Raw genomic sequence first — 214,526 nt, 5'->3', positions numbered from 1 at the left:
GTCACACCCGCCCCACCAGATAGAGTCACAGTGGCCTGTAAAGAAAGCCTTGAGAGGTCACACCTGATACAGACCTGGTGCCCTTACATTGCAGGAAGCTGGGGAGTGTCTGTCTGCTCTTCTTGCTGCCCCTCTCAGAGATGAGAGAAGTATTCCCTTTTCAGATGTCCCTAAGATGCCACTCTGTGGGGCTGCTCATGCTCGGGTCAAGTGGTCCAAGCAAGTGCTGTCACCACACTCTGCTGGTTGGTCCTGCACTGTGCAGGGCACTGTCACCTCCCCTAAAGGCAGAGAGCCTCCTGCACTAGGGGTGGGAGACAGGAAGTGCCCTGTGGTGGGGGAGGGGAAAGCCTAATCACTTCTGCCATGAGCTGCATCCATCTCTCACCCCCAAGTACTGGGAAGGCAGAGTTGGAAAAATGGCAGGTTTTAGGCCACCCTGGGCTACCTGGTGAGAATGTCTTATATCATAGGAACAGTGTGATCACCTGTTGTATGCGTGTGTGTGTGTGTGTGTGTGTGTGTGTGTGTGTGTGTGTGTATTTGCCTTTTTTTTTTTAAAGATTTATTTATTCATTTATTATATATAAGTACACTGTAGCTGTCTTCAGATACACCAGAAGGGGGCATTGTATCTCTTTATAGATGGTTGTGAGCCACCATGTGGTCGCTGGGAATTGAACTCATAACCTCTGGAAGAGCAGTTGGGTGCTCTTAACCACTGAGCCATCTCTCCAGCCCCAGTGTTTGCCTTTTTTGTTTGGTTTTTGAGAGGGTCTCTGTATCCCTGGCTATTCTGGTACTTGCTCTACAGAGCAGGCTGGCCTCAAGAGATCCGCCTGCCTCTTCCTCCTGAGTGCTGGGATTAAAGGTGTTTGCCACTCTGCCAATATTTTTTTGAGCCAGGGTCTCCAGTAGCCTAGGCTGGCCTGTGACCTATCTTAACTCTACCTCTCCAGTGCTGGGGATGGCCCTGGGGCTCCAGCAGGTCTCACAGACAGTAGGTCAAGAGCACTGGGCTAGCAGCAGTTTGTGACCTTGTTTTAAAGTAGTCTCTTGCCCTGAGACTTACTGTTCAGAACAGGCTGCTCTCTCAAAGACCCTCACAGTGCCTCCCCTCACACCTCACTTCCCATCAGTGAAGTCAGCCTGTCCAACGGTTAGGGGCCTCCACACAGCACCCACCTGCTGCATCTGGCTTGGGCTGGCTGCGTGCTGCCCAGATGTCTCACTTGCTCTTGACTGAGCCAGGGAGCGCTTTGGATGTCTGATTTGGGGGGGGGGGGACGACTGGCTGAGGAGGCTGCTCCTGGGTCCATGCGTGTGCAGGGAAACCTGAGGTGTGGGTTTGGGTCCTAGGAGCACATCAATGCTAAGCATGTCTGCCCAGAGTGTGCACTCAGTGTCTGGATGGTCTGGTAAGCTCAGGAGCCAACCACATCAGCTCAGTTGGGCTCCAGCTTCAGAGATTGTCACAGGAAAGCCCAGTTTGGTGGCACTCTAGAGGCAGAGATAGTGGTTCTCAAACCCTGTGGAATGTTATAGAGGAACACCCCATGCCCACTTCTGGCCTCACAGTACACCCATGTGCATGTGCACACAAATAAGGAAACTACCCCAGCACTAAGAAACACAGGCAGGAGGACTGCCACGAGTGTGACACCAGCCTCCAGACTGGTGTCTCAGGTAAGAACCAACTGATAAACCAAGAACCAGGTGCAGTACTTGCCTGTCACCCCAACACTTGGGAGTGGAGGACAGGCTCAGTGTTCTGAGTTAGATACACGGTGAGCTTGGACTAGCCTTGGCTAAGTGGCAGGAAGCCATAAAAGGGAGTTGTGTAATTTCTGTAGCCATCCAGGTAGTTTAGTGTGACAACACTGAGCACAGCAGTTTCAGCTTGGGAGTGCCTGGCACTAAGTCCCTAGGTGTCGGGGGCACATCAGCACACCCAGAGCCAAGGGACTTAGTCTGGTGGAGGCGCATGGGCAGGAACAGCACAGAACCCAGATGTGGGGCGGTACAGACTTCCCAGAAGACATGAGCCATGAGTGGGATGGACAGCTACCTCCCTCTGTCCTTTCTCCTCCTCAGAGCAGGTGATCAGGGCCCTTTGGCTGTGGGCCTTGTGGCTATGGGCACAGGCACAACCCATTCCTGGGTAGCCATGGCTCCAGAGACTGGGTGCTGATGGGACTTTGGTTTCTACCAGCTTCCAGGGAAGGGAGGAGCCTGTAGTGTGATGCTGGGTAATTGGGCAGGCTGGTGAGGGAGCAGCCCAGCCTCACTGAAGGACCTGCCCAGGGCCACCACCTGTTCCTAGGCTGTGCCCACACATGGACTCTGACTCAGCAGGTGGGGACATAATGGAGTTCTGGTGGAACAACCAACTGAGGTCTCAAAGTTCTGGACCCTGGAGGAAGGCCTGGGACCCTGTCTGCCTCAGTTTCCCTGTCCTTAAAGATTAAAGGATATCATTTCTCAGCAAAATTGTGAGCCAAAAACTGAATAGTAACTGTTTCAGCCAGTGTTTCATGTAGCCCAGATTGGCTTCCAATCATTGTGTTGCTGAGAATGACCTTGCAAACACCAGGCGAAGCAATAAGGATGGAACCCAGGCCATGTCGTCCACCATAGCTGAACTCTAGCCACTGAGCTCTGGCTACAAGTCTGTTTTGTTGCCAATTTCGATTTCAGAACAGCCAGGGTCTCTCTCTAGCCTAGGCTGGCCTTAAACCAGATCTACCTGTCTCTTCCTCCTCTTGGGTGCTGGGATAAGTGTGACTACGTCCACCCATAAGTTTATAAATTATCCCCCTTGCCTTTGGACCCCAAGAAGTAGGTAGACAGGTCCCCTGTCATGTCAGCCTATGGCAGATGGAACCTATGGAGTTGCAGGACCACCCCTGATGATATGCCTCACTCAAGAGTCATTAGGTTGAGTTCACCCCATCTCCTACGGCCTTGCCGTACTCAAATTATGCAGCACAGATGGACTGCCCTGAGAGCCAAGGTGAAACAAGGAGACCCCAATACTCCTGGGAGAGGCAGATTACAGCTGAGTCTGGTAGAATTCCCAGATAGAGCCAGGTAGGACCTGGCATTGGTGATGCACACCTGTCATCACAGCTATTGCCAACTCCAATAGCTGTGGAGGCTAACCTAGGCTATCTAGGACTTTACTTCAAACGAGGGTGTCTTGCTGTGCACTATTAATCCTAACCGTGTGGAAGCAGAGGCAGGTAGATTGCTGAGTTGAGATCGGGTGGCTCTAGAGAGGGAGTTTTGGGACAGCTAGAGCTACACTGTCAACATAGGGCTGGTCCTGGCCCTGTGTGGGAATTGTCCTGGCAGCATTAAGAAAAAGAGCAACCTAGATGGCCATTGGTGCTGCACTGTAATTGCAGGATTTGAGAGACTGAAGTAGACGAATTGCTCTGAATTTTAGGCTAGGATGGGTTACACAGAGAGCCCCTGTTTCAGGAAAAACAACAAAAACAAAAACAAAAAAAAACCCCCAGGAACTGGGGAATTGGGTCAGTCTGTGAAGTGCTTTTCTGTGCAGCCATTGGTCCCCAACACCCACATTAAAATCTAGTACATTCCTGAAACCTCAATGCCATGGAGATTGAGGGAGGAGGACCCCTGGGCTCACCCGCCAGACATTCTGGAGAAACCCATGGGCTCTACCTTCAGTGAGAGACCCTGCTTCAAAAAACACCATGGTAAATACCCATGACCAGATGGCCACTGGCTTCCATGCATACACAGGAAAAGAAGCCACGATAATTCCAGCATGATACCAACTGCCCATCATCCATGGATGGACCTTGACCCTGACAGAACAGTGTAAAATTTCTTACTTAGACTCTGGTCTGGGTGAGTGGGTCCCTAGGCAGCTGACCTGTGCTACATCCCTATATCCCTCCTACAGACTCACCAAGTCCTCCCTCAGTCCTCAGGGAAGCTTTTGAGACCCTTTGTTTTCAGTGTGTGTGTTTATGTTTGTGTGTGGGTGTGGCATGTGTGTCTGTGCGTGTGCCTGCACACGTGTGCAGTGCCTGCAGAGGCTAGAAACAGTCATCAGATCCCTGGAGGTGAAATTATAGGTGGTTTTGAGCCTGATGTGAGTGCTGGGGACTGAACTTGGGACCATTGCAAGAGTAGCAAGTGTTTTTGCTTTGTTTTGTTTTAAACTTTTTTTTTTTTTTTTTTTTGGTTCTTTTATTCGGAGCTGGGGGTCGAACCCCGGGCCTTGCGCCTAGGTAAGCGCTCTACCGCTGAGCTAAATCCCCAGCCCCTGTTTTAAACTTTATGTGCATTCCTGTTCTCAGCCTAACTTCCTGCTCATTTCATGTATTTATTACGATAGGACAACTCCTGGGAGTTCCTTCATCAGGTAGAGCTCAGAGCTCAAACTCATTTGTTTGCAAGCACTTTTACCTACTTAGCCATATCGCTGGCCTCTCGGGGACTCTCTGCTGCCCAGTCCTCACTTCTCCTGGGTTCCCCACAGACAGGAGACACGGGGATTCCCTCTTCCTATGTCAGTAGCTTCAGTCTTCGCTTGTTCTCACGTGGTAACGTGGAGTCCTGTGAGCAATTTAGGGGCATGGGCAGAGAGGGGCTTTCGGAGTTACACTCTCTGTCACTCTATCAAGGGGTATGGAAGACAACGAATGGTGTGGAGAGAGGGCAGCCCCATGTTTCATGGTTGGGACTTCAAGGGAGGTGCTGTCTCCGATCCATACCCCACAAGAAAGAGCCGGAAGTGTAGGAGGAAGCCCCAGCTTGGTGGTAGACCCAGTGCCCCTCCTCCCCTTCACCTCAATGGCCCTCTTCCTCCCCGTCTCAGTGAGCCCTAGCCCGCAGCCCCTGTTGGTTTCCCTGTTGCTGGGAGTCTCACTGAGGACTTCCTGGGGGCAAAGTGGGACTAGGAGGGTCAGGGGCTGAGGCCACTCCTGCTGGGCCTTGTCTCCTCCAGTGGGCAGTTTTCTATAGGGGTGTGTGTGTGTGTGTTTAACTTGCTTATCTTGTAGCATAGGGATAGATTACTCCAAGGCCTTTGCACACCCCGAGCTATACCTTACATATGTATGCATGCATTTTAGAATGTGTTTATTAGTGAGTTTGGAGACAGGGACTCTATGTAGATCAGGCTGGGCTGGGACTATTAAAGGCGAATGCCACTACCTTTCTGTGACTTCAAGGGCTTGTATTTCAGTCTCCAGGCTTGGCAGCAAACAATACAACCCAGTGAACATCTCCCTGACCTTCCATCTTTTTTTTTTTTTTAAGATGTCTTCAGACACACCAGAAGAGGGCATCAGATCCCATTATGGATGGTTGTGAGCCACCATGTGGTAGCTTGGAATTGAACTCAGGATCTATGGAAGAGCAGTCAGTGTTCTTTTTTTTTTTTTCCGGAGCTGGGGACCGAACCCAGGGCCTTGCGCTTGCTAGGCAAGCGCTCTACCACTGAGCTAAATCCCCAACCCCGCCTTTTTTATTTTTGATACTCACTGGTTTGGCCAGACTGAGTCTGGTTCCCCAGTGCTGAGGTTAAGAGTACAGGGGCTGTCACCTCTCAGGTATTTTATGGGTGCCACAGGGAGGTTCGAACTTAGGCCTTCATGCCTGTGTTTGCTGGGGTGGTGGTGTGGGATCAGGGCTTCCTTTGATGGTGACAGAATGTTCTGGAATCATTGCACCACCTGGGAACGTGTGAATATGCGTTGAACGAGTCCCGGGTGTTTATAGAGTAAATAGTGAGCTGTCCTCACTCTCCAGAGCCCTTTGGAAAAGCCTAGGTAGGCAGCCTGGCCGCTCACACTTACACTCCGCAAGCCCCGATTCCTCCTTCCTCCTATCCCTCCCCCCCCCCAGGTCGCCACCCGCACCTGGGCTGACCTCCCAGTGGTGTCTGACCAGTCACCTGACCCAGAACCTGTCCAAGCTCGATCAGGCCCCATGGGGGCGCTGAGGCTCCCAGGTACGTGGGTTTGGTGTCCCTGGCTGCCAGCCAGGCTTACGCAGGGGTGTGTCTGTCCCCATGGCTCCCGGACCAGGTAGGCAGGCCAGGCCGGGTCCCACCTGCAGGAAAGGATATGGGGGGGTGGGGCGAGGTGGGGTGCGGAGAGGTGGGGGTGGAGAGAGGTGGGCGGGCTCAAGCAAACACCCGATGCAGGTCCGGACGCAGGTGCTGAGTTGTCCCTCGGGGCGGGATGCAATCTTTTTTTTTTTTTCTTTTTTTCTTTGGTTTTTGAAGCCGGGTCTTTCTCGTAGTCCTAATCACCCTAGAGCTCCCGGCTGCTGGGTGCAGTCTTGAGCACCTTCCATCCTGGTGGACAACGGACCAAGAGTGACCTGTCACTGGCAGGGACACTTCGGTGACCCACATCCTGTTCTGCCTGGGTCGTTGCCCCGCCCCCTCCCCACTGGGTGGGAAGGGACTTTGGGGGGACTCCATCAGACTTCCTAAATGTGTTACTGGGCGGGTGTCGTAACACCTGCGGCGCGACCATGACCCCAGAAGGATCGGGCCCTCAGGTGAGACGGCCTTCCCTTTCAGTGCCACATCAGGCGCGTTTGACCTTGACCCCTTAACCTTAGCGCTGAAGGCTGTGGGGCGAAGAGCTGGGCGAGCCGAGGGCCACTGGGTGGGCTCGGGGCTCCGGGAACAGCACTCGGGGCGCCCCGCACCTGTCCTTTCCCCCTCTGTCGTCCCCGCTCAGTCCATCTCTCTTCCCAGCTTGAAACTGAAACCACCGTAGCGAAATGAAACTAGAGCCCCGGCCCTGCGGCGGGCGGAAGGGGACAGCACTGCAGACGCCGGGCCCACGTGGCAGGCCACTGCGGGGAGGTGGGGTGGGGTCGAGTCCTGCTGCCTAAATTGCGGGGATTTTTTTAAAAGAAGGAACCGGTGGGGACAACTGCCTCCGTCGCCGCCATGTCCTTTTCCATACCCGCCCGTCTGGCAGCCCCAAGGCCTCCTGACTGCTGCAGAGCAAGGGCACTGACCTCATTCATTTGGGGGGGGGGGGCTCTTCAGTCTTCGCAGGTCATCCTAGATAGGGGAATCAAGGTCTTCCTTTCAGTGTGTCCTCGGGCAACCAAGTGTAGATGGGGGAAGTGCAGCCAAAGACCCTGACTTGTCCACCAAGTGCATTTATTTAAGGAAGGAACCAGCAAATACACAACTGCAGCATGCAAGACTGAAGTTAGACTCTAGACAGCTTCTCTGCACTGTGTGTCCTGGGCTGGGACACAGGCTCTGATATATCTTTGGCCCTGCAGGGTGCTGCTGGGAGCTTCCTCAGTTGTAGTTTTCATACATGTCCCCCGACGTGGCAGTGGCAGAAGGTTCTCTCGGAGGGTTGTGGGCCAGGATGCCTTGCCATGGTGTGGAGAAGGAAGAGTGGCCATTTATAGGCACATGTTGGGAGCCAACCAGAGTTAAACACAGCCCGTCACCTACTGCCCATTGATAAATACTAGTCCCCTACCCAGTGTCTCAAGTAGTACCGGGTGTTCCAAGTTCACGTGGGAACTAAGGATGACCTTGAACTCCTCCTGACCCTCCTGCCTCCACCTCCCCAGTGATAGGACAACAGGCACGTGCCATCATGTCTGTCTCTCTCTGTCTTTGTCTCTCTTTCTCTGTCTCTCTTTGTCTCTGTCTCTCTCCCTCTCTCTTTTGAGTTTGAGCCCTACCTTCTCTACACAGTGAGCTCCAGGAGACTGAGGCCCGCATAGTGAGATCCCGACTCACAATATCAAAAAGAAATGAATCAATTAATATATTAATAAACTTAAGGAAAAGAGTGAAAAATAGTATCCTGGGGTTTAGGCAGTGGGTAAAGCCTTTGCCTAGCATCAAGGCACAAGAGTCAGAAGTTCAAAGTCGGGTTGGGGATTTAGCTCAGTGTTAGAGCGCTTGCTAAGGCCCTGGGTTCTGACCTCAGCTCCGAAAAATCAAACAAACGAAAAACCCAGAAGTTTAAAATCATCCAGGTTCCAGGTCAGCCTGGGCTACATGAGACCCTGTCTTTTAAAAAGCACTGTTAACTAAATAAAGTAATTTTCACAGCTACCGTGTGTCCGTCTGTTGTCTTCACCCTCAGATGTAGCTGTGGCAGTCTGGAGGCTTTGGCTGTAGAGCAAACTCACTCTGACCTCCCCACAGGCTGGAACCAGGGACCCACCCAGCCCCTACACAGCCCCCAGTGGTTTCCAGCCACTGTCATATCTAGATTCACACAAACTTCCCATGAGGCAGGCACCTACCTGGATGGGTGGTCGTTTAGAAATAAGTCTTGTCCTGGGGCCTATGGGGGCTTAGTGCTGGCTGGAGCTCCTCTTTGCCTAATATACACATCACTGTGCAGGCACGCTGCCATCTTCCCCAGCATCCCTGCAGTCTAAGAACGCTCCACTCTCAAAACGGTTCTCTCCTCAGGACCAATCCCTCACCTCTGCAGACACAGCCTGTCACTTGCCCCAGCACTGGGGAGGTTGAGGCAGGACAATGAATTCAGCATACTCCTCTGCTTCATAAGATATTGGGAGCCAAGTGGGACTTTAAGAAGAGCATTTGCTAGCTGGAGAAGTGGCTCAGTGGTTAAGAGCACTGACTGCTCTTCCAGAGGTCCTGAGTTCAAGTCCCAGCAACCACATGGTGGCTCACAGCCATCTGTAATGGGATCTGATGCCCTCTTCTGGTGTGTCTGAAGACAGCTACAGTGTACTCATATAATAAATAAATAAATAAATAAATAAATAAATAAATAAATAAATAAATAAATTCATTTAAAGAAAAGAAGAGCATTTGCATAGCACTTACCAGGCCCTGTGTCCTGTCTCCAGCACTGCAAAATTAATCCATTAACTACAGAGTTAAATCTCTCACAAACCCTGAACACTCCCTCTCTCTGTTCTATTTTATTCATTCATTAATTTTTGTTTTTGAGAGTTCCTCTGTAGCCCTGTTTGTCCTGAAACTCTGTAGACCAGGCTGGCCTGGACCTCAGAGATCCTTCTGCTTCTGCCTGCTGACTTTGGGGATTAAAAGTGTGTACCACCATCCTCTGACTTGAATAAAAAATTTTTTGAGACGAGGTCTCATTTTATTGACCAGGTTGGCCTTGAAATCGGAGATTGTCCTTCATCAACTTCCTGGGTAAGTTAAAATACCCTGAAACGATTATTTTAATCAAACAGAAACTGTGGTGTAGGCTGGTCACCCCAGCACTCTAGGGGAAGCAGAAGGATCAAGAGTTGAGGGTCATCCCTGGGTACATGGTGAGTTCCAAGCCAGCCCGGGCTACTTGTGAGGCTGTCTCAAAAACAAACAAGCAAACCAAAGATCCTACCCCCAAAATCAGTCACAAAATGCTGGTGTTGTCGCCCCACCCTCTCCCCGGGCACCTTCTGCTGTGTTCTTCCTTTAAATGTGTCCCTGGGTTTGACTCCAAAGCCTCCTCTCTGTAGTCTCTCTGTATGAGGGCACAGAGCATCCCAGAGTGCAGCATTTGGTATTCTTTCCTCTGCTTTGACCTTGGTCACTGTGTGTTTGTGTGTTTTTCTCGGTTATTGAACCCCAGGCCTTTCGTGTGAGTCAATGCTTTATCATTCTTTTGTGGTTTTGTGACAGAATTTCAAGTAGCCAAGGCTAGTCCCAAGCTCTCTCTCTTTTTAAAAGATTTATTTATTTTATATATGTGAGTACACATACATTTCAGACAAGAGGAGAAGAGGGCATCGGATCCCATTACAGATGGTCGTGAGCCACTATGTGGGTGCTGGGATTTGAACTCAGAACCTCTGGAAGAGCAGTCAGTGCTCTTAACCACAGAGCCATGTGTCTTTGATCCTCCTATCTCTACTTCTCAAGGACTGGGATCCTGGGCGTGAGTCACTATCCCCAGCTCCTCCATAACCAGAACCCAGGCTGGCTAGTCACTGAAGCAATCCCCCTCACCCTTTCAGTCTCCTGATGGCGGAATTCTGGGCGAGAGCATCTACACTGAGCTTAGATGTTTTTGTTTGGATTTGTTTGGTTTAAGTTTTGAGTAAGGGACTCATATAGCCCAGAGGGGATCAAATTTGCTAAGTAGCAGAGGATGGCCTTGGACTAATCCCTGGAGAGCTGGGAATTCTCCGGGCCAACGGCTCGCCCAGACCATAGGTGTGCGGTGCCTCACCCGGACCGTTTAAAGTAGATTAGATTTAGATTAGATTGTGTTTTTTTTTTTATTCTGTTTTGTTTTTTATTTTTTTTCTTTTTTCTTTTTTTTTTTTAAAGATTTATTTTTTTATTTATTTTATATAAGTACACTATAACTGTTTTCAGATACACCAGAAGAGGGAATCAGATCTGTTTACAGATGGTTGTGAGCCACCATGTGTTTGCTGGGAATTGAACTCAGGACCTCTGGAAGAGCAGTCGGGTGCTCTTAACCGCTGAGCCATCTCTCCAGCCCTTCTTTTTTCTTTTTTTCGGAGCTGGGGACCGAACCCAGGGCCTTGTGCTCGCTAGGCAAGCGCTCTTCCGCTGAGCTAAATCCCCAACCCCCTGTTTTGTTTTTTGAGACAGAATTTCCTGTGTGTAACTGGCTGCCTGGATAAACTCAGAAGGGGCTGGCCTCAAATTCAGAGATCCCAGGGTCTCTGTTCTTGGATGAAAGGCTTGTACTATCATCCTCAGTGGTTTTTTTTTTTTTTTTTTTTTTCTTTTCTTTTTTTTCGGAGCTAGGGACCGAACCCAGCTCAGTGGTTTTTTAAAAAGAATGTATTTGTTTTTATTTTTCCATCGTGGTGCTTTGCTGGCACCAGATCCCAGGGGGCTGAAGAAATTATAGGCAGTTGTGAGCCACCATGTGGTTGCTGGGAACCGAAACCAGGTCCTCTGGAAGAGCTGCCAGTGCTCTTAACTGCTGAGCCCTGTATCCAGCCTCTAGATTAGATTTCATTAATTTATTTATTTTTCATTAACTAAACACATTTTTTTTTTTAGACAGAGCCTCAATGTGTAACCCTGGATGGCCTAGGATTTTCTATGTTGACCAGGCTGCCCTAAGGACTAAGGACTCTTTCTACTTCCCTATAATGAAAGGCATGTGCCACCTCCCGGGTTGCATTTTATATTTCTTTCATTTGATTTCTGGGAGGTCTTGCAGGTTGCCCAGCCTTGGCTCCAGTCTCCCGCCCCTGCTCTCCTGGTCGACCTCCCCCACCTCCTTCTTGTAGTATGGAGAGCTCTAGGCTCTGCCCCGTCGGTCTCATCAGAAAACTGGAGGTGGGGGTTGGGGATTTAGCTCAGTGGTAGGCGCTTGCCTAGGAAGCGCAAAGGCCCCTGGGTTCGATCCCCAGCTCGAAAAAAAAAAGAACCAAAAAAAAAAAAAAAAAAAAAAAACTGGAGGTGATATATTCTGGGGTGTGCTTTCAGGCGATGCTGGTTCTCCAGGCCTCTCTGGAGGGTCCAGCCTGAGGTCACAGCTAGAGTTGGAAGACGGAATTGAAGTCCTGAAGTCCCTAGATCACCTATTCCCGGACCAGCTCCGGTTTCTGGGGAAATCGAGGTAGGTGGGAGGAGCCTCAGCCGTGGGCGTAGAATTCTGGCCTGGCACAGGTGACCCCGCCTCCTGCGGCCCAGGCAGGGCAGGGCGGGCGCAGCGACCCGGGTGCTTCAGTGCTCCTAGGCTCCGGTCCCGGGCTGAAGTTCCGGGTCCCCCCGCCCCGCGCCGGGCTCACGTGGCCGCCCGGAGTCCTTCCCACCTTCTTGGCTAGTGTCACAGCCAGGGCTTCCACTTCCCCTTGAAGGCAACTTATTATACAAAAAGCCAATCAAATGTATTTGGGTGTCGAAAGGTACATTTATTTATTTTTATTTTTGAGACAGGGTGTTACTATGTAGTTCTAACTGCCCTAGAATTCGCTGTGTAGTCTGGCTGGTCTCGAACTCACAGGGATCCACCTGCCTCACAAGTGCTGGGATTAAAAGCGTGGGTTGCCACGCCCGGTTGAACCGTACTTTTAATTCGGTTTATAAAAAAGTGTTGGTAACTGCTGGGAGAGGTCGATGCTTTGATGTAAAAAGCAAAGCAAAACAAAACAAAAAAACAAAAGAAAAACAAAATCAACATCCCGGGCTCCCTCCAACCTGGGGCAATTTGTATACAATATCAACAACAGAACTAACAATGAATGAAAAATACCTAAGGTAAGGACCGGGCATTCGGAGGCTCACAGCCCATGTAGACATACACACTAAAAGCCAAAGTAAGGAAGGCTCCTCTCCATACGAAGGGGCGCGGGCGGGGAAACTGAGGCCAGGCGCTAGTTCCCACTCCCCGCTCTGCCCCCTCCTGCGAGCCAAACCCACAGCCAGGTCGTCTGGTGGCTGTGGCGTGCTGGAACCCGAGCCCAGTAGGCCTGGTGAACCGGGCTGTCGCCCGGTCCCCTCCTCTGCCTTCCCCTCCCTCTCCGGACCTCTCCCACGACCAGAGAGGAAGTGGGAGAGAAAAGGACAAAGGGGTTAAAAAAAAAAAAAAAAAAGGAAAAAAAAGGAAAACAAAAGCCGCTGGGTTGCTCCGCACTTTCCCACTCCCCACCTCCGTCCTGCCCAGCCGCGCGGCGCCCCTGCGAGGGTCCCGGTCTACGCCCCACACCAGCCGGGCCAGTCAGCCGGCTGCGGGGAAAATTACAAGGCCTGGAAAACAACCGTCCTTCCCCGCCCCTCGCCAACCCCTTCCCCGCGCTACGCCCCTGGCACAGCCGGGTGGAGGCGACTGTTTTATGTAATCGCGGGGCGGCAGGTTTGCTGGCTGGCTGTACCGGTGAGGGCGGGACCCCCGAGCTCAGCTGACACCTCGCGGCCCTGCAAGTCTCCCCCTCGGGGGTCCCCGGTACGACTCTGGGCAAATTGAGGCGCAGAAGAGGGGGTTGGACGGAGACCCGACACTCTGAAACAGCCTGGCTGTACTTGCAAACTCTGGGCTCTTCGCAGTTTGGGTAAACTGAGGCTTATGGTGGGGTTTAGGGAACCCGGAGCTCAGATGCAGACTCCTGATCCTCGCAAATACCCATTCTCTTCCTTTCCTGGGTTGTTTGCACTACTTGGGTAAACTGAGGCCAAGGGTAACGGGAGCTCCGATGCAACCTCGTTGTCCTTGCAACAGACTCTTCTTTGGATTCCTCGCATTATTTGGGGAAACTGAGGCTCAGGGGAGGTAGATGAGGTACCGTGGCAGCGCCCTGCTGGCCTCAGAGAGAGCTATGCAGCCAGGGACTGTCACTTCCTCGCCTTCCTCTCAGCTCTCTGGACCAGCGGGCCCCCCACGCCCCGGCAGCGGGTCCTCCGGGTGCGCACCGCGCTCCCGCCCCCACTGCCAACCCGGTCCCGCCCCGCCCCGGGCTTCGGGGGCACAGCCCGCGCCCCCTGAACCCCGCCCTGCGCGCACAGGCCGGGGCTGTTTATCTGCGGCCCCCACCCCCTGCACCCGAGGGGCCCCTCTTGCCCGCCCCCAGCACCCCGGGGTGCTCTGGGCCGTAGATAAGCCAGCAGGCTGGCACGGCGCCGCGCACGGGGCGGAGAGGTCACGGGCTTGCCAGGGGAGGGGCCGATGGGTCGGGGCTGCGCCCCCCGCCCGCCCGGCACCCCCAAATCCCTAATCGCAGCCCGATCTGTTCTCCGGGCGCAGCCCCGCGGGACGTGGCAAGAGCCGACCTGCAGAGCCTGTTCTGGCCGCGGTGGCCGGGGGGGCGGGCTGGGCGTGGGGGTGCCGGCGCTGCGGCACCTTTAAGACGAGGGAGGACCCCTCTTGCCCTCGGACAAACCAGGAAGGGAGTCGCGAGCATCATACGGGGCTTTGCGTACTGTACGGCTACTGTAGGGGCAGTGACGCCGCCGCCCGCCCGAGCGAGGTCCGCGCCGCGGGCTGCCCCGATCGCGCGTCCTCCGGGCCCGGGTCCCCGCGAGGTAAGCTGCCTGGGCTGAAGGGGAGCCCTCTCCGGGAGAGGTGGGTTTTGTTTTCCTTTTTTCTTTCTTTCTTTTTAAATTTCCTTGCAGGGTGGGGACGCGGCCGGGGGCGCAGTGCGCACCCCGCGCGCCCGTACTGAGCGGAACGGATTGGATGGGGGATCTGGGGCGCCTCCGCAGCTCCGGGGTTCTGGATACCAAGGTTGCCCGGCCATAGCCGGAGACGAGTCGGGCGGGGGGGGGGCCTCCGCCCGGGTCCCTCCGGGGCGAAGGGCACAAACCCGCTCCTGATCCCTCCTCCCTGCTCCGGCAGCACGGCCTCCGGGCTCCCGGCGCGCGGCCTGCGGGGGAGGGGAGTCGGGCCGCACCGAAGGCGGAGGTGGGGGCAGAGGGGCGCGTCGCGTGCTAAGTTTGCAATAGGGCCCGGGGCGCGCCTCTCCTTTCTGAGTGGTAGTGGGCAAGCGGGGGGCGGGAGAGGCCTATCTGAGATTGCTCGCAGACGTTGGAGTTGGCCAGGATGGAGCTCCTTGGAGGAGGGGGGGGGGGCGGACAAAACAGGGAGGGGGCTTTGCAAAAAAAAAAAAAAAAAAAAAAAGGCCCGAGAGAGGCGGAGGGAAGGGGTGAGGGGTGGAGTGTGGAGTGTCTGGGAGGCGGACGCGTCTTCGCGGTTCTCCTGGGCGCTGTAGTTCTTTTGCTTATCTTCAGTACTTGATGTTTTGGACGGTGGTCAGGGAACGTGAACTACAAATCCCAGAGTGCCCCGCGATAGCGGCGGGTCAGGGAGGGGCGTTGCGGAGGAGGGGCGGTGAGCGGCAGACCAGAGAGCCAATGGATACGAGAAACAGTCCGGCGCGGCTCTGCATGGGGATGGTGTCTGCGTCTGGGCGGAACCTGCGTTCAGGGGCGGGGTTTGCAGGAGAGGCGGGGCTTCCGTGGCTCCCTCGCCGGGGGCCGGTGGCGGTCCCGGCTTCCGGCTGCCGCCCCTCCCCTCCTGTTGTGTAACCGTTCCTAGGCCCCCCCCGTTCGATATTTTAATTTTTCCCCCTTTTCCTTTAGTTCCGGACGCTCCGGGACGAGGAGAAAGGTTCCTCCACAAGACTGGACGTTCCCTCCCCGGGGGAGGGTGTGGTGTCAGGGGGCTTCGGGGCTTCAGGCGAGGCCGGGGATGCGCGGCCTGGCGCGGGCCCGGCCGGGCGCGGGGGAGGTGACGGGCGGACCCAGATCCGGGGTAATTTGCATCGCCCTCCCCCCAGCCCGGGTGGGGATTGGCCGGGCGGCGGCGGAGGGTGGCGCGGGGCCGGGCTCAGCGTCGCCCGCCGGGGCTCGGAGCCACCAGCCCGCCGCAGCCATCGTCCCGGTCGCTGGCGCCCGCGCGCCGCCCGCGAAGGAGGGGAGCCGCGGCCTCCGGGCCGCCGTCCTTTCCTTTCCTTCTTCCCTTCCTAATGGTGGCCATCGCCACCACGTGCGCCCCCGCTGCCGTCCCCACCTGGGCCTGGCACCCAAGGGTGCTCACTTTGGTGGCGGAAGTGAGAGACAGATGGCTTCCCTAGTTTCCTCCTCTCCTTTCCCTCCCCTCCCAAGCAGACCTACTTAGCTCAGCACCCGTGAATGACTAAGCCCAGTACCCACGGGTGACAGGCTTGGCGGAAGCCCTGTGTCTCCCCCCTCCTTGCCACAGCTGCTTCCCCCAGCGAGGGTGTCTCTGGCCTCTTATGTCAGCAGGCTAACCCCCCCCCTCCACCATCTTCCCCAGGCCTGGGCCCAGGGCGTCATCCTGAGTGGCCGCTCCCACGCTGAGGGGGGACCCACCCTAGACACCAAGCTGATTACTTGTAATTGGCAAGGCTGTGGTGGGAGAGATCCCCAGGCCCTTATTCGCCCCTTCCGTTCAGGCTAGGCTCGGGATTGCAGAAGGGTTCACTCAGTTGGGGGACATCTGTTCATCCCAGGGTCACCTCTCCACCCCACACCTTTCCCGGAGGGACTCCCAGTGGCTCCCCCAGCTGGGCCCTGGCACCTCTCCGGGGCCGGGCTCGGGGCTCTGTTTACCGGCAGGCATCGCTGTGGAGACGGCCTGGGGGAGGGAGGGAGGGGACAGAGCCTGGGGTGGAAGACAGGCAGGAAACAGGATCCAACGGGGACACTGAAATTTTAATTTGCCGGTCACTTTGGGGGTGGGGGGTATTTATTATTTAGTTGAGATTGGCTGTGGTAGAGGCCAGTCAGCACCTTGCCTGCGAAGAGGGAGCCACACACCTCCGGTCTGAGTGTTGGGGGGACCTAAGCCACAGGCCCTAAGTAGCCTAGTGTGGGGACGGCTGTTGGGCAGAGCACCTTGTCCTTGGTGGCTTTTGGGTGCATTCTGTTCTTTTCCTTGAGGCTGTGTGACCTATAGCTTGGTCCTTGGCTCGTAGAATGAAACTGAGGCTTGGAGTGTCGGGGTCCTATGTGAGCCGGGGTCTGCAAGGGTCACAAGGGAGGTGGGAGGCACAGGAAGCAAAGGTACACTCAAGGTCACATGCCCAGCGGCCCTGCCTCTGAGTGTAGGGGTCTTTACAAATCACCAAATGTCCTGGGGTGTCTGCCCACCTGTGTCTCATCCAAGAGATCTGGATGCCTGAGTAACACCTGTCACCATCATAGGCACTGCCCAGGATGACATTGAGCCCAGAGAGGGATATCAAGACTCCAAGGTCACACAGCTGGAAGCTAACACTCTGCCCTGGTCCTGGCATCTGCTGCCCTGTGTGCTGGGCACCTGGTGGAGGGTGTGAGTGACCCAGAACCACCACAGTGCCCCATCTGTACCCCAAATGGGGCAGAGCTGTGGTTTCCTCTGGTTTTTCCAGGAGGGATAGACGTCACCACTCAGGGCCCAGCGTGAGGAAGGGTCCACATGTGGCTTGGATGGGCCAAATGACTAACTGTTGTCTTAGATTCCTCCTCCCACACCCCCACCCCCACCCCAGTGAGGTTCATCTGTGTCCTCTTGGGTTCCCTGGGGCCAGCTCAGGGCACCCTAGGGGCTGCTAGGAGGTGGGAGTGGGTCTCTGCCAGCTGAGCCACCTTGGGCTTCCCCCACCTTCTGTGCCCCACCCAGGCTCCTCACTGGAGGCCATGACAGGCCTTGCAGTGAGGCAGAGAGCAAGCTGTGGTGGGGCCTGCCATCCACCCAGAAGTGTCACATTCCTTCTTTTCTGCCTTAATTTCCCCTACTGTTCTCCGGACTTCCCTTAGGCAACCCGAAACAGGTTTGGAGTGGCTGGTGGGTGGGAGTACCTATACCACCCTGAATTGTCCCAAGGACCTCAGTCCTGCCAGCCTCCTGGGGGTGCCCCATGGCCTGCACAGGGGCCAGGGGCCCTGTGCCCTGCCTGAGCTCCCTAGGGGCTGTGGGGGGGGGGGAGGGGAGAGGCACCCTGGGAAGAACAAGTTAGGCAAGACCAGCCAGGTTCAAATTCCAGCTGGCTGTGTGACCCGGGGCCAGTGGCTTCCCCTCTCTGATCCAGACCCCCCTGTGTTGAGAGGGGGCAGGGCTTCCAGAGGGCCTCCCAGGAATGTGTCCACAGGTGGGTGAGGGTGGGTCGGTTTCCTCCTGCTGCCCAGCCTTACGTCCGTAGTGTGGGATCTGGAGTGTAGCCGGAGGATCGGCTCCTCCATCTGTCCCCTCAGCAGGCTGGGGCTAGGCTAGCCAGTGGCCGTCCCCACCCACACCTTTCTGGTTTGACAGGAACAGGCCCTCCTGGGGGCCCACCTTGCGCCAGGATGTTTCTAAGGGAAGGTGGTGCGTTCTTCAGGCCCCTGGGGCACTGAGGGGTCTGGGGGTGGTGCAGGTGGCTTCAGGTGGCAGGCCCTTCCAGGTCCCTCAGACTTTTGTGGGCATCTTGGATAACAGGTGCAGCTGGACTCTTTGTGGCTGGAGGGGACCTGGGTCCTTTCAGTCTGCCTTGGTTGCTTCTTGTGGCAGGAATCTCATCCCCTCCACCTGGGGAGGGGGTCCGGTTTCCACTTGGAAGTGGCCTAGGCCTCCCTTCTGGCCTTTCTGGATGTGTGGCGCTCAGAGCGTGGGAACTGGGTGGGCCTGGGCCCCACCCTGTGGCTGTGCTCTCCACAGGCCTGCCTGTCCCCACCCCCACATGCACACACTTCCCACTGGGCCGGCTGCCTTCCTGCCTCTGGCCCTTTAAGGCCCAGGGCAGGAAGCCCCTCCCCATTAGGGCAATAACTGCACAGTTAATGGCAGGGCCTGTCTGAGCCCTGCCTGGCCCTCTACTGCTACCTAGTCAAGGAGGGCAGGCGGGCAGGGGGCCGTCTTATGTGCCCTCACTGACTTCCTGTCCCATTAGACCAGACCTAGGGACCAGGCCAGGCAGGCATTGGCGTCAGGTCAGGGCACTGTAACCCATGGGGACCAACCTTGCAGCACAGGCTGGGAGGGGTGGGGGCTGAGGGTCAGGGGCCTGGGGCTGTACCTGTGAGCTAGGCTTGCTGTGTGACCTTGGGGTGGCTCCCCACCCTCTCTGGGTCTTGTGAGGGGACTCTGAGAAGCCCAAAGACCCTCAAGAGGTTGGTGGGCACTGTGGCACGAGTGTGCCAGGTGGTCTTAAGTTACAGTTCAGTGCCTGCTCTCCAGAGTCCTCAGAGGAAGCTGAGGCTTTGACCACGGCCCCATACAGGATCTCACCCAGGAACCTGGGGAGCAGGGTGGGAGGTGGGTGGAGTGCTGGGGAGGGTGGAGTCTGACCCCTCATTAACTGGCCCCAGAAATGTACAGGAAGGTAGTGCGTGGCAGTTTTTGTCCCAGCCCCTTCCCAGAAGCCCCTCTTTCTTCCTGAGGGTGGGGCCTGTAGGCCAGGCCAAATCTTTACCTGTGTGACCTTGGGAAGACCCCAGGCCTAGCGCGCCCCCTCACCCCCCAATGCCATAATCCTGTCTCCAGGACTGGGTTCAGCCTCTGTAGCCTTCCTTGGTTGTCCCTGCAGTTGGCTAAGATTACAGGGCTATAGTGTGGGCCTGGTTGGGTCTGCTGTGGGACCTTGTCCCTTGTGTCTCTTGTCCCATTGGGTAGAGGGCAGATGCAAAGGAAGACACCTGATTAGTTAGTTCCTGAACACCATGGAGAGGGGAGGGCAGATCATCTTGAAAGTAGCTACAGCAAGTAATCCTAGGTTAGACCAGAGGTGGGACCAGCAGCTGTCCCCTGATACTGGGTGTGTCTGCCTGCCAGGTGGGTGGAGTAGGGTGTGGGCCCAGGTCTTTGGTTCCTCTGACCTTTGGCTGTGACCCTTCTATATGGCCAGGCCACAGGAGCATGTGCCCCGCCTCTCCAACCCAGAAGGGGCCTGCCAGGGCCTGCCCCTTGCCTGTCCGCCGACTCAGCACTGAACATCCCCAGAAATCCCACGGAGACAGGCACAGGCAGGAGCTGTTGTGCAGGGACCCCAACCGGTGCTGGGGAGGTCTCCCTGAGGAGGGACATGTCCCTGGAGCTGGGCAGAGACATAGCTCCTGCGTGGCTGATGGGACTGGTGTACCGCCCTGCATGGGTCCCTGCTCCCTTGTTTCACAGGAGCTATGGCGGTTCCTGGCCTTCCTCTCTTACTTGAGCTGAGTCTCAGGCTGTTCCTGGGGTGAGGCCCCTGAGAGGCCCAGGTGGTGCCAAGGTCTGGGGTGTGGCACGGCAGGTGGTGCCTGTTCCTGGAGAGATGGCAGGCGGGTCAGGTGCAGGGGCCCAGAGACCCAGGAGCTCTGAGGGGGACAGTGATGGTGGTCACTTTTGTCTGTCTGTGTGTGTATGTGTGTGTGTGTCTGTGTGTGTGTGTGTGTGTGAGAGAGAGAGAGAGAGAGAGAGAGAGAGATTTTCAGGCTCTGTGGCCTTGGGTCTTCCAGGCCAACATCTGCCCCAGCCACAACCTGGAGCCTGGGTGCCTTTGTACTTAAAATAGGGCTTCAGTAGCCCCAGGCCCTGGTGCTCAGTGCCTGGTGGGAAGCCAGGGTGGCCGTGCCCAAGGCGACAACCAGGCTGAGTCACTTGGGTTTTTTCAGGCTCAGGGGCCCTTGGAGGGCTACCTTTGAGCCATTCTCTGGGTCACCCTGGCTGGGGGATGCCTTTGGGGTCACATGCCCCCTCCTCCATGGCAGGCTGTGGCAGGAGGGGACAGGGTTGACTTGTCTTTCCACATGCTCCCCAAGGCCTGGGGCCAGACAGCAGATGGCAGGGGGTGGAAGCAACCAACGGGGGCTCCTCAAGGCCTCTCCGGACTGGCGTAGGTTATCCCTTCTGGGCCCCTGGGCCTGGTCTCTGCAGTCACATCTGTGAGAGTCCCCTTTGGTGGGTGGGGGCAGAGGCACAAAGGACTCTTGTCACAAACCACTCCTGTGGGGGAAAATCCACTATGGACTGTGCCTCCTGACAGCCTTCTGGGTGAGGGAGGGGACAGGAGGGGCCCAGAGGCCTCAGGAGGCTGAGGAAGGAGTAGATTCGGCCGTGTCCCTTCTGGGAACAACTCCAGGGGCCCCTGGCCCTATAGTGCAGGCGGGCTGTTCTGGATCTGGAGGAATGTGGGCCTTGTTGGGTGGCGAAGGGCAGCCTGGCTCCCTGGAGAGGGCGGAGGGGTGGGGACAGAGCCAGAGGGTTGCACAAGGCCGTGGGCAGATGAGTCACAGCTCTGGGGGGGCAACGAGGAGGGGTGGGGTGTGTGGGACAGCCCAGTGTCCCCTCTGCTGGGCTTCTCTAGTGATGGCTGCCCATTTTCCAGATGGGGAGTCCGAGGCTTGGAGCATGCTGAGCCCCATCCTAGGCAACATAGCAAGGTGTGCGGGAGGCCCTGGTCTACCCTGTGAGGGGAGCATGGCATGGGCCGTAACTTGGTTTCCTCCCTTATTCACCAGTTGGTCTGTCTGGTCTGGGGGGCAGGGCAGGAAGGGGGCACCCCTAGTGTACAGGTACTAGGCAGGCCTCAGTCCTGGAGTTGGGGTACACCCTGTCCTGCCCAACCCATCCTCCAGGGGAGCAAGACCTGTTGTCGTGCCAGTTTAGTCCTGACCTCCTTTGGGGCCGTAGTAGGTGGGCTTTTACCCCTGGCCCTGCTTCCCTTTTGGACTCCTGGCGCCATAAGACCCTGAAACTGAGGGCCACCTCAGGACCCCAAGTCTGGTCTGCAGGCACAAAGAGGCCCTAGCTATCCGACCTCTTCTGTCACATCGGGTTTTGGTATGCTCTGCTCTGACGGTGTTCCCCTGGGGAGACTGAGGTTGAGAAAGCCAGGCTCCAGCCAGAGATAGTCCCCTTTGCTGACTGCCACCCCTTTCTGCAGGTGTCGCGAAAGATGGCTGGCGGCGTGGATGGCCCCATCGGGATCCCGTTCCCGGACCACAGCAGCGACATCCTGAGCGGCCTGAATGAGCAGCGGACTCAGGGGCTGCTGTGTGATGTGGTGATCCTGGTGGAGGGACGTGAGTTCCCCACGCATCGCTCGGTGCTGGCCGCCTGCAGTCAGTACTTCAAGAAGCTGTTCACGTCGGGCGCTGTCGTGGACCAGCAGAACGTGTACGAGATTGACTTTGTGAGCGCCGAGGCGCTGACGGCGCTCATGGACTTTGCCTACACAGCCACGCTCACGGTCAGCACGGCCAATGTGGGCGACATCCTGAGTGCGGCCCGGCTGCTGGAGATCCCGGCCGTGAGCCGCGTGTGCACCGACCTGCTGGAGCGCCAGATTCTTGCGGCCGATGATGTTGGGGATGCGGGCCAGCCCGACGGGGCGGGTCCCACGGACCAGCGCAACCTGCTGCGTGCCAAGGAGTACCTGGAGTTCTTCCGCAGCAACCCCATGAATAGCCTGCCCCCCACTGCCTTCCAGTGGCCTGGCTTCAGTGCCCCCGATGACGACCTGGATGCCACCAAGGAGGCAGTGGCTGCCGCTGTGGCTGCTGTGGCTGCAGGTGACTGCAATGGCTTAGACTTCTACGGCCCAGGGCCTCCAGCTGATCGGCCCTCAACGGGCGATGGGGAGGAGGGTGACAGCACCCCAGGGCTGTGGCCTGAGCGGGATGAAGATGCCCCGCCTGGGGGGCTCTTCCCACCGCCTACTGCCCCGCCAGCCACTACGCAGAACGGCCACTATGGCCGTGCAGGGGCCAGTACTGGTGAGGAAGAAGCAGTGGCGCTCTCTGAGGCCGCCCCTGAGCCGGGCGACTCCCCGGGCTTCCTGTCAGGTGCTGCAGAAGGCGAGGATGGGGATGCCGCTGATGTGGACGGGCTAGCGGCCAGCACACTGCTACAGCAGATGATGTCGTCCGTGGGCCGGGCGGGGGACAGTGATGAGGAGTCCCGCCCGGACGACAAGGGTGTCATGGACTACTACCTGAAGTACTTCAGCGGAGCCCATGAGGGTGATGTGTACCCGGCCTGGTCACAGAAGGGCGAGAAGAAAATCCGGGCCAAGGCCTTCCAGAAGTGCCCCATATGCGAGAAGGTGATCCAGGGCGCAGGCAAGCTGCCCCGGCACATCCGCACGCACACCGGCGAGAAGCCCTATGAGTGCAACATCTGCAAGGTCCGCTTCACCAGGTGAGCCACCCGGCCCAGTCAGGTCAGGCGGGAGAGCGACTGAGGCTCTCTGCCTCTCTTGGTGTCTTTGTCCCCTCCTTTCTTGGGTCTGTGCCTCCTAGAGTTAGTTCCCTTCTCTTTCCCCACCAGTGATGCTCGCTTGGTCGCTGGTGTCGCTCCACCACCATGGTGTTTGTTTCACCGTGGAGACCAGGTGGGCCTGCCTGGAACGTGCTGAGGTCCTCCTGGGCCCCTGCACTGGGCTCCGCAGCAGCGTTGGCTGGGCACCTGAGGTTCAGGAGTGCAGTGGCAGAAGATGGGCCAGAGGCCCACAAGGCCACCATCCAGCCAGGCCTCCCTGGAACGATTCAGACGGACAGGGGAGGGGCTTTGTAAGCAGAACAGTGGTGCAGAGTCCCTGGGGTCAGTTAACTTGGAGGTCCTTTGGGCCCAACCAGTAGTGGGTGTTGGGGGAAGTCCTGGGAAGAAGCCCTGGGGAGCCCAAGTCCATTCAGGATCGAGTCTGAGGAGTCCAGAGTTGGTTCCTTGGCTGTGTGAACCCAGGACAACCTAGCCGTGTGTGTGTGTGTGTGTGTGTGTGTGTGTGTGTGTGTGTGTGTGTGTGTGTGTGTAGGGGTGACTGGCTGGCTGGGGCGCAGTTAGGCCCAGTGACTCAGCGCTACCCCCTGCCCTGGGGTTCCCCAGCCACGCCTACCAGGCCTGAAGAAAGAAGCCATTGTCTCAACTTCCTGGCCCCACCCGACCCCCATCCCAGCACCCTGGCCCCCTCCCCAGAGGGCAGCAGGAGAGGGTGCGGCAGGGCTCCAGTGCCCAGGAGTGCCAGGTAGGGACAAAGAGCACGTACCATGGAAGGCAGTTGCTTTAGTAGGTGAGACTAGGGCTGGGAAGACTCCTCCCCCAGGGGACATCCTGGGTTACCAAGAGCCCTCCCTTCTCAGACAGACATTGGGCTCTGGAGAGACCAACAAGGTGGAGGTCCTGGGTCACCCTGCAGCCACTCCACAGAATTTCTTTTTACCCTGTGTGTACCTGGCTACCCCCAAGCTTGGGGCTGGTCCTTCTTCCCTGCAGAGAAACAAACTCAGAACCTAGTGCCTGCTGAGGCCCTTCTGTGGCTTACCTGCTTACCCCTTCTCTAGGGCCTTCCCCACCCCCTGCCTCACCCCCACCTTAACCGCCCCCTCTAGGCCTGGAGCCCAGGGGCCCCTGTGACTCACGGCGAGCATTGAGTAAGCCAGGCTTGTAGCAGCCGGGGCTATAATTACTCAGGCCGGGGCTTGGGGTGATGAAACTGGGGCTGCCTCCCACCTCTACCCTGCCTCTGTGTGGCCCCTGGGCTGCTGTGCAACCCCAGGCCAGTCAGTTCCCCCCTCTGAGCCTTCTGGGGAAATCTCTGTACAAAGCTAGGAAAACTAACCACTGGGGTACTGGGTGGGGCCTGTGCAGGGGAACAGCTGCTGCCCCCCAATACTGGGTGTAGATAGTGGGGGGGAAGTGAGCAGGCTGCAGGGGGCGGCGAGGTTTCACTGCATTGAAGTCCTCCTGGTATAACAGCTGGAGACTCGGGTCTGGTGCTACCCTCAGGGCAGTAGGGAGCAGTGGAGGTCGAGGGGCTGCAGCTCAGTTGGCCCTATACACAGAGCCGGAGCGGAGCGGGAACGGGAGCCTGGTCTCAGGGGATTGGCTAAGGCAGAGGGGTGTCCAGAGTGTCAACAGGGGATGAATAGCAGTTAATCAGCCCATACGTCAAAGGAAGCCATCAGGGTTGCTGGAGGAGTTTGGATTCCAGGCCAGCCAGGGCTACATGGGGAGCCCAAGACTTAGCACAGGGCAGACCCAGACTAGGGAGTGTCACCCCGTCAGGTGCAGCCCTGGGTTAATCAGAAGGAGCAAGAGCTGTTTGTGGTAGGGCCCGCCTTTCAGAGGCCTGATATTTCCATCCCCTCTGCGGGACAGGCGGCAGGATGGAGGGAGGGCAGCCAGGGGCCATGAACTCATCCTGCCCAGCACTTGGGAGGCTGAGGCAGGAGGATGACAAGTGCAAGGGTATGACTCGGAGAGACACTTCCTTCCCCTTAACAACCCTTAAGAGGCCACTACCGAGGCAATGTTTACAGACTACTCACAGCAAAGGTACCCAGGGAGACCTTGGGGTGTCAGAGGCTGTGGTACAGGTTCATGTGAGGGTCTAGGAGGCCTTGGTGAGGCCTTGGTGAGGGCTGGCAGGTGACAGTCCTTTCATGATGTAGTCCTTGGGATGTAGGACATTTTGTTTGAGACTTAGTCTCTGTGGGTAGACCAGGCTATCCCAGAACTGCATGTAGCCCAGGCTGGGCTCCTGTTCACAGAGATCCATCAGTTTCTGCCTCCAGAGTGCTGGGATTGTGGGCATGTGCTATCAAGGCATAGAACTCTAGGGTCTGAGAGCAGAACTCCCTAGTACCTGTCACAGTCCTGCCCTGCCCTCCAGCAGGCACCCAGTAAATCAGAAATGTTGGCGCCAAGGCAAGCACAGCAGCCCCTGCCTGGCTGTTGAAATGAAAAGGCTACTTAGAGAGGTTGAGTATTTTTCTGCGTTGCACAGCAGTGCCAAGTGCCAGCTTTGGCCCATACTATTTGTCTGGTTTGCTGGGTCCCCTGTGCCCCCGGGTTCTGAGGCCTGGGAACAAGGGAGACAAGTACTTGGGTGGGGTATGGGGGTCTCCCAGGTGCCTGCTGACCGTGCCCCGCCCTCAGACAGGACAAGCTGAAGGTGCACATGCGGAAGCACACGGGTGAGAAGCCGTACCTGTGCCAGCAGTGTGGTGCGGCCTTCGCGCACAACTACGACCTGAAGAACCACATGCGGGTGCACACAGGGCTGCGACCATACCAGTGTGACAGCTGCTGCAAGACCTTCGTGCGCTCCGACCACCTGCACAGACACCTCAAGAAGGACGGCTGCAATGGGGTCCCCTCGCGCCGTGGCCGCAAGCCCCGCGTGCGGGGTGTGCCACCCGATGTCCCCTCCGGGGCTGGCGCACCCCCCGGGCTCCCGGATGCTCCACGCAATGGCCAGGAGAAGCACTTTAAGGACGAGGAGGAGGACGAGGAGGAGGCCAGCCCTGACGGCTTGGGCCGCCTGAATGTAGCGGGCAGTGGAGGAGACGATGGTGCGGGTGGCCCCACGGTGGCCGCCACTGAGGGTAACTTCGCAACCTGACTCGTATTAAAACAAACCAAAAACAAAACAAAAAACTAAGAACAGAGAGAAACCACCACCCACCCCCAGCACCACAAGTAAGCAGTTCTCTGTCCAGACGTCCTCCATCCATCCGCGCGGACATGTGTGCGTGTATATACCATGGCCGCGGGCGCCTGCCTTTCTCAGATCCTTAGGATGTGGCCCCATCTGCTCCTGTGCCCCTCGCCCCGTCCACCCAGAGGTCCCACCCAGGGGCCCAGCCTGCTCCTGCTAAGGTGAGGGCGATAGGGTCGCCAGGACAGGCGCCCAGCTCCTTGCTGGTTGGTTTTAGGGGGTCTTAGACAGACCTTAAATGTTCTGTCCACTATGAGTGGACGTTAAAATGGTCCCCGGCTCCCCACCCTCCTTCCTCAGGGCACTTACTAAAAGAGGGGGGGTGTCCCCTCGGGCTCCCTCCCCGCCTGTGGCCTCACATCTCTGCACATCCACCATGGCCACCACTGACATACAAATCTATTTATTCCCAAGCCTGGATGGCCAGAGCGGGGATTTGGGGGGCTGCTGGGGTCCCTGCCACCCTCTTTCATGGCACTTAGACCTGACGGGGTCCTTGGGGCCACTGCTCAGGGCGACCCCCCACAACCTTCCCATCTCTGCTTGGCCATGCCCCACCCTGTGTTCAGAGATTGAAAATTCGTCGTTACCCCGCGCCCCACTTTTTAAGGCACTTTTTAGATCTATTTCCCCTTTTCTCCTTAAAGACAGTTTATATAGAGATATATATAGAGAGAGATATATAAAATATTCTTTTCCTCAGAGGAGCCGGCAGCAGTTGTGGGTGGACGTAGCCAAGATCAGAGGTAACCCCAGGGACTCAGGCAGAGACAGGCGAGGGAGCGAGAGAAAGGCCACAGCTTAATGTCACAAAACAGCAATAAAACCCCAAGATTTTAGAAACACGAAAACAGAACATTAAAAAAAAAAAAAAAAAAAAAAAAAAGGCAAAAGCGGTGACGGCCACGTGGGGATCTTGGCACTTTGTAACTGAACGGGTACTTTTCATTCTTAACTTAAGAAATGTTTACAAGTTGCACCCAGCTTCTATGAAAAATTGGAGAGAGGGAGAGCAGTGGGAAGTAACTAAGTCAATTTATTTTTGTATAAAATAAAAGAACCCCAACCCATTGCTCCGGTAGAATCCGCTTGCGTTCCCAAGACTCAGGGCGGGGCGTCCAGGGCGCCACGGGAAGGGACCCGGGTCCGCTTGGCCTGCCTCCGGGGCTCCCTGAGTCTGCCAGGGGCCCCTGTTTCCCAGGTTATTTTAATTTTCTCTCTGTCTCTGTAGGAGACCACAGGCCTGGGAGCCGCAGGCCACCTGTCCTGTCCTTCCCAGCTCAGGGATGTCCCCGAGAGAGGGCTGGTCCTCGGCTAGCCAGACCCCGTGCCCCCGTGTGGTTCCCCCTCCCCGTGTGGTGGTCCCCCTCCTAGGCACCCCCTCTTTTTATTCAAAGGCACTGACTGTAACCCAGGGGCTAGCACCTGAGCCCCCCACACCCTAAACTCTGGCTTCCCCAAAAGGCTCGGTGTTGACTGAGCCACAGGCCACGGACAGGGGTCGGGGTTGGGGGACATGGGTGCCAGCACACCCCCATGTCAAAACCCGTGGCCAAGGTAGAACCAAACTTGGGACCTTGTCCATGTACACTCTGCCGAGCCCTTTCCAGTGCATGCCGGCGGGGTAGAGGGTGTTCCTGTGTCCCCATCTGACAAATGTTTCTTTGGTTTTAAAGGGAAGCTCTTTCAGAAGGCCTCTTTCCAGTTTCTAGCAGAGGGGTTTTCCTTTCTAACCCCGTCTACTGCGCGACCCCCCCCCCCCCCGATGTCTCAGGATCCCCCCTTGGGGCCAGCAGAATGGGCCCAGGGGCGGGGTGGTGCTGGCCTCCCCTTGCATCCTACTTTCGCGCTGAGCTGTCCTGGGAACTGCTGTGGAGGCCAAGTTGGTCCCCAGTCCCCCATTCTCAGACAGGTCAGCCCCTCCATCCTCTCGCAATAAAACCAACTTTAATCACATGTCATCCTGGCCAGTGGCCACTAGACTTGGGGTGGATGGAGCCCTTGGGGACTATGGTAGGGCGTCCCGTAGCCCGCCAGCGACACCGCACATCCCTTAGGGATTGCACTAAACCCTTGCCCCTCACTCTGCACCCAGCTTCTGCCCACCCACACCCACCTTGCCTTAACCGCCAGCCCGTCCCTAGGGGGCCGCAGCCACAGCATGGGCCCAGCGCCGGGACATCCCCCAGCCCCCTAAAGGCCCTCCCCAACCCCCCCCCATATACTGCAATCACATACTGTATATAGAATGTGGATCGATTTTTACAAATTTTTATTCTTTAAATTAAGGCCGTGATAAAAGTTGCCAAAGAGAATTGTGGAATTCACTAGAGGTTTGAGCAGAGGGTGCTGTAGAAAGGTTTTATTTGGTTGTTTGGGATTTGTGTGTGTGTGTGTGTGTGTGTGTGTGTGTGTGTGTGTGTGTGTGTGTGTGTGTGTGTGTATGTCCCCTTATTTTTTTTTTTTTTAAACTGCCTGGTACCAATAACAAAAAGAAAAAAAAAGAAGAGAAATTTGTTACTTCCATTATGGTGAATTTGCGTGTGTGTGAGTGTGTGAGACAGAAGGGCCCAGGCTGTGGGGTTCTGGGGACCCCAGTGCTGGGGAGGTGACCAGCTTGCAGCTGGCACCAGCCTGTGACCTGAACAAGGCCACCCCTGCTGAGTAGTTGCTGCTCTTTGCCTTCCTGTCCCTACAGGCCTTTGGAGATTAAGAAAAAAAAAAAAAAAAAAAAAAAAAAAAAAAAAAAATATATATATATAAAAAATAAAAATAAAAAGCAAAACCCTATATATCTACAGAAACCAATGAATGTAAATGTCAGAGCAGGCCCTGCCATGGCCCCGCCATGCTGGGCTCCAGTGGTAGAACCAAAGTGGGTGCCCTGGGGTGCTCATTTAGGAGGACCCCTGAGTGGCCACCACCCTGTCACCCTTTTGAGCACAGCTGACCCGAGGGTGCTCTGGTGGGTCCCCTTGGGTAGCCAGGGAATGCTGCCGCTGTGGCAGGCACAATGGCAGCCTGGAAGTCCAGGCGGAAGCTGGGCTGGTCGTTCAGGGGAAGGCAGTGTGAGTAGCAGGGTGTGTAGGAGGGACACAGGCTGAAAGGAAAAATAGAAAAAAACAAAAAAACCACAAAAACCAACAAAAAAAGAAAAAGCAAAATCCTATTTTTTGAGAAAGAAAGATATTTATATTTGCAGTTTTATTTTAAAAAGTTATTTAAGCTGAGGAAACAGCCTTCCCGGAGGTGGGGGTGGCTGGCACCGGACGGGTCAGGGGTCTTGGGGGGCTCCTCACCCCAGAAATGATTATCTCAGTTCAGAACTAGCTCGCACTAAATATATACTGATTTACCTTTGTGGGGGGGCAGGGAGGCCAAGAGACAGAGGGCCAGGGGAATCCCACCCCAAGCCCAGAACGAGGTGCCTTGGAATTCGGGGCCCCAGGCCTGGTGCATGGGGGTCCAGAGCACAGAACAGACATTCCACTGACCGGATGTAAGAATCTTTATAAAAAGTGTGGGAGGCAGAACGAAAACAAATCAACTGATTAAAGAAAAATGCACTTTTTGGGGGTGGGGGGACAAGCTTTAAAAGTAATTAAAAAACAACAAAAGATTATGAAAAATCCGAAAAAATAGAATTCATTTTTCTTGTACATAAAAGAGAAAAACCCAACCACTAAATGCAGCCTGTTACGATATCTCTTTGCCTGGTCTCTGTGTTGTCTTGTGGTTTTTTTGGGGGGAGGGGGTGTGGGAGACACCCAATCTGCCTGGTCTCACATTCCCTATGGGTGGGGCCTGGCAGAGGGACCCAGCGAGTCCCAGGGTGGGTGGTGGGTTTCCCAGGCTTTCCTGGGAAAGGTCAGTGATCAGTGGGCCAGCTGGGCTGGTGACTTCAAAGTCCTGGCTCAGACACCCCAACTTTACAGTGTTGTAGGCCCTGGGTGGGCTGTATCTGGATTCTAGAAGGCCCCATGCTGCTGTCCCCAGCTGAGCTCCACTGACCTTATCAGGCCTAGGGGGCCCGGAAACCTCAGCTGGCTGTGGACAACTTCCTGTCTCCAGGAGGAAGCTGGCCTGGGGCCCTGTCACTGGGGACGGGATGCGGTGGGCTTGGGGTCCACTCTCTGCCTCTAGGCTTTCTTATGGTGTCTTCCCACTTGTTCTGCTGTGGCCCAGGCAGAGTTCTGTCCAGAGCATGGATGAGTCGCTCTTGGATCACCGTGGAGACCTGTATGTTGGGAATCCACTAGGCCTGCCTGCTGGAGCCTAAAATGTCTATTAACAGGTGACTGTCACAGCTCCGAGTGGGAGAGGCCTCCTTGATGGCTTACCTGCTGACCATTCCCAGATCAACGATGTCATACAGTGCTGGGTCTGAGCAGGGAGTGCGATGCATACCTGTGCCATGCCGAGGTTTCCAGTATCAAGCCCCGTCCACTCATCTCTTACTTGAGCATACCACCGGCCCCATTCCTCGTGAGTGGCCGCGGTACCAGCACATGGGTTTCTCACTGAGCACAAAGTCTTCCTGGTCCCTCCACTCTGTACGTCTGAGCCTCGATCCTGATCAGGGTTGAGTATTACTCCAGTGTATTTTCTACACAATTTTTTGTCAGAGTTCAAATTTCTGTGTGGGAGGGTACTCACACTGGGCCCACCCAAATTGCTTGTGCGTAGGTACACAGATCAGAGGCCAACCCTTTTGTTTGGCTATCCCTGCCACCATTTTCCTGCTAATGATGAGGCTCAACAGTGTCTGGCTGCTCAACAAGCAGTCCCCTGGGCTAATTGACCCACTGCACAGCTCCTAGGGAGAACTAGCCTGGGCTACAGAGAAACCACAGATGGTCAGAAGCCAGACCGGCTACTCTTCGTTCTTTTTTTTTTATTTGCATTTTTAAAAAACAATTAAATTAGAATACAAATATTAGAAAAGAGTGCCGTGTGGCTGGCCAGGGCCCCGGCCTCCCAGCGAGTTCATGCGGTGACACCGCCAGGCCGCCCAGCTCCAGACCGGACCCGGTATTGCTTCCTGACAGAGTCGGGTGGGGAGGGCGGCAGGATGCCCCGAGGTCTGCCTGGCAGCGGGGCGTTGGAAGAGCGAGGCTCCCGAGGGTAAGGAGGCAGCCGGGGAGCCTCATGCCGCGGGCCACACAAGAGCAGAGCGACAGCGCCCAAGCCCGCGGCCGGCTGCCCCATGGGGAAGTTAACCTGAATGAATTGGAGTTACCGAGGTAGCTGGCTAGAAACGACACCCCCCCATGCCACCCGGGTCTGCCGCCGCGCCCGGCCCCGGGACACCACGTTATTGCACATTGTGGCCGCCGTCCCCGGCCCGCCGCCCCACCATGGCTTCTCAACTAAAACTGCTTGCGACCAGGCCAGCACTCCGGGGTCAGGGCTCGGCCTCAACGCAGGGAGCGGGGACAGCCGCCGGCCGCTGTCCAGTGTCCGAGGTCCCCGCGCCCTGCGGGCTGATCCGGGAGGTGGCGTGCAGGCTGCCGGCCTGTGTAAGTGTTTATTTTCTCTTGTTTTTTTTTTTTGTTTGTTTGTTTGGTTTTTTTTTTTTTTTTGTCATTTTACTTTTTTTTTAATCCCCCCGAGAGGAGAGTCCAGAAGTACAGGAGCCGGGAGCCGGGGAGGGGTGGGCGAGGGAATGATGGACGGGAGCGGCTCCCGCCCTCCAGCGCCCCGCAGCGGCGTCAGCAAGCGGGCACCAGTCCCTTCTGAACGGGCACGGCGCTTCGGCCGGGGGCCCTCGCCATCGTCCTCATCGCCGTCCTCCCCTCATCCTCATCTTCTGAGGGCCGACAGCTGTCCAGTGTGAGGTCCACCACGTCTGCGCCTGTCTTGCCGTTCTCCAGGCCACCCGCCGCCCCCGCCCCGCCGCCGGCGCCGCCTGGGCCACCCAGGCCACTTCCCATGCCCGGGGTGCTGGAGGCTGGTGCGAGCCCGTTGGCGTCCGAGGTGCCTGTGGGGACAGGGCAACAGTGCTCAGCCGCCCTGCGTGGCTGGCGCGGTTTGGCGGATGCTGTTTGGGGGACTCACCTAGCACCAGGATGGGGCCCTGTGGGCTGCAGCTTGGTTCCTTCTCTGCACGTATTGGGCGCCATGAACCTTCCGCCAGGAACTCAATCTCATCTGCGTCCTCACACTCACTCAAGATCTTCGACAGCAGCCTGTGGGCACCAGAGTGGACAGGTCTGGGCAAAGGCACAATGTGCACTCTGCCCGGTGCCCCATACGCCTGGAGAATTCACTCCTATACATTCTGAGGCCCTGTGGGCTGAACAGATCTCTTACTGACTTCCCACAGCACACGTCTGGGATCATGTCGGCCAACAACAGGAGCTTCTCTCCAGGAGGTCCCTGGCTACACTGGGGTGGTGGCACAGGGCTCCACCAAGGGCAAAGGCACCTGCTGAGCCTGCCAGCCCTGGCTACTGCCGGCCTGGAGCTTAGGGGAGGGAGGGCTTGCTGCAGAAGAACGGACCGCAGCTGGGCTGAAAACAGAGGGCAATTGAGTCCAGCCCACATGCCCAGTCCCAGAGCGCTCACTCCACCCAAGGCTAGAGCTGGTCAGGGAAGTGGCCATCTGCAGGCTGGGGAGCTGGGCTGGTGGCTGCTTCAAGAGCCCCTGTCTCACTAGGAGCATGGCAGATCAAAGGCTGTGACCTCTGGGAGGAGCCAGGCTTGAATGGCAGGTTGGGGGTGGTAGTGCATTCAAGTCCCTCTTCCCAGCCCAAGGACAGACAGAGGTGCCCCCACCCCCAAGTGGTTCTGAGGGCCTCAGTTCTTTGTCCAGGCTCTGGGGACACAGAAGTGTGGCTGGCACCTGGCAGGAGCCTCAGGTATGGCAGACAGCAGACTCAGTGTTCTGAGTAGAGAGCTAAAACATCCCAAGGGAAGGAGCAGCACCCTCCCTCTATGCTATGGGACAGGTTCCTGCCTGTCTTGCCCTCCCCACATAGAAGCCATATCTGCAGGTGACCACTGGCAAAGACTGGGAGCTCAGGGTCACATGCACAGGGGACCTAGCAGCCTGAGGCTGCGACAGAATGACCCTCTCCACAGCAAAGGCTCCAATAATCTTGCAACAGAGGCCACAGACTACGGGCTTAGAGCAGGGGAGTCAGGCAACCAGCTGGCTAGCTGGTGTCTCCAGTGCAGAGCTTGGCTCTCTTCTCCGTGACACACCCCAAACACAGCAGTGTTCAGCCTGGAGTGGCCCAGACCAGGCCAGACTCACCCATCTATGATGAGCTGGTCATAAGCTGCGGGCTTGTCACACACAGGGCACATCCACGTGGGCTTCTTCTCATTCATTTGTAGGTAGAACACGGCGTCAAAGCACTGCAGGTGTGCGCAGGTCTCTGCACGGCAGGGCACCGAGAGCCGCATCTTCACCAGCTTGGAGAGCAGACAGATAGGATGTGAGGACACTGCTATCCCAGAATGACCACCCACGTGGCTGGGGACAGATGGGACTCACTGGACAGATGAGGGACACTCGCACTCCGGTAGTAGCAATCTCGCTGTCAGGGTCTAGGCGAAGCTTCTCCTTGACTATGTGAGGTGACAGAGGGGATGGGGACTGTCAGACAGCAGGCTCTCTCCACAGCTGAAGGAGACTGCAGGTCTCATGTAGGCCAGGCTGGCCTCAAGCTCCTGATTGCCTGCTTGGAAAGTCACTTCCAGCCAGCCTGAACCCCACAAATCCCGATGCATCCCACAGAAAGGCCCTAGGGGCTCCCACACCTGCTGAGGCTCTGCTAGGTAGCATGTCATTTCTGGAAAGATCCAAGAGGCACAGCTTCCCTGAGGCCATACAGATATGTTGTGGCAACATCACAGCCCTGAGGGGTCAGCTGAGAATACCACTGAGATGGCACAGAACCTGTAGCGTCAGGCCAGCAAAAGCTTTTTCTTAAGCCTTGTGACCTGTCGAACACTGACCAGGCCCATGTACACAGGGTGCACCTGTGACTTTGCTGTCCCAACCCTGGTTAACAAACAATAGAGCTGGTAGCCTTGGCCTGCAAAGCCTGCAAAGCAAGCCTTCAATTGCCCAGGTAGGACAACTCCAGCAGGCCTGGGCCCCCTCCTCCCAGCTAGGGGGTCATGATAGCACCCTCCTCAGAACAGACTGGAACTTGGCCAGGCCAACCCCAGCTGAGACGGGAAACAACAGGCCTGAATGCCCCCAAGGCAGCTGAGGCCTGCCCTGCAAAGGAATGTCCACTGGGGAGGTCCAGAGCCAGGGAGGTTGGGTGGGCACTGTGGGGTCTTAAGCCTTTTGCAGGGGCCATGTCTTCAGAACTACACTGTCTGTCTCAACTTAAAAACACCCATCTTGGCTGGGCGATGCTGACAGACTCCTTCAATTTCAGCACTTGGGAGGCAGAGGCTAGCCTGGTCTAGAGAGCAAGTTGCAGGACAGCCGGGGCTACTATACAGAGTATCCCTGTCTCAAAAGAACAATGCCATCACCTGTGTCCCACCGTCCTGCCGCTCATCATGCTCTGCCCACAGACCAGGGCCTAAAACCCCACGGCAAGGGCCAGGACCTGGACCCCAGCCTGGCCTTGCATCTTTGCCCCACATCTGTCACTGCACACCCTAGCAGGAGGTCCCAGCAGGCACAGCAAGGCCTGGAGGCCCTTCCACTCACCCAGAGCCTTGCAGAGCTCAGGATGCTTCACCCCAATCGTCTTCAACCTCTGTAGCAGGTCTGAGGAGGTCAGCTGTCGAACCAGGTACAAAGCCACAGAGTAGCTCTGTGGACAGAGAGGCTGTGTCAGGGCAGCAATGTGGAAGGATGGGGTGCTGGGCATAGGATGGACAGGGAGACATGAGGCAGTTGGGTGCTAGGCCAGGGCTCACCTTGCCATAGTTGCCCCAGGTAACAGTAATGCGGTTGGTGGCCGAGGACAGATACATGAGGTGGGTAAGGTTGATGGGGCGGCAGGGCCTCTTGGGTTCCACACCAGGCTTGTTGGAGGGATAGTAGCCCTGTGGACAGAGCTATACTCAGCCCCACCAGGTCCCCATTCCTGCTTGGTGTCTATGTCACCCCGCTCCCAGGCTGCCCCACTCACCGGCACTGAACAGTAGCTGTGGTTGACTTTCACAGCGATGTTGGGTGGGTACTGGTCCTCCTGTGGACAGCTGGTGTCAGAGTAACAGATCCTAGGGAGACAGCAGGATATGGGGCTGTGGGGGAACATGAGACACAGTGGGGCTGTGGGAGTTCATGGGACACAGGGGTGGGGCTGTGGGGACACACAGCCAAAGAGAGAGAACTGGGAAGGCCTGTGCAATGAGAGCAGATGGTGGCAGTACAGGACAGCTTGTTGGGGTTGCTGCAGGTCGGGGTAGGGCGTGGCTTGCTCTCTCGCTGGCTCGTACCTCAGTACCACCTGCACTGCTTTCACTCCAGGCTGCAGCTCCCTGTGGGCAGGGCAGGAGCAGAGTCAGTGGCAGCATAGGCCACCCAGGGGTCCTTCTCTTGGTTACCAGCTAAGTGGTCATAGAACCCACCCACCCCAGCTTGACCTCTGCCTTGGCAAACAAGGCAGGGACAGCCCAGGCTCACCCACACCCATGGCACCCAAGGGTCTCTGGGCTTCGTCTGATGACGTGCGTGCCTGGGGAGCCCCTGGCATGGAGGAGGAAGAACTGGGAGAGGCTCCGGAGCCTGCTGGGCCCCACCTGGAGTTGCGGATCATCTCCACCTGCCTAGGGGTCAGCGCGAAGATGCACGGGCTCTCTTGCAGCTTCTCAGCACTCTGTGGGACTGAACACACGTGGGTCAGGCAGCCTAGCTTGACAGAGGCCACCCCCTTCACCTGAGACTCTAGTGACATGTACTGGCCTTGCCCATTCTGGAACCTCCCCCCACCCCCAGCCATGTAGCCCAAAGGCGGAGGGGTAGCCACGTGTATCTGTGGGCCACTGTTCTGTCTGCACGGGCTCCACAACAGCATGCTGGCCTACGGGGCGGGAGCCCAGCAGGGGGCTCTTACTTGCTGTGGCCACAGCAGGCCTAAGGAAAAGGAGAAGAGGCAGTACTGGCACCTGCCGCCCAGTGTGCAGGAGGCCGGAGCAGAAGGATCTTGGGTTCAAAAACCTGCCTGGACTCCAGGTGAGTCTGAGCCCCAAGGGCACAGCAGTGGGGAACAGGCCTATAGCTCCACCCAGCTCTGCAAAATCAGCCACCGTCCCTGCCAGGTAGCATTGTCTGAACAGCCGCAGGACCTGGTTTATGAGAACAGCTGATGCTGGGTGTGATTGGCCTGGAACCTTCTGACCAGAAGGCTGTGTTGTTGCCTGTGCCACATACTGAGTACAGGCAGATTCCGACCTGGGGTGGAGTGGCTGGGGTGAGGGGATTGTCTCACATACAGAAAGAGCCATGGGCCCCTGGGTGACAGCAGGCTGCATGCAGAATGCTGCAGGGCCCGAGGGAGAGCTGAGACCAGGGCTGCCTGGGCCACTCAGGGCTGCCTACCTGCAGCCATCGTCCAAGGGAGGGTGAAACAAGTCCAGCAGGACCATGGCAGACACCTGAGGTGGCAGTGGCTGGGTAGGAGATAGGAGTCCCATCCTCCAGCAGCCAGGCTTATCCCACCCATGCCTGCAGGAACCACAGGCTGCCCCCACCCCACACTGAGGGCTGGCTCTCCAGGGCAGCACCAGCCTTGAACTGAACCCTTCCTGGAGGCCTCATCAGACCCACCCAGTTTTATGGCCTTTGCACCAACTGTGGCTCTCACTTTATAGCCCAGGCTGGCCCTGAACCTGCAACCCTCCTCTAATAAGTTGATGTGATGTCTGTCCTATACAACAGTGTCTGAGGGCCTGATCAAACTGTCCAGGCGTGGTGGCCCACACTTAATCCCAGAGGCAGAGGCAGGGAATCTCTGTGAATTCCAGGACAGCCAGAGTTCCACAGAGAAACCTTACATCAAAAGAAAACCAAGGGGTTGGGGATTTAGCTCAGTGGTAAAGCACCTGCTTAGCAAGTGCAAGGCCCTGGGTTCGGTCCTCAGCTCCAAAAAAAAAAAAAGAACCAAAACCAACTGCACACCGCCAGTTCGGAATGAGGTGGGGTGAGGGCAGCCTGGGCTACCCAGCAGCCTGCCTCCTTCCCTCCCGACCACTCTCACTTTCTCTCTGGCCTCTACAGCATGGGTTTTAGGTGGAGGACCACACCATGGACACTGCACATGGGCAGGGCAAACACAAACTCTGTGGGGGAACCCACAGACCGCCTCTGCCTGGCCTTGGAAGACGATGCCCAGGATCTTCACTGTCGTGTGGTCTACGTCTTGTGCACTCCAGGGTGGAGGCAGGCAATGGGAACCCAATAGAGAGTAGGACTACCCAGGACCAGCTCTGGGTATCCCTAAGTCCCTCGAGACAATGACACAATTGCCACTTCATCCAGGGGCTACAGGGGATAAGTGGCCTCCTCACCAGACGGTCTCACTGTGTAGCCCTGGCTGTCCTGGAACTTGCTCTGTAGACCAGGCCTGCCTCTGCCTCCTGAGCGCTGGACTAAAAGCATACACCACCACCTGGCTAAAGTGATGGGCATTTAATGCAGGACTATCTGATTGCACTAGCAGTGCCAAGGCCAAAAGTGGGGCCCAATCTGCCTCAGGCCAGCCATGGCAGCAGCGTGCTGGGCACGATCACCTAGGTACCATCAGGTCCAGTTCCACACAGCTGCCCTCGCCCACTACAAAGGTCCTGAGTTAGGGGTCGGCAGGGAGCAGAACTGACTGAGGACAGAGTGGCACTCAGCACCACTGTGGGACTAACGGCTAGGTGGGGATGTACCTAGCCACAGAGGAGCACAGCCTGTGCCCCGGGGGTGGGCAGGACCAGTGTACCCTGCTCATCCGTGCTGCTGTCCTGCCCCAAATCCGTGATTTGAGCCAGCCAGGCCCAGCCTGGGTGTCAGACAGCAAGGGTGGTGGTGGATGCAGGGGTGCCTGCCGATCAGTGCAGCAGTGGGGAAGTACAAACAGGATCAGAGGGTCAAGATCATTTTTGTTATATAACAAGCTGGGCCAGCCTGAGCTACCTGAGACCCTGCCTCAAAATACCACAAAAAATAAACACCCAAAAGGTAAAGTGCAACAGATAAAGGTAGTGTTGAAAGCCAGCTATGGTGGAGGAGACGTTATATGGGCAGGCATTGGGGAGCACCCGTAACGACTGACCAGGAAAGGCCTGGGGTGGGTAATGAAGGAGAGTCAGTGTGGGAGGCTGAGGTATAGCCTGTGCCAAAGCCCTGCTGACAGAACCAGGCAGGTTTTCCCAGTGTCCTCTGAGGATGACGCGGGGTGGACCTCTATTCACAGCACTGTCGGGGCTGGAGCTAGAAGACCATAAGTGCCAGGGCAGCCTGGGAACTGACCCATGAGGACATCAAGGGGAAGTAGCAGGGGCTAAAGAGGCTGATGTCCCATGAGCCCGAGGATCATGGGTCCCCTAGCCCTGGCCACGTCCTCAAGTCTAGAGCCCCCATCACTCTTTACTACCATAATGGCTTCATTCCATCTAGATGACCTCTAGGAAGCCCTCCAACTGCTCAAAGGACACACGGCCCTAGGGCAGGCAACACCAGCTCCATGATACCTCCTTCTCCACCCAGTCCCACACCATCCTCACTTCTGCCTGGACCCCCAGGTCTCGAGTCCTGAGTCAGTGCTGCTGTGGGCAGCAACTGCTATCTATCAGGGCCTGCCTATCCTGGAAGTGGGGGAGAAACCAACATGGACCCTCAGACAAACAGGGGTACAGCCTAGTGGAAAGGGAATCAATCTGGGGGCTAGCTCAGGCTGCTGTGTGTCCTTGGGTGAGTCCCTTGCTCTCTCTGGTTACTGGCTGTCCATGTGCCCTGGTCTCCAGCTGGTCTCTCCCTCCTTTTCCCCTCCCCCTCCCGGTGCTCAGGTGACATATGGGTTCAGTCCGACTGTGTCTGGGGCCATGCTGGGAGGGTCTAGGCCAGGGCTAAGGAAGCCTGTGAAATCTTGGGCTTTGGAATTTGAGAAGTCACAGCCTAAGACCCAGGATCAGCACCCTTATCGAGCAGCCCCTCAGGGTGTGGGGACCCTGGGAGGGGGTGCCCTGGTGAGAGGCAGGCGGGCAGGCTAGATCTCTTTGTTCAAGTCGCTGGTATACAGGGGAGCATGCTCTCCCGGAGATCAGGTGACCGAGGTCCCTGGGGGGTAGGGGCACAGTGATGCATTGTGGGGCAGAGTGACGGCTGGCTTGCTCGGCAGGAAGGAAGCCTGTCATGCAGGCGGGGAGGCCAGGGGCCAACCTCTTGGCACTTAGGTCTCCCTCAAGATGACACCCAGTCAGCTTGGCCCCAAGGCTCCTGAGAGCTATGGAGACTTTCAGGGGGGCAAGCTTGTGGCACTTGGAGCATGACAGGAAGGGCAGGGTGGGCAGACTGGGGGCTCTGCCTAGAAGCCCCCATCAGCATCGTAGGTTTCAAGAGAAGGGTGGAGCCTCAGTAAGGGGATGGGGCCTCTAATCACAGAAAAGTCCTGGACCATGCCAGAGGGCACAACCACTGCTGTCCATTGTCCTTCCTCCAGCAGCCCCAATTTAAACACAGCCCCCCACCCCTACCCCACACCAGTCCCAGGATAGGAGGACATGGCCTTGCTACAGTAGAAGAGTGCTACCCAGGCTGAAAGGAAGTGGGGAGGCCCCTGAGCACCACGTGGTGTCAACAGAAGGCACTGCCCATCTCTGAACCAGCCCAAGTACTGGGGTCCAACCTCTGGGCTTTCACAGAGGCAGGCAGGATGGAGAATGTGGCATTAGGATGTTGGGAGAACCCGAGAAAGTCCCAGGACCTTCTAGGTACACAGCTCAGGGCAGCCTCTGTGGCCACAAGCCCACTTGGCAGTGCGCAGAACACCAGGCGCTGTAGAGGGTTCGGAGGCCATCCATGCCTCAACAGGGAGGATGGGGTCTGACCGACCAGTCTATGACCTGGTACCCTGAGAACTTGGAACTTAACATCTATTTTTCTTTTTCTTTCTTTTCTTTTAAAAATCAGGGTCTGGGGGCTGGAGAGATGGGTCAGTGGTTAAGAGCATTCATTGCTCTTCCCGAGGTTCTGAGTTCAAATCCCAGCAACCACATGGTGGCTCACAGACATGAGTAATGGGATCTGATGCCCTCTTCTGGTGTGTCTGAGGACAATAGTGTACTCATATACATAAAATAAATAAATAATTCTTTTTTTTTTTTTTTTCCGGGGCTGGGGATCGAACCCAGGGCCTTGCGCTTCCTAGGCAAGCGCTCTTCCACTGAGTAAATAATTCTTTAAAAACAAAATGTCATTTAAAAAAAAAAAAAAAATCAGGGTCTGTTTGCCCAGGCTAGCCTCAAAATCATGGCAATCCTCTTGCCTCAGCCAACTAAGTGGGGGATGAAAGGTTATGCATGCTAGTGAATGCTTGGCTCACTTTTCAACCTACGCCCTCAGCCACACCCTCTGAGGTCTTAGTCTGCAGCCCAGTCTAGCCCCTAAGTCTGCAGCCCAGTCTAGCCCCTAAGTGATGAGGAGGCCAGGATGTGCTGCCCTGCCTCCCACGCCATGTGCTTTAAGCTACTAGGTTTGGGGAGGCTGGTCATGGGGCACAGTGCTGAGACTGCTTTGGGGGTCTCGGGACACTGCCCACCACTCACCCAGCTCAGTGGGCTTCAGCAACTCGTCCAGCATGTTGAAGAAAGGCAGCTTTACCAGGCGTACTTCCGGCTTAAGGGCCTTGGTGGGCAGGCGCCCCAGTCCATTCAAGTACTTCCCGTACAGCACGGGGTAGTCCACGGTGGGTCCTGACAGGGGAGTCCTGGGCATGGAGTGTAGTGCCAGGGGATCCAGAGGCCGTGGCGCCTGTGGGCCGGGCTCTGCGCTCTTCTTGGCATAGCGAGTCTCATACAGCTCTTTGATCTTCTTGAAAAGCTCCGGGCTACAGTCAAACTGCACCAGCTGCAAGGCCCTGGTCACCAGCTCATGCTTCAGCCCGCTCTTGCTACGACCTACAAAGCCCAGCAGCATCTGCAGGTCTGACACTCGGAAGCTCATCACCATGTTCTGCAAAGGGGAACCACAGCAGCTCTCAGGGATTTGATCTTCTAACCTGCATCTCCCCTCGCCCCACAGCTCCCTTCCTGCTTCCTAAAAGTGCTGTTCCAGAGTAGGTATGGCTTGCTAGTCTCAGGCAAGGACCCTGGGCACCACAGGCGGAGACAGGTCTTCCAATAAGGCACCCTGGATTCTGCCCTTGGTTTTTAGCCAACCATGCCAGGAGTACCCCCCAAGGCACCACCAGGGTACCCAGGAACAGAATGGGTGCACATGAGAACAGCCAAACTAAGCAGTGACCTAGCTAATGACAAGGTGACACAAATGGGCAGGCCTAAGAATGCACCTATGGGATGCTTCAGGCAAAAAGAAACCAACCAGAGCATAAGGGGATTCCAGAGCATGACCCAGGCCCTCTGGCAGGACACCTGCACTCAAGACAGTTGATGGCTGCGGGCATGGCAGGGCCCCACAGATAGAAGGACTGGGCATCCCTGACAGGTCAGCTGGGTCCAGGGCCTCTTGTGTTAAGTCCTGATTCTGGTCTCCACTGAATGAAGAGTGGAGGTAGAAAGGGACTTCCACAGAGCTGGGACACATACCCCAAGTAGCATGAGGAGACAGTCAGGTGACCCAGTCTGTGAGCCCCAAAGAAACCTGTAAAGCAATACAGAAAGCCCACCTGACCAGCCCAGGAGTCTGGGATCTGTCCCATTGGATGTCCACCTGGTCACTTGGGCACTACCTAACATGGCCCTTGGGACCAAAAGCAGTGTCCTAGGGAGTTCCGAAAAATACCTGAGATCTGGGGTACCAGCTACTGCAGCATGACTTAAGTACTCCTGGTATTACAGGGTGGGCTGGAGTTTGACATGGTTACTACCAAGCTTCCCAGACCTCTGGAGGATTGTAGGGAAGCCTGGACTCTCCAGGGACTCTAGGGTATTTGGCCCTTGGGCACACCTAATGTGGCCTTCACTTCCTCCTGCACGCAGGGACGAACAACACATAGTTAGCACATTTGTACCCAAACCCTCACAACTCAGGAGAGGTAAGTAAGGTAGGAGCCCTCGGTGGTTCAGTCAGAGCAGGGGCTTTGTGGCCCCAGTGGGTACCAGGAGCTCCATCACCGAGGATGCATGGCAGCATGAGAGCAGCCAGGTCGCTACCATATGGTCTGGGTCAGGTTTCTTAGCAGCTGCCATGGCCCAAGCAGCCTGCTAAGGAACAGCAGGGCGTCGGACAGGTGCAGGAAGAAGCCTACATCCATCGTCCGGAGTGCACTTCCCGCCCTGGCACAGACTGCAGCATCAGCGCCATGACTTCTGGAGCCTTCAGCCGGGGTGTGATGTAGAACGACAGCCCAGACACAGACACAAGTGGCTGCACTCAGCTGTGTCACTAGCCCAGGGTCTTCAGAAAGCTGAGATACACAAGGGCAAAAGGTTGAAGGCTTCACTCCAAGCCTGTGGCAGGGACCACTCATCTGCAGGATGATAGAGCGTGGTCCATTCATTCACAAACACCACAATCGCCTCCTGGAAGCCCCAGTGGACCTCAGAAGACAGAATCTCTGGCCTGTTGTGACAGGCTGGAGGATAGCTACAGGAGAAGTGGAAGTACTACCATCAAACTTCAAGCACTGTGAGGGCCATGACAGGAGCCCCTCTGGATCATTTCAGAGCTGCAAAGAAGGGACAAGTTCACCTAACTAAGGTGGAGGAACGGTCTAGCTGGCAGAGGGTCAGCAACTTTTATTTCAAGGATCTAGACAGCAAAGAAGCAATTACAGTCCTTATCACTGAGGGGGGAGGTGGGTACAGAGGCATTGGCCTCCCCCAATGTTCTAAGGATGCTACAAGAGGGACTTCAAGCAGTAAAACTGGGTCCCAGACCCACAGTTCACATGTACCCATCTCAAAGTTCTGTTCCCCAAGAGTTTATGTAAATGGTATAGATGTTGGGTGAGTGAACAGGGGGGAAGATGGGTACACTTTTTAAAAATTTTTTGGAGACAGGGTTTCTCTGTGGAGCCCTGGCTGTCCAGGAACTCACTTTGTAGACCAGACTGGATTTGAACTCAGGGAGATCTCCCTGCCTCTGTCTCCTGAGTCCTGGGATTAAAGGCATGTACCACCACACCCGGAGTGCACTTTTTATTCAGAGTCTCTAGAATCATTCTAAGGGTCCTGGTGGGGAGGGAAGAACCATGTAACAAAAGAGACAGGAAAGGAGGGTGGGCAAGTCAGGATCTTATTGGTAGGAAGATGCTTGAGGAGGACTGAGGGGCTGGAGCCTTGGCAGGGAGACAGCGTGGAACTGGATGAAAGCTAAGCCAAGCTGTACTCCGGGAAGGTTTAATGGGGACTCAAGTTGGGTAAGAAGGTCAGAGCCCTGGTACCTTAGTGCAGAAATGGGAGAAACAACCCTAAACAGTGCTCCCCTGGACTCAGTCAAGGTGTCTCGTGGGGATCAATCTGAGGAACACATAAAAAGAAGCGGGTGATGGGTCCAGCGGGCTACACCAGGCAGCAGTAAAACCCTACAAGATGATTCACTAGGATGTAGAGGTTAGAGAGTGAGGCAGGATCATTGGAGGCTGGCAAGTGGGGAGCGGGACTCGAGGGCTGGGTCTCTAAAATGAACTTGGGCACTTATAGTTGGGTTGAGTCTGGAGTCTGACTTATTCAGTAGTGGGAGGTGTCAGTACGGGCCCAGAGAATCAGAGCACTTGTGGAAATCCCTGCAGACCTTCCCCATGCTTGCCTTTAGGGGAGGAAAGAGGGGGGCACCCGGACCTGAGTCCTACTCGTTGCCTTGGAAACCCGATGGAGAAGTCACTGCATTCCTTCGGCTTCCAAGACCACAGAAGGACCCCCACTTCTGTCCCAATGGAGCTCACCCAAAAGAGAGGACAGTGCCTGTTCCCGGGAGGCTGTGTACTCGCAGCCTGTAGGAAACCCAGTTCGGGTCGGTAAAGAAGTGACAGTAGACGGCGGGGACACCCCAGGAGGGTGCTGGCGACCCCGCCCCCGGTCTCCCCGCCCCCCGCCCGCAGGCTCAGCCCGAGTCCTGGTCGCACCCTCGCCAGCCCGCGGCGCCACACCCCGCCCCCCGCCCTCCTAGCTCCCTGAGAGGAGCGGTCCGTACTCCGCCACCCGCCTGTCCCGGCTGGAGCCACTCTCCCTCACTCACTTTGGCCTCCACCAGCTCTGCCGCCATCTTGGCCACTAGCGTCCCCCGCGCCGGGAGGCCCCAGCCGTCGCGTCACGTGAGGGCCCTCGACTGTGGGGCGGGACCTGCGCGAGAGCCAATAAAAGCAAGTGCTGGCTCCTTTCTCCACGCCCCCGCGCCTGAGAGGCGGGAGGAGGCATCGCGCGCACGCGCCCCCAGGAACCACCGCCCGAGGATCTAGCCAATCACAACGGACAATTGCCAAGCCCCGCCCCCACAGTTATTTTTCAAGGCGCTGGCTGCTACCACGCCCACTCGGGGGAGGAGTCTGGGTGCTTAAAGGCATAGCAGCACTTCCCGCCGCCTCATTTCTCTTGCTTCAAAAAAACCGCTAAATTTTTGTATTTGTATTTATTTAGTATGTACATGTGTGAAAGTTAGAGAACAGTCTAGGAAAGTAGGTTCTCTCGTTCCACTGTGTAGGTCCCAGGGATGAACCGGGGATCAGACCTGAGCCATGCGCCCTTTGCCGTGCTCCCTCGCTCTTACTGACCCCACCTTTTCTAGAGAGCACAGGCCGGACCCCCTGCCTCGTTTTCAAATTGGCTTGCGGTGGCAACAATTGTGGGCTTTTAAAATTGTTTTAAAATTTTGTTTTTTGAGACAGGGTCACCATGACGCCCTGGCTCTGTGAAACTCGCTCTGTAGACCAGGCTGGCTTCAAACTCACTGAAATCCGCTTGCTCCTGCTTCCGGAGAACTGGGATTAAAGACAGCCGAACCAAGCCCAGCCTAGTCTCGCTTGTTAAGGGCATAGAAGCCCCTCCAGCAGCCCCCCCCCCTTTTTTTTTTTTGGTTGATCAAGGCCACGCCCACTCTCCTGTGGTCTGTTTTATTTATATATTGTGGGAAACTTGCTCATGTTTTGGTCGTCCAAAGACAATTTAAGGAGTTTATAGTTCCACAATATGGGTTCAGGGAATGGAATTCAGTCATCAGGTTTGGAGACAAACGCGAATGGGTGTGGGTGCACGCGTTCTGAGCCTCCTATGTGGAATTCGGAGGACAATTTGGTGGAATTGCTTCCTCCTTTAACCAGGTGTCACAAAATGAGTCCCGAGGATCGAACTCCTAATAGGCTTGTGGGCAATCACCATTTCTGGGGCCCTGCTTGGCGTCCTAAGTACTCACAAGCCCCACCCAACTCCCAGGATTTCGACGCTTGCACTAAGGCCACGCCCACTTCTAGCCCTGCTCTGGGTTTTTAAGCCCCGGACCGCGCGGCCTTTGCTTCCGTTTCATTGGGAGGACCGGACCGCGCCCACGTCCAGCGCCGGGAGGGTGGTCTTAAAGGTGTATGTTCTTCCGGTTCTGGTGCATTTTATGGCTCTTGTTTACGCTGGCGTTTTTGTGAAGAAAAGGGGGATGAACAGAATGCGGCCGGGCAGGTGTCCCTGTTTCCTTCGAGCGGCAGCTGGCAGGTACAGGGCTCTCGTGGCGATGTAGCGGTGGGGTGCGAGTCTTGTCGGACCTGTACAGTACACATTCTGTACACATTCTGTACACATGCTTGCACATTCTCCCCTTCGCCTTTCGTGTGTGTGAGTGTGAGTGTGTGTGTGTGTGTGTGTGTGTGTGTGTGTGTGTTCAGATCGGTTCTGTGCAAACCATTCATTCAATCCTTACTCTTGTTTCTAACTAAATTGAGAGAGAGCGAGAGAGCGCGCGCGCGAGCGCTCTACCAAGCCTGAGGTCTCACTATAAAAAGCCCCCTGTGACTCCCTAGTACCCACAAGATGTAGAGTGAAAACAGATTTCTTTTGAGAACCAGTCTCATGAAGCTCAGCTCACCTGGTAGCTTCTAGCATCCAAGTGCTGGCTTGACAGGACAGGCGCGGCTCACCCACCACACCTTATTCTGTGATGCTGAGAAAGCTCTCCACCAACCAAACCCAGCCAGCCCCTTTTGTACTCTTGTTTGATTTTTTTTTTAAAGATTTACTTGTTTTATGTATTGTGTGTGTGTGGTTTTTTTCCCCTCTCAGTTTGTCTGTGCACTTGTGTGCATGGTGTCTCCAGAGGTCAGACCCTCTCCGGAACTGGCTACAGATGGTTGTAGGCCACCATGAGGGTGTTTGAAACTGATCCTGAGTCTCGTGCAAGAGTGCTGTAATCTTCGAGCAGTCTCATCTAACTGTCATACACACCCTACCTCTTCTGAGCTGTACTCCCTTTTTTGTTGCTTCTTTTTTTGTTTTGTTTTGTTTTGTTTTGTTTTTTGGAGACACGGTTTCTCTGTGTGGCTCTAGCTGTCCTGGAACTTACTCTGTGTAGCAGGCTGGCCTCAGACTCAGATCCGCCTGCCTCTGCCTCCGTGACACACAGGATGAATGCTGTGACCACCATCCTGGCTTCCGCTTTGTTTTTTGGACAGGTTTTCTCACAGAACCTCTCGTGCATTGGATGTGCTGAATTGGTTACCACTGATGACTTCCCGTCTCTACCTCCCCTTTGCTACAAGGACGGATGAGCCACCATATCTGGATTTTTGCATAGTTTAAGGATTTGAACTTAGATCTGTTATGTGTTCAGCAAACGATTTCCCCACTAAACAACTCTCTGGCTCACCAACATCATTACAGCTTGACAACAACACTTCTCTCAAGAGGTCTGTCTTCCTATTTCCCTTTGTTTTTTTTTTCTTTCTTTCTTTCTTTTTAAAATTGGCCTTTCAAAATGGACTACATTTCCCAGAACTCTGAAGGCACCCAATATCACATGATCATAATCCATCCAATAAGGGGAGTGATGTGTTCTTCCTCTTTTCCTCTTTCCTCCTTGGCCTAGTCTGAGATAAGACAGCGAATACTGGATCTTGAGGAGGAAGGCCATCTTCTAGAGACTTTAAAAGAAGACAGCAACAGTGAACTTATATATAATAAATAAATAAGCTCTGAAGAGATTCTTTTTTTTTTAAAGATTTATTTATTTAATGGAAGTACACTGTCGCTGTCTTCAGACACACCAGAAGAGGGCATCAGATCTCATTACAGATGGTTGTGAGCCACCATGTGGTTGCTGGGATTTGAACTCAGGACCTCTGGAAGAGTAGTCAGTGCTCTTAACCACTGAGCCATCTCTCCAGCCCAGAGATTCTTTTTAATATTTTAATTTTACTGTCTTTTTCTTTCTTCTTTTCAAGACACGGTTTGCCTCGGGAGTCCTAAAACTCGCCTTGTAAACCAGGCTGGCCTCAAACTCAGCTCTGCCTGCCTGCGCCTCCTTTGTGCTGAGATGAAATGCTCCGCCACTGCAGGTTTCCTTTCATTATTTCTGTGTGAATACACTCACATGAGGGCAGTGACCTCGGAGTCCAGAAGAGGGCGCTCCGCCCCTTGTGAGATCCTGGAGATCCACTCTCCTACCTGGATAGCCATCTCCCCATCCCGGGTGGGCCTAAGTTCCATTGCATTTCACCCTATTTTATCACTCTGTGGCTTTTTTCCTTTGTCACATGCACGTACAGGCATTCGTGTATGTGGGGGTCAGAGGTTGGCATCATGTCTTCCTTCATCTATATTTTGTACTTTTTTGAGGAAGAGACGAGAGATTTTTCCGAGGGTCACTGGCAGGCTAGTTTAGCCTCGTGGAATTCCAAGTTCTCCGAGGGCATGCAGAAGATTTTTATGCAAGAACTGGGATTTGAACACAGATTTTCCTGTTTTTATGGCAAGTACTTGACCAACTAAGCTATGACTCAAGCCTTATTTTTTGTTTGATTTTTTTTTTAAATCGTTTATTGGCTCGTATAAGCTACAGTATACTTATATATAATAAATAAATAAATCTTTGGAAAAAAAGCTTTTTTTAAAAAGTCATTTATTTGCTTTATTTATATGAGTGCATTGCCACTGTCTTCAGACACACCAAAAGAGGGCATCGGATCCCATTACAAATGGTTGTAAGAGGGGGCTGGAGAGATGGCTCAGCGGTTAAGAGCACCCGACTACTCTTCCAGAGGTCCTGAGTTCAATTCCCAGCAACCACATGGTGGCTCACAACCATCTGTAAAGAGATCTGATGCCCTCCTCTGGTGTATCTGAAGACAGCTACAGTGTACTTATATATAATAAATGAATAAATCTTAAAAAAAAAAACAAACAAACAAACAAAAAAAAACAAATGGTTGTAAGCCACCACGTGGTTGCTGGGAATTGAACTCAGGACGTCTGGAAGAGCAGACAGTGCTCTTAACCACTGAGCCAACTCTCCAGCCCTACTTCTTTATTCTTACAAGAACCCCGTGAAATTTCACTCGTATTATTCACTCGGATGGCCAGAGACATCCAGTAACTTATCCAAGGTCACATAGCATAGCACATTAAAGCAAGACCAGAATTTAAACCTACATCTTCTCTGACCAAACCTTAAATCTGATTTATCTCAATGTATCATATATTTCTCCCCTTCACGGAGGATAGGCAGACCCGAGCACCATGCAGTTGGTTCGCCCTGCCAGCAGGGACCGCTGTATCACACGCTGTGTCCTCTCCACGCACGCGCAGTGGACCCTTTCTGCGTCTAAGGATCCTATTCCCTGCCGCAACCTTGCCTCGCTCCCGCTCCCGCTCCCGCCTAAACTGATTACTGCAGATCCTGAATGGCTGTCTAGCAGCAAGCTCTGCAGATATTAGATGCCCTGCTTCTGGCCGCATCCCCACAGTCGCCTGTCAATCCCTTTGCCCTGTCTCAGCCCTGAACATTGCCCTGTTCTCTTCCCCTCATTAGCTAGCTTCTAGGAATTTGCCAAGAAGGCCAGCCACTGAGAACAATTCAACTGCTTCTCTCCAAAATGAACTTTAATTACTTAGTCCTGATAGTGGACACTCCTTTAGCCCTAACGCTAGGAGCCCAGAACCAGGGAGAATGTCTGAGATTCCAAGCCAGACCACAATGGTGCCCAGTGAAGCCTTGTCTCGGTTTTGTTTTCAAATACCTTCTATTTAAGTTGGGCGTAGTAGCCCACACCTTTGATTCTAGAAGTTTCAAATCAGAGGCAGGCAGATGTCTTGTGAGTTGAGGCCACCCTGGTCTACATAGTGAGTTTCAGGCAAACCATAGGTAGAGAAGGCCTGTCTCAAAAACTGGTTAGGTCCCCAGCTCTAAAAAAAAAAAAAAAAAAAAAAAAAAAAACCAAAAGTGAAATTACTCCTTTTGAGAGCGAGGGTCTCCTGTAGCCCAGAATGACGGGATCTTCTTGGCCCTTCTTCCACCTGTTTCCTTCCTGGTCCCTGCAGGGTTTGAGATGGCTGGCAGGCAGGCCGGGTACCTGCTTGGTCAATACTCTACCTGCTCAGCTCAGCTCAGCTTGATTGACACTTTGTTTATTATTAATGTGTGCACGATGTCTGTGCCACACATATATGTGGCTCAGAGAAGTTCCCAGAGTGGCTTTGCCTTTCCACTGTGGTTTTGGTGTCAATCTGAGGGTATCAGATTTGTGTTCTCAGTCTTTAGTTTGAGAGAGTATTGCTGGGAAACCAGGGTTGGCTAAGAATTTCCCAGTCTTTCATCTTTGAACACTTTGGAAGAGCAGGCTAGTCCAGCCTCCTCCACCCTCAATCCCCTTTATTTGTTGTTTGTTTATTCATTTATTTTTCTGAGATTAAAGGCATGTGCCTGTTACCACCTGGCCTTTCAACTTTCTCTTTAGGTTTTGAAACAATGTTTCTATATAGCTCAGGCTGGCCTTGAACTCACGTGGCTGAGCATAATCTTGTGCTTCTGTTCCTCCAGTTTCCAGCTGGTGGGATGAGAGACATACACTGCCACCGCCAGTTTATATGAGCTTCTCAGCTGCTAGGAAAATGCTCTATACCCTGGGCCCAGCCCTAGATGGCTCCATCTCTGGGAATATTTGCCCTGTCTCGTTGCAAAGACCCCACTCTCTCTAGAACGAGCTGTCAACGGTCTCTAACACTTCAGGGACCTCTCTGCTCTTCAATAAAATAGACAGACAGACAGACAGACAGACAGATCAGGGTGGAAAATTTCCGACCTTAGCGCGCATGCGCTGGCTGGGGTACCAGTTGACTGGAATGGAGTCAAATACTCTGGTGTAGATGGTCCTTAGTTCTGGAGCTTAGTTCTTGACTGCCACTGCTTGGGTGGCTCCGCGTTCTTACCACTCAACAGACATGTTTCTTGTCACCGGCCTCAGCGGTGCTCTTGTTGAAACTGAGATCACGTTTTAATAAAGCAAACAGAATAAGACCGCAGTGGTGGAGGCGGGTGCAGGTTAATTTTAGAGCCAAGATTCGCAAACCGCATTGCTTAATTTACTTATTTTAGGCTGGGACACCTCCCCTCCTGGAGGAGCCTGGAAGGGAAAGATGTATCCCCTTGCTGAAACTGAGGGAACTTGGAACAAGGCTTCCCCAGGGGAGGTCGTCAGCAAGGGTCGAACGCTGAACAATGAGCATCTATTGTGTGCAGAAGGCTGCGCGCCCAGGGTCAGGCGGGGACAGCCTCGCTCGCGGTCCTGCGGCGCCTCCTGCTGGACGCACGCAGCACTGCCAGTGTGGAAGACTTCCCCTCCCCCCCCCAAAAAAAAACCAAAACAAAACCAAAAAAAACTTTGTCCTTGCTTTGTTTAGGTATGGGGGGGGGGCGAGACAGAAGGGTTACTGCTAGTAATGGGCTACAGAAAGAAACCTTGTCAAAAGATGCAAAAAATTAGGAGACAAGTGACAAAAATCTAGGAAACAACAGGTTTTGCTTCATTTTGTTTTTGAAACAAGGTCTCCTGTAACCCAGGATGGCATATTAGAATCCACTGTGTAAGGAAGAATGACCTTGAGTTCCTGTTACCCCTGCCTCCGTCTGCCTGGCAGTGCTGGGCTGACAGCTGGCTGCCACCAGCCCAGCTCCACGCGCTGATCTATCCGTCCATTTATTTGTTTGTTTTTAAGACAGGGTTTTCCGGTCTAGACCTGTCTCTTCTGGAAGTCACTCTGTAGCCCAGGTTAGCCTTGAACAAAGATCTCCTTTCTTTGCCTTCTAAGTGCTGGGATTGAAGGCGTGCACCACCGCGTTTTGTTTTTTATCATTATTGTTGCATTCTTGCCCGCAGGAGGATCAGGCATTCAAGGACAACCAATACAGCTAACCCAGCTGAGGGCCAGCCTGTTCTACCAGAGATCCTGTCTCTGGAAAAAAATAACTTCAGAAGAGCGAGGTGTGTTGGCACACGCTTTAACTGGGCACAGTTCAGGCAGGCATATCTTTGGGTTTTGGGGCCATCCTTGGCTGCACCCATATACCTTGGTTCCAAAACAAACAAGGAAGAAAGTGTAATAAAAATACAGGCAAGGTTTTGCAGAAATAAATCTGTGGCCCTAAGGGTCGCTTTCTCCAGCTTTTCCCAGAGGTGTCAAATTACATAACAGTCTCAAACCTAGGCCCAACCCACTGACCGGTCCGAATTTCGAAGTCCTTTTTATTGACTTACAAGGTTTCCAAGGAAAATCTTGGAAGTAACTGTGTTCTGAAGAATCTACGTTTAAAAACCGACCCCTGGATCTTTGCCTTGGGTCCAAGGACCGAGCTGGCCACGCCCCGGCCGCGCCGCAGCCACTCCCAAGGCAGTTCAAGTGTTAAGCCCGAAAGGTAGCGCTCTGCGCATGTGCACACCCGTCCATAGCTGGGTCCCAGCCAACCAGGCCGGAGGGGCACCCGCGCCGTCACGTGACGTGCCCAACCGGCGTCGACCTATAAAAGGCCGGGCGTTGACGTCAGCGGTCTCTTCCGCCGCAGCCGCCGCCATCGTCGGCGCGCTTCCCTGTTCACCTCTGTATTTGAGAATCCGACGCCATCCGCCAACATGGTGAGTGTCCGCGGCGCGGCAAGACTTGGGGACTGAGACGAGTCTTTGGGGCAGCGGGAGGTGGCCGGAGCGGGACCCGGAAAAGAAAGGAGACTTGGCTGCATGGGTGGCGGGACGTGGTCGGCTCGCGGCGCCATATCTGCACCTCCTCTGCCGTCTTTGGGAGTGTCGGCCTCCTGAAGTTGGAGTGTTTTCTCTAATTCCTTCGTCCAGCTCTCCTTTCCGAGAACGCTGGGGTGGCTGTGGGAGGGGCGGCGTTTGCTGATGTGGCAGCGGACATAATGCTATATAGCCCCGTGCCCATGGTGACAGGGTGATGGTGCTCCCGGGAAGTGACAGCCTGCAGGGGTGGCTCACATGGAGACCTCTAGTGAGCTGAGCGTCTTCCGCCCTGGCCTTTATCTCCTTCCTTGGTCCACACAATGGAACCAGTCCCCTCCAAGCTGAGAAAATGGCTCATGGGCCTAGGGGCCTATTGTGGCCTTTGATCCCAGCATTTGACCTTGGCGCACAAGGCGGGTTGGCAGTGTATAGCGGGCGAGGTTTTCTCGGCCCGTGTGGGCCCCATCTCGTGCGGGCCCCCTGTCGCCTGCATTGTTGAAGTGCTGGGGTGGCAGTCCAGCTTGGCGTTGATTACGTGGTACGGGCTCAGTCTAGGCTCCCCGGTACTCTTGTTCTAGTTGTCATTTTGGTTAGGGTTGGATTCCTGACACATCTGGTGACTCTTGATGCTTCTTAGGTGGTAGGCTTGTAGGTGTGAGTCGTATGAGCTCCAGTCTTGGGGAGACAGCTCTTTGGAACCCCACAATGGGGTGCTATCGACCCGAGTTCCCAGAATCGGGCCTGACTGCCCTTCCCCCACCACAGGTGAACTTCACAGTAGATCAGATCCGTGCCATCATGGACAAGAAAGCCAACATCCGGAACATGTCAGTCATCGCTCACGTGGACCACGGCAAGTCCACGTTGACCGACTCCCTTGTGTGCAAGGCTGGCATCATTGCCTCTGCCCGAGCCGGGGAGACACGCTTCACTGACACTCGCAAGGATGAGCAGGAGCGCTGCATCACCATCAAGTCCACGTGAGTGTAAGGGGGAGGGGTCCCTCATCCCCCAGCCCGTGTAGATGAGATATGTCCACCAGCCTGATGATTGGCTGCCAGTGGTGCTGTGGGGTGAAGGGACCCAGGAGCGGTTTCCTCTGGTGGCCATGTCTGGGCTGATATCCCCTTCCCCCCCTTAGTGCCATCTCCCTCTTCTATGAGCTCTCCGAGAACGACCTGAACTTCATTAAGCAGAGCAAGGATGGCTCGGGCTTCCTCATCAACCTCATCGACTCTCCAGGTCATGTGGACTTCTCCTCAGAGGTGACCGCTGCTCTGCGTGTCACTGATGGAGCACTGGTGGTGGTGGACTGTGTGTCTGGTAAGCCATGTTGGGTGGGCACTGTTATAGACTGCTCTTTTCATGGTACAGTAGTGGCAAAGACAAATTCTGCTCAAGGTGAGGGTGAATCTGAAGTTGGGCATGGTGGTCCCCATGTATGTCTGGGCAGGATGGCTGTGAAGTCCAGCTGCATGTGGTAGCAGTTACCTTTAATTGCAGCACTGGAGGTGCATTGATCTCTAGGTGTAGGGCCACCAAGGCCTGTCTGGGAAAGGTGAGAAGGGCTAGTAGCATAAGGCTCGTGCTGCTCAGGAAGGTCCAGGTTGGAACAGCACCTGCAGCTGTGCCTGCTGGGGACCACCACTGTGCACCCTGGTGAATGCCTAAGCAGGTTCCTATAGACAAGCCCACTTGGGTCTTGGCGTGGAGGACAGCTGTGTTGGTCATCACTGCCTGTACTGTGCAAGGTTTGGGAGTGTGCATAGCTGAGCAGTCCCCGCACTCCCGCAGGTGTCTGTGTGCAGACAGAGACAGTGCTGCGGCAGGCCATCGCTGAGCGCATCAAGCCCGTGCTGATGATGAACAAGATGGACCGGGCCCTGCTGGAACTGCAACTGGAGCCTGAGGAGCTCTACCAGACCTTCCAGCGCATCGTGGAGAACGTCAATGTCATCATCTCCACCTACGGCGAGGGCGAGAGTGGACCCATGGGCAATATCATGGTGTGAAGCTACTCTTGTGGGGGGAGCGGTCAGGGCTGTGCTCCCTGGGAATCCCTGGGCCCACACATGATGACGGAAATTCTTCACTTTGACCTGATGTCTGTTGAAGAAGCTCAGTGTCTGAGGCTGAGGGCTTGTGGCGGGGCTGGCTGCTAGCCAACTTGGCTGGCTAATTGCTGCTTTCCTCCTCAGATCGATCCTGTCCTGGGCACTGTAGGCTTTGGCTCTGGCCTGCATGGCTGGGCCTTCACGCTGAAGCAGTTTGCAGAGATGTATGTGGCCAAGTTTGCAGCCAAGGGTGAGGGCCAGCTGGGTGCAGCCGAGCGGGCCAAGAAGGTAGAAGACATGATGAAGAAGCTGTGGGGAGACCGGTAAGAACAGGCCATGGGACAGCCGCCCGTGCCACCCATCACCTATGTCTGTGCCATGTGCCGATGCTATGTGACCTCTCTGCTAGGTACTTTGACCCGGCCAACGGCAAGTTCAGCAAGTCAGCCAATAGCCCAGACGGGAAGAAACTTCCCCGCACCTTCTGCCAGCTCATCTTGGACCCCATCTTCAAGGTGTTTGACGCCATCATGAACTTCAGGAAGGAGGAGACAGCCAAGCTGATCGAGAAGCTGGACATCAAGCTGGACAGCGAGGACAAGGACAAGGAGGGCAAACCACTGCTGAAGGCTGTGATGCGTCGCTGGCTGCCTGCTGGGGACGCCCTGCTACAGATGATCACCATCCACTTGCCGTCCCCGGTCACTGCACAGAAGTACCGTTGTGAGCTGCTGTACGAGGGCCCACCTGATGACGAGGCCGCCATGGGTATGAACCAACCGTGGGGTCGTCCTGCTCAGCCCTGGGCCTTCCCAGCCTTAGCAATTGGCTGATGTGGGTTCCCACCTCTCCTAGGTATTAAGAGCTGCGACCCCAAAGGCCCCCTAATGATGTACATTTCCAAGATGGTGCCAACATCTGACAAAGGCCGCTTCTATGCCTTCGGTAGAGTGTTCTCTGGGGTGGTGTCCACGGGTTTGAAGGTCCGGATCATGGGCCCCAACTATACACCTGGGAAGAAGGAGGACCTGTACCTGAAGCCTATCCAGAGGTGGGTCCTGTCCTCACTCTCCTGAGCCCTGGCTGCTTCCCAGGAGAGTCCCTTGACATCTGCCCTCCCTCTAGGACCATTCTGATGATGGGCCGCTACGTGGAACCCATTGAGGATGTGCCCTGTGGCAACATTGTGGGGCTGGTCGGGGTGGACCAGTTCCTTGTGAAGACCGGGACCATCACCACCTTTGAGCACGCTCACAACATGCGGGTGATGAAGTTCAGCGTCAGCCCTGTCGTCAGGGTGGCAGTGGAGGCCAAGAACCCAGCTGACCTGCCCAAGCTGGTGGAGGGGCTGAAGCGGCTGGCTAAGTCTGACCCGATGGTGCAGGTGGGTACCACTAGCTCACGGGCTTGCTGGGGTTAGAGGGGGTGCCTGGGGAAGGTGGGTGCCCTGAGGCTGGGGCCTGTGTTGGCTGTGCCCTCCTGGCGAGGGTGGCAGGGTGCTGACAACTGTCCCCACAGTGCATCATTGAGGAATCTGGGGAGCACATCATTGCTGGTGCTGGAGAGCTGCACCTGGAGATCTGCCTTAAGGACCTGGAGGAGGACCATGCCTGCATCCCCATCAAGAAATCTGACCCTGTCGTGTCCTACCGGGAGACAGTCAGTGAGGAGTCCAACGTGCTGTGTCTGTCCAAGTCCCCAAACAAGCACAACAGGCTGTACATGAAGGCCAGGCCCTTCCCTGATGGCCTAGCAGAGGACATCGATAAGGGTGAGGTATCTGCCCGCCAGGAGCTCAAGGCGCGTGCCCGTTACCTGGCCGAAAAGTATGAGTGGGATGTTGCTGAAGCCCGCAAGATCTGGTGCTTTGGACCTGATGGCACTGGTCCCAACATTCTCACCGACATCACCAAGGGTGTGCAGTACCTGAATGAGATCAAGGACAGTGTGGTGGCTGGATTCCAGTGGGCCACTAAGGAGGTGAGTGGTGGGTGAGCCTGGGTGTGCCTGGGTGTTCCTGAGGGCTGCTGGGGGCTGACATACAGCTCTTCGCAGGGTGCTCTTTGTGAGGAGAACATGCGTGGTGTGCGATTTGATGTCCATGATGTGACCCTGCATGCTGATGCCATCCACCGAGGAGGTGGTCAGATCATCCCCACAGCGCGCCGCTGCCTCTATGCCAGTGTGCTGACCGCACAGCCCCGCCTCATGGAGCCTATCTACCTGGTGGAGATTCAGTGTCCTGAGCAAGTGGTGGGCGGCATCTATGGTGTCCTGAACAGGAAGCGTGGCCATGTCTTTGAGGAGTCCCAGGTAGCCGGGACCCCCATGTTCGTGGTCAAGGCCTACCTGCCTGTCAATGAATCCTTTGGTGAGTGTCTGGTCCCTGGAGTTCGCAGATAACCGGGAAACCCGTGGGGGCGGGTGAGGAGCCACCGGGGCAGAATTCTTTCTCCAATGCCAAACTAGTTAGGGGTGGCCAGGAAATCCAGGGCTAACCTGGAAAGCCTCCCCGGGAGGGATGAGGGGACAGCCAAGCATGCCCCAGGGAAGATCCCTAAAGGGCTAGGCTACTTAATGAGCCTCCTGTCTTCTGTCTGTAGGCTTCACTGCCGACCTTCGATCCAACACTGGTGGCCAGGCCTTCCCCCAGTGTGTGTTTGACCACTGGCAGATCCTGCCTGGGGACCCCTTTGACAACAGCAGCCGCCCCAGCCAAGTTGTAGCTGAGACCCGCAAGCGCAAAGGCCTGAAGGAGGGCATCCCAGCGCTGGACAACTTCCTGGACAAACTGTAGGCAGCCTGGTACTGCCACACGCTGCACAGTGCCCGCCCATCAGAAAACACCTTGAGACTGTCCCCACAGTGCCCCTCTGGAGGCTGCTGGGGCCATCCTGACATCACTCAGCACTCACTTGCTACCAATTCTATTTATTTCGGAATTACAAGGCAGCGTGAATGGCCCTCTGCAGGCTGGACTGGCAGGCTGTGGGGTGGGCAGGACACGGTGGTTAGCATTTTCAGAGGGAAATAACGCAGATGTCCAAAATTCTAAATAAATGCATTCAGAGGTTTATGGGGTCCATGGCCAAGTGGAATTCCCCCAGAGGGGGAAGTGGGGGAGTGCCTCCAGGAAGGCAGGCAACCCTTAGACTTGCAACCCAGCTGTGCGAATCATTGGAGTAATAAACTCTTCTGTGGTTGAACCCTGTGGGCTCCTCAATCCTGTGCTGTGCGCCCCTTCCTGGGCACCTCTACCTTAGAGGGTGTCTGGCTTCTCCCACAAGGCTCCTGGTTTCCTTACTAAGGGTGACCTGCAGTGTTGACACCCTTTGCTAACCTGTGTCTTGGTGACAAAATTGATTTTTATTCCAAACTGAGTTCATAGTGCTCCTCCACACCCAAGGTTTCTCAACCTTGGACCAACTCCATATAGACATCCAGGAGACTGGTCTTTGGCACACGCGGCTCCAGGTCATTGGCCTTCAGTCTCATTGCGTTAGCCAATCACATGAGAGCAAGGAGACATCGGCCCAATAATGGCGTGTTTTCCTGAGGGCAATGTCGAGGGTTCCTGTGAATTCTTGTCCAGTGGGCCAATAAGCACCGGAGTCTAGCCTAGCGTGGTGACGTCACCAGTCAACGCCCAGTTACGCCGATAGGTCGGATGGTAGCCAATGAGTGGGGGCATCCAGTTTCCGGGTGAGACGTGATCCAGTGAGCACAGGCTTCCTAGTTTTGGGGGGCGTGTCGCAACGCAGTCGGCGCATGCGTAGATGAACCCGCAGGGTTTGCACCGGAGGCTCTCGCGGGGGCCTCGCTGGCGCTGGGCGGGGACTCGCGGGCTGAGGACGGTACGAATGGGCTGGGTCCGGGAAGATGTGTCGGGATTCAGGGGACTCGCGGCGAAGGCGTGAACGAGGGGAGGGGACCCGCGAAGGGCATGGCTGTCTCCGTAAGCTCCAACCTCGAGGGGTGGACCTCTAGGACCGGCACCGCTGCTACGCATGCGTTAGGTTTCCGGCGACACTCCTGAGTTCCGGGGTTCGGGTGGGCATGATTGACAGGTGAGGAAGCTGGAAACCCCAAGAGCCAGACGCTGTGGAAGAGTGTTGAGAGTAAAGAACCCCACGCTGATTTGGAATTCTGGTTAATCCTCCTCCCTCAGGCTCCTGAGTGCTAGGGTAAAGGGCACACGACACTATACTCTGTTTTATAGTTTTGTATATATGTACTGCTTGAGAGATGTTCTGCTTCTTTTAGTTATATCTGTGCTTGTTTCTGAGAGGGATGTTACAGTGCCTGCAGGTACCTGAGGTGCCTGAAGACGGTGTTAGAGGTCACCAGGCAAGCGCAGGAGATCTAGGTACCAGTGAGCCACCTAACACGGGCACTGGGAACCAAACTCAGGTACTGTGCAAGGACAGCCCACACTCTTACATGTGAGCCATCTCTCTGGTCACTTGAGTTGGTCTCATGGAGCCTATGCTGGCTTGTAACTCACCAAGTATTTGAGGATGCCCTTGAACTCCTGTCCTTACAGCTCTCCCCTCCCCAGTGCTGGGGTGTCAGGTTTGCTCTACCATGACCAAATTGTGGGTAGGGGCATTGAGTGTCATATATGCTGGGGGAGCCTCTTGGAGGAAGTTAGATCTGTGATAAACATTTCTTTCCTCTGTCCCCCCAGCTCCTGTGTCCCCAGAATCCTGCAGAAGGACAGCGCCATGTCCACATTCAGGCAGGAGGACGTTGAGGACCATTATGAGATGGGAGAGGAGCTTGGCAGGTGAGTGGTGTGGTGGGTTGGTGGGGGGTGACTCTGTCCTTCCTGTCCTCTGTATCTTGAAGCAGTGACCGCAAGTTTGAGCTTCAGAGTCCCAGGTGGCAGTGGACCTGAGTTTCTTTTTTCCCGTGTCCCCCGTGAGCTGTAGAGAGAGACACGGAGGCTTCTGGATGCTACCCTTGAGCCAGAGACAGTGGCTGAGAGCATTGTCTGCTATGGGATTTTTCTAAGTTTGTTTTTTTTCCCCATGTCCTGCTATGTATGCTTGGCTGGTCTGGAACTTGCTAATCACAGAGATCCACCTGCCTCTGCTTCCCAAGTGCTGGAGCTAAAGGAGCGCAAGCCCACTCCCACCCCACCCCCACCCCCGGCCTTGGTTGTTCTGTTTGTTTTTGAGGCAGGGTCTCATGGTAGCCCAGGCTGGTCTTGAACTTCTTTGATGTTATTATTACCCATGTGGGTCAACGCTGGGTCTCCATTTTTTTCTTCAGTTCTGTCCATGGTATGCTTCTCCAAGGGTATCTCCCCGTGTGTGGGTGTGAAGTTCAGGAGATCATTTTCTGTTTGGATTCTCTTTCTAGGCCAGTTCTCATAGAGCCCCTCCCACTCCCTCCTCCTCACGACAGACCCTTCCTCTTTCCGAGGGGCTTCAGACCTTATTTGGCCAGACTTCTGGGAACATCAAGCCCCGCCCTATGATGTCACCCCCCTGGAATGTAAATGACCCTTGGTATAAGGCCGGCTGAAGGGAGCCTGGGGAGCCTGAACTGCTCAGCCCTGGCCAACCCCCAGGCAGATGCACTCTCTCTTCTTAGCTCAGGCTGGGGGTGTCTGCCACCCCAGCAGTGCTCCAGCTGTGTCATGCACACAGAGCCACATGTGCTGGTCACATCTATGAGGTCGCTGCTAGGGAAGTAGAGACATCCCAGGCCGGGGATGTGAGACTCAGACTGAAAAATAAGATGGGGAACTGGAAAGATGGCTCAGTGGTTACGGCACCAGCTGCTTTTGCAGAAGACCCAAGTTCCATTCCCAGCAGTCCCATGGAGGCTCATGGCTGTGACTCCAGCTCCAGGAGTCTGCCACCCACCCCCACCCCACCCCCGCTGGTCCCTATGGGTAAAACTTGTATGGAAGTAAACAGAGGCCTTCTCAGCACCAGAGGGAGGCATGGGCAATTTAGCCCTTCCGTGTCACACCTTGAGGGTGGTTCTGGGATTCTGAGCACCTCACAGGCATTGATGCTTACCTAGCAAATGAGGGTGTGTTTGTGTGTAGCCCACGCATGCCGTCCAGTGTAATTTCCAAAGAGTGTTTATGGTGTGTATCACAGTGTACACTCACTGTCTGGATCTCTGTGCTTTTGTTTTTTAATTTCTAAAAGACTTATTATGTGTACAGTGTTCTGATGCGTGTGTGTCTGCAGGCCAGAAGAGGGCACCAGCTCTCATCACAGACGGCTGTGAGCCACCATGTGGTCGCTGGGATTTGAACTCAGGACCTCTGGAAGAGCAGTCGGTGTTCTTAACCACTGAGCCATCTCTCCAGCCCCTTATTTGTTCTTTTTTTTTTTTTTTTTTCCGGAGCTGGGGACCGAACCCAGGGCCTTGCGCTTCCTAGGCAAGCGCCCTACCACTGAGCTAAATCCCCAACCCCTGTTCATTTTTAAGAGACATTTGTTGTATGTGTGTGAGTAGCAGCCATAGGACTTGTGTGGAGGTCAGAGGGTGGCTTGCAGGTCCCAGGTGCATGAGCAGAAGTCAGGGCTGCTGTCAGGTGTCCATTCCAGATAAGCAGATAAGCAGGTATGGTGGAGTAGGCACAGGAGGACCAGGATCAGCCAGGGAGTGAATTCAACGTCAGCCTTGGGAAGCTAAGGACAGTGTGGATGAGGGGAGGCTGCTGAGGCTGCATCGTACCTGCCATGACTCCACCAGCTCTGCTCGTCCTTGAGTAGCCTTGAATGTGGTCATTCCTGCAGAGGCAGACAGACACACAGACAGGATGGACACTGTCCCATTCCATCCATCAGTCATTGCTGGAAGGTGAGGTGTGCTGCTCATCTGGGTTCTTGGTGGTCATGTGGGGCCTTTGAGCTACTGAGTCTGAGGGCTGGGTGCACGTGTGGGACACACACCATGGCTCTGGGGCATCGTAGGCCAGAGCCAGGTACTGGACCTGTAGCGACAGCTGCCTGCCTGTGGTACAGCTCCAGCTTTGTGCTGCTCTGTGAGGCAGTGGCCGAACACTGTCCTTGGCTGAGGTGGGGATGGTGGTGGCACTTGCCTCACAGGGCCATTGCATATGTGCAGCCCTTGCATGCATTGCAGCATGAAGCCAGTTAGCACCCGCTGGAGGAGGTCATGTCCCTCGGACCTCTCTGTGACCCCGCTCTCCCATGAGCTGCTGGAGTCTGTCCTGGTCAGGGTGCAGGACAGTGCCTACAGATGCTCTCCAGGCCTCTTTCCCCTGGTGCATTCGGTCCCCCGACTGTGGACGGCTGCACGCACGCCAAATCCTCTTCACAGATACTCAGGTTCTCAGGAATAGCCACTTGGGTTTCCTTTTTGATTGGTTTTGGATTTTGTTTTGTAGCACTGGTTATGCTAGAACTTGATGTGTATATGAGGCTGGCCTTGAACTCACAGAGATCCTTCCACCTGTGAATACATACATCTAAGCCAGGCGTGGTCAGTTCTCTCCTCCCACTTTGTGGTTTTCTATGTTGCTGCTTTCACCCACTGAGTCACCTCACCAGCTCCATGGTGTATGAGGCAGTGTCTCGTGTAGCCCAGGTTAACCTCAAACTCACCATGTAGCCAAGGATAACCTTGAATTTCTGATTCCCCCACCTCTATGTCCCTAGTACTAGGATGTTAGGCATCTTGTTTTTTTAAAAGACATTTATTATATATATATAGTGTTCTGCCTGCATGTATGCCTACGTGATAGAAGAGGGCATCAGATCCCATCACAGATGGTTGTGAGCCACCAGGTGGTTGCTGGGGATTGAACTCAGGACCTCTGGAGGAGCAGCCAGTGCTCTAACCGTGAGCCATCTCTCCAGTCCACCCATTTATGATTTGAGGTTCTGGGAAGACATGCTGTTGTGCCAGCTGCCGTGAGAATGTGGGCTCTGGAGGTGAGGGCCAGCCTGGCTCCTGTGACCAGACTTTTTCTCATTCTAAAAACAAAAGAACCAACAGCCAAAGGTAATTTGTTAAAAAACAAAACTGGTGTGATCACGGCCTCTGCCTTCCCAGCCCTCAGGACGCTGAGGCTAGCCTAGGTTATGTGGTAAGGTTCGGCTGTTGAGACAAGAAGTCTAGTAGCTTAAACTGGTGGTGTGCAGCTCTATTCCTGGGCAGGGTGGAATCGTCAACTTACCACAGATAGGGAGCCAATGGCAGGCCAAGGCAAGACACCACCAGAGTCCAGGGGTGAATCTTATTGGGAGGAGAAATGACGCAGACAGCTGCATCACCAAGGCCCACCCCAGAATGGGTGACAGCTCAGAAACCTGGGCCCCCCAGGGCAAACTGTACAGCAAACTGGCAGCTCCATTATGGGTATCCTCCTCCTGGGGTGACTGGGTTCCCTGATGCTCTCCCAGGCAGCCTGGCTGGTCTGAGTCAGTCCAAGTCCTTACTGTTTATGTGGGGGTTTTTTTTGGATTTGCTTGTTGTATACGGGGAGAGGAGCAGTACATTTGGTCGGCTTCAGGGATTTTCTGAAACTGCTGAGATGTTCGCTGTTCAGGAGCCTTGCTCTCTGGGGTAGGTTTTCACTTTAGAGGATGGGTACATGGGGGTTGGGGATTTAGCTCAGTGGTAAAGCGCTTGCCTAGCAAGCGCAAGGCCCTGGGTTTGGTCCCCAGCTGGGGGGTGGGGGGAGGATGGGCCCACAGCAGTTGGGCTTGAGTGGAGATGCTCCTGCCTCTGCTCCTGCATTAAAGGCATGCTCGCCGTGCCTGTGTGAGGGATACCATTTTTTTTTTTTTTTTTGAGGGATACCATTTTTATGTCACTTTTTTTTTGAGACAAGGTGTCTTACTGAACCTGGAGCTCGCCCCTCAGGGCAGCTGGACTCCCTCTCAGACCTCCTTCTTTCTCTCCCTCAGCACGGGATTAACCTCACTTGACTGTTCTTGGGTCCCCGGTGCCCGGCCAGCGTCCTCTCCCCCAAGGCAATCCCCAAGTGTCTGTCATGTGGCTGTCTGGGCAGTTCTATTGTTGTGGGAAACCTGGGAACAGATGCACAGAGGCTGGGGTACAGAGTCCTGGCTTCCTCTGGGTCTGCAGCGCTTAGCTTTCCCTTCCCCCACAGTGGCCAGTTCGCCATCGTGCGCAAGTGCCAACAGAAGGGCACGGGCATGGAGTACGCGGCCAAGTTCATAAAGAAGCGGCGCCTGCCGTCCAGCCGGCGCGGTGTGAGCCGTGAGGAGATCGAGCGTGAGGTGAGCATCCTGCGCGAGATCCGCCACCCCAACATCATCACGCTGCACGATGTGTTCGAGAACAAGACAGATGTGGTGCTGATCTTGGAGCTGGTGTCCGGCGGCGAACTTTTCGACTTCCTGGCTGAGAAGGAGTCACTGACAGAGGATGAGGCCACGCAGTTCCTCAAGCAGATTCTGGACGGTGTTCACTACCTGCACTCCAAGCGCATCGCGCACTTTGACCTGAAGGTAGCTCGTGTGAGTGGGCGTGGGGAGGAAGGGGCGGGGATAACCAAGGGAGACACACACACACCCGCCCTCCCGCAGCCGGAGAACATCATGTTGCTGGACAAGCATGCGGCCAGCCCACGCATTAAGCTCATCGACTTTGGCATCGCGCACAGGATCGAGGCCGGTAGCGAGTTCAAGAACATCTTTGGCACGCCAGAGTTCGTCGGTGAGGGGCAGGTGTGGGCACCACCCGATAGGGTAGATTCTGCACGGCCTTGGCCTGACCTGCCTCAACAATCCTGTCTTCCACAGCCCCCGAGATCGTAAACTATGAACCACTTGGCTTGGAAGCTGATATGTGGTGAGTGGGGTTGGCAGAGGCCCTGCCCTGCTCCATTCTCTCCGTGCTTCCCGTGCTCCCCTAGCTGTTCCCAACCTGTGGGCCTTATTCAGCTAGTGAGGGTGTGGGCCCTAGACCACAGCATGGAAGGGCTGAGACCCCCTGCTCGGACCCCAACCTATCAGACTACATGGGCTCTGCTCAGTCACACGGGGCTTGCTGTCGTCAGATAGGGTCCTGAGGTTCTGCTGTCCTGGCTGCCCAGGTGCTCAGGCAACCCTGCGGTTGACACTGACAACACCCTAGAGTGGGGCCCTATGTCCTGGGGTGGAGTGCTGCCACGGCCATTCTGACCAGACTTTTCTGCCCTTTGCAGGAGCATCGGCGTCATCACCTACATCCTGTGAGTGCCTGAGATGGGCAGGGGCCTCAGACTGTACCTGCTAGAGGCCCAGGGATCAGGGCTGGCACCTCTGCAAACTGCAAACACTGGGACTGAGAGATCTCCCTGGGGAACACTGGCTATACCTCTGGCCACGCCCCTAGCCCCACCCCTGACCACGACCTCACTGAAGGATTCTAGGCTGTGGCACATTCCTAGCTCCTCAATAAGGATTGTCAACCCTGATGTAGGGTTTGCTCACCCCCTTCCCTAGAGCAGACCCACCTTGGAAAAGTGGAAAGGGTTTTCCCTTTACACAACCCGGTCACAGTCCTTGGAGGTAGTCAGGGCAGAAGGAGAGCGGAGCAGGAACTGTGGAGGGACTGCTTACTGGCCTGCTCAGCCTGCGGTTTTTTTGGGAGTGCGTGTGCTCTAGACTGGCATCGCTCACTGTGGCCACAGCCCACTCACCAGTCATCAACATCCCACAGGCCTGCCTAAATCAGGCAGACGCTCAATTGAGGCCCCTATTCCCAGATAACCTGTGGAGGGGTGTGGGGTGTCAGCTGTCCCCTCCCTGGCTGGCCATATGCCCTGTCTTCTTACAGCCTGAGCGGGGCGTCCCCATTCCTGGGGGAGACCAAGCAGGAAACGCTGACAAACATCTCGGCTGTGAACTATGACTTTGATGAAGAGTACTTCAGCAGCACCAGTGAACTGGCCAAGGACTTCATCCGAAGGCTGCTGGTCAAAGATCCCAAGTAGGCAGACTATGGTGGCAGCCTCAGAGGCTGGCCACACCAGTTGTTTGTTGGGGGGTATTTTTTGTTGTATTTTTTTGTTAATTACTTTTTTTTTTTTTTTTTTTTTTCGGGGCTGGGGATCGAATTTTGTTGTATTTTTAAAGCAGGGTCTTCTGTAACCCAGGCTGCCTCAGCCTCCTGGGTGCTGGGTACTTGGTTCACCACCAGTCTTTACACCCTCCGTGGCCAGCTAAGCCAGGACCTCTGGGCACAAGTGACCACAAATCTTAAAACCCTACACAAATACTGCTCTTAGAACCTCACCACGGTGGTGGAACAAGACTACCCCGGGACGGGGGACCGGGGGCTTTAGGGGTGATAGGACTACAGCTTGTCAGGCTTCTTCACACACTGGGAAAGGACACTTGTGGAAGGCTGGGGTCATGCAGGGTCCCGTGGGTGCAGTTACCAGAGAGCTGACCCGCCCCACCCCGCAGGAGGAGGATGACCATCGCACAGAGCCTGGAGCATTCCTGGATCAAGGTGAGGCCTCGGGGCTCCGGGATCGAGCTGGCAGGTGGGAGGGCTGTCGGCGTGGCCCCCCTGCCGCAGCTCTGCTCCTCACAGGTTCGCCGGCGTGAGGACGGCGCCCGGAAGCCAGAGCGACGCAGACTGCGCGCGGCGCGCCTGCGCGAGTACAGTCTCAAGTCGCACTCAAGCATGCCGCGAAACACGAGCTACGCCAGCTTCGAGCGCTTCTCGCGCGTGCTGGAGGACGTGGCGGCGGCGGAGCAGGGGCTGCGCGAGCTGCAGCGGGGCCGGCGGCAGTGCCGGGAGCGCGTGTGCGCGCTGCGCGTGGCTGCGGAGCAGGGAGCGCGCTGCCGCGACGGGCGCGCCGGGCTGGGCCGCGACCTGCGACGCCTGCGCACGGAGCTGGGGCGCACCGAGGCTCTGCGCACGCGCGCGCAGGAGGAGGCACGGGCAGCGCTCTTGGGCGCTGGTGGCCTGAAACGTCGCCTGTGTCGCCTTGAGAACCGCTACGATGCGCTAGCCGCACAGGTGGCTGCTGAGGTGCAGTTCGTGCGCGATCTGGTACGCGCGCTGGAGCAGGAGCGGCTGCAGGCCGAGTGCGGCGTACGCTAGGCTGCGACACCCCCAGATCTCGGCCCATCCCCAGAATAAAGCTACTTTCCACGCACTGCCGCGTGTCTTTTACGCCCCGCAGAATGGGTGGGAACGGGGAACCCCACCGTAGGTGCTCCTCTACGCCGCCAACGGGCCCACTGGAGAACATGGCTGTGCCACACCACACATGGGTGGTTGCCACCCACAGTTCACATACTGGTAAAGCTGAAACTCAGTGGGGACCCGCAGCATCACACAGCTCCTAAATGGACACACCTCGGGGGTGGGGGGACCTCGAGGACAGTGTTTGGTAAGAGGTAAACGCTATGCACCTGTCATCCCTGCTCGTGGAGGTTGAGGCAGTTTACGACATCACCCTGCTCTTAGCTGAGCAGGTCCTGTCTGATCTGCTCTCCCTGGGGATCGCTTGTATATGGTGGCCAGTAACGGGCTCTGTACCTGCGGCGTTCAGGCCCCACCTACGGACGCTCTGTGTGCACAGCCACCGTGAGGCGGCAGCAGAGAGCCGGTGGCGGTCCCAGAGTCAGCACGCTGGCTGACCTCGCAGTGAGTCCCAAACCCTTTCCCACCCTCCCCCACATGTAGGTCAAGATTGGGGATCCAATACCTTCCGAACACAAGCTCCTAGAGAAGCCAGGTGGAATGGTACAGGCCTGGGGAGGCAGATCTTTGTGAATTCAAGGCCAGCCTGGTCTACAGAGTGAATTCCAGGACAACCAGGGCTACAGGGAGAAACCCTGTCTCAAAAAGTCAAAAATAAGTTAAAACTGTCGCCATGAGCTCTTCACAGGTTTTCCTGATAAGCCCAGGCTTTACAAAAGTATGAACGTGTGATAGATAACCCTCAGGACCCAGATTTGGAGGTTACTTGGGAAGATCAGTCCGTTATACTAGCTAAGTTCAGCAAAGGCAGGGCTGAGGTGCAGGCAGAAGGGGAATGACGTAGAACACGGATGGTCAGGTTGTATGCGAGCGCGGGGAGGTGGGGGGGCGGGGATGACAGCTGCGGGTGTGTGCACTGGGTTCCCGTTTCGGTATCAGGGCTTCACCCAGTTAGTGAGGATGGGCTCATGGCGTCAGGTAACGCTGACGACAGCTGATAGGGCCGACACAGCTGACAAACCCGTGTGACTTCTCAAACCCACTTTAAATCATCTTCTTCAGGGGTCAGTGAGCTCTTGTGTAACCAAACACCCCAAGTTATAACCCTTGTTAGACGTCTCGGGCTTGGTAGCAAGGGCCCCCAGGGTTGGGTCTCAATCAGTTAATTGACTCCTGTATATATTTTTGAGACAGACTCTCACTGTGTAGTCTTGGGACTTAACATAGCCCAAGCTGGCCTTGGTCTCTGTGGTCTAGTCTGACTGTACCTCCCAATCCACACCTAGCTCAATTGTTGGTTTAGGGGACCCTCCCTCGGGTTTAGCCTCTTGTAGGTCAGAGGGCACTTCTGCCTGCCATCCCCCCCCCCCATCATTCACCCCCCACCCTACCCCTTCACAGCCTGGAACAGGTGCTTGAAGCAGACGGGGCCCAGTCATGTTCACGGTCACTCAGCTCTTGACCATACTGGGGCAAGAAGCTCCCTCACTATTAATAACCTGGCTGGGAGCCAGCGTCCTCTCTATAAAGCCACCCCCGCCAACCCCAAGCGGCTCCTTCAACCCCTGAGATCTTAAAAGTAAGTACTCCAACCATCTCCCTTTCTTGGCCCTCACCCAGGCTTCCTGCGGCAGTAACAACCCCCGAAAGTCAAAGAATTGTGTTAAAACGAAGGATGAGTGAAACACAGACCCTGCTGGTCCCAGAGGCTTGTGGGACAGCGGGCAGAAGGAGGAACTGTCATCTAATGGTGCAGAGCCAGGGACACCCAACCTACCCAAGTGACCCCAAAAATGCATGTGTGTCTTGGTGTGGGTGGTGAATCGCTAGGGGGTCAAAGAGGGGACTCCCTCTGTCCCCAAACCCAGTTCCCTGAATTTCTCTGTACTTCAAAGCCTCTGTAGCCCTGGCTGTCCTGGAACTTGATATGTCCAGGCTGGCCCTGGACTCAGAGAGCGCCTCCTGTCTCTGTCTCCTGAGCGCTGGGATCAAAGGCATGCACTACAAATCCTGGCTAAGGGGGTTTTGTGGCTGTCCCACATGCATAAACCCAAGGTGTGTCCCCAAATTCCTCCTCTGACCCCCTTGCAGCAGACCTACTCTTGGTGGCTGGAGAGTGGAGGAGATGAAAAGTTCGTTTCTAGGCAACTTGCAGTCTCTGAGAGTCACCCGGATGGATCTGTGGAGGGGTGAGGGAAGGATGCGTGACCTGAGACACCCACCGCCAGCCGCCGGTGGCTTCTGTCTCCTGTCAGCCCCTCCCCTCTGGTCTTGGCTGGTCTTTCAGTCAGTTTCCAGGATACCACTCTCTTCCCTGGCCCTTGGGGACCTGACGTCTGGAAAACAGTGACCTTTGCAGGTGACGGTGTTGGACCAGGTGGGGCCCTGGGGTCTAAGTGCTGACTGAGGGTTCCGCTGAGTGCTGGCTGATGTCTATGACAGGTGTCTGAGTGCCTGCCGGGGACAGGACAGCACAGGGCAGGGAGGGACGCCTGTCACCCATCTCCAGGTCTTGAGCAAACCTCATCTCAGTCTCTAAGTAAGGTTATTAGGATTTGGGGTGTGTGGGTTTTGGTGAGGTCACAGTCCCAGGGCTGGGTGTGAGGCAGGGTACTTGGGTATCCTTAACAAGAGAGTCAACAGGAACAGCTGAGAGTCTGGCTATTGGTAAAGCACCTGCCTAGCATGTGTAAGGACCTCGGTTTGAATCCTAGGACTCAACTCACGCACACCGGCTTCAATACGGAGCTGGGAAGTCCAACCAGGCAGGGGACCTTATGCTCAGCTAAGTCCCAGAGGCCAAGTTCTTCAGGACCTGGGGATGACATAGCTGAGGGGTCAGCCATGAAGCCTTACTCCTGGCTCTGGGACTTGCAAGTGTCCCCGGTCAGCACGGGAACCATACTGGAGACAGGGGAACCTTGAGCTCACTTAGTGGGGACGTCTGGCTGGGTGTTGTGTGTGGGGCCTTCTGGGCTCTGGAGGGGGCTGAGTAGTGTCCCTGCCTCCACCCACCCTGTGCCTGGAGCTCTCCCAATGTGACACTTGTCCCCACTCATCACCCATGACCTTCACAAGGACACAACTACCAACCTGAGGTGTTTGTTTGTTTGTTTGTTTGAGACAGGGTCTCATGTAGCCCAGGCTAGCTTACAACTACCTATGTAGCCACAGATGACCTTAAAGTTTTGATCCTCCTGCCTTCACCTCTCCAAGTGAGTGCTGGGTTGGTAGATGTCTGAATACCCAGCCTGAGCCTACTTTTTATGACAGACCTTGGACAAGGGACTCCACCTCACCTGAGCCTCAGTACTCTTGGCCACATAGAGGAATCCATTCACTCACTGTTCCTCTGGGACAGTGTCAAAGTGTCCTGTGTCCGTCTTGGACTGTCCCGTTCTCCAGTTAGGGTGCTGGTATGTCTGGAGTGTCTGTGGGGGAAGCTTGCTTCTGTCTGCGTGGGTGGCAGGAGAGGAACATGTCACTAACAGATGCTAACAGATGCCTGGGGCTGGCCAGCTTGCTAGGACAAGGTTGGGGCAGGCAGGTGACCCTGAAAGCCTCTGTCGCTCAGGAAAGGCTGTGAAGGGCTTTCCCTAGAATGTCAAGGACCAAAGAAGGCCTAACAGGCAGGGCTGCCCGGTGGGGCTGTTTGCCAGCCGGGGACCCACAGAACTGGGTCGGAAACCTGTCTCTGCTGAGTCATCCTGAGCCTCTGGGTGCTCCAGATGTGGGACAAGCAATGAATAAGTTCAAGGCACAGACGCACCCTCCTGATGAGCTGCGGACGGGGAAGCCAGAGGACGTGGAAGATGTGGGGGAAACCAGGCAAGTCTCATGTTACATTGGTGTACGTGTGTGTGTGAGGGAACGTGAACATGCCACAGCACATGCGTAGAGGTCAGAGGACACCTTGTAGGGTTGATTCCCTCCCTCCACCTTATGGGCCTCGAAGATGGAACTTGGGTCATCAGGCTTGGCAGCAAGCCCCTTTACCTACTAAGCCATGTTGCTGGCCCCCAGTTTATTTCTTGTGTGTTTTTTTAAATTAGGTGTATAGATAGTTTGCCTGCATTTTTGTCTGTGCACCACATGTGTGCAGTACCCACAGAGGTTAGAAAGGAGCAACAGATGTCCCCTGGAGCTGGAGTTACAATTGCCTGTGGGGGTGTTGGGAACTGAATCCCTGTCCTCCGCAAGAGCAGCCAGTGCTGTAACGACTGAGCCACCCTTCCAGCCCCCTAGTTCATTCTTTATTCTACTAATCATGTCCAGTGCGCCTGAGTGGCCAGGCTCTGGCTACCCTGAAGTCACCTCCCTCATGTCCCTGTCTCATGCCGAACTATTTTGGAGGACGTGACCAGCAGATGACACTGACCACAGTCGTGCTTGGGACAAAGGCCGGGGTTTGGCAAGCACCCACTCCAGTCCTGTGAGGCACTGCCATTTCCGATTCTGCCTGACCTTGAAGCTGTGGCCCTACAGGGAGGCTCCTCATGTTGGTCACATGACTTGTGTGGCTGAGGAGATGACTGAAGTCTGCATCGCTCCCTGTGTGTGTGAGGACATCCTACACCTGCCACAGCACAAGGCAGGTCTCACAAGTACCAACTGGGGCAACATGACAAGAGAAACAGAAACGAACACAGCAGTTCAAGACCAGCCTGAGGTACAGGAGCCCCTGTCCCAAATCAAAGCAAAACACCTTAAATTTGAAGTCTGTAAAATTCAAGTGTTGAAAATGGAATTCAAGAGCCAGGGATTGATGACCCACTTTTTTTTTTTTTTTTTTTTTTTTTTTTTTTTTTCCGAGCTGGGGACCGAACCCAGGGCCTTGCGCCGCTAGGCAAGCGCTCTACCGCTGAGCTAAATCCCAACCCCGATGACCCACGCCTTTAACCCCGCGCCCTGGAGGCAGAGGCAGGCAGATCTCTGATTTCAAGGCCAGAGTGAGTTCCAGGACAGCCAGGGCTACACAAAGAAACACTGTCTCTGAGGAAAAGGAAAAGAAAAAAGGAAACAGGTTTTATAGTTTATTTTATATTATTTTATGTAGCGGGAAGAGCTGATACTAAAATCTAGCTCCCTAATTGGTTCTTTATTTGGTCATTAAAGAAGGCAGAAGCCAATTGGTCTAGGCAAAAGAAGGAGCATGTTTTTAAAATTACACGCAAGAATCTTATTTTCAAAGTCTCATATAAAGACTTTAGCAGAGCACTACTACTCAGCTACCCACCCTTCCGCCCACCCACCCATCCATCCGTCTGTCCATCCCTCTGTCTGTCTGTCTGTCCACCATAACATTTTTTCTATATGTAATTGGGATTCTGTCATTGCAATTCCACAGATGGCCATGAGGTGTCACCCTCATGCCAAAGAATAACATTCCTGAGGCCCAGTCCCCCCCACATCTACACTCCAGCACCACCAAAATGCTCTGAGCCTCAGTTTTCCCTTTTATGAAGTTCACACAAGTAATAAAACATCACACAGGCTGTCGCTGTGGTTCAGGAGGTGTGTGGTTGTGTGAGAGAGTAGACAGATGTGCTAGGTGGCAAGACAAGCATGTGTCATGTGTGGGTGTTTAGGAGATTCCAAATAACCCCACCGAGTGAGACTTGGCTTTGGTCCTCTACAGGGGTAGAGGGAGGCTCATATGAGAGAGGGAAGGCCTCAGGATCTCCTCAGGAATTCTCCAGAATCCTATCCTTTTTAGGCAGAGAAGCAATTCTAGCTGGATATACCACCTTACTGTGTGGCCTTGAGTACCACAGGTGACCTCTTTGTGTCTGTCTACATCAGGGTAGATGTTTTTTCTCCTTACCCAAGCTCATGGGAAATGTCACCTTTAGGGAAACCGAGGCACATCAGCAAGATTACCCACAGGTGGAGGCTGGCGGTGTCAGAGGCCACCACGTGCCTGAGGGAATTTCGATTCATCCACTCATAGAGACCATACAGGGCACCAGGTTAAAAAACAGAGTCCACTTTAATACTGAGGTGCTATAAAGTCTCAAGGTGTCCACGCCCACTGCATGTGTGTGGGGACATGGGCTCCCACGTACAGGTTCCTGAGAGGCCAGAGCCACTGCGTCCAGCCTGAAAATCTCAGGCCCTGCTGTCCTGGGTCTGCGATCGCACACAGGGCCCGCATCTTGCTAGGATGTGTTAAGCAGTCTGTTTTGAACATCCTCCAGAACTTGATGGACCAGTCCCTCACGGGACTTCGTGCCATCTAAATAGACTGAAACCGGAAAGGATCTGGATCAGGGCTGGGTCACAGGTGGGAAGGGCGGTGTGGACTCTTAGGACAGAAAAGAGCAGCAAGAGAGCCCAGGGTGGGATTCAGCAGGGAGTGGGGAAGCCCGGGGTTTAGACCACGGGCAGAGCCTCATTCTGATGCTTACCCACTTCCACTCGGTCTCGCTCCATCTCCCGTTTATACTTCTGGTACATGGGCCATACGTGACCATCAAAGAGGCCAGGAGGATCAGGGACCATGTAAGTACGGCTTCTGTAGAGAGAGAGGAGCACGAGGCCTGTCATGGGAGGTTGGTGCTCAAGGCAGACCGCAAGCCACCAGCAGACATGCTCTGGGTGGAGGATCAGACCTAGGCAAAGGCTGTGGCTGTGTGCTGTGCCCAGGTCTGGGATTCTGGGCTTCTGTGACAGTGGAGGGGTTACCGCGGAGCCCACTGCCCGTGGCTGGCTCAGGAAGGAGCCTGTGCTCCACGTGGCACCTACCTTCTCCTCCGCTTGCATTCCTCATACGGCACGGTCAGGAAGTAGCGTTGGTTGTACAAGTCCACCAGGGGCCTGGCCAGGGAGTGGGGGACAGGGTCAATTGGTGTCTCTGAGGCACCCCCATGTCTCCCAAGCCCACAGATTCATCCCACTTCCACGGTGTAAACCGACACAGAGCGCTTGGCAGTGCGCAGGCTCACACAGTCAGCCTAGGGTTTTGAAGGTCGTCGGCCTTGGCAGACCGCTGCTTACTTGTAGCTGTACAGTAGGAAACCCTCGAGGAGGAGTATGTGGGTGTCCGAGGCACCTGGCTGTAGGCTGACGCCGTGAGCGCGCGCAAACTTGTGTGGATCCTTCACCCAGGCCTGCACAGTGCTGAGCATGGCCTCCATGTCCAGGGACTCAAGCACTAGTGGGACAGACAGCGGGCTTCAGAGTGCAACCAGCATCCACGGGGTGCAGTGGGGTAGCCAGGGCAGGGTCACTGCTCTTACCGTCCCACTGTTTGAAGCCGTCCTCCCCGACTGCAATTTGGTCCTGGGGCTGAAACACAGGACCCCAAGGCTGGGCTCAGTTCTGTGCCAGCCCAGCCCACCTCGCCGCTCAAGGGTGGCCCCGCAGCGAGGTGCGGTGGAGGTTGGGCAGACTCCCTGCCCATCGCCTACCACTCCTCCCTTAGAGCCCATTGCACAGAAGGGAAAGCAGAGGTATAAGAAGTCTTGTGTAAAATCATCCCAGCATGCCAGTCAGGCCAGCACTCTGCCTGTGTCAGTTTGACAGGTTCCCGGCCTAGGGGATTGATCTTGGGCACACTCAGGGCTGATGAGAACCCCATGCCCCACATTCCCCCCACCCCTGCGTCCCAGATGGTCACCTTGAAGAAGTCATCCTGATGGATCACGCAGCAGTTGGGCAGCGCCTTGAGGAGGCCGTTGGTCAGGGTGGTCTTCCCACCGTTGGTCACGCTAGAAGGGTGGCGTGTGTGAGGCTGTGAGGGAGATGCCAGGGCCCACTCCCGAGCACCTAACAGGACTCGACTCACCATGGGGCTGCAGCGTACACAGGAGGTGTGCGCATGTGTGCGTGCGTGCGTGCATACGTGCGTGTGTGCGTGTGTGCATGCGTGCGTGTGCGCATGTGTGTATACATGTGTGCGTGCGTGTGTGTGTGGGTGTGTGCGTGTGTGCGTGTGCGTGCGTGTGTGTTTGTGAGTGTGTACGCACAGTGACTACCCATAATCCCAGAACCGAAAAGACATAAGTTCAAAGGCAGCCTGGGCAACTTGGTGAAGCCCTGACTCAAAGTGGAAATCAGGCAGGGAGTGGTCAGGTAGAGCCCCTTCCCGAAATGCCCTGAGCGGCTGGGGGGTGTGGCTCAAAGAAGGGAGCCCCTAGAATCCCACCGTGAGGGACTGGGGGCGTGGTCATGGGTGGGGTGCCTGTCTTAGGAACGCCAGGGCAGTAGGTCACAGCATTCTGGTTCTCAGGGTGACTCAGATCATCCGAAACCATCCTAGAAATATTGTCCTCTGCCCTAAGTTGCCTGCTATCTATGTGCTGACAACAGCCCATGTGGTAACCAAGAGGTGACATTAATGAGGATCATTAGAAAAAGGCTTAGCTTAGGCATTGAGGCACTCGCTGTCACCTCAGGGGCTAAAATGGGAGGATCTTCATTTTTGGGCCAACACGGGCTACAAAGTGAGTTCAAGGCCAGTCTGCATAGCTGCCAGCTACTTCAAAGTAAAAAGTAAAGAGAGGGCCAGGCCAGGAACCCTGTTCTGAGGGCTCTGTGTGCCCAAGGCCCTGGGTTCACCTTGATGCTTTCAGAATCAAAACAAACAAACACAAAAAAACAAACCCAGGTATTCATCTTATTCAGAGACACCAGTTACTGTCTGTATGTCTGTCCCCCACCCCCACAGGGCTGGTCCCCAGGTTTTCAGCAGGCCCCAGTATCTCCCGCTGATATTTAAATTACTCAATGCAGGTGCAGTGGGACCAAACCTGTCCCCTCTGTGGTCACCCAGCCCACACATCCCTCGTGCCAGCAGACTGCACTTTCTTCCCAGGGCCTTGGAGTCTTTCCCCTATCACACTGCCGGCCCCTGGAGCTCACCCTCCGATGCCTATGATGAGCTTCATTCTGGGGACTGGAAGTGTTGACTGGTCCTGAGGTGGCCAGACAGCCCAGCTACTTGGGATCTGCAGTGTGCTGCTCCGCCGGCCGGCAAGTCCCAGCTTCATTGTCAAAGCTGGAGAGCATTTATAGGTTTGGACAGCCTGGAGGCCACCCTGGGGGAAGAGGCCCCCAAACACTTGCGAAGGCAGGGGGGTTGGGGGTGGGGGGGAGCACCTGTTTCATAGGCTGCAAATAGCTTCCTTAGCCTTTTGCCTAAAAAAGTCACGAGCCAGAGGGACAGAGGGACAGCAGCCAACTTCCAGCCTGTGCCTCCCTCCCTCTCTCCCTAGTCACACCTTTCTATCCCTAAAAATATCTGCCAGAGTTTATGTCCCCTGGCTTGACCCTGACATTGAGACTGGTTCTTACGAGGCCAAGAGAAAGGGTTCTCGTCCTCTCCTCCTCTTCTCCCTTCCCCCTCCCAGGCCCCAGCTCAGCCTTGCCAGGAAAGTCCTCTTCCAAAAGTGCCATGGCAAGGTGGGTTTAAGCCTCTGGATGGGGAATCACAAGACGGCTTTGCTCTGGTGACCAGGCCTAGCCACAACATCCTTTTAGAGTGACCCTGTCATTGTGAGCCTGCCATGTGACCAATCATTGAAATCAGACTCAGGGGAGCCAGGGAGCAGCCTTGTTCCCCACTACTGTTGGTAAGGGAGAAGAAATGTTCTCTGTGTGTGCCTGTGTGAATGTGTGTCTGTACATACGTATGTATGTATGTATGTATGCATGCATGTATGTATATGTGTATGTTTGTGTGTATATGTATGTATTTGTGTGCATGTCTGTGTATGTGTGTATATGTATGTGTTTGTGTGTATATATGTGTGTGTGTGCATGTATGTGTGTGTGTGCATGTATGTGTACGTGTGTATATGTGTTTGTGTTTGTGTGTGCAGCCATGTGAGGAGGCCAGAGGTCAATGTCAGGTGTCTTCTGGGTTTCCCTACGCAGATCTGACTGCTCTCAAACTCGCTATGTAGACCTGGTTAGCCTGCCTCTGTCTCCTACTTCTGGGATTACAGGTGTGTACCCCATGTCCTGCTGGACCTTATTTATATTTTATTTTTATTTTCGTGTGCCTGGGCATTTGCCCACATATGTGCGTGTTCTCCAAGCTCATGCCTGCTGCCGTCGTAGGGCGGAAAGGGGCATCAGATTCCCGGAACTAGAGGGACAGGTGATGGGGATACGCCATGTGGGTGCTGGGAGTCGAGCCTGGGTTCTCAGCTGGAGCGGCCTCTGCTGTAACTGCTGAGGGGAGTCTTTTGAGGTGGGGGGGTCTCACCGAAACTTAAGCTCTGAGACCAGGCTGGGTGTCTGGCCAGTGAGGCCCATGGGCCCCCTACCTCAGCTCCCCAGTGCTGAGTTACACCTGGGACACAATGTCTGCCTTTTATATAGGTTGGGGCATTTGAAGGAAGGCCTTCTGCCCCGTGGCCAGCACCCTACCGCAGGAGTCCCAAGCCTCCTGACCTGTACTGCTGGGGTCACCCAGTTCCATCCCCTCTCTGCTGTGCCCTGCTGGTCCTGGCCTATGGCTGGTTCCTGCATCAGAGAGGACGTAGGCCTCAGGATGTCTGGCCTTTCCCTACTGGTCCCCAGGGACCTGAGAAGGCACTGTGACCAAGATAAGAAAGACAGGGACAGCTGGGGCTCAGATGCATGGGAATGAGTGTGTGAATGGCTGAGTGTGTGAGTGAATGAGTGTGTGAGTGACTGAGTGTGTGAATGAATGATGAATGTGTGTAAATGAATGAGTGTGCATGAATGAATGTATGAATGGGCTGCAGAATGAGTGAGTGTGCTATGAGCCTGTAGGCACTGAATGGCGCCTGTCCCACCCAGCCTTGGTCCTGCTGGCTCAGCCCCTCCCTCCCAGGCCGTGCTCATATCCCAGATGGGACCCACCATATATAGATTACCGCACTTTCTGGACTTCTCTGTTTGGTTTATTAGAGATGGAGTCTGCATGTGTACCCCAGGCTGGTCTGGAACTCTGAGCAGTCCTCCTGCCTCAGCAGCTCCTGAGTTCTGGGATGTCAGCCATGAGTCACCACACCCAGGTCCCCACCACATCTTGCTGGTGACACTAAACATAGCCAGGTTCAAATGCCCTAGTCTGTGTGTGTCCTGAGGCCCAGGCTGTGGAGACAATGCCCTTGGAGGCTCACCAGCCCCTGACTCCATTCTCCTGCAGCAGGCAGAGCTGTGCACCCCAGTCCTCCAAGGCTTGGCCACTGGTCACAGAGGCCAGAGGCTTGCCTTTTGCACCTTCCCTAAATCTGGAAACACAGAGATGTTTACTCTTCCCTTTCTGCATTATAACTTATTTATTTCACATAAAAATCCCCACCCCCGGCTCGCCAGGCCTTGTGTCACTGCAGGGACTGTCCCCACTGTCTCTGTGTTTATAACTGCACAATTTGCTGGTGGGCGGTGGGCACTGTTGCTCTGGGCCAGTTGTCAAATGGATCCTGGGAATCTCAGTAAAGAAGTCAAACAGCCCTTCGCCCTGATGCTGCTGGACATCTGCTTCTTGCCTCACTGTCCCCCAGGTATCTGGAGTGGTGGTCTCCTATTTTGGGGTCTTCAGTGGCCCTGATGGGTTCTGCTTGCCTGTGTCAGTGGGTGCTGGTGATTCCCAAGGGGCGGTGGGCGTGCCATGGAGCAAGGAGGTGGGCGGAGCATGTGCCCATTGGAGTTTCCTGGTGTTGGGGGCAGGTCCTCAGACCTTTGGGAACAGCAGGGTTGTGTTCATCCATCCATCCCAGCCACAGAGTTCCTCACATGATAGGCCTGGGCTGTCACCAGCAGCCACCTAGTCAGGAAAAGCCTCAAGGATTCTGTTTCCAAAAAGCCAAGAGGGGGTATCTGTGGACCTGGCCCCAGGGCACCATCTTGGTTCCATCTCAGCTCCCAGCTGGGGCCACACACCTGCCATCTCAGCTCCCAGCTGGGGCCACACACCTGCCACCTCAGCTCCCAGCTGGGGCCACACACCTGCCACCTCAGCTCCCAGCTGGGGCCACACACCTGCCACCTCAGCTCCCAGCTGGGGCCACACACCTGCCATCTCAGCTCCCAGCTGGGGCCACACACCTGCCACCTCAGCTCCCAGCTGGGGCCACACACCTGCCACCTCAGCTCCCAGCTGGGGCCACACACCTGCCATCTCAGCTCCCAGCTGGGGCCACACACCTGCCATCTCAGCTCCCAGCTGGGGCCACACACCTGCCATCTCAGCTCCCAGCTGGGGTCATACACCTGCCATCTCAGCTCCCAGCTGGTGTCATACACCTACCATCTCAGCTCTCAGGAGGCTGAGATAGGAAGATCAGGTGTTTGATCCTGATTGAGGCTGGTCTCAATCTGTCTCAAAACAAAACAAAAGCACTGTTTTGCACTACTCTCTCAGGTCCCCTCCCAAGGTCACAGAGTAGGGGGTCTTGGGGTTTCTGGCAGAGCTCAGATCCATGGATGGTGTTGGCAGGACACTGATTCTCTCCAGGTGGAAACCGCTGTCCTGCAGCTATCAGAGGCCAAGAAGCAAGCAAGAAACATATCAGAGGGGACACCTCACAGTGGGGTGGACAGAACCTAGCTTTGGAGGAGAGGTACAGCAGTCTCTCTCTCTCTCTCTCTCTCCTCTCTCTCTCTCTCTCTCTCTCTCTCTCTTCCTAGTCAGGGTCTCACTATGTAGTTTTTGCTGTCTTGGAACTCACAAAACTTTCCCTGCCTCCATCTCCTGAGTGCAGATATTAAAGGCATATGCCACATATGCCACCACTGCTCAGTCTTGAGGGAACCACAGGGAGAGTCCTCCCTGCAAATGTCACCTAGTCCTAATGTCCCTGGGGACAGGAGGCTCCTCCCACGCATTAACTCAGACTATCTAGCCACCCCAGGCAGAGAGTGCTTTGATCCAGCTTGGAGATCAGGTGGCCACAGTGGGACACTGTGACACATTGTCTTAGGCTCTCCCCCAGATCTCTAGCGCCCGCAGCCTTGGGTCTTCACCTTTCTTGTCACTTTCAGACACTAAACTGTCCCCTGCTTGGTGGCACAAGAGTCTGAGTCTGGACTGGGCAGGGGACAGGAAATGGACACAGCTCCTTCCCTTGGAGTGAGGCGTAAGTTAACATCTGGGGTCACATCTACTTTAAGGAGCTCGGAAATGTTGGGGTGCAGTTTGGCGGCCACCAGGCTGATCAATATATGTGCAACAGGCTTGAAGGCCCCCAAAGACAATCAAGTGGCAGAACAGGGATGTCAGGTGAAGATGTAAGGTCCACGGCCATAGCCCTGCTTGGGGTGACAGGAAGAGGGGTCGTCACATTCCACAGAGAAGCAGATGCAGCCTCAGCCGGGGCCACCAGGCACCTGAGGCTCCAGCTAGGGACACGACACGTGGCAACCAAGTCCTCATTGGGTCAGCCCAAAATACACATCTGTGTTATCCTAGCTGGGACGGAGAAGGGCATCTTGGGGATGCTGAGGCCTGGAGGAGGAACCACGGGTGTCACTGCCCAGGTCCAGCTTTGACATCCACAAGCTCAGAATGTGAAAGGGTCAAGAACCTGGTCCATTCCAAGATGTGCTTGTACCACCTTCTTCAAAAGAAAACAGTGAAATGTATTCAAGCAGCCAGAGGACCCTGGGTGCAGGGGGACATGATGGAGCCAGGAGTCCTCAGGCCGCAGAGGCACGATGAAGTCGGGGTTCCCAGGGCTTCTGATGAGGGTTACATGATGTCTGGAAAAATCTCTGTCCATCTCTAGGTTCTGGTAAATCAGGACATGCTGGAGGACAAAGGACAACTAGGGTAGGATCCGTGTCAGAGGTGGGAAGTACAATCCCGCAGGAAGACTCAGGGTGAGCTAACCTGTCTGTAAGGGTTCTGAGCAGAGGAAAATGATGCTGCCAACATGGCTAATGTAGATCCACCCATGTATTCATCCACTCATCCAACCAACCAACCAACCATACACACACACACACACACACACACACAAATAACTCCAAACACTCATCCATCCATCCACCCACTCACCCGTCCATTCACCCATCCACCCACCCATCCATTCATCCATCCATTCATCCATCCATTCATCCATCCATTCATTCATCCATCCATCCATCCACTCACCCACCCATCCACCTACCCATCTATTCACCCATCCATCCACCCATTCATCCATCCATTCCTTCATCCATCCATCAATCCATCCACCCACCCATCCACTCACCTACCCATCCATCCATCCACCCATCCACCCATCTATCCATCCATCTGTCTGTCCATCCATCCATCCACTCATCCACTCACCCATCCATCCAGCCATCCATCCATCCATCCATCCATACACCCATCCATCCATCCGTCTGTCCGTTCATCCACCCACCCATCCACCCACCCATCCATCCATCCACCCATTCATCCATCCATTCCTTCATCAATCCATCCATCCATCTGTCTGTCCATCCATCCATCTGTCTATCCATCCATCCATCTGTCCGTCCATCCATCCACCCACCATCCATTTACCCATCCACCCATCCATCCACCCATCTATCCATCCATCTGTCTGTCCATCCATCCATCCACTCATCCACCACCCATCCACCCACCCATCCATCCATCCACCCATTTATCCATCCATTCCTCCATCCATCCATCCATCCATCCATCTACCCATTCATCCATCCATCCATCCATCCATCTGTCTGTCCATCCATCCATCTGTCCACCCACCCACCCACCCACCCTCCATCCATCCACCCACCCATCCACCCATCCATCCATCCATCCATCCATCCATCCACCCACCCACCCATCCATCCATCCATCCATTCCTTCATCCATCCATCCATCCATTCCTTCATCCATCCATCCATCCATCCATCCATCCATCCATCCATCCGTCTGTCCATCCATCCATCCATCCCTCCATCCACCCACCCACCCACCCACCCACCCACTCACCCACCCATCCACCCACCCACCCATCCATCCATCCATCCACCCATCCATCCATCCACCCATTCATCCATCCATTCCTTCATCAATCCATCCATCCATCTGTCTGTCCGTCCATCCATCCACTTATCCACTCACCCATCCACCCACCCACCCATCCATCCATCCATCCATCCACCCATCCATCCACCCATCCACCCATCCATCCATCCATCCATCCATCCATCCATCCATCCATTCATCCATCCATCCATCCATCCATCCGTCTGTCCATCCATCCGTCTGTCCATCCACCCACCCTCCCACCCACTCACCCATCCATCCACCCACCCATCCACCCACCCATCCATCCATCCATCCGTCCATCCGTTGTCTGAGTTGCATCTGAGCTGCTCATCGATAGCCTTGTCCTGGCTAACATGCCCCACAGGTGGGAGGCAGAAACCCCGTGTGTTATAGTCCTGCTTGGGCAAGACCTGCACGTGTTCACCAGATGTTCAGTCACACAGATTTGAACTGTGCTAAGAACCTTCCAAGAAATCTGCTGACCTCTGGGCTATACCCACCTCGTTTCCTGGTCCTCTGTCACCTCTGCTGCCCTGTGGGTGGGGAGGAGACAGGGTGTTATTTGCTAGTCGGTGACCCTGGGCAATTCTCATTTATTTGTTGGGGCCAGAACCATTCCCAGGATGGCACCACCATTTCACGCTTTCAGGCAGAAGCAGGAGTCAGTCTGCACCTGCTGGGTAAGGGACACACCCAAACTGACACAAATCAGGGGCGGCTGCCCAGGTGTCACCCAGCCTGGGAAGGCACTGGTCACACCCTGTTTTCCCACAGCGTCCCCTGGGGTCCTGTCTCAGCCTGCCGTCCTGTGCATGCGCACCTGTCCTCTTCTTCCACAGTCTCTGGTTTTTCTTCAGACCTGGGCAGGAGGAACTCGGGCTGCGGTGGCCGAGCGCTGTGAACAGAAAGAACGAAATAACAATGGGACAATGGGAGGCAGTGGAGGTTGGGGCTCTAGGAGTAAACTGGCCTCGCCAGCCTGGGCTCATGTTAGAATTTTGTTCCTCCTGGTATGTTGGAAGGAACAGATGATCCAGCATGGGGCAAATGTGACCCATAATGCAAGGAGTGAGGAAATATGTAGCCCAGGCTAGCCTGGAACTCACTATGTAGTAGAGGATGACCACAGACTCCTGGTCCTCCTGCCTCCTCACCCCCAAGTGCTGTCACATCAGTTTATGTGGCTCTGGGGACAAGGCTCAGCGAGGCCAGCACTCTGCCAATTGAGCTGAGCGCCAGCTGCTGCCCTCCCCAGTCCAGACTTGGACGATGTGGGCAGCAGGAGGCGACCTTGCTGATCACAGCATCTGCCGTCCAGCACTGTGGAGACTGAGGCCTGGATTGGGAGACCAGCCTGGGCTGCCCAAGGAGACCTCGTCTCAAAAGGAAAAACAAAGTTAAAATGGAATATCCTCAAGTGGGTCACCGCGCTCAGGGAGAGACCACATCTGCAGCTGGGGCAGCATGGGGACCCGTTGGGCTCTACCCACTGCTACAATGCCTCCCCCATGAGATCACTAGGCTCTTACCCAGCACGAAGAGGAATACAGCTCTGACACCATGCCAGCAGTTTAAATTGGACAAGAGGCGCAGAGATGGGGGCAGGGAATGAATGGACACCCTGTCCCCTTGTCCCCATCCAGGAGGAGGGGCTTCGTGTGGGATGGGAAGTTCCAAAGTGGGGATCAGGGGCAGCACAGCCCAGTGACTGCTCTGCTGTACACTGGGACAGATGGTGACAGGCCAGTGAGAGAAACGACAAAGATGAACACACAAGGGCCTCACACCTAGTTCCTCAAGGTCTGGCAGTTGTGTGGTATGTGACTGTGTGTGGCCAAGTCAGTGGGTACTTAGGGGACTCCCATGCCTGAGACCCTGGGCACAGCCGACGTTATTTGTATGAATATGAATTTTGGGGTCACCCTGTTTGTGCTCTGAGTTGAGTAAGGCTTTCAACATAAATGAGGGAAGTGGGGCCCAGCGACATGGTTCAGAAGGTAAGGGGGCTTGCAGCCAAGTCTTAATGACCCAAGTTCAATTCCCATTGGATGGAAAAAGAACTGACTCTGCTCAAGTGATCTCTGCATGAGTGCCATGGCTTGCACACCCACATTCACAACAGAGAAATAGTAGCTAACAGTCTTCTTTGTTTCTGTCTTTCTTTTGCTCATTTTTAACTACCCTCCATTAAAAGTGCTGAAGACAGAGTTCAGGGATAACTACAGGGCAGAAAATGTTTCTTCAAGCAAGCCCTGTTCCCGTTACGAATACAAGGTTGCCAGAGTCGTGTAGCTCATATGGAGATTAGGAGTCTGGTCTTGCTAATGCACCCGTATCTCAAGGACTTCCAGAGACCTGGTCTGAGAGCCCGGACCTTTTGTGTGTATAAGGGTGCGTATGTGAAGGTCATAGGACGACTTGCATGGCAGTCATGTTCCCTTCCACCACACGGGTCCTAGAGAGCAAATTCAGGTTGTCAGTCCTGGGAGCAGCCCCAGTGCAGGCTGAGCTATCTCACTGGCCCAATCCACCTCTTTAGATGGGATAGCTCACTGAACCCCAAGCTTGCTGCTTCAGATAGGCTGGTTGACCTGGGAGTCCCAAGAATCGGTCTCTGCTCCCTCGTTTTTTTACAGATTGACACAGCTTTGCCAGACATGTTACATGGATGCCGGGAATCTGAGCTCAGGTCTTCACACTAGCCTGCCAGCACTACCCATCCCCCCTTAGCTGTCTCTTCGTCTAAAGGTGGAGTCGAGCCAGCGACGGAAGCCACCAAGCCAGCACTCACATCCCCGGCCCTGTCAGGAGGCCGTGCACACTGACCTCTCCCTCTTGGCTCGGAGTCTCTGTTCTTCATATCTGAGGGAAAGAAACACAGGTACAGTGAGTGATACTCAGGGAGGGTAGGGCCTTGCCCAGAGCTGTAAGGGCCACAGAGGCCAGGCAATGGGGACTGGGGATATGGAGAGGGACCAAGCTTCAGTGTGGGGTTGGCTGAACTGTGTGTTGAGATGAGGTTTCAGAAACTTCTTTTTTTTTTCGGAGCTGGGGACCGAACCCAGGGTCTTGCGCTTCCTAGGCAAGCGCTCTACCACTGAGCTAAATCCCCAACCCCCTGAGATGAGGTTTCAATGGCCGGTTTTCTGTAACATGTAATTTTTAATTGGATTTATTTAACGAATATATTTAAGAGTGTGCTTAGCATGCAGTTCCCACAGTGGCCAGGAGGGGGCGTCGGGGCCCTGGAGCTGGAGTAACAGGTGTTTGTGAGCCACCATGTGGGTGCTGGGAACCGAACCTCTGTCCTCTGATGGAGGAGCGGGTGCAATGACCACTGAGCTGTCATCCCCCTCCACCATAGTGCTAAGTAACCCCCAAACTCAGGGACCCTAGAGGCCAGAAGGACACTCACTGCAGGACACAGTCTGGCAGCTGCACGTGCTCCATGGGGATGAGCTGCTCCAACTCCTCGAGGCTGTGCACATACTGGATTTTACTGATGAACTTGACACTGATGGACGGGAATGAGAGTGCAAACAAGGGGTCACCAGACAAAGCCAGGCCATGCCACACCCAGCCCGCCAAGTTGCCCATGCTGGCCTCGAACCCACTACCCTCTTGCCTCAGTCTCCTCCCCAGACTTTTCCCATGGATTGTTCCAGTGGTCGGTGTGGACTGTGATGAATGACAACACTTCAGATGTGGTTTTTTTTTTTTTTTTTTTTGGTTCTTTTTTTTTTTTGGAGCCGGGACCCGAACCCAGGCCTTGCGCTTCCTAGGCAAGCGCTCTACCACTGAGCTAAATCCCCAACCCCAGATGTGTTTTTTAAAGAAACATTTACTTATCATGTGTGCACAAATAAAAGCCAAGAGGACAGCTTGAAGGAGTCGACTCCCTCTGTCTAACATTCGGTCTCAGGTATTGAACTCAGGCTGTCAGGCTTGGCAGCAAGCTCCTCTACCCATAGAGTCATCCTGACAGCCCTTTGGATGAATCCTTATTTTAAAAAAAGAAAATTCTCCCCCTAGCCTGGTGGTACATGCTGGCAATCCTGGCACTCAAAGAACTGAGGCAGGAGGATTGCCATTTTTTTTTTTTTCTTTTTCCGGAGCTGGGGACCGAACCCAGGGCCTTGCGGTTGCTAGGCAAGCGCTCTACCGCTGAGCCAAATCCCCAACCCCGAGGATTGCCATTTTAACACTGACCTATCCTAACCCACTTTTAAAAGCAACGAGGGTCAGAACAGATGACTCAGTTGTGCAAGCACCAAGACAAGTTCAAATCTACAGGAGATGCATGAGACACCAGATGGGGTTACAGCTATAACCCCAGAGCTGGAGAGACTGAGACAGGAGGATCACTGTGTCTCCAACTGCAGGCCTGGCCAGTTCCATGAATCTCAGGCTATGAAGACAAAGTGGTGGGTGGAAATCCACTGACCCTCAGGCATGCACCCAGGGCACAGCGGCCAGACCGGAGTCCTAACTAGGACAGTCACCATGTCCTACCTGATGAAGGGCCGGGAGATGGCCAGCACGGTGCGAATGAACCAGGAGGGGTGGACGATGATCAGGGACTTTAGATTCTTCCTCAGTCTGTGGGGAGAGGAAAAAGGAAGCCATTTTCACAGGTTTGGGGTGTGGGAGCCTGAGGGAGACAAGGTAGACCAGTTGCCTCCTTCTCTCCGTAGCCTGTCATCCCAAGACCTCTTAATAGGCTGCACCCTCACACTGCAGAGCGGGCCTTCCAGCTGAACAGATTTAGAAACCTTGGGATGTGTCAACACCAGACAGCAGGAGGGCCACACTGCACAGTCCTGAATTCTAGGAAGTGCTTTCGGATTTTAAAAATCTGTTGGAAGCTATTCAGGAAACTCAAAAGCGAAAAGAGCCCAGAACTCACAGACAGACAGACAGACAGACAGACAGACAGAAATAATACAACTTGATCACTGACTGGAATATTATTCAGCCATGAAAAGGGAAAGGCCTTCCTCCTGTTGCCTCTCTAGAGAGGTTGACACTTGAGGACTCAATTCTCTGAGACACAGATCAGACACAGAAGGCCACACACTATCCAGTGGTCCCTAGAGTCATCAGCCACCAACAGCTACTGGCAGGACTCCTTCAAAGTTTTGTCCACCTTGGCCTTGGGCTTCTGCTCCCTGGACTGATTAAGAACGCTGTTGCTGGTTAAACTTCCTACCTCAGTGCCCCGCCCCACCCCACCCCACCCCACCCCAGAATTCTCACCTCCTGTCAATCATGTGATAACACTTCTTCAGCCAGCCAATGCCCGGCATCCTCCTCCGGGGTGTGGCACCATTCAGGTACACGATCATGTAGTCCTCAGCCACTAGCAGCTCTAGGCTGCTGATGACGTACCTGCCCAGGGAGTTGAAAATGGTGTTCCATGTGGGGACACCGAGGGTTAGGGCCTGTGTGGGACCCCAGTGTTATCTCTGTGCTCAGTATTCCCATCTGCCTTAGAGTCTTGCTTTGTAGACCAGGCTAGCCTGAAACTCACAGAGTTCCAACTACCTTCTGCCTCCCCTTTGGGATGGGGGCACCAACTTACAGGAAGAGATTCTCCATGATGTAGTGGTAGTCTGGAGAGCTGCTATCTGGCAGGAAGCAGGCCGCAAAGACGATGATGGCGTTGAGACCTTCTCCATAGTATCCTGGGAAGAGGCATCCTGATGAGTGCCATAGTAGCCCAGGCTAGATCGTGTCCCCCCACTCCCTGAGCAGTGCCAACTGGTAGGGGGAATGGTGCCCACCACAGTAAGCACCCCAGTGTGTGGTCAGTCATCTGTGGAACCTGAAACTTGAGAGGGCTCAATGTTTCCACCCGTTAGGTGAGCCCGAGGTCCACAGACCTCTGATGGAAACCGAGTCACTGTGTGCTCCCAGGTGACATGGGAAGAGAGGGTCCCAGGGCCAGCGCACCTCCGTGGGTCACCACCTTCATGTAGGGCCGGATCATATGCAGGTCAATGCGATGCTCCTGCTCCCCGATGATGACAGTCCGCCACAGACGGCCATTGGCTGCACTGCCGTCTTCCCCAGAGCCATCCCCAAACAGGTCTGCGCTGTCACCAGGCATGTTTTTAGCAGTGGCCACTGGGGTGTCATCTGTCAGAGGGTCAGGGGGAAGGTGTGAATCCAGGTGTCTTGTCCCAGCATGCCTTCCCTGCAGACATGTATGCACACACGCACACAGAGACAGACAGACACACACGTACACACAGACAGGCAGACAGACCGACACGCACACACGCATGCACACACACACACAGACAGGCAGACAGACACACAAGCACACATGCACACAGAGACAGACAGACAGACACAGAGAGACTGACAGACACACACTCACAGACAGACAGACAGACACACACACGCATGCACACACACACACAGACAGGCAGACAGACACACACAAGCACACATGCACAGAGACAGACAGACACAGAGAGACCGACAGACACACACGCTCACAGACAGGCAGACAGACCGACACGCACATACACGCACACAGACAGACAGACAGACAGACACACAGACAGGCAGACAGGCAGACCAACACACACACAGACAGACAGACACACACATACACACAGACAGGCAGACAGACCGACACGCACATACACGCACACAGAGACAGACAGACACACACGCACACACACAGACAGGCAGACAGACACACACAAGCACACATGCACACAGAGACAGACAGACACAGAGAGACCGACAGACACACACGCCCACAGACAGAGACAGACAGACAGACAGACAGACAGACACACACACACACACACACACACACACACACACACACACACTGGTCAGTGTCAATTGTGAACATGGCAGAGTCTGGAATCCTGGGAGACGGACCTCTGGGAACACCCGCCATAATTCCCCAGCACACACGAAGCCCAGGGTTCAGCCCTGCATCCTGTCAGAAACACTGGACACCATTCTAAAATCTTAAGGCTGGGTGTGTAACCTCACATGCCAAAAGGTGGTGAGACCCACCCTGAGTGTGGCCGCCATCCCAGGCACTGGGGCCCTGGACTGAAGAGAGAGAAGGGAGCTGAGCTCCCGGTAGGCACCACGGTCAGCTGCCTCGGTCTCAGGCCTCCATTCCGGCCACGATGGAGAGCAACTGTGACTTGCTGTGGCTACATTGCCATCTCCATGGGAAGCCGCCAAGACGGCACCTAAGCCTGACTCAGCCACCACCCAGAGGGCCATCAGACCCCAATCACCACCCAGACCCCATCAGACCCCAATCACTGTTTTGCTCTCTTTATTTTTTTCTTTTTTTTTCTTTTTTTTTCCTTTTTTCAGAGCTGGGGAACTGTTTTGTTCTTTAAAAAAAAAAAAAAAAAAAGGGTTGGGATTTAGCTCAGTGGTAGAGCGCTTGCCTAGCAAGTGCAAGGCCCTGGGTTCGGTCCCCAGCTCGAAAAAAAAAACAAAAAACAAAAAACAAAACAACAACAACAAAAAACAATATTGAGACATAAATCAGGCCGACTTGAATCTCAGCACTTGAGAGGCAGAGGCAGGCAGATCTCCGTGAGTTGGAGGCTAGCCTGGTCTAAAGAGTGAGTTTCAGGACAGCCAGGGCTACAGAGAGACACTGCGTCAAGGAAAAAGCAAATGAATAGATAAAGATAAATAAAATTAAAAGGGCCTCCGAGGGCATAGCTCTCCCCAGCTGCCCCGCCCCAGACTATTTGAAGCCTGCTCAGTCATCCTCCTGGGCCCTGCAGGTGCTAAGCGAGAAGACACGCCCCTGCACATGGGTCGATCCCTAACTGATGTCTGGGATATGCGGCCGTCCGTCCCCTGGTTTACAAGGCTCCGTGCTTAACTGAACCCCATTCTAGAACCTTCTGTTGACGTCTAGTTCCCTCTGCCCTCTGCAACTCCGTGGATAGGGTCCCTCTGGGCCTTGTTCGTCTGTGGGAACCACTGTGAGAAAGTGGCCACTGAGGCTGAAAGAGGCCAAGTGAAGTGGGGAGTGGGGGTGGAGGGTGGGGAGGGGGGCCGGGCAGAGCAGCGCCCACCATTACCTTCCCACTCAAGCTCATTGCCATTTCCCAAGAACTCCAGAGAGTCAGTTTCATCTGGCGTCTCAATGTCGTCCACATTGATGTCCAGGTCATCAGGGGTGTCGAGGAAGTCATCAGACAGCAGAGAGCCCTCGCTTTGGTCCAGAGAGATGTTGATCTCTGGGGCCACCAGCGTCTTTCTCTTCCGATGTGCTCCGCTCAGGTTTAGGGTAGAGGGAGGAGCTGCCAGGCCACAAGCAAGAAAGAGAGCTCACTCTCCCTGCCACAAGATAGGGTGTTGTAAAACACAGGCTGACCTCAAACTCACTGTGTAGAGAGGACGGCCTTGAACTCCTGGTGTCCACCTTCCAGTGCTGGACCCCAGGGCTAGCCCCTGCTTAGGACCATCCAGTGAGGGTTGGGGGATGGTCAGGGGTGGAACTCCCTCCTTATTGTTGTAAAAATCCTGGTTTTTGTTGGTGTGATGGAGTGGTATTATTAGAAGGTGTAGCCCTGAGCTGGAGAGATGGCTCAGTGGTTAAGAGCACTGACTGGGGGTTGGGGATTTAGCTCAGTGGTAGAGCGCTTGCCTAACAAGCACAAGGCACTGGGTTCGGTCCCCAGCTCCGGAAAAAAAAAAAAAAAAAAAAAAAAAAAAAAAAAAAAAAAAAAAAACAAGAGCACTGACTGCTCTTCCAGAGGTCCTGAGTTCAATTCCCAGCGACCACATGGTGGCTCACAACCATCTGTAACGGGATCCAATGCCCTCTTCTGGTGTGTCTGAAGACAGCTACAGTGTACTCACATAAATAAAATAGATTAATTAATTTTAAAAAGAAGGTGTGGCCCTGTTGGAGTAGGTGTGTCCCTATAGACATGGCCTTAACACCCTCATTCTAGCAGCCTTCAGATGAAGATGCAAAACTAACTTTCAGCTCCATGCTGCAACCTTGATGATAATGGACTGAACCTCTGAACCTGTAAGTCAGCCCCAATCAAATCTTGTCCTTGTAAGAATCACATTGGTGGGGTTGGGGATTTAGCTCAGTGGTAGAGCGCTTGCCTAGCAAGCGCAAGGTCCTGGGTTCAGTCCCCAGCTCTGAAAAAAAGAAAAAAAAATCACATTGGTGGGCTGGAGAGATAGCTCAGTGGTTAAGAGCACTGACTGCTCTTCCAGAGGTCCTGAGTTCAAATCCCAGAAACCACATGATGGCTCACAACCATCTGTAATGAGGTCTGATGCCCTCTTCTGGTGCATCTGAAGACAGCTACAGTGTACTCATATATAGTAAATAAATAAATCTTTAAAAAAAAAAAAAAGAATCACATTGGTTATGGTGTCAGTTCACAGTAGTAAGACAGAAGTTGGTACCAGGGACTGGGGTATTGCTTTCATAGGCCTAACCATGTTTTTGTCTGGAAGAATGTGGATTTGGGGACTTTGGATTTGGAAAGCAGTAGAGGCTTAACGGAGTATCCTAGCAAGAGTATGGAAGATTTTGTTACTGACAGTGATTTGAATTGCATGGATCTGGCCTAAGAGGTTTCAGTGGAGAATTTAAATATGTGGTCTAGAGACTGTTCTCGTGGTATTTTGGTGAAGAATGAGACTATTTCTTCCCCTTGTCAGAAGAGTCTTCCTGAGGCTAAGGTGAAGAATCTCAGAATAATTATATTGACAAAGGAAGTCTCAGAGACGCCCATCATAGACTTTGTTCTCCGGTTAAATCTCATGAAGAACATTCTAAACATCGTAGCAAACTGAGAAAGGAAAAATGTAAAATATACAGTTTGAGTATTAAAGGGCTCCAGGAAGGGAAACGGAGCTGAATCCTGTGTTGGAGGATATTAAATTGAATTAAGGGAGTGGTGACCTTGGGGCAAGATTCACCCAGTTAAGCTTAGATCCAGGCATGGCAGTGCAAGCCTTTAATCCCAGGAGGCAAAGACAAGCAGATCCCTGAGTTCAAGGCCAGCTTAGACAGAGCAAGTTCTAAGTGAAGAAAACTTGAACCAGGTTTTGTGGTCCACACCTTTAATCCCAGTGTTTAGGAGAGAGACCTGCAGATCTCTGAGTTCAAAGTCAGAGCAAGTTCCAGGACAGCCAAGCTTGGGCAGTGAAGGAGTTGGAGAGCAGAAAGCTGGTGATAATGTAACAGAACAAGGGAACCATGTTCCAGCCCCAGCATGCCGCAGAACTGGCAGCTTTGGCCAGAATAAAAGGGACTACGCCCTCTGGTGGCTTGCATGAAAATGGCCCCACAGGCTTAGAGCCGGACATCATTGGTAGTGTGGCCCTGTTGGAGGAGTTATGTCCCTGTAGGGGTGGAACGTTAAGGTCTCCTGTGTTCAAGCTCCACCCAGTGTGGCTCGCAGTCTCCCCTTGCCTATGGATCAAGACGTAGAACTAGGGCTGGAGAGATGGCTCAGCGGTTAGAGCACTGACTGCTCTTCCAGAGGTCCTGAGTTCAACTCCCAGCAACCACATGGTGGCTCACAACCATCTGTAATGGGATCCAATGCTCTCTTCTGGTGTGTCTGAAGACAGCGACAGTGTACTTATATATAATAAATAAATACATCTTTTAAAAAAAAGACGTAGATCTCTCAGCTCCTTCTCTAGCACCAGGTCTGCCTGCGTGCTGCCACACTTCTCACAATGATAACGGACTAAACCTATAAACCTCTAAGCCAGCCCTGATTAAATGTTTCCCTTTATGAGTAAGCATTGCCGTGGCCACGGTGTCTCTTCACAGCAATAGAACACTAAGCCACGTCTAGTGGTGAACTCTTCCTCTTGGCCTCAGGAGCTCATCGTCCATATATTCTGATCTGCCTGCACAGCCAAGGCAATCCCCCTGCCTCAGCCTCACATGTTCTAGGCAAATACCTCCACGCTCAGACATGGATTAAATAAATATATTTTGTAACTGAAAAAAAATGCGTGTCCAGGTGTGTGTGGGTACACGGGCAGTGCCCTGCACAGGAGTCTCCTCGGTCCCTCGCCACCTTGGGCTTTTGAGATGGGGACACTCACTGAACCTGGGCATCCGTGATTAGGATAGACCAGCTAGGTAGTGAGTCCTGGACATCCTCCTGTCTACACCTGTGCAGCGCTAACGTCACAGATGAGCTCTACCTTGCGTGACCTCTCTCCACCAGGGTTTGGGAATCTGAACTCAGGTGCTTGTCGCACTGAGCAACCCCACCATCAACCCCTGGGGTCCTGATTGGAAGCACATCACCTGCACTTCATCTCTGGGGGATCAGAGACAGAGACATCAGAGAAGCAGCTTAAGGACACACAGTCAGACATGGTGCCATTTTCAAATGGGAGTTCTCAATCATGGGCTCTGACCCCTGTGGCCTTGGTGCACACCAGTACCTCCCCCCTACTCTCCACCCTGCAGGCAGCCCCAGGCACCTGAGTACCCTGAAACCAAGCTCCTCATGTCTGCATTCCACATGCTTACAGGAGGAGTCTTCCACCGTGCCGCCCAGGTGATCCTCCCCGGTGTCTTCTGGGAGCGGTCTGCGGAAGCCGCCAGGAACCAGCATCAGAAATACAGCAGGAGGAATGCATAGGAATGGTGAATGACGGTGACAGGTCCAGCCAAAGGAGGAGGAGAGAGGGAGAGAGAGAGAGAGAGAGAGAGAGAGAGAGAGAGAGAGAGAGAGAGAGAGAGAGAGGTTAAGAGCATTGATTGCTCTTCCAGAGGTCCTGAATTCCCAGCACCCACACGGTGGCTCACAACCATCTGTAATGGGATCTGATGCCCTCTTCTGGTGGGTCTGAGGACAGCGACAGTGTGCTCACATACATTAAATAAATAAATCTTAAAACAAGAAAAGAAAGAAAATTCAGTCAGATCAACACAGTAATGCCTCAGCCTCTGCTCTCCCTCAGCACAGAGTTCCAGAAGCATCCACATGGAAGGATGCCTCAGCCCCCAGCCCCTCACTGCAGGATTCTGGACAGGAGCTCTACTCGAGCCGACACACGCTCCCTCTCACAGATACCTGAAGGGGGGTCCTATCTGTCTCCTCTTGGCTCCCTCAGAAACAGTGGGACGCGTATTTCACAGACAGAAACCTCAAGCAGGTCACAGAGCCCCCGGGCTCAGGGTCACTGCATGGAGTGACTTTGTGCTCTCGGCTGTGTGGTAGGCACAGTGCAGCATCCTGTACTTCAGGGTGGCCCCAAACAGCCAATCCTCTTACATTGGCTTCCCGGTGTCAGCGAGACCTTGTCTCCACAATCAATCAATAAATGAATAAATAAGTATTTTCAAGATTAAAGTCCAGGAAGGGGTGGCGTACACTTTTAATCCCAGAGCTCAGGAGGCAGAGGCAAGCAGATCTCTGTGAGTCTGACACCAGCCTTGTCTACAGAGTGAGTTCCAGGACAGCCAGGGCTACACGGAGACATCCTGTCTCAAAGACAAAAATTAAAAATGAAAGAAGATGTGCATGTTCGTGTGAGGCTGGGAAGATGATCAACAGGGAACAGAAGTCCAAGGGACTTAACTACATAGGAGACTATAGGCTAGCCTGGGCTACCTGACACCCTATCTCAAAAGTAAGCAGTGAAAAAGCTGGGCCAGTTCTGGACTGTGGAGTCAGCCTCTGCTATGTGTGCCAGACGCTAACCCCTTAGCTGCTCTCCCACGCCAAGGTGCTGGGGAAAGGTAGTACTGAGCAACCTTGCACTCTGAGACCGGGTCACCCGGACAGGTTCCCGGACTTGGAGAGGTTGGTCCAGGTTGGGTGCTGATGAACCAAAACCCTTGCCTCTGCCTCCCCAGCACAGAGGTCAGAAGCCCACGCCTCACCCAGATGCTCATGGCCCCTGGGGATTTGGAGTCAGGTGACTTAGCTAGTCACTGAGCCGGCCCAGCAGTAACCCCAGTTTTGGTTTTGGTTTTGTTGCAAAAGAGTTTCTCTTTATGTCCCTGCTGCCCTGGAGTTCACTGTGTAGACCAGGCTGGGTTCAAACTCAGAGATCCTCCTGCCTCTGCCTCTGCCTCTGAGCCTCAGCTTTTCAGGGAGGCAAGAGACTGGAGAGAGGCGTTCGAGATGGCCAGCATAGCTGTAGTGGTGAATTTAGAACCATCTGGAAGCTTGGCCGGGGACCATGGGAAAGCGAAGTGAGAAAGATACTTATCTACCTTTTTCTGGTTTTGCTTTCCGTGGGTCAACTGGGAATGAACACGTTAGACAGAACATTCTAGAGATAAACACCCAGTCAGTTTTCAATTGTGTGAGTAGCACGATGAAATCCTATTGTTTTGTGTCACGAATCACCACTTAGGTCAGAGCTTCTCCTCTGTACCTGCTGTGCTCCTGTCAGCTCAGGGGCCGTGTTAGCCATTTATCACAGACTCAGAGCAGTCATGGCCACAGGACCTTTATTTTATATACTTAGAAATGGCTTCAGAGTGTCACTATGTTCAATGTACCCAAAAGAAATGAGGTGAGGAGAATTTGGAAAATTGATGTTACCGAGCAGTGGTGGTGCACACCTTTAATCCCATCACTGGGGAGGCAGAGGCAGGCAGACCTCTGAATTCAAGGCCAGCCTGGTGTATAGAGCTACAGGATAGCCAGGGCTACAAAGGGAGACTGTCTCAAAACAAAAACAAGAACTCAACTGACTTCAGGCTGGGAAGATCCAGAGCTGTAACCCTGTACGAGTGACTCTCAGGGCTCCGTCCCCAGCTTCCTGTAAACCAATCAGGCCGAGAGCTCCCTGTCATCCTGCTCCCTGCTAAGACAGGGGCAGTGAGAGTTCAAAGCTTTCTCAGCTACAGAACTAGTTCAAAGCTAGCTTGGGCAATGCGAAACCCTGCACCAAAGTGAAACCAGACACACTCATTCTCTCTGTGTGTCTCTCTATCTCTGTCTCTGTCTGTCTCTCACTGTCTTTGTCTGTCTTTCTCCCTCTCCTTCTCTGTGTCTGTGTCTCTGTCTCTCTATGTGTCTCTCTGTCTCACTGTCTCTCCCTCTCCGGGGACGGAAGCACACAACTCTGGGTGGTTCCCTGTCTGAAAGACTGTGCAGCACACAGGGACCTCTGTGAGGCTGCAGCTGGGCCGGGGTCCTCAGAGGCCTGGTGGGCCGAGTGCCAGGCTGGCATGGATGTAGCATGACACAAGGGAGTATTTATCCGGAGATGGGTGGGGACACTCACTGCCACGGTCTCCTGGATAAGGACATCCGTGACTGTGCACAGCTGGACATAACTTGCTGGCCAAGGAGGCCAGGCTCAGGGGCTTCTAAAGAAGCACACACTTCTGCCTTTTGTCTCTTGTCAAGAGTCTCACAGAACTCAGGAGAGCTGTGAACTCCCAAAGTATCCAAGAATGGCCTTGATCGGACTCCATGATCCTTCCGCCTCCACCTCTGAGTGCTAGGGGATGACAGCCGTGAATTTGTGTGCGTCTGGGATGGATGTCGGAGCTTCCTGCATGCAGGTGCACTGCCCTGGCCCTCTGACTTCCAACCTCCACATATATGCTTTCTTTCTTAGTTTTCTCTGTGTAGCCCTGGCTGTCCTGGAAGTCGCTCTGTAAACCAGACTGGCCCCAAACTCTGTCTCTGCCCCCTGAGTGCTGGGATTAAAGGCGAGCCCTTCCACTACCTGACCCTACTTGTTTTTTTAACTCTGTATTAGGGAAGTCAGTGCCAGATCACTTTGTTGTAGCGGTGAATTAGTTAAACTGCTTTGGCTCCCGGAGGGGCTCATGAGCCCTGCACCTGCCCAAGAGCTCTCTGGATTCACAAATGAAACACACACACACACACACACACACACACACACACGCACGCACGTACACACACACGCACGTACACACACACACGCACGCACGTACACACGTACGCACACTCACTCGCCAGCTAATTTTGATATGCCCTGACTAGCTCAATGGTTAAGCACTTCTAAATTTCCCAGAGTCTAGCAAACTGTCCCCTCTGGTAATCCTGTATTTTTAGTTCTTTTTTTTTTTTTTTTCTTTTTCTTTTTTTTTTTTTCCGGGGCTGGGGGCCGAACCCAGGGCCTTGCGCTTACTAGGCAAGCGCTCTACCACTGAGCTAAATCCCCAACCCCAATCCTGTATTTTTAAAATGTATATTTCATCTCTGCTACCCCACACCCAGTGGGGGAGTGGCCCCTAGAGCTACTTTCCGGAATTCTTCCATGGCTGGTCTGGTTCTTTCCTGCGGCTCTTAAATCTGATCCCTCCTAGTCATAGTGAGTCACCATCTCCACCCCCTCCACCAGCAAGCACAAATTCAAAGTCCCGCCCCGCCTCCCTGCCCAGCCAATGGCTGTATGGCAATTCTTCATTATCGATGGAAGCCAGCTGGGGGCGTGGACCCTCAGTTCTGGAAGCACAAGATGAAGCATTAGAAACAACCCCAATACTTTTTCTCCATTTGTTCTTGAGAAAGGGCCTCTCAATGGCCAGGATACCCATGTCTGCATGACCAGACACTATGTCTGGTCAGCAAGCTCCAAGATCCCACAAGATCAGATCACAAATGGCCTCTTGGCTTCATCCCTGGGCTCTAGGGCTTGAAACTGGATCCTCAGAAATATATTGCAAGTACTTTACCCTGGAAGTCATCTCCCCCAGACTTGTTTTTTTTTTTTTTCAAAATAGTATTTCTTTCTCTTTTTTTTTTTGAAGATTTATGTATTTTATGTATGTGAGTACACTGTCGCTGTCTTTAGACACACCAGAAGAGAGCATCAGATCCCATTACAGATGGTTGCGAGCCACCATGTGGTTGCTGGGATTTGAACTCAGGACCTCCAGAAGAGCAGTCAGTGCTCTTAACCACTGAGCCATCTCTCCAGTCCTCTCAAAATAGTATTTCATTTATCTCAGGCTAGTCTATAAGTTGCTATGCTGCCTTTGACCATGCCCCAAATCCCTCCCACCCAGGCAGGGCTCCGCCCCTGATCACGCCCCAGCTTTTGAGGGGTGTAGGGGAGAATTACAGGTGACGGCTCCACCTCTACCACACCCCTGTCCCCTCACTGGGGGACTCTAGGCCGGGGTTTTACTCTGACCACGCCCCTAGACACTCAAGGGGAGATTTCAGGCAGCGTTCCTTTTTTTTTTTTTTTTTTTTTTTTCTTTTTTTCGGAGCTGGGGCCTTGCGCTTCCTAGGCAAGCGCTCTACCACTGAGCTAAATCCCCAACCCCTCGGCGCCCATTCCTAACCAAGCTCCTTTGCTATTTGATACAGGGTCTTGCTCTGCAGGCAGCTCAGGTTAGCCTGAACTAATTTTCTGGCTCCCTCTGTGGAGAGCTGAGCTGTGAGCCTTGGTCATCACACCCAGCCTGGCTACAAGAATTCCCTGTCTGGTAGTCTTGGTAGAAGTGCTTCCGGAAGACTCTGACACCATCAGCAACAATTGCTGTTGCTGCCAGGAGTGACCCGGGGACCTGATGACAGGGACGCTGGCGCCCTCACCTGGGCAGATCCTCATCCTGCCATTCATCCCTCACGTCCACATTTTCCATCCGTAATGTAGCTTCTGTGGTCCCCATGAGAGCTGGAAAGAAAGCCGGCTGGAGGCTTGGGTGACCCAGAAGATGATCTGGGGGGGAAAAAAAAAAAAGAACAGACTGAACTAGACAGCCATGACTGCAGCCTCCCACCCGCGACACGCGTCTGTGTGGAGCTTTGACTGAACCATCTCACAGTAGTAGAATTCTAGTTCACAGATGAGCACACACGGGACTTAGGTCATCTCCTCCTGTGTATAAACTCAGGCTAATTCATTCCCCCTCCTTTTCCACCAACCTCAACTGTGGAGGAATAAAACCAAAACCAAACCAAAGAAGCCTAAAACACAGCCAACTGGAAGAGGGGGCAGAGGCAGAGGCAGACGGATCTGAGTTCAAGGTCAACTTCCAGGACAACCAGGGCTACACAGGAAAGCTTGAAAACCAAAGAAACAAACCCACCAACCTCATTCATAGTATGAATGACTGTCAGGGTCATTTTCCCGTTGTGATCAGCGCTTTAAAAAAAAAAAAAAAAAAAAGGAACTTCTCTTTGACCAGCTTCTATTGGATCCACAGTCCAATCATAAGAACTATAGTAAGGGCTGGGTAGAAGGCTCGGTGGTTAAGAACATTGACTGCTAGGGGTTGGGGATTTAGCTCAGTGCAGAGCGCTTGCCAAGCAAGCGAAAGGCCCTGGGTTCGGTCCCCAGCTCCAAAAAAAAAAAAAAACAAAAAAACAAAAAAAAAAAAAAAAAACAAAACAAAAAAAAAAAAAAACATTGACTGCTCTTCCCGAGGTCCTGAGTTCAAATCCCAGCAACCACATGTTGACTCACAACCATCAGTAATGGATCTGATGCCCTCTTCTGCTGTGTCTGAAGACAGCTACAGTGTACTCATACATAAAATAAATAAATCTTTAAAAAAAAAAAGAACTATAGTAAGAATTCTGGAATTTTGGTTTCTTTGGGAAACACAGAAATGTTGTAAAAATATGTTTTTCCTTTAATCCCTGGTGTGGGATGTGGGGCTGCTTTGGACCGTCTGCAGCAGCTGACTGTGATTTGCCTCATGCTCTAGCAGAGGTGTGGTTTTTCCAGCTATTGATAATTTGTGTGGTTGTGCGACCTTTGGAATTCTGGTGACTTTTCAGAGGATATATAAATGCTAGGGCCCTGAGACAGGATGGATGGGTTGAGGTTTGTTAGTAGTCGTGGTCAAAAAAGAAGCAAAAAGAAAGAAATTCGATTCAGGGATCTCTCTCTTCTCTTTCCCTCTCTCTCTCTCCCCCCTCTATCCTTCTTTCTCTGGTACTGACGGGATGAAACTGGGGATGGGAAACTCAGGCTTGTCTATAAGTTGCTATGCTGCCTAAGGAGTGGGGAAAAGAAAACCTACAAAGTAGCAAAGGCCAGCTACAAGTGTTGCCCAGGGTGCGGCTCTGTAAAGAAAATGGAAACATTGATTCCAAATGCTGCAGAGGGAACAGCAGGGAATGAAGAAATGTTTGGTTTTTTTTTTTCTCAAGATGTCAACAAAACATTTATTGCAGCTGCTACCACTGGGATGTTTCCTGCTTTGCTCCCAGAGGGGATTTTCTGGGTTTTTTTCCTTTTATTTTTATTTTTATATTGTTTCAAAGAAAGGTTGGGAAAATTGCAGGTGGAAATGGCGGGGCCTGAGAAACAGCAGCTACAACATGGCTGAAATGGAATAACAGAAGGGGTCACTCTACTCTTTTCTGAAAGGGTTGCAGAGTTCGGGGTGCAGCTGGAGAGGTTGAGGGTGGAGATGGCAGCACTTGGGAATCAAGGAGCACCAGAGAGAGAACAAGGCTCAGTCTGGGTGACTGGGAGAGCAGGCAGGCATTTCCGCAGGTGAAAAGGGGGAAACAGGGGTTGGGAATTTAGCTCAGTGGTAGAGCGCTTGCCTAGGAAGCGCAAGGCCCTGGGTTCGGTCCCCAGCTCCGGAAAAAAAAAAAAAAGAAAAAAAAAAAAAAAAAAAAGGGGGAAACAACTTCACCAGGAGAAGGTCCAGTCAGAGAGAAGCTGGAAAAGCAGGAAGACAGGCTGATGGGAGAGTTAGGGAAGGAGTGGCCTGGGGTTAGGAGACCACCATCAGCTTTTCCAGTGCTCACACAGCGCATGCCTGCTAATGGTGGGAACACGGTTGATGAGATAGGATGGCGTCCTACAGAAACGATACACCTAAGGCCTTTTAAAGAGGTTATAGTTTCGGGGCTGGGGATTTAGCTCAGTGGTAGAGCGCTTACCAAGGAAGGGCAAGGCCCTGGGTTCGGTCCCCAGCTCCGAAAAAAAAAACCAAAAAAAAAAAAAAAAGAGGTTATGGTTTCATGTGGGATGCATTTGCCTTATGTGAAACAAATTTTAAATAACTGGGCTACTGAAAATAGAATTATTCTCTGGAACAAGGCATCTCTAAGGGCAATGCTTAAAAAAAAACAAACCAAGGGTTGGGGATTTAGCTCAGTGGTAGAGCGCTTGCCTAGCAAGCGTTCGGTACCCAGCCCAAAAAAAAAAAAAAAAAAAAAGAAAAAGAAAAAAACAAAAACAAAAACAAAAATAAAAACAAAACAAAACAAAAAAACTAGGAAGAAGGCCTAGGCTTCCAGGCGTATGCAGGCAATGTGATAGGGTTGCCATTGGACCAGTGAGTATAGATCCAAGAGAGATATTCAAGGCAATTTCTTACCATTGAGACATGGCCTTGGGGACCTGGTTTGAGGCCCTGTGACAAAAACTACAGGCCATTTCAGTCAAGGAATAGCACACAACAAAAAGAAAAAAACTTTAAATCTAAGATATAGAGTTGATAGTGTTCTGCTTACTTTAAATTTTCTGAATGTTAATGAGAAAGCAGCCGAGAGACACTGGGTTACAGAAAAATGAAACTGTGGAATTAAATCAGCCTATGTATTATAAGGCTGTGTTAACATTGTGGAATAAAAGCCCGCGGGCTGGAGAGATGGCTCAGTGGTTAAGAGCACTGACTGCTCCTCCAGAGGTCCTGAGTTCAAATCCCAGCAACCACATGGTGGCTTATAGCCATCTGTAATGGGATCCGATGTCCTCTTCTGGTGTGTCTGAAGACAGTGTACTCACATAAAATAAGTAAGTCTTTTAAAGGGGGGGGGGTGCTGAGAGGTCTGGGATTTTGGCTCTTTGAGAAACAGAGAAATATTTGAGTATATGCTTTCATTTTAATCCCAGGCGTGGGATGTGGGGCTGCTTCAGACTGTCCGCAGCAGCTGACTGTGATTTGCCTCGTACTCTAGCAGAGGCGTGGTTTTGCCAGCTGCAGACAGTTTCTGTGATTGTGTGACCTTTGGAATTCTGAGGACTTTTCAGGGGACACATAAATGCTAGGGCGCTGAGACAGGATGGGTGCCTTGTGGTTTGTTAGTAGCCAGGGTTGAAGAAGAAGGAAAAGGAAGGATTTTCCTCATTCTTCTCTCCACTGTTACTTTGTTTCTCTTCTATCTAGTGATGGGGGCAGGGGGTGTGAAATTGGGGGGACAAAAGGTAAAGAGAGAACCCACAAAGAAGCAAAGACCAGGTACCAGAACCACACAGTGGAAGAGAGAACCGACTGCCAGGTTAGGTCCTGACCTCCGCATTCTGTCAGTGCCTCAGTTTCCCTGTCTGTTAGTAGTTGGGTAAGTCATGACTTTTGGGGTGTCCCCTGAGCCTGTCACTCCTCATTCCCACACTCCATAAAATCATTGGCTTGTGTGTGTGCGTGGTGTGCACGTGTAGATGGAGGTTATAGGTCAATACCAGTGTCTTTGTCACTCTCTGCTGTTCATTTTGAGGCAGAGGCTTTCTGCACCAGTCCAGGTACCCTCCAGTCTCTGCTTCCCTAGGGCTGGGACCCTTTTTTAGTTCCAGACTTATTTTGTGTATCTATTTTGCCTCCATAGATGTCTATGCACTGTGTGCATGCCCTGTACCTTTGAAGGGCAAGAGAGGAGGTGTCTGATCTGGAGCAGGTCTTCTGCAAGATCAGCCAGTGTTCCAACTACTGAGCCACCTCCCTTCCAGCCCCAACTGGGTGTGTGTGCGTGTGTGCGTGTGTGTGTGTGTGTGTGTGTGTGTGTGTGTGTGTGTCTTTCTTTGTGTAGCCCTGGCTCTCCTGAACCTCACTATATGGTCCCACCCCAGCCCAAGTGCCAGGATTAAAGGTGTTCATTGCCAACTTGGTCACCTTTACAGTTAGTTATCTATTTTGACAGTGTGTGCTGTGTTTGTACTTCTTTGACTATTCCAGGAGGTCAGAGGACAGCGTGGAGGTCTTGGGTCTCTCCTTCCACTCTGTGGGTCCCCAGCAAACTCAAGCCAACAGGTCTTTACTGGCTCAGCTCTGTGCACCCAGAAGCCATCGTGGGGGGCTTTTTCTGCAAGTGCTGCCGATCGAACTCCTGTTACAAGGTGAGCCCTTGCACCTCTGTCTGGTTTGTGAACCAGTAGTTACAACTGGGACGGTTCCTCCTCCTCCCTCACCAGCAAGGCATTGGACAGCATGGTGCTGTGGTGCCATGGAGACTCTCCCCAGACTGTCAGTCAGATGAAGTACTTCGTGTGGCAGCCAGTGTTGGGAGGACAGACACACACACACAACTAGGGATGCCCCCAAACCAAACCCTGGCACCCACGGGACCATGTCTGCTACATCACATCTTTCTTCTTATTTCTATGTTGACAACAGGATTCCAGGGTCCAGGGCTGACTACCAAGTCACCCCTAGTCAGTTCCCTGATCCGATGACAAGGGCCACTGCCCAGCCTAGCAATCAATGCTCACACAGCCATGTATGGCTGGTGTCTAGGGTGTGTCTCCAGCAGCCAGTAGATGATGGCCAGCAGCTGAGAGGTGCCTGGGAGACACGGAGTCCGGAGGAGGCGGGGCCCACTTGAATGTCATCACTCATTCATGAAGAAGACAGTGAGACACAGCAGGAGAAGAAAAAAATATCTGTCCCCCAGTGTGTCTCCAACGTGGGGTGAGCAGCTGGCCTCCCCAAGCGCTGAGTCAAATCCATTGTGTCTGTGCAGGGAGGTGACACGGGTCCTCTGTGACCCTCGTGAGCAGGAAAGGACCCCTCTCATCTACACACTTCCTAGACCTGGGTGTGGTGGGTGTCCAGTGGATGCCAGGTGACAGTGAGGGACCAGGAACCCCCTAAAATCCAGGATAAACAGTGCAGGTCCCGGCCGGTGGCCATGCTGCTAAGAACCCACCCTTTTTAATGTATATGCAGTGCTGATTTCTCCGAGCCGCAGGCAGGGTTATAAATAGAAAACACCCGACACCGGATGGGAGGTTTACCGCCCTCAGGATGCTCTGCCAAGAACTGGGGCTCTAATCCTTGGGCTCTGCGTTCCCTCACCCCACCCCCGACCCTTCTGGCTGGCGCAGTATCTGCGCTGGGGTGCCGCCAGCGTCTCCCCAGTAAACCTTTCCACACCTGGGCTGGAAGCAAGGGACAAATGACAATTTAAATTTCCAGTTTGCAAAAGGCCCACTCACCTCGGTGGCGACGGCTGCCCGTGCGCTGTCACTCGGACACAAAGGCGGGCATTTCTTGGTGGTACCCAGGCGAGGGGCCTGGCGGAAGGATGCTCAGGGTCAAGTCCACATCCGAAGAAGGTCACCCAGGGCGACGTGGCCACGCACACCTGTGAGGCCCAGCTGTAGAAGGCGGCGCCGTGGGTTAGTAGCAGCACCCCTGTCCCCCTTTAGTCTCCGTGTACCCCGCCATCGCGGTCCAGGCCTGCTGCGGCTCTGGCTTTTCCCTTTCTGGTGGCTGAGGCTCTGTCTGCCCTCAGATAGTGAAGGAAGCTGCTTTTGTGTGCAGGGGGCGGGCTCAGGCCTGATAGACAGCTCCAGCATCCCTACCTGCATCCTCCTCTTCCCATTGGCTGAGGGGAAAGCATCTCTCTCAGCCATGCCCAGAACAGAGCAGGGGAAAAAAAAAAAAAAAAAAAAAAAAAAAGAAAAAGAAAAAGAAAATCTCTGAGATGGTGCATCTCACTTATGCAAAACCACAAGAGAAAATAAATAAAAATAAACGGAGTCGTGGCCTGGCTCTTACGGGATGGGGGCGGGGAGCCTGCAGGGCTCTTTGGTATAGGGAAAAGAGACGCCCTTGAAACCATCTTTGAGGGCAGAGAAATGGAGGTTTCCAGATCCCCCTTCCAGGGTGAGTCAAAGGGTCCCTTATTCATCCAGGACAAGGCTGGGTGTTGGGATGCGGCGGCCCTGGCTGACTGTTGTTTTAGATGCACTGGGTCAGCGCTACCGTGGAAACAGCGCCCCCTGCAGTTGCTCAGAGGAATTCTAGAAGCTGATGGAAAAATGGACAGCTCCGCAGAACAGCATCTACAGTCGGATGGAAAGACAGTTTGCATCCTGGTCTTGAGTACTGGGACCGCGGAGGCAGAGGGGATTGCAAGTTCAAAGCCAGGGCGGACTACAGAGTGAGCCTAAGTTCAGCTTGGCAATTTAATGAGACCCCATCTCAGAAGTGAGACGAGGGGTCATGGGGGATAGTTCGGCGGGTGTGCGTGGACATGTCAGGAAGGAGGGGAGTAGGCGTAGAAGTTGGGGCTAACTGAAAAGCAGTCGGAGAGCCATTGATGTCAACTTCTGCCCTCTGCATGTGCGCTGACACATGCACACACACGCATCCCACCAACATAAAGAGAGGAGTGGGGGGCCGATCAGAGGTGAAGCCCCGCCCAGAATTCCCCAGTGATGGTCTGGGGGCGTGGTCAAGGGATGGAGACTCACGAGAATCCTTCCCTCCACCCCCGAGGATCTGAGGGCGTGCGTGGTCCTGGGGGAAATGAAGACTAAACTGGCGATTTGATTTAGCAGCTGGGAACTGCGGTCTGTTTCCAGACGTTACCAGAGGTAAAAGAAAGCAGAGAAGGATCTTCCCAGGGTCCATAAAGAACTAATCTGTCCAGACTTTGGTCCTGGAAAGTAGGAGAGAATACATGTTTGGGATTTAACCCCCACCCCACTCAGTTTATTGTACTTTCTTATTTTCCCGGGTAACCTCGCAGGGTAGTGGATCTCCAAGGTTCTTTCTGCACATTCCATGACTTCCTTCCTGCCACAGGTCTTTGCCTGTGTTGTCAGTGCTCTCAGACCTGCGACGTTCATATAATCACATGTGAGTGTAGATCAGATAGTCTCCCTGACTATAGGTTTGTTCTAAGTGTTTCCCACCGTGGAAAACGTGTGGCTGCCCGTCTCACTGAGCACGAGGCTTATTCAGCTGTTGGTATGGCTGTCCCTACCGTCGACTTTCAGAACCTTCCATCTATCCACACTGCGGCTGAGGTCCACCCCACACTGTCTCCATCATCCCTACTTCCTGTATCCCACTTCCTGTGTCTGTCAGTCTGAGGACAGGGATCTCCTGGGAGTGAGATCCTGGCCTGAGTGTCCTTTTGTGTCTGGCTTGTCTCGCCCTTAAGGGCCATCCATCCATGTTGGAGTAGGTGTCAGGGTTTCCTTCCATTTTCTGGGCAGAGCATTACTCCATTTTGTGTGTTCCCTTTAGTACACAAATTCACCCTTCTAGAACAAGTTGAAAACTGTTGGACTCCCCGGGAGCAAGTCAAGGGCACAGGGCTTGTAATAAATAGTAGGTGGAGAAGTCATATGTAACTCACGGTCTTCTGCCTTCTAGAAAGATGTGGGCCACACACCTAAGTCGGGACAAGGATGGTCACGTGCTACCCACCCGCCCTCTCGGCCTTGGGATTCCCAAGCTGTCTGTCTAAGAATCAGCCAGTTCTCCGCCTTGCTTCATAGAAGACTTGAGGAGGGTGGCGGTGTACATGAGCAGGTGATGGGGCTTGCCGCCAAGCCCAACAACTGGAGTTCGATCCCTGATCCTTAGGATGGCAGTCCGGTGGATGGGGTTGGGGTTGGGGATAGGGATGGGGGTGGAGTACTGACTTTCCCAAGATGTCCCTTCATCATCATAGAGGCACCAGTTAGGCCTCCTGAACAGGGGGCGGGTCTTGGTCAGTGGACGGAGCCAGGCTGAGGCTCTCAGGGTCTATAGATGGCAAGTTGGAACAGGGGTGGGGCTTGAGCGAGCACGGGGCGGTGCGTCGGGGGCAGGACCCTGACGTCACTCCCGTGGGCTCCGGGAGGACGCGGACATGGCGGCTAGCAGCTCTTCCGGCCTCGCGCAGGGCGCCAGCCCGTCGTCCAGGTAACGAGCCCCGTGGGCGGCGAGGCGCCCCAACCCCGCGGGACTGGGTCGTGAGTCACGGGGAGCGGGGCGGGCCCGAGGCGGGGCGACGGTCCCTGGGGTCCGCGGGAGGGCGGGGCGGGGAGTCCGGGGAATGACAGACTGGGTGGGGGCGGGGACCCCTAGGGGGACGGGGCCAGCCTAGGAGGGACCGACCTGGGAGGGGAGGTTGGGATCCTAGGATGGAGGCCAGAGCTGGAGGAGGGGACTGACCTCAGAGAGGACCTGAGACCTTGGGGAACCTTCCAAGCGGGAATAGGGTGGGGTGTCGTGGTCCCTGATGGATAGAATTGAAATTTCTGGTGCCTGATGTATGGGGGGGGGGTCCTCCAGGCAGGGATGGAGTCAGGAGTTTTGGTATCTGATAGATGGAGGACCCTCGAGACGGGATGGAGTCTGGGGTTCTGGTGTCTAATGGATGGGAGACCCTCCAGATGGATATGAATTGGGGGTTGTAGTTTCTGATGAATGGGGGACCCTCCAGGTGAGTATGGATTGGGGGTTCTGGCCTCTGATGGGTTACCCTCCAGATGGGGATGAATTGGGGTTTTAGTGCCTGACGGATGGGGGACTCTCCAGACAGGGATGGGGTCTGGGGTTCTGTGTCTAACGGATGGGGGGAGGGGGCTAGCCAGGCAGGGCGAAGGGAGGCTCTGGTCTTTGGACACAGTAAAGACACAGGCCTCCAGTTCTATCTCTGAGGAGAGAAGCAAGGCAGTGTGTGTGTGCGCGTGCGTGTGCGTGTGTGTCTGAGTTCAAGGCCAGCCTGAGCTACAGTGAGTATGAGGCCAGGCTGAGTGAGTTAAGGAGACCTTGTCTCTAACTAAATGGACAATGAATGAAGGCAACAAGTTGTGAGGAAAAGGAGTTTGGATGTGTGAGGAGTGGGGACTGACGGCTGGGGACATGTCCTCCTCAGTAGGTGTCTTGGTTAGGGGTGGTGTTGCAGTAATAATATACCAGGGCCAAGAGCTGGTGAGGGGGTCACTGTGGGGACCAGAGTTCCTGGCCTGAGAGTCAGGCAAGTTCACCGCCATGGCACAACATACAGAAATATACAGATGTTAGAAAGAAAGAAGGAATGAAAACACTCCAATCAACAGCAAGTTGGGGAGGAAAGGGTTGGTTTAACTCTCAGATCGCCAGGACAGGAACCTGCAGGGAGGAACCTGGAGGCGGTAGCTGACACAGAGGCTCCTGACGGAGGTGCTGCTTACTGGCTCGCCCAGCCTGCTTTCCTATAGAACCCAGGACCACAGCCTAGGGACGGCCCCACACAGTGGGCTGGGCCCTCCCCCACTGATCACTGATTAAGAAAACGCCCTACGGGTTTGCCTGCCGCAGATCTTACGGAGCCGTTTTCTCACGTGGGTTCCCTCCTCTCAGATGACTTTAGCTTGTGTCCGGTTGATAAAACCGTTCAGCGCAATTGGCCTTTGCCAATCGACACCCCAGTAACAGCACTATTTAGTAATAACTTCAGTCTACCAGACATCAATAAACACCAATACCACAATACAAAACATACTTCAGACTTCTCTACAAATCAGTTTAGGATTCGGTCTCTTTGGAGCTGGAGCAATGCCCAGTGGTTAGAGCACCAGTTGTCATTTCGGAGGACCTGGGTTCGATACCCAGCAGCCCCCTGACAGCTCACAACCACCTGTGACTCCAAGGGACCCAACACCCCCTCCTGGCCTCTGCAGGCACCAGGCACACATGCGGTGCACAGACAGACATGTAGGCAAAGAAACTACACACAAAAAGTAAAAAAAAGGGGTTGGGGATTTAGCTCAGCGGTAGAGCGCTTGCCTAGTGAGCGCAAGGCCCTGGGTTCGGTCCCCAGCTCCGAAAAAAAAAAAAACCAAAAAAAAAAAAATTAAAAAAAAAAAAAAATCTGCTCTGTAAAATTCCAAAATCTCTTTAAAATTTCCAAGTCTCTCAACTGTGGGCTCCTGTAAAAATCAAATAAATATGTATTTTTATTTTATTTTTTTTTTTTTCAATATGTATTTTTAAAGTAAATATTTTCTTATTCCAAGAACCAAGACATGGTCAAAAGTGGAGCAAGGGGGGGGTTGGGGATTTAGCTCAGTGGTAGAGCGCTTGCCTAGCAAGCGCAAGGTCCTGGGTTCGGTCCCCAGCTCCGAAAAAAAGAAAAAAGAAAAAAAAAGCAGAGCAAGGCCGAAGCAATCCCAGCAGTGTAGACAACTCAGGATCCCACACCTGGGATCCTGTGGGATCCTCTGGGGCTCCGGCCCCTGTAGCACACTCACCTTGTCTTCTAAGCTGTGCCTGACTCCACTCCACCACCACTGCTGCTAGTCTTGGTGGTCGTCCCATGGGACTGGCATCTCCCAAACACTGTGGTCTCTGTGTGTAACGGGGCTGCACTGTCGCCCAGAGTCTCTCATAGGATCCCTTAACTTCTCCACATGACCCCTCCATTCCATGGCCGCCAACTGCCACCGAGGCTGCACTTTGACCAGTGGCCTTTCCTGGCCTCTCACGGTGCCAAGTCTCAGCTGCTCTCCATGACCCATTCATGCCTTCAAAACCAGGGCCACCGGGGTGACCCTGACTAAGTTCGGCTGCCAGCCCCAGGTACAGCCTTGGCTACCTTTGGAACACAGCTATGTGCTGGCTCTCAGGAAGCACTTCCCAGAAGCCTTCTTCTCATTTCTTCTCTAGCTGACCAGAACCACAGACCCTTAGTTCAGAATTGCATATGGCCCCCATGCAATCTTCACTCCCTCTGAACCTCACAGGCCTGGCTTCCACCAGGCACCCTGCATCCTGCGGGAGAGCATCCCGCTAATTCTCTCTACGGCTCACTAAGCTGGGAGCGCTCTATGGCTTCTCAGTCCTCCATAGAACATGGTGATGTCTGTCTCATTGAATCCTCACGAGCCTGGCACCAGTCTGTCTTAGACGGGTTACTATCGCCATGGTGAAGCCCCATGGCCAAAAGAAGTTAGGGCGCAAAATGCTCAGCTCAGCTCAGCTCAGCATGGTTTCACACCACTGCCCCTGTTGAAAACAGGCAGGAGCTGAGGCAGAGGCTGTGGAGGGTGCTGCTTACTGGCTTGCGCTCGCTGCATGGCTTGCTCAGCCTGCTTATAGAACTCAAGATCACCAGCCCAGGGATAGCGCCAGCCACAATGGGTTGAGCCCTCCCCCATTAAACACTAATTATGAAAATGCCTTACCAGTCTGCATACAGCCTGATCTCATGGAAACCTTTTCTCAATTGAGGCTCCCTTTGTGATGACTTTAGCCTGGGTTGACTTGACACAAAGCTACTCAGGGAAACGTGTCCGCTTCCTGTCCCTTGGAGCCGCTCCAGAGGCCTCTGCCCGTCACCAAGACCACAACCCCATCATGCGGCAGCCCAGCCTTCCAGGTGCCGCCTGGCCCCCCTCTGGCAGCTTCTGATCTAGGTCCAGTTTTTGAGGTCTGGATGTGCTCGCCATGGTGTATCTCTCAGGATCCCCGTGGACAAATGCCTGAACCCTCAGCTGTGATGCCAGTTTTCACAGACACAGGGATCTCACAGCGTCACACAGCTTTGACGTCTCCTGCTCCCACCTAGATTCTCCGATGGGTTTCCGGTAGCCAGGGGTTTACCAAGCTGCCGCCGAGGCCACTCCCAGTAGGTAGTACTGAGCATGCGTGTGGGTTTGGGTCGGGTTCTTAGCGCCACGAGAACCCTCAAACAGAATCACATCCCTAGCCTCCCCGAGGGCTTCCGTGGCACAGACAGCTTTAACTGGGTGCTGTTGGTGCCATCTTCCCAGCAATCGGGGCAGTAGTGGGACCCTGCCTAAAATGAGTGTCTGGAGAGATGGTTGGGGTTAGGGCAGGGCCCCACTTGTGGAGGGTGCAGGGCAGGGGTGATTCACTGTCTCTGGCTTCAGTTACGGAGCCTGGAGCCCTCTGCTGGCCTCAGCGCCAGTCACACAAACGATGCCAGCAAATCAGCCACATTCACAAAATAGAAATATCCCTGGGGTGACAGGCAGCCCACACCCGGTTGGTTGCAAGTGCCCTCAACTGCCTGGGTTTCTCTCGGGCTGTGCCTGGATATCAAGCCATACCGGAGAGACAACACTGCAGTTGGTGTAAGTTCGCGGTGCACCAGTGTGAAGACCCAGGTTCGAACCCCCAGCATCTACATAAAATATCGTGATGGTGACACACACCTATGCCCCGGATGCTGGAGGGACCAACACGAGAGGACCGGGGCTTGCTGACCAGATCACCTAGTTAGTGCTCATACAGTTAGGACAGTGATTCTGCGCTGGCCCCGTAGCAGTGAGGGGCTGGCCTGGCCCAGAACCTGCTCTGGGAGTCACATACTGAGGACACCCAGCCCTCCTCCACTCTCTCCCTCCCAGTCACTGGGGCCAGCTACACTGTGCCGTCTACCCCCAGGATGAAGAGCACTGTCAGCCTGGCCCTGGCACCTACCAGCCAGCCGCCTGCACCTAGAGGAGGAGTCACAGTGGGGTACAGCTGCTCCCAGCCCCACCCCAGCCAGGGCCCCACATCCAACAGCCGGTCCCGGGGTCCTGCACCTACCACAGCATCCACCCACCAGGTACTACAGCATCATCCCATACAACGAACTTTTATTTAATTTTTTTACATGTATGAGTGTGTTGCGTGCATATGTGTCTGCACCACATGTGTATAGTGCCCATGGAGGCCAGAAAGGGGCATCAGATGGCCCAGAGTTGGGGTTCAGACAGTTGTGAGCCACTGGGTGGGGGCTGGGAATCAAACTTAGATCCTCTGTGAGAGCAACTGCCACTGTAACCATTGGCCATCTCCAAGCCCCTAGTACCTCCAGGGAATGTGGGAGTGTCGTGTGGGGCCATGCATGATGCCCCTGGCTCTCAGCTATGTTATAGTTGTATTTCTAGGGACAAGACATACTCTGGAGTGACAGGAGCACCACACTGATAGCCCCCAAGGAGCCCAGAGAGATCTGGGGGCTTCGATGTGTACAGAGCTGTGGCCCAGCCTGATAGTGGCCCCTGGGAGGAACCTACACTGGCTCTGATGGGGTCTCCTCCACCAGACAGCTGTCCTGCGGGTGCTGGAACTCAGGGTTCCCTCCCACAGCCACACCTCCTGCCACCCACCTCTCACCCCTGACTCTCACTGCCAACACTTGGGGAACCGGACTGTGCCCTCCGTACCGAGAAGACTTTAGGAGCCAGGTGGTTGAGGCAGAGTTGGGTGTCATCAGGAGGGTCGTGGTGGGGCTCAGGAGGAGGTTCCACACCCCCGTGCAGCTCTGGCGTTCTTGTTCATCCGGGGGCTTTGGTGGCATTTGAGGGCCTGCCATGACTCTGGTTATCTCTGAGGGGCAGCAGAGTGAATAGGTCCAGGGACAGAGAGGTGGCTCACCCTCGTGGTGGGGCCACCTGCACCTCGTGAGCCATTCTTTTCCCGATTTCTTTTCCATCCCTGTGTCACTGTCACAAAGTGTCAGATCCATTGCATGGTGCAGGATCATCGTCTGTGCAGGGGGTGGGGTGATCCTGGGTGTGGCAATATTGCCTCAAAGAAGCCAAACTACAGGCTGGTGTGGAGGCACACCTCTAATCCCAGCACTGGGAGGCAGAGGCAGGCGGGTCTCTGTGAGGGCAGCCTCATCTACAGAGTAAGTTCCAGGACAGCCAGGGCTACACAGACCCTGACTAGAAAAAGAAAGAAAGAAAGAAAGGAAGGGGGGGAGGGGGGGAGGGAGGGAGCTGGTGGGTGGCCAGTAGGCAAAGGCACTCACTGGCTGCTAAATTTGATGGCCTGCATTTGATCCCCGGGACCCACGTGGTGGAAAGTGAACTGATTTCCCACAAACTGTCCTCGGATTTCCACATGCGTGCTCTGGCACATGCCTCTCCCCATGCTCACACGTGCACATATGTACACACAGTAAATTAATAAACTGTAATTTTTTTTTAATGGCTGGGAATGTAACTCACTGGGCATCACACTCACCCAGCACACACAAAGCTATTGGTTCTGTCCCCCAGCAATACATAAGCGGGGCCTAGGGGCAGCTCCTGTCTTCCCTAGCACCTCAGAGGTAAAGACTGGGGAGTCACATCATCATCCTTGGCTAACTGGAGAGTTCGAGGTCAGCCTGGCCTATGACAGCCTGTCTCATCAAACATGGCTTTGGATGAGCAGGGTCCAACCCTGGGGGCAGCTGGCTGTGCACTGCCTCCGGTGGTTCCTACCATACTGCCCCCTTAGCGTCCCACCTCACTGTCCCCCACCCCGAGCGTCCCACATACCTCCCTGAGCTGCTTTTCTCTCTGTGTCCTCCAGGAGGATGGTCACGGCTGCCGAGAGAAGGCGACCAAGAGCCGCACAGACTCACGGGAGCGGTCAGCCAGGTCGCTCTCCCGGCCAGGTGGGCTGTGGGGATTCTCTGAGGGGCTGGGGAGCACGGTCTGGTCGGAGGGTTGTGTAGACAACACAAGGGGCTCCACACAACTCGGCCTGGGGCATACAGGACAGGCCTGCGCTCGGGAGGACATCGGGCTTGGGGGCAAGCACTTTTATCTGTGGAGCCATTTTGCCAGCTGTAGTCCCAGATCTAAAATGTCCTTGAGATCCGGCCAGCTGAGCTGCAGACATTGCAGGAAGCTGGACCCACACAGGGAGGCTGATGCGCCAGCCTGAGATTTGTCCTGGTGCTACAGCCACCCAAGTCACCCGGGTCCAGCCTGGGCTGCAGTGCGGTTAAACACGCTGTGGATCTGCTGCCAGGGGTAGCCTGGCTGCGTCTGCACCTTCTCCTGTCTCTCCTTCCTAGGACCAAGCTCCCGCAGCCCCGACTCGGACTCGGTGTCGCCGGACTCGTGGGGTGGCCCGGTCCTAGGACCCTGGGACCCCACCTTTACCAGCGACGCGCTGCCGTTCCTGGACAGGCTGCCGAAGCCCAAGGCGGGCCCCAGGCCGCCCTCCATGCACTACTGCGAAGTTTGCAGGGTCAGCTGCGCGGGGCCGCAGGTCAGGACCGGCAGCTGGATGGCTCAGTGTCACCCTCTATCAAAAACTATAGTGGCAGATGTACCACACCGCAGTGGAGGCAGGGGGATGGGGAATTCAGGCCATCCTTGGTTACGTGATGAGTGTGAGGCCAATCTGGGCTCCGTGAGCCTGTCACAGTTCCTCTGCAGGACCAGGGTTTGGCTCCCAGGCCCACGTGGCGAGGTCCTGTACCCTGTAACCACGGCGCCCTCTGCTGGCCACCTCAGGCAGGCAGGCACAGACACATACAGGCAACACACCCCACACAGAAAATTATATTTAAATGTATGGAGAATGGGGTGGAAAAGAAAGCACTGAGAAATAACCTGTCAGAATCATAGGCTGCTTTCCAGACATCCTTGAGGTCACAGTCCGCCCCCGCGCGCACGCACATACATCCATCACACAACAGAGACATAAACACAGCGATCCATACACAGATGAACGCACAAGACACGCCCGCGTGCACACACTGGTTTGAAATCGAGAGTGTTGCACTCTCGCTCTGTAGCCAAGCTGGCCTTGAGCATGCAATCCTCCTAACTCATCACCCTCTTAATTTTAATCCCTCCATCCCCCCAGCCCCGCCCCGCCCATCAACGCCCCAGCCGGTCGTTTTGTTTCTGGGCGGTCTTCAGTCCTCTCGCCGCGCCTAGGCTGTTTGGCCATGGCTGGCCTAGCTTTCACAATTCTAAGAATGGAGTCTTTTCTCTCTGACATGGGCCAGTGACCTGGCTCTGTGGACCCCGAAGCCTGGATGTGGTATGGTTTGTGGGTTTCTCATCTGCAGAGCCCCCATGTGGAAGATCCCTGTGAAATCACATGCAAGTGTATCACATCTGTTGCTCTCTTTTTTAAAAATTATGTTATTGTCTGTGTATGAGTGTTTTGACTACGTCTAAGTCCATGCAGCACATGCGCACCTTGTCCATAGAGGCCACAAGAGGGCGGCGGATACCCTCCAATTTTGTTCTTAACACTGAGCCAATTTTCCAACCCGTTTTGTTGTCACTTTGGGTTGTTTGTTTGGTGACAAGGTCTCTCTGTGCAGCCCTGGCTCCCCTGTAGCTCGCTTTGTAGACCAGGCTGGCCTCGAACTCAGAGATCTGCTTGCCTCTGCTTCCCAAGCATTGGGATTAAAGGCGTGCACTGCCTTGCTGAGCCGGCTGTGTTTTAAGGACTGTCTCCTGTAGCTCAGGCTGGTCTCCTGTAGCCCAGGCTGGTCTCCTGTAGCCCAGGCTGGTCTTGAGCTCACTATGTAGCTGAGGATGACCTTAAACTCCTAATGCTCCTGCCTCAAACTCCTCTTCCTCCTCTTCCTCCTCCTCCTCAGAGGACAGCTCCTAGGGTCCTGGGGACAGAACTCAGACCTTTGTCCCTGAACTTCAGCCTGGAAAGGCCAGGTTTTGCTTGGGGGCAGCCCCCTGCTCCCATACAATATACTCAGGACCCTTGGTGAGTGTTTCGTTGAAAATCCCGTCTAGAGTTTAAAGTGACATCCATGCGTCCCATAGGCCCTGACTCTTCTAACTTAGGGCACAAGTGGTGGAGGAAGCCAGGGACCCTCTGTGTGGGTTCCGGTAAGGGCCACCCCTCAGGCCTTCCACTCGTTTTTGCAGACCTATCGGGACCACCTGGAAGGGCAGAAGCACCGGAAGAAGCAGGCAGCTCAGAGGACCGGCACGCAGCCCAGCGGAGGTCCTAGAGGATCCCAGAGCCTTCACTGTGGCCTGTGTGCTGTGTCCTGCACGGGGGCGGATGCCTACGCTGCCCACATGAGGGGAGCCAGGCACCAGAAGGTATGAGTGTCCCGGGCCAGCAATCAGTTTCCCACCAGCTCTGAGCAGGTGCAAGGTGGGTGTGGGGGTGGATGAGGACACGATGAGGGGGCCATGTTGACTGTGACTGAATATTCTCTGATGTGGCTGGAGACAGAGGTGACCTCAGGTGATGGTCCCAGGAATTATCTGTGGCCAGAATAAAATACCCTATGGGCTGCAGCCAGGAATGCGTGCCAGCTGCCTGGGTTTTGCTGAGATTTTTGTTTCCGTCCTGGTTTAAATGTTTTAGCTTTCATGTTCAAAAGAAAATGTCCCTATCATTCCTCTGCCGTGACACACCTTTGGACTTGGTTTTAATTTGTCAAAAAGTGTGTGTGTGTGTGTGTGTGTGTGTGTGTGCTGTTACCCCTTCCTTTTTTTGGTACAAGACATAGCTGCTCTTAGAAAATCCCAAGGTGCATGCGGTGTGCATGTGTGTGCATGTCTGATGAGCTGCTAGCATGAGAGAGAGAGAGAGAGAGAGAGAGAGAGAGAGAGAACACGCCGGGGTCCCCCAAACCACTCATTGGTGCACAGGTTACAGCAGGCTATGGCTTGGGAACCAGAGAGACAGCTGCCATAGGCAACGTTGGTGTGAGTGCTGGAGAGAGAGAGAGGAGGTGCCAAGTCTGAGAAATGGGGCCGCAGGCAGGAGGTGGCTCCAGGACATGTTTTTGAGGGGGAGGTTTCCACAGAGTGTAGAAACCAGGGCACACCGCCGTTCTCGCCAGCAGCCTGTTCGTGTGAAGTGCACCGTTTGTTTCCCAAACATGCTGTGGGGTCCATTGCAGGTCTTCAAGTTGCACACCAGGCTAGGGAAGCCCATTCCCTCTGAGCCCACACCACGGAGTGTCACCTACACCCGAGGTTCGGACAGCACCCCTGAGACCTCAGTCAAGCATGAAGCTCATGCCCGTCACAGCTCACACACCCAAGGCCGGCCAGCACCAGCCAAGGGACCAGCAGCCTCACGCAAGGGTACAGGTCTCTATAGCTCTGTACATGTGGACAGATGACTGTATCAGCACCCCTCACGGGGGAAATCAGGCAGGAGCTCTGCCCCCGAGCCCGGCCCCAGCTGTTGGAGTTTTAGGAGTGGTTTCTTGTTTTTGTTTTTTTTTTCTTTTTAAGACAGGATTGCTCTGTGTAGTCCTGGCTATCCTGGAACTCACTCCATAGACCAGGCTAGCCTCAAACTCAGAGACCCATCTATCCATGCCTCCCAAGGTCTGGGATTGAAGGTGTGCCCACCGTACCCTGCCAGCTCTTGGTTTTTGAGACAGGGTCTCACTATGTAACCCATGGTGAACTGGAACTGGTGATCCTCCTGCCTTATCCTTCTGAGCCCAGGATTCCAAGTGTGTGCCACCAGTCTTATGAAAACTTAGCTTGAACGGAAGGCCGCTGTCCTTTGGCGTTCCCTCGAGGTGACCCATCTGCATCAGCTAGGCAGTGGCCTTTGCTGTCAGCTTGCGTGATAGCATGGCCTGCCCTTCTGTGGCTGCAGGATTCCATGTGGGGGCCATGGTAGTTTCCACAAGAGGGAACGGCCAGCTACCCCTCTGGTTTAGAGTCCTGTGGTGTGTAGGGAAGGGATGGGGCAGGCCTGAGGTTGCAGCCGACCCTGGTTTCTGGCAGGGTCACCTGAGCTGCAGACAGTGCACAGCTGGCCTGGAGACAGGCGGCCATCACACTGCAAGGCAGAGGCCGCCAGGGGAGGCTCCGGGGAAGCTTCGGGGATCTCCGGAGACACAGAGCCAGTGGGCACAGAGTACGTCGAGCAGGTGAGCAGCTGCTGGGACACTGAGTCTTGGTGACAGAGCTCCAACGGTCTGCTCAGCTTTGGCCCGCTGTGGTTCTGAGAAGGAAGTTGCCATAGTAGCCCTTCAGCAGGCCGGCCTTCCACACAAGGAGCGGGAAGGGAAGCAGGACCAGAGAGCGGGAAGCTCACGCAGGGCGTCCAGCCCTGAGGCCTGAGAGCCCACTGTTCCAGTCCCAGGCAGCAGAGAGCTAAGCTCGGTCCACCTCAGATGACTTCACACCTTGGCCAGCTTTGCCTGGGAGAACCAGACTGGTCCCCTCCACCCTAAAGTCCTAGTTTATGAATGCCATCCCGAAGGGCCTTGGGCAGTACGGTGCCCGCACCCGTGTGGTGTGGCCGACTACTGCACAAACACCCGGGGTAGGGCATTGCCTCTCACCCGCTGACTCCGTAGCCACTGCTCCAGCAACACCGGGTGTCACTCCTGTCAGTGTGTGCAGATGTCCCCTGGGGGGGGTGTAGGCAATGGTGGGTGTGTGTAGGCGATGGGTGGCAGGGTCTAGCTTTGCATTTCTGTTCCATGCACTTTGTCCAGTGAGGTGCTCACCAGCTAGAGCCAGCTGCGGTGGCCTGCTACATGGTCATGGGGACAAAGAGAGGACCTGGTAGCCCACGCGGTGTCAGGTGGCCCTTTCACCCTAGGGCGAGTTTGACGGGATGAAGGGATAGGTCAGGGACACCCCCTGGGCTTTCAAAGCCGCTCCTCTGGGATGACACACCCCTCCCAGCCCCATGGGGGGCTCAGTGTCCTGGCTGAGTTGGTACCCAGCATCCTCTGCCAGGGCATCAGGGCTGGCGGGTGGGAAGCTGAGCTGTGTTCTGTCCCAGGTGTGCAGCGAGGAGGGGAAGGTGATCCGCTTCCGATGCAAGCTCTGCGAATGCAGCTTCAATGACCGGAATGCCAGAGACATGCACCTGACCGGACGCCGGCACCGGCTGCAGTACAGGGTGTGTCCGGCAAGGGGGCGCAAGAGGACGGCCAGGGCTACGGGGTAGGGGAAGGTGGCTGGTGAGGAGAGGAACAGGAAGAAAGAGGTGAGAAGGGGTAGAGAGGGGGTGCATGGATAGGCGAGGGTGTGGGGAGTGTGTATGGAGATAGGTGGGCGGGCAGGCGGACACTTTCATAGCTTTGCTACTCACTGGAAGGAGTTTCCCACGCTGTCAGGGACCCTGCAGATGCACAAAGTCATGCGCACCCTGGAGCCCTACTTGCTTTGTGCTTGGCTGAGTGACTTTAGTTCCCAGAAGTGGGCTGAACTGGGCACTCATGACCCTGCCTGGTGCTTGGGCCAGCCACACAACTGAGGGAACAGGAGTGGCCCACAAGTAACCCAAGCAGTCTTGATCATGGAAAGCCACCTCTAGAACCTGGGTAGGACATCTTCCCAGAGTGCCCCGTTTTGGCTGCTGTGGGCTGTGTGCAGCCTGCTTCCCCTACTGCTGCCATGGTGAATCTGTTAAGAACAGCGGTTGTTAGTTGGGACTTCTCTGTGCCCACCGGATGGCCGCCCACCTGTCCTCTCCAGGGTCACCATCTGTCTGGCTTTACCTTTGCAGAAGAAAGTTGACCCTACACTTCCAGTGGCCCCCCGGCCCAGTGGCCCCATGCAGAGGGTGCTGGCCAAGCGGCTGCAGAGGCAGCAGCAGCAGACACAGGCACGGCTGGAGGATGCACGGCGCTGGAACTCTGAGCTAAGGTGACCATGGCGTCCACTCTTGGCCTCCCTACAGTCCTTCAACATCGGATATTCCGAACCCTCTCAAATGTTCCCCATGACCCCTGACCTCTGAAACTCCCAGGAACTCTGACCTCTAATGCTCCCATGTCCCCCGAGCTCTGATGTCCCCATGAACTCTGACCTCTGATGGCCCCATGTCCCCTGACCTCTGATGGCCCCATGAACTCTGACCTCTGATGGCCCCATGTCCCCTGACCTCTGATGGCCCCATGTCCCCTGACCTCTGATGGCCCCATATCCCCTGACCTCTGATGGCCCCATGTCCCCTGAGGTCTGGAGTCTTTGCAACTCCTCCCGCCTCACCCTTCAGACTCTCCCTGAGCCCTGGAGCTTGACTGTCTGTTGGGCTGGCTCAGGCCTCTGGCGACCACAGCCCTGTGTCCCCGTCTGGCCCCACAGGCAGCAAGAAGAACACAGCAGGCAGCCAGAGGAGCCTCCACAGCCCCAGGTGGAGGAGCAGCTGCCCGGGTCACCCACCTGGGCATTGCCAGCTCCCACTACCAGACCAGGAATGGCCAGCCCCCGGCGCCAGGTGGGTACTGCTGTGACATGTAGGACACTTACTCCCCACCAGGCCTTGGGAGCCCCTCAGAGGGCACAGGACCCTGAAGACTACACAGTGCTGTGGGTCCAGTGTGGCACGTCAGACCTTTGGAGCCTTGGGTCACATGCATGTCTGTCCCACACGGTGGCTCCCCCAGCCTTCCAGAAGTGTCTGTCCTCATAGGCTGAGCAGGGACCTAAGGCTTGAGGAGGACATGCCTTGTGTGGCTCTTAGCCTCTGGCCTTGGAAGAATGTTGCTGGAGGAGAGCCACCCACCCAGACCCAAGTCCCCTGCACGTGTTCCCCCGTGGGAGCTGCCCAGTCAATGGCCACCCACCATGGCCCCCTGGGGCCTACCTGGCCCTCCGACAATCTCAGAATTGCTGCCAGGGCTGGATGTCTTGTCCCCAGCCCACCCCTGATGAGAGTAGCTCTCCTCACAGTCAGGGCGGCGGCCAGAGAGCAGCGATGACCGTCATGTCATGTATAAACACGCTTCCATCTACCCCACGGAGGAGGAGCTCCAGGCTATCCAGACAGCCGTGTCCCACACAGAGCGAGCCCTCAGACTGGTGTCGGACACGCTGGCCGAGGAGAGCAGCCAGCAAGGGTTAGTGAGTGCCACGGGTTAAAGTCCTGTCCTACCCCTTTGTCTCAAGTCCCCTCACCAGGCCTGTGACAGAGAAAGTCCCTCTTACCCTGCTTCCCTGTGTGTTGGGCTTCGTAATTCCAGGACTCAGGAAGCTGAAACAGGAGGATTGCTGTGAGTGTGAGAGTAGCCTGGGATGGACAGTAAGCCCTTGTTTCAGATATAGATAGGTAGGTAAATGGATAGATCCACAGGTAGATAGGTCAATAACATAGATAGCTGGATGGCAGACAGATAGGTTGTGGGTAGCCTGGCCTGCTTGTGTGGGCTTCTGGGTGGGTGGCAGCAATGTGTTTCATTTCCCTGTGTCCCCTCCCCTGTAGGAGGGCCACGTCCGTGCAGCACCCTCCCTCCTGACACACTCTTGCCTCTTTGTCCCCACAGTACCCTGGTGTCCCCACCACCGAGGATGCTCAAGGGAGTGGTGCGGGTTGGCATTCTGGCCAAGGGCCTGGTCCTTCGCGGGGACCACAGTGTACAGCTGATCTTGCTGTGCTCCAAGAAGCCCACGCACTCCCTGCTGCAGAGGATCAAGCAGGAGCTGCCCCGCGAGCTGTCTGTAAGCACAAGGCCAGACAGAGTCTGCAGTCACAGGGGACAGAGAGGCCTGTGGGGCGAGGAGCTGGCTTGTCACCTCCCACAGAAGCACTGTGATCTGAGTCTGAGTAGGCCAGGTGTGGCGGTGCACACCCGCAATCCCAGCACTTGGGAGCAGGAGTCCTGAGGCAGGCCAAGCAGGGAGCTGGGGCGCCTGTGGGAAGCCATTGAGAAACAGTCTGACTTCAGTCTCTGGTACACACAAAAGAAAGGGATTGGGTGTGCACCCGTCCTTCTGGAACTGAGACAGGAGAATGACAAGTTCTGGCCAGGGCCAGTGGTGCTGTAGCTCAGTAGTGAGCACTCTCATGTGTAGGGCTCTGGGATCTGTTCTCAATACCAGTGCACGTGAGCGTGCACACACACACACCCTAGACTTTGTACTCACAGGTGTCAGTGGCAGCTTGACAGTTTTTATTTCCTTGTGTCTGACACAGAGGTGATTGATTTGTGCAAAGGGCCATTTGTTTTTCCTTTTCTGTCTGATATTTTGTTCATGACCAGTTGTTTTACTATCAAGTCACATCTTATTGAACAACAGATGCTCTTTACATATGGAGGTTCCTCAGCATTGCCATATATATGCTCCTGTGGTGGGCCTTAGGTCACACAGAGGTCCCTGATGCAGGGTCTGGAACACTGGCAGCAGGCACATGAGGGTGGAGAGATGGGTACACGAGCCAGTTGCCCCCTGCTCATGTGCACTAGAGGCTCAGCTGGAATCTGGTGGCTTCTTTTCATGTTTATACCCAGATAGTGGCAGAGGACAAGTATGAGGTCTCATCTGACCATGACGCCAACATTGTTATCTCGGCCTGTGTGGAGCCTGGGGTGAAGGTCACCGTGTCTGCCACCTCACCTCTGATGCGGGAAGACCCTTCCGTAAAACAAGGTACACCCCCAACTCCCTGCCCTGAGCCTGCAAGGCACAGCAGGCTCACTCTGTTCTGGGCAAAAAGGCTTTGGTAGTCATGGTACCTGAGGGTCACACGGGGTCACACAGTGGAGCTGGGGCTGGTGTCTCAGGGCCTTCGCACAAGCCTGGAAGGTCTCCTCCCACTGAACCACACCTCAGCTTGTGGAGGTTAGGGACAGGGTCTCTGAGATCTACAGTGCCATCGCTCACTTAGGAATGCTCTAGGTGCTGGGTGTGGCACCAGCCTGTGATTCCAGCACTGGGGTGGGGGTGGGGGACTATGAGTTAGAGGCCAGGGTGCAGTGCAGAGGGAGACCTTGTCTCAGTCAGGACAGACAGGTCTGAGCACAGCCACCCTGTGGGGCTGGAGCTCAGCAGAAAGGACTTGGGCTCCATCCCTTCTAGAACTGCAAGACTCTCTGTCTGACCCAGAGGACATCCTGGACCGGGAGAGGTGCCTCGAGACCCTGGCAGCCCTCCGCCATGCAAAGTGGTTCCAGGTCAGGTCACAGTGGGCTGCAGTGGGGACAGTCACCAGCCACAGTCTGCCCCAGAGTTTCCCTGAACAACAGTGTGTCTCCTCCCCAAGGCTCGAGCCAGCGGCCTGCAGCCATGCGTGATTGTTATCCGAGTTCTGAGGGATCTGTGCCGATGCCTGCCCCCCTGGGGGGCCCTGCCGGCCTGGGTAAGGCTGCAGGGGTTGGTGAGGAAGCACAGGTGGGGAGGCACAGGTGGGGAAGCACAGGTGGGGAGGCACAGGTGGGGAAGCACAAGTAGGGTTCAGCCACCTACTCGGCACACCCATCCCAGAGTGGGTGGGTGTTACCAGGCCCCTTGGGTCACTGTCATGGTTGCCTGCCACCTTAAACCCCAAGCTGGGGGGTTGGGGATTTAGCTTAGTGGTAGCAAGCGCAAGGCCCTGGGTTCGGTCCCTAGCTCTGGGAAAAAAAAAAAAAACAAGCTGGGAGGTGAATTCCAGACCCTATGCAGATGTCCCAAGGGTACAGGCTCTCATCACACAGACCTACCAACATCAGGAAGAGGACCCCGGGGTGTCCCCTGTGCTGGCTGCACTGCAGAGGACACCCCTAGGACTTTAACAGTCCGTGTCATAGCATCTGAACCTGTCTGGCCACAGACACTCACCCCAGCATGGCCTTGTTTATCAGTCCTGCCTCTGCCTAAGCCACAGCATGTCCCTGCATTTGGTTGCCACCTCCATGTCCCCTTCAGGCCATGGAGCTGCTGGTGGAGAAGGTTCTGAGCAGTGCGCCCCGGCCCCTGAGCCCAGGGGATGCCATGCGTCGGGTCCTGGAGTATGTGGCCACGGGCGCGCTCCTGACAGGTCAGTGATGGAGCAGGAGATGGGATAGGGCACGGGCAGCAGAAGCCATGGGCATCCGCATGCGTGCCCGAGAAGAAAAGGTCACCTCACACCAGGAGCCTGTCCCTACCTACAGTCCAAAGCACAGAGGCATGCTGCTGCCCTCTAGGAACAGAGGCAGGAATCTGTTTCATTACCAAACCAGAGCTGCCCCATGCCACCACCACCGGCTACACTCCTGGCTGCATCGTGTGCTGTGGCCGGTGTACCTGTTGCCTGCCTAGCCCAAGTGCCCCGGAACCATGACTGAAGTTCCAGGGAAGCCACAGGGCTCTGCTGTGACTACAGAGCCACTGTATGGGGCTGGGCTGTGGCTCAGAGGGCAGAGCACTGTCTAGAGTGCCCAAACCCCCCGGGTCCCAACCCTAGCACTGCACAGTCTGGGCCTACACCTGCCAGCCCAGCACTAGGGAGGCAAGGAGAGGAGGTTCAGGAGTTCAGGGCCAGCCTCTGCCACATAAGGAGTCTGAGGAACAGAAACCAGCACAGGGCCGTCCCCCGAGGGGGCAGGAATGGGCTCTAGAAGGAAGTAGCTCCCAAGAGCTCCTGGATTCTGAGTGGAAAAAGAGGGTCTAGGGTCAGGCCTGACACATGGGCCTTCTGTGTACCTACATAGGCCTTCTGTGTACCTACATACACACCACAGGCACAGATACAGAGGCACCACAGGGGACCCATGTAAAGCCCACTGTGTTGCCAAGACTAGACCTTGCCCGATGCAGCCCATGGCCCCGCGTGCTACAGACACAGCACAGTGACCCACCGTGGCTCACTAGTCTCTCATAAGGGTGTCCACCCTCTCCTGGCTCAGATGGCCCAGGGCTACAGGACCCTTGTGAGAAAGGACCACAGGACGCCCTGGAGCCCATGACCCCACAGCAGCGAGAAGACCTGACAGCCAGTGCACAGGTGCGTGGGTCCCCCCTCACATGCTGGGAGTAAGGAGCTCCCACCGGTGACATTGACTGGCCTGGGTCACATGAGACCACAGCACTTGCCTGTCATACCCACACAGAGCCCTGGTTCCATCTAGCAGTACAGGTGGAGGCAGAAGGCTATCTTTGACTATTGAGAGTGTTTGAGGCTAGCCTTGGCTACATGAACACCAGTCTCAAAAGAAGTGCACAGCCACACAGACCCAAGTACCAAACATTGCCGCTTTCATGGGGGTTGAGTATCTTACAAGGAATTTGGGGTCCCTCTACCCAGGAAGTAAAGGTGGGGTCCCAAGATCTCCAAGCCAGCCCATGCCACCAGCTAGTGGTGACATTCCCCAGGGCCACATGCCTGGCACCAGAAACTGTAACAACAGAACAAACAGACCAGCCCACTGGTCCCTGGGGACCGCAGGTCTGATCCCTGAAGTCCAGCTAGGGTAGCACTCCCTGACGGTACCTGTTGTCTGCAGCGTGCCCTGCGTCTTGTGGCCTTCCGGCAGATACACAAGGTCCTCCACATGGAACAGTTACCTCCACGGACCAGATTCGGGGCCGGGGCCCGGGCCCGGAAGAGGATGAGGGAGGCTAGTCAGACCCAGGAGGGGGCCAGGGAGAGGAAGAGGGGCCGGCAGGGCACAGCAGGGCTGCCTTGAACCAGCTATCACCAACCTACACATCCCATACCTGACCAGGTGTGGTCCCTCCAGCTGCTGGCTCCTGAAGTGGGACGCCTTTGTCATTGTGTCTGTAGATTTATTCATGATGCTGTGGGGGTCCCCCTGAGGTGACCCCATGCCCATGGCTGTCACCTACCCACCCCCAAGCCAGATAGCAGTGACCTCCTTGGTACTAATTGCTATTTGAAGCTCCCTTGATGTCCTAAGAAGTCAATGGGATCTGAATCGCTTCCTTGAGATGCCAGGAAGGGTGGCCTGGAATATTCTGTGGGTCACAGAATGAGGGTAGAGGAGCAGAGAGTGCAGAATGGGATTCCCCACCACATCCTTCACACAGACCCCCTTACTGCACACCAGCTGTGAGGACACTGTCACCCCCACAGTGCAACCCTAGTCCCAGTCACTGAGTGCCTTCCGTAGATGACCCACTCCACCCCGTGTCACCCTGTGGACCACTGGGCGTGGACACAGGCGAGGACAAAGCACTATCCATTAGGCCTCCTTTGCCTCCTCTGGACCCCCTGGTGTAATCCCTAGGCTTCAACCCTGTTCCGTTCTGCCTGTGGCTTTCTAAGGCCGGCCAGCCCACACAAGCCTGGGTGGGGAATAAAGTAGATCTGCCCATGTGCGGTGTGGCCTTCATGTCCTTTATCCTGGGCTCTGGGTGGCTGTGCCCTCCAGCCCTCAGCCTACCAACCCCAGGCTGCGTTGTGAGTGTGGGTGGAGTTCCGAGGGTGGGAGCAGCCGCGTGACTGCCCCTGTGCCGACCCTCACTACTGAATCCCATACCCTGGTCAGGTCCTGACGAAGCGCTCTGCTCCGGCCTCCTGGAGGAATTTAGGAGACTCACGGCCCCTGGCCTGCTATCCAGTTTTCCTCTCCTCCTCCCTACCAACACCCCCATACCCTACACTCCCAGTGAAACCCCAAATCTAAGCACAACGGCCATCGGAGCCACCCTCCCCTGCGCCTCCTTGGTTCACCCACCCTCTGCCCGCCCGCGAAGACCAGAGTCCTCCCTCCCTGGGTGCTCCAAGCCCGGGGCTTCTCCTCGCCCGCTACCCACCCCTGCCGAGCAGAACACTGGGGCCACCACAGACAGGAGATGTCCGCCCGACACTGGGTGTAGCTGAGCCTAGCACACATGGGTAACCAAACGAGAAAGCTCTTCCTGGCAGCGCCCAGCGCCCTTGTCTCTGTGGCTGATTATGGGGGACAGTGCTTCACAGTTGGGAGAGTTCCCGGGTGGAGGGGACGGAAGCCGGGACCTTGGGGGGGGGGCTCAGTGACAACAGGAAAGCACCATGCCACCCCACCCCCACCTCGCTCTGCGCTCTGCGCTCTGCGCTGAGCCTTTCCACCAAGCCCACCCAAGTCTACTTGGGAAGGCAGATGAGTCCATACCAGGTGACAAAGAGTTAAGTCGGACCCGCCTAGCAACCCCAAAACGAGAAGCTTCTGCGACTAGACAGCAGCATCCATCATTTTGTGAGCACGGAGTTGGGTCCAGATGGAGTCCCGTCTGGGCCGTGCAGCTCGCTGAAGCCGCGAAGAGCCGCAGCATCTGACCCTCCCGCCCCAAGTCCCGTCCCCACGGGGCAGGGGACCCCGTGCAGACCAACTGAGGCCAGTGCACAGGGCTGGACCCAAAATAGGCCGGAAGCCGGCCTAGCCGCCAGGGTGCTAAAGGCTGGACCCAGGCTGCGGATGCAGGGAGCGTTGCTAGGAGACAAGGTGAGTGGGAGCGGATGACGCATGGTGTGGGCGGGGCCTTAGAGAGGACAGGAAGGGTCCGGAAGATAGCAGTGGCTTGTGCAAGGTCACTGTTGACCACAGGAAAGGCAATAATCACCGTGGCTCAAAGTAAGAGCCAGCCAAAGACCAGTGTTCCTCAGGAGGGGGATCGAAGCCCCCCCCATCCCAGACTCCCCCACCCTATGTTCACTGACATTTTGAAAAAATGTTACATGATCATCACTTGCCAAGGAGACAGGAAAGACTTCTCCAAGAGACGTGCATGGCATACACGGGCATACATGGTGTGGTTCAGCTATGTGCTAGAATATTATACACCCATGAAGGACATTCTGACTGCTGGCAGATGGCCCTTGAGGACACGATGCCCAGTGACATGGAGCACACTCCACAGGGTCTGAGTCAGACCTACAGACACACAAGTGGCAGGGATGGTGAGGGCCTGGGGCAGGGGAGGGGACGGAGTTAGTGTGGGACAGAGCCTCAGTTCTGGAGACAGAGGTGTCTCCAGACAGATGGTGCCGCTGTACTGTAAGGGAGTGAGTTCCATGCTGCCGAGAGCTGAGGCGGGGTAAAATGGTGACTTTTATGTCAGAGGCATTTCATTATATTTTTATAACAGAGTTGGGGGCAGGAGAATCCTCGAGTTCAAGGCCAGCCTGATCTATAGTCAGAAGCCCTGTGTCAAAACAAACCAAAAATTATACAGGTCTAGGTTCTTCTTATTATAAAAAAAGAAAATTCAGAAACATGGAGGGGCTGCTAAAGTCTATTTGCCAGCGGCGCCTTAAAATATGCGTCTTAACGTGTGAGCGTGTGAATCAGAGGCCCACCCTTGAGCATGGGTCCTCTCATCACCTTGTGTGGGGAAGCCTCACCCTCTGGTCCTCCCTGCATCCTGCGTTTCACACTCAGTGAGTATGGGTGATGTCGATTCCTGCTTTTGTATGGCAGACATGACCTAAAGCTGTCTTCTCTCACCCTGTCCTTGGGTGCTTTGTAGACTATGACCAGGAGTCCTAGGCTAGCCTGGGCTACACAGTGAGATCCTGTCTCCAAACAAACAGAAAAGGAGGGTAGAAGACCGACTGCAACTGGATGTCAAAGAGAGTGAGGAGAATCTTCCCGGGCAGGAGTCCCCCTAGCATGAGAAGTACCACGCAGAGCTAAATTTAAAGGCGTACTAATTGGGGCAGGCAGAGTTGGCCGCGATGCAGGCTGGAACAAACTCCATGGTAACTGATATGGTTAGGTGTCCCCAGTGCCTTGACTGATGGCAGTTAGTCTCAGAGCCTCAGTTTCCCCATCTTCAAAGTGGGCACAAAGGGTGTTCCCTGCACAAGGAAGTAAAAGGTCCCTTGACATCTCTGAAGGTACTGGCTTTAAACATCTGTCGGGAGGACTGGACATGGTGGCACAACTGTCATCCCAGCACTCGGGATGCTGGGGGAGGAGCACAGGGAGCTTGAGGCTAGCATGGGCTAGGAGTGAAATTGTCTTAAAGCAAAGTGTTTGGGCACCTTATATTCCTTCTTTTGAGTCACCTAGCCCAGGTCATCCCAGGTTGCTGAGGCTGACCTTGGAGTCCTGATCCTCCACCCAAGTCTCCCCATTGCTGGGATGGTGCTGGGTGTAGAGCCCAGAGCTCCGTGCATACAAGGTGAGTGCTGTGCCCACTGTGCCCGGCCCCAGCCTCCTGTGCCATCATAAACATCCCCTAACACTTTCATATCCCACATCAAGTGACCAGAAGGGACAGGGCTATGGCCAGCAGTGGCAAACATCAGTAAGGACTTCCTTCCCAGCAGCAGGGTTCTTTGTCTTCATTTTGTGGTTTGACACATCCTTTTAGATAAATGTGGTGGCTTTACCAACAAAGATGGGTCCTTAGCATCTCTGGAGTGACAGCCACATGGGCTCAGTAAGGGGGAAACCACACCCCAGACACCTCACGAGCTCCTCGAAGACCAGAGTGCACAGAGACACTGTTCCTGGTGTTAGTTTTAGGAAATGTCCTCTGTAACCTGATCTTCCCATGCCCCTGCCTCAGCTGCTCCAAAGGCTTGGATTGCAGGGATGTGTCCTTCAACCCCTCGGGCCAGTGCCGTTCCAACACACGCTTCTCAAGCTTCTTCTTTCCAAAGGGCTCCCAGGTAGCCCAGGCTGGCCTTAAATTGACTATGTTGCTGAGGACGACTCCTGATCCTTCTGCTTCTACCTCTCCAGTGCTGAGATGACAGACCTGTGACATCGGTGTGCCACCCACTGAGCCCCCGTCCCAGACCCCACTTTTGGATCTTTGTTAACTGTAGGCAAACAGTAGTAGTACATGTAGAACAAACTTGTGCACAAGGTGCACTGGTAAGAGAACAGCAGGAGGTCTCACAGGCGAGCCAGGTCCAGTCAGACAGCAGCTGATCACTGGGTCACTACTGTCCCCTGCAGTGTGGGTGGTGGGCGCTGCGGTAGGCTGGCTGCAGCAGGGAGGCTGTGACTCAGACACTGTCATCAGCAATAGGGGTAGTGAAAAGTGGAACTTCAGCCAGCCTTGCTCCAAGTCTCTGGGCCTCCCTGGCCAAGGACTCCTAAGTGGTACCTGCCTGGGGACTTATAGCTTCTGGTGTGGCTTCTCGGAGTGTCATGTCCACCGGGGCCAGGCACCTCTGTCCAAACTTGTGCTTAATTAATTAGTTAGGTTTTATTTGCTTTATTTTATTATTATTATTTTTTTTTTTTTTGAGGCAAGGTCTCACTATGTAGCTCTCTATTGTAGCCCAGGCTTCAGCTCACAGAGATCCTCCTGCCTCTGTTTCCCGAGTGCTGGGAGTGCTTCACAGCAGACTGGCTGATGTCTGAAAGTACAGACTGACCAGGCAGCGCTGCAGCCTGCCTTGGTCGCCTCCCCAGACAGGGAGCTCTTTCCTACTCATAGCATCTGCGCGTGCCCGAGCCGTTCCAAGCTCCCAGCTTTCCCGGGGTGGGCAACGGAAGGCTAGGACTCAGCGGGGACCCGAGAGCACCCGGCACTCAGCAGCACCCCGCCCGGACGGAGTGGGAGGAGGAGCGGGAGGAGGCGGCAGCGCGGCCGTAGAGAGGCCGGCGCTAGGACCCGCAGGGGCTCCGAGCCGGTCCCCTCCATCCTTGCCCCAAAATGAGGAAGCCTTGCAAGTTGCTCGGAGTTGAGCCACCAGGGCGCTCGCCGGCTGGCAGGGACCCTCCAGGGGTCGCGCCCTAAGCAGGTGAGCGCGTGTGCGTGGGTGGAAAGGGGACACCACTCTCGAAACGGTCCTGGACCCAGGAGCGTTGGGTGCAACGGGCTGGTTTTTTTGTTTTATTTTGTTTTTCCTGGGTGCGGCGTGCGCGTCTCTGAGTGCGCGAGCCCCGGTGGTCACTGCAAAGCCCTTGTGCGCCCGAGGCACGCGCACAGGTGCACGCGTCTCGCTGGCGCCCGTGTCGCGCACACGGGGGTGGCTGGTGGCACCTGTGCCTGGATGCACGTGCGCCTCCGCCTGCGCGGCTGCCGTGCAAACCCCACTGAGCCCGAGGCCAGGAGCGCACCCCAACCTCCCGCCCTGCCCCCTGCCAGCCACCAGCCAGGGACCCAGGCAGCCACAGTCCTGCAGTGCCGCACTGGGATGGGGTGGGTTCTCTCAGATGTCTCAGATGTTTCTTTAGTGACCCGTGGTGACCCAAGGAGCCAGGAGCCTTACAGGAATCCGGCCTCCCCAGGCTCCGCTCAGGGTCAGATTTTCAAGAATGACCTTGAGTCACGGCCCCTGCCCACCGCCTCTCTGCCCACGGCCCAGGAAAGAGGAAGCCACAGGCCCAGCTCTTCCTCACACACGGCCCTGGCTGCCACTCGGGACACCAGAGCATTCCACTCCTACCTCAGTTTCCCTTCCCGAGCAAAGGCAGGGCGAGGTTCCCGAGTCTCCTGGCTGGCCTTTGGTGGCCGGGAGTCTAAGGATTTTCCTCGGGTAAAGATCACTTCCCTAAAGCCAAGGGCTGCAGAGGGGCTCCACACCTAAGCCATCCAAGCGGTGATCTGAGAGAGGCACTTTGCTTCCTGGCTGCTACCTCCGCCAGGCCAAACCCTGAGGAAGGAACTGGACCTGGGGACACTCCCAGCATGAGACTGCCTCCCTTCACAGGTGAACCCTCAATTCTAAGGAGCTTGGCACCCCACGCCTGCTGCGGCTAAGATGCCAACGGTGAGTGTGGGGCCCTGAGTCACCGGACCTTTTGGGGGGAATAGGACATGCCTCCTACAGTCCCCAAGGACCCCGCCATACTGGCCTCTGTGGCTGTTTCCCTCCGCCCTCCCTTCCTTCCCCCAGGCTTCCCTTTATCTTATTTGACTTCTGAGACAGGGTCTCAGTATGTAGGTGTGCTTGGGATTTGATGTGTAGCCCAGGCTAGTCTCAAACTCACAGAGGTCCACTTGCCCCTGCCCCGTCGTCCCCCAACCCACCCTGATTCTAGGATTACAAGTGTCCATCACCACGCCTGGCATCTTCTGTTAGTTTTTGAGACCAAGTCTCACTGTAACCCAGGCTGTCCTTTGGCTGGTCTGGAACTCCTCCTGCCTGAGCCACTTGATAGCTTCCCTACAGGCTTGTGTCTTCACTGTTCCCTTGTCCTGTCTTCTGTCCCCACCAGCCCCAGCTTTTTTTCAGGTCTCTCAGGTTTCCCACTTGTCCCCGCAGTAGGTCCCTGACATCCCCCTATCCCCACCCCACCCCTGCCCCACCCCACCCCCGCCTCTGTCTCCTTCCCAGCAACGCTGGGCCCCTGGGACTCAATGTATGACCAAGTGCGAGAACTCACGCCCCAAGCCCGGTGAGCTAGCCTTTCGAAAGGGTGACATGGTGACCATCTTGGAGGCCTGTGAGGTGAGAGGGGAGCTGGAGGGTAGGTGGTGTGCCTTAGGGGCGCCAGGGCAGACATCCACTGGCTCCTTCCCTCCACCTGTCCCCTTCCTGTGCAGGACAAGAGCTGGTACCGAGCCAAGCACCACAGCAGTGGGCAGGAAGGGCTGCTGGCGGCTGCTGCTCTGCGACAGAGGGAGGCCCTTTCCACAGACCCCAAGCTCAGCCTCATGCCGTGAGTGGCACCCTGGGGGGTGGCACGAGGGCCCCAGCCACCTTCCACGGTGGCCTCACACAGCACCCTCCCCACACATCCCACAGATGGTTCCATGGCAAGATTTCCGGTCAGGAAGCCATACAGCAGCTGCAGCCACCCGAGGACGGGCTGTTCCTCGTGAGGGAATCGGCCCGTCACCCTGGTGACTATGTCCTGTGTGTCAGTTTCGGCCGTGATGTCATCCACTACCGTGTCTTGCATCGAGATGGGCACCTCACCATTGATGAGGCCGTGTGTTTCTGTAATCTGATGGACATGGTAGAGGTGACCTGTGGGGGAGGCTGGGGCGGGAGGGATAGAAATGTGGATGGTGGGCCCCAGCAGCTGTCATTTCGGTCTTTAGAACTGGGGTCACCTCCCCAGGGCGCCCTCAGCTTCCATTCTAACACCCCACACTGTTGCCATGGGAACATGCTCACCTTAGCCTGGCACTCAGGGGAGTCTGCCGACCTCATCGAGTTTGGGTTGGGGGTAGTGGAAGTGGGATCTGAGAGCCAGAGGCTCACGGCCGCCGCTTCCACAGCACTACACCAGGGACAAGGGCGCCATCTGCACCAAGCTGGTGAAGCCGAAGAGGAAACAGGGCGCAAAGTCCGCAGAGGAAGAGCTCGCCAAGGGTATGAGCACTGCTCCTGTGATGGGTAGCTTCTGCGTGCACAACAGGCAGACTCCCACCTCCCGGACTCCCACCCTCATGCCCCAGCCCTGGCTTGGTTAAGCCCTTGCACCTTGCAACCCTGTCACACTTTTCCAGTGGGGTCTGGAGTCCCAGAGACAAAAATCACAGTGGAGAGAGCTGTCTGTCCCGTTTGAATTTTCAGTGTGGGGGCAGGGTAGGGGCTAGATGTCTTTGAGAGGGAGGGAGGGAGGGAAAAAGGGAGGGCTTTCAGAGACAACTGCAGGTCTGTGCAGAGTACAAGATTAGGGAGACTACAGCCCTGGAAGATTCTAGAACTTTTATTCTGTGTGGATCAGCAAGAGGAAAAAAGGTCCTCCCAGAGGCATGGAGGACCACAAGGGCAGCCACACTTCTTGTCCCTAGAGGGAGGTCTTGGAGCCATGGCTCATGTCTAGGGGACCTAGGAGACCTAGGGGGATTGTACTCTGATGAAAGCGAGGACAGCTCTGGCTTGCAGGATTTAAATGGTACCAGGAGTGGGGTGTCCTTCAGACAGCCTTAGTGCAGCTGCTGGGGCAGGCACATGCTCAGGTGTGCACAGCTGTGGGGATGGATGTCAGCTCTCCAAGTCTCACTGAATGCAAGCTGGGTGGGAAGGGTCAGGTGGTGCTCCTGTCTCCTTCTCAATGGCTCTCTTTGTCCCTGCAGCTGGCTGGCTGCTAGACCTGCAGCATCTGACTCTGGGAGCACAGATTGGAGAGGGAGAGTTTGGAGGTGAGAAGGGGACACAGCAGGCAGTGCTCAGAACTGACCCCTCAAGTGGACAGCACAGAACAGGTGTGGGGTATCTGGGAAGTAGTCATATCCTCACTTCCCAGGCCGCTGGGGCTTGGGTCAGAGGACAGTAAACTGCACTCGCCTCAGTTAAGTCAGCCCTGTCCACACTGCAGTTGGAAGTTATGCAAATATGAGCCTGTGGGCTCTTTCATGGGACAGAAATCTGGATTCTGACAGCCATTATGTTTGCATGAATATTGTTTTCTCTCATTTGGGGCCTGGGAGATGGAACAAGGCCTCCTGAATGTATTTCCAATCCTCTGCCCAGGCCATGCCCCCATCCCCTCACTGGGGATTCCAGGCAGGGACATAGGGTCTGTTTCTCTGCCTTGCTGGTGGGTCCTGAGCTCTATCCCCTCCACAGCCGTCCTGCAGGGCGAGTACTTGGGACAGAAGGTGGCCGTGAAGAATATAAAGTGTGATGTGACAGCCCAGGCCTTCCTGGATGAGACGGCTGTGATGACGTGAGTGGCTGAGTGGGACAGGGTCCCCGGGCCGGGGTCCCAGCATGTACCCCACTTTATGTCCCCTCTGCACCCCTGTGCCCCCAGAAAGCTGCAGCACAGGAACCTAGTGCGACTCCTGGGTGTGATCCTGCACCACGGCCTGTACATTGTCATGGAACACGTGAGCAAGGTGTGCAAGGTGGCATGGGTGGGTGGGGAGGGGTGGCCCGACAGCCTGGAGACCCCCAAGTCCCTCCCCCCAAACAGGGCAACCTGGTGAACTTCCTGCGCACGCGGGGCCGTGCGCTTGTGAGCACCTCTCAGCTCCTGCAGTTTGCTCTGTAAGTGGCATTCCCTCCAGGAAGGTAGGCCCCGAAGTGGAAGGGGAAACCGAGGCCTGACTCCAGGGTGACCGGGCCTTGTCTGTCCCTAGTCACGTTGCCGAAGGCATGGAGTACCTGGAGAGCAAGAAGCTGGTACACAGGGACCTGGCTGCTCGAAACATCCTGGTCTCTGAGGACTTAGTGGCCAAGGTCAGTGACTTTGGCCTAGCAAAGGCAGAGCTTAGGAAGGGGCTGGACTCAAGTCGGCTGCCAGTCAAGTGGACAGCACCTGAGGCTCTCAAAAATGGGGTGAGTAGTCTTCCACTCTCTCTGGGGTTTTGGGATTCCTCAGAGGGCGCTTGGTATTCTGATTGTGCTGTGTGACCCTGTGCGTATTCCCTGACCTCTCTGAGCTTCAAGGGAAAATGGTTGCCTCTCCAGTGAGCCCTGGGCCTACAATATTCCTCCTAGAGCTGCCCCTCAGTCTCAGTTCCCCCACCTCTGAAGCAAGCATGGGCTTAGCATGGAGAGAGAGTAGCCTGTGACTGTGTCCAGGGAGGCCACAGGGACTCTCCTCACCCTGACCTCTGCCCCAACAGAGGTTCTCCAGCAAGTCGGATGTCTGGAGTTTTGGGGTGCTACTGTGGGAAGTCTTCTCATATGGAAGAGCCCCATACCCCAAGATGGTGAGCAGCACCCCGGGGAGGGCAGCCTGTGCATCCCGTGTCACTGACTGCCCCCACCCATGCTACCCCCTACCCCCGTATCTACAGTCGCTAAAGGAGGTTTCAGAGGCTGTGGAGAAGGGTTACCGCATGGAGCCCCCCGACAGCTGCCCAGGCCCTGTGCACACCCTCATGGGCAGCTGCTGGGAAGCTGAGCCCTCGCGCCGACCACCGTTCCGCAAAATAGTGGAGAAGCTGGGCCGTGAGCTCCGCAGTGTGGGCGTCGCAGCCCCCGCCGGGGGACAGGAGGCTGAGGGCTCAGCTCCCACACGGAGCCAGGACCCCTGACCCCTGAACTGGAAAGCAAGAGGACACAGATGTAGGGTCACAGGGCCAGGGTGAGCCAGTGCACAGGCTCCGGAGCCCCTGGGATCCCCGTTACTGGGACACCCCATAAAGAGTGATTGGAAGGATTTTGTACAACTGTGTCTGATGCCTGTGTCCCCAACCTGCTGCCCTGAGAGATCGGAGACCTGCAGTCAGCTTCCCAAATTCTGCTGGCATGACCATATCCTGCCCACATGAACCTCAGAGCCAGCCTGATTGTTGGTACCTGTGATGTCACCCAAAGTCCCTACCCACTCTGCCTGCATGGGCAGACTACAGGCCTGCCCCTTCCCCCAGCACCTACCTCACCAGCCTGTGAGGCACGGCGTCTGGGAAACAGCCATGCTGGAGACCCACATGCCACCAGTCCTCAGGGCTCTGCCTGCCACACAGCTGTGCCTCCCACCTGCTGGGGAGGGGTCTGAGCCGCTCTGCCTGCTGATGGAGCTAGCCTAAAGGGTCACTCCCAAGCGGTTACATCCCATCTCAAGATGTCCATGTCGCAGAAGGGACAGAGTGCAGGACAGCAAACCTCTCGCAGAGGGGACCCACACTTCCTGGTCAAGGTGGTTTTCTTCCATGGAGGCCAAGACACCCAAGTAGAGCCAAGCTGGGAGTCGCAGCTGACAAGGACAGCTTTGAGGACATCAGTCTGGGTGTAGTCTACTCCAGCCCACATACCACGCAGATTCACCCCAACACACCCAGCCACCCTCATCCATCTCACCCACCCATTCGATCCTTAGCCAGACTCCAGGCCACGCCTCCAGCCACACATGCCTCCACCCTTCCGCCTAGCCCTCCATCTTATCTCCTAACCTCCTACTCCGCTAGCCACCCATCCACACTCACTCACCCACCACGGACCCACCCACCAGCCCCCTCAGCACATGGCCACAACTGGTGGTCAGTGCTAATCTTCATGAAGATGCAAGGACCAGAGGAGAGCCTTGGAGTGTCCATGGCATGGGTTGAGGCTGCCATGTCAACAGTATGGCAAACTCTGACCCAAGGAGGAGGAGGAAGAGGCACAGGTGGTCCAGCCTGTGCTAAGGCCCAGGCTAGGATGCAGCTGGGGCTGGGAGGCAGGTGAGGGAAATCAGGTGGCAGGCCCTACTCTAACTTTGACACATCCCGGGGAGCCCCACGCGCATTTGGAGTAAGATGGCTGCATCCTTGGCCCCTGGCTGCTGGGCAGCATTGTGAAGGCTGGCGACAGAAGGGGGATTCACAAACTCCCGCTGGATGGATGGAGCCTCAGGTCCCTTCAGTGAGGCACAGAGGGTTGCCGGGACCACCCAGAGCCCTGGGAAGGGGTAGCTGTTACTTTCTGTGTAGGACCTCAGCAGCATGACCTCATCCATTCTCTCGATTCGGCCGACCCTGGGGAGGTGGGCAGAGCTCAGACCACTTGCCCCGGTCAGGCTGGCTCTGGAGCAGATGGCAAAGACAGGGTCCAGCCTGGGGTCCAATGGGCAACCACATCGCGGTCGACGGGAGAGGTGGTCCTGCCCAGTTCCCTTTAGTGAGCAGTGATGCCCAGCTGGCCCGGGGCTGACGCCAGCTCTACACACAGGCACCACCGCCCTGAGGGCACAGAGCAGGTCAAGTCACAGCCTTGACCAGGCCAGGCCCAGCAGGCCCATCAGGACCTGGAGAGGAGGCCCTGGACAGGGCTCAGCTGCAGAGCAGAGGCCGGGGCCCTCACAGGTCTGACACACATCACATGGGCGTGACTGCCGCAGGTCCCTTTATTTTGCCCTTCATTTTCATCTTTGTTTATTTAGTGTGTGTAAGGCCTGCACATCACGGTGAGCGCATGAAGGACTCGGTCCTCCCGTTCTGGCTGGCACCAGGCTGGCTCCTGGGAGGAAGTGCCCACACTCACACTACAGCTTCTTGTTCTTGCTCAGCCTGTTGTGACGCCAGATGTTCTGTTTGCGAAGCAGTCGCCAGTACTCTCGGGACTCCGGTTCTAGGTCCTCTAGCTTTTTTGGGGGACCCAGGTCCACCTGGAACAGCCTGGGGGTGAGAGTCAGGGCTGCATGACATCCTATAGCTCCAGGGTGTGGGTGGTATCCGGCTGGAGCTTTGAATTCTGCTCTGGTTCTCAGTGACAGAAAGAGCCTGAGGGACCTGGACATCCCTGCCTTGCGTCCAGTCTGCCTCTCTGCCTCAGTCTCTGTTCCAACCACATAGGCCTCTTCTCTGCTCCCAAAGAATTGGCTCTGACCTGCCCCAGGACCTCTGCACAGGCCATACCTGCTATTCACTCGTCCCCGGCTCCGTGTGGCCTCCCAAGGAAACACTGCCCAGTCTGCACCCCACTGCCCTGCCTCTTCCAATCTCCTGAGAATGGGGCCCCATCAGATCTGCCTGTTCGTCTGGCTCCCAGACTGCTCTGGGAAGGGGGTGGGTACTTCTGTTGATGAGCAGCCCTGTGTTTCCCTGAACCAAGGGTCAGTCATAAACTTCAAGAAACAGAGCCCCTGCCCCTTCAGCGTTTGGGGACATACGGTTCTGTGCACTCTCTAGCATGCCCATCAGGCCCCAGGGTAGGCATGCCCATCAGGCCCCAGGGTAGGCATGCCCATCAGGCCCCAGGGTAGGCATGCCCAGCAGGTCCCAGGGTAGGCATGCCCAGCAGGCTCCAGGGAGTTATCCTGGACTATCGTGTTCCTAGAGGCTGGTGTCAAGGTTCCGAGGCAGTGTGGCACACTCACCATGTCGGGTACTCGGAGTCTGGCTTCAGGGCCACCTCCTGGCCTTCCTTGTAGATGTTGACCCCCATGGCGTGTGTGGTGAGCTGAGAGGGGTCTGTGCACACCTCGGGGTCCTTCAGGGCCTCAGCGGCCACGCCACCCTTGCCACCCTTGCTGACTGCAAAGTAAGAGCACGGGTCACTCCAGCCTGCCCAGCTCTGCCTTCCTTCAACACTCTTGTGTGGCCTCCTGGCTCCAGGGACCAACAACCCCAGCACCTCCATGCATAATGGGGTCCCTTGTTATGGCACAGACCTGTCCCACCCATGTGCCCTGAAGGCCCAGTCTGTACCACACAACCCTCTTCCATTCAGTGATGCTGACATGGTGGCACATGCCTATCATCCCAGCATTCTGGAGTTGAGGTTGGAGAGTCATAAGACCCTGTCTCAAAAAAACAAAACAACAACAAAACCTTGAGAGTAGAGAGATGGCTCAGTGACTCTAGGCCAACTTGGCATGGAACTGTGTTTACAAACATTTTTACTTATTTATTTTTGGAGAGAGCGTGTCACTATGTAGTCTCCTGGAACAACACCAAAAAAGAAAACATTAAAAGAAAAAAAAAATTTTTTTGAGATGGGGTGGGTCTTCCTGGCAGGTCTGGAACTCACGGAGATCACCCTGACTCTCCCGTCCGAGTGTTGGCATTAAAGGTGTGCGCAGGCTTTCGCGGCAAGCACTTTGCACATTGAACCAATATGTCCACCCACATTACTTTCTAAATTAAAATAATGACAATAACTTAGTTGATGTTGGTTGTTTGATGATTTACTCAAAGTTGGAGCGCGGAACCCAGTCTGGCCCCGCCCCATCCTGGCCCGCAAGGGCTACACCTGCGCACTGAGCGCCGAGATAAGAGCGAACGCCAGAGGCGTTCCGTTCCGCTCGGCCATCGTGTCGCTGCGCCTGCGCAGTTAAACCTCGGAGCCCCACCTCCCCAGCAGCGCGCCCGCCGTACCCACGTTGCTTCCTTCGGAGCCTGCTCACCTGACTTCTTGGCATATTCCCGGATAAAGAATTCTCCAGGTCTCCCGGAGACCGGGAGCGCCCGGGGATGCCAGCGGGCCCACACCCGGGTTGCCCCGAGGAGACTGGCGGCCGCCATGACGCTCGCTAGCCGCTCACACGTGCATGCTTCCGTGTTACGGCAGCGCTCCAGAGCCTCTTTAGGGCGTTGGAGGTGCCCCGCGGCCTTCTGGGAAATGTAGTCTTTTTAAAAAAATCTTTGGCAGTCTAATGACTAATTTGAACTTCTGTAACTATCGCCTGTTCAAAGAATATTTTATAAAATTCCTGCCCTTAGTTCAAGCGGTGATGGCACACCTTTAATCACAGTACTCGGGAGATAGAGGTAAGAGGATCTCTGAGTTCAAGGCCAACCTTGTCTACTTCGTGAGTTCCAGGACAGACAGGACTACACAGAGAAACCCTTTCTTAAAACAACAACAACATCAACAAGGATTTAGATGTTTTAGTAACTTTAAATGTCACAGTATGGCTGGAGAGATGGCTCAGCAGCTAAGAGCACCGGCTGCTCTTCCAGAGGTCCTGAGTTCAATTCCCAGCAACCACATGGTGGCTCACAACCATCTGTAATGGGATCTGATGCCCTCTTCTGGTGTGTCTGAAGACAGCGACAGTGTACTCACATACACAAAATAAATGTTTTTAAAAAATTTTTTAAAAGTCACAGTAAATTCATGTTTATATCCCATGTGAAATTTTTGAAAGCTTAAAAGGACAGGCAGTTGTGATGTGGAGGTGGAGGCAGGAGGATCAGGAGTTCGGTTCACTCTGTCCTACACAGCAATTTTGAGGCAGGAGGATCAGGAGTTCGGTTCACTCTGTCCTACACAGCAATTTTGAGGTCAGCCTAGACTATATAAGATCTTGGCTTGAACATAAAGCCAGGTGTGATGAACTCCCACTTAACCCCACACTTGGGAGGCAGAGGTGAGTTCCAGGCCAGCCTACTCTACATAGTGATCCCTGTAGTAATAGAAGAAGGGGGTGGGGGGTGATTGGGGCTTGGTAGCAGCCTGGTTCTACTCCCAGCACCACAGAAATGGAAGCTGGCTGCACACAGGAAGCTGAGGCAGGAGGATCAGGAGTTCGAAGTCAGCCTGTCTCAAGAATAAATACACTAGTGCTAGAATATTCTAGATTCACTGCTAACAAACCTAACCAGGTGAACTCTTTGAGAACACACAGTTAAGTTTAGGGATTATCATTGTCCCTAGTCTATAACTAGAACCGTGTTGTAAATTCCCCTGTCCACTCGAGATTGTGCTGTTATAGATCCCTACTGGGATCCAAACTGGAAGTTTTTAAGTCCAAATTTTTAACTTCCAAATTTTTAAGTCACATGATCTTTACTGTTATCCTCCCTGGTTTCTCCCCATATCCTACCTCAGCCGTTTGTGCCGTGAAGTGATGCAGAACCCGATTTTAGAATAGAAAAGCCGGTTTGGGCCTCTCCTCCGTTCCTGGAGAGTCTTGGGATTCGAACCTGCTGTCTACTATCTATGCTGCAACCCTAGCGATTCCGCGTAAGGAGAGAGCGGCCGCGGGGACTACATTTCCCAGCAGGCCCCCGTGAGTGCGCATGCGCAGTATGCCTGGATAGTGTACTGACTGATGATCCGGTTCCAAAGCTGGGATCCCAGAGAGCTGCTGACTCTCCTGGAAGGACGAGCGCACCGGATATTTCCGCCCGGGCCGGAGGCACAGGTATTGCGGGCCGCGCGGGACCGGATGGGCTCCAGTGGGCGACCCGAGGGCGGTGTCTGAGTTCTGAGGCTGAAGTCTGAGTTCTGAGCACAGAGCCTGAGTTTTCCACGGTCAGTGCCTGAGTTCTAGGGACTGGATCCTGAGTTTTCCACGGTCAGTGCCTGAGTTCTAGGGGCCGGAGCCTGAGTTCCCAGGACCAGTGCATGAATTCTAGGGGAGCAGCTTGAGTTCCACGACACAAGCCTGAGTTCTAGGGGCCAGAGCCTGGGTTTTAGAGGCCAGAGCCTGAGTTCTAGAGACAGAAGCCTGAGCTCTGGAGGACAGTGCTTGAGTTGCAGTCAGTGTCTGAGTTCTGTGTCCGCAGCCTCAGTTCTAGTGTCTGGAGCTTGAGTTCTGAGGTCTGGAGCCGCAGATCTGGGGCAGTCACCTGAGTTCTTGGCTGGCTTTTGTGTGAAATAGGGGCCTTTCCTCCTTGGCAGGCCCCATGGGAATGGAACCTGTCACCTGTAGGACCATGGCTTGTCTACGAGTTCCGCACTCAGAGCCCTCGTCTTCCAGCTTGGTGACAATGCCGGCCTGAACCTGGATCCCAGACATGGAGTTCCTGCCAGAACCCCAGCATCCCCTAGGGCCCCCGACCATGGACTTGGAGGAGCCCAAAGGCCCCGAGGTTCCCTCTGAGGACCATCCCTCTAACACGCAGTGGGCCTTAGGGCCTAGAGGCCCCGATACCCTGAGCGAGATGGAGCTGGACACATCCAGTGTGCGGGCGCTGGTTCAGCAGTTGGAAGCTTTGCCCAGCGACCTGGGTGGCCAGTTCCCAGATGGAGCCCCCTGTCCCCTGCACATTGCCACTGGCCAAGGCCTAGCCACCCAGGAGAATTTGGATGCTGGTGGGCTCCTGTCGGCCGAGGCAGGTGGGGACAACCTTCTGGGTCTGCTGAGGTGTGAGGCCTCTTTGCCTGCCCAATCCGTTCCCCCAGATCCTGCACAGACTGCACCCCGCCTTCTGCAGCCACCAGAGGACCCCAGTGGGGACCCTGGATGGATGGAAGGGACAGAGCCAGCAGACAACAGGAGTTCCAGCAGCTCCCCAGAGCTGTGGCTAGAGACAGCACCCCTGGTGACACATCGAGATCCACCCGTGGGTACCCAGGTTAGTGCCCACCTCCTCTGACCCCAGACTCTCAGCTATGGCTGGGGATTCAGTCCTGCCCCTCTTTTATTTTCCAGAGCCAGGAGACCCTGGCCTCGTGCCCTGCCGACTCCGAGGGTGAGTGTTTATTCTCACACAGGAATCAGAATGTTCTAGGACAGCCCAAAAATGGATTTCCAAACATGACACAAAATTTGCCAGCAACGATCAAGGTCTAGAGAGGACAATTGAATTAGAGTAGATCCTAGATGTCCAAGAGGTGACATAAGCTGTAGAATGTTCTAGAAGTCACACTGGTTTAAACACTGGTTGGCAAAGGCCAGCTCCAGACTGCTCTGAGGAGTCTTGTGAGCTAAAAATGGCGTTTACAGTTTTATGCAAATTTTTGATGGTTGGGGAGACTGCTCAGTGGGGTGGTGCTTGACACATAAGCACAAGGACTTGGGTTTGAATCCTTGTAGCCCATTTAAAAAGCCAGTTGAGGCAGCAACCAGAACCTAGTACCAGGGAAGCGGGAACAGAGGTTCCTGGGGTTAGTGATCCTTGCCCTGAAGGCCTGGGAATAAGCAGTTTGTCAGACTGGAATGTTCTGGAATTCTCCCATGCCAGGTAGTGCTGCAGTGGTGAGAGCAGCCGCACAGCCCTGTATCGCAGAAGGCTGTAGAACCAAGGTTGATGCTGGGATTTATCTCAGGAGGGCCAAGATCTTAGAATTTTGCCTGCATCTATGTAGTTTGGAGAGTTCTAGAACCACAGAAGGAATAGTATCCTACTCAAAAGGGAGTGCTTAGAGCCCCAGCTGTTAGCTTTGGGGTAACCTGGAAGTTGTAAAACAGGAGCCCTAGCACCCAGGATGCTGAGGCAGGAGGATGGCAGGTTCCACACCAGCTTTGGCTCCATAGCTCAGGGTTTAAAAAGTAATAACAAAATAGAATGATCTGGCACTGTGAGCAAGGGTCATGGGCTCAAGAATCGTGGGTGGGATTGCTAGAGGCCTATCGAGGACCTGGACTTGGAGACACCCCAGGCTGACTGGAGAGAGTTCTAGATCATCGTGGAAAATGGCCTTGACCTTATTTCTTTCTTTTTTTTTTTTTTTTTTTTTTTTTCTTTTTTTTTGGATCAACCCAGGGCCTTGCGCTTGCTAGGCAAGCGTTCTACCACTGAGCCAAATCCCCAACCCCTTGACCTTATTTCTTATGTTTCGATTTATTGCATATGGCAGAGGGTTACTTGTGAGAGCAGTTCTCTGCCCATAGTTCCTTGTCCCAGGATCAAACTCAGGGTATCTCGCTTGGCTGAAAGTGCCTTTCTTTACCCACTGAGCTATATCGCAGGCCCCGCCCGACTCTAGAATGTCAGGGATTTGATTCACCTCTGTGAGGCCCTGAGCTCCGGCCTGATCAGGAGGTCCTGTTTTGGATCCATTCCCCCTGAGGGTGCCTCATAGTAGGGGTGACACTTCCCAGGGTTCCTGGGAGTGGCAGATACAGAGCTGGCCACGTACACTGAGCCCTCTGGAGTCTTCTAGTCCAGGGTCTTCTGCATGCTAAGCCATGGGACAGAACCATGAGTTTCTTGAGCAACAGCCCAGGGACTGGGGATCCCAGAGTCTGTGGAGTGCCTCATGATGGGCCGGCCTGGCTGCACCCCTCACTGTCATCTGCAGTTCCAGGTCCCTGTGGACAGGAGGAGCTCATGGACGGAGTCCTCTTCGGGGCAAAATACCTGGGCTCCACCCAGCTGCTGTCTGAGCGCAACCCGCCGCCCAGCACACGCATGGGACAGGCACAGGAGGCCATGGATCGGGTCAAGGTGAGCCAGGGCAGGGTTCCGCGCTGTAGGGTGCAGTGTCCCAACCACCTCGAACTCCTGTGTCCCTCCCTACCCTGCAGGCCCCTGAAGGTGAGACCCAGCCCATGACCGAGGTAGACATCTTTATCTCCACTAAGCGCGTGAAAGTGCTGGCTGCTGACTCCCAGGTACCCGGAGGGCTGGCTCGACTGTCGTGAATACTGGGGGTCCCTGAGACGCCCTCGGCCCACCCAGTGTGTGTCCACAGGATGCCCTGATGGACCATGCCCTGCAGACCATCTCCTACATCGCGGACATTGGGCCTGTGCTGGTCTTGATGGCGCGCAGGCGGCTGGCCAAGAGGACAACTTCTCAGGACCGCCAGCGGCAGCTCTACAAGATGCTATGCCATGTCTTCCATTCAGAGGATGTGAGTAGCCGTGAGCCATGCCCCCTCCAGAGCATATAGGTGAGAGTGCTTGGCTTAGAAACCTTGAGGCAGGGCTGGAGAGATGGCTCAGCGGTTAAGAGCACCCGACTGCTCTTCCAGAGGTCATGAGTTCAATTCCCAGCAACCACATGGTGGCTCACAACCATCTGTAAAAAGATCTGATGCCCTCTTCTGGTGTATCTGAAGACAGCTACAGTGTACTTATATATAGTAAAATAAAATAAATCTTAAAAAAAAAAAAGAAAAGAAACCTTGAGGCATCTTGAAGGAGTGAGCATTGAAGCTGAGGCTTTGCAGGACATATAGGAGTGTACTGCCTTCCACAGGCCCAGCTCATTGCGCAAGCCATCGGTCAGGCCTTCAGTATCGCCTACAGCCAGTTCCTGCAGGAGAACAGAATCGACCCCAGCCAGGTGGGCATGCAGCCTTCAGCCTCTGCCAGTCACCCACACAATGGCGACCTGGACCACTTCTGCAACAGCCAGAACTGCAGGGAGGTGAGCGCTTGCTCTGCTGCAGCACACACAGCTACCCAAGGGACCATGGCCCTGTCCCCTGTCCTGCTGATCCCACCCCACCGAGGTACGCCCCGCCCGGACCCCCTTGAGCCCAACCCGAGTTAGGCCTGATCCCTCCCAACACTTCCCCTGCCCCTTTCGCGAAGCCCCACCCATCGTTGAGCCCTCCCCACACTGAGCTAGGTTCTGCTCTCTCTGGGTGAAGCTCCGCCCACATTGCCCCTGAATGTGGCCCTGCCCCTGCTTAGACCCCGCCTCACTTTCCGCCCCCCAACACGGCTCCGCCCCCAGGTTTGCATCCAGAAGCGGCCTGGGGAGGGCCTGGGCGTTGCGCTGGTTGAGTCAGGCTGGGGCTCGCTGCTGCCCACCGCGGTCATTGCCAACCTCCTCCACGGGGGCCCTGCAGAGCGCTGCGGGGCCCTGAGCATAGGGGACCGTGTCACTGCCATCAACGGAACCAGCCTGGTGGGGCTGTCGCTGGCCGCCTGCCAGGCCGCTGTGCGCGTGAGTCAGGTTCTGTGGGCTGTGTCCCCCGGGGCTTGGTAGGTTGTGTAGAAGCCCATTAACAGGGTCTCCTAAGTTCAGTGACTGTATGGTATCACTAATCATATCCCCATGTTCCCTGGGAGTTTGATGGGTAGGTAAACTGAGGCCCACAGAGGCCTGAGCAGCATGGTGGGTTCCACAGGAGGTACGGCGACACTCATCCGTGACGCTGAGTATCATCCACTGCCCACCAGTCACCACGGCCGTCATCCACCGGCCCCACGTGCGCGAGCAGCTGGGCTTCTGTGTGGAGAACGGCATTGTGAGGCTGGGACCCCCAGGCCGGGTGTGGGGTGTGGGCTAGTCCACAGCCTAGGGAGTGGAGACTAGCCTATGACTTAGGGGCGGGTACTGAGCGCTGTTCCCCTCAGATTTGCAGCCTGCTGCGTGGGAGTGCGGCTGAGCGTGGTGGAGTCCGCGTTGGACACCGCATCATTGAAGTCAATGGGCAGAGTGTGGTGGCCATGCCCCACGCGCGCATTATCCAGCTGCTCACAGAGACAAGAGAAGTATGTGTGGGTCACCTGACCCGGTCACCTGATCCTGTCACCAACACCCTGACCCTTCTACCTGACTCTTCACCTCTGATCCCTAGATCCACATCAAGACCATGCCAGCTGCCACCTACCGACTGCTCACAGGACAGGAACAGCCAGTATACCTGTGATCGCCCCGCCCACATGTGCCTTCGCCCCGCCCACGTGTGCCTTCGCCCCGCCACCGTCACCCCTCGGCCGGCGGGGACCAAAGAATCCTCAGTCTTGTGCTATTTTCTAATGTAAAAAATACTTTTAAAGATTTATTAAATGGTCAGAAGCTTGAGGGCTTGTGGCAGGCTGGTGGACTGCACAGGTCACAGGTCGGTGGCTGGGCCCCAGTCATAGCCTTCTTCGTCAGAGGATTCGACGTCCCGGGCTCTTGTGAACTTCTTCCTCAGGGCCTCATGCTTGTAGGTCCTGGGGGCAGGAGGGAGATGCGGGGCCTTGGTGGCCTGGTGTGCTGCGTGACCTCACCCTCCCACACCGATCCCATCTGGCAGGGTGGGCACAAGGATGAGCAAGGCCGGGTATTCAAATGTAGTTTGGGACTTGGGACTCTTTCACATCCCTTGAGCCCTGTGGGGCGTGGAGTGGCCCTGTAGGAGCTGCCTCAGGCCTGCATCCTTCATGAACACTTACCGCATGCTGTCTTGGCGCCGCTGGTCCGGGGTGTAGTGGCTGTCGGCCTGGAGCGAAGAAAAGAAAGACGGTGACCCCCGTTGATATGCATGGAGGGGGTTGTGTGGGGTTTCAGGGGTGCGATTGTGTCCCCCCATCCCGCAGGGCCAAGTGCCCACCTGCACCTCCGCGGCTGCGATCGTCCCATGACCCATCAGCCCCTGGTGGTCATCTACCCACACAGGCTCTGAGGACCGGGCCAGGGCCGTGGGTGGGGCTTCCTCATCGAAGTCCTGGGGTTCGCCCTCTCTATCCGTATAGGTGCCCTCCCCATCGGTGTCTTCGTAGTCGCTGTTAGCCCGACTGTCACAGCTGAGGTCTCCAGAGCTGGCGGCCAGGCCATGGCCCGGCAGGTCAAGGTCCTCGGATGAGCCATTCAGCTATGAGGACGGGTATATTGTGACCTCAGGGGAAGCCAAGGCCTGTACTTTGAATGCTAGCCACTGCTGCCCCTTGCCCTGGTCACCCGTGGACCTGTGATGGTTGCCTCTGGATTCTAGGCCAAGTCCCAAATCTGACATCAAGACCTTCATCGGGAGTTCAACTCTGACCAACTCCTAAGCATCCCACAACTCCCAGCTCCACCCCTTTTAGGCTTTCTTCCCTAAGGGTTCCTTCGGTACTATATCGGCTACTGGGTACTAGGAAGCCACAACTTGGTTACCTATAGGGTTCACCTAGGCTACGCCTATAGCAACCCTCTACCGGGCACCTGGTCCTCCGCAGTCCAGATCGGTCGCGCCTGCTGTTGCTGTATGACAGCCTTGACTTCCTGGTACCAGGAGTCACTAGTGCCATTCAGGGGAATGGTGGCTGCGGGGAGCAGGGGGGATCAAGGCAGTCAGTAGGCAGGAACTCCCGCTCCCAGCAGCGCCCCCCATCCCCACCTCCGCGCACCCGTGAAGAGGTGGCCACTGTGTTTCTGCAGCTTCTGGGCCTGCGCATACAGGCGGCGGCTGCTGCGGCGAGAGGCAGGGGCCAGCCACTCGCGAAGGGCCTTGAGGGCTGACCGGCTCTCCGGGGCACAGAAGATGACGACAGGGTAGTACTGCACGTAGTTGAGGCGCTCGATGGCAGAGGGGGTGACATCCAGGAGCGCGTGCTTGTCCTGAGATAGACGAAGAGTCTGGGGTAACAGCGGACCTCAGCTTCTCCCGGTCAGTTTTGTGTCTGATCCTGGAGCTCATCTATTGGCCAGATCTGTGGGAACCCCAGGAATCCCCCTGCCTCTGCATCCAGGGAGCTAGGATTACCTCTGTAGCTGAGCGGTTTTGTGTCATTTTTTACCTTTTTTCCCCTTTGACACAGGTCTCTCTGTGTAAGGCAGGTTAATCTTAGACTCATGACAATCAGCCTCCAGAGCTCAGGGATGTGGACCCAAATACTGCAGGAGCCACAAACACCCAACTCCCTGGAGTCGACTCAGCACATGGGGCTTCCATTTCTCCAACCCTGCGCTTACCCTCTCTGCGATCACCCGCACTGTGTCCAATTTGATGATCTTGGATGGGCTGTCAGTCCGGGACACGCTTTCTGAAGAGGCAGGGGGACACCACTAATGGCACATTCATGGTGCCTAGACCCTTCTTGAACCTGTGATCCTTATGCATTGGGGGGGGTGTTCCAATGGAGTCTGACTCCCCATACTGCAGCTGTCCCCACTGCAGACAAATTTCGTCCCCATCCCAATTCCTGCCCCTGCGACTTTTCAGCTATGCAGACTGCAGGGGGGTTCCAGGAGCCAGTGTGGCCTTCATTTTTCCTGGCTGAGTAATATTCCACTGAAAGGCTTTGAATGCTGCTGCAGGGAGCCCATCAGGGGCCCAACATTTCATTCTTCTGCACATGGACCCCAGCAATTGTATCATCTGATGACTGGTGAGGTAGCCGATAGCTTTGCCCTTTGGGCCCTATCCAGCCTCCCCCAGGGGCCTCCTTTCTAAGTGTATGGAAACCTGTAAGATCGGACTCTATGTGTGAGGCACACCCAGCCTCCCACAACCCTCTAAGGCTCCCCAAAACCCCAGAGCCACCCTACTTGCTAAATGCACACCTGGAACAATGTTCATGGGCCTCAGTTTCCCCTCTTATTTAGTGCTTTTAAAGACGGAGTTTGATGTAGCCCAGACTGGCCTCCAACTCTGTATGTAGCCAGAGCTGACTTTGCACCCACCCTGCCTCCACCTGGTCCCCAGGCCCAGTTATGGATGGTGGAGCCTTGATTTGAATACAGGGTTTCATTTAGTTGACCAGGTTGTCCTGAGACACAACATCCTCACAGGAGGAATGAAACAAAATTAAAAAACACAACCGGAACGGCTCTCAGCAAACAAGGCTGTGTTTGCCTGGTTCCAAGCACAGTGGCTAAGGATTCTGTGGGCCCAGATTATTGAGGATGTCCGGCCTGGGCACGGGTGGCTGGATGGGGGACAGGCCATGTTACGGTTGCAGGGATTATCACCCCAGATGCCATGACACCACGTCTCACCTGCAATCTCAAACTGCTCTGGCATCTCTGCTGTCAGTCTCTTCATAGCAATGTCTGCCACGGGTCCTAGGATCACCACGGGGCGCTTAAAACTGGCTGGAAAGTGGAGAGAGTGACAAGGCCAGGCTCTGGGGCCAGGGTGCTCGCTCAGAATGCCGGAAGTCCCCTCCCCCACCCCCATTCCAAGTACCACACAAGCCAGGCATCATAGTGCAGACCTAGCCTGGGAAGAGGCTACGGCAGAAGGACTGTGTGGAGTCCAAGGTCAGCAAAAGCGGAAGTTGGTTTGCTTCTGATTCTATCTGGGACTATTCCATGAGTGGACTGGCAGGAGCCACGGCCATGCAGTGTCTGACTCTTGGCTTGATTTTATAGTTGTATTGAGATGCAGTCTGCCCATTTGTGTAAACTGAGCACCCCCGGGTCTTTTATTTCTCATAAAAGGTTTTTTTTTTTTTTTTTAAGATTTATTTATTTAATGTATATGACACTGTCACTATCTTCGGACACACCAGAAGAGGGCACCAGATCTCATTACAGATGGTTGTGAGCCACCATGTGGTTGCTGGGAATTGAACTCAGGACCTCTGGAAGAGCAGTCAGTGCTCTTAACCGCTGAGCCATCTCTCAGCCCCTCATAAAAAGTTTTTATAGTCATTTATTTGTGACAGGGTTTCACTGACTGTCCTGGAACTCTCCATCTAGACCAGGTTGGCCTCAAACTCACAGAAACCCCCTGCCTCAGGCTCCCAAGTGCTGGGGTGACAGGATTGTTACCAACAGGAAGCAGGGCATCTTTTTTTTTTTTTTTTTTTTTTTTTAATAAAGAGGTTTTTTTAGATTTATTTGTTTGTTTGTTTACTTATTTACTTATTATATGTAAGTACACTGTAGCTGTCTTCAGACACACCAGAAGAGGGCATCAGATCTCATTAGAGATGGTTGTGAGCCACCATGTGGTTGCTGGGAATTGAACTCAGGACCTCTGGAAGAGCAGTCAGTGCTCTTAACCACTGAGCCATCTCTCCAGCCCGGAAGCAGGGCATCTTGAGGACAGCTGGCTATGGCCTTGAGCCTCTGTGATCTTGGGAGGAGGGTCCGGTCTCCTTCGATGAGTCGTCCTCACCTTCCCCCCACCCCGTGCCCGCAGCTACCCACCTTCTCGGAGCACCACTCGCTCGTAGGGTGGGTAGTGTCCCTGCCTGGTCAGCGCCGACAGGTCCTCGCGGCTCCGCTGGGTCATTGTCTTCTTGGCCCCTCGGCGGAGACCTCGGAGTCGCCAGAACTCGGCCCGTGGGTTGGAGCCTGTTGAGGCGCCTGGCCCCAGGCCCGCGGCCCGCTGGGCGGCCTCCAAACTGGCCAGCTGCTCGGCCCTAGAGAGCACAGGGGACCTGGGAGTCAGAACTGAGTTCATGTCACCGAGGGTGCGGAGTCAAGCCGCGGCCTCTGAACTGCAGATTTCGGGACCATCTCAGGGCTCAGTGTCAACACAGAGTACTGAAGGGAGGCAGGGGAGGAGAGGCCGCGCCCAATTCTGAAGATCGAGAATGAGGCCACAGCCAAGGGATGTAGGGCCCTAGATGCTGTTAACCAGGATGGATTGGATACTGGGAGGGAACTCTTCCTCAGTGATGGATGAATAAATAAAGCCATACACGTCACTGTGTCTTACCCCGGGGAGCCCTCAGCAATGGGGGATGGTGAGCGCCCCCACCTGCTCTGGTTGGGAATGACGCCGCGTTCTTGCTCTCGGAGATCTCTGCCCATTCGGGCCGCCAGCCAGAGGCCCCCATGGCTGCTGTGCCCGTGGCCTGACCCAGAGCCCCGGTACAACGTGTCCACCACGTGGAACACATCACCGCGGGTGAAGCCTAGACCGTAGGGCGGGCTCGGCTCCAGCTCAAAGTGTGTGCGGATGTAGAAGGAGTCACCCACGCGGGACTGGACCATCTTCCTGAAGACTGGGGACAGAGGGGGCTGCGTGAGTCCGAGGGCCCATTTGTCTCAGGGACTCACTCAGACGGACTAGGGATACAGTCCCTGTGGGGCCACCGGGGAGCCCCTGCTAGTTCTGGTCTTTGTTTTGTTTTGTTTTAATAGTCTATGTAGAGCAGGCTAGCCTCAAACTCACAGAGTATTGCCTCGGTCATTTGAGTGTGGTGATTAAAGGCGAGTGGAAGCCAGAGCTTGACATCGGATGCCATTCTCAGTCCCGCCCCACCTCGGATCTCTGCCAGGCTGGCCCACCAGCTCTGAGACACTCACTGTCCTGCTTGCTCTGTATCACCAGCTCCACGTCTTCCCCTGCAGGCAGCCCCAACAGAAACTGCACAGCCTCCTCCCGAGTCAGGTTCCGAAATGGCATATCATTCACCTGCCAGGAAAGGGCAGGGGCTGAGGCTGGGAATAGAGTCCCTGCCTGCCAAACCCCAGACTATGACTCCCCAGGTGTCCCCAGCCCACCTCTGAGCATCACAGACAAGGTCGGGGTACACAACCTGGGGACAACGCTCAGGACAACCAGGTCCAAAAGCCTCAGGAAGTCCTGAGAGGGAGGGGACAGATCCCACAGTGTAAAAGCTCTCTGGAGCTCCTGAGAGAGTTAGGGGAGCACTTGTGCAAACCTGAGGACCTGTGTCCCCCGCACCCACCGAAAAACCAGGCTTGGGGCGCGCGCAGGCCTAAGAGAGTCCAACACTGAAGTAGCTTAAGTGGGAGGGATGGCAAGTTCCAAGCCAGCCTGGGCAACAAAAGGGACTCGGAAATTGGGGGGGGGGCACCAGGAGGATCCAGGGCCATATCCTTTGTTACCTGCAAGATCTCATCCCCTTCCTGGATGCCTTGCCCATCGGCGGGGCTGCCTGCCTGCACCCCGGACACGAAGATGCCCACGTCGTTGCCACCGGCCAGCCGCAGACCAATGCTCACACCCTTGGGGAAGCGCACGACACGGGTGTCGGGGCTGTAGCTACCAGAGAGGAGGGCAATCAGGCCGGCGGTGGAGGGTACCCTCACCCCTTATAGGATTTGGTTTTCCAAACAGCCCAGATGGCAGTTAATGACATTCCACAACCAAGAAGACAGAATGTGGGGCCCACGGCACCACATGGTCATCTGAGGTACCCACCCACGGTCCTCCAGGCTCTGCCGACTAGGGACCCGGTAAATGTCATAGCGGCTTTCTCCAGGAGACTCTGCAATGAGAAACCAAAACCTGGAGCCTTCACTCCTTCAGAGGACACAGAAACTGCACCTAGCAACACACCAGCCTTGCTGAGGGATTCTAGGCCGGGCTCCACTCTTGTCCACGCCCCCAGCCCCTTAGAGTAGAGATATGATTGGCATTCTGTCTAAGCTCCGCCCCACCCTGGCTGTTGCCATGTAACTGACACTATAAAAGGGGCTTGCCCGCTCCTCACTCTCTTGCTCCTGCTCCTGCTTCCCCTTGCCCTCTCTTGCCACTTTATGCCTTCTCTCCCCGTCCCCCTCTCCCCTTCTCTCCACATGCTCATGGCCGGCCTCTACTCTACTCCTCCACTTCTCCTCGTCCTCGTCCTCGTCCTCGTCCTCGTCCTCGTCCTCGTCCTCGTCCTCCTCTCTCCTCTCTCTCCTCTCTCTCTCTCTCTCTCTGCCTTACTACCTCTCAACTCCCCTCCCTGTGGCTGGTCCCTCAGGGGAAGGGATGTCTCAGCATGGGTGCACTGTGGCACCACCTTTCCTCAGACCTCCATAGAACATAATTCCCTCTCTTTATATTTTTATAACACATCAGGTCTAACCCAGAGCCGTTCACCAAGCTGCCTCTCTCGGCCCCGCCCTTCACACTTAGGCTTCGGACATCCCGGTGTCCGCCTGCCAGCGTCTCACCTGGTTCAGCGATGGCTCTGGAATCCACCGACCGTTCCCGCCTCTGGGGCTGTGGGGTCTCCCTGGGTGGGATGACAGAATCCTGTGAGTTGGTGATGCTTCTGCAAGGGACCCTCACAGATGCAGGGTCACCTCTGCAAAGAGCAGGGGTGCACAGACATGAGGTGTGGCCCCCTCCCGGGCCATCATCCTTCACTCACACTGGGGAATCCGTCTGGCTGTCCTCAGGGCTCCGCCGACTCTTCAGAGGTGGCGGCGGAATGTGGGAAGGGGGCGCCTGGGACAATTCCGAGGTCAGGTCTGAGATGTCTGTGGGAGAAGGGCGACAGGCCAGCCAGGGTCACATCTACCTCTTGTGGTCATGTGGTTCTTGTCACACGGGGGAACATCAAGGCCTTGATGAGCCAGGGGCCCCCTCAAACCTCACAGAATCCAGCTTGGTCATGCCGAGCAGCTCTAGTTCAGTTTTCATCCCTTTCTGAGTCTCTAGGAACAGGACTTGCACCTGCCTTGGGCTCCTCACCTTCCATCAGGGAGCTGTCGCTGTCACTCACTGCTGGAGGGATGTTCACCAGGAACTGCCCACTGTCCCTCAGCACCAGCAGGGTTAGCTGCCCCTCTGACTTCTCAATGAGCCTCCGTGTGTCACTCAGGGATAGATTAGCACTGGACACTCCGTTGATCTGAAAGGAACCGGGTACAAGTAAAGGACCAGGGTGTCTAGAAAATATGGGCTTGAGGGGTGACTAGAAACATTTGACTTGGAGCAAGGTGGGTGGGGAGGACTGGAAATAATTTCTAGGGCTGGGAACACTGCCTTCCTTGGCCTCAGTTTCCCCACCGTAAGCAAGGGCCTGGGCTCACCTGTAAGATAAGGTCTCCCTCCTGCAGCCCACGGTTCCGAGCAGCGAGGCCGGACTCTGTGATGTGTTTTATGAAGATCTGACTGCCTAGCTTCACTCCAAACTCTGGAAGGTAGAGGAGGGAAACTGAGGCAGGGCTCCTCAGCTGGGAGGCCAAGATCATTCGAGCTGGCTTTGAAGTAATTTGCAATCCTCCTGCTTCAGCCACCAATCTAGGCGAGTGTTCCACTTCTGACCACGACCCCAGTCCCTCGTGGGGGGAATTCTAGGCAGAGCGCCACCCTGACCACGCCCCCAGTCCTTTCACTGGGTATTCTAGGGAGGGGGAGACTCACATTCCACTCCTGACCACACCCCCTGCCTGACTCACCTTCGCTGTTTCTTCGTTTCACCAGCACGGACTTTAGCGGTCTCATTAGCACATCCTGCTTAGGCAAGCGCTTGTAGCCAGATACCAGGTCCAGACCATTGGCCTCAGAACCTCCACCAGAGCTCCGGCGCCCATGGCTGCCCATCCTGACGCGGCGACCAGCCCTGGACCGGCGAGAACGCTCACCCCAAGATCGACCTGAGCCACTGGAGGAGTCCCCCTCATAGCCCCGGCCATGGTCAGCTTCCTCCTGGTCTGAGAGCTGGTGGCCAGAAGCTGGGCTAGCCTTGGTGGCAGGCAGTTGGACCCTTCGGGAACGCTTCACTGTCTGTCAGTCAGAAGGAGTTATGTCAGAAGAGGCAGGAAGAGGAGAGAGATCACCCCACCCACAGAAAAACCCCAGGGGATTCAGCGCCTCTCTGGCTTCCAACACCAAAGGGCCAGTTTGTGACTTCAGAGGCAGGCGTCCGGACAGGAGCACAACTATGGACCACACATCCAGCACAGCAGCCAAACCAGGAGGTCCTACAGTCTGATTCCGCTGGGAAGTGAAACTATCCCAGAATGCTCAGTAGTTCCAACTATACAGGGGCTGAGATCCCCACTGCGGGATCAAAAGTTAAATATCGGGGTTGGAGAGATAGCACAGCCATTAAGATCACAGGCTGCTTTTTCAGAAGTCCTAAATTCGATTCCCAGCACCCACATGTGGCTCCCAACTGTCGGCAACTCCCGACATTAGATAATCTCTTTTGGAGCGCAGATAGATGTAGACAAAACGCCCACATACATAAAATAGATCATTAAAGAAAAAATAAAGATCAACCAGGAATATGGAGTGAGACTAAGAAAAATAAAAAAAGAGCTGGACCCACCTACAATTCCTCAGTGAGGGTGTGGGGCGTGGTCAGGGTGGAGCCCCGCATTAAAACCCCCTGCGAGGATGTGGGAACACGGCCAGAGCAGAGCCAGGCCTAGAATATCCCAGTGAGGGTGTGGGGGCGTGGTCAGGAGTGGAGCCCCGCCTAGAATCCCCCCAGTGAGGGTGTGGGGGCGTGGTCAGGGTGGAGCACAGGCTAAGTGTCCTGCGTTCCAGCCCTAGCACCTCCAGAAAACAAAATTCTAAAAGAAGTGTGTAGTTCCATCTCCAATATCACAGGATCACCTGCCTTATTGGATTAGAACTCAGTTTCCCCAGGGGCTATAGCGATGGCTTAGAGGTTAGGAGCACTGACTGCTCTTCCAGAGGTCCTGAGTTTAAATCCCAGCAACCACATCACTTATAACCATTTGTAATGGGATCCGATGCCCTCTTCCGGTGTATCTGTGTACTTATAATAAAGGTTTCCCTGCCTTTGTCCACTTACAATGTTGGCTGTTTTGGTGCAGGTCTTAAGGATCTGGATGGCAAAAGCAGATGTGACATTCTCCACAGAGACACCATTCACCATGACGATGTGGTCCCCGGTCCTGAGGGAGTGGCTCCAATGAGAGACTCAGGACTGCACCCCTCCCCTCCCGCTATCAGGTGATATTTGTCTATTGGTCCCTCTGTCTCTCTGCATGTCTCTCCCCCCCCCATGTCTGTCTCTGAGTGTCTCTCCCCTATCTCTGTATGTCTCTCACCCCCCATCTCTCTGCACGCCTCCCACCTCTGTCTGTCTCTCTCTCCCTCTCTATTTCTTTTTTTTTTTCTTTTTTTTCTGTCTGTCTCTCTCTCCCCCTCTATTTCTTTTTTTTTTTTTTTCCGGAGCTGGGGACCGAACCCAGGGCCTTGCAGTTGCTAGGCAAGCGCTCTACCACTGAGCTAAATCCCCAACCCCCTCCCCCTCTATTTCTTATCACCCTCTTGTTACTAGGACCTGTTTGTTTCCACCCAGATTCCAGGAGCCTCAATCTCCAGGTCTTGGAAAACTGCTCTGCTCTCAAAGAACAGACCGAGATTGTCTGTTTCAGTTCTCTGCCATTCTGCCCTCGGGCACTGCCCAACCTCTGGGACTAGGAAGTGTTAGGGACCTGAGGCCAAGGAAGTCAGGCTCTGCTGACAGAGCTGACTGTGCCAGGTGCCTTCTCCCCTCCCCCACTGTCCCTCCTCCCACCCGCCCTCTCCGAGCCTCACTGAAGCCTGCCCTCAGCGGGGCCTCCAGGTACCACATCAGACACGACCACAGGTCCACCAGCTCGGTCATGACCTCCAGACACAGCTATGCCAAAGCCGCGGCGGGGGTCCTGAGGGACACAGGTAACAGGCAAGGGGTTACACTTCCCAGACCCAGGGCCTCTTTTGGAGGGGCAGGTCTCAGCTCACCTTGTACAGTGTGGCTGTGTGCTGTTCCCAGATGGTCAACTCTTCCATGTCTGCCACCTGGTAGGGACAGGGACAGGCTCATGGGGTAGGAGGAGGCCATGGTCAACTGCCTGCTCCACCCTCCACAGTGCATCCTCAGTAGCTTCGGGGTGCGATGGCTCCCACCTTCCTCAGGATCACAGTCGCAGTCTTCCCTAGAGTCCTCTCTGTCCTGTTTACCCCATTATGACCCCTTGCTATCCTTGCTCCAGCACAAGGGCCTCATGGCTGCTCCCCAACATCCCAGCCTCCCTTCTGCCCAGACTTTCCAGGTCTTCAGAGCCTTCTCTCAGTCCTGGGAAGGACGGTCGGTTACCCCCCTGAGAGCTGAACCCTCAGGACTTAATGTCATGTGACCCCCACCTGCCAGGCCCCCTCTCTGCTGAGCTGTTCCCCTCCCCCCAGCTCTGATGACCCGGTTTTGGTTTACTTTTGGGTGGTTGGGGATCTTGCTCAGCCTAAGTTAGCTATAAACTCATGGCAATCCCCCTGCCTCAGCCTCCTCACATGGGGACCTCCACAAACCCTGGCAAAGATCTTCAGTGGGCACTTTCAAAGGTTATCTGCACTCGACTGTGGAATTTTTATTTATTTCTTGGCTTTCCCAAGTGTGCCTGGGCTCCTTAGGGGGGAGGGGAGGCAGGTGGCCAGGCTTGTCCCAGCCTGCCCAGCTTGTCCCAGCTGGTGTAGGCTGGTCACAGGCTTTGTCTAAAACCCTCTGGGACTCCCTGTGCCTTAAGGATTGATGTGACCCCTGGGTCTCCACCCCTGCCCACTCCTGCATTTCTCAGTTGTGCTCCGCAGGCCCTGGCTTTCTCTTGGCTGTGGAAGTCCGGACCTCTCCATCACTCAACCCTGGCGACTTGCTGTCAGCTTTAGTCCTTGGCAAACTCCTATTCAGCCTTTAGAGCCCCGAGGCTTAGGTGCCATCCAACGTACACATCTGGCGCCCCCTTCCCTTGGAATCTAGGGTATCACAGTCTCATCTCGTTTCCTCCACAGAGTTCCCTGTGTCCGAGCGCTCCGGGTAGTCTGGGATGGGGGTTCTAGGGACCTTATCCTGTCCCCAGTGAGGAGCTTTGGGAGAGCTTGAAAACCACCAGAGGGCGGGTTTAAAATGTTAGATCCAAGCCCCTCAGCCCCGCCCCTCCAGGTGAGCGCCTGGCCCCGCCTTTGCCACCTGCGGACTGGAAGGGACCGGGTAAGATAAGCCATCCGCCCGGGGGCACTGGCTCCCCACCCGCCCCTCCCCCCTTAGGCCAGGCGCGCGCGGGGGGCGGGTGGGTAATGGGGGAGGGATGTAGGGAGGGGCTGTAGACAGGTCTGTCGGCGGGGCGGGGGAAGGTCATTCCTCTTCCTCCTAAACTGGCAGTAAACCTCGAAGACGTAAAGCTTGGAGTGTGACCCAGCAGACAGGTCTCAGTTTACTCTTCCTGTGTAGGAGTTTGTGCTCCACGCCAGAAGAACAAAATTCCTCCTGGTCCCCAGAACTGGCTACAGTCATCCGACCCGCCAGGCTCCTTGACCTCTTTGCACACAGTAGGTGCTCAATAAATGCTAGCGGCCAAGAAACGAAACAAAACACAGCTACTCATTTTCAAGATCACACACGGGCGGCCTCAGTGTCTCAGTGGGAGTCGAACTCAGGTCTTTGGGGTGGGGCAACTGAGGAAGCTCCAAGAGGTGGCTCTTGGGGCTAGTTCACAGATTTATCTCGCCATGTACCCGTAGGCTAGCCACCGCGCCTCTCCGGGCCTCAGTTTTCCCGCCTGTTAGGCAGGTGGACAGGGTTTTGAAAGCCTGGGTCCCATTCTCATCCGACCACTACCAGTTCCCCGCGCTCGGCACAACTCGCCTGGAATCTCACCGCCATGGTGTACAACAGGCGTCCTGGAAACGGTAGGGCAGCCCCCACCTTGGACCTGGAGGCGCCTGGAAACAACCGACCCCCACTTTGGGCCGGAGGTGGTGGCGGCGGGGTCCGGGCCGCGCTCCCGCCTTTCTCGGGCTCTGCCAGCGGCTCCCGGCTGCACCTGCTCTTCCTCCTTCAAGTCGGAGGCCGCCCCGCCCCAGTCCGGCACGCCTCTGGGAAGCGGCCGCCGGCCCTGCCGCGATCCGATCCGGACAAGCGCGATCCTGTCCTGGTTTCCCGCAAAGCCGGACTGAGCCCGGCAGCCCGGGTAGCGGACCGCATGGGCGAGGCTGCCGGGAAAACCCGGAGCGGTCACGGCCAGGCGGAACGGAGTACCGGGTCTGAGACGTTTCTCTTCCCACGTACCAACACACATCGAGGTTCGCCCGGGCGGCCCGCGGGTTAGAAGCTTTGCGAGGGATCGGGAGAAGGCGAAGGTGGTGAGAAGGCAAAGAGGCAAATGTGTGGTGATCAGGGAGGGGCGCTGCAGGGAGGGTTCTGAAGGTGGGTTAAGAGTTTGCCCAGGGGGCTGGGGATTTAGCCCAGTGGTAGAGCGCTTACCTAGGAAGCCCAAGGCCCTGGGTTCGGTCCCCAGCTCCGGAAAAAAAAAAAAAAAAGAGTTTGCCCAGACGAGAACGATCTGTGTCTGCATTGGAACGTTTGCTATGAAAGCGTAAGAACTGAGTTCAAATCCCCGCACCCAGAGGTAGCTGCTCAAGCTTCTGTGTGACCCGCCCCAGAGATCCAATATCCCTGGCAGCTTCCGTGGGAACTGCATCCACATGGCTCACAGCCATCCGCAGAACACCAAACACAAGAAACAAAAGCAAACGAGGTGAGGGATGGGGGAGAGATGGCTCAGAGGTTAAGAGCACTGGCTGCTCTTCCATAGGTCCTGAGTTCAATTCCCAGAGACCACATGGTGGCTCACAGCCATCTGTAATGGGATCTGATGCCCTCTTCTGGTGTAATAAATAAATGTTAAAATAAAAAAAAAGTAAACGCGTCCTCCCGCTCCCCCCCCCCCACCAAAAGCGATTTTCCAGCCTTAATCCCAGCACTCGGGAGGCAGAAGTAGGAGGATCTCTGAGTTTGGGACAAGCCCCAGTCTGCATAGTGAGGTCTGGGCCAGCCTGGGCTACAGTGAGACCCTTCCTCAAAAACATAACCAGTAGTGTTCCTGGCCTTTCCCGGGTCAAGCAGGTTCATATATCAAACTCAGACTGCTTCCCTCTAAGGGCCTGCCATTGAGGGTTAGCTGTAGAAAGGTTCAGTCAGGCTAGTTTAGGCTTGGGCACAAGGTGGGAGGAAGTCACCTCAATAGGCGGGACTAGTGCTGGCTCCACCCATACATTCCTCACTAGTAAATATTGATCTGCAGCCCAACCCAAGGTCAAAGGGCTTAGTAGCAGCCTCCAGTTGTCACCTCACAGCTAGAGGGAGTGTCTAAATTAGAGTTCTGGAATGGGCATGCTGGAGAGGTTCTGAAGGCTAATCAAGAGTTGGCCAAGACGGGTTGGGGATTTAGCTCAGTGGTAGAGCGCTTGCCTAGGAAGCGCAAGGCCCTGGGTTCGGTCCCCCAGCTCCGGGGGAAAAAAAAAAAAAAAAAAGAGTTGGCCAAGACAATCTAGTCAAAGTCTTTGCGCTGTCTTGATGCTGCCTTTAGCCCCGGCATTTGGAAGGCAGAGACAGGTGGATGCTTGTTAGTTCAAGGTGCACAGAGTGAGTTCCGGGACAGCCAGGGCTACACGGTGAACACTTGTGCACCTGGGGGCCCACGGCGACAGTCCTGTCCCCGAATTTCCTCCCACTCACCAACACACTTCGTGCTAAGAGAAGAAACGTGTGTTCTCAGACCCTTAGGTTGTGGGTTCAATCTCAGGTCTTTTGCCTGTTCTCTGTGTGCCCTCGGGGAGTTACTACCCACGGAGTGGGTAGTATTTCGTTATGGGTAACAAAATCCTAGGTTCTGCATGGCAGAGTGGGTAGGTGGACTAAAAGGGACACCGAAGTGGTTTGTCTATTTGTAAGCCACTGTGCCTCAGTTTCCCATCTGGAAGTTGCACCTGATTCCAGAGATTAAAGGAGACCACCTAGGTCAGGTTCTGCTGTTGTTCTGAGGCCGGGCCTCACCTGTAGCCTAAGCTGTCCTGGAACTCACAATCCTCCTGCCTCAGCCTCCACAGTACCTGGGACCAATCCTGAGGACTACCTTGTTCAGTGTCCTGTGAAACAGTTGTTAGGGAGGGGGGCTTGCTGTCCTGAGTGCGGTCCCCAGACCGCACAGAATAGAAAGCACCAATCCGCATGAGTTCTGACCTCCTCACGCTACGGCATATGCGCGTATGCACACACGAATAAATACTTGTTTAGAGATTATGAATTAAAGAAACTCTCCAATCCGCCCCTAGGGGTGGGCGGAGCACAGGCGGTGAAGCAGATGCATCCCAGACAGGCGTGTTCGGGCTGCAGTACCGATGCCAGCCGGGAGGGGGCAATGTCTGCAGGCCAGAAAGGGCGTATAGGATGGGAAACTACGACTCTGCTTGCCTATTCTCATACATCTGGGGAAACTGAGGCATGCGCGAAGGGCAGGGCTTGAGGTTGTGGGATGGGGTGGAGTCGGGGGTCACTGAAGGGTGTGATGTCCCCTCAGGTGTGGCAGGACAGGTCTGACCGGAATTCAGGAATGCTCCAACTCCAATGGTGTACACTGCTGGGTCTTCAAGGAGGGAGGAGCAGGCCCTGCTCTGAAGAGAAGGGACAAAAAAGGCTGCGCCAGCGGGCAAAGGAGAGGTAGGGATCTAGGTCCGGACAGTAAGGTGAGGGAGCCGGAGGGCCAGGAAGATTCAGTGGAGGAAGGAAGCGTGGCCTGTGCAAAGGCCGTGGGGCACAATGGAGCTCACACTGACCCGGGGGAGGAGGGAGCCAGGGAGAGTTCATTGAACTGTCCACCATGAAGGAGAGAAGCAACGGAAACCTGTCCCCGGTGTCCACGGTCCGTGAGCATTCATGGACATGCACCACATGCACTACTAATAAAAGACTTTGTAACTAGCTAGGAGTGGTGGCGCTCAAGAGGGGAGCGCTGGGGCAGGAGGATTGCTATCAGTTCTAGAGGAACCCGTACTGCACAATGAGGTCCAGGCCTCTGAGCTGTGGATGCTCATCACCACAAAGTACACAGTAGAGCAAAGTAAAGAACAGGGGACGCCCAGGAGATAGGCCGACCAAGACCACAAAGGCTCCTTGCCTCAGTTTCTCTTTCTGTAAAACACGGCTTCCAATCTGACTCAGAATGGCTAGCCTGGGCTTCCCGGAGCCAGTCTCCAGCACTTGGGACTGCAATACCAGCTGCAGCCAGTAGGGAACACGTGGGAACCAGGAGTGGCATCTGGTGTTCCTTAACCACCCCCTCCCAGGAAGTCTTCAAACTGCTCCTGAAGTCTTTTTCACAGCTTTCTGTTGTTTGTTTGTTTGTTTTTGTGGGGGGGTTATTGTCAGTGCTGGTGTCTACGTAGTCCAGGCTGGCCCAGAACTTACTATGTAGACCTGAGATGGGAGCTGTCACTCAGTCTGCAGCTGCTGTACAAATCACATCTCTGTGTCTTCGACAGTGGCAAAAACCTTAGGTACCTCTGGGAGCTACTTGTGCATTTATGGAGTGCTGACCATTTGCCAAATCTTATTCCAACTAGCAGTCTGGTTCAAGGGTGCAGCGGGGCTAACATGTCCTTGTTTAGGGGCTCCATGAGCATGGGGCTGACAAGCACTGTTTCTAGCTCAAGACATTCCATAACTCTTGGGCGCCCTTTCAATAATTTAACTTTTGGGTAGGGTTTTGTGTGTGCTGATATCCTGCCAACCTTCCTGCCTTACCACTGACCTCTGGCCCCTGACCCTGAACCTCCCCATCTCAGCACAGTCCCTCCACCTGAGCCTTCTTGACCGTCGCCCCTTATCAGCCACCAGAGGGCGCACATGAACACTGAGCCATTTCCCTCCTATGCGCAGCCCTCCATGGCTACCACCCACCTAGGCAACTCAGCAGCCTGTCCCCCGCCCCCGGCTCCAGCCATTCTTGGCACACTAGCCAGGAGCCTTAACCTTCTGCCTTGGCCTGTCACCACCCCAGACGTCAGTTCAGTCTTCATCTTCCTAAGGTAGAGCAAGCCACATGTGAGGTAGAGGAGGGAAGATCAAGAGTTCAAGGTTGGGCTGAAGAGATGGCTCAGTGGTGGCTCAGTGGTTAAGAGCACTGACTGCTCTTCCAGAGGTCCTGAGTTCAAATCACAGATGGCTCACAACCATCTGTAATGAGAACTGATGCCCTCTTCTGGTGTGTCTGAAAACAGCTACAGTGTACTTATAATAAATGAATCTTAAAAAAAAAAAAAGTTCAAGGTTATCCTTAGCTACTTATGGACACAGACACCAGCCTGGGCTATGTGAGATCCTGTCTTCAAAATATGAATTTCTGTGCCTTGTTCCCAACATACGTAGCATACAGTAAGTGCTCAGTAAATGCACATCATTCTTAGGCAGCCCGTCCCCATAGCTGAGTGTCCCACTGACCTCGGCCACAAAGGGTGTTGGGTTCTACCCTGAGCAAACACTGCCTCTCTGGCACCTGGCCAGGCCCAGGAGGAAGGACAGAGCCTAAATTCTCAGTGTGGACTTTCCCCAGAGCCAGTGCCACACGGAAGTGCCAGGCCAAATAGGCAGGGATTTTTCTAGATGTCGGTCCTGGGGCAGTTTCTTTGAGGGCAGCTCTAAGGCCCCCTGTGTGACAGTCTTACTCTACTTTGCAGCCTGGGGGAGCAGCTGCCCCTGTCTGGGCCTCACTTCATTTTGTGCGAAGTGACTGGGAACTGAGTTGGGAACCAGAGCCTGCTACTGTAGCATTGGCTTCTCCACCATGCAAAACGAGAAACAGGCTGGGCTAGTTCAATGGCCCGTAGTTAGAATTCCCAATGCCAGGTCCACCCTGTGGTCCTGATCCTCCCCCGTCCAGGATAAAGTAAACTCAGGGGTGGCTGGACACCCCATCCTGAAGGAATTGTTTTTCTTTGTCTTGGGATGAATGACACAGAAGCTCCCAACTCCTCTGTCAATTCCCTGTCAGACATCTGTCCATCCATTCCACTCTCATCATGCAAGTCTAAGCTGACAGACATGCCCTGGGGAGTTGACAGAGCCCCTGTCCTCTCCCATCCCCGTAATGCATAACCTAGTACAGGCGGCACATTTATGCCTTGGAAATATGGGGTGATTCTCAGGAAGAGTTCCAGAAAAACTCAAGAGTTAGTTCAGGAGTACCCCAACTTCCTCTGCCATGCCCCAAAAGTGTCACGGGCAGGCCAACCTCCCTTGGGAACTAGGGTCCCCTTGCCTGCTGGCCTCTCCAGCCAACACCTGTGCTCACAATGACCCTTTGAAGGCTGGGCTGCAGCGTCCTGGGCAGGGTGCCAGGGCAGAAACTGCAGCCGCTCGAACTTTCTGAAACTGTGTCAGATGTCCACACAGAATACCAGCTTCCGGCTCCCATGGGAGGCTCCCAGAGCAAACTTGGGGGTCCCGGGAGCCTGAGACGGGATCACTTGGGATGAGCACAGCTGGGGACTTACCCGTTTGGAAGGCTGAGGGAGTGGACGCAGGATGGGTGGTGGCAGCTGAGTCCTGGATGGCGGCTGTCTGGCATGGGTGGTAGAGAGGACACCCGACCTGGCTGCTCAGGCTGGACAACCTGTTTGCTCAGCGCGGCTGCTCTAGTGGAGTGGAAGGAGCAGCGGGTGCGTCCCTTCGCCGGGTGGAACCGGCAGGGCTGTGTGTGCAGGTCGTGCGCAATATGAATGCAAGAGAGGCCGGCCCCAGGTGGGAGGGCTTGTGGCTTAGTCGCAAGGTACTCTCACGTGGCCGGACAAGCCTTAACCCCTGAGCACCCAGAGAGGCCTAGCTAGCGCTGCACCCCACGGCCTTACAAGTGCCACAGAATAGGTGCGCAGAAAGCACTGAGCATCCCAAGGGGTAACAGGCTGTGCCTCTTGCTGCAACCCACCCGCTGTCAAGCTTCCCGCTTTCGTCGTTAAGGGAAACACTGGAATATTCAAAACTTGAAACTGAACCACTGCCCGACTCATCACTATGGGATTCTAGGCAAGAACTCCACCCCGACCACGCCCCAGACCCCCTCATTGGAGGAGTTTAGGTGGGGTCTCCACCCCTGACCACACCCCCCAGCCCTCATTGGGGAATTCTAGGCCAGGCTGCACCTTTTAGCCACACCCAAGATCATTATCTATCGGCATTGACTTCCCTGTCTGTACACCTGGCCCCTTGTGACTTCCCAGTTTTAGGGTTTTTTTTTTTTTCAACCTTGCTTCTTCTTAATTCGAGCACTCCTGACCTAGTTCCTTTCTGTGATGCCCAAACAGTTCTCAGCTTTTACCAGGTGTCCACATCTCTGGAGGAGCTGGTGGCCCCATCTTAGTTCCTGCAGCAAGAAGCCTTCAGATTTAGGCTTTTAACCTGCTTCCAGAAGGGGCTGATGCTGGGCTCCAGTGACCACACTTTGGAAGCCCTGGCTTTAGTCAAGCTGACTCACTTCTGTCCATGCCACAACCAATGCGCTTTTTGATGCAACTGTCTTAATGGACAGGCAGGGTGGCCATGCCTGTCATCCTAGCAAAGGGGAAGCTAAGGCTGAAGTGTCTGTCTCAAAAACACAACAAACGACATATATTACATATATATATATATAAAATTTTGCAATACGATGTATGCTTATTTTTATTGATTACTTATGTTGTAAATGACAGTAAAATACACTTCTTTTTTTTTTTCTTTTTTTCGGAGCTGGGGACCGAACCCAGGGCCTTGCGCTTGCTAGGCAAGCGCTCTACCACTGAGCTAAATCCCCAACCCCTAAAATACTCTTCTAATATATGTAATAAATTTCTTTAACGCAGACACTCGTATAGCCCAGGTTGGTCTCTTTAACTCAATATATAGCTGAGGATAACTCAGACACAGCACTGGGCAGAGGCAGGTGGGTTTCTGAGTTCCTGGAACTCGTAGACCAGGCTAGCCTTGAACTTGGAGATCCACCAGCCTCTGCCTCCCAAGCGATGGGATTAAAATTGTGAGCCATCACCGCCCGGTTGTGGGGGATTTTTTTTTTTTGTTTTTGTTTTGTTTTGTTTTTTCGTTTGTTTTTTAAGAAAGGGTCCCACTATATAGCACTGGCTAGGCTGGAACTTGCTATGTAGACCAGGCTAGCCTTATCTCTAGCCTATAGATTTGCTGCCTCTGCCTTCTGTGTAGTGTCCACCTAGGGTGATCCTGAGCCTCATGTCTAGGCTCTGCCCTTAATATCAGATTGGCTGTAGTAGACTCTAAGCCCCGCCCCATCACATCTCAGTCCCCTGAAGGCGCTCCTACCTCTCGTTTGTTTGAGCTGCTCTGTTCATCCGTCTATGGACGCTTGGAGGCGCTAGTGAGTCGTACTTCACCTTAGCCCCACCCCTGTTCCCTAATTGGTCAGGTTCCTCCCTTTGCTGAAGCCCCTCCCTCCACCCCCATACTGCACGTGAACACAAGTCCTTCCCGCACCGTTCGCTCGAGGGCGCTCGCCACTCTCCTGACTGGGTGCCGCCCTAAGTCCGGTCCTTATATCCGATTGGTTAAGAGCTTCGCGTTGACTCCAGGCTCCGCCCAGACCCCGCCCCCTCCCTCCGCCCTATAGTGCGGGCGGCGCTTGTTGTTCAGCGGCGGCGGCCGAGCTCGGGTGCATCCTCGGGCCCGCCGCCGCCGCCGCTGCCGCCGGAGCGCGCGGCCATGGAGCTAGAGGTGCCGGACGAGGCAGAGAGCGCCGAAGCAGGGGCCGTGACAGCGGAGGCGGCCTGGTCTGCGGAGAGTGGGGCGGCGGCAGGTAAATGCGACCCCCGCGTCGCTGCGATGGGTTCACCCCTCTCCCCCGCCGTGCTGCGTGGGCTCGCCCGCCCGCTTCGCGCTGCGATGCGGCCAGCCGGGTTGATCCATTCTCACGCGCGGCGCGGGGATGCTCGCGCTCTCCCATTGCATGAGCGGGGGAGGGGTCATCTGCGCTCGGGCCGAGGAGACTGCACCGCCCCGCCCGGGGATGCGGGGCTCGCAGCGCTCGGCCCATTTTAGGGTCCTTGGGTGACACGATGGATCCGCAGGCGGGCGTGGGTGCGGCTCTTTATCCTGGCAGCCTGTGCACCCAGCGAACCTCTTTTAGATGCATGCGGTAGCGATGAAGCAGTCCTCTGGTTTGGAGGTAGTAGAGGGGACCCGTTTTCGGGCATTCTCTTGCTGTAGGGGTTAGAGACAAGCGAGTCATATATGCCCCTTTGAGTGTGTGGCGAGTGGCTTCTCCACAGTGTGGGGGATGCTGGAGCACCCTCATTCTAATTGGGGGACTCCACTGCGGACCCTGCCTGGCAAGGAAGAGCGAGTATGTCCTCCATGCGACCCCCTTGGCTGGGCTGTCAATCTTGCAACTGTCACCTTCTGGTCCCTCCCTGCTGCATACCACTGATCACCTATTTGTGGGCCTCAATTTACCTCTCTCTAAAATGGGGGCTGGGGAAGAATAAAGAAATGATGTTGAGGTGCCTTCTCTGTCCCGGCTGGGTGAGCAGATGTCCCGTCCCATCAGTCCCCCAAACTCCCAGACCCTTCTCCCTGGACCCTGCCTGCCATGCTACAGTAGCCTGTGGGGCAACCCCGCTTCCTAGTGTCCCCTTCCCTGACTCGAGCAGTGTCTCTGGGCTTGCATTCTGTAGGCAGGGCTGTCGGTATGCACAGCCGAGAGAGCACAGAATGCTCCCTTCTCCATCGAGGTCATCAGAACTTTCTGGATTCACAGAACTCTAGGCTCCCTTCAGCAGTACTCCATGGCTGGCAGCTGCCGTTAGGTCTCTGTGGACTCACATAGGCTTCCAAGGTTCTCCCTAACTGTCCTCATGGAAGACAGGGAGGGGAGGAGGAGCCAGGGATCTAGTGGTCCCCAAACCCAGGTGGTCAGATTCGTTCTCTATGCTATTGGGAACCCAGTGGTAGCTAATCTGCTTCTTGTCGCCAGCTACCTGCCCTTCTGTGCTGCTGTCACCTGGTGTCCCATGCCATTATGGAGAAATTATACAGGGGACAGCAGGGCCCTTAGTGGCCATAAACCTGATAGCGCCAGGCACTCAGTTCCCAAACATTGTCCCTGTATATGGAATCTTGTTCATCACTGGGGAGATGTGGGGGGCGGTGTTTAACAAGCTAGCTGGAGCAGACAGGATCTGTCACGGATCTCTAGACAAACCTGTGTCTGACCCCCAGGGGCTGTCCCTCCCGGAAGTTCCTTTTCCTGCCTAGAGTCCTGTTAGTCATCCACATAGAATCCCATCGCTGCTGTGAGACCCACCCTTCAGTGTGGCTCCCTGATGTGCCCCTACCTGTAAACCGGGGAAGCCACCTGGGTCTCCTCTGACCTTGGGTTGAAGCACCAGAGTCCTGGCTGCCTTAAAGGAGTCAGTTGCGTTTATTTACCACCAACTGCATCTGTGCCTCCACGTGAATAGGGGGGGTGTCCAGTGTCAGTATCCCCAGCCACGTGGGGGGCTGGAGGTCAAAGGCAAGAAGAGCAAGACCTACCCTGCTTCCTAGAAGACCTCCGCTCTGGGTGTCTGTCTCCCTGCAGACCTGGCAGCAGCAGCCTGTTATCTGCTCTGGTGATTTCCATCTATCTGATGGGAAGGAAACCTATCTGTGTGGCGTTTAGAATCCAGTTACGTTTAGTCTTCTTACTCCACAGGCCTGGCCCAAAAACCGCCTGGGCTCTGGTAAAGTGTTCCTAAGCTTCGCCGCTCCCAACCTGCCACTGCCTCCTCCCCCATCTGAATTGGTGGCGAATTATGTCAGCATTGCTTCTAAAATCACCCCAGAGCCTGCCCACGTCTCCTCCACCCCGTGCCTCTGCTGGTCCAGCGTCCTTCGTTTTCCTTCCACCGACTCTCCGGTTCCATAAGGAGCCCGTTAGAAACTGGCTCCAGGCCCTCCCTCTGCCCACACCGCTGCCCCACCCTCTCCTCCCTGTCTGCTCCTCAGTTCTCCATGCCAGCCACAGGAGCCTCTATGTTCCTGCATGGTTCAGCACCAGGGCGCGAGGGGGGGGGCATTCAACAGGTGTGTGGGGACTGTCAAGGTGTGCCAGGTGGCAAATGCCACAGACCAGTAGGAAGTAGTGACCTTGATGTCAGGGTCAGAGCTGTTGACCTTAGAGACAAAAGGTTCAGTCAGTCTTGCCCTAGGTGTTATCCTGAGATCATGCATTTGGGTGACTGCTGCCTCTGGGTCCCCAGTGGAGAGAGGGTCTGGAGCCCTTCCTTGATTTAGACTGCCGGGGTCAAGAACAAGGTAATGTAGGGACTCACTGGTTGCAGCCCCCCTGCTAGGTTTTGTCAATAAAGTTTTATCAGCACATGGGAGTGTTTGCCTATTCAGAGAGCTAGCCTAGGGTATATGAGTCCCTGGGCTCTGCCTTGTCATCCCAGCACTAGGGAGGTGGGGGCCTGAATGTCAAAAGAATCAGGAATCGAAGGTTAGCCTTGGCCGTGTGCTCGAAGGAGTCAGTCCTCTCCTCCCTGTAGGTCCTAGGGATGGAATTCAGCTGCTCAGGCTTGACAGCAAGCTCCTCACTCACTGAGCCATTTTGCTGGTCCAGTGTTGACCTTTCTTGAGCTTCTACTGTGCCTGGTGAGCCAGATGGCCGGGGGCTAGCCTGGAGCTCTTGCTTATGGAGGGTCTGGGACCCGGCCTGCTCAGAGCCCTGAGCTCTCTGCGCTCATGTGTATGTGCTGCAGGTTTGGGGACCCTTGATGTGACAGCCTGGGTGCAGTTAAGGCCACATCGGCCTTGGTCATGGGATGCTATGTCCCTTGAAAATGAGTGTGGAGAGCTGGGCGAGGGGGCTGCTGCTGGGTCCTGACTGTTCCGTTACTACACTGAGTGTCATCCCTGTCCCTGCTCTCATGCAGGTGGAGGCCCACCACGAGATTATGCTGAGCTGGGAATTAGCTCAGAGCCGTAGCCGCAGCCTCGCAGGCCGACATGCACAGTGCAGCGGGGCCGGGCTGGGCAGACCCTTCGCTGTCACAGGTCTCCAGGGGCCCTGACTCCCAGCACTGGCAGCCGCTCATGTGCCTGTCTTTGTCAGGGTGTGGGGGAGCGGGCTTCGGGGAGCAGATAATCCCCAGCCTACAGGGATTGTGCTGGGCGGAGGTGCACAGGCGCACTGAGCACGTTTGGATTGAGTCACTAGCCCTCTGAGGGTGCCGGAGTCCAGGGGTTCACCACCACTCTTCTGGTGACTACTGACTGTCAGCAGATTTTACTTTTTCTGTTGTCGAGCGTGTCCGTCCGACTGATAACAGCTTCCTGGTTGACATCGGAGACAGCAGTTTTCCAGTTTCTTAATCTTCTGTCTTCCTTTTATTTTCGTTGTTGTCCTATGAAGCCCAGGCTGTCCTCAAACTCGCTGTTTAGTGTAGGATGATCTGAGACTACCAGTTCTCTTTCCTTTACCTCCTGAGTGCTGGGGTGACAGGTGTGGAGGTGCCCGGTGCACGAGATGTTGAGGAAGAAGCCCAGATCCTGATGCATGCTGGGAGAATGCCCTGTCCACTGAGCCTCAGCGCAGCCCCCCTTTTTACCTGTTTTCTGAGCAGAGATGGGGTAGAGAGTGTTGAAGCCAGGTTGGGGGCACAAGAAAAATAACCAGGAATTCTGTGCGGTGGGCACTGTGCCTCTGGGGGATCCAACTTCTGGGGGTCACGCATGTATCCTGGTGGGGCACAGCAGGGCCCTCTCTCTGCCTGAGACGTTGGTGGGAGTTGGTGGGATCACCTTGCCTGACAGACAGACATTCAGCTCTTTGAGACAAGACTCTCTCCCCTCTCCACCACTGGTACTGCACAGTGTCCGGCTACTTGGGGACCTGTGGTGGCCTGGTTGTCCTGCCTGGCCTGGCTTCCTGTTTACTTCTCGGAGCTGACCAACAGGGAAACACAAAGTTTGTCTTGCGTGATGGGTCAGAGGGACAGTCACCCTGGAAAACAAGGGCGGTGGGGTCCCAGTATCTACCTGGGGGCCCCCCCCACCCCGCTGCCCTGCCAATGTTTGCCTGCTCTGCTGGTCTCCAGCAGCTCCTGAGGGCCTGCGGTGTGTGTGGCTGCCCCCCTGTTTCAACCACCGCCACCTCGTGACTTCCTCTCCTCTCTGTTCCAAAGAGGTGACGGGTGTTCCCAGGACAGGGCGGGCTGAGGGGAGGAAGTGCTACCCAGCCCTGCACAGAGCCTCAGCCTGCCTAGTCGGGGGGCTGCACATGGTTGTCCCTGGGTCACTGCCCGCCTGCCTGCCCGCCTGCCTGCCGCAGTAAACATGCTGGAGAAAGAGGCTGCCGGCTTCACTCACCCTCTCTGAAGTCTAGGCGGACTTCACACCCCAGGCTGCCGTGCCCCCGCCATCTGTCCATCACACTGCAGCCAGCATCGTGCTGCCGTCCCGTCTCCTCTGCCTTTATGTGGGCTCTGGGCACTGGACATGGGTCCTCAGGCCTGTGCACCTTCCCCTGCAGGCCTTAGTCATGCTGAACTCACTCCAGTCTCATTCCAGAACCTTCCATCAGCCCACCCGTTTCTCAGCACCTCCTGGCACCCACGGGTCCACTTCCTGTCTGGGAGCCCAGAGGGTATGGCCTTTTTGTCCTGGTCACTCACTGAGCCCCATGTCCTTCAGGTCCCTCCACAGGATGGGGTATAAGAGCCTCACTCCTTTTAATGGTTGAGTAGTACTCCAACGTGGGGACAAGACGCCCTGGTGTGCTGGCAGTTCCCCCATGGACAGAAGTCCATGTTTCCTTGGTGTTGGCTGTTTTTGGAAAGTCCCACAGGGACTGTGCACAGGGTTTGGGTGGATTGGGCTTTTCACTTCCCCTCGTGGCTGCCTAAGGGTGGACTCGCTGAGTCACAGAGAAACCGTGTGTCCGACTGAAGACAAGCCAGGCTTGCCCACAGCCACCGGATACTTCTCCCTCCCTGCCGGCTGCAGGTGGCTTCCTGTGACTAGCTTCACTGACATTAGTGGTTGTTTTTAATTCTTAATATCGTCTATGCATGTGTCTTACACGTTTATGGGTGCTCCCCCGAGGGTGGCGAGGTCAGTGGTCAACTTGCAAGAATCACTTTTCTCTTTCTACCATCTGGTCCTTGGGTTTGAACTCAGGCCATCCATCCCCTCACCCACTGAGCTTGCTCTCAGGTTCATGTTGCCTCTTTTCTGAGCACAGCCGCAGTAGGCATAAAGGAAGCCTCTCGTTGGGGCTGTTTCATTGTTTGTGTGTGTGCATGCGTGCATGTCCACATAGGTTTGTGGTCACCACGGTGCCAGTATATGGTGTGCAGATGCCTTGTTGCTAGTCACAGTGTGGATGCTGGGCATTGAACGCAGGCCCTCTGGAAGAGCAGCCAGTGCCTTAACTATTGAGCCATCTCCCCAACCCATCATTGTGACTATTCCTTCTCTTTATACTTTAGACATGGTCTCCTCAGGTAACTCAGGCTGGTCTCTAACTCCCAATCCTCCTGTCTCAGTCTCCTGAGAGCCAGGATGACAGAGGACGGCGCCACTCCTATGGAGTAGGGAGTCCAGGAGAAAGTGTGCTGGCTGAGCTGTGCCTTAAATGGCCTCAAAGTCAGCGTCCTGTAAGGGCAGGGCCATCCCCTCTGAGTGTCTCTGAGGTGAGCCGGTCAGCCCTGAGGTGGCTAAGTCCTGCATGGTTCGTGCTGCAGAGAGGTTTAGAGGATAAGCAGGCAGACTATACAGCCCCAGGAGAAGGGGCTGGGCAGGGAGGTTCCTGTTGGTCCGCTGTCCCTGAGCAATAGCAGCCACAGCACAGAGGTGTCGGTGGCAGAGCCAGGAGTAGAACCAGCTGTGCAAAGATACCATAGACAGGCATGCTGACTTGGGACAACAATGGGGACAGTACGTGTGCGGCGTCAGGCACCTGGGATGGCCCATTCAGATGTAGGTTCTGCCTAAGCCAGAATGGAACACCCTGGCGGAAGGAACCCTGTCCCCAAGGACCTAACTGATTATCAGAAAGCAAGGACCTCTGGGGAATGGGCGGATGTGGATTGGGAGTCTCAGCACCGCAGGCAACAGTGGACCTTGGTCCTGTCCCTTCCACAGCCCATCCTGTAATCCAGGCTGTGGTCTGGCCTTCAGCCTCACAGCACCCAGCTCCCAGTCCACCACTGTTCTTGAGAAAATTAATTTAGGGTCCTTATCCCCTTCCCCCAGTCTCCGGGTAGTGTCTCGAGATTTCAGGGGGCAGGCATCTGTGCATGCTCAGTGGGTGAGCCCCTGTTTCAACATCCTCCTGTTACCCACACAGCACAGGAGGCACCATCTTGCTCTGTAGCCCAGGCTGGCCTGAAACTTGTCATCCCCTGCCTCAGATTCTCGGATGCTGAGAGGACGGTTGTGAGGCACCGTGGCTGAATTCTTCATTTCTGCCTGCCTGAGCTGTCAGACCAAACTCGTGCACCAGGCAGTGGGGACAGGTGGGGACAGCTGCTCTCGGGGCGCATGGAGTCCAAGGGTCTAGTGTTGTTTCTGCTGTCGGCACTGTAGGATAAAGATTAACCCACAGAGAGAGGAGAAGCTACGACAGCTTCTAGGATCTAGTTTCTCTACAAGTGAGTATGCCCAGCCATGCGACATCCTGCTTACCAGGGAAAGGTGGTCACCTACAGGCACCCTGCAACTGCCTTATAAGACGAGGACTCATGTAGCCAAGGCTGACTCAAGGTCACTATGTAGCTGAGGATGGCCCTCCTTTTTTTTTTTTTGGTTCTTCTTTTTGGAGCTGGGGACCGAACCCAGGGCCTTGTGCTTCCTAGGCAAGCGCTCTACCACTGAGCTAAATCCCCAACCCCGAGGATGGCCCTCCTTAATTGTAGGAAGTAGATGGTCTCCTGATCCTCTCCTGATACCTCTCTGTGCAGGGGTGATCAGCCTACCACCTGGAGGTGTTGCTGCAGGATGGCTGTGTAGCCATGGTGACCTCTGCCTCCTCATGTCCTCCGGCTTCAGCCTCCTGGGTCCTGGGATGGTGGATATACACCACCAGGGTTGGTCCCTTCTCTTACACGAGATAGCCTTTCTCTTCCCCTTCTCCCTCTGTCTCCTCCTTCATGCCCTCCTCCTCCTCCTCCTCTACCTCCCCCTCCACCTCCATCTCCTCCTCCATCTCCTCCTCCTCCTCCATCTCCTCCATCTCCTCCTCCTCCATCTCCTCCCCCATCTCCTCCTCCATCTCCTCCTCCTCCATCCCCTCCCCATCTCCCCCTCTACCCCCTCCTTCCCCTCCTCCTCCATCTCCTCCTCCTCCATCCCCTCCCCCCATCTCCTCCTCTACCCCCTCCTTCCCCTCCTCCTCCTCCATCTCCTCCTCCTCCATCTCCTCCTCCATCTCCTCCTCATCTCTCCTCCATCTCCTCCTCCTCCTCCTCCATCTCCTCCTCCTCCTCCATCTCCTCCTCCATCTCCTCCTCCTCCTCCTCCTCCTCCTCCTCCTCCTCCTCCTCCTCCTCCATCCCCTCCTCCTCCATCTCCTCCCACTTCACCCCCTCCCCCTCCTCCCCCCCCTCCCCCCCCTCCTCCTCCATCTCCTCCCCATCTCCTCTTCCTCTCCTCCTCCCTCTCCTCCTCCATCTCCTCCCCATCCTCCTCCATCTCCTCCATCTCCTCCTCCATCTCCTCCTCTTCCTCCTCCCTCCTCCATCTCCTCCTCCTCCTCATCCATCTCCTCCTCCTCCATCCCCTCCTCCATCCCCTCCTCCTCCATCTCCTCCTCCTCATCCATCTCCTCCTCCTCCATCTCCTCCTCCTCCTCCATCTCCTCCTCCTCCATCTCCTCCTCCTCCTCCTCCATCTCCTCCTCCATCTCTTCCTCCTCCATCTCCTCCTCCTCCTCCTCCTCTTCCATCTCCTCCTCCTCCTCCTCCTCCTCCATCTCCTTCTCCTCCTCCATCTCCTCCTCCTCCATCTCCTCCTCATCTCCCTCCCCTCCTCCTCCGTCCTGTCCTCCCAGTCTTCCTCTGTCTCCTCCTCCATCTCTTTTTTTGTTCTTTCTCTTTCTGCGGTTCTGAGGACGGAGACCGGGGTGTGATGCATGTTCTGCTGGTCTCTGGAATGCATGGCACCCAGTCCCTCTTCATAGCTTGTTTCTGGTGCAAGGTGTTGGAGGCCCATATGGGACCAAGTCACTCAGACAACCCTAAAGTTCCTTAAGCTGGCTGAAGCAGAAGGGTCATTAAACCTCATGCATGGGGTCTGCTGCATGCCCACGGGTGTCCACAGCTCCACAGTGGGTTGCAGGGTGGCATACACTCTCAGGAGCATGATGGTGTGGCTGGCAGCCTTCCTGACCTGTTGCTCAGGAAGATGAGCCTTCTCTCTCAGGCTTGCAGAGAGCCACTGGCCTGTCCCCCACATCTGCAGAGGTGGGGCAGGGTCCAAATGGGGGCCTGCTGCTGGGGTCATCACTTGCTGGGTCCCCAGCCTGGAGCAGATGGGAGGGGAAGTTGGTAGATGTCTGTGAGGCTTGGACACAGCGCCCTGATCCTGGCCACTCAGGCCAGGGCCTGAGCTCTGTGACAGGTGGAGTCTGCGGGTCCCATGAGGCCTGCTCTAGTGGCGATGTGCTCACCAGTGTGGACTTGTGTCTGGGTATTGGCTTTGGGATTTTGAGCTATAATTGGTAGGTTGTAGAGATCACTTATTTAAGGCATATGCACCTGTGTGGTCTTCAGATTATGCAGCCAGGGAGTCCACATAGTTCCAGAACGTTCCATCTCTCGGAGGAGGAGGCCTTCTCTGTGTAAGGCATCGGCCAGCAAGCACATGCACTCCCTTCTGTGTTCTCCAACCCTGGGCATGGCCTGTCATGGGCACTGTGAGGCTTTCCTGGCTGGGTCCTCTGTGCCAGGCCTCACTCCTGTTCTGGTCTGCGTGACGCTCTGCTGTGTGGGTCAGCAGGACAGGAATGCATTGTGGAGTGAGGGCATCAGACCATTCTTCCTTTTCTGCTCCTTGGCACAGCCGCCATGCCTCAGCCCGCTGCTGCTGCTGTGTAATGAATCTCCAGTGCAGAAGCTCCACACCACACTTGTGCATGCACCCTGCACCAGCTCCTGAGGATGTGAGCGCCATGCCTCTCCTGGGTGGCCGGAAGGGCTGGGTCCACAGGACCGTGTGCTGTCTTTAGAGGGTATCTCCTTCCCTGCCCAGGCCTCTTCTCAGAGACAGAGCAGGTCACCTGTACATGGCAGCATGAGAGCCATCAGCCACCAGGTCCTTAACAGTTGAGCAGTGTAGCCGTGGGGGGATGTTCAGCAGTGGGGCAAGCCTTGCAGGAGAGGGACACAGAGGACACAGCTGTGCCCAGGGCAGGATGGAGTAGGGAAGGGGCCTGTGTGGCTTGAGGACGCAGAGAGAAGGAAGCAGGGAGGTGGCAGGAAAAGGAAGCCTCTGTGTAACCCAGTCAGCAGGCTAGAGTGCGCTAATGGACAACTCCCTCCCCCCCCAACCCCCGTCTGCACGTCTCCTGGCCCAAGGCCTTGCTCTCTGAGGCAGTGAAGGCCAGGGCCTGTGATCTCCCCGGCCATAGTTTCTGTTTGCTGTCCATTCCAGTCTCTTTCATATTTCCTGTGCCCCAGATCTCTCTGTGTCTCTGTGTCCATGTCACTCTAGGTCACTTGCCAAGAAGTGTCTTCAGGGGATGGGCAGAGCCCACTTTACAGATGGAGTGGCCTGGGTGGTGTCCCAGGCAGTGTGCAGTTGTAGCCCATGTGACAGGTGCTTGTGGTGATGGGGACACAGCTTCCAACCTCACAGTAGAAACCGGCCTATAGGTTCATAGAATCACTCGAGGTCACACAGCCCTGGCATTGGCCTGGAGCTTAAGGGGTCATTGTATGGCCCCGTAGGTACAGTCACCACCGCTGGCCTGGGTGCTGCCGGCAGATGTGGGCTGACTGGGCCAGCGAGTGCCCTGCTTCCCCTCCTCCTGGACTATTTTTAAACGTAATTTCCTGGAAAACAGGGCTGCTCGTTCAAAAGACAGCTGGCTGGGAGGAGAGTGTCTGAGCTGCATCAGGGCCACCGAGTGCCCCTGTACCCTTCCTGACCGCATCCCCAGGGTCTGCCTTGACTCCATGTTTCAGCCAGTCAGGTCAGAGCCCCACTCTGGGGTCCATGCTTGGCTGTAGGCAGGGCAGGTGACTCAGGACCTCAGAATGTCACCTGTAGCCCTGGGAGCTGCTGCCAGCACAGCTGAAGTCTTCCTTCCCACCCCAGGGAGCCTGCGACAAGTCCTAGCTTCTGCCTCCTTCACGCAACCTTTGCCTCTCCTGTGCCTTGGCCTCAATGCCCCAGATGCAGTGTTCCACTGTAGGGGCGGATCCTGGGTTAGCTGATAGAACCTTGCAGTCGAGTGGCTCAAAGGTTACCCACCATCACCCTTACCCAGCCACCGTGGTCCCTGTTCCCTATGAGGGTCAGGATCAGTGTCCTGTGGTTGGGATGTTCCTCTATCCAGCTGTGCACTGGGAGCCTGCATCCCTTGGCTCGTAGCCCCCAGCTCCCCTGAGGAACTGGCAGTGACACGGGCCTAGGAGACAGACTCACCCTCATTGCAACACTCATCTTTCTATCCCACCAGCCCATTCCCCGCCACCATCATGTCAGCAGTGACAGGTCATGCCTCCATGGCCCACAGGGACTATAAACACTTGTCTCCTCAAGGGTCATCTCTGGGTCCCAGACACAGAACCATAGACTGTTCACTACAGAGAGGCAAAGGCAAATACCAGGTCAGCTTCTAGGACCTTCTGTGAGTCCCTGTGATCCTGTGGTCTTCGGTCTCTGGGTCACCAGCACTACAATCCACACCGTGCTGGGTTTGAAACCCACATGGACACAGTCACCTGGTCCTGTCTCTGCCTGTGATCCAGGCATCCCAGTGAACCTGGGGTGGGGATGAAATTACCCCTCCCCCTCCACCGCCACCATCCCAGGGCAGGGGAGAAAGTCACTCCCAGCCTAGAGCAGGGATGGCTCAATGGATGAGGGGCTTACTGCACAGGTGTGAGGACTGAATGCCTAGCACCCAGGTAAAAAAGCTGTTAGCCCATCACTGGGGAGACGGAGACAGGAGGATTGCTGTGGCTGACAGGCACAAGGCAGCTTAGTAATGGTAAGCCCTAGGCTCAGTGACAGACCCCGTCTTAGTCAGGGTTCCTATCCCTGCACAAACCTCAGGACCAAGAAGCAAGCTGGGGAGGAGAGGGTTTATTCAACTTACACTGCCACGTTGCTGTTCATCACCAAAGGAAGTCAGGACTGGAACTCAAGCAGGTCAGGAAGCAGGAGCTGATGCAGAGGCCATGGAGGGATGTTACTGACTGGCTTGCTTCCCCTGGCTTGCTCAGCTTGCTTTCTTATAGAACATAGGACCACCAGCCCAGGGACAGCACCACCCACCATGGGCTGGGTCCTTCCCTCTTGACCACTAATTGAGAAGATGCCTTACAGCGGGGTCTCATGGAGGCATTTCCTCAAGGGAGGCTCCTTTCTCTGTGATAACTCCAGCTTGTGTAACATTGACACACAGACCAGCCAGTATAGACCTGACTCAAAACCAAAGGCCCAGCCAGCCGTGATGGCACATGCCTTTAATCCCAGCCCTCAGGAGACAGAGGCAGGAGGACCTCTGTGAGTTCGAAGCCAGCCTGGTCTATAGAGCAAGTTCCAGGACAGCCAGGGCTGCACGGATCCTGTCTCATAAAACCAAACCAAACAAGCAAGTCAACAAGCAAGACGGAGAGCCATTGAGGAAGGGGCTGGCCTGGACCTCGGGCCTCCTTACTGAATGTGTCCTCCCTCTCCAGGTATGACCCAGAAGAAGGCTATCCTTGCAGAGGTGAGTCCCCCTGTCCCAGGCGGCTGACATGCTGCTATGTCCTGAGGCTGTGCACAGCACCTCTCTGGCCCTAAATACTGTTGAGTGTGTCGGGTAGGAAGGGCAGTCTTGGCGTGTGTATGTGGTGGTGTTGGGGTGATATCAGTATCCACACAGCAGGAGGCCAGGGCCTTAGGACACCGTCTGGGGCCTGAGGGTCCTCTGAGTCCATAGTAGGACATCTTTTCCTGGGGCCCTCAGAAGGGGAGTCCCAGGGACACCCCAGAGCCTGTGGAGCTGTGCAGAGGGAGAGCTGGTGCCCTGAGGATGGCGTGGGGATGATCTGGGCTCCTGGGAGCAGCGTGCCCCCTGGTGGCAGGTGTAGAGAACCACAGGCAGCTCGGCCCTGGTGACCGGCCCCAGCACAGCACAGCAACCTTTTGCACTTAGAGAACCTTCTGGCTTCTTTCCTAAACTGTTTTTGGTTCCTGTCTCTCAGGCCCCGCTGGTGACAGGGCAGCCAGGCCCTGGCCATGGGAAGAAGCTGGGCCATCGAGGCGTGGATGCGTCTGGAGAGACTACGTATAAGAAGGTAGCCGAGACAGGTGTGGGGGCTGGGAAGGGAGGCCCCCTGTGACCGGCCCCCAGCTCCTGCATGGATGTTGGTGTGAGGCTTGGCGAGATAGGCAGCACCGTTCAGTTTACAATTACACTTTAAAGTGTCCGCCATCAGAGATGTAACATGGTCCCTGCTGTCTAGTTCTAGGAACACTGTGTTACACCATCCCCATGAGACATGACTAACCCCCCTGAGCCCCGCACCTCAGAATTCACTTCTGTTGTGGAGCCCCTGCCGTGTGGCTGTGGAAGGGGTTGGATGGGTGCAGCTGGATATATCCCCAGGGGTGGGGGGGTGGGGGGCAGGCAGCACAGGACAGAGAGGCCTCGGGGGTCCTGATGCCACCAACCCTCCCACAGACCACCTCGTCCACCCTGAAGGGTGCCATCCAGCTGGGGATTGGGTACACGGTGGGCAACCTCAGCTCTAAGCCAGAACGCGATGTGCTCATGCAGGACTTCTATGTGGTGGAGAGCATCTTCTTTCCCAGGTAGGCCCTGGCACCACAGCGCCGCCCGCCCTTCATGGCTGGGTCTGAGTGTGCCAACTGCCACTGGCAGGACCGCCTGTGTCCTGCCTGCTAGTGTTTTAGCTGCAGGAAGGAAGGAGGAGACACACATGGTGTTTGCCCTGCTTGCATCTCCTTGGCCAAAGCTGGTCCTGCATGTGGTTCCAGGTTCTGGCCCCAAAGCCCACTCAAAAGCCGGCGCTGGGGCTTGTCTCTAAGCTCAGCATAGGGGAGGCAGAGAATTCACAGCCACACCGGCAGTCCCCTTCAGAGAATGCAGTGGGGAGGTGTCGACCTCTGACCTCCACGTGCACATGTGTGTTCGAGGAAAAGAGGGATGTTGTTAGGGTGTATCCTGAAGCCTGTCACAACATCCTCACTAAGCAGCGCTCCCAAGTTCTTTGTGGGGTTGTGCTTGGGACAGATGGGGAGAGGCACCCGAAAAAGTCACCATCCCTCACAGCTCTCCCCCTGCGTCCCCCTCTGCAGCGAAGGGAGCAACCTTACCCCCGCCCACCACTTCCAGGATTTCCGTTTCAAGACCTATGCACCTGTTGCCTTCCGCTACTTCCGGGAGCTCTTTGGCATCCGTCCGGATGATTACCTGGTAAGTGTATCCGTCAGCATCACCAAGTACCAAGCTCCCCCAGATGGAGACCATGACCCCTAGGGACACACCTCCCTGTGACCTCACATCTCCTGGGCTCCACCATGCGCCACCCAGGAGCACATACTGGGGACCAAGTCTTCGGCCATGGGGTCTGGTTTGCCCCTGCCACCGTGGGTCTCCTCATGGCAACCTGCCCTGTTGTGCTTTTTCTGCTCCTTATATACCGGACCGGCTTCTGTTGAGTTGGTCACAGTTTCCAGGAGGCTGTGGATTCATCTAGAAAGAATGGCTGGGGCTTTAGGCCTAGGGCATCTTTGGCGAAGGGGCCCTTGGGGGAAGTGAACGTGGGGCACAGGCATGGAGCAGGCATCTCTCAGTCAGTTCCCAGGAGGGCCCTGTACCTCCCAGTGGCCATGACGTGACAGCAGGGGTGCAGGAGAGAAGTGCAGCAAGTGCAGGTGTCCCCGCCTTTCACCACAGTGGGTGGAGGAAGGACAGACAGATGGCCTGGCTGGGGAATGGATGCGACATGGCTTAGACATGTGTCCCCACGCATCAGCATCCCCTCCTGGAGTGTGGGGAAGACTGATGTACAGAGATGACACGTGAATGTCAGCGGGCAAGAAGTGGGGAAGGAAACCGGCCATAGGCTGAGGGCCAGCATGCACCCAGCATGGCTGCAGGGTTGTGGCTATCACACAGAGGTTCCAGGTCTAGGTAGAAGGGTCAGAGATGTAGCCACTGTCACCCATTTGTGGAGCATCCCTCAAAGTACGTACCCGTGGCGGCTGAAGGGACGCAGGGGCCTTTTCATGGGAGAACATGCCTGAGCCCATCACACTCTGGCCGACAGTCTGTAATGCAGTACACTTACATGTTGGGGTCAGAGCAGACAGAGCCACACCCTCAAGCTCCCTGCCCTGCCCTGCAGTACTCACTCTGCAACGAGCCACTCATTGAGCTGTCCAACCCCGGTGCCAGTGGCTCCGTCTTCTACGTCACCAGCGATGACGAGTTCATCATTAAGACTGTCATGCACAAGGAGGCGGAGTTCCTGCAGAAACTGCTGCCTGGCTACTATATGGTGCGTGGTGCGGGCGGGTGGGCGGGTGGGAGCTGGGCTTCTAGAACCTTCTCAGGGGCCCCAGCATGGGGAAGCGTGCAGGAATGCCCACCTCAGTCCTCCACGCCCCTCAGGCCCACAGGAGCATCTTCTCAGGCGCATGAGGGCCAGGGATGCAGTGAGCCACAGCCATTGCACCTCTTATGAGAGGCCAGCAGAGCAGGGTCTCCTTGGCTTAACAGGGCCAGACTGCCAGTCCCAGCCGGGACGGACCAGGAGCGTTAGATGTGACCACCCTGGGTAGCTCAGCGCAGCCTTGGCTCGGTTCTCCTTTGAAGCATCACCCTTCCATTGATTGATGCCCAGGTGGGACTCCAGATGTCCTGAACTCAGGAGCCAATGTCTGGGTGCCTGGGATGGGGTGAGAATTCTGGCCTTCAGAGCACGGGGAGACTGCAGACACGAGCTTCAGCCTAGGGCAGCTCAAGGGGAGCGGTGCCTGTCCCTGGTGTGATACACTGAACAGGAAGCACAGTATAAGAGGTGATTCCTGACTTCTACATGTGTGGTGTGCCATGCAGTCATATGCATGTGTGCACAGACACACCTAAATGGCAAGGAGCAGAGTGCTAGTGAGACAGGGCGACTAGAGGCTGACATCTTTCTGCAAGCCAAAGAAACAAACAAAAGAGTGTTAATAGGAACTGGAGAGGGCTGGCGAGATGGCTCAGCGGTTAAGAGCACTGACTGCTCTTCCAGAGGTCCTGAGTTCAAATCCCAACAATCACATGGTGGCTCACAACCATCTGTAAAGAGATCCGATGCCCTCTTCTGGTGTATCTGAAGACAGCTACAGTGTACTTATATATAATAAATGAATAAATCTTTAAAAAAAAAAAAGGAACCGGAGAGGTAGCACAGTGGTTAGACTACCAGCTGCTCTCGCAGAGGACCTGGCCTCAGTTCTCAACACCCAATGTAGGCTTGTGGCTGCCCACACCCTACGTCCAAGAGATCTGATGGCCATTTCTGGCCTCTCGGCACCAGGTACACACAACATGCATAATTTACACATGTAGGCAAGCACATGCACATAAAATAAAAACAACTAGAACAGAGCCAGATAGTGGTAGTCCACATCTGAGTTCGAGGCCAGCCTGGTCTACAGAGTGAGTTCCGGGACAGCCAGGGCTACACAGAGGAACCTTAACTTCAAAAACCAAAAACCAAACAAACAAAAATCAAAAGTCAAAAAAACAATAAGATAAGAAGGTTTTGGGTGTGGTCAGGGCAGTGCCCTACGTAGAATCCCCCAGTGAGGGACTGGGGGTGTGGTCAGGGTGGGGCCCCACCTAGAATCCCCAGTGAGGGGCTGGGGGCGTGGTCAGGATAGAGCCCTGCCCTTAATCCCCCAGTGAGGGGCCGGGGCTGGGGTGTAGGTTGCAGAAGTCATCCCCTGACTCTGCTGAGATCTGAGGATCAAGCTGGACCTTGGGCGTCGGTGACAGCCACCAGATGATGACGCCTTGTACTCTCACCGTACAGAACCTCAACCAGAACCCCCGGACCTTGCTGCCCAAGTTCTATGGGCTGTACTGTGTGCAGTCCGGCGGCAAGAACATTCGAGTGGTGGTCATGAACAACGTGCTGCCCCGTGTTGTCAAGATGCACCTCAAGTTCGACCTCAAGGGCTCCACGTACAAGCGCAGGGCCAGCAAGAAGGAGAAGGAGAAGAGCCTGCCCACCTACAAGGACCTGGACTTCATGCAGGACATGCCAGAGGGGCTGCTGCTGGACTCTGACACCTTCGGCGCCCTGGTCAAGACGCTGCAGCGAGACTGCCTGGTAAGTCTCTGCCCCACTGGAGCTCAGGTGTGGAGCCAGTTCACACTGGTGAGTCCTATTGTCCCAGCACTTGGGACGCTGAGGCAGGAGGACCACTCAGACTAGGGTCAAACCTTGGGTAAGTTAACTTATCCCCGTATAGAAAATGAAGGTGGGGCTGGTGCTCTTGGTGGTTAGTGTTTAGCTGGCACAGGGCTGGCCTGGACTCTGTCCCCAGCGCCACACAAAAAGAAACAAGGAGGGGGCTAGAGAGATGGCTCAGCGGTTAAGAGCACTGACTGTTCTCCCAGAGGTCCTGAGTTCAATTCCCAGCAACCACATGGTGGCTCACAACCATCTGTAATGGGGTCTGATGTCCTCTTCTGGTGTATCTGAAGACAGCTACAGTGTCCTCATATGAATAAAATAAATCTTTTTAAAAAAAGAAAGAAAGAAACAAGGAGTTGAATGCCACAGGAAGACCAACAGGTCAACTAACCTTGACCCTTGGGGCTCTCAGAGTCTGAACCACCAACCAAAGAACATACAGGGCTGGGCCCACTCATATGTAACATGTGCGGTGTGGCCTTCATGTGGGTCCTGAGCAACTGAAACGGGGGCTACCCCAAAAACTATGGCCTGTCTGTCGGGTACGTTCCGGTAGCTGGGCTGCCTGGTCTGACCTCAGTGGGACAGGAAGCGCCTAGGCTCAAAGAGATTTGAGGTGGGGGTGGGGGGAGGTACAGAGGGCGGCTCCAACCCTCTCAGAGGAGAAGGGGAGAGTGAGATGATTGTGGGAGGGGTGACCAGGAGGGGGCAGTAAGTGGGAAATAAAGTGAACAAGTAAAAAGTAAAATTAAATTTAAAGAGAGAAAAAACAAGAAGTTAGTGGGTAAACAGAGCTCAGACAGTAGAGACCCTGTCCTCTATGAGGCGGACCCAGGACTCCATCCGGCTGCTACAGAAAACAGGTGTGAAGGGAGGCTACCTGGGCCACCTGGGTCTGCGCGATGGTCCTGAGTGACCAGGATGTGAGGATTCTGGAAGAGTCTTGGGGTACTAGGGACAGTGGAGGGGAGAGGATGCAGCCCAAAGACTAAAGGAAGGCTGTGTGTGTGTTGTGTGTGTGTGTGTGTGTGTGTGTGTGTGTGTGTGTGTGTGTGTGTGTGTGTGAGAGAGAGAGAGAGAGAGAGACAGACAGACATACAGACAGACAGACATGCCTGTCATTCTACACCTGGGAGCCTGAGGCAAGAGGATTGCCACCTTTGGGTTTCAGTCTGGATGACATAGCCCAGGATGTCCTGGAACTTGCTCTATGGACCAGGTTGAACCCAGAGACACAGTTCTGCTTGCGTCTGTCTCTCAAGTGCTGGAATTAAAGATGTGAACCAAACAAGGCCTACCTTAAATCTCTTAAGTCCCTGACTCCTGCAGAGTTGGGGGAGAGGCAGGCATCAGCAGGAACTCAGCGCCCTGTCTTCTGAGTTCACTGTCCATAGCTCCCAGCTTCCCCGTGGGACTCTTGGGTCTTCTGCCTGTCCTGAGCGTTCTGGCTTCCAGTCCTGGGAGTTACCCCTCCCACCCAGAACCAAGCAACTCCTCTTGGGCCCAGCCCTCCATCTGGGAGAGCCAGATGACACTTAGATGACACTTAGACACTTTGCCAGGGTGCTGGGCCCCTTCCGTCTGGATTGGCGCTGTACCACCTGTCCCCCTGACCCATGTCCCTGGTGTCCCTGGCACAGGTGTTGGAGAGCTTCAAGATAATGGACTACAGCCTGCTGCTGGGCGTGCACAACATCGACCAGCAGGAGCGGGAGCGCCAGGCTGAGGGCGCCCAGAGCAAGGCCGACGAGAAGCGACCAGTGGCCCAGAAGGCCCTCTACTCCACAGCCATGGAGTCCATTCAGGGCGGTGCTGCCCGCGGGGAGGCCATTGAGACAGATGACACGTGAGTGGGGCACGCTCATTGTCGGAAAGCTGCAGTGCAGTCACAAGCCCAGTACAGGGGCAGAGAAGCCGGCCAGGCGGCGTCCACTCACATCTTAGCACTTGGGTTGGAGGCAGAGGCAGGGGATCTCAAGAGTTACAGGCCAGCCAGAGCAGCGTAGTGAGACCTGTGTAAAAAAGAGGAACAGTGGCTTTGCAGCGGCCCAGCAGGAGGCCTGCTTAACCCCGGTTCATCTAGTCCACACCCCAGTGGCCCTGAAAGGGAGGGCACCACGCCCTGCAGAGTTGGGAGCGAGAGCCTCTGAGAGCTGCCAGCCACAGCTCACCTGTGAGGGACAAGGGTGAGCAGAGGCCCCGTGCAGCCTGTGCTTCCCGTGTTCCCGTGCGGAGTGAGATGAGCCCGTGGGGCTTCACCTTCAGTTTCAGGGTTTGGGGCCACTGACCTGACTGGGCCTCATGGGCAGACTTGTTGCATTAACCCCTTAGGATGTTTGAGGCAGACATGCCCTGGTGCTGTGCGTTTGTGGGCATGGAGACGTGTCCCCAGGGTACCTTCTGGCTGCCCACCTGTCTGCTCCCAATGTGGTGCTTCCCAGAGTTGTGAGCCTGGCCTTTCTGCGATCCGCTGATTCAAGCCTCTCTCCACAGGATGGGTGGGATCCCAGCCGTGAATGGGCGCGGGGAGCGCTTGCTCCTACACATCGGAATCATTGACATTCTGCAGTCCTACAGGTGCGCAAGCCACGCCCACCAGGCTAAAGTGGCCACACCTCTCCAGGCTGCTTGGCCACGCCCACCTACCCACTCTCCTTGACCCCAGCCTACCCAGCCTTCTAGGTTTCACTTCAACTCTGCTCCTGTCAGTGCAGCTCCAAGGGGTCCTCTGAGCCCTGCCTCCCAGGCTGGCATTGGGCCAGCGGGCTAACAGTCTGGGCCCCATCTGTCCCCAGGTTCATCAAGAAGCTAGAACACACCTGGAAGGCCCTCGTCCACGATGGGGTGAGTGCCATTCATTCATTGCACCCCTTGGCCTGGCACTGAGCAGGATGGGCAGGGGACATAGTGTGTCCTGCAGCTCAGCCTGTGGCCTGGTGTCCATGTGAGTGCTGGGAAGGGTCTCGCCGTGTGCTGAGCTGCTGGGCTCCTCAGTGAGTCACTCCAGCGTCCAAGACTGCCCACAGAACAGAGAAGCTCTCCAAAGGGTTCTCAGGATGGTCCTGGCAGAATGCGCGCTAAGGTTAGGGGGGGAGGCAAAAGGGCAGCACACCGGTCATCCAACCACTCAAGGGGCTAAGGCAGGAGAATGCTGGGTTTGAGGTCAGTCAGCCTTGGCTACATAGTGACCATGTGTCAGCAAACAAGCCAAAAGCGGGTGCATGTGTGCATCATGTACTCGTCCCTACCCTGCCCGTGACCTCATCCTTGCCCCACTTTCCTAGGATACCGTCTCAGTCCACCGGCCCAGCTTCTATGCCGAGCGCTTCTTCAAGTTCATGAGCAGCACGGTCTTCCGGAAGAGTTCCTGTGAGCCACCACCTGTGGGAGGGGGACAGGGCCAGCCAGCGAGTCCCCAACTGGGGTTGGGGGAAGAGTGAGATCGGCCAGGAGAGCTCCAGTGAGCTCTGAGCCCTGGGCCCTGAGGGACCACACGTCACCAGTTCCCATAGGACACTGGGAGGGGCAAGCAGGCAAGGCTGCACCCAGCCTCCTGTGCAGCCCTAAAAGGTGGAACACAGGACATAGACAGTGAAGGAGGAAGGAGGGCTGCTGCCAGAAAGCAATGGAGTTGGAGAGCATCCCAGCACTGACCCCTGGCCCCTTCCCTTCTCCCCGACTCTGCAGCCCTCAAGTCCTCTCCATCTAAGAAAGGGCGTGGCGCCCTGCTCGCAGTCAAGCCCCTGGGGCCCACCGCCGCCTTCTCAGCCAGCCAGATCCCCAGTGAGAGAGAGGATGTGCAGTACGACCTGCGGGGAGCCCGAAGCTACCCCACGCTGGAGGATGAAGGTGACCTGCCACCTGGGCTCGGGGCACCCAGGAAACCAGCCCTCGGAGGAACGCCCTGGGCACACGGGCTGGGGCATGGCATGCATGGCTGCAGAGGTCACGGGGCAGCCTGAGCCCAGGAGGTGGTGGGAGGTGAGGAGGGAGCACACCAGCAGGAAGGAATGGCCGCAGGTCCTGTGGGCTGTCCGTGGTCCAGGTTTCTGACACTAACACGGCTGACCAGAGTGGATGGGGTGGCTGATAGGCCGGGGCAGAAGGCCAGCTCCTGAGGTGGAGCTGAGTGGGAGGGGAGATGGGCTGCAGCTATACAGGCTCCTGCTTGCTGCTCCCACAGGCCGGCCTGACCTCCTGCCCTGCACCCCACCGTCCTTTGAGGAAGCCACCACAGCCTCCATCGCCACCACCCTGTCATCCACCTCCCTCTCCATCCCAGAGCGGTCCCCTTCAGACACATCAGAGCAGCCCCGGTACAGGTGGGCAGGGTTTGGGTCGGCGGAGCAGTGTGGAGCTGGTGCCCGGAGCAGACGGGCACAGCCCCGTGTCACCACACCTCCGACAGCAGGTACCCATCTCCTCTGTACTTCTCCCACAGGCGGCGCACGCAGTCTTCAGGCCAGGATGGCCGGTGAGCCCCTTCTTTCCCCATGGCCCCACCCACCCTTAAAAGGCAGCAACATTTGGCACTGAGCTCCAGGCTTCGCCCCACAGACACTCAGGCCTGGCCGGCTTCCAGAACCTTCCAACCCTCCTGCATCTCAGTTCCAGACCCCAGCTCCCCAGCGTGGTCCTCTGGCCACAGGGCCACCTGCTTGTTCTGCGAATGCTCTCCAGGCCTCAGCAGGGCCCAGCGGCTGCCCCCGCCTGGGACCACCGCAGGCTAGGACTCCCCGGGAACCAGGAATTGCATGCAGCTCTGGGGTCGGGGAGGAAACTGAGGTTGGGCCGTCCTCTGCAGGCCCCAGGAGGAGCCGCATGCGGAAGACCCGCAGAAGATAACTGTGCAGGTGGAGCCAGTGTGTGGTGTGGGGGTTGTCGTCCCCAAGGAGCAGGGTGCAGGGTGAGTGTGCTCCCTACTCAGGGGTACTGATGCTGCAGTCACCCTAGAACAGAAACCCGCCCACCCGCTCTTAACACGGAGGGGACACCAGGCCGAGCTGTCACCCCAGCACTGAGGCAGGACAGCGTCTCAGGGTTTCTCTTACTGTGATAAGTGTCATGACCATAATTTAGGAAGGGAAGGATTTATTTCCACTGATAGCTCTCAGGTCACCTCCATCACTAAGGGAAGTCAGGACTGAAACTGACTGAGGCCATGGGAGGTACTTTCTCATATACTCAGGCCTGGCTGCAGGGTGGCCCTGCCCAGAGTGGGCGGGTCCTTCCACACCAATCAATAGAGAAAGTGCCCCACTGCCTGGGTGTGGTGGTGCACACTTCTTCATCCTAGCATTCAGCAGGCAGAGGCAGGGGGACCTCTGAATTTGAGGCCAGCCTGGTGTACAGAGCGAGTTCCGGGACAGCTGGGCTATGTTGAGAGACCCTGTTTCAAAATAAATGTAAAAGTTATCAGTAAAAGAAGAAAGAAAATGCCGTGTAGACCCATGTGCAGGACACTGTGACAGGGGCAGACTCATGTGCAGGACAGTGGGGTTGGGGGGGCATTTTCTTCGATCACCATTCCCTCTTCAGGGATGACTGTTTGGTGTCCAGTTGAGAGAACTGAGCAGCACAGATAGCCGTGGGTTGAGACCTGTCTCCACATAGTGTCCCCTGAGCTAGAGAGCTGGTAGTTCCAGTTAGGGTTGGGAGGGTGGGCTGTGCACAGAACCATCCCTGACCCCATCACTGTCCGTGTGTCTCCAGAGTGGAGGTTCCCCCATCTGGGGCATCGGCAGCAGCCACGGTGGAAGTAGACGCTGCCAGCCAGGCCTCAGAGCCCGCCAGCCAGGCCTCTGATGAGGAAGACGCGCCTTCCACAGACATCTATTTTGTAAGTTCCCCCAAAGGCTCCCGAGGCTGCGGACAGTCACAGCCGCTTCTGTCTCTGCTGTGATCACTCTGGGCGGCAGGCCATGGCTCCTCTTGTCCATGGGGAGACCTGAGCAAAGACTGAGGCCCTGTGTCTCTGTCAAGCTGGGAACCCATGAGAAAGCTTCATCCTTGTGCGGGAGGTGATACTTATGGTAGTGGGGCCTGGGGACCCGGTGAGTGACAGCAGGAGGACTCCATGTCGCCTGCTCTGTAAGGTGGGACGTGCCCCTTTGTGGACAAGGCTAGTACAGCCCAGACCTTGCAGATCTGAGACCATCCTGACTGACCCTGTGGTCGTGGGCCCATAAGCAGGTCAGAGCAGCAGCACCCCCTGTGGGTCAGCTGGCACTAGTGTCATCTCTTGACCCTGGTGCTGAAACCTCATCTGGGGTCTAGGGTTGTCCTCTCCCACCTGGGGCCCTCACTGCTCCCTACTAACTCACCCGCTGTCCCTGAGCTGCTCCAGGGAGGCCGGCGTTCCCACCTGGTCAGACACACTGTCAGCCATGTTGGGGCCATGTGTGCTGCTGGTTTGGGCCTGGGAGTGCCCGGAGCTGTGTCCCGTATTAGGTTCTGGCCTTATGGGGTCCCTAGGCCCCGACCCAGCCAAACATCCTGCTTCAGTCGCCTGTGCCTGCTAGTCCTACTCAGCTGCCCACCTGCATCCCCTGCCTGGTTCCCGCTTCATCCTCTACCCTCTCCTCTCTTCCTTCCTCCCGCCCGGCCCACTGTGTGGCCAGTTCGCCCACGGGAGATACTGGCTTTTCTCTCCCCGTCGTCGCCAACTGCGGGCCGTGACACCAAGCCACACAGGCGCTGTAAGTGACCACAGTCTGCCACTCGTGGAGATTGGGCTCCAGAACACAGCACCCCACACCCCTTCTCTCAGGTGACCAAGGGGAATCACAGCTGTAGTGTAGGTCAGCTGAGCCCCACCTAGACCAGAGACACGCTGTGACCCGAGCACCACTCCCTCTCAACTACTCATCTGTGTCCAGGTCTGCAAGACCCCACCCTACTCATGTCACAGGCGTGGGCACTCCGTGACCCTCCAGCCTTTAGTGTTGCTGAGCCTTGTGCTGCAGGGACCACTGAGTCAAGATCTGCCCTTCCCTCCATTGCATACTTCACAGGAGAGAAACTGAGGCTCAGGCCACACAAAGGAACCCACAAGGAAACAGGGTTCAGAAGAACCCATCCTCATAGTCCGTCACTTGTCAAGTGACCTCCCAGGACACATGACTGGACTGTAGTGCACCTCGTAGCCGGGCCTGTTACCTCCATTTCAACAATAAGTACGAGGCTCAGAGAGGCTGGGTGACCTTCCCAGAGCTGCACAGCCCTGGAGGTAGCAGGATGTCTGTCACCCCAGCATTAAGAGGTGGAAGCAGGATCTGCAATTTCATTGAGCCAGGGATGGCTAAGTTAGGGGTGCAAGGCTAACCTCTGCAGGGTAGACTGTTGGGCTCCTTGCAGGAGGTAGACCATGGGCATCTATCTCACTGGCCTCTGGGTAGGGGGGGTGTTACCACCCCCACCCCACCCATACACTCTTGATCTATCTGCTCAGCACTGTGAACTTTGTTGTCTGAGGCCCTTCAGTGCCCCACTCCCAGGCCTGTGCTCCTTGCCACTGGGAAGCCCTGAAGAAGGCAGGGTGACAGCCCAAGACCGGCTCTCTGGGGTTCTGGGCCTGGGGGAGTCTGATGAGGCTCAGCTTGGATGGAACTCATGCAGGAGCCATGTCCCTGCACTCACAGTGCTCAGCGGCCGAAGCTGCAGTGTCACGTCTGCCTGTGCTCAGCAGCAGGCTCTTGGGGCTGGCTGTCGAGGGTAGGGTAAGCCCGGGGTCAAAGCAGGGAGGGCCCCGCTCCACTACAGGCTGGACAGATGGGGACCAGGGTAGTGGGACACATGGGGCACGTGGGAAGGAAACCTCCTGGCCCGACCCCTGCCGGCCCTCTTGCTTCACTAACTGCTTCCCGCTGCTGCCGCCGCCTCCGCTGCTTCCCCAGGGCCGAGGGTTGGGGGCAGGTGCCCCTTACAGGGGAAACCGGGGTTGCGGCTGCTCCCCAGGGTTGGGGGTCCCCCTCTTTTACTTTCTGTCTCTTCCTTCTGCCTGTCTGCTCCTCGCCCCCTGCTCTTCTGCACCCCTCCTGCACGCGCTGCGCAGCCCACCGACGAGAGGAGCTGGGTGTACTCCCCGCTTCACTATAGCGCACGGCCCGCCTCCGACGGCGAGAGCGACACAGTAAGTCCCCAGGTAGGGTGGGAGGACTAGGCCGGAGCTCCTCCCTCTCCCCTGGTGACTCCCAGCCCTCCTAGCTCCTCCTCCCTTTCCTCCGGCACCTCCTCTTCCCTTTCAATCCTCACCAACTCTTGAGATTCCTCTTGCTCAGCCCCTCCTCTTCCCTTCCCCCGACTCCTCCCCCTCTACCCCTTCCTCCCCGCCTCCCTCCCCGCTTCTCTAGGCACAGGGATCTCTAGGTGTATCAGCCCTTTGGCCCAGGAAAACCAGGCCTGGCCTCAGGGCCACCTACACCTGTAGCTCTGAGGCTGCACTAGGAAGCTTAGTGGGTGGCTGGGGCCCCGCCTGGGTCCTGCCCTCCCTCACCTGCCCCTCTCTGGTCTTTGCAGTAACTTCTATGCAGTCCCCAATCTGGAGCCCAGCGTCCTTCTGCCACCCCAGCCACTTCCTGGAGGCGCTGCCCCCCACTGGGGCTCAGAGCTCAGCGACATCACCCCGATGGCCCTGGCCCGACCTTGTTCTCTCCCTCCCCACTGACGGACGCCATTGGCCAGGCCCAGCCCCAGGATAGGTCAGGCCTCCATCTGCTGCTACCTGTGCCTGTTGGGGCGGCAAGATTTGGAGTGCCCATCCTGTATTTATTTTGGGTCCACCCCTCCCCCCCCTTTTTTTGGACGGAGAGGGAGCACAGGAGTGTTTTTCTAGGAAAAAGACAAGACACAAAAAACCCAGGAAGAGGCTGCAGCCACCAGCCTTGGTGGATCAGGCTCTATGTGTCTCAGTACCCTGGGGACAGTGGCCAGGTAGCTCCAGTAAAGCCCACACACTCCAGGGCTCTCGTTATGACTGGCAGAGGAGACAGGCCCTGGAGCCGCGGCTTGCCGTCCCGGGTCTGTGTTCCTGAGTTGGGTCGCCTCAACAGAGCCCCTCCTTCACCTCAGGTTTGGGACCCAAGCAAACCAGGACTAGTCATGCCCTGTGGTCTTTCTGCATCTGTTTACTGCCACTGGAAGGATGTCCCTACGCATGTCTTGTGGCTACAATCACCTGATGCTGACTGGGAGGTTCCATATTGTCTGCCTCTCATCCCCATGAAACCCTGAGCTGGTGCTGTGGGTCCCCTCAACTCCCAGGGAAATCTCTGCCCCAAGAAGGGCACAGCCAAGCTTCAGGCTGCAGAGTGAGAGTTTGGTCCTTACCTTGGTTGAAGAGAGTAAGAAAGGGACATCACCTCAGCAAAGCCAACCATATCTACTGACCACCAGGGAGATCGCAGCAAGCAGTCTCCTCCGCTGGGCAGACCCCAGTGTGTTGGGTGCAGTCCAGCCATGCTATGCCCCTGTTTCGTGGATGCCCCACCCACGGTGTGCTGGTAGGCGGAGTCAAGCTGGAATGTTCTGAAAGCACGCAGCTACAGGACACAACCTTTGGGTCAGCTTCATGGGCCTCTTGGGTTGCACCTTCAGGGACAGGGGCTATCTGGCTTCCAAGGACTGTAGCAGCCTGTGGAGGCAGTGTGGAGCATGACACTGCCATCGTGGCCAGAAAAGGCATGGCCAGGGAGAGGACCCCTGGAGGAGGAGAGGAGAGATGGGCAGATGCCTGTCCCTGGACCTCACATCAGCCCCCTTCCTGTTGAGGAATGCACAGTGAACACACCGTGGGGAGCTGCTGCATGAGTTAACTAAGGGGTTGGGGCTTGCACACACCTGGCAGGCATGTCACACCTGGCAGGCATGTCACACCTGGCAGGCATGTCACACCTGGCAGGCATGTCACACCTGCCAGCCCTGAACTGGCAAAGTTAAGGCAGGAGGGTTGTGGCAAGTTCCAGGCTCGCGTGGGTTAGAGTAAAACGAGACCAAAAGGAAAAAAAAAAATCACAGGGCTGGCCCTGCCACTCAGTGGGCAGAGCTCACCCAGCTGCATAAACCCTGAGTTCCATTCCAGCACCACAGAAACCAGATTGAGAGGCACACAGCTGCCATCCCTCGCTTGGGAAACAGGCAGAAAGAGCAGGAGTGCAAGGCCATCCTTGGCTGTATCCAGTTGAAGGCCAGCCTGGGCTACATGAGACTCTCTCAAAAGAGAATCTGTAAATATCTTCGTGACCCCCGCCCCCATCCTGTTCTCTATGATGGCCGCTATCGCCCCACCGTGGACGGTGTGTGAACTGTACTGTAAAGGCCTGCCTGGGGGCGCCTCCAAGGCTGAAGAGGTGCCCTCCCTGGCCCGCCTCTGTTCTCCTCAAGCCATCCCAGCAAGTCCCCTGTCCAGCCCCACACCAACCTCAGTGCAATATGCCCTTCCCGTGGGGTCCCCTGGCACGGTACTGTCTCTGCAGCCCCTTGTCTCTTACCCCTAGCTCCTCTCTCCCAGTGGTTAAAAATCACATCGCACATCCTCCCCCACATCCTGTTTTTATTGTTGAATCCATTCTGTAAACTACAAACCTCCTGTGTCTTACTCATCAGGACTAGGGATCCCGGGTCCTCAGCCCATGTGGTCTGGTGTTTGACAATCCAAGTACAGTGTCCCCTTGGCACCAACCAGTGGGGCCTGTCCCTCCAGCGCAGCCGGCAAATGTATGCAGCCCAGGTTCCCGCTCCACCTGTCACACCCCTCTTTTTGAGATCTGTAATAAATCTCTAATAAGAAACAGCTCGTCTCCGATGAATTCTGCGTGCATGGGACGGAAGAGCAGGTGAAGGCGCACACCGCTTTAAACCCTCCCTGGACCCCACGTGATGGAATCCAACTCGCAGATGACTTCATTTCTCCAAGCCTAAACTTCCCTATCCATAGATTATCCGCAAGTTGAGCGCAGTATACACAAGCTGGCCGGCGAAGTAGTACTCAAGACACTTCCAGGAGTCAGCCAGAAACTGTCCCTTCCTGTCTTGTGTTTTATTAGCGCGGAACCGGTTGCTGCCAGGCTAGCCTAGAAGATCCAGGTCTCCCGCGAGCGTTTGGCTCTCCGGGTTTCAGTTTTTAGAACTACACGCGGCCTCGCACGTTTAAGTTCCGCCCACTCTCGGCACGCCCCTTTTGACGTCCCCTTCCGGGCCCAGCCATACTCCTAGCGTAGTTTAAGTTCATTGGCCCGGCCCTCAGGTCCAATGTGTCGATCTCACCTCCAAGACCCGCCCACCGCGGCTCCACTTCCTTCCATTCCTCAGTCCGAAACTCTCGACTACACATCCCGCCTGTACCTATTCACAGTTCGTGGTTACAGATGTCAATCTTGCTCAGTCCGCCCTCTCAGGTCCTGATATGCACTCCTCCGCCCACTGGTCTACGCCTGTCAATCTAGCTTACTAGACCCCACCCACCCCGGCTCCCGTAACCGCCATTCTTGGGTTCCTTTCCAGGCCCCGCTCCGCTCAGGTCCCCGGCCCGGTCTCCCAACCCACAACTGTCAATCTCCATATACCCCAACCCAGCTCCACTTTTTTCCTGTAAGCTTTCTGCTAGGTCCCGCCTCCCCAAGTCCTGCTCCCTGCAAATCCTGATTTCCTTAACCCCGCCCACCAGAGGCCTCTTCCGCCCTGTAACAACCGCCTCCTAGTTTCTTAAGCACTCCGCTAGCAGGCCCACTAGGGTGCGAGGACCGGTCTACGTCAGTCTTCTTCACTGCCTGAATGGAACGTCAATCCTCTGGTTCTAATGGCATCCCGTTAGGAATACAACATGCGTGCAAAGTTTGAGAACTCCGGAGAAATCTCGAGTTGTGTCGTCCCTGGAGTCTGCGGTAGAGGGAGTAAGTCACTCCCTAGGATCAGGCGCAACTTGGGCAGTCCCGGGCGCGCCGCGGCAAAAGAAAGCCCCCGGCGCCAAGCTTCCTGGTTGTTTACGACCGCGCATGCGCGGCGCGGGCCGCCAAATGGGTTCGCACTCTCGCTCGCGCTCACGATCTGCGGGTCGCAGGAGTCGGAAGCAGCGGAGTCGGAGTAGAAGCTGCAGCCGGAGCCGGAGCGGGAGCCGGAGCCGGAGCCGGAGCCGGAGCCGGAGCCATGGGGGAAGCGGCCGAAGGCGACGGGAACATGAGCGGCGGCGGGAACGCAAACGGCGCAGTCGAGGGCGCAGGTGAGAGTCCTGGGGGCTGCTCTGGCCTGGGAGTTGAGGGACAGGCGGGGCGTTAGCTGAGTGCTAGTCTGCCGGGCTGAGCCGGAGCAACGAAGACTCCCGGGGACCCCGGGGCATGAGCACAGGGGACTGAGTGACCATACTCGCCACCCATTTATTCATAGACACGATCTTGTCTCAGGCTGGCAGAAACTCGATGTTGTAGCTCAGGTGTCCTCCAAAGGCCGTTGCCTCATAGTTAAGTTTTTATTTTTGCAATTTCTCATAGTTATTTCTGCTCAGTTGAAGTTACTTCTTCTTAAATGGCTGTACTCGTAACAAGTTGACCAAAGCCTAATCAGGACACCGTACATACAACACTGGAGATACAAACTCGAACAGCCATAGCTATCTTTTTCTGTGATTACTTGGGGATTCGAACTTACGTCCTCAAATATACTACCTGGTGGTGTTTTTTCCTCTTTCATGGTTCCTTGCCGTATTGTCTGTTATAGCTCTGGGACTTGTGTAGCCCTACTACGAAGGGCAACCTAGTTTGTATGAGGACTGATGTGATTTGCAGGTTGATGGAACCTACAAAGGCAAATACTCTGGGTGTTGATCTTGGTTGTGACTCCCGCACCTAGGATGGTGCCCCAGCAGCACTCAGCACTGAGCAGGTCTTGATGTGTACCCCACCCCCACCCCCTAGCAGGTCAGATTCGGAAGGAAACCGTGCGCAGAAGTCTAGGAGGCGAAGCCGGAGCCTTCGGCCACCCCGATGGCACTCACAGGACCGGTCCTCACACTCTGACTCGGGTGAGGAGCGAGCACAGGGCTCCCGAGCCCGGAAGGGTCACAGGCATTCGTGGTCCCCAGGGTCATCAGCATCTAGCTCTGACTCCCCAAGACGCTCCCGGAGTCCTGGAGTAGCTGCCCTGGCCGCGAGTCAGCAGCAGAGCCTTCAGGAACGGCTGCGGCTTCGTGAGGAGCGAAAGCAGCAAGAAGAGCTGCTCAAGGCCTTCGAGACACCCGAGGAGAAGCGTGCCCGGCGACTGGCCAAGAAAGAAGCTAAGGAGCGCAAGAAGCGTGAGAAGATGGGCTGGGGTGAGGAGTACATGGGCTACACCAACACCGACAACCCCTTTGGAGACAACAACCTGCTGGGCACTTTTATCTGGAACAAGGCCTTGGAGAAAAAAGGCATCGGCCACCTGGAGGAGAAGGAGCTGAAGGAACGCAACAAGAGGATCCAGGAGGAGAACCGGCTAGAGCTGCAAAAGGTAGGTCAGCCTTGGGTTGGCCGCGTGGGAGCTCGGGGCCTCCTGTCTCTGGCTCCTCACTCACATCCTGTTCTGGAGGCTAGGTATGCCAGGCACATGCCTCTTAGCGGGGTGGCTCTCTGTTGCCCAGGTGAAACAGCTGCGGCTGGAGCGGGAACGGGAGAAGGCCATGCGGGAGCAGGAGCTAGAACTGCTGCAGCGGGAGAAGGAGGCAGAGCACTTTAAGACCTGGGAGGAGCAGGAGGACAGCTTCCACTTGCGGCAGGCCAAGCTTCGGTGCGCTTCTCCCTGGCCCTCTACTGCAAACTACAATCTCCTTTTCCCCTGGTTCTGCCAGGAGTGGTGTGTGGACTCAGGAGGCAGATCTCTAAGCAGCCCTGTTAAGTCATGGTCCAGAGTGTCCTTGGCCTCACTGAAGGAACCTGAGCACAGTCCTGGTGTTGGAGACCCCAGCACAGCCCTATTGTCCCACCCTGGGGAGGGCCATCTGACACTCCTGTCATGCTGAACCTGTGTGGCTGGTTGGGACCTCCGGTCAGCTTTTCCCCGGTCCTGTGGGAAAGTCCTGGAGTCAACTATCCCAGCGAAACTCTGCCCCTGACCTTGCCACCCCATTTCCTCCCACAGTTCCAAGATCCGAATCCGAGACGGGCGGGCCAAGCCCATTGACCTGCTGGCCAAGTACATCAGTGCAGAGGACGATGACCTGGCAGTGGAGATGCACGAACCTTACACCTTCCTCAACGGCCTCACGGTGGCAGACATGGAGGACCTTCTAGAGGACATCCAGGTGCTGCGCATACAGCTGTGCCTAGCTCTGCCCTGCCCCTCATTACCCAGCCCTCACCCCGCCCCTCATTACCCAGCCCTCACCATGCCCCCTCCTTCAGACTCCACCCTCACGGCCCCACCCCACAGGTGTACATGGAGCTGGAGCAGGGCAAGAACGTGGACTTCTGGCGAGACATGACGACCATCACAGAGGATGAGATCGCCAAGCTCCGCAAGCTGGAGGCCTCGGGCAAGGGCCCAGGTAAGCAGGGTGAGGCGTCTTCCCAGTTCCAGGGCCAGCAGTGGCCTCCGCTGGACAGCGGGATGTGCCTGCTAGGGAGCCTCAGGGAGTGGCCACTGCTGGGACAGCTGCACTCCCTGCCTACAGAGCCTTGGCCCTCACCCAGGGCCAGCAGAGTCTAAATGGGTGCACTGCTCATCTACCCCTCCACCAGCTTGAGAAGGCTGCAGGCCTGTCGTCCTTGTTCCTGAGCCCACAGGGTGGGGTAGCTGGGAACCTTGGCCCATACTCTGCAACCCGTTCTACAGGTGAGCGCCGTGAGGGGGTCAATGCCTCGGTCAGCTCTGACGTGCAGTCCGTCTTCAAGGGAAAGACGTACAACCAGCTGCAGGTCATCTTCCAGGGCATCGAAGGCAAGATCCGTGCCGGCGGCCCCAACCTCGACATGGGTTACTGGGAGAGCCTGCTGCAGCAGTTGCGCGCGCACATGGCCAGGGCTAGGTGAGGCTGCCATGTCCTCGGCACCTGGGTTCTTCCTTGGCCTTCATAACCACCTGGCCAGTGGGTCACCAGGGCCAGTGCTTCTCTAGTGCTTGTCATCTCAACACCGAGCTGCCTGTCCTGCTGCCTCTCCCAGTCCCCGTCCTCTCCCTACTCTTCCACATTTCTTCTCCTCCCTCTGTCCCCTCCCTGTCTGGCAAGCGAACTGTGTATAGATTCCATGAATGTTTGGCAGTGTGGTGTAAACATAGCGGCTGCTGGCTTGCCCTGGTTCCTCTGGGTGTCCCCCATCTGATTGGACCAAGCACTGTGGCCAATTGGGGCCACACTGTGTGAATGTGCCCTACCAAGGGACTGGGATGGTCACGCCTTCCTTTCCCCAGGCTCCGTGAGCGCCACCAAGATGTCCTTAGACAGAAGCTGTTCAAACTGAAGCAGGAGCAGGGTGTGGAGAGCGAGCCGCTGTTTCCCATCCTCAAGTCAGAGCCCACAGCCACTCACAGGTGACCTGGCAGGTGGGGGACCCTGTAGGTGGGGAAGAACTGGTGTAGGCCTGGCAGGGATGGGCCTCATTGCTTTTTTCACCACCCGTATAGCCCTGAACCTGAGGAACGGCCTCCCAGCCCTGGGACTTCAGTGGAACCCGTGGAACCCGAGGAGACCACAGCAGCAGGCGAGGCAGAGGGAGAGGCAGATGGCGAGGCAGTGCTGATGGAGGAGGACCTGATCCAGCAGAGCCTGGCAGACTATGACGCTGGCCGCTACAGCCCACGACTGCTCACTGCGCACGAGCTGCCCTTGGACGCGCATGTGCTGGAGCCGCATGAGGACCTGCAACGCCTGCAGCTGTCTCGCCAGCAGCTTCAGGCTACAGGTAGGGACTGGCCCAGACCAGGGACCTTGTAATGGGGTGGGGAGGGGCAGGGAGGCCCCCACTGGTCCCTCTGCTGGCCCCTCCGCCCTCACAAGAAGGAGTGTGAGTGGCCCTCACTGGCCCCTCTGCTGGCCCCTCCGCCCTCACAAGGAGGAGTGTGGGTGGCCCCCACTGACCCCTCTGCTGGCTCCTCCACCCTCACAGGTGACGCGAGCGAGAGTGCTGAAGACATCTTCTTCCGGCGTGCGAGGGAGGGCATGGGGCAGGATGAGGCACAGTTCAGCGTGGAGATGCCACTGGGTGGCCGCGCCTACCTGTGGGCCGACAAGTACCGGCCGCGGAAGCCGCGATTCTTTAACCGTGTGCACACAGGCTTTGAATGGAACAAATATAACCAGACACATTATGACTTCGACAACCCTCCGCCCAAGATCGTGCAGGGCTACAAATTTAACATCTTCTACCCGGACCTCATCCGCAAACGTGCCACACCAGAGTACTTCCTGGAGGCCTGCGCTGACAACCGGGACTTTGCCATCCTGCGTTTCCACGCAGGCCCGCCCTACGAGGACATCGCCTTCAAGATCGTCAGTCGAGAATGGGAGTACTCGCACCGCCATGGCTTCCGCTGCCAGTTTGCCAATGGAATCTTCCAGCTCTGGTTCCACTTCAAGCGCTACCGCTACCGCCGGTGACGCCTGTGGGCAGGCTGCCCGCCCCTGCCATGCTGGCCCCTGGACAGCTCCCGGATGGGAAGGTTGAGAGGACCAAGAGGTCTTCTTCAGAAGCCTTGGGGATCCATGGACCACCTCTGGGCTTCAGTCACCAGCACTGTGCTGGCCGCAGCCCCTCTGGCAGGTCCCTTCCTGTCTTGAAAGGATTTTAGAAAGACTACTTGAGGTGGCAGAAACACCTTGTTCCTGTTCCCGTGGACTTATTCAACCGCGGAGCCCTACATGGTTTTGATACATTTAATAGAAAGCTTATTCTAAAATGGTTTCTGATCTGAGTCACAGGACAGATACCACACCCATGTGTCTTGGGGAGGGTCAGAACTCAGGGTCTTCTCTGCCCACCTGACCCTAAAACCACAACTATCTGGGGAGATGTGGCTTGGCCACATCTGGGAACATGTGGTGGTCATCACTGGGGTAGGTCCTGGAATGTACCCAGTGGAGGCCAAAGTTACTGGTGGACTGCCCAGATCTGCCACCAAGGTCACCCGTTGGCAAGGCCAAGAGGCCACCCTGTTATCCCCAGCCCCTAACCTGATGGCCTCTGACTGGGGTCTGAGAATGCAGCAGGACACATGCCTGTCCGAATCAGACTGTACTGCAGCCCAAACATAGCCCCCTCTGTTCTCCCATGGGCAGGTGACTGACAGCCTCTGCCGGTGACACTCACTCATCCCCAGAGGTCACAGGGCAGAGCCAGACGTTGAAGATGGGATACTGGGATGCCACGCATGCACATGGCATGTTGGGCATCAGCTTCTCTACCTGGGCTACACGGTCCATTCTCTACCCCGCTACTCTTTGGAGTCTCCAGCCTGCTGGCCTTTCCTGCGTGTAGCGTCCCAGCCTGCAAAGAGGCAGAGCTGGACGAGGTAAGGGCACCCCAAGGTGCCCAGAGTTGGAGAGTAGGCCCTGCCCTGTGGAAGGGGATCCAGCCAGCCCAGGGTACTGGGGAGCCATAGATGGTGAGCCGGACAGGGATACAAACCCCATCTCAGACCTCTCCTTGTGCACAATGGACTAATGTCCCGGAAATTGCTTCCAGCTCTCACTCCAGCCTTTTCCTTCCTTTGGCTAAGAATAGGCCCCCTAGCCTCAGCGGAAGCCACAGCCACAGGGGGTACGTCCTGAGCCTCAGCTCCCACATCACCCCAGCAGCCTCAGGCCTGACTCCTCCCTTCCTTGACAGTGTGGTTGGGAGCCAGTGCCAAGAAATTTCAGCCCCTGGCCACACCTAATGGTCTCAAGGCTCTGCACCACATTACAGTTCTGCCTCAGTTTCACCACTCATACTGAGCTCTGTCACCTCCACACAACAAAGTTGGATGTCCTTCAGCCATTGCCTGATTCTCCAAACCAGACATGTCCTTACCTCGGGTCAAGGGACAGAGGAAGAACCTACAACAGCCTCTCTGCTCCCCGATCCCAACTTGTCTGCGTCAAGAACGAGCACAGCCCGCTGTTCTCGTCCCACCGCAGCCCCACATCCTCACCCCTGACATTCCTACCAGTGCCTTGTGCCCCGGGGCCAGGATACCTAACCACCCCACAAACCCCAGTCTTCCCTACAGCATTGCTTCCTAGCCAGATGTGGAGGGGGACACTTGCTTTGTGCAGCCCTGAGCATGGAACCCTGGGGTGGTCAGTGTCCATCCCATCCCTAGCCTATGGGATGGATAGACTTTTTTTTTTTTAAAGGTTTATTTATTTATTATATATAACTACACTGTAGCTGTCTTCAAACACACCAGAAGGGGGCATCAGATCCCATTACAGATGGTTGTGATCCACCATGTGGTTGCTGGGATTTGAACTCAGGACCTCTGGAAAAGCAGTCAGCGCTCTTAACCACTGAGCCATCTCTCCAGCCCGGGATGGATAGACTTAAGGGCAGACCCAGCTAGGAAACCAGAGAGGAACTACAGAAAGTCCACCAGGATAGAGGCAAGTCAGGGCTCAGCACTGAATGTTAGGATGGGTGGGACTGACTGAGGGACCCTCAGAAGTGAGACCGGAAGGGTGGGGCAGTGCAGTAGGCAAGGGGTTTCCTGCCGCTGACAGGAGTCTGGCTGAACCTGGGAAGAGGGGAACTGGGAGGTTGGGGTCACAGCCAGGCCAGGCATCCAATCCCCACCAGGACCTGTCAGAGCCAAAGGGGCCCAAGGTCACCTCCCCCACCTAGGTCCCCGCCTCAAGCCACAGGGCACAGGACTAACAGCCCCTGCCTGGCCCAGCTATCCCAGGCAACTGTCAGGGCTTCCGCAATGAGTCTGCAGGGGAGGGTTCCCCAAGACTGCTCCATCTCTGGAGGACAGCCTGGTCTGCAGCCTGCCCTGCTGCACCCCTCCCCCACCACAGCCTTCTCCTGCCTCCCTGCAGTTAGGCTGGAGCTGGCCTTGCCATCCAGAGACCCTGGAAGGTGCCTGGACAGCCATAGTGAGGGTTAGTGGCTGCTGTGCTAGGATCAGCCCCATCTGGCTCTCAGCTCTTCCCACGTGGGGCTTGGGCTTCTGGGTCCCTGGCCTGTCAACAACCGATGTCTGCCTGTCACCCTTGTGCCCTGCCTGATTCCGACCCTATCGAGGAACCGGCTGAGGGGCGAGGCCAGTGCAGGGGGTGGGGCTGGCGAGAGACCGGCAGAAAGACAGATGGAGACAGGGCGGGACGGGAAACAGCCTCACAGTCACATCCAGCCCCGGGCGCCTCAGGGTCCCCAGCGCTCCTCTATACCCAAGGCCCCAGGGCTTCTGCTGGAGCCGTCCTCAGCCAACGCGCCTCGGTTTCCCCAGGAGACTCCCCTTCCTGCTCTCTGCCTCGCCTGGAACAGCACAGAGAGATCTGGGTCCAGACAGCTGAGATGAGTCCCTCCTCTCCCTGATGTGAGGTTACAGCACTGTGCCCAGGTGAGCCTCTATAGTGCCTGGGGAGCCCAGATCACCAGCCCCTCCGCTGTGACCTGTCCACTCTGATGATAGTGGCCAGGTACCCAAGGTCCCCGAAGGGGCTCCAGTGGTCTTAGCCTGGGCCAGTGCAGTTCGCCTGGTGGCACGTGGGTATACTGGTTTCCTGTGTCTGGGCCAGAATGCTCTGGCAATGCTAGAGTTGGGCCAGGATGGATTGGAGCTGGAGGCTACTCCAAGGTGTGGCTGGAGGCTGTACTCACACAGGCTCATCTCCGTGGCACATGTCCTGTCCAGACGGGCATCCATCGACTCCAGGGCACAGTGCCAGGTGGCCCCTCCTCCCAGCCCACTGACGCAGGATGACACCTGCACCCTGGAGCTACGGCACAAACAGGAAGCAAACGGTTTGAGGGACAGCTGTGGTAAGCCTGAGGGTCTGTGGGGTTGTGGGGGTGTGCCAACACCCTGGGTGTTTGGGGTGTTGGCAGAGATGCCTACTGGGCACAGCTGAGGCCAAGTTTCAGCTCAGGAACTCCTAGGCAGAAAGCCACCAGGGGAGGCAAATTCGATTCTCGGGGGAAACTGAGGCTGTGTAGGGTGGCCATGGGTGACGGAGGTGCAGAGAGCCCAGGCTGCTCTGAGGCCTGCTGCAGAAGCTTGTTGGAGATGGGTGAGCTGGGGAGAGGAGGAGGGGCCTAGCAATCAGAGCCCAGCCACACACCACATTCCACCAAGGCTGGAACTTGGCCACCCAAGCCTGGGCCTCAAGGAATGAGGACCAGCGTCCCAGGGCACACGTATACAAGAATGAGGCCCCATCCCAGACAGAACACCACTGCCTACCGCTCCCAACAGTGGGGACATGGCTCAGGAATGCAGGACCACCCCACATCCCAGTGACTTCTTTGGCTCCCGGGTGTCCAAAGCTGGGGTGTGGTGGCCTGCGCCTGTCACCCCAGCTTCAGAAGCTGGGGGCAGATGACTCTCAGGGAGTTCCAGGCCAGCCTGGTCTACACAGTCAGAGTCTGCAGGAGGACAAACAGAATTCCTGAGCCTTGACATTCCCAGGCCCAAAGCTCCTTGCTGCAAGGCTGTGGAACCTGATAGGGCGCAGAGACACCAAGTAAGTCTCCTGAGACCACACAGCATGGGCTGCTGCCCAGGGTGGGAGGCTGCCAGGCAGGCCTCAGGTCTCGCCTAGGCAACTTGAGCTCGCTGTTATCACTTGAACCCCAGCCAGGGGGGGACTGAGGGAGGGAGGGAGGGAGAGAGGGAGGGAGGGACTGGCAACTGCTGTCCATCCTTGATGCTGGGCTCCGACTTGACTTCCTGGGCCATAGAGCTGGGGGCTGGGCTTGTTCTTTCCTGGGCACAGCAGGTATGAGGGACCTGGTGTCCTTGGCGAGGCTGGGCCAAGGACTGGACAGAGGAGGGGGCCGGCCGCCAATGCAGCCCGCCTTGGGAAAGGGAGCATTGGGGACCTAGCACAGAAACTCAAAGAAGTGCATAACACCTCAGAGCGAGAGGGAGCTATCCGTCAGTCCGCCCACCCTGTCCTCAGAGCCAGGGGGAGCTATCCACCAGACTGCCCGCCCTGTCCTTGTCCTAGCTTCAGTCTCTCCCCTGGATCCTCCTCTGGATGGTGCCAGCCAGGCAGTGACCTCCTAAGGGGAACATGGAAGCAGTGCCTACTAGGCTGCTTCTACCTGCAGGGAGCACTCTGGGTTGCATAAATGAAACACCTACTTGTGCCAGATGTAGGTGCAAGAGATAATTGTTCTTCTCAGCATCAGCTGTCTTTACCAGAGGTGAAATTGAGGCTCTCTGTGGGGATGTGGGGACAAGAACAGAGGATGCATCCTGAACCCTGAGGGACTACCTGTTAAAACCCTGGAGCTCAGTGGGAGGGAAGAGGGGTCTGGAGATGGGAAGGGAGAAAGGAAAAGCCAAGGGCTAGTGACGTGGTTCACTGGATAAAGGTGATTGCAGCCAAGCCTGACAATTTGAGTTCAACCCCCCAAGACCCATGTGGTGAAAGGCGAGCCCTAACACCCACCAGGTTGTCCTCTGACCCCCACACTGGACTGTCCTTGTACACCCCCACGATAACTATGTAAATTAAAAAAACAAAAACTAATAAAAAAGGTCAAACATGGTTCACACACCAAGAATCTGAGGAAGGAAGGATCAGCAAGAATTGTTGCCAGCCTGGGCTGCACAGGAAGGAACACAGGGTGAGAGACATTATGCTACTGTCTGTCTCTGGTCTCTGGCCTTGGTTTTTGTTTTTTGATTTTTGTTTTTTTTTTTTTCTTTTTTAAAATCTCCCTGTGTACCTTACACTGGCAGCAATCCTCCTGCCAGAGCCTTTCCAGTGTTGTTGAATAGTCTCACTTTTAGACGACCCCATATCCAGCCTTAGTTCTGTAGTGTTTGTCCCTTCCGTCCCTGCACCCCTCCACTCCTGCCCCACACCGGTCTCTGCTGGAGTCCTCCCCGGGGACATGTCGCCATTGGGCTGTTTTTTCATTCCCAAAATGGAGCAGGAATTTCTTGGGTCCGTTTCTTATTATAAAAGTGACGTCAGGGGAGAAAAGGAACGGCCCACACCGCTTCAGTGGGAGCGTCCCGGCAGGTAACTAACCCTGGCCAGAACGACTGCGCCCACAACCTCATAGGCTAGATGGATGACAGATGGGGAGCTGAGGCCACACAGTGAGTTCCAGTACTAGGGCTGGAACTGCAACCTGGGGTGCAGGACACATCTGTCATTCCAGCTCCTCAGGAGATTGTCAGGATGACTAGGAGTTCCAGGCTGGTCTGGGCCACTTCATAGGGTCAGAAGCAGCCTTGGGACTAACAGTGGTCAGGCAGTCAAAGACTGCCTCAAAGAAAGGTTATTTTGTGCCTGGGTCATTGAAGACTCTGTAGGAGTTCTCCGCAGGAGCTCGAGCCCCGCTAACCAGCCCACCTTGTCTCCCAGGTGCGCCAGAGCCTGCGTCAGCCCAACATCCCAGTCACCTGCATCTGATGGGGTGTTGACCCCCTCATCACGTCAGGCTCAGGAGCCATGTGGCCCAACAGCACCTCGCTGGGGGCATGCTTCCGCCCGGTGAACATCACGCTGCAGGAGCGACGTGCCATCGCATCGCCATGGTTCGCGGCATCCTTCTGCGCACTGGGCCTGGGGTCCAACCTGCTGGCGCTGAGTGTGCTGGCTGGGGCGCGACCCGGGGCAGGACCCCGCTCCTCCTTCCTCGCTCTGCTGTGCGGCCTCGTCCTCACCGACTTCCTGGGGCTGCTGGTCACCGGCGCTGTCGTGGCGTCGCAGCACGCAGCCTTGTTGGACTGGCGAGCCACTGATCCCGGTTGCCGCCTTTGCCACTTCATGGGCGCGGCCATGGTGTTCTTCGGGCTGTGCCCCCTGCTCCTGGGGGCCGCGATGGCCGCCGAGCGCTTCGTGGGCATCACAAGGCCCTTCTCACGACCTGCGGCCACGTCGCGCCGCGCCTGGGCCACTGTGGGGCTGGTGTGGGTGGGGGCCGGGACTCTCGGGCTGCTGCCACTGCTGGGGCTCGGCCGCTACAGTGTGCAGTACCCCGGCTCCTGGTGCTTCCTGACGCTCGGGGCGGAGCGCGGCGACGTGGCCTTCGGGCTCATGTTCGCCCTCCTGGGCAGCGTGTCCGTGGGGCTGTCCCTCCTGCTCAACACCGTGAGCGTGGCCACGCTCTGCCGCGTCTACCACGCGCGCGAGGCCACACAGCGCCCCCGGGACTGTGAGGTGGAGATGATGGTTCAGCTTGTAGGCATCATGGTGGTGGCCACGGTGTGCTGGATGCCCTTGCTGGTGAGTCCCAACGCTGGAGACCCCCCCCCAAACACACACGTATGCGCGTCTTTAGTTGTGTCTCAGGAGAAGGGCAATCCAGTTCAGATCTTTGGGGCTTTTAGGATCTGCCGTGTGTAAGGAAAGACTTTCTGGGGTTGTATGTTCTAGAATAGGGCTTTGAAGGATGAATGGGAGTTCACCTGCTAGACAATGCTGGGGAAAGCATTCTAGGCAGAATGGCTGAACAACTCGATGTCGCTGTGTCCCCTGGCACCACATGGACTGCAGGCTTGTATAGATGTTCTCCTAGGAGGATGGAGCCCAGATGGTAGGACTTTAACATGGGCACAGGTTTTTGCTTTGTTTTTGCCTTGTTCCTTCAGCAAACATTTACTGTGTGCCAACTGTATCCAGGCTCCCCTAGCACAAAGACGACTTTCCTCTGGGAGAAAGGTGTGTGGTCCAGACTCTAAGGTCTGTCCCAAGCCGCTGGCTAGACCCTGTCTGGAATAAAATGTAAACCAGGCATGGGGCACACGCATTTAATCCCAGCACTCCGGAGGCGGAGGCAGGAGGATTTCTGTGAGTTCAAGGCCAGCCTGGTCTACAAAGTGAGATCATGTCACAAGGGAAAAAAAAAAAATCAATAAAGAGGAGAATGTTGAAGACTGAGTTAGTGTAGATCCCTGCGTCAACGCCTCAGTAAGTCCCAGTTTACCTCCTCAACCTCAGTCTAAGTAGGACACGAGCTCAAAGCCTGCACGCCTTCCTGGGCCCCAGCAGCAGCAGCTCAGAGGTCACCCCAGTGCTCCGAGGTCACACTGCACAACACTCTGCTTCCCCAGGTCTTCATCCTGCAGACCTTGCTGCAGACGCTACCTGTCATGAGCCCCTCCGGACAGCTGTTGCGGACCACGGAGCACCAACTGCTCATCTACCTGCGTGTGGCCACGTGGAACCAGATCTTGGACCCCTGGGTCTACATCCTCTTTCGGAGGTCTGTGCTTCGACGCTTGCATCCAAGGTTCACTTCCCAGCTCCAGGCTGTGTCCTTGCGCTCACCCCCCACACAGGCCATGCTCAGTGGACCCTGAAGGACGGGACCAATCAAAGCTGGGGTTCTTGGTGACTGCTAACGACCTGTCTCCTGTCCCAGGAGCCTGAATGTTTGGTGGGATGGAGTTACAACACAGGGCTGACTCCTGTGAACTACAAAGATACCTCCTCCATGCTAGAGAGATCCTCCCTGGCCTCCCCAGACTACTTGTCAGCTAGGAGGTTGGAGCATATGTGGGAGGTCCCTTGCAGGAATCTATGGTTACACAGAGAGAACCTGGGGTGCCGATGGCATCTCCCATCTTGCCATAGTCTGAGTCTATCTCAGCCCCATCGTCCCGGGGCTTCATGTTTGTTCCTTTAGGCTCAAGGATCATCGGCCTTGGGTGTTGGAAGCACCCACTGTGGTCCCAGTAGCTGGCTCTGGAGTCACCAACCTCTCCAGTGTTTACTGAGCCCCCTTCCCCCACGGCTATCCAACACACATGCTCAATAAATGGTTGAATGTCCGGGTATACAGCAGGCGCTCAGCCAAGCGTCCCTGTGTCCATTTGCCTCCATTTCCTGCAGCTCCAAGAAAACCACAGTCAAGGGGATACTGGTGGTTGTGTTGTGGAGGTGTGGGCTCCTTTATTCCCCACCACGGTCTCCCAGGAGCCTCCTGTCATTGTGCCTTCTGTGGCTGGATCCTCTTACAAGGGGTTTGGGGTTCGCAGCCAGGCTCCTGAAACCCAAGCCTCAGTTTCTACCATCTGGTACTCCTGCTGGGAGGAGTCAGGTCACAGGCTGGGGTGGGGGAGGGGCCCAGACCGGGGGGAGGGGCTAGGAGTGATGCGATTGGTGGGGGGGACTGGGCCTCTGACATCCCAGCTGGGGCTTGGGAAAAAGGGCTGGCTTCCGGGGGGGTGTCTGGGACAGGTGACACAGGGCCCAGGAGGGAGGGTGGGGGGCCTGGCCTGGGGCCTGCTGTGGCCTGGGTTCCATCTTGAGGCCGAGGCCCAGCGACCTTGCTCGGGGCAGGGGTGGGGGCTCTGGGGGTCTGTCGGATTGGAGACTGAGGTCCCGCCAGGGTATCAGTCTCCTTTATAAGCTCAAGGCCAGGGGTCTGTGGGCGACGACTGTCCCTAGAACTGAGGGAGCAGGCTCCTGTGTTGGGCTGGCTTCCAGAACTGCCTGGGCTGGGGCTGGGGCTGGGGCTGGGGCTGGGGCTGGGGCTGGGGCTGGGGCTGGGGCTGGGGCTGGGGCTGGGGCCTGGTTGGGTTCTGGAACTGGAATCCTTCTCAGCGATAGGCTGGGCTCCAGCGTGGGATGGAACCTGAGGACTGAATTGGGTTCTCGAGGCTGAGTGGACTCCAGAGCCAAGCCACTGTCCTGTGTCCAGCTGGGGGGCACAGCTGGCTCCAGCAGTCACCAGGTGCTGGTTTCTGCCCCCAGAACTAGAAAGGGACCTGGAGCTGGGCTCCTTCTCTGCCAATGGCTGTGGCTGGGTTCCTCGATGTCTGACCCAACCAACATGGGCTCTGGAGCTAGGCCAGGCCTGGAAGTCGGTCTGGGTCCCAGAATCGGACTGTGCTTTGAAGCCTGCACGCCATCTTCTGGGTGGGGTGGGGTCTGTGCCCGGAGACATCCTAGAGCTGGGCCTCGTTTCGGGAGTGCATGGCATTTGGGAGTGGGGGTCTGCAGTCCTGCTCCTGCTCCCTGGCTGGGCCTCAGAATAAGACTCATCACCGGGGCTAGCTTGGGGTGCAGGGCGTGGGGAGGCGCTGACAGGCAGCTGGGGTGTGGAGCAGGGCTGAGGTTTAAGTTTGGGCCGGGCAGCAATATGGCTTTGGGTGCCTGTACTAGGCAAAGGTGTGGGGGACAGATGGCTATTCCAACCCACTTGGCTTTTGGCAGCCAGTGGCTTGCTGGACCTTGCTTGGGGTCCTAAGCAATCCATTCCTCCTGGACCACTCCAAGTATCAGGGAAGGGCCAGGCCATGGTGGCAGCTGTCTTATACCTGGGCTGGCTCTCAGAGCCTGGTTTCTGGGACTGGCAACTGGGATGGTGCTCTGAGCCCTGCTGCCTCTTAACATTTGTACTGGCTCCGGAGTGCAGCTGCGGGGCAGGGCTTGGCTGCATTCTGGAAGGCTGAGGGTCAGCCACGACCTGGGCTGCAGCATCAGGGTTGGTCCCAGTGTCTGCCTGGGCTCGAGAGCATGGCTTCCTATCTGGGTGGGTCTGTGTTCTGGAACCAAGCCCAGCCTCAGAGCCCATCTGTGGTCTAGAAGTAGACTTTGTCTCTGAGCAGAAGCTGACCTGAGGGCTGCCCTGGGTTCTAACCCAGGCTCCAGAATGGGGTGTGGCCTCAGAACCTGGCTGGACCTCAGAGCCAGCCTGGGCTCTAGGGATGGGTTGGCAGTCAGATTCAGGATGAGTTTTAGAACAGGGCTCAGGTCTGGGACCGCTCTGGGTTCCAGAGCCAGCCTGAACCTTAGGGCTGGCCTGTGTTCTGAAGTCAGACTGTACCCCAGGAATAGACTGGGATTTAAAGGCTGGCTGGTCTTGAGAGACAACCAGGGTTACAGAACCAAGCTGGGCCTTGGGGTGGGCCTGGGTCACAGAACTGGGTTGGGTTCTAGAGCTGCCCTGGGCTTCAATTTTGGTTTTAGAGCAGGACTGGAGTTCAGGGCTGTCAGGCAATTCCGGCTGGGTCTCAGAGCTGAGCTGGGTTCTAGAGCTAGGCAGGATAGCACTTTTGGTTCTAGAGCAGGACCTGGCCTTGGGGCTAACCTGGGTTCCAGAACCAGGCTGGGATTCTGACTGGGTGCTAGAAGCAAGCTGAGCCTCAGAATGGGCCTGGATCAAAGAACTGGGTTGGGTTCTAGAGCTGGGCTGGACCTCAAGATTGGTTATAGTGCTGGACTGGGCCTCTGGGCTAACCTGGGTTCCAGAACAGGGATGAGGTTCCGGCTGGGTCTCAGAGCTGAACTGGGTGCTAGAACCAGGCTGGGCCTCAAGATGGGCCTGGGTCTCAGAACTGGGTCGGGTTCTGGTGGCGGAGCGTGTCTCAGGGCTGTCCTGGGTTCTGGAGTGGCGCTGGGGCAGGGGGCTGGGCCCAGGACTGGAGACTCCCACACACGCTAGCCACAAGCGTCGTGGGCCTCGCCGATGGCTGCCCACACCTCCACCACGAACTCGTCTGGAAAGGCGAACTCGCCCAGAACGGCGTCCAGGCCGCGTGCGAAGGCCTGGGCTCCCACCGAGCTCCGAGCAGTCTCCACCACCGCGGCCGCTGAGGGGCCAGACGGAAAGAGGGACAGGATAGACAAACAGAGGGACGGACGGGCAGACGGAGGGACAGGGTGAAAAGACAGACTGACTGTGAGCTCGGGTGCACGCTCCCGCCGACCACCACCCTCCCGTGCCCGGGACCCCGCGCTTACCCGCGCCGCTTACCCAGCTCGGGGTCTCGGATGCCCATGTAGCTCTCCAGCAGGTCGTCCACTCTGCGCGCGGCTGCCGCTTCCACGTCGCTGGGCTGCGGACAGGTGAATGGCCCAGTGGGTGAGTGACAAGCTGGAGGCCCCGCCCCAAGTTTGATAGACCATTAGTGGTTGCCAGGGGTAGGAACTGGGGGACCCGCCTTTGAGAATTGACAGGTTTGTGGTTGCTAGTGGTGACACCTTCCCGATTGATGGCGGGGAGGGGCTGGGTGACCCGCCCCCAGGGGTGATTACTAAAGGGATAGGAGACACTTTCTTCAGTGGTGTAGCTGATGGTCTATGCCCTGACACAAACCATGTACCATTAAACAGAGGTGAGAGGAGGAGGCAGAGGTCTGGGTGGGAGGGGTAAGGAGATGAGAGGGGTGATGGATGTACTCGAACACACGTGAAAAATCTCACAAGGACCCCCATTACCTAGTATAGTTAACACACAGAATTCCAACTCTCAAGGAGGTCCGCTCCGTGAGACTCTCGCTTCACAGGCATGAGGACCTGGGTTCAAGCTCTAGGGTGCTTGTAAAGGTGCAAAAGTAAAAACTGCTTCCCAGTGTCCTATGACCACTCTCCTGTCCACGCACTTTCCCACATGTGCACACACAAAATACACAGGCAAAATATAATAAAACAAACAAAAAAGAAATGCCATTTCAAAATTAAAGTCGGGGAGTAAGGAAGACACAGATATTAACCTTTGACCTCTGTATGCATACACACGAAATGCAAAAAATAACCAATAACCAATAAGTTAGAGGTCACATCGATCCCTCCCGCTTCTCTGCCAGGAACAGGTGGCACCCCTCAGACTCTGTGAACTGTCCCGTTCTCCATCCGGTACCCATTGCACAAGGTGGGAAACGGCTGTTCTGAGAACAGGGTCTTTGTCTTTTTGACACATGGTCCTGCTCAGAGGCTCAGGGTAGCCTTGCACTTGTGACCATCCTCCTGCCTCACCCTCCTGAATGATGGGATAACAGGCCTGATATCCCACCGTGGTCTTGACAAAAAAGTGTCAACCGCGACCATGCCAACAGTCACTCACCGCCTCTTCCACACTGGCAGCGCCCCCTGAGCGCAGGCGCAGCGTCTCCCTCCCGCTGCTCACTTTAGCTTCCACGGGACACTTGCTGCTCCTGCTCCTCTGACCAATCATATCTGGAGGGGACAAAGCGGTACAGATGTGGTCTGTTTTGTGTGGTGTGTTTTTCCTGTTTATTTTCTTTTGCAAATAGGGTCTTCCTCTGTAACCCAGGCTGACTTTGAACTCAAGGTTGGTTGAGAGCTGTAGCAGGACTATGGGGCTGGGGATGTGGTAGGGGTAGATCCCCACCTAAAACCTCCCTGTGAGGGGACTTGGGGCGTGGTCAGAGCGGAGCTTCGTCTAGAATCCCCCAACGAGGAGGTAGGGGAGTGGTCAGGCATAGAGTCCCCATCTAGAATCCCCCAGTGACGGTTTGTGGGCGTGATCAGGGTGGAGCCCCGCCTAGTTCTTCAGTGAAGGAGCTGGGGCGTGGTGAGGGGGGGGTGCATCCCCGCTTAGAATCCCCCAGTGAGGGACTTGAGGTGTGGTCAAGGTTGGAGACCCCCTAGAGTCCCCCGGCGTATATTAATCTTTCCCTAAGAGATCCTGGGTGATGTCTGTGGACGTGTGTGGCTGTCCCACCTTGAGGCGCTCCTGACAAAGAGTGGATGGGGGTAAGGAGCACTGATCAGCACCTTAAAGAGCCCGGGACACGGGGTTGGGGATTTAGCTCAGTGGTAGAAAGCTTGCCTAGCAAGCACAAGGCCCTGGGTTCGGTCCCCAGCTCCGAAAAAAAGAAAAAGAGCCCGGGACACTATATAGAAAACACCCCAAAACGGTGCTCACTTCGTCAACTTTTTTTTAGAAGCAACGCTCCTCTCTCATCCTAGGGTCCCTGGAGCACTATGTAGAAGCCATTGCAAAGCAGGCCAGGATGAGACGTTCAAGGTCATCCTTGGGTACATATTGAGTTTGAGGGCAGCTTGGGCTGTGAGAATGTGTGTCAGAATACCATTTCCCGCTTCTCACTGCTTCGTGCAAGCCTAGAGCGCAGCAGTCCTTACCGAAGGCTCTCCGGGGCTGCACTAGGCGCAGGGTGAAGGGCTGAGATTTGGGCAGTTCCCGTAGCATTTTGGCCACCTCGTAGTGCCGGCAGCCCACAATAGAGTGGTCATTGATGGCCTCGATGCTATCCCCCACGCACACCGCCTCAATCCTGTTGATAATGCTGCCTTCCTTGATTCTCTGTGAGAAATTACAGTCACTCGTAGGTCGTCTGCCCGGGCCACCTCCCTGGGGTCCTCAGAGCCTTCTTAGGTCTAGACAAGGCCATTAATCACCTCTCTCTCTCTCTCTCTCTCTCTCTCTCTCTCTCTCTCTCTCTCTCTCTCACACACACACACACACACACACACACACACACAGGCACCTTGATGAAGGCGTATCCAGCCCCGTTGTCTGTAATGGTCAGTCCTAGAGCGTCCTCCGTTTTGGTAACCTCCACTTCTTTGGTCTCTCCACGCACGTGCGCAAAGATGAAGTCTTCCAGCCCAATCTGCCCCCCAGCAACTTCTGCATGTCCACTTTGTGACTGTTGAGGGTGCAGAATAGGATCTGTTCGGATACAAGAGGGACCCAGATTCAGCTATGGACAAAAGTCGACTCTGCACACCCTTCTGAGGCAGACCGGCTCTGTGGGCGTCCCCTAGCGGCCAGAAGCAACTGTGGCCCGCACGAGACAGCTGCCCCCAGCCTCTAACTGCCCACTTGTGACCAAGTGGGCTGGCAAGACGGTGGGTATGCTTTGGGTTTGTCATCCCAGCACTTAGGAGGCTGAGACAGGAGGATGACTAAGAGTATCAGGCTTCCCCAAAATAAAAAGGCCAAGCATCCTGGATCAGGAATATAAGCCCAGAAGTTGGGAAGCGGAGGCAAGGGAAAATGCTGCAAAGTTAGAAGTCAGCTTGAGTTACAGAGTGAATTTCAGGCCAGCCGGAGCTACAAAATGAGATATTATCTCAATTAAATGAACAAACAATAGAATGAGAACGGTCAAGAAGGCGCGTGCATGTGTGTGTGTGTGTGTGTGTGTGTGTGTGTGTGTGTGTGTGTCCAGTCTGCCAGCCTGCTTGATTCTCAGGGGTCGCATGTGGAGGGAGAGAACTGACCCCTACAAACTGTTGCTCAACCTTGACCGTGTGCTCTGGTGCCCCCACATATAATAAAGCAAACCCATACTAAATGGTGGCCCACACCTTTAGCCCCAACACTCTAGAGGCTGAGGCAGGTGGATCTCTGTGTATTTGATCCCAGACTCAGCGACAGAGCAAGTTACAGACTGGCCAGGGCTACATGGTGAGACCCTGTCTCAGAAAAACAAAATTAAAAGAAAGAAAAGGACAAACAACCAGAAGGGAATGATAGAAATAATTGAATGAAAGAATTGAGAAGTGACTTTATTTTATATAAGGCCTCACGTAGCTCAGGCTGACCCTCTAGTTTACTATGTATCTGAGGGTGACCAACTTTGAACTCCCAAACCTCCTGCCTCCACCTTCCCAGTATTAGAATAACAGACTTACATCACTACACCGGCTTTATCCTGTGTCGGGGATGGAACTTGGCTTTCCAAACCCTACCTAGGTGACTGCTCTACAAGCTTCACTAAGCAGATTCCCACCCCATTCATGGCCTCCCGACGGCTGGGTCGGGTTCTCGGAGGATATAGAAACTCCATCAGACGGGGTCCCGGGTGGTGTCCGTGGTCCGCTCTCACCTCAGTAGGCGCGATGCCGAAGGCCTCCGCGATCTTGGCGTAGAGCTCTCGGACGTTCGTGAAGCCCTCGATCCTGCCAGTCGGGCTGCCGTGCGCCAGCTGCGTGCGGAACACTAGGCGCGGGCGCGCGCGGGCCGGGGGCTCGGTGGCCCCGGGCTCGCGGGGCGCAGCACTGTCCATGGCGCGCAGGGTCGCAGCGTCCTGCGCCTCCCGCCCGGAACCCGCGACAGCCGAGCCGGGCGTAAGCAGATCCGGGAACCCGAGCCGCCCGGGGGAAGGTGAAACCGCCCGCCACGGCCAGCCGCGCCCTCCCCGGGGACCCGCGAACAACAGGGGGAGGCCTCGGGCTGTGGGTGCCGCATCCAGTCTTGGCCTCCCGGGGAGCCCCTACCTTCTCCCACTCTCCCTCCTTCGCTCCACGCACAGCCTACGGGTCACGTCAGAGGCCTTCCCGCAACTCCCCCCTCCCCGCCTGTGAACACCGGTGTCCTTCTGTCTATCTGGCCTCGCATGCCTCCCCCCTTGCCCTACCCCCAGAGTCCACCCCGCCCCAG

The 214,526-nt window shown here is 55.6% G+C and overlaps 15 protein-coding genes, 1 long non-coding RNA gene and 1 other non-coding gene across 25 annotated transcripts; 11 read left to right on the top strand and 6 right to left on the bottom strand.

The window, feature by feature from the left end:
* Positions 1 to 20,681: 20,681 nt before the first annotated feature.
* Zbtb7a (zinc finger and BTB domain containing 7A) lies at positions 20,682 to 29,552 on the top strand. The gene is made up of 2 exons (XM_032907367.1): positions 20,682 to 22,550; positions 25,287 to 29,552. The coding sequence occupies exons 1-2, from the start codon at positions 21,307 to 21,309 to the stop codon at positions 25,750 to 25,752; spliced, it is 1,710 nt and encodes a 569-aa protein (XP_032763258.1). The 5' UTR covers positions 20,682 to 21,306; the 3' UTR covers positions 25,753 to 29,552.
* Positions 29,553 to 30,722: 1,170 nt separating this feature from the next.
* Positions 30,723 to 44,308, bottom strand: Pias4 (protein inhibitor of activated STAT 4). The gene is given in 13 exon segments (XM_032907355.1): positions 30,723 to 31,593; positions 31,595 to 31,643; positions 31,646 to 31,828; positions 31,906 to 32,036; positions 33,107 to 33,267; positions 33,350 to 33,423; positions 34,529 to 34,634; positions 34,741 to 34,869; positions 34,956 to 35,046; positions 35,266 to 35,307; positions 35,569 to 35,653; positions 40,579 to 40,984; positions 44,171 to 44,308. Coding segments are annotated over 13 exon segments (1,518 nt in total). The 5' UTR covers positions 44,198 to 44,308; the 3' UTR covers positions 30,723 to 31,559.
* A 1,103-nt stretch (positions 44,309 to 45,411) lies between these two features.
* On the top strand, positions 45,412 to 47,935 carry LOC116904549. The gene is made up of 3 exons (XR_004388341.1): positions 45,412 to 45,630; positions 46,584 to 46,817; positions 47,352 to 47,935. It is a non-coding gene; the product is annotated as an uncharacterized LOC116904549 (long non-coding RNA).
* A 3,979-nt stretch (positions 47,936 to 51,914) lies between these two features.
* Positions 51,915 to 57,396, top strand: Eef2 (eukaryotic translation elongation factor 2). The gene is made up of 11 exons (XM_032907338.1): positions 51,915 to 52,034; positions 52,902 to 53,116; positions 53,278 to 53,459; positions 53,931 to 54,142; positions 54,335 to 54,513; positions 54,600 to 54,958; positions 55,046 to 55,241; positions 55,316 to 55,574; positions 55,709 to 56,170; positions 56,246 to 56,561; positions 56,794 to 57,396. The coding sequence occupies exons 1-11, from the start codon at positions 52,032 to 52,034 to the stop codon at positions 56,985 to 56,987; spliced, it is 2,577 nt and encodes an 858-aa protein (XP_032763229.1). The 5' UTR covers positions 51,915 to 52,031; the 3' UTR covers positions 56,988 to 57,396.
* LOC116890487 lies at positions 54,205 to 54,268 on the top strand. Its single transcript, XR_004386674.1, has one exon. It is a non-coding gene; the product is annotated as a small nucleolar RNA SNORD37 (small nucleolar RNA).
* Positions 57,397 to 58,885: 1,489 nt separating the features above from the next.
* Positions 58,886 to 66,305, top strand: Dapk3 (death associated protein kinase 3). 2 transcript variants are annotated; one of them, XM_032907327.1, is made up of 8 exons: positions 58,886 to 58,976; positions 63,300 to 63,660; positions 63,739 to 63,868; positions 63,955 to 64,003; positions 64,359 to 64,385; positions 64,973 to 65,125; positions 65,605 to 65,650; positions 65,735 to 66,305. In XM_032907327.1, the coding sequence occupies exons 1-8, from the start codon at positions 58,915 to 58,917 to the stop codon at positions 66,248 to 66,250; spliced, it is 1,344 nt and encodes a 447-aa protein (XP_032763218.1). In that variant the 5' UTR covers positions 58,886 to 58,914; the 3' UTR covers positions 66,251 to 66,305. The 2 variants fall into 2 exon arrangements, with proteins under 2 accessions (XP_032763218.1, XP_032763211.1); XM_032907320.1 differs by lacking the exon at positions 58,886 to 58,976 and having other exon boundaries at positions 63,273 to 63,660.
* Positions 66,306 to 72,513: 6,208 nt separating this feature from the next.
* On the bottom strand, positions 72,514 to 75,243 carry Nmrk2 (nicotinamide riboside kinase 2). Its single transcript, XM_032890685.1, has 7 exons — positions 75,218 to 75,243; positions 73,974 to 74,064; positions 73,594 to 73,642; positions 73,352 to 73,508; positions 73,100 to 73,171; positions 72,763 to 72,869; positions 72,514 to 72,599 (listed from the first exon to the last, which is right to left on the bottom strand). The coding sequence occupies exons 1-7, from the start codon at positions 75,241 to 75,243 to the stop codon at positions 72,514 to 72,516; spliced, it is 588 nt and encodes a 195-aa protein (XP_032746576.1).
* Positions 75,244 to 79,423: 4,180 nt separating this feature from the next.
* On the bottom strand, positions 79,424 to 103,880 carry Atcay (ATCAY kinesin light chain interacting caytaxin). The gene is made up of 13 exons (XM_032907307.1): positions 103,455 to 103,880; positions 97,871 to 97,997; positions 92,860 to 92,918; positions 89,408 to 89,629; positions 87,276 to 87,461; positions 86,905 to 87,007; positions 86,580 to 86,711; positions 85,836 to 85,922; positions 84,739 to 84,837; positions 84,150 to 84,185; positions 82,144 to 82,218; positions 81,824 to 81,856; positions 79,424 to 80,079 (listed from the first exon to the last, which is right to left on the bottom strand). The coding sequence occupies exons 2-13, from the start codon at positions 97,945 to 97,947 to the stop codon at positions 80,070 to 80,072; spliced, it is 1,119 nt and encodes a 372-aa protein (XP_032763198.1). The 5' UTR covers positions 97,948 to 97,997; positions 103,455 to 103,880; the 3' UTR covers positions 79,424 to 80,069.
* A 2,228-nt stretch (positions 103,881 to 106,108) lies between these two features.
* Zfr2 (zinc finger RNA binding protein 2) lies at positions 106,109 to 124,962 on the top strand. The gene is made up of 19 exons (XM_032907303.1): positions 106,109 to 106,155; positions 108,291 to 108,294; positions 110,564 to 110,800; positions 112,543 to 112,627; positions 113,033 to 113,229; positions 114,870 to 115,049; positions 115,862 to 116,048; positions 116,709 to 116,854; positions 117,721 to 117,840; positions 118,450 to 118,589; positions 119,031 to 119,163; positions 119,619 to 119,785; positions 120,209 to 120,383; positions 121,175 to 121,313; positions 121,743 to 121,837; positions 121,927 to 122,022; positions 122,571 to 122,682; positions 123,533 to 123,630; positions 124,130 to 124,962. The coding sequence occupies exons 1-19, from the start codon at positions 106,109 to 106,111 to the stop codon at positions 124,310 to 124,312; spliced, it is 2,541 nt and encodes an 846-aa protein (XP_032763194.1). The 3' UTR covers positions 124,313 to 124,962.
* An 835-nt stretch (positions 124,963 to 125,797) lies between these two features.
* On the top strand, positions 125,798 to 134,606 carry Matk (megakaryocyte-associated tyrosine kinase). Of its 6 annotated transcripts, none has more exons than XM_032907282.1 (13): positions 125,798 to 126,070; positions 130,243 to 130,302; positions 130,870 to 130,983; positions 131,079 to 131,194; positions 131,281 to 131,500; positions 131,760 to 131,853; positions 132,564 to 132,629; positions 133,057 to 133,156; positions 133,244 to 133,328; positions 133,406 to 133,479; positions 133,572 to 133,770; positions 134,061 to 134,147; positions 134,235 to 134,606. In XM_032907282.1, the coding sequence occupies exons 2-13, from the start codon at positions 130,294 to 130,296 to the stop codon at positions 134,472 to 134,474; spliced, it is 1,404 nt and encodes a 467-aa protein (XP_032763173.1). In that variant the 5' UTR covers positions 125,798 to 126,070; positions 130,243 to 130,293; the 3' UTR covers positions 134,475 to 134,606. The 6 variants fall into 6 exon arrangements, with proteins under 6 accessions (XP_032763173.1, XP_032763184.1, XP_032763179.1 ...); XM_032907288.1 differs by lacking the exon at positions 125,798 to 126,070 and adding an exon at positions 129,038 to 129,330 and having other exon boundaries at positions 131,281 to 131,467; XM_032907280.1 differs by lacking the exon at positions 125,798 to 126,070 and adding an exon at positions 129,038 to 129,330.
* A 1,636-nt stretch (positions 134,607 to 136,242) lies between these two features.
* Mrpl54 (mitochondrial ribosomal protein L54) lies at positions 136,243 to 138,434 on the bottom strand. Its single transcript, XM_032907275.1, has 3 exons — positions 138,266 to 138,434; positions 137,237 to 137,393; positions 136,243 to 136,535 (listed from the first exon to the last, which is right to left on the bottom strand). The coding sequence occupies exons 1-3, from the start codon at positions 138,381 to 138,383 to the stop codon at positions 136,403 to 136,405; spliced, it is 408 nt and encodes a 135-aa protein (XP_032763166.1). The 5' UTR covers positions 138,384 to 138,434; the 3' UTR covers positions 136,243 to 136,402.
* A 1,450-nt stretch (positions 138,435 to 139,884) lies between these two features.
* Positions 139,885 to 145,295, top strand: Apba3 (amyloid beta precursor protein binding family A member 3). Its single transcript, XM_032907272.1, has 11 exons — positions 139,885 to 140,008; positions 140,488 to 141,164; positions 141,242 to 141,281; positions 142,834 to 142,979; positions 143,060 to 143,146; positions 143,227 to 143,388; positions 143,736 to 143,906; positions 144,219 to 144,431; positions 144,616 to 144,735; positions 144,845 to 144,982; positions 145,069 to 145,295. The coding sequence occupies exons 2-11, from the start codon at positions 140,604 to 140,606 to the stop codon at positions 145,138 to 145,140; spliced, it is 1,710 nt and encodes a 569-aa protein (XP_032763163.1). The 5' UTR covers positions 139,885 to 140,008; positions 140,488 to 140,603; the 3' UTR covers positions 145,141 to 145,295.
* Positions 145,241 to 163,645, bottom strand: Tjp3 (tight junction protein 3). 2 transcript variants are annotated; one of them, XM_032907268.1, is made up of 21 exons: positions 163,165 to 163,645; positions 155,587 to 155,643; positions 155,398 to 155,507; positions 154,646 to 154,748; positions 153,279 to 153,606; positions 152,910 to 153,013; positions 152,569 to 152,728; positions 152,246 to 152,354; positions 152,046 to 152,107; positions 151,306 to 151,372; positions 150,990 to 151,146; positions 150,444 to 150,552; positions 149,893 to 150,139; positions 149,337 to 149,551; positions 148,179 to 148,274; positions 147,153 to 147,223; positions 146,588 to 146,798; positions 146,403 to 146,503; positions 145,810 to 146,070; positions 145,652 to 145,698; positions 145,241 to 145,429 (listed from the first exon to the last, which is right to left on the bottom strand). In XM_032907268.1, exons 2-21 carry the CDS (start codon positions 155,632 to 155,634, stop codon positions 145,327 to 145,329), a joined length of 2,709 nt encoding a protein of 902 aa, XP_032763159.1. In that variant the 5' UTR covers positions 155,635 to 155,643; positions 163,165 to 163,645; the 3' UTR covers positions 145,241 to 145,326. The 2 variants fall into 2 exon arrangements, with proteins under 2 accessions (XP_032763159.1, XP_032763155.1); XM_032907264.1 differs by lacking the exon at positions 163,165 to 163,645 and adding an exon at positions 157,481 to 158,016.
* A 1,649-nt stretch (positions 163,646 to 165,294) lies between these two features.
* Pip5k1c (phosphatidylinositol-4-phosphate 5-kinase type 1 gamma) lies at positions 165,295 to 192,159 on the top strand. Its single transcript, XM_032907262.1, has 19 exons — positions 165,295 to 165,467; positions 177,562 to 177,593; positions 178,072 to 178,164; positions 178,551 to 178,681; positions 179,189 to 179,306; positions 180,241 to 180,393; positions 181,918 to 182,217; positions 183,945 to 184,150; positions 184,798 to 184,881; positions 185,100 to 185,148; positions 185,589 to 185,673; positions 185,992 to 186,153; positions 186,488 to 186,626; positions 186,746 to 186,778; positions 187,109 to 187,210; positions 188,017 to 188,143; positions 188,925 to 189,002; positions 190,358 to 190,447; positions 190,822 to 192,159. Exons 1-19 carry the CDS (start codon positions 165,374 to 165,376, stop codon positions 190,822 to 190,824), a joined length of 2,079 nt encoding a protein of 692 aa, XP_032763153.1. The 5' UTR covers positions 165,295 to 165,373; the 3' UTR covers positions 190,825 to 192,159.
* A 1,510-nt stretch (positions 192,160 to 193,669) lies between these two features.
* Positions 193,670 to 199,163, top strand: Cactin (cactin, spliceosome C complex subunit). 2 transcript variants are annotated; one of them, XM_032907257.1, is made up of 9 exons: positions 193,670 to 194,518; positions 195,210 to 195,780; positions 195,911 to 196,056; positions 196,408 to 196,570; positions 196,699 to 196,813; positions 197,101 to 197,293; positions 197,677 to 197,796; positions 197,890 to 198,167; positions 198,372 to 199,163. In XM_032907257.1, exons 1-9 carry the CDS (start codon positions 194,295 to 194,297, stop codon positions 198,860 to 198,862), a joined length of 2,301 nt encoding a protein of 766 aa, XP_032763148.1. In that variant the 5' UTR covers positions 193,670 to 194,294; the 3' UTR covers positions 198,863 to 199,163. The 2 variants fall into 2 exon arrangements, with proteins under 2 accessions (XP_032763148.1, XP_032763149.1); XM_032907258.1 differs by having other exon boundaries at positions 194,268 to 194,518; positions 195,213 to 195,780.
* A 4,767-nt stretch (positions 199,164 to 203,930) lies between these two features.
* On the top strand, positions 203,931 to 207,229 carry Tbxa2r (thromboxane A2 receptor). Its single transcript, XM_032907256.1, has 2 exons — positions 203,931 to 205,651; positions 206,479 to 207,229. Exons 1-2 carry the CDS (start codon positions 204,875 to 204,877, stop codon positions 206,725 to 206,727), a joined length of 1,026 nt encoding a protein of 341 aa, XP_032763147.1. The 5' UTR covers positions 203,931 to 204,874; the 3' UTR covers positions 206,728 to 207,229.
* A 2,371-nt stretch (positions 207,230 to 209,600) lies between these two features.
* Positions 209,601 to 214,152, bottom strand: Gipc3 (GIPC PDZ domain containing family member 3). Its single transcript, XM_032907253.1, is given in 7 exon segments — positions 209,601 to 209,964; positions 210,129 to 210,210; positions 211,218 to 211,330; positions 212,261 to 212,441; positions 212,626 to 212,762; positions 212,765 to 212,810; positions 213,973 to 214,152. Coding segments are annotated over 7 exon segments (891 nt in total). The 3' UTR covers positions 209,601 to 209,812.
* Between the last annotated feature and the right edge of the window lie 374 nt (positions 214,153 to 214,526).

This window comes from Rattus rattus, chromosome 1 (assembly GCF_011064425.1).
Source record: "Rattus rattus isolate New Zealand chromosome 1, Rrattus_CSIRO_v1, whole genome shotgun sequence".
NCBI lineage: Eukaryota > Metazoa > Chordata > Mammalia > Rodentia > Muridae > Rattus > Rattus rattus.
Note: the sequence above shows the minus strand (reverse complement) of the source record. Positions and strands in the feature narration are given on the sequence as shown.

Excerpts from the sequence above, each read along its gene's own strand:
- Apba3 (XM_032907272.1), top strand. The coding sequence starts at position 140,604 with ATGGAGTTCCTGCCAGAACCCCAGCATCCCCTAGGGCCCCCGACCATG. Across the intron at positions 144,736-144,844 it reads TCTGTGTGGAGAACGGCATT|ATTTGCAGCCTGCTGCGTGG; the intron begins GTGAGGCTGGGA and ends TGTTCCCCTCAG. Across the intron at positions 144,983-145,068 it reads TGCTCACAGAGACAAGAGAA|ATCCACATCAAGACCATGCC; the intron begins GTATGTGTGGGT and ends TCTGATCCCTAG.
- Eef2 (XM_032907338.1), top strand. Across the intron at positions 54,959-55,045 it reads TGATGACGAGGCCGCCATGG|GTATTAAGAGCTGCGACCCC; the intron begins GTATGAACCAAC and ends CACCTCTCCTAG. Across the intron at positions 56,562-56,793 it reads GCCTGTCAATGAATCCTTTG|GCTTCACTGCCGACCTTCGA; the intron begins GTGAGTGTCTGG and ends TTCTGTCTGTAG.
- Nmrk2 (XM_032890685.1), bottom strand. The coding sequence starts at position 75,243 with ATGAAGCTCATCATAGGCATCGGAGG. Across the intron at positions 73,643-73,973 it reads ATCAGGATGACTTCTTCAAG|CCCCAGGACCAAATTGCAGT; the intron begins GTGACCATCTGG and ends CCTGTGTTTCAG. Across the intron at positions 72,600-72,762 it reads GCGAGACCGAGTGGAAGTGG|TCTATTTAGATGGCACGAAG; the intron begins GTAAGCATCAGA and ends TTCCGGTTTCAG.
- Tjp3 (XM_032907264.1), bottom strand. Across the intron at positions 151,373-152,045 it reads CAGAGCCATCGCTGAACCAG|AGTCTCCTGGAGAAAGCCGC; the intron begins GTGAGACGCTGG and ends TTCTCATTGCAG. Across the intron at positions 150,140-150,443 it reads GATACAGAGCAAGCAGGACA|TCTTCAGGAAGATGGTCCAG; the intron begins GTGAGTGTCTCA and ends CTCTGTCCCCAG.
- Atcay (XM_032907307.1), bottom strand. The coding sequence starts at position 97,947 with ATGGGGACCACAGAAGCTACATTACGGATGGAAAATGTGGACGTGAGG. Across the intron at positions 89,630-92,859 it reads CACGGTGGAAGACTCCTCCT|CTCCTCCCTCTACCCTAAAC; the intron begins GTAAGCATGTGG and ends GTGGCCTGGCAG. Across the intron at positions 81,857-82,143 it reads ACTGTGGAAGAAGAGGACAG|GGCAGCAGAGGTGACAGAGG; the intron begins GTGCGCATGCAC and ends CCCCACCCACAG.
- Cactin (XM_032907257.1), top strand. The coding sequence starts at position 194,295 with ATGCGCGGCGCGGGCCGCCAAATGGGTTCGCACTCTCGCTCGCGCTCA. Across the intron at positions 196,057-196,407 it reads TTGCGGCAGGCCAAGCTTCG|TTCCAAGATCCGAATCCGAG; the intron begins GTGCGCTTCTCC and ends TTCCTCCCACAG. Across the intron at positions 197,294-197,676 it reads GCGCACATGGCCAGGGCTAG|GCTCCGTGAGCGCCACCAAG; the intron begins GTGAGGCTGCCA and ends TCCTTTCCCCAG.
- Pip5k1c (XM_032907262.1), top strand. The coding sequence starts at position 165,374 with ATGGAGCTAGAGGTGCCGGACGAGGCAGAGAGCGCCGAAGCAGGGGCC. Across the intron at positions 186,627-186,745 it reads TCAGAGCAGCCCCGGTACAG|GCGGCGCACGCAGTCTTCAG; the intron begins GTGGGCAGGGTT and ends CTTCTCCCACAG. Across the intron at positions 186,779-187,108 it reads TCTTCAGGCCAGGATGGCCG|GCCCCAGGAGGAGCCGCATG; the intron begins GTGAGCCCCTTC and ends CGTCCTCTGCAG.
- Dapk3 (XM_032907327.1), top strand. The coding sequence starts at position 58,915 with ATGTCCACATTCAGGCAGGAGGACGTTGAGGACCATTATGAGATGGGA. Across the intron at positions 65,126-65,604 it reads CTGCTGGTCAAAGATCCCAA|GAGGAGGATGACCATCGCAC; the intron begins GTAGGCAGACTA and ends CCCACCCCGCAG. Across the intron at positions 65,651-65,734 it reads TGGAGCATTCCTGGATCAAG|GTTCGCCGGCGTGAGGACGG; the intron begins GTGAGGCCTCGG and ends TGCTCCTCACAG.
- Tbxa2r (XM_032907256.1), top strand. The coding sequence starts at position 204,875 with ATGTGGCCCAACAGCACCTCGCTGGGGGCATGCTTCCGCCCGGTGAAC. Across the intron at positions 205,652-206,478 it reads TGTGCTGGATGCCCTTGCTG|GTCTTCATCCTGCAGACCTT; the intron begins GTGAGTCCCAAC and ends CTGCTTCCCCAG.
- Zfr2 (XM_032907303.1), top strand. The coding sequence starts at position 106,109 with ATGGCGGCTAGCAGCTCTTCCGGCCTCGCGCAGGGCGCCAGCCCGTC. Across the intron at positions 112,628-113,032 it reads CAGGTCGCTCTCCCGGCCAG|GACCAAGCTCCCGCAGCCCC; the intron begins GTGGGCTGTGGG and ends TCTCCTTCCTAG. Across the intron at positions 113,230-114,869 it reads TCAGCTGCGCGGGGCCGCAG|ACCTATCGGGACCACCTGGA; the intron begins GTCAGGACCGGC and ends TCGTTTTTGCAG.
- Matk (XM_032907282.1), top strand. Across the intron at positions 131,501-131,759 it reads ATCTGATGGACATGGTAGAG|CACTACACCAGGGACAAGGG; the intron begins GTGACCTGTGGG and ends CCGCTTCCACAG. Across the intron at positions 133,329-133,405 it reads TCATGGAACACGTGAGCAAG|GGCAACCTGGTGAACTTCCT; the intron begins GTGTGCAAGGTG and ends CCCCCCAAACAG.
- Mrpl54 (XM_032907275.1), bottom strand. The coding sequence starts at position 138,383 with ATGGCGGCCGCCAGTCTCCTCGGGGCAACCCGGGTGTGGGCCCGCTGG. Across the intron at positions 137,394-138,265 it reads GGAATATGCCAAGAAGTCAG|TCAGCAAGGGTGGCAAGGGT; the intron begins GTGAGCAGGCTC and ends CTTACTTTGCAG. Across the intron at positions 136,536-137,236 it reads GACTCCGAGTACCCGACATG|GCTGTTCCAGGTGGACCTGG; the intron begins GTGAGTGTGCCA and ends TCTCACCCCCAG.
- Zbtb7a (XM_032907367.1), top strand. The coding sequence starts at position 21,307 with ATGGCTGGCGGCGTGGATGGCCCCATCGGGATCCCGTTCCCGGACCAC. Across the intron at positions 22,551-25,286 it reads TGCAAGGTCCGCTTCACCAG|ACAGGACAAGCTGAAGGTGC; the intron begins GTGAGCCACCCG and ends CCCCGCCCTCAG.